The 267,583-nt window shown below is 39.6% G+C and overlaps 1 protein-coding gene, 1 non-coding gene and 2 pseudogenes across 17 annotated transcripts; 2 read left to right on the top strand and 2 right to left on the bottom strand.

Annotated features, from left to right (window-relative positions):
* The first annotated feature begins 20,919 nt into the window (after positions 1–20,919).
* LOC100978296 (zinc finger protein interacting with ribonucleoprotein K-like) lies at positions 20,920–23,826 on the top strand (annotated as a pseudogene).
* An 11,856-nt stretch (positions 23,827–35,682) lies between these two features.
* Positions 35,683–39,549, top strand: LOC129395234 (uncharacterized; annotated as a pseudogene).
* A 23,607-nt stretch (positions 39,550–63,156) lies between these two features.
* Positions 63,157–63,260, bottom strand: LOC112438622 (small nucleolar RNA U13). Its single transcript, XR_003027023.1, has one exon. It is a non-coding gene; the product is annotated as a small nucleolar RNA U13 (small nucleolar RNA).
* Positions 63,261–94,253: 30,993 nt separating this feature from the next.
* STAG2 (STAG2 cohesin complex component) lies at positions 94,254–237,741 on the bottom strand. 16 transcript variants are annotated; one of them, XM_003823123.5, is made up of 35 exons: positions 235,862–237,741; positions 175,284–175,348; positions 174,033–174,173; positions 170,786–170,864; positions 165,568–165,732; positions 159,113–159,209; positions 154,089–154,165; positions 151,363–151,567; positions 149,222–149,373; positions 147,648–147,721; positions 146,419–146,542; positions 145,508–145,606; positions 145,333–145,412; positions 140,495–140,602; positions 138,750–138,861; positions 135,403–135,520; positions 134,869–134,972; positions 133,749–133,841; positions 133,538–133,627; positions 132,692–132,895; positions 130,790–130,860; positions 130,485–130,572; positions 130,311–130,391; positions 128,087–128,179; positions 125,418–125,592; positions 120,260–120,399; positions 118,671–118,772; positions 115,189–115,337; positions 113,173–113,301; positions 109,959–110,182; positions 105,958–106,147; positions 105,758–105,868; positions 102,593–102,719; positions 101,290–101,367; positions 94,254–96,173 (listed from the first exon to the last, which is right to left on the bottom strand). In XM_003823123.5, the coding sequence occupies exons 3-35, from the start codon at positions 174,074–174,076 to the stop codon at positions 96,150–96,152; spliced, it is 3,807 nt and encodes a 1,268-aa protein (XP_003823171.1). In that variant the 5' UTR covers positions 174,077–174,173; positions 175,284–175,348; positions 235,862–237,741; the 3' UTR covers positions 94,254–96,149. The 16 variants fall into 16 exon arrangements, with proteins under 16 accessions (XP_003823171.1, XP_054962851.1, XP_008974973.1 ...); XM_055106876.3 differs by having other exon boundaries at positions 235,786–235,864; XM_008976725.6 differs by lacking the exon at positions 235,862–237,741 and adding an exon at positions 235,293–235,828.
* Between the last annotated feature and the right edge of the window lie 29,842 nt (positions 237,742–267,583).

Below are 267,583 nucleotides of genomic sequence, written 5' to 3'. Positions count from 1 at the left end.
ATGATATGAGGGATTGATGGAACATCCATATGGAGATGACCAAAAGAAACTCGGAATATTACAGTTTGAAGCTTTGGAAAAGTATCCAAGCTGAAGATAAAGATTTGAGAGCATCTGCAGAGATATTATAGAGGAAGAGTATAAACTCTTGAATAAAAGGGATTTGATTTGCCTATAGTTCTATTCTGGGTACCTAGTATAGCATCTGGCACATGGTAGGTGTTCAACAAATAATTGTTGAATGAATGGATGAAGGTAAGATCCCAGAGGAAAACAGAGGGGAAGGGCAGGAATTATGAATGGAGAAATCTTTCTTCTTTGAAACAAGAGGTAATAGAAGACAGAAGAGGTGGCTATGCAAAATAATTTAGAAATGGACAGGATATATTGCAAGATCTCACTTTGGGCAATTTTGATATCATCGAAGTGGAAGATGAAGTCATCAGTGAGGAATGTTTTGAATCCACTGAAAATGGGATTGACATTTGAGGAAAGTAAACCATAAAATGTCAGTACTATAAAGGACCTTGAAGAATATCTACAGAGCCCTCATCTTACAGATAGGGAAACTGAGGCTTAGAGAAAAGAAAATAATTGCTCAAGTCCCCAAGCCTAATAGAGTTTTGTTTATGTGTGCAACAAATATTTACTGACTGCTGGCTCTATGCCTGGCAGACCCTGGGCTAGATGTTAGGGACATAGTGAAAAATAAGGTAGTCAGTGACCCTGTGCTCATGGAACTTTTAGTGTAGTGTGAAAGATATTAGAAATAAAAAAAAAAAAAAGATATAAGCAGGGTGCTAAGTGCTATGGCGGGAAAAGCTTAAAGTGATTAGGGGAGCATAGGGGAGGAAAAGTAAGAGTTAACAAGAAATGAATAGCGAGATTGGTCAGCTGAAATGCCAGCACAGCTGCGGGTAGACAGGGACTTGGCTGTTAACCCAGGTAGCAGTTTCATGACCTAAATGATATTTTTAATTCCGGGGAGAAGAAAAGAAGGCAACTCCCAGGGCCTGACCCTGGTTCCGACATTCCTTTGTACTTGGCCGTTGTCTTCGTGTTCCTCAGGCAAACCAGAGGCATAGAAGGAGGAGCACTTCAGTAAGCTGAGTGATTTACTACAAATTTGAACAGACGAACAAATATGAGAAAAACTCGGAAGTTTTGTTCACTTTTCCAAGGGCACCCAGGATTAAATAAGCTGCCAGAGCAGGAATTAGCAGAGCACTTCCTCAGGAAAGTGAGGTCTGGAATGAGATTTGAAGTCTACAACAGGCAAGATCATCAGCGAGAACAGCCCACTTTGTTTCACTAGTTTAATACGTCATTACATTTATGTTAAGGCCACTTGTGCTAGAAGCCAATAATAATTGAAGGCAATTGCATTTCAGGAAATAACAAATTTGAAGTGTAAAAATATATATACCACTTACCTAGCTTAAAGTAAAACAAATTTCGGTTATTTGTCTAATTAAATTATCCCTAGCCCTTCGCTTAGCTATCATTAGAATATGCTTCTTCCCTCTCTAGAGTGCACCCTCTCACAAGAGTTCTGTGAATCGCAGGGGTGCATACTCATTTCAGAGGGTCACTACTGGCTTCTGTTGCCTTAAGGAGAAAAATCTGGAAGCCTGCTCTGTTCACGTAGGAACTGTTTCCTTCAGCTGTTGTCACGGTTGCTACAACACAGTGTTGCCAGGAGTCCAGCAGTCCAGCCCCATTTGTGATGTTTTAGTGAGTGAAGCTTGCGTTGGCACAGCAGAAGCTTTTAGAGGTGTTGGGGTAACCACAGGAGGAATGGCAGGCCACGACACCCACAGGCCTCAGCCCCAGAGCCCCCAAGCCTAGGTAGCAGCAAGCCTCCCTCTACCTCTAGACAAAGAAACCAGAACACACTAGAACTCTTTCTCTTGAGGAGAAGACTAGGCTATAGCTTCCCGAGGAAGACGGTGGGAAAGCCAGAGGGACTTTAGAGAGAGAGGTTGAGGGAGAGTGACTGCATGTGGGACGCCCCTCTTGTGAAGGCCTAAAATGGCACGTCTTTCTCCCATCCCATTGTGTAGTTCTAGTGAAAGATTTAATAAAGCAGAGCTTCCCAATTGATGGACCTTGAGACACTGGGGTACTGTCAAGGGATTATAAGTAGGGCAAGAATTATTGATTCCCTCAGGGTTTGGAGCAGTCAGGCAGAGCTTGAGGGAGCCAGAGCCTTCATGCCAGTCACCACCAGCTGCTAGCAACTTAGCTGGGCTTTTTTGCAGAGGGCAGGCTCTGTAGAACAGAATCTAGAATTTTGCCCTCCCGTCTCCACAGCCAGCCAGCACTAAAGGAACTTCTGTCCCTCACTGCTTCACTGTTTCATGCTGAGTATACCCAAGGAAGTGATCAACCACCACGTCATCTATTTGAGACTAGGGGAGGGAATGAGGAGAGAAAATGCCAGTAGGCCCAGCTCCACGTACCGGCCCCAAATTCATATCTTCACATATGTCTGTCTGCTGTTGATATGCTGTCTTAGAGGCATCCAAGCTAGCCACATGATGACTGCCCATGTGTTCTGAAAATTACAGCATCATCATTATTTTGAAATACTGTGCTTGACATTAAAAAATTTGGATTGGGTCTGGGCACGGTGGCTCATGCCTGTAACCCCAGCACTTTGGGAGGCCGAGACAGGCGGATCACTTGAGCTCATGAATTCAAGACCAACCTGGGCAACATGGCAAAACCCCATCTGTACAAAACATATAAAAAATTAGCCGGGTGTGGTGGTGTGCACCTGTATTCCCAGCTACTTGGAAGGCTTAGATGAGAGGATGGCTTGAGCCTGGGAGGTGGAGGTTGCAGGTGGAGTGAGCTGAGATTGTACCACTGCACTACAGCCTGGGCAACAGAGCCAGACACTGTCTTAAAAAAAAAATGGATTGGATTTGGAATCCATTTGTGTCATCACAAGGTATTTCATCATAGTGCTTATCAGTGAAAGAAAAGGAAGAACTGTTGGACTTTTAAAATATATTTCAACTATTGCCAGGACTGGTGGCTCGTGACTGTAGTCTCAGCTACTTGTGGAGGCTGAGGCAAGAGGATCACTGGAGCCCAGGAGTTCGAATGCAGCCTGAGAAAAAGGACAATAGAGCAAGACCTTGTCTCTAAAAAAAAATACAATTTACAAAAAATTAAATTGTTTTTTATTTTTTTTACTCTAGCCACGAGTTGTCTAAAAAATTCAACTGTTGTTAAGTTTTGGAAAATTTTTTTTAAGTTGTTTTTATCACCTACTTGTGGGAACAAAGTTTCTTGTCAATAGTGACAATAAAAAATTCAAAAAGTCATCAGTGGGCTGGGCACGGTGGCTCATGCCTGTAATCCCAGCACTTTGGGAGGCTGAGGCAGAAGGATCACTTGAGACCAGGAGTTCAAGACCAGTCTGGGCAATATAGGGAGACCCTGTCTATACAAAAATTTTAAATTAAATTAAATTTTAAGAAATAAAAACAAATAGTCATAATTAAAACCTTGATAGGGAACTGTGTGAAATCATTTCAAGCACATACTTGATAGAAAAAGTTATACTGACAGAAGCAAGCTCAGGTTTTTTTCATTAACCATTTTTAAAAATATTTCATTTATAAATTTAACACAAATATTGAATATCTTTTAAAATATCTTGGGCTGGGTGCTGTGGCTTACACCTGTAATCGCAGCACTTTGGGAGGCCAAGACAGGTGGATCACTTGAGGTCAGGAGTTCGAGACCAGCCTGGCCTACATGGTGAAACCCCATCTCTACTAAAACTACAAAAATTAGCTGGGCCTGGTGGCGGGCGCCTGCAATCCCAGCTGCTTGGGAGGCCGAGGCAGGAGAATTGCTTGAACCCAGGAGGCAGAGGTTGCCGTGAGCCGAGATCACGCCATTGCACTCCAGCCTAGGTAACGAGAGCAAAACTCCATATCAAATAAATAAATAAATAAAATATATTTATTTTAATTATCATAATTACAGATACTTACTATGGGGTAACTTACAGATACTTAAATCCCCATAAACCCACCATCAGTTAAAAATAAGTCAAAAATGCATTTAATACACCTAACCTACCAAACATCATAGCTTAGACCAGCTTACTTTTAACATGCCCAGAACAGTTATATTAGCCTACCATTGGGCAAAATCATCTAACACAAAGGCTATTTTATAATAAAGTGTTGAATATCTCATATAATTTATTAAATACCGTACTGAAAGTGAAAAACAGAATGGTCACATGGGCACTCAATTGGAGAATGTCTGTATATGACGCAAAAAAGGAATGGATGTTGTCAGTGAGTCCCATATAGACACCCACAAATCCCCTCCAGTTTACCCCCAGGTGCTGTAAAAATATCATTTTCCATTTGTGTCATGATATAAAAGAGCTGAGAAACACTGAGATAAGAATAACCATAAGAAAAAGAGTTGCTTATACCACTTTATTAATCAGGACTCATTTCATTGTAAGTGGCAGAAGTCCGACCAGAACTATCTTAAGCCAAATAAGCAGTGGGATTGGGGAGTACATTTATGGACTCAAGAACCAAAAATGTATAAATGGCAAGGATGCCACTGGCCTCAGTGATGACTGGATGAAAGGACAGGAATACAACTAGCTCACTCTCACTCACTGTCTCTACATCTCCATTTCTCATTGCTGCTCTCAGAATATTTACTTTCCCACCTCCTCTGCCATCACGTTTTCTTTCTTTCTTTTCCTGCCTTTGTGTGTGTGTGTGTGCGTGTGTGTGTGTGTGTGTGTGTGGTTTTTTGTATGTTTGTTTGTTTGTTTTGAGACAGAGTCTCACTCTGTCACTCAGGCTGGAGTGCAATGGTGCAATCTTGGCTCACTGCAGTGCAGCCTCTACCTCCCGGGCTCAAGCAATCCTCCCACATCAGCCTCCAGAGTAGCTGGGACTACAGGCACGCACCACCACACCAGGCTAATTTTTTGTATATTTTGTAAAGATGGGGTTTCACCATGTTTCCCAGGCTGGTCTATAATTCCTGGGCTCAAGCTCCCAAAGTGTTGGGATTACAGACATGAGCCACCGCACCTGACCTACCATCAGATTTTGTATGTGGGGCAGGGAAGAGGGCTTTCAACAGATTTGAGCCTATATCTTTATAGTTTGTGTCCTATATTAGTATATAAAATTCTGGGGAAGGATTCTAATTAGCCTACCTAAGGTCAGGTGGCCACAGCAGGTGGTACAGGGTCTGTTAGCAAAATAGTCACCATGGGAATCATGACTCTGACAGTCCCTGAATTTTTGTTTTCCAAAATCTGCATGTAGTTTAGTGTGCCTTTGATCTGAAAGAGAAAGGATTGGAAGGTTTCTGGAAGAGAATGTTATCAGCTTTCTGATTACCTTCCAGGACTCCAGATGTTATAGAACTGAGGGTCACTAGTCCTTCCCAAGTAAATTATTAACTAGAGGCATCAAATAGCCTTGGAAATCTGTAGACTGACAGATGTATTTTCTAGCATAAGAGACTTTAACACCCCTGACTTCTCTTCCATATGTGTGTCAGTCCGTTTTTCATTGCCACAGAGAAATGCCTGAGTCTGGGTAATTTATAAAGAAAAGGAGTTTATTTGGCTCACGGTTTTGTAGGCTGTACAAGAAGCATGGCACCAACATCTGCTCTGCTTCTGGTGAGGCTTCAGGAAACTTACTATGATGGCAGAAGGCAAAGGGGGAGCATGTGTGTCACATGGAGAGAGAAAGAAAGGAGAGAGGTACCAGGCTCCCTTAAACAACCAACTCTCTCATGAACTAACAGAGGAAGAATGCACTCATTACCAAAGGGAGGGCACCAAGCTATTCATGAGAGATCTACTCCCATGACTCAAAAACTTCCCACTAGGCCCCACCACCAACATTGGAGGTCATATTTCACCACGAGATTTGGAGGGACAAAACATCCAAACCACTTCAGTATAGAAACAAGGAACACATGCTGTGAGACAGAAAAGGATGGCTCATGCTGTACCGGTGTGTATCAATCAGGATAAGCTAGGATCTGCCAGGGTAACAACCTTCAAATCTCAGTGGCTTAAGATAATAAAAATTTCGGCCGGGCGCGGTGGCTCACGCCTGTAATCCCAGCACTTTGGAAGGCCGAGACGGGCGGATCATGAGGTCAGGAGATCGAGACCATCCTGGCTAACACAGTGAAACCCCGTCTCTACTAAAAACACAAAAAAATTAGCCAGGCGTCGTGGCGGGCTCCTGTAGTCCCAGCTACTCGGGAGGCTGAGGCAGGAGAATGGCGTGAACCTGGGAGGCGGAGCTTGCAGTGAGCCGAGATCGTGCCACTGCACTCCAGCCCGGGCGACAGAGCGAGACTCGTCTCAAAAAATAATAATAATAAAAATAATAAAAATTTCTCATTTATGCTTCATGTCCATCGTGAGTTGGCACAGGTCTCTGCTCATCATGATCACTCATAGACCCAGCCTAATGGGAAGAAAAGGTTCCAGAAGGTCTCACATTGGTAATGAAATTCTCTGGCCTAGAAGTGATATATTATTACCACTCACAACTCACATGGCCCAACCCAATCCCAAAGAGACCAGAAAGTGAAATCCTACCATGAGCTCAAGGAGAACAAGAAAAACTTGATGAATAGCACTAATGTCTACAACATTGATTTACAACTGTATATATTGGAGAGTGGGTGAATGAAACTTACAAAAAAAATCATATGGATAGGTGATTTCTCAGTATTATCGTCCTTGATCTTAGAAAAATCCAGTATGAAAATACAAATTATTAAATGAGATCAAGTATGGGTTACTTACTCACAGTGCATGAATTATTTAATTTATAAAAGGATTCAGCTTCGGATCTTTTTAAAACTTTGAATTTCTTAACACATCTAAATATTTATTTACAGATCATTTACCAAAGAATTCTGCAAACTTTGTGTTGAACCTTAGGTTAACTCTTAATACATACGACTTTGAGTTTTTACTGTACCTTGCCTATCTGTGTGTCTAGGCAAAATGTATACATTAATCCACAGTTTCTCTAGGCCAAGCTGTAAAGGGCCCAAGGTTAGTCAAACCCAAGAAAAAGAAGACTGAAATGCACTGTGTAATCAGAACTGTGACATTAATTCTGCAGAATAAGAAATTCAGCCTCAAGAACAGGACAAGAGTGGTCTCTTCTGTGAGATGTAAAGCCCCAGTTTTTCTTTCAGCAGTGGCTGGTGGGATTTTCCAACAAAACTCAATTTGCATGTTCACATGTTAAAATGAACAACAAAGATCTGGGAAGCAAATTTTTTCCCACAGCAATAATCCAATAATAGCATATGGCAATGCCTTCACCCAAGGGTAAACCGCTTAAACCAAGGGCTAGAGCACACTTCTAGTCCTGTTATCTTCCCCAGTATGCCTCAAAATCATGGGCAACCAATGCATAGCCAAATTTTGCCACCTCTGACAAGGTGAGCTAAACAATGCATTCAATCTCCCTGCCCTCGAACTGTCCATTGATCCCTGGGGCTGCTGCTTACCAAGTGTTAAGCACTGGGCCAATGAGCTTGGAGATCTTCAAAAGTGGTAGAAAACATGGCACCAGAACTCAGGGAATTTACTGCCCACTTGAGAGGGAAAGATCTGATATTTTTAAAATTGTAATTGCAAATACGAAAAAAATAGGCCGGGCATGGTGGCTCACGCCTGTAATCCCAGCACTTTGGGAGGCAGAGGCGGGCAGATCATCTGAGGTCAGGAGTTTGAGACCAGCCTGGCCAACATGGTGAAACCCCATCTCTACTAAAAATACAAAAATGAGCCTGGCGTGGTGGTGGGCACCTATAATTCCAGCTACTTGGGAGGCTGAGGCAGGAGAATCACTTGAACCCGGGAGGCGGAGGTTGCAGTGAGCTGAGATTGTGCCACTGCACTCCAGCCTGGCTGACAAGAGGAAAAAAAAAGAGAGGTGAGGCGAGGCGGGGCGGGGCGGGGCGGGGCGGGGCCTCAAGTATGCAGGCAATACCACTAGCCCACTAGGAACAACTGCCCCTTCCTCCAACCCCTTAATTTGTTGCTTTGCCCTAAGTGTTGATGGAAAATAGTGCTGCATGCACTATCGTCAAAGAAGGTGATAGGTGCAAGTTCCTTCTCAGGAAAGGCAGGCAAATTTACTGGAAGCCAAGGCACCAGGAGAATCCTGACACCAGAAGATACAGAATTTCTGACATTCAATCATTCTTTTACTTAGTTTTTTGTTCACAAATATTTTGCTAAGCCATGTGCTGGGCATTGGACAAGACAGACATAGTCCCTGCTCATATGGAGCTCACATTGCAGTGAGGGAGATAATAAACTGTTAATTATATCACAAGGGTAGTGCTATGACACAAAAAATACTGATGGCCATAGAGGCACAGAGGAGGGACCCCCAGCATGGTCGAGGAGGCAAAGGGAGAGATTCTAGTGACATGTAAGCCCTCAGGACGAATAGGAGTTTGCCAGATGAATGAGGTGGAGAAAGACAGTATGTGCAAAAGCATGCAGGTAAACCACTCAATTCAAGAACCAGAAAAAGAATGCATAGCAGGATCGTAGAGTGCAAGAGGGCAATAGGGGACTAACGGGGAGTGAAGCTAGAGAAATAATCCAAAAACAGGTATTGGAGAATCTTACAAACCATGGAATCAGAATTTGGACTTTACTGTAATGGCAGTGGGAGTTGTAAGCAAGGGAGTGGCATGAACCAGTTTGCATTTTAGAGAGATGAGTCTAGTTGCATTGAGAAGAAAGGTGCCCAGTTAGAGGGTAGCATGTAGCTGAGCCTCAAACTCTTTCTTCCCATGTTACATCAAGCAAGTTTAAAACAACCATGTGTTTAAAATGGTACAATTACCGCATGGTAAAGCCTCCATCAGGCTGACTAGCTTAGTTGACACATAGAGATACAGTCATGCTAGAAAGTCCCTCAGACCTACACTGAATATGAGAGACAAATAACTATTTCTTGCGTTAAGCCACTAAGATTTGGAGTTACTACTACACCATAACCTAGTATATCCTCAACTAATTGTCCCTACAAACTTGTAGGGACAGGAGGAGGCAGATGGCCAGGTTTAAATAAATTATTCCTTCTTTTCCTCTGCCTGAGGAACAGCCATCTCTCAGCCTCCATCCATTCCTCTTTCTGCTGCACTTTATATTATACACAGACACTTTCACTCCATTTCCCATTCACATTCAATATACACATATCCTGGTGGAAAGCAAATTGTTCTAAAAGGTAATGCTTTAAGACACTTTCTTGAGATATCTTGCATTTCTGTCAGATAATTTAAAAAAACTTGCTGGACTATAAGCACTAATTTTCACATTTAATAACCAATAGACAGTTTCTTCAAGCACTACTCTCTGCCTTCTTCATAAGAGATTCAGTGTCTCACTGATGTGTTAAAATATCTCAGTTTAAGGTTCTTAGCCAGTCAAAACCCAGATCAAAGTATGCTGAAGCTGAACAGTTGAGTCCACTGTACTAAAGACCATCAACCAAAATGGTCACATTTCTGGCATGTCCTGATAGAATGGAAAAAGCATCACAGGAATAAAATATTGCCACAGAGGTGCCTGTTTTTATAAGCAAATATGTTGGCAAGACCTATTTAGTAGCAAGCAGCTTTTATGAAAGGCAGCACTGTAGGCCATTAACTCTTGTTCCATCTAAACTATCCAAGGTGGGGAAGGGGAAAGATGGAGGAAAGAGGCAGCTGGAATCTGCTGTTTTGATGGAAAGTTACCAAGATGTCTAGGATGAATTGTGAGGTCTGAGAATTTTGGGGGAAATATTGATGGATAAAAGCTGAGAAAGCTGTTATTTAAAAAGTACAAGCACCAAGATTGGGAAGTAGAAATGTGAATTCATCTTTAGTTCCAGCTGCTCCTTTTAGGGGAGAGGGTTGGAGATAACCCCTAAATGAACTCTTCAGTTCCATACATGCAAAGAAAGTACCTGCCCTTTGTTTTTGTTTTGTTTTGTTTTGTTTTTTGAATGTTCTTCAACCCTATACTTTGTTCTTGATGGAAACTATGGAGCAACCTGAATGAAGATGTTTTTAGATTGATGAACCGACTTTTGATTTGTAATATAAAGTGTTGCAAAAATAGCTGTGTGTAGTTGAACTAGAGTTACTTTATGTTTCTGCAGAACTTATTGCCCTGAGGAAGTGTCCTGTGCCTTATACCTACTGCTTATTCTTCTGGAGATATGTCTTCTCCCATCTGAGTGATCACACACAGAAGATGAGGAATTAAGCCAGGAAGAGGTCATGGTGGCTCATGCTTGTAATCCCAGCAATTTAGGGGAGCCAAAGAGGGAGGATTGCTTGAAGCTAGGAGTTCAAGACTAGCCTGGGCAACAAAGTGAGCCCCCCATCTCTGTAAAAAATTTTAAAAATTAACTAGGAGTGGTGGCACACACCTGTAGTCTCAGCTACTTGGGAGGCTGAGGTGGGAGGATTGCTTGAGCTCTGGAATTTGAGGCTGCAATGAGCCATGGTCATGCAACTGCACTCCAGCCTAGATGACAGAGTGAGATCCTGTCTCTAGAAAATAAAAGCAAATAAATAAGCCAGGAAGAAAAAGTAGGAATTGCCTTCACCTTAAGCAGAAGAGACAGAAGAGGCTGAATTAAATGCTAGCTTTCAGTTGGACCCAGTGGCTCACGCCTGTAATCCCGGCACTTTGGGAGGCCGAGGTGATTGGATCACTTGAGGTCAGGAGTTCGAGACCAACCTTGCCAAAAAGGTGAAACTTCATCTCTACTAAAAATACAAAAAAAAGCCAGGCATGGTGGCAGGAACCTGTAATCTCAGCTACCTGGGTGGCTGAGGCAGGAGAATGGCTTGAACCCTGGAGGCGGAAGTTGCAGTGAGCCAATATTATGCCACCACACTCCAGCCTGGGCTGTTAACAGAGCAAGACTCCATCAAAAAAAAAAAAAAAACAGCATAAAAATTCTGACAAAATGGTAAGGAATTACTAGGCCACAATTGAAGGTTAAATATTTACCAGTGAGGTGAATAAGAGGAAAAGAAACTTTTTCTCTGAGAGTTCTTGACAATCGTAAATTTTTGAACGTTCACTTTGAATAATTCACAGAGCAAGTGACATCAGGACAGAAGTCAAAGCCTGGAGCCCCCACAAATAGTAGATCCCCCCTCAATAAACTAGGACCCTACACCCTCAGGAAAAGGTTGAACCAGAGCTGGGACCGTCCTCACATGGGATTAAAATCCAAGTCTGTTTCTCTGGGTTGATCACAGAACCTCCAACCTTGAACAAGGTTTAAGGAAATGCCATATTGCTGGTACCCCCAAGTACCTGAGAGAAACAAACACATATGTTTGGAGAAAGATACCTTTATTCTTGATCCCAAATTATTCCTTACAAATAATTTTTAAATTCAGTGAGGAACACATGGTCAAAGATAACCAAGTATGGGCATGGAGGCATGCATCTGTAGTCCTGGATACTTAAGAGTCTGAGGTGGGAGGATCACTTGAGCCCAGGAGGTTGAGGCTGCAGTGAGCCATGATCATGTCACTGCATTCCAACCTGGGCAAGACAGCAACATCCTGTCTCAATACAAGATGACCAAGTGCACAAGAAAACTAGACCCCAAGAGCAATAACCAGTGGCTACAACCAGCAACAAAAACAGACATTCAGAAACTTCAGATAGTGAAGACTATTCAGATAATGCTAACTTCAGATAATACAGATTATCTGATTAAATAACTGTGAGGTATGCTTACCATTTTAAATGAAATGAAACATAAGCTAGATCAAATCTACAGAGAATAGGAAACCCTAAAAAGTGACACTGAAGACTTAAAAAGAAACCAAATAAAACAGCAAAACAAATAACTGAAGTTTAAAACTCAATACTTCAGTAGTCATATGGTGCAACTGAAGGGCAAATAATGAACTGGAAATTAAATCAAAATAAATTATCTATTATGCTACACAGAGAGACAAAACAATAGAAAATAAAAAAAGAGAAGCTGGGCACGGTGCCTCACGCCTTTAATCCTAGCACTTTGGGAGGCCGAGGCAGGTGGATCACCTGAGGTTGGGAGTTCGAAACCAGCCTGGCCAACATGGAGAAGCCCTGTCTCTACTAAAAATACAAAATTAGCCAGGCATGGTGGCGCAGGTCTGTAATTCTAGCTACTCAGGAGGCTGAGGCAGGAGAATCACTTGAACCCGGGAGGCAGAGGTTGCGGTGAGCCAAGTTTGTGCCATTCAACAAGAGTGAAATTCTAGCCTGGGCAACAAGAGCAAAACTCCGTCTCAAAAAAAAAAAAGAAAAGAAGAAAAGAGAAAGAAATAAGACAGAAGATGTTCTAACACAGTCACTTCTCGTTGTTGACAAGAGTTACGTTCTATAAAGTCATTGTGAATAGTGGATTAGTGAATACTGAACCATTGTTCCTAGGAGAAATAAAAGGTTAAGTTCTTGTGAGCATATGTTCACAATTATTTCATTAATTAATCAATATATAACTTTGTTTTATGTGTGTTTTTGTTTAAAGGCAGCTTACTTAACATACCCATGGCCAACAGTACTTTAACTCATGTTTGAATGAAGCTTATTTAACACACAGATTTTCTTTTTATTATTATTATTATTATTATTATTATTATACTTTAAGTTTTAGAGTACATGTGCACAACGTGCAGGTTTGTTACATATGTATACATGTGCCATGTTGGTGTGCTGCACCCATTAACTCGTCATTTAGCATTAGGTATATCTCCTAATGCTATCCCTTCCCCCTCCCCCCACCCCGCAACAGTGCCGGTGTGTGATGTTCCCCTTCCTGTGTCCATGTGTTCTCATTGTTCAATTCCCACCTATGAGTGAGAACATGTGAACACATGGATTTTCACAGCCTTCTTGTACCTAGAAAGATGCTTGGGGGGCATTTTAAACAGAGTAATCACCAACAAAAAGCACAAAAATCCAAAAAACAAAACCAAAGCACTAAACAGATAGCAAAAATGACATGTGTGTACAGTATGAGAGCTGAAGCAAGAAGGCAGAGCATCACCTTGTTTGACCTCAGCTGGGAACATGTACATCAGGTGACTCCAATTTTTTGCCACTGAGCATGTCCATGAATGACCATGAAAATAAGATTAATTTGGGGGTTACAAATAGATTTTAGCAAGTAGGTGAATCTGCACATATGCAATCCACAAATAATGAGGATGGATTACACTCGGAGTTCCAGAGAGACAAAGAGGAAAGAAAGATGAGAAAAAGGCAACATTCAGAAACATAATGACAGAATTTCTTAGAACCTAGGAAAGACACCAACTGACAGATTAAAGAATCCCAAAGCAGAATGAATGAAAAGAAACCCACCATAACAGTGAAAGTACAGAAAGACAAAGAGAAAATCTTGAAAGCAACCAGAGAAAAAGACAGAAAAACATCAAGTAATGATAAGACTGACTTCTTATCAGCAACAGTGGAAGCCAGGAGAAAGTGAAATGTTGTGGGAAAAGAAAATAACTCCCAAGACTGTTCAAAACCCAGTGAAGCCCAGGAAAGGGGGAGGGGAAAAGGGGGAAAAAAGAAAAAGAAAAAAAAGAACTTTGGGAGACTGAGGTGGGTGGATCACTTGAGGCCAGGAGTTCAATATCAGCCTGGCCAACATGGTGAAACCCCCTCTTGGCCGGGTGCAGTGGCTCACGCCTGTAATCTCAGCACTTTGGGAGGCCAAGGTGGGCGGATCACAAGGTCAGGAGATCGAGACCATCCTGGCTAACATGGTGAAACCCCGTCTCTACTAAAAATACAAAAAATTAGCCGGGCGTCATGGCAGGTGCCTGTAGTCCCAGCTACTCAGGAGGCTGAGGCAGGAGAATGGCGTGAACCCGGGAGGCGGAGCTTGCAGTGAGCCGAGATCGCGCCACTGCACTCCAGCCTGGGCGACAGAGCAAGACTCTGTCTCAAAAAAAAAAAAGAAAGAAACCACGTGTCTACTAAAAAACACAAAAATGAGGTCAGGTGCGTCGACTCACGCCTGTAATTCTAGCACTTTGGAAAGCCAAGGTGGGCAGATTGCCTGAGCTCAGGAGTTCAAGACCAGCCTGGGCAACATGACCAAACCCTGTCTCTACTAAAAATACAAAAAATTAGCTGGGCGTAGTGGCACACCTGTAATCCCAGCTACTTGGCAGGCTGAGGCACGAGAATCGCTTGAGCCTGTAAGATAGAGGTTGCAATGAGCCGAGATTGCGCAACCGCACTCCAGCCTGAGTGACAGAGTGAGACTCCATCTCAAAATCAACCAATCAATCAATCAATCAAACGGTGATTGTAAAAATGTCATTATACAAAATAGGAATTTCAGAAATGGTAAATATTATTGAAGCTACTAGCAAAATACGCTCTTTAAAGATATTGATCAACATATATCCTTTCTTAATGCCTCATTGTCAACATTATGAACAGATAAGTTCTATGATGTCTTGTTAAAATAGCCATAGATCCATGTGGTGTCAAATCTGAGCTCAAATATTTGTCAATACTGCTAGCAGCATTAAAATTGTGCTTTTCTGAAAACAAACAAAAAAAAGAATGGAGGTGAGGCTGGGCACACTGGGTCATGCCTGTGATCCCAGTAGTTTGGGAAGCTGAGGCAGGAGGATCCTTCGAGGCCAGGAGTTCAAGACCAGCCTGGGCAACATAATGAGATCCCGTCTCTACAAAAAATTTTAAAAATCAGCTGGGCATGGTGGTGGCATGCCTGTAGTCCCAACTACTCAGGAGGCTGGGATGAGAAGATCACTTGAGTCCAGGAGTTCAAGGATGCAGTGAGTGATCACGCCACTGCACTGCAGCCTGGGCAACAGAGACAACCTTGTCTCAAAAAAAAAAAAGGAACAAAAAAGAACGGAGGTAAATAATGGGACAAACTTATGTCTCCTGATAAGATGCACAAAGGACATAACATTACCTATGTAGTATTTTGCCAAGTATTTATAATTTGGATTTAATCAAAATAAAACAATCAGACAAATATAAAATAACTAGCTTGGACTTTTGAAAAAGACAATGTCATGAAAGCCTGAAGAAAAAAAAGTACAGGGGAACTGCTCTAGATTAAGGAAAATTAAACAAACACTGACAACTAAATGTATTTTATGATCCTAAATTGGATCCTGGATTTTTTGTTGTTGTTGTTGTTCTGAGACGGAGTCTCACTCTGTCGCCCAGGCTGGAGTGCAGTGGTGTGATCTCTGCTCACTGCAACCTCCGCCTCCTGGGTTCAAGCAGTTCTCCTGACTCAGCCTCCCAAGTAGCTGGGATTACAGGCACCCACCACCACGCCCAGCTAATTTTTGTATTTTTAGTAGAGACGGGGTTTCACCATGTTGGTCAGGCTGGTCTCTAAATCCTGACCTCAGGTGATCCACCCGCCTCAGCCTCCCAAAGTGCTGGGATTACAGGCGTAAGCCACTGTACCCGGTCTCTTTTGTATAGGTAAATAATGATCAAATATTGGCAACTTTATACGGTTTATCCTAATATTTAAGGCTAAAAACTTGCTGTAAGCACTGGTATTTCCCATAAGTTAAAATATTGATATTACAAAATTATTTCTTGTTGATGAGTGCATTTATTTATAGTAAAAATGCAAATCAGGCATGGGAAAGATACACACCAGTTTTAGGATAGTAGTTACTTTAGAGAAGGAAGGGATGATGAAGGAATATAGATGTAACATTTTATTTCTTACAAATACAGCATTAAAATATAAATAAACATGTATAGCAAATAAGGCAGAATAGTAACATCTGTTTAATTTTGTTAGTGGGTAAATCCCACAAGATTTTATACTTAAATTTTTTTATCATTCAGTTGAAAATATTTCTTATTTAATTATGATCTGTGATTTCTTTTTTTTTCCCCTCAGGCCTGGCCTGGGAGAGCATGACGTCACCACATGGATCTATGATTTCTTTCTTTTTAAAAAGTCTTTGACTTGTTTGGAAGTCTATTTCAAAACTTCTGATGCTCACCATCACTGGCCATCAGAGAAATGCAAATCAAAACCACAATGAGACACCATCTCACACCAGTTAGAATGGCAATCATTAAAAAGTCAGGAAACAACAGGTGCTGGAGAGGATGTGGAGAAATAGGAACACTTTTACACTGTTGGTGGGACTGTAAACTAGTTCAACCATTGTGGAAGTCAGTGTGGCGGTTCCTCAGGGATCTAGAACTAGAAATACCATTTGACCCAGCCATCCCATTACTGGGTATATACCCAAAGGACTATAAATCATGCTGCTATAAAGACACATGCACACGTATGTTTATTGTGGCATTATTCACAATAGCAAAGACTTGGAACCAACCTAAATGTCCAACAATGATAGACTGGATTAAGAAAATGTGGCACATATACACCATGGAATACTATGCAGCCATAAAAAATGATGAGTTCCTGTCCTTTGTAGGGACATGGATGAAATTGGAAACCATCATTCTCAGTAAACTATCGCAAGAACAAAAAAACCAAACACCGCATATTCTCACTCATAGGTGGGAATTGAACAATGAGATCACATGGACACAGGAAGGGGAACATCACACTCTGGGGACTGTTGTGGGGTTGGGGGAGGGGGGAGGGATAGCATTGGGAGATATACCTAATGCTAGATGACGAGTTAGTGGGTGCAGCACACCAGCATGGCACATGTATACGTATGTAACTAACCTGCACATTGTGCACATGTACCCTAAAACTTAAAGTATAATAATAAAAAATTAATAAAAATAAAAAATAAAAATAAATAAATAAAAAACTTCTGAGCACATAGATATTTTCTAGTTATCTTTGTGTGTGTGTGTGTGTGTGTGTGTGTGTGTAAAAAGAGAAAAAGAGAGAGAAATGTGGTAAATTTCTCATTAGATTTGGGAAATTTTGGTGAAGGGTATGCCATAATTCTTTTTTAGTATTCTTACAACTTTTCTATAACTCTAAAATTACGTCAAAATAAAAGTTTATAAAAAATAAAAAAAATGCCTTCTCTGCAGACTCAGGTTTAAAATAAAATTTGCTTCATATGATATTGATTTTTAAAATGCTATATTTTGTATGATCACAGCTGTAAATAGCCATCGCACTCCAGCCTGGGCAACATAGTGAGACCCCATCTTTAAAAACCAACCAAACAAGGTGGAGTGTGGTGGCTCATGCCTGTAATCCCAGCACTTTGGGAGGGAGGGTGGGTGGATCACTTGAGGTCAGGAGTTCGAGACCAGCCTGGCTAACATGGTGAAACCCCATCTCTACTAAAAACAGAAAAATTAGCTGGGTGTGGTGGCACACGCCTGTAGTCCTAGCTACTTGGGAGGCCAAGGTATGAAAATCGCTTGAAATTGGGAGACAGAGGCTGCAGTGGTGTGATCTCTGCTCACTGCAACCTCCACCTCCTGGGTTCAAGCGATTCTCCTGTCTCAGCCTCTGCAGTAGCTGGGATTATAGGCATGCACCACCACGCCCAGCTAATTTTTAGTAAAGACAGGGTTTCACCATGTTGGCCTGGTTGGTCTCGAACTCCTGATCTCAAGTGATACACCGGCCTTGGCCTCCCAAAGTGCTGGGATTACAGGCATAAGCCACCACGCCTGGCCTGGATCCTGGATTTTTAAAAACTGTATAGAACATTATTGGAACAATTGGGAAATTTTCCATATGGACTTAGTATTTGGTAATAATATTGTACTAATGTTAAAATCCTGAACTGTAATAATTAAGTTATGGTTATGTAGGAGAATGTCCTTGTTCTTAGGCAATATATCCTGAAAACGTTAGGAGTGAAGTGGCATAATGTCAGTAACATACTCTTTTTTTGTTTTATTTTGGGCTTTGTGTGTTTGTGTGTGTGTGTGTGTGTGTGTGTGTGTGTGTGTGAGACAGGGTCTTGCTCTGTTGCCCAGACTGCAGTGCAGCAGTGTGATCATAGCTCACTGTAGCCTTGACCTCCCAGGCTCAAGCAATGATCCTCCTGCTTCAGCCGCCTGAGTAGCTGGGACTACAGGCACATACCACCATGCCCAGCTAACTTTTTATTTTTATTTTTGTTGAGAAAGGGATCTTACTATGTTGCTCATGCTCTCCTCGAACTCCTAAGCTCAAATGATCCTTCTGCCTCAGCCTCCTATAGTGCCAGGATTACAGGCATGAGCGATTGCGCCCAGCCAGCAGCAATATGCTTTAATTGGTTTAGCATGAACAAGAAATAGAAAAAGAAGAGGAGGAAGAGGAGGAGAAAGAGAAGGAGGCAGCAGTGGCCTTGGTAGGAGAGAGAGAGGAAGAGGAGGAAGAGGAGGAGAAAGAGAAGGAGGCAGCGGTGGCCTTGGTAGGAGACAGAGAGGAAGAGGAAGAACAGAGGAAGAAAAAGGGGGAAAAGATGAGAAGAAAAAAGAGAAACTGTGGCAAAACATTAACAATTAGTGAATCCAAATAAAGAGTATACAGGTGTTTATTGTCCAATTCTTTCCATTTCTCTGTAGTTTGAAATATTCAAAATATAGGAAAAAGTTACACAAATGAAAACAACAAGAAGACAAAGCAAAAAGGTTAATTCGGGGTGAAAAAAAGAAACAATAAGCCATGTGCAGTGGCTCAGGCCTGTAATCCCAGCACTTTGGGAGGCCAGGACAGTAGGATCAGTTGAGTCCAGGAGTTCAAATCCAGCCTGAGAAGCATAGTGAGACCCCCATCTCTACAAAAACTTCTAAAACAAATTAGCCAAGCATGGTAGTGTGCACCTGTTGTCCCTGCTACTTGGGAGGCTGAGGTAGGAGGATCGCTTGAGCCCAGGAGGTTGAAGCTGCAGTGACCTGTGATCATGCCACTGCACTCCAGCCTGGGCAACAGAGTGAGATCCTGTCTCAAAGAAAAAAAAATGAAACAATAAGAGAACAATCATGACATTGTTAAATTTTACATGTTTTTTTTAAGTAGTTCTAAGTAAAAAAATTGAAGTGAAATATATTTTTAGACAAGCAAAACGTGAGAGTTTGCTAGCAGTAGACTCACACTACAGGTAATTCTAAATGATGTACCTGAGAAAGAAAAATTATTCTAAATGTCAAAGCTGAGGTTTTTTTCTTTATTTTTTTTTAAAGACAGAGTCTCACTCTGTCACCCAAGCGGGAGTGCAGTGGTGTAATCTTGGCTCAGCCATGAATTCCTGGGCTCAGTGACCCTCCTGCCTCATCCTCCCAAGTAGCTGGGACTACAGTCATGCACCGCCACACCTGGCCAATTTTTCATTTTTGGTAGAGATGGGGTCTCATTATGTTGCCCAGGCTGGTCTTAAAGTCTTGAACCCCTGGCCTCAAGTGATCCTCCCACCTCAGCCTCGCAAAGTGCTCAAATTACAGGCATGAGCCACTATGCCCAGCCAGAACTGAGATTTTTTTTTTTTAACGAAGAGCAAAGAAAATACTATGTGGGCAAATGGATATTGACTATATAAAACAATATTAATAATTTTTATGGAAATTTATAAAAATTAAAATATTTAATAACATGATGCATTTCTCCAGATAGGAAAAACACAGGCTAATTTTGATGACTGAATCAGATACACCATAACTGGAAATAGTCATGAGGAATACTCAATATCAAATATAAGAGTATTAGAGTATTTTAGCATATCAATTCCTTAAATATACTGTAAAAGAAAGAACTAAAAGGATAAAGTTTAAAATAAAAGGTTGTTTATTTATTTGGTTGGATTTTATTTTATTTTATTTTATTTTGAGACAGGGTCTCGCTCTGTCACCCAGGCTGGAGTGCAGTGGTGCAAACTTGGCTCATTGCAATCTCCACCTCCCGGTTTCAAGCGATTTTCATACCTCAGCTTCCCAAGTAGCTAGGACTACAGGCACATGCCACCATGCCTGGCTAATTTTTGTATTTTTAGTAGAGATGGGGTTTTGCCATGTTAGCCAGGCTGGTCTCAAACTCCTGACCTCAAGTTATCTGCCCACCTCGGCCTCCCACAGTGCTGAGATTACAGGCATGAGCCACCACACTCGGCCTTGTTTGCTTGGTTTTTAAAGATGGGGTCTCACTATGTTGCCCAGGCTGGAGTGCGATGGCTATTTACAGCTGTGATCATACAAAATATAGCATTTTAAAAATCAATGTCATATGAAGCAAATTTTATTTTAAACATGAGTCTGCAGAGAAGGCATTTTTTTATTTTTTATAAACTTTTATTTTGACGTAATTTTAGAGTTATAGAAAAGTTGTAAGAATACTAAAAAAGAATTATGGCATACCCTTCACCAAAATTTCCCAAATGTAATGCGAGATGTTACCACATCTCTCTCTCTTTTTCTCTTTTTATACAAACACACGCGCACACACACACACACACACACAAATATAACTAGAAAATATCTATGTGCACAGAAGTCTTAAAATAGACTTCCAAACAACTCAAAGACTTTTTAAAAAGAAAGAAATCATAGATCCATGTGGTGACGACACGCTCTCCCAGGCCAGGCCTGAGGGGAAAAAAAAGAAATCACAGATCATAATTAAATAAGAAATATTTTCAACTGAATGATAAAAAAATCTAAGTATAAAATCTTGTGGGATTTACCCACTAACAAAATTAAACAGATGTTACTATCCTGCCGTATTTGCTATACATGTTTATTTATATTTTAATGCTGTATTTGTAAGAAATAAAATGTTACATCTATATTCCTTCATCATCCCTTCCTTCTCTAAAGTACTATCCTAAAACTGGTGTGTATCTTTCCCATGCCTGATTTGCACTTTTACTATAAATAAATGCACTCATCAACAAGAAATAATTTTGTAACATCAATATTTTAACTTATGGGAAATACCAGTGCTTACAGCAAGTTTTTAGCCTTAAATATTAGGATAAACCGTATAAAGTTGCAATATTTGATCATTATTTACCTATACAAAAGAGGCCGGGCGCAGTGGCTTACGCCTGTAATCCCAGCACTTTGGGAGGCTGAGGCGGGTGGATCACCTGAGGTCAGGATTTAGAGACCAGCCTGACCAACATGGTGAAACCCCGTCTCTACTAAAAATACAAAAATTAGCTGGGCGTGGTGGTGGGTGCCTGTAATCCCAGCTACTTGGGAGGCTGAGTCAGGAGAATCGCTTGAACCCAGGAGGCGGAGGTTGCAGTGAGCCGAGATCGCGCCATTGCACTCCAGCCTGGGCGACAGAGCGAGACTCTGTCTCAAAAAAAAAAAAAAAGGGTATTGCTCCAGTGACAGTCATTTTAGCAGCTCTTGAGTCCATCCAGGCCGTCAGAGCTTTGGGAGTGCATCGTTTGGCGAGAGGGCAGGAAGGGGCGAGGGGAGGGGCCCTCCTGCTAAACAGTGGCGGGTATGGGGGTCGGCGGCGGCGGGGGTGACAGCTTTGCTCGGGTCACCGCGCTGGTCTTGGTCCTTGTCCCGGTCCCGGTCCAGGTCCCGCACCGTCCACAGGTTCCAATGGCAGCGGCAGAACTGAGGGCCCTGGCTCAGGTTACCATGACTACAGAAGAACATATAAATCTCACAAAGGGCTGTATGACCTTTGAGGACATCGCCATTTACTTCTCACAGGACGAGTAGGGACTTCCTGATGAGGCTTGGAGGCTCCTATACCTTGAAGTGATGCTGGAGAACTTTGCACTTGTATTTTACCCAGGATTTTGTACAGAAATACTGGGCGTGGTGGAGCCTGCAGCAAACTAGTTGGAATGTGCCTCTTGTAAAAGTAGCCTCATTGGGTTGTGGGCATGGTAAAGAGGATGAAGAGACACCTTCTGAGCAGAATGTTTCTGTGGGAGTGTCACAGTTTAAGGCAGGTTCATCCACACTGAAGACTCAACCCTGGGAGATATATGTTCCATTCCTGAAAGATATCTTGCCTCTGGCTAATCTCCCTGGGCGGGAACCTTACTTGGTTGGAGCACGTGCAAACCAGTACCAGCACCAGAAACATCACAGTGCAAAGAAATCCTTGAAGAGGGACATGGACAGAGCCTCGTAAGTGAAGCACTGCCTTTTCCATATGTCAGGGAAGCCCTTCCGCAAATGCGAGGTTGGGAAGGACCTCCCAGCCATCTTGGGGCTTCTAGGTCCCTGGTCTTTCCTAAAACTAAGAAGCCCAACACGATCACCAAATGTGGAGAGGACACTCACAGTCAAAAAAGTCATTACAAGTCAGGTCAGTGTGGGAAGGCTTCCAGGCACAAGCACTCCTGTTCACTGTCTAAGAGTTTACACTGGACAAAGCCTTTATGAGTGTATCAAATGTGGGAAAGCTGGCTGGGTGCAGTGGCTTACACCTGTAATCCCAACACTTTTCGAGGCCGAGGTGGGCGGATCACCTGAGGTCAGGAGTTTGAGACCAGCCTGGCCAATATGGTGAAACCCTGTCTCTACTAAAAATACAAAAAAAAAAAAAAATTAGCCAGGCGTGGTGGTGTGCACCTGTAGTCCCAGCTACTTGGGAGGCTGAGGTAGGAGAATTGCTTGAACCCAGGAGGCAAAGGTTGCAGTGAGCTGACATCACACCACTGCACTCTAGCCTGGACAACAGAGTGAAAGTCTGTCTCAAAAACAAAAAACAAAACAAAACAAAAAATGGCAAATGTGGGGAAGCCTTCTGTGGCAAGTACTCACTTGTTTAGCACCAGAGAGTGCATACTGGGGAAAGTCCCTCGGAATACAATGAATGTGGACAATTCTTTAGCCAAACCTCCCACCTGAATGACCATCAGAGAATCCACGCTAAAAAAAGGCCTTATGAGTGCAGCAAATGTGGAAAATTATTTAGACAAAACTCCAGCCTTGTTGACCACCAGAAAATACACACTGGAGCAAGGCCTTATGAGGATAGCCAATGTGGGAAATCTTTTAGCAAAAAAGCCACTTTTGTTAAACCCTGAAGAGTTCACACTGGAGAAAGACCTTATAAACGTGGTGAATGTGGGAATTCTTGTAGTCAAAGTGCCATTCTTAATCAACACCAAAGAATTCACACCAGAACAAGCCTTAAGAGTGTGGCCAGTGTGGGAAATCCTTTAGTCAGCAGAGAGTTCACACTGGAGAAAGGCCTCCATACTTATTCAACATGGGAGAATTCATATTGGAGCAAGGCCTTATGAGTGTGGCCAGCATGGAAAGTCCTTTAGTCAAAAGTCTGGCCTTATTCAACACCAGGTGGTTCACACTGGAGAAAGGCCTTATGAGTGCAACCAATGTGGGAATTCCTTTAGCCAGTGCACCAGCCTCATTCATCACCAAAAATGTCATAACACGTGGAGGCCTCATGAATGCAGCAAATGTGGAAGAGTGTTTACCTTCAAGATCTATCATCTTTTAGCTCCTGAAAGTCCACACTTCAGAAGAGCCTTAGTCCTAGAGAGAATGTGCTGTCTCTGTAGTATTGTGGCAGTGGAGAGCCTTTAGGAGGGAGCCACCTGCCTGAAGTTGAACCTTATGCTTCCAAGTTTCTTTGGTAGAAACCGTCTCCCCTCTACCACCTTGCACAGTAGGCATTGGTCACCCTGATATTCTGAGGCAAGGCAGACATCTGTGTGTTCTTTTCTTCTTTGGAGGAAATCTTGAGCAGTCTGAGCCTACTGGGGAAATTCATTCTCTTTTCTGACTGATCACAGCACACATCTGACCCAGTTTTGGTCAGAAGGTCCCAGCCTGGGTTCTGCTAGAAGAAGACTTCCCTTCATGGAAATTCTTGGTCTCACACGACTCTTGGTCATTCTTCCAGCCTCCAAGTCACCACCTGGCAACTGGCTGCCTCACATTGTTCCAGTTTGTGCACTAACAAAGGCTCTCTCTCTCTCTCTCTCTCTCTCTATATATATATATATATATATATATATACTTTTTTTTAGACAGGGTCTCCCTCTGTCATCCAGGCTGGAGTGCAGTGGTGAGATTTCAGCTCACTGCAACCTCCACCTCCCAGGCTCAAACAATTATCATGCCTCAGCCTCCTGAGTAGCTGGGACTACAGGCATGCACCACCACTAAAGGCCTTATATTTGAATCTACCTGTAACCTTGGGGTTTTGTTTACTATGTGGGGTGGGTGGCAAACAGACTTGAACTCTATATGAAGGAGTGGACAGCTTTTGTGGGCCTCTACAGAAAAAGTAAAATGACAGAGTAATTCTCATTCTGATTTTGGTCATATTTGTTTTGCTACCTAAGATCTCCTAGGAAACAATGCAAGGTTTTGGTTATTCTAATTTGTGGCCTGGATGCCTATACTTTCTGTGAGACTAGAGGTTATCCTGAGGAAAAGCCAGCTATTATGACAAGCACCTGTGCTTCGGGGAATAGGACAAATTTGTTCCATTGTTCCTAGAGGATGTCATATGATGCCCAGGACTGTTGAGAAGTTTTTCACAAGATTCTATAAGGCGACATGCCCTGATATCAAACATTCCATAGGCTGATGTCACTCAGAAGACAATGGGAGTCGGGCGTGAACTATAATTGGTCCAGAAATACTGGATATGGTGGAGACTGCAGCAAGCTACTTGGAATGTGCCCCTTATAAAAGTGCATTTACAAATCTTCCTGTGACTGTGGCTTTGAGCAAGTGACAGGACCTAGAAATCTGTGTATCACCAATAGCTGAGGTCATTGTCAGCAAAAATAATTAGTTTTTTTTATTCTTGTTGACTTTCTGGGTTGTTTACGTCAAGTCTGTTGCTGTAGAAGCAGGAAAAGGATAAAGATAATAGAAGTCTGGCTGGGCCCAGTGGCTCACACCTGTAACCCCAGCACTTTGGGAGGCCAAGGCAGGCAGATCACTTGAGGCCAGGAGTTCAAGACCAGCCTGGCCAACATGGTAAAACCCCATCTCTACTACAAAAATTAACCAGGCGTGGTGGTGCACATCAGTAATCCCAGTTACTCAGGAGGCTGAGACACAAGAATCGCTTGAACCCAGGAGGCAGAGGTTGCAATGAGTTGAGATTGCACCACTGCACTCCAGATAATAGAAGCCTTACAGGACAGGGATGTAGGACTTGTGATTTCCACCAGTGTTGCTATTGTCTCAGACCACAGCACCCTACAGTGCTTGCCGATATTTCCTGAACTGATGGATGCAGGGTTGCCCTTCCTCCAGCCTGAAGGAAAAGACAGTTCAGTCAACATGAGGATGCCAAGCCTTCTGGTTTCTGAAAAGTGGGAGATCAGGCCAGGCGCAGTGGCTCACGCCTATAATCTTAGCACTTTGGGAGGCCAACGGGGGCAGATCACCTGAGGTCAGGAGTACAAGACCAGCCTGCCCAACGTGGTGAAACCCAATCTCTACTAAAGATTTAAAAAAAAATAGCCAGGCATAGTGGTGGGCGCCTGTAATCCCAGGTACTTGGGAGGCTGAGGCAGGAGAATCACTTGAACCCGGGAGGCGGGGGCTGCAGTGAGCCAAGATAGCACCACTGCACTCCAGCCTGGGCAACAGAGTGACACTCCATCTCAAAAAAAAAAAAAAAAAAAAAAGAAAGAAAGAAAAAAGAAAAGTGGGAGATCAGGTATTTTATTTTGAAACATGTTTTACAAACTTCCTTGATGTATAAGTGACATGCCATAGTATATATATATTTATGGTGTATAATTTGAAGAGTTTGTCATATAAGTCCATGAAACCACTTGATATGGTTTGTCTGTGTCCCCACCCAAATCTCATCTTGAATTCCCATGTGTTGTGGGAGGGACCCAGTGGGAGGTAATTGAATCATGGGGGCAAGTCTTTCCCGTGCTGTTCTCATGATAGTGAATAAGTTTCACAAGATCTGATGGTTCTATAAAGAGGAGTTTCCCTGCACAAGCTCTCTTTTTTTCCTGCCTCCATCCACATAAGATGTGACTTGCTCCTCCTTGACTTCTGCCAGGATTGTGAGACTTCCCCAGCTATGTGGAACTGTAAGTCCAATTAAACGTCTTTCTCTGGTAAATTGCCCAGTCTCAGGTATGTCTTTATCTGCAGTGTGAAAACGGGCTAACACACCACCCTAGTCATGATCATGAACATATTCATGATTCAACTCATGCTGTTTTACAGTCTGCCTGCACTTTCCAAGGCCTTTAAGAGTCCAGTGATTTACTTTCAGTACAAGAGAATAGTTTGTGTTTTCTAGAATTTTATGTGGATGGAATCATAAAATATTTACTCCTCTTTTCCTAATGTTTTTCATACTGCATAATTATTTTAAGATTTAGCAATGTTGTTTATGTGAATAGTTCGTTTGTATTGCTGAGAAATATTTATTCTGTGGATATGCCACAATTCAGATAAATAATTGGATGTTTTCCAGTTTGGGGCTGTTATAAATAATGCTACTATGAACATAGGCATATAATTCTTAAGATGCATAAATGTTTTATTTCTCCTGTTCCAATAGTACAGTGTATGTGAATGCTTCACTTTTAAAGAAACTAGCAAACTATAACCTAACTGTACCATTTGCATTCCCATCAACAGTATGTGAGCCTTCCTGTTTCTCTACATTCTTGCCAATACTTGGTGTGGTTAGTCTTTTTAACTTTAGTTGTTTTAATAGCTGTATAATAGCATCCTTCTGTGATTTTATTGCATTTTTCTGGTATCTTATGGTATTGACCATTTTTTTGTGTCTATTTGCCACCTGTATATCTTCTTTGGAAAAATGTTTGTTAATGTCTTTTGCCTATTTTTAAATGAATGTTGGTGATCGTTCCTTTTTCATTAATAAATAGACATGTATAACAAAAAAGACAAATTTATATTGCCTGGCCAAATATATAGAAAGAGAGAAAGAAGAAAGGCTGAAAATTAGTGGATTAAGCATCCACCTCAAGAAGCTATAAACAGAAAAACAAAAACCAAAGGGTGGAGGAAAATAAAAGCAAAAACAAATAGAAATAAATGGCATAGTAACCATACATAAAACAGAGAAAATCAACAAAGACAAACTTTTTTTTTTTTTTGAGACGGAGTTTTGCTCTTGTTGCCCAGGTTGGAGGGCAATGGCGCAATCTCGGCTCACTGCAACCTCCTGGGTTCAAGCCATTCTCCTGCCTCAGCCTCCCAAGTAGCTGGGATTATAGGCGCCCACCACCACGCCCGGCTAATTTTTGTATTTTTAGTAGAGACAGGGTTTCACTGTGTTGGTCAGGCTGGTCTCGAACCCCTGACCTCAGGCGATCCACCCACCTTGGCCTCCCAAAGTGCTAAGATTACAAGAGTGAGCCACCGTGCCCAGCCAAAAGTTTTTTTTAAGAGTAATTAATAAAACTGGCAAACTTTTGGTGAGATTATTCGAGAAAAAAAGAGAAAAAGAGAACATACAAATTACCAAAACAGGATCAGAGATGAAAAGGGTACTTCATCCATATGTTGAAAACATATTTTTAAATGAATAAGACACAAATTACCAAAACTGACCTAAGAATAAATAAAAAATATGAACACATTTATAATAAGTAAAGAGAATCAGTAATCAAACACCTTCCAACACCTTCTAACAAAAACAAGTCCAAGAAGGCTACCAAACATTTAAAGAATTAACATTGATCCTTCTTAATTTCTTCCAAAAACTAGAAGCAAAAGGAATACTTCTTAACTCATCCTACGAAGACAGCATTACCCTGAAACCACAGCCAAAGACATCACAAGAAAAAACAATTACAGACCAATATCCTTTATGAATACAGATGTAAAAATCCTCAAGGAAGTACTAACAAACCAGATTCTCCAGCATGTTAAAAGGATTATAAGCCATGACCAAGAAGGATTTACCTACAACAGCAAGAGTGATTCACATAAGAAAATTAATCAACGTGGTAAACCACAACATTAATCGAATGAAGGAAAAAATCCACATGATCATCTCAATTGACACAGAAAAAGCATTTGACACCCTTTCAGGATAAAAACTCTCAGAAATTTAGAATCAAATTTTCTCAACCTGATAAAGGATATTTATGAAAAACACACAACTGACATCACCCTCAATAGTGAAAGACTGAAAGCTTCCCACCTAAGTTCAGGAATAAGACAAGGCTCTCTCTCTTTCCACGGTCATTCAACATTGTACTGTAAGTTCTAGTCAGGTCAATGGGACAAGAAGAAAAAACAGCATCCAAAGTAGAAAGGAAGATATAAAATTATCTCTATTCACAGATGACATAATCCCATATACAAAAAATTCCAAAGATTCCAGAAAAAAATGTACTTGAGCTAACAAATGAATGCAGCAAATTCACAAGATACAAGATCAATATACAAATATCAATTGTATTTCTATACACTAGCAATGAACAATCCTGAAAGGAAATTAAGAAAATATTTCTGTGTACAATAGCATCCAAAAGAATAAAATGCCTAGAAGTAAATTTTACCAAGGAAGTCAAAGACTTGTAAACTGAAAACTACAAAACATGTCTGAAAGAAATCCAAGAAGCCCTAAACAAATTGAAAGACTTCCTGTGTGCATGGATTGGAAGACATAATATTGTTTGAGATGGCAATACCACTCAAAGTGATCTACAGATTCAAGGCAATTCCTATCAAAATTCCAATGGCCTTTTTAGCAGATAAAGAAAAGTCACGGCATTTTGGGAGGCCAAGGCAGGAGGATCACTTGAGCCCAGGAATTTGAGCCCAGCCTGGGCAACATAGTGAGACCTCATCTCTACTAAAAATAAAAAATTAGCTGGGTGTGGTGGTGTGCATCTGTGGTCCCACCTACTCAGGAGGCTGAGGTGGGAGGATGGCTTGAGCCAGGGAGGTTGAAGCTGCAACGAGCCATGATCGTGCCACTGTACTCCAGCCTGGGCAACACAGTGAGACCCCGTCCCCACCCCCCCACCCAAAAAAAGAAAGAAAAAAAAAAGCAAAAGAAAAAGTCAGTTATTGAGTTCATATGGAATTGCATGGGACCCTGAAAAAAACAAAACAATCTTGAAAATTAAAACAAAGAAGACTCACACTTTCCTATTTTAAGTCATAATACAAAGCTACAATAATTAAAAACAGTGTGGTACTGGCATAAAGATATACATACAGAGCAGTGGAATAGAATTAAGCATATAGAAATAAGCCCATACATCTATGGCCAATTAATTTTCAACGAGGATGCCAAATCATTCAATAGGGAGACAATTGTCTCTTCATCAAATGGTGCTGGGACAAGTGGATATTCATATGCAAAAGAATAAAGTTGGACCCCTACTTCAGAATATATACAAAAATTAAAGTACATCAATGACCAAAAGATATTCTTGCTATGTAGCCCAGGCTGGAGTGCAGTGGTATGATCATAGCTCACTGCAGCCTCGAACTCCCAGGCTCAAACGATCCTCCTGCCTCAGCCTCCCAAAGTGCTGGGATTACAGGCATGAGCCATTGTGCCCAGGCTCAAAATCTTAAAACTTTTAGAAGAAAGCATAAGGGTATATGTTAATGTTCATTGGCAATGGTTTCTTAGATGTGACACCAAAAGCACAAGCAACAAAAGAAAAAATAGATAATTTGGACTTCATCACAATAAAAAACTTCTGTGCTTCAAGGGACACCATCAAAAAAGTAAAAGGAGAACCTGTTAATATTAAATGGAAAAAATATATATTTTTGTTTTTGTTTTTGTTATTTGTTTGTTTCACTCTTGTTGCCCAGGCTGGAGTGCAATGGCACAATCTCGACTCACCACAACCTCCACCTCCTGGGTTCAAGCGAGTCTCCTGCCTCAGCCTCCCGAGTAGCTGGGATTACAGGCACGTGCCACTGTGCCCGGCTAATTTTCTATTTTTAGTAGAGACGGGGTTTCTCCATGTTTGTCAGGCTGGTCTCCAACTCCTGACCTCAGGTGATCCACCCGCCTTGGCCTCCCAAAGTGCTGGGATTACAGGTGTGAGCCACCGCACCCGGCCGAAATATATTTTTAAATTATGTATCTGATAATAGTGTAGTATCCAGAATAAACCAAAAAAATGCTTAAACCTCAAGAACAAAAAGAAAAACAACTCAATTAAAATTGGACAAATTAGCCAGGTGCAGTGGCTCACTCCTGTAATCCCAGCATTTTGGGAGGCTGAGATGGAAGGATCACTTGAGACCAGGAGTTCCAGACCAGCCTGGGCAATACAACAAGACCCTGCCTCTACAAAAACTTTAAAAAATTAGCCATACGTGGCGATGTGAGCCTGTAGTCTCAGCTACTCATGAGGCTGAGGTTGGAGGATCGCTTGAGCCCAGGAGTTGGAGGCTGCAGCAAATTATGATCACACCACTGCACTCTAGGCTGGATGATAGAGTGAGACCGTCTCAAAATAAATAAATGAGCAAACAAATAAATAATTTTTAAAATTTAATTTAAAAAAATAAAAATGAATTTTAGGAAAAAGATAAATTAGCCTCAGTTGATAGAATGCTTTAAAAAATGAACAAAGAACTTGAATCGACATTTATTCTGAGAAGATATACAAATGGTCAACTAGCACATGAACAGATACTAGTCATGTACATGCAAATCAAAACCACAACAAGCTATCACAACACACCCACTAGAATTGCCATTTTTTTAAAAAAAGGAAAATAAGTGTTGGTAAGGATGTGGATAAATGGGAATTTTAATACATTTCTGGTCGTAATATAAAATGGCACAACTGCCACAGAAATAGGTTTGGTGGTTCCTGAGTAAGTTAAACAGATACTATACGAACCAGCAATTACCCTCCTAGGTATATACCCGCGAGAAATGAAAACATCCATTCACACAAAAACTTGTAACAAACCTTCATAGTAACATTATTCTTAATAGCCAAAAAGTGGAAACAATCCAAATGTTCATCAACTGATGAAGGGATAAGCACAATATGGTATATCCATACAGTGAAATATTTATTCAACCATATAAAGGAATGAAGTACTGATATACATCACAACATGGATGTACCTTGAAAACATTATGTTAAGTGAAAGAAGCCAGACAAAAAAAGGCCATATACTGTATGATTCCATTTATATAAAGGCCCAGAAAAGGCAAATCTATAGATAGAAACTAGATTATTATTTGCCAAGGGCTTTAGGGGAGGGGCAATGAGATATGACTGGTTAATTGGCATGAGGTTTCTTTCTAGGGTAATGAAAATACTCTGAAATTAGATCATAGTGATGGTTGCACCACATGGTGAATCTACTAAAAAACACTGAATTGTACATTTTAAAATTGCTAAAGTGATTACTTTTTCTCAATTTTCAGAAATAAAAAATCCCTAAAACTGTTAACTCTGATTCTACTGGACTTAACTCCTGATCCAATATAGTGTCTGATATCTAGTCTATGCTCAATATACATTTATTAAATGAATGTTCAAATGAGTAAATTAATAAATAGAAACACCCATCAAACATAGTCGACTGCAAGCTCCATCAGGCAAAGATTTTTGTCTGTTTTGTTCATTGCAATATTGAAACCTCGTTTGCAAAATTTATAACAGTTAGAAAATTAAGACAGTGAAAGAGATCTGATTTAACTAATTCCATCTAGACTTTAACCTCCAAACTGCCCTTGGTCATTCCTGGACATGGGCAAAGCTAATTTTAGGATAAAAGTATAGTTTAACTGATAATAGCCATTCCCAAAACTAAACTGCCTTTGTAAAACTAATGAAAGGGCCACCAGTCTAGGAGGATAAGAGGGGCCTAAACTCTGCTAAGATATACGAATAGTTAAACGATTACCAGCCATTTTTCTGGAAGTCACAAGACTTGAAACTTCCCCAATTATTCCTGTAAATAACATCACTATAGTATAACCTGAGATTGGCCTTTTGAGATGTCTTTTCAGGCTTTCACATTTCTGATGACCAGATGGCCCCAACTAGACCAGCAACTCCTCTGTGGCTACCACCCAGAAGCCAACTCAGTGAACAAGGACCATTTTCCACATGGCTATGATTTGCATCCCCAACCAATCAGCAGCACTATTCCCTAGACTCTGCCCACCAAACTATCCTTGAAAAACTCTAGCCTCCAAATTTTCAGAGAGGCCGATTTGAGTAACAATAAAACTCGAGTTTTCCATTTAGCTTTCTCTACATGTATTAAAGTCTTTATTGCAAATTCCCTGTCTTGCTGTATCTGGGCAGTGGGCAAGAAGGACCCATTGGGCAGTTACAAATTTGGGAGCTTATCTGGGATAGCCCTTGTGGCTACTTTCCCACAGTTTGGTAGCCCTTCACTAGCAACAGATCCGGAGGCCAGCCCGAGCAGCTACTTAGTTCTCTTGGACCAAGGGCTTCCCCTGGCACTATCTCTACTGCTGGGGTGCTGTCAACCCATAGTGCATGCATCTAATTGCAATGGAGAAATAGTTCCTGGAAGACATCTTGTAATCTGGTTTGGTGAGTATTCCAGGATCTGGCAACACTTGCTTCCTTCTCCTCATCTGTTGGCCTCCCTAGAGGCCCTATCTGTAGGCCCATCCCAGGGACTGTTTGACTCTCCCTAGGTTGTAGAAAGAGTCTTGGTTTGGGGAGATTTCTCCCCAGTTCGATGGAGAATATGGGGCCTATTTGGAGGAATACTCTTCTGGTTTAGAATCTAGTCTGGAATTTTGGTTTGGAAGTCCTTTTGTCCATCTTAACCTCATTGTGCATATTTGTAAGCATGGACAGGATTCCTCAAAGGAATTGCTGATAGAAGTCCAGCAGGCTCTCCTAGTGTGTCTGGTTGGTCACATTTGGTGAGCCCTGAAGGAAACTCAACAGTCCTAACTCAGGGACCATCTGCTCTTCCATCTTGCTCACAGACCATCCGTTGAAACTTCTGGTTGGAGGTCATCCTACCCTACTTTGACTGAATCAAGGATGTCAGGGACCAATGAAGGCAAGTTTGAGCCTTGGAAGGTTGATATTGAGTGCTGAGCAGGGTGACTAGTGTCTACGTTTTGTCACGTGATTTTTCTCTGGCCAGAAGGGAACATGTTAATTGGGTTCCCCCCATGCAGCCTGTTGGACTGTTGGGCTGCATCTTGCAAAACTGAGAGGTTTTTGTCTATGCTTCCATGAAACAGAAAAGAATGATTTTTTTTGTGATGTTACTTGGCTCCATATCACCCAGAAACCTGGCATGCCATTAAAAGTGTAAGAATTTCTTACCAGCCAAGTTTCTGGTCTCTTTCTCTGTGCAAACCAATTGAGTAAATGGTAAAAGTCACTGTTTATCACCTCTGCAAGCTATTGTTTAATAGGAAAAAGAATTTATGAGACTAATCTTAGGCTCCAGTAAATCTTGTGTACTTTGTGCCATAATTTGTCTTTCTGTATTGTTCCATGTGATAGTTAATATTGAGTGTCAACTTGATTGGATTGAAGGATGCAAAGTATTGATCCTGGGTGTGTCTGTGAGGATGTTGCCAAAGATTAACATTTGAGTCAGTGGGCTGGGAAAGGCAGACCCACCCTTAATCTGTGTGGGCGCCATCTAATCAGCTGTCAGCATGGCTACAATATAAAGCAGGCAGAAAAACGCGAAAAGACTAGACTGGCCTAGCCTCCCAGCCTACATCTTTCTCCTGTGCTGAATGCTTTCTGACCTCGAACATTGGACTCCAGGTTCTTCAGTTTTGGGACTCAGCCTGGCTCTCCTTGCTCCTCAGCTTGCAGACAACCTATTGTGGGACCTTGTGATTGTTTGAGTTAATACTTAACAAACTCTCCTTTGTATCTAGCCTATTAGTTCTGTCACTCTAGAGAACCATGACTAATACAGATTTTTGTACCAGGAGTGGTTCTAGAGGGACAGAATGTTAAGGATGGAGTTCTCTCATTGGTTTGGGTGTTTCTGGAGTTGGCTGCTTAATATGCTTAGACCCAATGCTAAGGACTCTACTTCTAGTAGTATGGAGAACACTGATAGTTGTTGGTGTGAACTGTTTAGAGAGTTATGCAAAATAAATGCATTTGACACTCCTAATTCACTGCTTGTGAGAGACAAGGAGTTTAATGACTCTATACATAATACCTTTGACCACATGTGGAGAACCAAGGAACATAATGAAGCTGGTTGGTTGCTCCTAAGTTCAGTGGTCAAAGTGATGAAAGAAAATGATGAACTCAGGGATTCTAACTCCCGTCTTCAGAAGGAGATACTGAGTCTCAAGTCTGCTAAGATTTCCCGGATTGAGAGTCTTATCTCCTGTAGAGAAAGAGCTGAAATTGTAGAAAAACACACAAAAGCTCTTATCATGTGAGTAGCTGACCTGCAATGAAAACTGCATGCACAGCCTCGCCAGCTGTCTACTGTTAGAGTGAGGGCATTGACTGGAAAAGAATTACACCCTGAAACTTGGGATGGGGACATGTGGGAGGACCATGATGAAGCTGGGGACACTGAGTTTGTAAACTCTGATGAACCTTTTTTGCCCGAAGAAACAGCTTCCCATTCCCAGTAGTGACAACATCCCCTCCCCAATTCATGCTGCCATCAGCCTTTCTACCTTTGTCTGGGGAGATAAACCCTGCGCTGCCTGAGGCAACAGTGATGGCCTCCCCTGAGGCAGTTGCCAAGCAAGATAATGTTGATTCTCCTCAGGAGCCACCCCCAACACCCCTATTTGCTTCTGGACCTATAACTAGACTAAAGTTCTGGCAGACCCTTAGAGGTGAGGTTGAGCGTATGACCCATAAGGAGACACACTACACTTGAAAAGAACTGCTTGAGTTTTCTAATTTATATAAACAGAAATCTGGAGAACAGGCATGGGAATGGATATTAAAGGTGTAGGGTAATGGTGGAAGGAATATATAGTAGGATCAGGCTGAATTTATTGATTTGGGCACACTAAGTAGGGACTCTGCATTTAATGGTGCAGAGTCAGGGAGTTAAAAAAAGGTTCTAACAGTTTATTTGCTTGATTAGCTGAAATATGGATTAAAAGATAGCCCACTGTAAGCAAGCTGGAAATGCCTGATCTCCCTTGGTTTAATGTAGAGGAAGGGATCCAAAGGCTTAGGCAGATTGGGATGGTGGAGTAGATTAATCACTTTAGACCTGCTCATCCCAGCTGGGAGGGTCCAGAAGATATACCCTTGACCAATGCCTTGTGAAATAGATTTATGAGGGCACCACCTGCATCTTTGAAGAGCCCTGTAATTGCTCTTCTCTGTATATCAGATCTAATAACAGTGGGAACTGCAGTCACTCAACTACAAAATTTAAATACAATGGGAATAATTGGATGCCGAGGTGGCAGGGGCCAAGTGGCAGCACTCAACCGTCAAAGGCAAGGTGGGTGTAGCTACTGTAATGGACAGCAGAGGCAAAGCAGCAATCATAATAGTCTGACTTGTGTAGAGCTCCGGCATTGACCAATTAATCACAGTGTTCCTATAAGTGAAGTTGATAGGAAGCCTACTGCATTCCTACTTAATTCATACAAGGAGAAAACTTCTAGGCCTAATGAACAAAAGACTAATTTGAATTATAAAAACAGAGAATCATGGCCCGTCAATCAATTTCCAGACTTGAGCCAGTTTACAGACCCAGGACCCCTTGAATGAATGGGAGGCTGGGTCCCCTTGAGGAAAGACCCCACTACATTACTGACAATTTATGCTGTTAATCTTTCTTCCATCCTTCCCCAAGGAGACCTCTGGCCTTTTACCAGGGTAACTGTGCACTGGGGAAAGGAAAATGATCAGACATTTCAGGGACTACTGGACACTGGCTCGGAGCTGATGTTGATTCCAGGGGACCCAAAACGTCACTGTGGTCCTCCAGTTAAAGTAGGGGCTTATGGGCCGGGTGCAGTGCCTTACACCTGTAATCCCAACACTTTGGGAGGCCAAGGCAGGCAGATCATGAGGTCAGCAGTTCAAGACCAGCCTGACAAACATTGTGAAACCCCATCTCTACTAAAAATACAAAAATTAGCTGGGCATGGTGGCTTGTGCCTGTAATCCCAGCTACTCAGGAGGCCGAGGCAGGAGAATCGCTTGAACCCAGGAGTCGGATGTTGCAGTGAGCCGAGATCATGCCACTGCACTCCAGCCTGGGTGACAGAGCGAGACTCCATCTTAAAAAGAAAAAAAAGTAGGGGCTTATGGAGGTCAGGTAATTAATGGAGTTTTAGCTCAGGTCTAACTGACAGTGGGTCCAGTGGGTCCCCAGACTCATCCTGTGGTCATTTTCCCCAGTACCAGAATGCATAACTGCCGTAGGCATACTTAGCAGCTGGCAGAACCCCCACATTGGCTCCCTGACTGGTAGGGTGAGGGCTATTATGATGGGAAAAGCCAAATGGAAGCCATTAAAGCTTCCTCTACCTAGAAAAATAGTATATCAAAAACAATATTCCATCCCTGCAGGGATTGTGGAGATTAGTGCCACCATCAAGGACTTGAAAGATGCAGGGGTGGTGATGCCCACCACATCCCCATTCAATTCTCCCATTTGGCCTGGGCAGAAGACAGATGGATCTTGGAGAATGACAGTGGATTATCGGAAGCTTAACCAAGTGGTGAATCCAATTGCAGCTGCTGTACCAGATGTGGTTCCATTGCTTGAGCAAATTAACACATCTCCTGGTACCTAGTATGCAGCAATTGACTTGGCAAATGCCTTTTTCTCCATTCCTGTCCATAAGGCCCACCAGAAGCAATTTGCCTTCAGCTGGCAAGGCCAGCAATATATCTTTACTATCCTACCTCAGTGGTATATAAACTCTCTAGCTTTGTGTCATAATCTTATTCAGAGAGACCTTGATCACTGTTCACTGCCATAGGATATCACACTGGCCCATTACATTGATGACATTAGGCTGATTGGATCCAGTGAGCAAGAAGTAGCAAACTCACTGGACTTGTTGGTGAGACACTTGCATGCCAGAGGATGGGAAATAAATCTGACTAAAATTCAGGGACCTTCTACCTCAATAAAATGTCTAGGAGTCCAATGGTGTGGGGCCTGTCGAGATATTCCTTCTAAGGTGAAAGAGAAGTTGCTGCATTTGGCCCCTCCTACAACCAAAAAAGGGACACAGCACTTAGTGAGCCTATTTGGATTTTGGAGGCAACACATTCCTCATTTGGGTGTGTTATGCCGGATCATTTATTAAGTGACCCAAAAGGCTACCAATTTTGAGTGGGGTCCAGAACAGGAGAAGGCTCTGCAACAGGCCCAGGCTGCTGTGCAAGCTGCTCTGCCACTTGGGACACATGACCCAGCAGATCCAATGGTGATTGAGGTGTCAGTGGCAGATAGGGATGCTGTTTGGAGACTTTGCCAGGCCGCCATAGGTGAATCATAGCAGAGGCCTCTAGTATTTTGGAGCAAGGGCCTGCCATCTTCTGCAGATAACTACTCTCCTTTTGAGAGACAGCTCTTGGCCTGTTACTGGGTTTTAGTGGAAACTGAACGTTTGACTATGGGTCATCAAGTCACCATGTTACCCGAACTGCCTATTATGAACTGGGTGCTTTCTGACCCATCAAGCCATAAAGTGGGTTATGCACAGCAGCAATTCCATCATCAAATGGAAGTGGTATATACATGATTGGGCTCAAGCAGGTCCTGAAGGCACAAGTAAGTTACATGAGGAGGTGGCTCAAATGCCCGTTGTCTACACTCCTGCCACTCTGCCTTCTCCTCCCCAGCCTGCACTGATGGCCACATAGGGGGTTCCCTATGATCAGTTGACAGAGGAAGAGAAGACTAGGGCCTGGTTCACAGATGGTTCTGCACCGTATGCAGGCACCACTCGAAAGTGGACAGCTGCAGCACTACAGCCCCTTTCTATCACATTCCTGAAGGACATGGGTGACGGGAAATCTTTCCAGTGAGCAGAACTTCGAGCAGTGCACCTGGTTGTGCACTTTGCATGGAAGGAGAAATGGCCAGATGTGTGATTTTATACTAATTCATGGGCTAAAGCCAATGGTTTGGCTGGATAGTCAGGGACTTGGAAGAAGCATGATTGGAAAATTGGTGACAAAGAAATTTGGGGAAGAGGTATGTGGATGGACATCTCTAAGTGATCAAAAACTGTGTATCCCATGTGAGTACTCACCAACGGGTGACCTCAGCAGAGGAGGATTTTAATAATAATGTGGATAGGATGACCCGTTCTGTGGACACCACTCAGCTTCTTTCCCCAGCCACCTCTGTCATCGCCCAGTGGGCCCATGAACAAAGTGGCCATGGTAGCAGGGATGGAGGTTACACATGGGTTCAGCAACATGGACTTCCACTCACCAAGGCTGACCTGGCTACAGCCACTGCTGAGTGCCCAATTTGCCAGCATCAGAGACCAACACTGAGCCCTCGATATGGCACCATTCCTCTGGGTGATCAACCAACTACCTGGTGGCAGGTTGATTATATTGGACCTTTTCCATCATGGCAAGTACAGAGGGTTGTTCTCACTGGAAAAGATACTTACTCTGCATATGGGTTTGCCTATCCTGCAGGCAATGCTTCTGCCAAGACTACCATCCATGGACTCATGCAATGCTTTATCCACCGTCATGGTATTCCACACAGCATTGCCTCTGATCAAGGCACTCATTATTATGGCTAAAGAAGTGCGGCAGTGGGCTCATGCTCATGGATTTCACTGGTCTTACCATGTTCCCCATCATCCTGAAGCAGCTGGATTGATAGAATGGTGGAATGGCCTTTTGAAGTCACAATTACAATGCCAACTAGGTGACAATACTTTGCAGGGCTGGGGCAAAGTTCTCCAGAAGGCCATGTATGCTCTGAATCAGCGTCCAATATATGGTACTCTTTCTCCCACAGCCAGGATTCACAGACCCAGGAATCAAGGAGTAGAAGTGGAAGTAGCACCACTCACCATCTCCCCTAGTGACCCACTAGCAAAATTTGTGCTTCCTGTTCCCGCGACATTACGTTCTGCTGGCCTAGAGGTCTTAGTGCCAGAGGGAGGAACGCTGCCACCAAGAGACACAACAGCAATTCCATTAAACTGGAAGTTAAGATTGCCACCCCGACACTTAGGGCTCCTCCTACCTTTAAGTCAACAGGCTAAGAAGAGAGTTACCGTGTTGATTGTGGTGATTGACCCGGACTATCAAGATGAAATCAGTCTACTACTCTGCAATAAAGGTAAGGAAGAGTATGCACGGAATACAGGAGATCCATTAGGGCATCTCTTAGTAGCATCTCTTAATATTACCATGCCCTGTGATTAAGGTCAACGGGAAACTACAACAGCTACTATCCAGGCAGGAGTACAAACGACCCAGACACTTCAGGAATTAAAGGTTTGGGTCACTCCACCAGGAAAAAAAACATGACCTGCTGAGGTGTTTGCTGAAGGCAAATGGAATACAGAATGGGTAGTAGAAGAAAGTAGTCATCAATACGAGCTACAACCATGTGACCGGCTGCAGAAATGAGGACTGTAATTGTCATGAGTATTTCTTCCTTCTTTTCTTAAAAATATGTTTGTGCATTTATACACTTGTAGTAAGAAAATATCTCCATTTTATTTCCTTTTTCTTTTATCATGTGCCATAAGATTTATTGACTTCATATTAGCATTTAAGTATTGTTAATTTTATGTAATAGTATCTGGGTTGGGAATTGGTGCATTTCTGGTTGTCTGAAGGATAGTTGTATTATATCAGGTGTAATTATGACCTTACTATTGTCTTTATTTGAAGATTATGTATGATCTCAGGAGATGTGTATGGGTTCAAGTTGACAAGGGGTGGACTTGTGATGGTTAATACTGAGTGTCAACTTGATTGGATTGAAGGATACAAAGTATTTATCCTGGGTGTGTCTGTGAGGGTGTTGCCAAAGGAGATTAACATCTGAGTCAGTGGGCTGGGAAAGGCAGACCCACCCTCAATCTGGGTGGGCATCATCTAATCAGCTACCAGCATGGCTACAATATAAAGCAGGCAGAAAAATGTGAAAGGACTAGACTGGCCTAGCCTCCCAACCTACGTCTTTCTCCCATGCTGGATGCTTCCTGCCCTTGAACTGAACTCCAAGTTCTTCAGTTTTGGGACTCAGATTGACTCTCCTTGCTCCTCAGCTTGCAGATGGCCTATTGTGGGACCTTGTGATTGTGTGAGTTAATACTTAATAAACTCTCATATATTTACATATATATATATATAGACATATATACTTATAGAGAGCGAGACAGTGCAATGTTCCACAATACATCTCATTGAAAGGATGTTTCCCTGAGGCTGCTGTGCAACCTAGTGCCAATCAGCCCACTCTGTAATCATCTCTCACCCCGCCATTCCATAGCTCCTAAGTGTCCAAGAGGATGTGCTTCTTATTTAAATGAACAAAGATAGGAGTATAGCCCTGTAGTAATAATCACTCACTCTAAGCAACGGCTATTAACCATTTTTAAAATATATGTTTTATATAGCTATTATAAATCAAGGTTAAAATTTTCTCATAATGCAATGTAATTTCTTGTCCCCCTAAAAGTCAAAAAGATTAGATACAAGAGAAAGAAGGAACAGATAGGAGGAAACAGAGAATCAGACAGAATTCTGTTGGCTGAGTTTTTACAGAGGCAGAGCAGGGGCTCTAAAACAGTATCTGTATGTATATAACCCAAATATCAGCCTTAATTAAGTTGATTTTTAACAACAGAGATCTCAAAAGAAAAATACTTTGAAATCTTTTATTACTAGATTTTAGCTGAGACAAACAGCCTATATTTCTGGCTTTTGAAATTTTTTTTTACAAAAGGTAACTTCATATGTGAAATCAATAAGCCTTAACTGAACTTATGCATAACCACAGATGCATAAGATGGCAAGTCATTTTTACAAGATCTGAATTGCCCCAAAAGTAGCTCAGAGAAAGGAAAATTCAAGACAGGATATCAGAAGCTGTCCCTGGAGGGAAAAATAATCACTAAATGGCAAAAGCTGCACAAGTATTAATCCAGAAAGGGCTCATTCCCTAACCAGAAATAGAACCCAGGCCACCATTAGTAAAAGGCCAAGGCCTTAGCTAGTGAGTTACAACATGGGGAAGTCGCCATTGCTTTTCCCATAAGGAGTCTAGGGTAGTCATTTTTGAGCTTGGAAAGGATTTTAACTGCTCAAGAGAATTCTTAAGGCTAGCCATGACATGTACCCAAAAATTCCCACCCTCCAGATGGTGGAGACTAGGAGAAAGCACTCCCACATGCCCACAAAAAGAACTTTATGCACTGTCTCTTCCCATAGTGTTTCTCTCTTTTGGGGATTCAGGATTTGGTGTAAAAATGGGATCCTTAATTTTTGGGGATCTGTTCTGCCTCCCAGCTATGCCTGCCTATTAGGCCCTAGAAACTGCATGCCTTCCTGGCCCTGTTCCTTAAAAGGCTCCACCCTAAAGCCAGTAATCCAATTACCTTACATCTTTAAGGAAGTCTCCACCTGTAAAGGTGTCCGCTTTTCCCGGCCATCCTTTTATTTATTTATATATTTTTTTAGACAGAATCTCACTCTGTCACCAGGCTGGAGTGCAGTGGTACCATCATGGCTCACTGCAAACTCTACCTCCCGGGCTCAGGTAGTCCTTCCACTTCAGCCTCATGAGTAGCTGGAACTACAGGCACATGCCACCACACCCTGCTAATTTGTCTATTTTTTGTGAGGACAGGATTTCTTGATGTTGCCTTTTGAGTAAACTACAGGAACAAAAAGGGGGGAGAGAGAAGAGACAGATTGAGTTTGTCTCATGCCATCTTTATCGGGTCTTGTTTGAAAAGCTGTCTCCCCTCTATCAAACTAAAGGTTTTTGCCTTTTCTTAAATTTTTGAGGCCAGGCACGGTGGCTCACGCCTGTGATCCCAGCACTTTGGGAGGCCAAGGCAGGTGGATCACTTGAGGTCAGGAGTTCGAGACCAGCCTGACCAACATGGAGAAACCCCATCTCTACTAAAAATACAAAATCAGCCAGGTGTGGTGGTGCATGCCTCTAATCCCAACTACTCAGGAGGCTGAGGCAGGAGATTCGCTTGTACCCGGGAGGCGGAGGTTGCGGTGAGCCAAGATCGCACCATTGCACTCCAGCCTGGGCAACAAGAGGGAAATTCCATCTCAAGAAAAAAAAAAAAAAGAAAGAAAAGAAAACATTTTTGAGCTATCACTTCAGCTAAATGAATGATTTGTGATCCTATTTAGTGATATCAATTATTTTAAACCTTTGATATTCGACAAACTTTCCAAAATCATATTCTAAATTATGTCTTTTTTTTTTTTGCCTCATTAACCTTTTTAAGTGCAAAAGAGACATATTCGGCTGGGCACAGTAGTTCATGCCTGTAATCCCAGGACTTTGGGAGGCTGAAGCGGGCAGATCACTTAAGGCCGGGAGTTTGAGACCAGCTTGGCCAACATGGCAAAACTCCATCTTTACTAAAAATACAAAAAATTAGCCAGGTGCGGTGGTGTACATGTAATCTCAGCTACTCAGGAGGCTGATGCATGAGAATCACTTGAATCCGGGAGGCAGGGATTGCAGTGAGCCAAGATTATGCCATTGCATTTCAGCCTGGGTGACAGAGTGAGACTCTGTCTTAATTTAAAAAAAAAAAAAGAGAGAGAGAGACATACCTGGTTTATTTGGTATATTAAAATCATACAAGGACCATTGTCAAATATAAAATGGTATTTAATTTTTCTTGGGTTATATTCATATACATATGTTACTAGCATGAGTTCCAAAACTATATGATTCCTATAATTCTGATATGTCTTGGTATATGCTATGAGTAATAATTATGACTGTTGTATTAAATTATTATGTGCCACAAAAATGACCAGATTTCCTTGTTGACTGCATCTTTAACTATGGCTGTCCTAAGACTTGCCATCCACAGACAATTGTCATCTTATTTTGATCCTTTTCAAAAGGCAGTTTATAATCATCTATAGGACTGTGACAAGTGTTTTCTTGTTTTTTGTTTTTTGGAGATGGAGTCTTTGCTCTTGTTGCCCAGGCTGGCGTTCAATGACACGATCTCAACTCACTGCAACTTCTGCCTTCCAGGTTCAAGCAATTCTCCTGTCACAGCCTCCCAAGTAGCTGAGGCCACCACCACACCTGGTTAATTTTTGTATTTTTAGTAGAGATGGGGTTTCAGCATGTTGGTCAGGCTGGTCTCAAACTCCTGACCTCAGGTGACCCACTCGCCTTGGCCTCCCAAAGTCAGCTGGAATTATAGGTGTGAGCCACTGCGCCTGGCCTTGACAAGTGTTCTTGAACATAAGTCTTTGGAAAGTATTCATGAGTATTTTTAACTTTTACCAATATAGTTATTTGCATAATTGCAATAAGAATCTGTTTTCTTTTGTAACAGGACAAAATTGGAGATACTGGTTATATTACCAAGGCTTTGACTAGAATGATATGCTTTCAGATATAAACAGATTGCTTTAAGGAATCAAAGTTGACTTATAGAGCTGGTAATAGCCCCTTGGGAAAATTGGCCTCATACCTTGTGTATACAGTCCCTGTACACGGTTCCTGACCTGTGATAAGTAAAGAATGTCACTTTCTGACAAGCCCAGGAGCCCCAAGTTATCTTGAGACTGAGAGGAGAGGAATTCAACCAATTAATACAAATATTTGCAGGCAAAGATAAATCCATGGCTGAGCTCGAGGATTTTAAAAGTCCAATCTGAGATTCCTTATGAAAAAGCAGTACCAGTAAGCCAATTTTATTAAAAGAGCCTACATGTCAAATAATTATTATTGCTGCACTTTATGCAAACAGTCAGGCAAAGTATAAGACTAAAACTTATTTTGCAAATACATTTTTCCAATTATGATTTGTCTTTCATAAAAATGGGGACTGGAGAGAGAAAAATTATGTTTCAAAAAATTCTATAAGGTCGGTGGTGGCTCATGCCTATAATTCCAGCACTTTGAGAGGCTGAGGCGGGTGGATCACTTGAGGTCAGCAGTTCAAGACCAGCCTCGCTAACATGGTGAAACACCGTTTCTACTAAAAATACAAAAATAATTAGCCAGGTGTGGTGGCTTGTGCCTGAAATCTGAGCTACTTGGGAGACAGGCAGGAGAATTACTTGAACCCCGGGAGGCGAAGGTTGCAGTGAGCCAAGATTATGCCACTGCACTCTTGGGTGACAGAGTGATACCCTGTCTCAAAAACATAAAAGGAAAAAAAAACACTATAGGACACCTATTAGATTCTAGTCTTGTCTGTTTTTGGTTGTTGTTGTTTTTATTATTTTCTGCAATTTGGACTGAATCCTGAATTCTCTCTGAGCTACAAGTCTCCAAACTCATGCTTTCCAATTTTTCTTCCATTTTTCTGACCTGGACTCAATGAAATTGCTATTACCTTTTTCCTGAGGCCCTGCAAGCTGGAGCTTATTCCTTGTAATAAAGGCAAGAAAAAATGTGTCAGATTGCCACTGTCTTCTTCCTATATAACTAAAGATGCTTTGAGACCAACATCTGGATAAATTGTGACCAACACTAACCTTTGCTTTTCTTCTGTTTCCATAGAAATGCCTCCTATTAAAAATCTGTTTGCCTTCATCACATATAGAGCCCTAGCCCATCTGCAATACCACTTCCTGAAATAGGACAGAGTTGTTTAACTGAATTGATCTATTCTCTGAACTAAAAACTGACTTAAAAAGATATGGCATGGTATATTTAAATTTACTCTTTCCTGTTCATCCCAATTTGTCTACCAACAACCTCTAACACAAATCTTTCTCGACTGGTGACCCTGTGTCTGACTGGTTCTCAGAGCTATTCACCTGGATCCCTTAGGGCTTTAGATAGATAAATTCTACAAGGACTTCTGAAGCTAGGACTTTCATTCCTTATATTAGGACTCATTATCTTATAGTTTGCTGTCAACCTCCAACCAGGCTGTGAATACATCCGGACAGCTGTAAAGCAGTTTCACTACTCTTACCCTGGAGCCAACCCTATCCCAACAGCACCTCCTGTCAGCAGAAAGAAGTTAGAGCAGTTTTTGGCCTTTTCCCATCTCTGTAGCTCACACCTAAGAATAAGGTGTGGTGAAACCCAAAATGGGGGATTGAAACCACCTTTGCAAAAATTATAACAGTTAGGAAATTGTAACAGTAAAAGAGATCTGACCAAAGCAACTACATATTGCCTTTAACCTCCAAACTCCCTGGCCATGGGCCAAGCTAACTTTGGGAGATATTTAGTTTATATTTTAAATGATAATAGCCATTCCCAAAACTAAACTACCTTTGTAAAATTAATGAAAGGTCCACCCAGTTAAGAGGATGAGGGGGGCCTGAATTCTGCTAAGATGTAGGCATAAATGATTACCAGCCATTATTCTAGAGGTCACAAGATTTGCAACTTCCTCAATTACTCTAGCAAATAACATCACTATAGTATAACCTAAGATTGAGATGTCTTTTCAGGCTTTTGCATTTCTGATGACCAAATGACTCCATCCAGACCCACTATCCCAACCTGTGGCCTTCACCCAGAAGTGAACTCAGCACAGGAGGACCATTTTCCACACCCCTATATTTCCATCCACAACCAATCAGCAGCACCCATTCCCTAGCCTCCTGCCTGCCAAACTATCCCTGAAAGACCCTAGCCTCTGAAGTTTGGGGGAGGCTGATGTGAGTAATAATAAAACTCTGGTATCCTGTTTAGCTGACTCTACATGTGTTAAACTCTTTCTCTATTGTAATTCCCCTGTCTTGATAAATTGGCTCTATCTGGGAAGCAGGCAAGAAGAACTCATTGGGCAGTTACAGTATTCCCCAGTGCCTGTAACAGTGCTGACCACATAGCAGGTGAACAAGAAATATTTCCTAAATGAATGGATTAATGAGTTCTGCTGGTTTCTTATAAGGGCTATTGCCTGGGTGGGATCACAATGGTCCAGGATCTGATCCTCACTTCTGTAGGTCTAGAAACAGTTCAGTCAATGTACCAAGACTTACTTGTCTCTGTGGAGCTACCACACACTTACTCAAATTGGCAGGAAGCTCTTTTGTAGTGGAGTAGCTGCTGAGGAGAGTAATTTGAACAAACTATTATTTACTTAAATTTTTTTAAACTGCCATCTTCTTCATTGTAGAGAAGATACAAAAAAATTCTCTTGGAGCATATATATTCAGGGCAAAGGTTTTGAGAGTTTCTCTTGTTCAAAGGAGAGTAAGTAGTTATTGCTCTGAGTAAATTGATAACAGGAGGATCTTTCAGGTCTTCACTAAGTCCGCCCCTCTAGTATGCAAATCTGGGAAGAAAGCTGTAGAGCATAGGGCCTTCTGTGGTGAAGATGAATGAAAAGAATGAGAAGCGAACCTCTCCCTTCAGATTCCAAGCTAAGGAAACCTGTCAACTTGAACTAAACCACAAAGGTCCTTACCAAGGCAGGGACCTGGAAGAGAAAGCAGATCCCGGAAAAAATCACCAAGAAAATAAAAAGAGATAATCCAATGGGTGAGCCCATGCGTGAGTCATTGTGGAAAATGGGGGCCAGTAGTTCTGGGTTAATGAGCTGATGAACCTCAAAATTGATCCTGCCTGCTTCCTCCTGAAGGTAAACCATGCCCTGGTCCTGTAACTTTGTGAGCTGCTTGGACTGTTTGTCTTAAAGCATTCATGTGTGGCTGGTGCTGGAATCTGCTAGCACCCATGATAATAACAGGAACGGGGGTATAACACTGACTTTATCATTTTGGGTACCACCCACTGAGGCAACACTGCTGTATGAACTCAGGAAATTTTTTAAACTTTATCTAGAGAGCTTAAGCCAATGGCTGAACAAACCTCTAGAGAATTCACTACAGTTCAGCTCTAATCAAGTGGTTTCTGGTAACAATATTATCCAGGAACAAAGGTTCCAATTTCAGCACAAGGAGATGAGTAAGTAAGATGCTCTAATACACAATGCCCACCCCCAACCTCAGGTTAGTAAACACTTTGGAGTCAGAGACATATAAAGGTGAACATATGGGACTTGAAGAGAAAAGACAGGTTTTACACTAATTTATCCAGGTACTTTATAATTGGGAGCGGGCTAGCTTATTATTCATAACTGAATCAAAGTCCAATCATACTATAATCAAAGTAGCTCTATTACTTTTTCAAAATAAAAATTTCTTACAGTTGTCTCTTTATTGTAAAAATGCTTCATGGATATGGTAGAAACTTTAAACAATACAGAAATGTATTAAGAAACTAAAAATCACTTCTGAATCCCACCACACAGAAGTGACCACTGTTAACATTTTGGTAAACATATTTCCAAAAATCTTTCCTTGTATACCGCCACATACCCCCACCCCCACCCCCACAACCTCCTTGTATACAACACTCCTTCCCAACCCCACACACTCTTTGCCTTTCAATGACTGATAAACATCACCATGTTTAACCAATACTTAGTGACCCACTAAATGGATGTATCATAACTTATTTAACCAATCCTCTATCAATAGACATGCAGGATATCACCAATATTTTGACATTATAGATAGCACTGCAATAAACAACTACTTACATCATTTTTTGTATTTTTAAAATTTTTATGTATTTATTTACTTTTATCTGTTCTCACAATCTATTTATTATTTATTTATTCATTTACTTTTAGAGAGACAGGGTCTCATTCTGTCATCTTGTTATAAATAAAGTTTTGGTGCCACAAAAGAAATAGCACTCGAATATAAAATTTTATTTTTAATTCTCAGCAAGGCAAGTTACTTTTATAGAAGGGTGCACCCTTATAGATGGAGCAATGGTAGCACACACTTGGACAAGGGAGGGGAAGGGGTTCTTATCCCTGACGCACGTGGCCACTGCTGCTGTGTGGTTCCCCTATTGGCTAGGGTGAGACTGCACAGGCTAAATTAATTCCGATTGGCTAACTTAAAGAGAGTGACGGGGTGAGTGGTTTGGCAGGAAAAATGGTTATGGCAGAGCAGGAAATCAGAATGAGTCAGGGTGGAGAATAAGTCAGGGTGGAGCAGGTAATCGGAATGAGTCAGGGTGGAGCAGGTAATCAAAAAAGGTTGCTTTATGAGAAAGTTAAGTTTAAAAGTAGAAGGCAAAGAATTGAACAGACTGACATATTGGTTTTCTGAAGAGAAATTTAGAACTCATATCTAACAATCTAGGCTGGAGTGCAGCGGTGCAATCATAGCTCAGTCTAACCTTGAACTCCTAGGCTCAATCCTCCCACCTCAGCCTCCTGAGTAGCTATGACTACAGGTGCATGCTAACCTGCCTAGCTAATTTTTTTTTAAAAATTATGTTTATTTATGTTGCCCAGGATGGGTGGTTTGCTGCACCCATAAACCCGTCATCTACATTAGGTATTTCTCCTAAAGCTATCTCCCCCCTAGCCCCCCACCCCTCAACAGTCCCCAGTGTGTGATGGTCCCCTCCCTGTGTCCATGTGTTATCATTGTTCAACTCCCACTTATGAGTGAGAACATGCAGTGTTTGGTTTTCTGTTCCTGTGCTAGTTTGCTGAGAATGATGGTTTCCAGCTTCATCCATGTCCCTGCAAAGGACATGAATGCATCCTTTTTTATGGCTGCATAGTATTCCATGGTGTATATGTGCCACATATTCTTTATCCAATCTGCCATTGATGGGCATTTGGGTTGGTTCCAGGTCTTTGCTATCGTGAATAGTGCTGCAATAAACATATATGTGCATGTGTCTTTATAGTAGATTGATTTATAATCCTTTGGGTATATACTCAGTAATGGGATTGCTGGGTCAAATGGTATTTCTGGTTCTAGATCCTTGAGGAACTGCCACACTGTCTTCCACAATGTTTGAACTAATTTACACTCCCACCAACAGTGTAAAAGCATTCCTATTTCTCCACATCCTCTCCTGCATCTGTTGTTTCCTTTTTAATGATCGCCATTCTAACTGGCGTGAGATGGTATCTCGTTGTGGGTTTGATTTGCATTTCTCTAATGAGCAGCGATTATGAACTTTTTTTATATGTCTGTTGGCCACATAAATGTCTTATTTTGAGAAGTGTCTGTTCATATCCTTTGCCCACTTTTTGATGGGGTTGTTTTTTCTTTTAAATTTGCTTAAGTTCCTTGTAGATTCTGGATATTAACCCTTTGTCAGACGGATAGATTGCAAAAATTTTCTCCCATTCTGTAGGTTGCCTGTTCACTCTGATGATAGTTTCTTTTGCTGTGCAGAAGCTCTTTAGTTTAATTAGATCCCATTTGTCAATTTTGAAAGCCTCCGCTTTTTGATGCTCACTTGTGGTTTTGTGTATTGGCTTCATGGTACCAAACAGGGATAGACCCCATTATGCGGGACCAGTTTTTCTGGTAACAACCCTTCTTATTCTCCCTTCCAGGAGGTTTGTTGGCAAGCCTGAAATCTCCAACCCTCTAATTACTTGGTCTTTGTGGTGTCCATCCACATCCTGTGGCTACCTAGGGGCTCCATTTCAAGTCACCTCATTAGCATAAACTCAGGTGCGATTTAAAGGGCTTGTTATGAAAACAAAAGACATTCCTATAATTCAGGAAATTTTTAAAAGAGCTCTGTGCCAGGAACCTGGGACAAACACCAAATATATTATTTTACCACAATGATAATGAGCTCTGAATTGAATTAGTAATAAATAGCCTACCAAATGAAAGATGGATTCACAGCCAAATTCTACCAGATGTACAAAAAACAGCTGGTACCATTTCTACTGAAACTATTCCAAAACATTGAAGAGGAGGAGCTTCTCCCTAACTCATTCTATGAGGCCAGCAGCATCCTGACACCTAAACCTGGCAGAGACACAGCAATAAAAGAAAACTTCAGGCCAATATCCTTGATATGAACATCGATGCAAAAATCCTCAACAAAATACAGGCAAACTGAATCCAGCAGCACATCAAAAAGCTTATTCACCACAATCAAGTAGGCTTTATCCCAGTGAGGCAGGAAAATAGGGTCTGGAGGCAGGGAACATAAGGCTGATTCACACTTCAACAATGACAGGAAATACCCTCTCCATAGGGCGTAGGCCAAATGACTTTGAAACTTTACTTCATCCTCTTCATTTACATAGGGCATACCCCAAGTAGAGGGCATTTAAACTCACAAAACTCTGTAACGGGGCCTTTGAGCCACTATGCTCAGGCCCGCTCCCACGCTGTGGAGTGCGCTTTCACTTTCAATAAATCCCTTCATCCCTTCCTTGCTCTGTTTGTGCATTTTATCCAATACTTTCTCCAACACACCAAGAACCTGGACCCCCTCCACTGTTAATATATTTGGTAATATATATTTGGTAAGCCAGCCAGGAGGAAGAGGTAAGCCCGAATTGTTGGATATAAAATGCTCCAGGAATAAATGCTCAGTGCCATGAAGTAAAACAAGCACTCAGGCAAAAGTTTAATGCTCTCAGCAAGGCAATTTACTTCTGCAGAAGGGTACTGTTTGCGTCAATCAAGATCACAAGAGCACAGAGAACAAAGGAGACCAGGAGGGTTTTATCCTTAACGCAGTCCCTCTCTGTGTGTCACTCCTCCATGGGCTGCGGTTGGACCGCACAGTCTGAGCTGACCCGATTGGCTACTTGTACATATTTTCCTAAATATAGAAGGGGAGGGGGACATAAGGTACAGAGGTGGAACATGTGAGACTTACGGTTTCGGGGGAACAATGGGTACAGGTAACCAAGGGAACAGATGTGAGTTGTTGATTAGAGCTGACAGGAAGAGGCTGTTTACGGTAACTAGGGGGCAAGGAAGAACAAGAAAGTTGAGTTTGCGAACAAAGGATAAGAAAGTTAACAGGCTAAACCCTTTGAAGAGAAACTCAGAAAGATTTATGGTATCTTACAAAAGTTTGGGATTTATTCTTCTCCTTTCTCCTTTTCCTTTCTGCTCCATACAAGGGAATCTCTTTCTCTCTCTTTTCCTTTCCAACGCAGGACCCTTGATGGGCAGCATCTAAACATGGAAGCAACTGCAGGTTTCTGGTCATAGTCAGTGAAACTAAGGGGTTTCCATGTGGAGAAGCCTAACTGCCACCAGTTGGTTAGTTTAAGGGATCCAGGTCTTTTTCATTTTCCCTTTTCCTCTTTCTTTTTCAGTTTTTCAGCGGCTGTTTCCTAATAGCTCCTTGAAAATGAGGGCAAATTGACTGGGGTCACTGCTCAGTATTGCCTGAAGGCCAAGGAATGAATGGGAATAATTGCCCTGCCCCAAAGGGTGAATGACTTTTTAAAAAATCTTTTCCACACGTGGTCCCTGATCCCTATGTGCAGGGCAGCTCGGAGCAAACTCAAACGTTTCAGATGACTTAAACCTTCTTTTTTTTATGCTAAATTCTTCCCTTCCCCTATTCAACTGGCTAAAGGCAAAGGAAACCCACCCAGCCTCCAGTTCCTATCATTAAAGTTCATGGAATGGGAAGCATGGGAAAGCGTGGCCTTACCAAATTATAAAGATGCTAAACGTTGAGGATTACACCCAGGTTCCAAAGGAAAGCTCATAGCAGGCTCTGGAGGGAATGCATGCGAAGTGGCACCAGTGCCCACCTAAGGCAAGAGATGTCTGGAACTCTAAGATTGGACCCCACAGCAGGATGCTCTGGGGGATACTCCAGACCTCAAACTCTCCAAAGAGGATGCTCTCAGCAGAGGTTCTGAGGTCTAGTAATACGCCCTCCATAGAATTTTCTTTCGCAGTTGCAGTGCTGCTTGGCCCCAAAATTGTTTAGAATCTGAAGTTTACTCTCTAATGGGAAAGTGGGATGGCATTGCATGTATCCAGGCCTTTGTGCTGCTGTTCTAAGCAGGGGGCGTGGTTAACGTGTGACGCCCTCATTTGGTACTGTTTGGCCCAGTGCTCCTTGGAGTCTGGGGAGGTTTAGTTTTTGAAAATCAAACTGCCATGGAGACTGCTTTACCCAAAATTTTGGTTCACAGCCTTCCTTGGATTATCTACTGGGGCAAAGTAAAACCGGCAAGCTTGTATTGCTACCTCATAGCTGAGGTTCCAAGCTATTGGATCTTTGTTTATGTGTGTGTATACACGACTAGATGTGTTTGTGTGTACACTTATTATTATATGTTGTGTCTGCCAAATTAGCTTATAAGTAAAAGAGCATTCATCAATTAAGTAAATAAGTCTATTTTCAAGTTCAAGTTCACGTGATCTAAGTATAACTTTACTAAAAAAGCTAGCTTTAAAATTATTGGTGGAATAAAAATAGAAAGGCCTTCAGAATTGTCAGCATACATTTTATCTGAATGTTATGTTAGTCTTTGTTAGATATTTTAAAATGTCAGTGTTAATTCAAGCTGGGAGCTGCTTGGGGGAAGCCTGCCTCCCCTTCTATTCAAAGTCTCACTGAGATACATGCATATCTGATTGTTTCCTTTGGAAAGGCTAATCAGAAACTCAAAAGAATGCAACCATTTGTCTCCCACCTGTGATCTGAAAGCCCCCAAGCCCTCTCCTTGCCTCGAGTTGTCCCACCTTTCTGTACCAAACCAATGTTCATTTTACATATGTTGCTTGATGTCTCATGTCTCCCTTGTTAAAAGTAAAAATTAACTACAGTGAATGAGATACATGTTTTAGGTAAACTTTTTGTGTAAATTAAAATCTTAAAGTTATTTTTGATGTTCATTTAATATCTGGGTCATTTCCAATTAAGAAAGGATTGTGATATGGGGAAATATGTTTCTAAAATTGTGGAATTGTTCTTGTCTATAAATGCCCGTTTCTGACAGTTCAGGATTTCTTGCTTTTTAGGGTTTCGCTAAAGTTTAGGTTACTAAGGATAAAATTCCAGTTAACACGTTATTCTGTATACAAAATGTGCCAGAAAGGGTTATGTTATTAGTGAAAAAAGAATAATTTTTGTCTAATTCAGAAGTTATCTAAAAGTTAGTTCAAATTACAGATTTGAAAAGGTTATTTATGAAACAATGTAGTAAGGAACCATTAAGTAGGAGAGAAAGATGTGGAAAAAGTTTAAATAAAATATTCTTTAAAACCTGATAAAGAATTGGAAACATTTGGCTAATTAACATTTTCATAGTTAAAGCTCTTAGTCTTGATTAAAGTAAGAAGTATTGTAAAAATGCATTGGCAGTTTGGCAATTTTTTTTAATATAGTTAACCATGAAGCTGGATTTAGTGTGAAGCCAAATTTCACATACATGCTTGCATTGCTTCACAGTATGTTTACTGTTTTGCGTGGATGGTGCTGGAGTACTTACTGGTCATGTGCCTAAAGTAGATTTCCTGATTGCTCAGAATGTATAATGATATTGGTGAACTTAAGGATATTGAATTGTGTATCAGGAATAAAATATTCATTATGTGGGGTTTTAGGGGGGCCCTAGGTAAAACTGTAGCCTCCATGGTAAATTGAGTAGGAAAATTTAGGTTAATTTTTTGTTTGTTTTTGCTTCTAGTTTTCATTTGTTTGCTATTTATTTTCCTCTGGCTTTGCTTGTGTATCCATATACATAAAACCATGCTAGTGTAAGCCTTTTATTTGGTTCTGTGAATAGTTATTTTGTTTCCTATGCATTTCTAGCAAGTTATCATCCTTTCTATTTATCTGGAATTCCTAAGCTACCCTTGTTGGGCTGCAGGAATTATTGGAGCACACCAGCTTTTTATCCTTCAACTAACTTTATGGATTTTAGGCTTCCTGACACTTTAAGCGTATTGAGTATATGCTTACAAATAGAATTTGAGTCATATTTCTCTCTCTGCCTAGTTTCTCCAAAATTTGTAAACTATCTATGAATATTCTTAATTCATAGCAATGTGTTTTTTTGCATGCAGTCAAGCAGGTTCACTAGGGCCGCTCAGGGAGAGAGAACCCAGAAACCTGGCCTGCCAGCAAAAGGGTAAGAATTTCTTACCTGTCAGTCTCTGGCCTCTTTCTCTCTGTGCAAACTGGTTAATCTCCTCTGTGAAGTTTTAAATTAATTGGTTTAATAATAATAGTTTAAATCAAATATTTTGTCAGAAAAGTAGAAAATGTAATGTCTTTTAGTTCATGTGTGACTTTAGCAATCTTTGGAAAATAAAGATGGTTTTCAAGATTCTTGGTAAAATACAAATGTCTTAGAAATGTAAACATGTGGTGTAAATTATGTTCAAATATTAGGTTTGCTAAATGCTTTAAGACCATAAACTGCTTCTTTGGCTTTTGGAAATTGTTTAACTTGCCTGCTTTCCAGCTAGGTAAGGCCTGGGGACATGTGAAGTTAGCCACGCCCCTAGCTATGCTGGAAATAGTCAAACCTTATCAGAACATAACTTACCGGGTCTTACATTAAAATTCGCCATTATAACGTGCAATTAAGACTACTAGAAATAGTTTTACATGTGAGGTGTGTAAGAACAGTAGAATGTGTGGGGTTTTTTTTAAGGTTATAAAAGATTTTTGCTTCTTTAAAATTTCTGAGTCATCATTTTGGCAAAATAAATAATTTATGGTAATCTGGAATTCCAAAATCAAACTTCAGTTTCAAAATTGTCTTTCCTAATGCCTGGCTTTCTGGATGAATCAGAGGGTCCCTGAAAACATCCAGAAAAGAGGTAAACAGGATTATTTGACATGTTTAGATACATGGGATTGCCAAAATAATGTTCAATCTTCTTTAGGCTATATTTTTGTGAATAATACTAATACATATTCCTAAATTGTACGGGATTTCTAAAATTCTAATGTCTAAGTATATGCTATCAATTATAATTACGGGGTTTCTAAAATTCTAATGTCTAAGTATATGCTATCAATTATAATTACGGTTATTATGTTAAGTTATTGTAAACCACAAAAATAACCAAATTTTCTTGTCAGTGCTATGTACCTAATTTGGAAAAACAACTGGTATCCAAGAGGATATAAGTCTAATGTTAATTAAGCATGGACTCATGGAGAACCTGGATGGCCACCTTGTCCTTCCTGAGTTCTTAAAGCTTTCATTATAAAAGTTCTGCATTTCATGACTCATCATGGAAAAGATATAATGATCCAAATTGAATACATTGGTGTAGTGACTTACAAATTACTAAAATAGTTTATAACCAGTACTTGATCCCATATTCCTGGGAAAACAATTAAAGTTTCAGATACATCTAGTCACCTGGAGGGTCATTTAAACATTGTATAAAGGGATTTCATTCCATTGTTATTCTCAATGCATGTTTTCTGGTTGTAGAAAAGCTTTCCCATGCAAGAGTGCTGATGTTATAACAGTAGATTATTATGCTACAGTGTATTTTCACTAGGTAAAGAAAGCTTTTCATGGTATGGATCTTCTGAGAACATCGGAGAAAGACTCGCCTTGCCATTTACACTACAACAAAACTTCAGGACCTTAGGCTTTGGGTTCATGGTCTCACAACTGAGAAGGGTCCCTCCACACTTTTGGAACTGTGCACCCATTGGAACCCTTGAGGTAAAGCTAACCAGGGAAATTTCTCCCAAGAAGAAGATGGCATATTTGATGTGAACAGCTTTTCCCAAGTTCACAGATTAAGACTTCTACTGTCATGAAACTCTTATCTTTCAATGTTTTTTCTTGCTTATGCCTCTATGAACAATAGAAGTAGAAAGGGGGTCTGTTGTGTGCACTTATGGTGTATACTTTTATTTGTGAAGGAGTTTGCAGCCACCCTTATACATAGATAACCTTATACTTTGGTAGATAAAGTCCCAATGTGGGTAAGAAACTTTAACGGTACATGTGTTGCTTCATAATCAGTCAAAAACAAAACACTGGTTCACTCCTCTTAACCCACATCGTGGGTTAAAGAGAACATTGCCAGAAGGCCTTCACTTTTCTAAAAGTGCATCATTTGTTAGCAACTTTCTCCATGGTTTAAAGTAAAAGATGCAATGATTAGAAATGTATCCCTCATGATAGGTTCTACAGCAAATTCTACTGTAAAGGCTACAGTTACACAACAGACTTTAGATTCTCTCGTGAAAGTTATGCTAAATAATAGAATTAGCTAAACGGAAAAGTACCTGTGCAGCTGCTGGCACTTGTGGCCTATGGGGAAATACATCAAATGAAGATTATAGAAATTCAGTGGTAGAGGACTGACGAAAAAATTGCTTAGTCAAGTGAGTAAACTGTTTATCTAGCTCATTCTTTGATCTATTTCATTTTAGGAGGTTTTGTTTATGGGAACCTTGAGTAAGGAGAATACTCCAAACTCTTGGTATTTTACTCACAATAGTCATAATAATAGTCTCCCTGATGCATTGTATTCTCTCAAAGGTTTTAAATGCTTGCATGCAGCCATTTCTAGAATGTCGTATGGTCTCTCTGCAACTGGAATGACAAGAGCTAAAAGAAACGTGCAACCATGAGGACACTGTAACCTATAAATGATGTGCTGAGACTGGAAACCCACAATGATGGCAACTGAGAGTGGCGCTGAGGCCCTAAGTTTTGGTCACATGCTCACCTAAGTTAGAACCTGACCAAAAAGGGAAAATTTTTTTAAACAAAATTCTGGAGTCCATTGTTTTGAACTGAGCTCATGCACTAGTCCCCAGTAAATCAAACCAAACCAAAATGGAGTCACTCGTGCTAAGATTTGTCCTAAGGAAACACATAGATTCTAGAACAGACCAGGTTTTGTTTTTTCTCCTGCAAATCTCTATAACAAACATTTCTGACAGCATAGGTATCCACCCCCTGAAGTTCCCATTAAATATTTTAACCAAATTCATTTCCTCTCACCTAGAGACAATTAAGCTTCAGATGATTATGCAACAAAGCTTCCAGCCAGTTCCAGGTGAAGACACCACCCCTGGTCATCAAGAAGCTGCCCTGCCTCAACTAGATACAGCAGGGCGAGTTCTGTGATCCCCAATAGGTAGGGACTACGCCTCAAGCCAGCATGAAGCAGTTACAGAAAAAAGACCATTAGTCCCTCTTCCTCCCATAAAGATTTATGGGGATCATATCTCTCGTGGGGGGAGATGAGGCAGGAAAATAGGGTCTGGAGGCAGGGAACCTAAGGCTGGTTCACACTTCAGCTATGACAGGAAATATCCTCTCCATAGGGCGTATGCTGTAAATGACTTTGTAACTTCACTTCATGCTCTTCATTTACATAGGGCATTCCCCAAGTAGAGGGCATTTAAACTCATAAAAACTCTGTAACAGGGCCTTTAAGCCCCTATGCTCAGGCCTGCTCCCACACTGTGGAGTGTACTTTCATTTTCAATAAGCCTTTTCATCCCTTCTTTACCTTATTTGTGCATTTTGTCCATTTCTTTGTTCAAGATGCCAAGAACCTGGACACCCACCACTGTTAACACCAGGGATGCAAGGTTGGTTCAACATATGCAAATCAATAAATGTGATTCATTACATAAACAGAACTAAAGACAAAAACCACATGATTACCTCAATAGATGCAGGAAAGGCTTTTGATAAAATTCAACATTCCTTCATATTAAAAACTCTCAATAAGCTGGGTATTGAAGGAACATACCTCAAAATGTTATAATAATAGCCATCTATGACAAACCCATAGCCAACATCATACTTGAATGGACAAAGGCTGGAAGCATTCCCCTTGAAAACTAGCACACGACAAGAATGCACTCTCTCACCACTCCTATTCAATACAGTATTGGAAGTCCTAGACAGAGCAATCAGGCAAGAAAAAAAAGTAAGGGGCATCCAAATAGGAAGAGAAGAAGTAAAACTATCCCTGTTGGCAGACAACAGGATTCTATATCGAGAAATCCCCATGGTCTTCAGCTGATAAACAACTTCAGCAAAGTTTCAAGATACCAAATCAACATACAAAAATCACTAGCATTCCTATACAGCAACAAAAACCAAGCTGAGAGCCAAATCAGGAAGGCGATTCCATTCACAATTGCCACAAAAAGAATAACATATCTAGGAATACAGCTAACCAGGGAGGTGAAAACTCTCTACAAGGAGAATTACAAAACACTGCTGAAAGAAATCAGAGATAACACAAACAAATGACTAAACATTCCATGGTCATGGACAGGAGGAATCAATGTCATTAAAATGGCCATATGGCCCAAAGCAATTTACAGATTCAATGCTATTCCTATCAAATTACCAACAATATTCTTCACAGAACTAGAAAAAAACTATTTAAAAATTCATATGGAACAACAATAACAAAAAAAGCCTGAGTAACCAAGGCAATCCTAAGCAAAAAAAAACAAAGCTGGAGGCATCACATTACCCGATTTCAAACTATACTACAGGGCTACAGTAACCAAAACAACATGGTACTGGTACAAAAACAGGCACATAGCCCAATGGAACAGAATAGAGAGCCCAGAAATAGGGCTGCACACCTACAACCATCTGGTCTTTGACAAAGCTCACAGAAACAAGAAATGGGGAAAAGATTCTCTATTCAATAAATGGTACTATCCATATGCAGGAAATTGAAGCTGGACCCCTTCCTTACACCATATACAAAAATCAAGTCCAGATGGATTAAAGACTTAAATATAAAACTAAAACTATAAAAATCCTGGAAGACAACCTAGGCAATACCATCCTGGGCATAGGAATGGACAAAGATTTCATGACAAAAATGTCAAAAGCAATTGCAACAAAAGCAAAAATTGACAAATGGGATCTAATTAAACTTAAGAGCTTCTGCACAGCAAAAGAAACTATCAACAGAGTAAACAGACGACCTACAGAATGAGGGAAACTATTTTGGAAACCATGCCTCTGACAAAGGCGTAATATCCAGCAACCATAAGGAACTTAAACAAATTTACAAGAGAAAAACAAACAACCCCATTAAAATGTAGGCAAAGGACGTGAACAGACACTTTTCAAAAGAAGACATATATGCGGCCAACAAGTATATGCAAAAAAGCTCAACATCACTGATCATTAGAGAAATGTAAATCAAAATTATAATGAGATGCTATCTCACACCCCAGTCAGAATGGCTATTATTGTAGAGACCAGTCCCACAGGGTTGGTGGGTCTCTCCCCGTGTGCGGCGACGAGAGAGTGTAGAAATAAAGACACAAGACAAAGAGATAAAAGAAAAGGCATCTGGGCCCGGGGGACCACTACCACCAATGCGCGGAGACCGGTAGTGGCCCCGAATGTCTGGCTGCGCTGTTATTTATTGGATACAAGGCAAAAGGGGCAGGGTAAAGGGTGTGAGTCATCTCCAATGATAGGTAAGGTCACGTGGGTCACGTGTCCACTGGACAGGGGGCCCTTCCCTGCCTGGCAGCCGAGGCAGAGAGGGAGAGGAGACAGAGAGAAAGACAGCTTACGCCATTATTTCTGCATATCAGGAACTATTAGTACTTTCACTAATTTACTACTGCTATCTAGAAGGCAGAGCCAGGTGTACAGGATGGAACATGAAGGTGGACTAGGAGCGTGACCACTGAAGCACAGCATCACAGGGAGATGGTTAGGCCTCCGGATAACTGCGGGCAAGGCTGACTGATGTCAGGCCCTCCACAGGAGGTGGAGGAGCAGAGTCTTCCCTAAACTCCCCCAGGGAAAGGGAGACTCCCTTTCCCGGTCTGCTAAGTAGCCGGTGTTTTTCCTTGACACTGACGCTACCTCTAGACCACCGTCTGCTCGGCAAGGGGCATCTTCCCAGACGCTGGCGTCACCGCTAGACCAAGGAGACCTTCTGGTGGCCCTGTCTTCGTATAACAGAAGGCTCGCACTCTTGTCTTCTGGTCACTTCTCACTGTGTCCCCTCAGCTCCTATCTCTGTATGGCCTGGTTTTTCCTAGGTTATGATTGTAGAGCGAGGATTATATAATATTGGGATAAAGAGTAATTACTACCAACTAATGATTAATGATATTCGTATATAAGCATATCTAAGGTCTATATCTGGTATAACTATTCTTTTATATTTTATTATGCTGGAACAGCTTGTGTCCTCGGTCTCTTGCCTCGGCGCCTGGGTGGCTTGCCGCCCACAATTATTAAGAAGTCAAAAAATAACAGATGCTGATGAGGTTGTGGAGAAAAGGGAACACTTACACACTGTCGGTGCAAGTGTAAATTAGTTCAACCATTGTGGAAAGCAGTATGGCAATTCCTCAAAGAGATATAAACAGAACTACCATTCAACCCAGCAATCCCAATACTGGGTATACACCCAGAGGAATATAAATCATTTTACCTTAAAGACACATGTATGTGAATGTTCATTGCAGCACTATTCACAATAGCAAAGATATGGAATCAACCTAAATGCCCGTCAATGTCAGACCGGATAAAGAAAATATGGTACTTACACACCATAGAATACTATGCAGCCATAGAAAAGAATGCAATTGTGTCTTTTGCGGGAACATGGATGGAGCTGGAGGTTATTATCCTTAGCAAACTAATGCAGTAACAGAAAACTAAATATTGCATGTTGTCACTCATATGTGAGAGCTAAATGATGAGAACTCATGAACACAAAGAAGGAACAACAGACACTGGGGCCTATTGGAAGGTGGAGGTTAGGAGGAGGGAGAAGAGCAGAAAAAATAACTATTGGGTACTAGGCTTAACACTTGGATGATGAAATAATCTGTACAGCAAACCCTTGTGAAATGAGTTTACCTATATAATAAACCTGCACATGTACTTCTGAACCTAAAGTAAAAGTTTAAAATAAAGATTTTTGCAGAAGCTTCCCAGGGACTGAAATTGCTAGGGGAGCTTTCAGAACTCTTAGCCTGAGGTAAGTGAGGCAATTTCCAGTGTCCTCTCCCCATTTTGTTCTACACCTCATCATTCACTTTCACAGTCCATCCTCGGTACTCAAGGTCTTTTCTGATTTCTCATCAAAGTTAACCAGTCTTCCCAGGCATGGTGGCATGTGCCCACAGTCCCAGCTACTTGGTAAATTGAGGTGGGAGGATACCTTGAGCCCAGGAGTTCAGGGCCAGCCTGGGCAGCATGGTGAGATCCTGTCTCTAAAATAAATAAATAAATGAGTAAAACATTTACCAGTCTCTAGGATGAGATAAACAAATCTATGCTAAGTTATTAATGCCTGATAATACAGTATTCCAAAAAGTGGTTGCACTAGAATAGGATAATCGAGAAAGCACATGGAGTACATACGGAAGGAATTTTGGGAATATCATTATAGGGCCACTAATACCATTCATTAGGGCTCTGCCCTAATGGAAACACTGTCACATTGGGGATTAGGCTTCAATATATGAATTTGGGGGGACACAAACATTAAGACCATAGTACCTTTTATCAGCTATATAGTTTGCAAGTATTTTCTTCCATTCTGTGGGTAGCCTTTTCATTTTGTTGATTATTTAGTTCATTATGTGGAAGATTTTTAGTTTGATATAATTTTACTTGTTCATTTTTTAAGCTGTTTAATTTTTTAATGCAGAATTTGAGACTATGAAACAACATGGTAAGAAAAAATATTGGACCATCTCACTCCAAAACCACAGTTTAACCACAGTTCACATCTGCATGGAGGAAGGGAGAAAAAAAAAAAATCTGGTTCCTTATAACTCTCACCAAAGGTGGCAGATGTCAATTCCATGTGAATCGAACATTGGCTAAACCCTAAAGGATAATCTGTGTGAGAGAATGAGTTTGTATTAGACCATTGCTATCTCATTATAATATACATGTTAATATTGAGATCATTTTCTCAAAATTTACACGAAGTATCCTGATGTGAGTCTATCCTCTACTTATTTTCCCTCAGTTGTGTTTCATGACTTTACTTTCTAGTCCATATTTGGAGTAGTCATTACGTTCTTCCCATTTAACCTTCTCTGGGGGCTCTGCCTAGCCCTGAAGGAAATGCCTCCCTATAAAAACCCACTAGCCTGCTTTCAAATTCATGCCTTCTTATTTTCCCTCAGTTTTAGGTTTTTTCTTTTTGTTTGCTTTTCACTTTTGGAATAAATTTAGATTTGCAGAAAATTTGCAGAGATAGTACAGAGAATTCTCACATATTCCCATCCAGTTTTCACCAAGGTTAACACATTATATTATCCTGGTTCTTTCTTTTCTTTCTTTCTTTCTTTCTTTCTTTCTTTATTTCTTTTTCTTTCTTTCTTTCTCTCTCTCTCTTTCTTTTTCTTTCTTCTTTTTTTTTTTTTTTTTTTTTTTTGAGAAAGAGTCTCTCTCTGTCGCCCAGGCTGGAGTGCAGTGGTGCGATCTCAGCTCACTGCAATCTCTGCCTCCTGGTTTCAAGCGATTCTCCTGCCTCAGCCTCCCAAGTAGCTGGGATTACAGGCATGTGCCACCACGCCCAGCTAATTTTTGTACTTTTAGTAGAGATGGGGTTTCACCATGTTGGTCAGGCTGGTCTTGAACTCCTAACCTCAGGTGATCCACCAGCCTTGGCCTCCCAAAGTGCTGGGATTACAAGTGTGAGCCACTGCGCCCGGCCTATCCTGGTACATTCTCAAAACCAAGAAACTAACACTGATACGTTGCCATTATCTAAACTCCAGGCTTAGATTTCACTAGTTTTTCCACTAATGTCCTTTTTCTATTGCAGGATCCAATCTAGGATACTGCATTGTGTTTAGCTGGCCTTCCTTTTAATCAGCAATAGACAACCAGAAATTTGAGGGCAGCCCATCTCTTGTTCAGGATATCCCTTGTTAGAGAAAGGCTGTTCTTACTTTTTACAACACCATAAAGAGCATTAAAACTGGAAAGTCTGCCTAGTACGTTTGCTGGTTTCTGAGGACATCATTGCTCCACTGGTTCTTCTTCCACCCGACTCTTGAGATCCTGCCTCAGCAACTTTCTCCAACATTTAATGTACCTTCTTCCATCCAAGAGTGGTTTCCTGCAATTTTTACATCTATACTTAGGGGAAATTAGAAACAATGCATAACCTCCAACAATCATTTAATGATTCCAGTGATGCTTCACCTCTGCAGCCTCTTCTTCTCTAAAGAAAACCATGGTCCTCTCTGGCTCTTCTTATATTCGGTCTCCTGGTCAACTTCTTTCCCTCCATTTTTTTTTTTCACATCAGATGGGTAATGTGCCAAGATGTCATGACAAGGTTTGAGGGAGGCACATCTCACATAACAGCATGAAAATCCAATCATCACAAAAAAGATGAAAAAGTCTTTCTTTTTTCAGTTATCTCCCTTTTTTCACTGCAGGTGCACTCTCCACTTAACTTGCCCACCCTAGTAATTTTAAAAGGACCCAGCTCACAAAAGGAAGAGATTTATGTCTTCTGGGGCAGGGGTGGGGGTGGTATTAGTGAAGGCACGGGATGCTATGTGGAAGTGAAGCCAAATGAAGCAGGATGTTATAATGTTCCTCTGTGTGCTCTTATGGATTAAAATCATCCCAGACACTTTCTAAGTCACATCATCTAGGACAGTTCTGGAGCAGGGGAGAAAGTAAGAGTCAGCTGTAGGGATGCATTGAAAGTTAGCTTTGGAGCCAGGCGCGGTGGCCCACGCCCATAATTCCAACACTTTGGGAGGCCAAGGCAGCTGGATCACTTGAGGCCAGGAAATCGAGACCAGCCTGGCCAACATGGTGAAACCCCATCTCTACTAAAAGTACAAAAATTAGCTGGGCATGGTGGCGGGTGCCTGTAATCCCAGCTACTTAGGAGGCTGAGGCAGGAGAAACACTTGAACCCGGGAGGTGGAGGTTGCAGTGAGCTGAGATCGTGCCACTGCACTCCAGCCCGGGTGACAGAGCGAGAGTCTGTCAGAAGGAAAGAAGGAAAGAAAGAGAGAAAGAGAGAAAGGAAAGAAAGGAAAGAAAGGAAAGAAAGAAAGAGAAAAGTAAAGAAAGTTAGCTTTGGCCTTAATATTTGCCCAAAATCTGCTCTCACCTTTGGCCTTATCCTTTGGAAGGCCAAATGTCTACCTCAACATTACTTCTGCCATCCCAGAACTGGTGCAAGACGTGATCTTATATGTTATCATCATATATAATCAATACCAAACTGTCGGTAATATGAACAAAGAATATAATTTAGGTTTATTTTTAATATCTAAGCATTTTAAATATAGGTAAGCATTCTAGATGTCAACTGGGGTAAAAACCTCCCTATATGCCTTGTATGTCAAAATGTTTCAGTCATTTGAAGTATAAATATATATTTATTATGGCAGGAGTTAAATGCTACAATACTTAATGGGGATTATGAAAGTAATTTTATGTACAAACATAGGAACTTACAAAAAGTTATTAATAAATAGGGAAATAGGTGAACAGTCAATACAAATATTAAGGGCCAGACATTGTGGCTCATGCCTGTAATCCCAGCACTTTGAGGGGTCAAAATGGGAAGATTGCTTGAGGCCAGGAGTTTTAGACTACCAAAGTTTTTTTTTAAACTTAGCCAGGTGTGGTGGCACACATCTGTAGTTCCAGCTATTCCGGAGGCTAAGGTGGGAAGATCACTTGAGCCCAGGAGTTTGAGGTTACAGTGAGCTATGATTGCACCACTGCACTCCATCCCAAGCCATAGAGTGAGACCCTGTCTCAAAATCCAAGAATAAAATAAAATAAAATATTAGGTTAATATGCAGTAGCCAAATACATTTAAGATAATCATATTCTTTTGGAGCAAATACTTTTTTAAATTATAAAACAAAAATAAAAATTAGATATAATTCTAATCTTTGTAGAATTTTTTTTTTTGTATCGGCATTTGGAACAATAAACAAAATAGCCTTTAAGAATTTTATTGGCTGGCGGCAGTGGCTCACGCCAGTAATCCCAACACTTTGGGAGGCCGAGGCTGGTGGATCACCTGAGGTCAGGAATTCAAGACCAGCCTGGCCAACGTGACAAAACCCTGTCTCTACTAAAAATACAAAAATTAGCCTGGCGTGGTGGCGCATGCCTGTAATCCCAGCTATTCGGGAGGCTGAGGCAGGAGAATTGCTTGAACCTGGGAGGCGGAAGTTGCAGTGAGCTGAGATCACGCCATTGCACTCTGAGTGAGACTCTGTCTCAAAAAATAAATAAATAAATAAATAAATAACTTTATTTAATTTTTAATTGTTTAATTATAAGGCCATGAGTGTTTTAAGAAAAAGTCTTATTTGAAAATCCTTCATAGTTATGAAGACAAAATAAAAGCTAAATGTCAACTTTTCTGCCTCAGAAGTTCATGAGGAAAAAAATCCAAAATCACTTGCAACAGCCATGATAAATCATGTTTCATCCAAATATAGTAACAAAGAACATAATGACTATAAAGACAAGAAAGCGTTAGAGACAAGTAAGGTAACCAAAGCTCATCATTTGATTCTCATTAAGCAAGCTTCAAAAAAACAGACTTTACAGGAATCCTTTAAGGCAATTCCTTATTGTGTTGAGTCTATGGAGTTTAAGAATCTAAACAAAACTTGTTGAAATGATGCTTATAGACTGCCAACAATTTTCAGTAGTTGAAATTGAAGGATTTTTGAAATGTGCCCAAGCTATGAATCTCAGGTACAAAATTCCTTCTAAAAATTAAATTACTGAAAAATGTTTTGTCTGAATTATATTCTACTGTGCACAAAAATGATTAGCAATACTATTAGCTATGCTACTTTTAAAACTTTGTTCATTGTACCCTTGGAAATGCAAAATCAACCAGAAATCTTTTTTAAAATCACAGCACAATGGATTAATGCTTTGTTGTACTTTGCTTAGAGTAGCAGTTAGCTATTGCTATGTTATTTTAAAAACCACCCAAAAACTTAGTGGTTTTAATAAAGCACCATTTATTTGGCTAACAATTCTGCAGGTTGTGAGTTTAATTCGGGCTCAGCTGGGCAGTTCTTCCGGTCTTAGCTGGGCTCCTTCATGCGTCTATGGTCAACTGTAGATGAGCTAGGCAAATCAGCTTCCGGAATTTGACTAGATGCATACATGCAATGAATGCTAAGATACAGGTGGCAATTCGTAGATTTTTTTTTTTTTTTTGAGATGGAGTCTCACTCTGTCACTCAGGCTGGAGTGCAGTGGTGTCATCTTGGCTCACTGCAACCTCTGCCTCCCGGGTTCAAGAGATTCTCCTGCCTCAGCCTCCTGAGTAGCTGGAATTACAGGCGTGCACCACCACACCCAGCTGATTTTTGTATTTTCAGTAGAGGCGGGGTTTCACCATGTTGGCCAGGCTGGTCATGAACTCCCGACCTCCAGTGATCTGCCCACCTCAACCTCCCAAAGTGCTGGGATTACAGACGTGAGCCACCGTGCCCAGCCAGTATCTTAAGAGTCTATTACATTGCTCTATTAACACATCTAGGTCCACTGTTCAAAGACAAATTTCTCTCAAAAGATTGTATAAAACATCAAGAGCTGGTTTTCTAGTTAAGTTGTAGAAGCACATTCCACTCTGCCTCTCCCACTGAATGCAGCTATAAAACCTGGATAGAATGCATGGAGCATCTATTTGAGAACTCCATAAAGTATGTGGTAGCGGACATATTGGAAAAGAAGACAAGAATTCAAAGTAAACTTGCAATCCTATCACAGCATGGACAGCAGCAGTGGCTGCAGCAGTCAAAGGGCCTCTCAGGGGCCTAAAACTCTGAGGAGGTGTGGTAACAAGACAGGGGAGCAAACACCCATTGGTTCATTTCCCTCTGTCTCTTTCCTTCCAGACATGGGCACAGTCACAAGAAGTATTAATATACGGCAGAATGAACTAACTAAAAATGCCAGTTTCCTGGTCAGAGGACTGAATATGGAAGCCTTAGAAACCTGAAAGTATCAGAAAGATGGCAGAGAGGGAAAGAGGGGAAATTCAGAAAAATGACACCATAAAATTGTTTATGAACTCCTTAGAGACCTATACACCAAAAAAAAAAAAATGTCATTTAAAAGTATGTTATATTGGCCGGGCGCGATGGCTCATGCCTGTAATCCCAGCACTTTGGGAGACCAAGGTGGGTGGATCACTTGAGGTCAGGAGCTCCAGACCAGCCTGGGCAACATGGTGAAACCCCGTCTCCACGAAAAATACAAAAGTTAGCCATGGGTAGTGGCAGACGCCTGTAATCCCGGCTATTCGACAGGCTCAGGCATGATGAGAATCACTTAAACCTGAGAGGCAGAGGCTGCAGTGAGCCAAGATCCTGCCACTGCACTCCAGCCTGGGTGACAGAACAAGACTCTGTCTCAAAAAATATACCTATTAATAAAAATGTTCAGCTCCCAGCCGCCTGCCTTGGCCTCCCAAAGTGCCGAGATTGCAGCCTCTGCCCGGCCGCCACCCCGTCTGGGAAGTGAGGAGCGTCTCTGCCTGGCCGCCCATCGTCTGGGACATGAGGAGCCCCTCTGCCTGGCTGCCCAGTCTGGAAAGTGAGGAGCATCTCTGCCCGGCCGCCATCGCATCTAGGAAGTGAGGAGCGCCTCTTCCCGGCTGCCATCCCATCTAGGAAGTGAGGAGCGTCTCTGCCTGGCCGCCCATCATCTGAGATGTGGGGAGCGCCTTTGCCCCGCCACCCCGTCTGGGATGTGAGGAGCGCCTCTACCCAGCCGCGACCCCGTCTGAGAAGTGAGGAGCCCCTCCGCCCGGCAGCCACCCCGTCTGGGAAGTGAGGAGCGTCTCCGCCCGGCAGCCGCCCCATCCGGGAGGGAGGTGGGGGGTCAGCCCCCCACCTGGCCAGCCGCCCCGTCCGGGAGGTGAGGGGCACCTCTGCCCGGCCGCCCCTACTGGGAAGTGAGGAGCCCCTCTGCCCAGCCAGCCGCCCCATCCGGGAGGGAGGTGGGGGGGTCAGCCCCCCGCCCGGCCAGCCGCCCCATCCGGGAGGGAGGTGGGGGAGTCAGCCCCCCGCCCGGCCAGTCGCCCCGTCCGGGAGGGAGGTGGGGGGTCAGCCCCCCGCCCGGCCAGCTGCCCCGACCGGGAGGGAGGTGGGGGGTCAGCCCCCCGCCCGGCCAGCCGCCCCATCCGGGAGGGAGGTGAGGGGCGCCTCTGCCCGGCCGCCCCTACTGGGAAGTGAGGAGCCCCTCTGCCCGGCCAGCCACCCCGTCCGGGAGGGAGGTGGGGGGGTCAGCCCCCTGCCCGGCCAGCCGCCCCGCCCGGGAGGTGAGGGGCGCCTCTGCCCGGCCGCCCCTAATGGGAAGTGAGGAGCCCCTCTGCCCGGCCACCACCCGGTCTGGGAGGTGTACCCAACAGCTCATTGAGAACGGGCCATGATGACAATGGCAGTTTTGTGGAACAGAAAGGGGGGAAAGGTGGGGAAAAGATTGAGAAATCGGATGGTTGCCGTGTCTGTGTGGAAAGAGGTAGACATGGGAGACTTTTCATTTTGTTGTGTACTAAGAAAAATTCTTATCCTGTTGATCTGTGACCTTACCCCCAACCCTGTGCTCTCTGAAACATGTGCTGTGTCCACTCAGGGTTAAATGGATTAAGGGCGGTGCAAGATGTGCTTTGTTAAACAGATGCTTGAAGGCAGCATGCTCCTTAAGAGTCATCACCACTCCCTAATCTCAAGTACCCAGGGACACAAACACTGTGGAAGGCCGCAGGGTCCTCTGCCTAGGAAAACCAGAGACCTTTGTTCACTTGTTTATCTGCTGACCTTCCCTCCACTATTGTCCTATGACCCTGCCAAATCCCCCTCTGCGAGAAACACCCAAGAATGATCAATAAAAAATAAATAAATAAATAAATGTTCAATGTGAAAACTTCTTCTTCTTTTTTTTTTTTTTTGAGACAAGGCCTCACTCTGTTGCCCAGGTTGGAGTGCAGTGACACAGTCACAGCTCCCTGCAGCCTAGAACTCCCGGGCTCAAGTGATCCTCCTGCCTCAGCCTCCGGACTAGCTGGTGAAATGAGAGAGTTCTCTTATTCCCCTTGCAGGGCATGCGACAGAGGTGTGGTTCCCTTATTCAGTGCCCTGCTGCTCAAACCCCTAGGGGGAGCATGCAGACAAGCAGGTGCAGAGGCCGTGAAGAGTGCTTTTGGGCTCTGTCCCCACAGCAGGGCTCCCAAAGCCCAAGTGGGTGTGTGTTCCATGGCTTGGGTTAGTCAGCTCAGCAGACCTTCTGCCTTATCGCAAGGACATGGGGCGAGTGTGACAGGAGTTCAAAACTGGCTGCCTGGGCAACAAAGCAAGACACTATCTCTCCTGAGTTCTTGCCCAGTGTACCAGAAGAATCAGATCACACGTGGGCTGGAAGGTAGAGTGCAAGGTTTTATTGAGTGGTGGAGGTGGCTAGATGGATGCTGAACCGGAATCAAGGAATGGAGTGGGAAGGTGGTCTTCCCCTGGAGTCGGGCCACCCAGCGGCGGGACTCTTCTCCAACTGCCCTGGGCGGAAATCCCCTCGGCATCTGCGCCATTCCACTGTTGCTGGTCTGCAGGTGTCTGCTGGTGTGTTCCTCTGCTCCTCACAATGTCTGGCTGCTTGTGTCTGTGCCCGCTAGGTCTCGGGTTTTTATGGGCACAGGATGCCGGCGGGCGTCGGGGCGGGGGGCAGTGGCGGGCCAAAAGGCAATTTTTGGGCTTGAAAACAGAAATACCTGTCCTCATTCAGGTCCATGGGCACAGGCCCAAGGGTGGAGGCCTTGGCCAGGGACCCCACCCTTCTCTACCCAGCACTTCCCTGCCCGGCTCCCATATCACTGGGACTACAGGCTGTGCTACCACACCTGGATAATTTTGAAAATATTTTTGTAGAGACAGTGTCTTGCTTTGTTGCCCAGGCAGCCAGTTTTGAACTCCTGGCCTCAAGCGATCCTCCTGCCTCAGCCTTCCAAAGTGTTCGGATTATAGGCGTGAGCCACCTTGTGTAGCTGAAAACCTCATTTTTAAACTAAAGACATTTAATAATGTTTCAATACAATTTTGGATTTACTGTTGCATTCCAGAAATTTTCTGATAGCATTATTTAGTTTAGGCCTTGGCTTCAGGTAAATATTGATTTTTACACTTGACCATTTAGCATTTTTGCCTAAATGTATTTTCAGTCACTCCTAGTTGCCAATTAAACAAGAATGGCAGCATCAATAGGACTATGCTCCATTTAACCTGATGGGCATTTTCCGATTCAGCCAACAAGTCGTGTGTACTGGCTTTTCCTCAATTTCTGAGGAAATTCTGAAATAAAGCATCTATCTACTACTTCAAAGTGATATTAAGGTGTGAAAGTCTTGCTGAAATTGAGCAGTACTTTCATAACTTAATATCACTTTGAAGTAAGAAGATAGATGCTTTATCTATCCCCATTAGCAGAAGGTTTTATTGTCACAAGCTAGGCATGACAGCTACAAAAGAGAAGCTTCAGGCTGGGCGCGGAGGCTCATGCCTGTAATCCCAACACTTTGGGAGGCCGAGGCGGATGGATCACTTGAGGTCAGGAGTTTCAGACCAGTCTGGGTAACATGGCAAAACCCCATCCCTACTAAAAACACAAAAATTAGTCAGGCTTGTTGGTGCATGCCTGTAGTCCCAGCTACTCGGGAGGCTGAGGTGGGAGGATGAGCCCGGGAGGTTGAGGCTGCAGTGAGCTATAACACTGAACTGCAGCCTTGGCAACAGAGCAAGACCCCATCTTGGAAAAAAAAAAATCAAAATCACCATTCTGAGTAGACATTCCTCAACATTTATCAAGTTCGGCAATAACAATCCTGTACAGTACATTGATTCATTCAGTTACTTAGACATATCTTTTAAACTAGTTTCTCTTTGGTGGCTGGCTCATTAGGAAGTTTCACTGTTCAAAGCTAGATCTTTCCTGAGCTTTTTCAGGACCGAGATTTCGTTCTTGTTTTAAATTTTTGCTGCCTAAAATCACTATGGTGATGATCTCTAGTTTAGAGTTTAGGGGTCTGGTTCATCTCTGTGCTAAAGCAGACCACAACTTGCTTCCCAAGAGTTATATTGGCCCTGACAGTGAATATTCCCTTGGCCTACCTCCACATAGAAGGGCAGTGGCTTTCAATTCAAGGACTGATTCCTGTTTGGCTCATCTTTCATTTGGGTTGACTTTTAAGACACATGGCTCTGTGCTTTGGCAAACACAGAATAGTTGTGCTCTAAGGATTTGTCAGAGAACATACCCTCAAACCCACAGTTGCTCAATACTTAACGGAAAGCTCAGCTGAGAGATATAATACTTATAGAGGATCGCCTGAAGTCTAAGAAGCCTATATTTCTCTAGTCAAACATGTATCCCTGGATAAAAGTGAGATCATCAAGAAAACTGTATTTGTGGACTGAATTGACTTGCCTACCCCTACACATACACACACACACACACACACAAAATTACTTTAGGTGTAAAGACTTTATATTTTTTAAAGAAATTTTAGAATCATGGCAAAATCTACAGGAGGGTAAAGAGGCTGGGGGTGGTGGCTCATGCCTGTAATCCCAGCACTTTGGGAGGCCGAGGCAGTTGGATCACCTGAGGTCAGGAGTTCGAGACCAGCCTGGCCAACATGGTGAAACCCCATCTCTGCTAAAAATACAAAAATTAGCCAGGCATGGTGGTGCATGCCTGTAATCTTAGCTACTCGGGAGGCTGAGGCCAGAGAATCGTTTGAACTCTGGAGGCAGCAGTGAGCCGAGATCATGCCATTGCACTCCAGCCTGGGTAACAATAGTGAAACTCCATCTCAGAAAAAAAAAAAAAAAAGAGGGTATAGAGATTTCCAATACACTCCCTGCCCCTACACAAGCACAGCCCTTCCCATTATCAACATCCCCAACAAGAGTGGTATGTTTGTTACAATTGATGAACATACACTAGTACACTAACACATCACTATTGCCCAAAGTCCACAGTTTACATTAGGGTAACACTTAGTGTTGTACTTTCTATGGGTTTGGACAACTGTATCCACATGTATCCACCATTAGAGTATCATACAGAATAGTTTCACTGCCCTAACAATCCTCTGTGTTTCTCCTATTCATCCTTCCCTCTCCACCAACCCTAGGCAACCACTAATCTTTTTTACTGTCTCCATAGGTTTGCTTTCTCCAGAATGTCATATAGTTGGAATGATACAGTATTTAGCCTTTTCAGACTGGCTTCTTTCACTTAGAAATATGCGTTTAAGGTTCCTCCACGTATTTTCATGGCCTGATAGCTCATTTCTTTTTAGCATTGAATTTTACATTCCATTGTCTGGATGTACCACATTTCGTCCATTCACCTTCTGAAGAACATCTTGATTGCTTTCAAGTTTTGTAATTGGGAGCAAATGTGCTATAAATAAACATACATGTGCAGGTTTATGCGTGGATGCAAGTTCTCAATTCCTTTGAGTAAATACCAAGGACCATGATTGATATTGGTACCATATGCATCATATGGTAAGAGTATGTTTAGTTTTGTAAGAAACAGCCGCTGTCTTTCAAAGTTGCTGTACCATTTTGCATTCCCACCAGCAATGAATGAGAGCTCCTATTGCTCCACATCCTCATCAACATTTGGTGTTGTCAGTGTTCTGGATTTTGGCCATTCTAACAGGTAATGGTCATTTTAACTTAGATTTATATTTCCCTGATGACATATAATATGAACCATCTTTTCATGTGCTTATTTACCATCTGTATATCTTTTTTAGCAATATGTATGTTAAAGACTTTGGCCAGTTTTTAAAGTGGGCTATTTACTTATTGTTGAGTTTTAAGAGTTCTTTGTGGCCGGGCGTGGTGGTTCATCCCTATAATCTCAGCACTTGGAGACCCCAAGGTGGGCGGATCACCTGAGGTTAAGAGTTTGAGACCAGCATGGCCAACATGGTGAAACCCCTTCTCTACCAAAAATATAAAAATTAGCAGAGCGTGGTGGTGCACACTTGTAATCCCAGCAGGAAAATTGCTTGAAACCAGGAAGCGGAGGTTGCAGTGAGCCGAGATTGCACCACTGTACTCCAGCCCGGGTAACAGAGTGAGACTCTGTCACAAGAAAAAAAAAAAAAGAGTTATTTGTTTACCGTATTAGGCCACTCTTGCATTGCTATAAAGAAATAACTGAAACTGAATAATCTGTAAGAAAAGAGATTTAATTGGCCCATAAGTTCTGCAGGCTATACAGGAAGCATAGGAGAATATGCTTTTGGGGAGGCCTCCGAAAGCTTCCAGTCATTATGGAAGGCAAAAAGGGAGCAGGCAAATCACATGGTGAGAATGGGAGCGAGAGAGAGTCGGGTGTGGGAGAGGTACCACACTCTTTTAAACCACCAGATCTCGTGAGAACTCACTCACTGTCATGAAGATAACACCAAGCCATGAGGGATCCGCCCACATGACCCAAGCAGGCCCCACCTCCAACACTGAGGATTACAATTCAACATGAGATTTGGGCAGGGACAAATATCCAAATCATATCACATATTTTTTATAACAGTCCTTTATCATAAATGCCTTTTGCAGATATTTTCTCCTAGTCTATGGAGAATTGCATTTTTTTTTTTTTTTTAACAGAGTCTCACTCTGTCGCCCAGGCTGGAGTGCAGTGGTGCGATCTCAGCTCACTGCCACCTCCACCTCCCGGATTCAAGTGATTCTCCTACCTCAGCCTCCTGAGTAGCTGGAACTACAGGTGCAAGCCACCATGGCTGGCTAATTTTTGTATTTTTAGTAGAGACAGGGTTTCACCATGTTGGCCAGACTAGTCTTGAATTCCTGACCTCAGGTGATCCACCCGCCTCAGCCTCCCAAAGTGCTGGGATTACAGGCGTGAGCCACCACACCTGGCCAAGAATTGCTTTTTTTAATTGGGATATAACCAACATACCTTAGATTTCAACTATTTTAAATGTACAGTGGTTTTTAATACATCTTCAGGGTCGTGCAATCATCACCACAGTTATTCTTTGAAACATTTTCGTCACCCCCCTCCAAAAACATACCCATTAGCAATTGTGGCCCCTTTTTCTTCAACACCACCCTCATCCCCTAGAACAATAATCTCTTTTGGGTCTCTGTAGTGACTGCATTCTTTCACTAAGCATAATAGTTTTCAAGTTTCACCCATCTTGTAGCATGAATGAGTACTTCATTTTTTTGTGTGTGGTTAACTAATGTTCCATTGCATAGATATAATACATTTTATTCATTCATTCATTCATTGATGGATATTTTGGTTGTTTCCACTTTTTGGCTATCCTTTAATGAATTCCACTTTGGCATTACACTAATGGCCTATACTAAGGGATATCATAAGAAATACTAGAAACATGAAGTTTTACTTACTGTCAGGTTCTTTCTTCCATTGCCAGGATACTATTTTATGACAACCCATAAGTGGTAGGCTTAATCTGAAAAACTGGTTTTGTTTTATATGCTCAGAGACAACATGAATGCTGTAACAAATTATTTTTCATTCTTGGTGTTCATCTTGCTTCTTTTTATATTGTTGTATTATTTTTTAACAAAATGGGGATAAACATTAGTGGCGATTTAGCTCACTCTAAAGTTATGGCAAATGGGCTTTCCAGTTGATCCATCTTGTCTGCTCTTTACTGTACACGTGGCTGACAAAGAGAAGGGAAGATGGACCCGCCCTCTTGAACATGTCTAGTAACTAGTTCCTGCCGGCATTCACCCTTGCAAGCTCTTAGCTGGTTTGCCTACGTCTGTGGCTTGACCTTACAGGCTGCTCTTTGTTAGAAAATGATTTGGGGCTGCTTTTCATGAAAAAGAAAAGCCTTACCGAGGGCTCCCATGCCCTTGCTATCTGCCTAAGTAATTCCTTCTTAACTCCTATATCATCACCTCACAGTTACATGTTTTGCAGTGAGAACACTTAAGACTTATAGTAAATTTCAAGTATACATTATTAACTATACTCACCATGCTGCACATTTGATCTCCGGAACTTATTCATGTTATTACTAAAAGTTTGTACCCTTTGATCAAAATCCCATTTCTCTGCTCCCTCTCAGACCATAGCAACCATCTTTCTACTTTCTGTTTCTATGAGTTTGACTGTTTTAGATTCCATACATGAGTGAGGTCATGCAGTATTTGTCTTTCTGTGCCTGGCTTATTTCACTTAGCATAATATCCTCTAGGTTCATCCTTGTCACAATGGCAGGATTTGCTTCCTTTTTTTTAAGGCTTTTTTTCTTGTTGCGGTTGTTGTTTAAGCTCTCTAATTACAACTATACATATTTTTTCTTTCTTTTTTTTAGCACAGCTGTGAAGAATACATATTTTTCCCCCCTGGCTCGAGGACCTAGAAATATCTTTTAAACAATAGTAAATTAACTAGTCTTCCTAAACCACCATATACTGTCTGTGTATGATCACCTCAGAGTCTATTTATTTGGTAGCGGGAACAGATTGTTAGCCTGAAAGGTCTGTTTCCACAGATCAAATCCTCTTAGCTTGTAAGTAATTCTTTCTTTCCTTTCTTCTTTTTGTCCCTTTCTCCCCTCCTCCTCCCATCCACTTTTTTGCTTTCAATATTTTGATATGGAAATTTTTAAACACAGAAGTTGAAAGCATTTTACGGTGAACATTCATATACCCACCACCTGCAGTTCTGGAGTTTACAACTAACATTTTATCTACACCTATATCTATTCATCTCATCCATAAACTAATCTTATTTTTGATGCATTTTGAGATAAGTTGAAGACATCGGTGTATTTCACACCAAAATATTTCAGTATACATGTCAACTAAAGTTAAACTTTTACTTATGGTTTTTGTTATTAGGTAAAATATAATGTGAAATGCACAAATCTTTTGTGTAAGGGTTTGAGTCACATAGGCCAAAACTTATGTTATAGGATAGTACCATCACCACAGCAAGTTCCCTCATGTTCTCATGTCAATCCTGGCCTCTACACTCCTAATACAATGACCGTTAGGATTTTTTCCACCACAGAACAGTTTCATCTGTGTTAGAACTTCATATAAGTGAAATTATACAGTATGTATACTTTTATATCTGGATTCTTTTAGTATAATGTTGATATTTGTCCTCCTCGTTGTGTGGATTGGTAGTTCATTCCTTTTCATTGCTGAGTTGTATTTCACTGTATAAATATACTTAGGTTCATTTATCCATTTTTCTGTTGATAAAACTTGGGCTATTTCCCATTTGGAACTACTATCAATAAAGCTGCTATGAACATTCTTGCACAAGTCTTTTTGTGGACTTTAATTTATCTTGGGTAAACACCTAAGAAAGGAATTGCTGGATCACGCGGTATGTGTGTGTTTAGCTTATTAAGAAATGGCCAGCCCTTTTCCAAAACAAAATGTGAGTTGCACTTGTTCCACATCCTCACCAATATCTTGTATTGTCTGTCTTTTTAAATTTTAGTCATTCTGGTAGATGTGTAGTAGTATGTCTGTGATTTTGAATTTTCATTTCCTTTATAACTAATGCTGTTGAACATGTTTTTCAAGTGTTTATTGTCTACTCATCTATGTTTTTTTTTGTTTTTTTTGTTTTTTTTGTTTTTTTTTTTACTTGAGACACCATCTCACTCTGTCGCCCAGGCTGGAGTATAGTGGTGGGATCTTGACTCATTGCAGCCTCCACCTCCCAGGTTCAAGTGATTCTCCTGCCTCAGCCTCCTGAGTAGCTGGGATTACAGGCATGTGCCACCATGCCCAGCTAATTTTTGCATTTTTAGTCGAGATGTGGTTTCACCATGTTGGTCAGGCTGGTCTTGAACTCCTGACCTCAGGTGATCCACCCACCTCCACCTCCCAAAGTGCTGGGATTACAGGCGTGAGCCACCGCACCCTGCCTACTCATCTATCTTCTATTGTAAAGTGTATGTTCAAATCTTTTGCCCATTTTATTGGGTATTTATTTCACTGAGTTGTCAGGAGTTCTTTATATATCCTGGATACCAGTCCTTTTTCAGATAAATGTTTTGTGAATATTTTCTTCCAGTCTATGGCTTGCCTATATATTTTCTTAATGGTGTCATTTCTTTGGCAGAAGTTTTAAATTTTGATGTTTTGTTTTCGTTTTTTTGTTTTTTGAGAGAGAATCTTGCTCTGTCGCCCAGGCTGGAGTGCAGTGGCAGAATCTCAGCTCATTGCAACTTCCGTTTCCCAGGCTCAAGCGATCCTCCTGCCTCAGCCTCCTGAGTAGCCGGGACTACAGGCCTGCACCACCAGGCCGGCTAATATTTTTGTATTTTTGGTAGAGATGGGGTTTCACCATGTTGGCCAGGCTGGTCTTGAACTCCTGACCTCAAGTGATCCACCTGCCTCGGCCTCCCAAAGTGCTGGGATTACAGGCCTGAGCCACCATGCCCGGCCATTGATGAGTTCTATTTTATCAGGTTTTTCTTTGATAGTTATTTACATCCTAAGAAATTTTTTGCCTACTGTCAAATCACAAACATATTCTCCTATGTTTTCTTCTAAAAGTATTATAATTTTGTCTTTTACATTTAGATTTGGGACAACATAGCGAAGAGACTCAGTCTGGCAGGGAAGAGACATGGTAACCAAAACCCCAGGGTCCTCACATGCCCAGGCATATGCCTTCCTCTACCTTCTTGCCTCCCTTAAAGGGTTGACCCAAGTCACGTAGCAGATAGCTGCTGCCTCCTCTGAATTCCCAACCATAAAAAAAAAAAAAGAACGTAACCGTTTATTTCCTTGAGTTACTTCTCCCAAGGCTATTAAAGTGAGACTCTAGCATTCCTGATAAGAACCTGACCAGATGCACCCAGCTAGACAAGATAGACTCCAGCGCTGACCTTTCATCAAGGTTTTCCTCCTTATAATCTCATTATAATGCTAAAAATCACACCCAGGGGTGGAGATTTAACATGCTAATGAGACACACAATACATGAAGAAGCATATTATCAAACTGTGCAGGTGGTACATGCCTATATATCACCCTTTTTCACCTCTGCTTCCTTAAAATGGCAAGAGCTAAAGCCCTTCAGGGAGCTAGCACTGGGACCCCTTTCCTGTATGCTGCTCACTTGCTTTGCTTGAGCCACAAGCCTATTATACCTTATCTGTGAAAAATTTGTTTGGCCTGGTGTTAATTTCTGGGTTTTGTTTTTGTTTTTGAGACAGAGTCTTCCTCTGTCCCCCAGGCTGGAGAGGAGTGGTGCGATCTCAGCTCACTGCAACTTCCGCCTCCTGGGCTCAAGGGATCCTCCCTCCTCAGCCACCCGAGTAGCTGGGACTTCAGGCACGTGCCACCACGCCTGGCTAATTTTTGTATTTTTAGTAGAGATGGGGTTTCACCATGTTGGCCAGGCTGGTCTCAAACTCTTGACCTCACGTGATCCGCCCACCTCGGCCTCCCAAAGTGCTGGGACTACCGTCGAGCCACCACACCCAGCCCCATCCTGGCGTTAATTTCCATTTACACGAAAGCCAAGAACTCGGGGCACAAACTGTGGTGACAGATCTATAATCTGCCTCAAACTGACTTTATGTATAGTGTGAGATAGGAGTTGAGCTGAATTTTTTTTTCATATCATTATCCAGTTTTTCCAACACTATTTTACTCAGTAAGCTAGCAATATATAAAATTAAGATACAGAAATCAATAGCCTTCATGTACACTAAAACCAGTTAGAGAAGATAATGGTAGAGGAAAACCACCTTCAAATAGCAATAATGAAGATAAAATAAACTTAAGAAATGTGCAAAACCTATTTGAGGAAAAGTTTAAAACACTTCTGAAAGACACAAAGTAGATTTGAACAAATGGAAAGATACCCCTGTTCTTAACTAGAACAACTCACCTTTGCAAGGACTGATAAGGAGGAGATATCAGTCCTCCTGTAGTTAATTTTTTGTTCATATCTGTGTGTCTGTCTGTCTACCTATCTAGTAGAGATGGGGTCTCCTTATGTTACCCAGTCTAGTCTCGAATTTCTGGGCCCAAGTGATCTTCCCACCTCAGCCTCCCAAAGTGCTGGGATTGTAGGCATGAGTCACAATTTCTGGCCAAGTTAATTTTTAAATTTAACACAATCCTAATAAAATACTAACAAGGTTTTTAATGGAGCTAGACAAGTTGACACTTTCCATATAATAAGCATGCAACAATAGCTTGCAAAACACTGAAAAAGGAAATAATAAATGGAATGTTAAAGCCGACTAAAAAGCCTTACAAACAAAACAGTGTGGTACTCCCTACATGAATAGACAGGCTGACAAGTGAAACAGAAAAGAAAGTCCAGAGATGTATGCTAAGTACATAGGGAAATTTACTGTCTGATAAGGGTGACAGCTCAAACCACTGGGGCAAAGATGACCATTTTAATAAACAGGGCTGGATAGCCATTTGGAAAAAGATAAAATTAGATTCATACCTCACACCTTACACAAGAATCAATTTCAAATGGATTAGAAATCTGAATAAAGAAATTAAATGATATAACCATATAAGTCCTACAAGAAAATTTGGGTGAATTCCTGTATAACCTGGGTTTCTAACTATGACTCAAAGTCCTGATGAAATAAAAAGTTAACACATTTGACCACATAAAGGTTTTTAAAATCTTTTGCATGGCAGAAAAATAGCATAAGCAAAGTCAAAGACAATGACAAACTCAAGGAAAATATTTGCAACATGTATCACAAAGGGCAAATATTTCTAATATCTAAAGAACTCTTAAAAATTGAGGAGAAGCTGGGCAAGGGTGGCTCGCGCCTGTAATCCCAGGACCTTGGGAGGCCAAGGTAGGAGGATCACTTAAGCTCCGGAGGTTGAGGATGCAGTAAGCTGTGATTCTGCCACTGCACTCCGGGCTGGGTGACAGAGTGAGATGCTGTCTCAAAAACAAAACAAAACATAGAAAAGAAAAAAAAAAAAAGCCGGGCGTGGTGGCTCACGCCTGTAATCCTAGCACTTTGGGAGGCTGAGGTGGGCAGATCACGAGGTCAAGAGTTTGAGACCAGACTGGCCAACATAGTGAAACCCTGTCTTTACTAAAAATAGAAAAATTAGCCAATCCTTTTAGGGGGGAGAATTTGGCAGTATCTAACAGAAATCCACACACATAGCCATTTGAAGAACATTGGAATTTGCCCTGAAGATATATCTTCAACAATACAAAAATACCTATACACACAGTTATTCAGTGCAGTATTTCCTTTGTAGATACAAAACAATGAAAACAACCTAAATGCCCATACATAGAAGAGTGGTTAAACTATAGTGTACCCACACAATGAAGTAGTATGAACTGCAAAAACAGAATAAGAATCTATGAATAATATGAAATGATTTCCAGGACATGTTAAGTTTTAAGAAAAGTAGAATGCAGGCCAGGCGTGGTGGCTCCTGCCTGTAATCTCAGCACTTTGGGTGGCTGAGGCAGAAAGGTCCTTTGAGGCCAAGAGTTTCAGACCAGCCTGGGCAACATAGCAAGACCCCATCTCTACAATAAAATAAAATGAGTGCAAAAGAGTAATAAAGGGAAAATAAGAAAATGTACACATATCTGCTCATTGTGCAGGAAGAAACACAGAAAATGTTAAACAGGAAGTAAAGAGATTGGTTACCTACAGGTGGTGAGTGGAAATAGGATGGAAAGAATGGAGGCTAGCAGGCCGGGCACCATGGGTCATGCCTGTAGTCCCAGCACTTTGGGAGGCCAAGGCGGGTGGATCACCTGAGGTCAGGAGTTCAAGACCAACATGACCAACATGGTGAAACCTTGTCTCTACTAAAAATACAAAAAAAAAAAAAAAATTAGCCAGGCGTGGTGGCACATGCCTGTAATCCCAGCTACTTGGGAGGCTGAGGCAAGAGAGTCGCTTGAACCCGGGAGGCAGAGGTTGCAGTGAGCCGAGATCATGCCATTGCACTCCAGCCTGGGCAACAAGAGCGAAACTCCATCTCATAAAAAAAAAAAAAAAAAGAATGGAGGCTAGGAATGGGATAGAAAGAATCAAGGGTGGGAGTGAGACTTCTTTGAGTATATATTTCTGTATAGTTTTGGCATTTAGAATCTTGTTAATAATTCCTCACATATTCATAAATAAATAAAATCAACAAAAATGGGGGAGGACCCTAAAATGCAATATAAACAAACCTAACTATATGTCAAATGAATAACATAACTACATTGTGGAGGTAGTGGCAGTGAAGGAGGTAGCACAGAACATACAGACAGATAAATACATATAGAAGTATGCATATGTATACATACATATATTTCTCAGCTTTGTCCTCTAAGAAAGCCTGTAGAAGCAATTAAAACCAGTACCAATGAGCATATGTAGTTGCCAAATTCTGGCTTCTAAATACCATTCTCCAATAAAAAGAATAAGAGAGGGGAGGGGAGAGAGGAGAAAAATACAGGATAGGATCCAGTATCTTAGAAACAAGGATAGCTTGTCCACTATAACAGAATGAAACACAAACTATAAGAATAAAGACAGACACAAGTAGGTGCATACATTTAGTAGCAGGAAGATGAAGAGAGAAAGTTACATTCATAGACTGCGGAATCAGAAACCGTGAGTTAAAATCTAGACCTCATCACTTACATGTTACGCATCCTTCGGCAAGTTGATTTAACCTGTGCGTCAGTTTCCTTCTCTGTAAAATGCGGATAATATCAACTATAATTTGTTGGAGAATAGTGCTTGTTATACAGTAAACACAACACATATTAGCTATTATTTTTTCAATGTTAGTTACAATTTTGCTATAAACACTATAAAATTGTTTAAAAGCTAACTTGTCACAGGTTCACTAGAGTAAAATCCTCAGGCATATACTCAGCAAAAGATAGTAGAGGATAAATAAGTTAATGTAAAAAAGAATCAAGGTATGAGTTCGGATGTGAGCAAGAAAGCAGAATAGAACTTTCCAGTGCTTGGCTCCCCACAGGAACATCAATTTGAACAACTATCCTCACACAAAAATACCTTCTCAAGAGCTAAAGAAACCAGATGAGAGCTTATAGCACCTGAGTGTAATGCAGAAATAAGAAAAACTGCATTGAAGATGGTAGGAAGGACAGTTTTATATTATCCTCATAACCCCTTCCTCAATCCCAGTCAGCAGTGTGGACAGAGACCCTCCGCTTGGGGGAAGAGGGAAGTGAGCACCAGACTTTGTCCATCCCAGTAAAACCAACACTGGGCCCATCCCAGTAAAATCCTGTGCCCCCATGGCCCCAAACTCTAGGCCAGTATCCCCAAACTGAGCCTCCAGACTTGCCCCAGTGCTAGGCCAGACCCTGTAGCCCCAGGCTCCAGGCCTGCCCCATGGATTTGGTCTCTGGGCCAACCCTAGCATCAAGCCAGCCCCTATAGACAGGTCCATCCGAGCAGCCTCAGATTCTGGACCACCTCCACAGCCACAGGCTTCAGGCCCACCCCAGCACTAGGCTGCCCCCACCCTTAGCCCTACTCATCAGGCTGGAATCCCTGGTCCAATCGCCAGGTTGACAATCCTGGCTTCAGGCACCAGGACAGCACCTGTGGACACAAGTTCCAGGCTTGCACAATGCCAGGCCAGCCACTGCAGCCCCATCCTCCAGCAGACCCAGGATCCAGGTTCATCCCAATAGAGCCTAGCACTGAGCCAGCCCCCATAGACTCAGGCTATAGCACTGCTCCTATGGACTTAGATTCCAGACCCATTCTAATGCCTGGCCAGCCCCTGAAAACTGAGGCTCAAGGCCCCACCCTGTGGACCCAGGTGCTGGGCCCACTCACTTCCTTACCCAGGTACCTGGCCAGCCTGCCTAAGGACACCAGCAGCAAGCCCACTCATAGACCACATCAGACTACCTGCTAAGAATCTCTGGACAGGCTGAATGTGGAAGGGCTTTCCAAGACAAAGCCAGTCTACAAAGGCTGAAATAAGTTCCAACTTCTTCAAATTGCACAGAAACCAACGCACAGCCATAAGGATAAAGAACAATCAGGGGAACATGACACCATCAAAGGAACAAAGGAAAGCACCAGGAAGTGAACCTAAAGAAATGGAGATTTATGAACTGCCAGCCAAAAACTTTAAAATAATTGTTTTAAGGAAGTTGAGTGAACTTCAAGAAATACAAAGAAACAACTCAACAAAATTAGGAAAAGAATAAACAAGAAATTTAACAGGAATTGAAATTTAAGAAAAAAATTCTGGAACTGAAAAATATAGTGAATAAAATGAAATAGCAAGTGGCAGAATTAATGAAGCAGACAAATACGTGAACTTGAAGACAGTCTATTTGAAAATATAAAGTCAGAGAAAAAAGAAAAAAGAATAAAAAGAAGTGAAGAAAGCTTACAGGATTTATGGTACAGGATCAAAAGAGCATTATATAAATTACAGGTGTTCAAGTAGAAGACAGAGACAACAGAACAGAAAGCTTACTTATGAAAATAATTGCAAAAAGCTTTCTAAACCTGAGAAAACATATAAATACCATGTAAAGGAAGGTCAAAGATCTGAAATCAAATTCAATCCAAATAAGACTACACCAAGACATATTATAATCAAACTGTCAAAAATAAGATAAAGCGCAGATAATGAAAGCAGCAAGAGAAAAAAATGCATATCACATATAAGGGAGGTCCAGTAAAGTCAGCAGTGAATTTCTTAGCAGAAACCTTACAGGCCAGGAGAAAGTGAGATGATTATATTCAAAGTGCTAAAGGAAAAACCTGCTAACCACGAACATGTTCCTGGCAAAGCTGTCCCTGAGAAATGAAGGAGAGATAAGACTTTTCCAGACAAACAAAAGCTGAGCGAGTTCATTACCACCAGACTTGTCTAACAAGGAATGCTAACGGGAGTTCTTCAAGATAAAAGATAATGCTAATTAGTAACACAAAAACATATAAAAGTATAAAACTCACTGGTAAAAGTAAATATACAAATTCAGAATACTCTAATACTGTAATGATAGTGTGTAAATCAATTATATCTTTACTATGACGGTTAGAAGATAAAATTATTAAAAATAATAGGGCCGGGCACAGTGGCTCACGCCTGTAATCCCAGCACTTTGGGAGGCCGAAGTGGGCAGATTACCTAAGGTTGGGAGTTCGAGACCACCTGGCCAACATGGAGAAACCTCGCCTCTAATAAAAATATAAAATTTGCCAGGCATGGTGGTGCGTGCCTGTAATCCCAGCTACTGGGGAGGCTGAGGCAGGAGAATCACTTGAATCTGGGAGGCAGAGGTTGCGGTGAGCTGAGATGGCACCATTGCACTCCAGCCTGGGCAATAAGAGTGAAACACTGCCTCAAAAAAAAAATAACAATAATAGTAATAATAGCTACAATAATGTGTTAAAGAATGTACAATATAAAAAGATGTAAATTCTGCCTTCAAAAACATAAAATGGGGGGAGTAAAAGTGTAGTTTTTAAATGCAATCAAAATTAACTTGTTATCAGCTTAACATAGCCTGTTGTAATTGTAAAATGTTTTATGTAAACCTCATAGTAACCACAAAGCAAAAAGCTATAGAAGATACACAAAAGATATAAAGTAAGGAATAAAAATATCACTGAAGAAAATCACCTAATGACTAAGGAAGGTAGCAAGAGAGGAAGAAAGGAGCAAAGCATCTATGAAACAACCAGAAAACAATGAACAAAATAGCAGTAATAAGTCCTTACCTATCAATAATTACTATGAGTATAAATGGAATAAATTCTCCAATCAAAAAACTGGTTGAATGGATTTTTAAAAAGTAAAACCTAACTATATACTGCCTAAAAGAAACTCACTTCACCTTTAAGGACACACACAGATAGTGAAGGGATGGAAAAATCTATTTTACACAAGTGAAAACCTGAAGAGAGCAGGGGTAGCTATACTTTAGATAAAACAGAATTTGAGTAAAATCTGTAAAAAGACACAAAGAAGGTCATTATATAATGATAAAGGGGACGATTCATCATGAGGATATAACAATTGCAAATATAGATGTATCCAACATTGGAGCACCTAAGTATATATATGGCAAATATTAATAAATTTGAAGGGAGAATACACAATACAGTAAGAGCAAAAGACCCCTCTCCACAAAAAATGTGAGGTAATGCGTGTTAGTTAGCTTGATTTAGCCATTCCACAATGTATACATATTTTAAAACACATACACATGAATAGTTCTTGTCAATATGTACACACACACACACATATATATATAGTCAATTAAAACAAGTAAAAATAAAAAATGAAAAACAAACTTATAGTAGCTGGCCTTTCATTTTCCTCAATGGTAGAATAAGGCCTGATGTGATGAAAACACCCATATTATTAAATCAATTTCTCACAAGTCATTTAAAGGCACCCTGCTACTATTTTGGATCTTCGCCAATTCTGAGCATATCACACATAAAACGAAAACACTTAAGTTACCAAAGGTATCACTTGTGAATGTCTTTTTTCATTTTTAAAGCTGATGAGGTACTGGATAGTCAACTATCCTTTCCAGTCTTGCCCCATCCACCCTTAAGCAATTACTAAATAGTTCTCACATCTAAGATGGTCATTTATGTTGTCTCCTTTGCCTGAAATTTTCAGCCCTCGTCACCCAGTCCTCCTTTCTCCTATTCCACCTCTTGGCTTTTAAAATGCAACTCAGGTAGCAGCTTTATTCATAATAGCCAAAAAAGCAGAAACAACCCATAACAAATTGTAGTATATCTTTACAATGAAACACATTAAAAAGAATGAATTGTTGATATATGAAACATGGATACATCTCAAAAACATGCTGAAAGAAACCTTGCACAAAAATACTGTTATGATTCCACTTATATGAAGTTCTAGAAGAGCCAAATTTAGTCTATGATGGAAACATAATAGCTATTGTTTCTAGAGGATAGATGAACAGATTGGTTAAGGAGAATAAAGAAACTTTCTAGGTTGATGGTAATGTTCAAATACAGATTTGGGTTAAGCAGTGTAAGCATTTGTCAAAACAGCAAATATATATCGTTTGTGTATTCGCTATATATAAATTATACACCAAAATAGAAAACAGTAAACTTTTAATGATATGCACACTGAAGTAGTTAGGAGGTAGTGTGCCGGTGTTTGCAATTTACTTTGAAATACATAAATGAGAGACAGATGGATATGTGGTAAAGGCAAGTACAACAGTGTATTCAAAGTAAAATTCTTTCAACCTTGTTGTGTGAAAATTTGCATAAAATGTTGCAGGGGTAGGGGGTGGAACCAAGATGGCCAAATAGGAACAGCTCCACTCTACAGCTCCCAGCGTGAGCGACGCAGAAGACGGGTGATTTCTGTATTTCCAACTGAGGTACTGGGTTCATCTCACTGGGGAGTGTCGAACAGTGGGTGCAGGACAGTGGGTGCAGTGCACCAAGCGTGAGCTGAAGCAGGGCGAGGCATCGCCTCACCTGGGAAGCGCAAGGGGTCAGGGAATGACCTTTCCTAGTCAAAGAAAGGGGTGACAGATGGCACCTGGAAAATCAGGTCACTCCCACCCTAATACTGTGCTTTTCCAATGGTCTTAGCAAACGGCACACCAGGAGATTATATCCCGCGCATGACTCAGAGGGTCCTATGCCCACGGAGCCTCGCTCATTGCTAGCACAGCAGTCTGAGATCAAACTGCAAGGCGGCAGCGAGGCTGGGGGAGGGGTGCCCGCCATTGCCCCTTGAGTAGGTAAACAGAGTGGCTGGGAAGCTTGAACTGGGTGGAGCCCACCACAGCTCAAGGAGGCCTGCCTGCCTCTGTAGACTCCACCTCTGGGGGCAGGGCATAGCCAAACAAAAGGCAGCAGAAACCTCTGCAGACTTAAATGTCCCTGACAGCTTCGAAGAGAGTAGTGGTTCTCCCAGCACGCAGTTTGAGATCGGAGAACGGACAGACTGCCTCCTCAAGTGGGTCCCTGACCCCCCAAGTACCCTAACTGGGAGGCACCCCCTAGTAGGGGCAGACTGACACCTCACACGGCCGGGTATTCCTCTGAGACAAAAACTTCCAGAGGAACGATCAGGCAAATTCACCAATATCCGCCGTTCTGCAGCCTCTGCTGCTGATACCCAGGCAAACAGGGTCTGGAGTGGACCTCCAGCAAACTCCAACAGACCTGCAGCTGAGGGTCCTGACTGTTAGAAGGAAAACTAACAAACAGAAATGTCATCCACAACAAAACCCCATCTGTACGTCACCATCATCAAAAACCAAAGGTAGATAAAAACCACAAAGATGGGGAAAAAACAGAGCAGAAAAACTAGAAATTCTAAAAATCAGAGCACCTCTCCTCCTCCAAAGGAATGCAGCTCCTCGCCAGCAACGGAACAAAGCTGGACAGAGAATGACTTTGATGAGTTGAGAGAAGAAGGCTTCAGACGATCAAACTACTCCAAGGTAAAGGAGGAAGTTCGAACCCATCAAAAAGAAGTTAAAAACCTTGAAAAAAGATTAGACGAATGGCTAACTAGAATAATCAATGCAGAGAAGTCATTAAAGGACCTGCTGGAGCTGAAAACCACAGCACGAGAACTATGTGATGAATGCACAAGCCTCAGTAGCCGATTCGATCAACTGGAAGAAAGGGTATCAGTGATGGAAGATGAAATGAATGAAATGAAGCGAGAAGAGAAGTTTAGAGAAAAAAGAAAAAAAAGAATAAAAAGAAACGAACAAAGCCTCCAGGAAATATGGGACTATGTGAAAAGACCAAATCTACGTCTGATTGGTGTACCTGAAAGTGATGGGGAGAATGGAACCAAGTTGGAAAACACTATGCAGGATATTATCCAGGAGAACTTCCCCAATCTAGCAAGGCAGGCCAACATTCAAATTCAGGAAATACAGAGAACGCCACAAAGATACTCCTCGAGAAGAGCAACTCCAAGACACATAATTGTCAGATTCACCAAAGTTGAAATGAAGGAAAAAATGTTAAGGGCAGCCAGAGAGAAAGGTCGGGTTACCCACAAAGGGAAGCCCATCAGACTAACAGCTGATCTCTTGGCAGAAACTCTACAAGCCAGAAGAGAGTAGGGGCCGATATTCAACATTCTTAAAGAAAAGAATTTTCAACCCAGAATTTCATATCCAGCCAAACTAAGCTTCATAAGTGAAGGAGAAATAAAATACTTTACAGACAAGCAAATGCTGAGAGATTTTGTCACCACCAGGCCTGCCCTAAAAGAGCTCCTGAAGGAAGCACTAAACATGGAAAGGAACCGGTACCAGCCACTGCAAAATCATGCCAAATTGTAAAGACCATTGAGGCTAAGAAGAAACTGCACCAACTAATGAGCAAAATAACCAGCTAACATCATAATGACAGGATCAAATTCACACATAACAATATTAACCTTAAATGTAAATGGGCTAAATGCTCCAATTAAAAGACACAGACTGGCAAATTGGATAAAGAGTCAAGACCCATCAGTGTGCTGTATTCAGGAAACCCATCTCACATGCAGACACACACATAGGCTCAAAATAAAGGGATGGAGGAAGATCTACCAAGCAAATGGAAAACAAAAAAAAGGCAGAGGTTGCAATCCTAGTCTCTGATAAAACAGACTTTAAACCAACAAAGATCAAAAGAGACAAAGAAGGCCAATACATAATGGTAAAGGGATCAATTCAACAAGAGGAGCTAACTATCCTAAATATATATGCACCCAATTCAGGAACACCCAGATTCACAAAGCAAGTCCTTAGAGACTTACAAAGAGACTTAGACTCCCACACAATTATAATGAGAGACTTTAACACCCCACTGTCAACATTAGACAGATCAACGAGACAGAAAGTTAACAAGGATATCCAGGAATTGAACTCAGCTCTGCACCAAGCAGACCTAACAGACATCTACAGAACTCTCCACCCCAAATCAACAGAATATACATTCTTTTCGGCACCACACCACATCTATTCCAAAATTGACCACATAGTTGAAAGTAAAGCACTCCTCAGCAAATGTAAAACAGAAATCACAACAAACTGTCTCTGAGACCACAGTGCAATCACACTAGATCTCAGGATTAAGAAACTCACTCAAAACTGCTCAACTACATGGAAACTGAACACCTGCTCCTGAATGACTACTGGGTACATAACCAAATGAAGGCAGAAATAAAGATGTTCTTTGAAACCAACAAGAACAAAGACACAACATACCAGAATCTCTGGGACACTTTCAAAGCAGTGTGTAGAGGGAAATTTATAGCACTAAATGCCCACAAGAGAAAGCAGGAAAGGTCTAAAATTGACACCCTAACAACACAATTAAAAGAACTAGAGAAGCAACAGCAAACACATTCAAAAGCTAGCAGAAGGCAAGAAACAACTAAGATCAGAGCAGAACTGAAGGAAATAGAGACACAAAAAAACCCTTCAAAAAATCAACAAATCCAGGAGCTGGTTTTTCGAAAAGATCAACAAAATTGATAGACCGCTAGCAAGACTAATAAAGAAGAAAAGAGAGAAGAATCAAATAGACACAATAAAAAATGATAAAGGGGATATCACCACCGATCCCACAGAAATAGAAACTATCATCAGAGAATACTACAAACACCTCTATGCAAATAAACTAGAAAATCTAGAAGAAATGGATAAATTCCTTGACACATACACCCTCCCAAGACTAAACCAGGAAGAAGTTGAATCTCTGACTAGACCAATAACAGGCTCTGAAATTGAGACAATAATTAATAGCTTACCAACCAAAAAAAGTCCAGGACCAGATGGATTCACAGCTGAATTCTACCAGAGGTACAAGGAGGAGCTGGTACCATTCCTTCTGAAACTATTCCAATCAATAGAAAAAGAGGGAATCCTCCCTAACTCATTTTATGAGGCCAGCATCATCCTGATACCAAAGCCTGGCAGAGACACAACCAAAAAAGAGAATTTTAGACCAATATCCCTGATGAACATCAATGCAAAGATCCTCAATAAAATACTGGCAAACTGAATCCAGCAGCACATCAAAAAGCTTATCCACCATGATCAAGTGGGCTTCACCCCTGGGATGCAAGGCTGGTTCAACATACACAAATCAATAAATGTAATCCAGCATATAAACAGAACCAAAGACAAAAATCATATGATTATCTCAATAGATGCAGTAAAGGCCTTTGGCAAAATTCAACAACTTTTCATGCTAAAAACTCTCAATAAAGTAGGTATTGATGGGACGTATCTCAAAATAATAAGAGCCATATATGACAAACCCACAGCCAATATCATACTGAATGGGCAAAAACTGGAAGCATTCCCTTTGAAAACTGGCACAAGACAGGGACGCCCTCTCTCACCACTCCTATTCAACATAGTGTTGGAAGTTCTGGCCAGGGCAATCGGGCAGGAGAAGGAAATAAAGGGTATTCAATTAGGAAAAGAGGAAGTCAAATTGTCCCTGTTTGCAGATGACATGATTGTATATCTAGATAACCCCCATAGTCTCAGCCCAAAATCTCCTTAAGCTGATAAGCAACTTCAGCAAAGTCTCAGGATACAAAATCAATGTACAAAAATCACAAGCATTCTTATACACCAATAACAGACAAACAGAGAGGCAAATCATGAGTGAACTCCCATTCACAATTGCTTCAAAGAGAATAAAATACCTAGGAATCCAACTTACAAGGGATGTGAAGGACCTCTTCAAGGAGAACTACAAACCACTGCTCAATGAAATAAAAGAGGATACAAACAAATGGAAGAACATTCCATGCTCATGGGTAGGAAGAATCAATATCGTGAAAATGGCCACACTGCCCAAGGTAATTTATAGATTCAATGCCATCCCCATCAAGCTACCAATGACTTTCTTCACAGAATTGGAAAAAACCACTTTAAAGTTCATATGGGACCAAAAAAGAGCCCGCATTGTCAAGTCAATCCTAAGCCAAAAGAACAAAGCTGGAGGCATCACGCTACCTGACTTCAAACTATACAAGGCTACAGTAACCAAAACAGCATGATACTGGTACCAAAACAGAAATACAGACCAATGGAACAGAACAGAGCCCTCAGAAATAATACCACACATCTACAACTATCTGATCTTTGACAAACCTGACAAAAATAAGCAATGGGGAAAAGATTCCCTATTTAATAAATGGTGTTGGGAAAACTGGCTAGCCATATGTAGAAAGCTGAAACTGGATCCCTTCCTTATACCTTATACAAAAATTAATTCAAAAGGGATTAAAGACTAAATCTTAGACCTAAAACCATAAAAACCCTAGAAGAAAACCTAGGCAATACTATTCAGGACATAGGCATGGGCAAGGACTTCATGTCTAAAACACCAAAAGCAATGGCAACAAAAGCCAAAGTTAACAAATGGGATCTAATTAAACTCAAGAGCTTCTGCACAGCAAAAGAAACTACCATCAGAGTAAACAGGCAACCTACAAAATGGGAGAAAATTTTTGCAATCTACTCATCTGACAAAGGGCTAATATCCAGAATCTACAAAGAACTCAAATTTACAAGAAAAAAACAAACAACCCCATCAAAAAGTGGGCGAAGGATGTGAACAGACACTTCTCCAAAGAAGACATTTTTGCAGCCCAAAAACACATGAAAAAATGCTCATCACTGGCCACCAGAGAAATGCAAATCAAAACCACAATGAGATACCATCTCACACCAGTTAGAATGGCAATCATTAAAAAGTCAGGAAACAACAGGTGCTGGAGAGGATGTGGAGAAATAGGAACACTTTTACACTGTTGGTGGGACTGTCAACTAGTTCAACCATTGTGGAAGTCAGTGTGGCGATTCCTCAGGGATCTAGAACTAGAAATACCATTTGACCCAGCCATCCCATTACTGGGTATATACCAAAAGATTATAAATCATGCTGCTATAAAGACACATGCACACGTATGTTTATTGCGGCACTATTCACAATCGCAAAGACTTGGAACCAACCCAAATGTCCAACAATGATAGACTGGACTAAGAAAATGTGGCACATATACACCATGGAATACTATACAGCCATAAAAAATGATGAGTTCATGTCCTTTGTAGGGACATGAATAAAACTGGAAACCATCATTCTCAGCAAACTATCGCAAGGACAAAAAACCAAACACTGCATGTTCTCACTCATAGGTGGGAATTGGAACAATGAGAACACATGGACACAAGAAAGGGAACATCACACACCGGGGCCTGTTGTGGGGTGGGATAGCATTAGGAGATATACCTAATGTTAAATGACGAGTTAATGGGTGCAGCATGCCAACATGGCACATGTATACATATGTAACAAACCTGCACATTTTGCACATGTACCCTAAAAGTATAATAAAAAGTAAATAAATAAAAATGTTGCAGGGGAGAATTCTAGCATCAGCCTTATAGGAAGGCTCCCTGAGCACATCCACTGTTTGTGCCCCTCGTCTGTGCTCCCCTAACACCCAGTAAAAACACTGAACTTACTTCATTTTATTCTTTTGGCATCTGCATCCTAACCCCCAGCAGAACTGTAAGCACAAAACCTGTCTTGTTGGTCTTTGCCTTCTCACCAGCTAGCAGTAGGCCAGGCACACATCAATCAATAATTTGTTGACCTGAAGTGACATTTATTTAGTGGACTTCAACACCGAGTTTCCTCATAACCAAAGGCATGGTGCTTTATTGGATCATTTTCTTTTGCTGGATCATTACAGCCACCAGAATAGTCTGTCTGATCTGTATTCAACCACGTGATCCCTTAAAGTTCCCTTTGTGGCAGAATATTGAAGACATTTCAGTTATCCTACTCATCTTCCCCAGTCTCTCAGCTTTATTAACTAAACCACTGATAAGATCAGGACTCAGATTCAACTTACATCTTCTTTATGAAAGTCGGTTAGGTAGCATATTAAGGACAATTATTTATTTACACCTACCAACTCTATAACCAGCTGAACTCTAAGTAGATAGATGCACTATGGCACAATGAACAATGTACCATTTTATGTGTATGCAATTATGAATATTTCCCTTATCTATCAAATAGTTTCAATGCTTTCTAGGACTTAATGCAGCCAGACTGCCTGGGCTGGAATACCAACTCCATTATTTACTAGCCATATAACCTTGTCTAAGGTATCAGTATCCAACCTTCCTGGCACCAGCGGCCAGTTTCATGGAATATAATTTTTTCCATAGACTTTGGGGGCAGGATGGGAAGGGGGGCTCAGGATGAAACTGTTGCACCTCAGATCATCAAGCATTCTCATAAGGAATGCTCAACCTAGATCCTTTGCACGTGCAGTTCACTTTAGGGTTCGCGCTCCTATGAGAATCTAATGCCACGGCTGCTCTGACAGTAGGAAAGCTCAGGTGGTTAATGCTTGCTCACTAGGCTGCCACTCACCTCCTGCTGTGCGGCCGTCCCTAACAGGCCACGTTCTGGTACCCCTGGTCTAAGGTATTTAAACTTCTTTGTACCTCATTCTCACCTTCTTCTGATTTGTTAAAAAAAAAAAAATTGGTGGCAGAGGGTGGGGGAATGACAGCATTATCAACTCTTGTCATGAGGCTTAATGAGTTATTACATGTAAACTACTTAAAACAGCACGCAGCTGTTTTAGCTATCATTTTATATGTTCAGTTCTGAATCACTAATGACAGAAGACAATTCTGATATACAAACTAGCCCAAATGAACAATGTGCTAGTGTTACACTGACATGAATCTCTTAAAGAGTACAATGCAAATCTTAACACTTTCTTTGATGAGTTTTCAATATGAATTCAATTAGTAAATTCTTTTTCAAATGGTTTTACCTCCATGCCATGAGCCCCTTATTTAAGGCAGGTTTCTCTCTTACTGTCTCTCTCTCATTCTCTACCTCAGCATATCCTGCTTGTTTCCTTCCTGGCATTTATTACAAGTTTCATTATTTTGTTTTCCCCAATGGATCTATGAAGGAGAGATCTCTTAACACATGCTAGCACACAGTAGGCACTCAAATGTACCCTGTATAAACAATGTAAACATTTGTAAATGTGTTTAACTCATACCAGATGAAAATTAAAGCAATAATGGTTACAGGTTCCTATTTTAAAGTAATAATCCAATTAGGGATTTGGTTTCATTGTAAATACATATGATTTATTAAAAATATAAACTGATGGTATTCTCTATAAATTATTCCCCAAACACATTAAAAGATGTGATAATAGATATAAATTTGCAAACCATTTATAGCCACCCTCCCTCTTTGAGTACAAGAGAAAACATACAACATACTGTAGGTTTATTTTTATTCAAAAAGTTACTGTCTCAAGACATAAATACAAATCAGAAAACAGTACAATTAGGACAATAGAATGTGGAGGACAACAGGTTAGAGTAATATATAAAACATTTTTAGCTGGTTGAAAACAAAGCTGTAAGAACTGCTTTCACAAAGAAGTACTCCTTTCAAGAGTGAGAAAAAAAATCAACTTAGGTTTAAAATCATATATACAGTCCTCTCAGCAGTTCTAGTTAATGCAGTGGTGTGTAAAACAACATAGGCAATACTTTTGCACATAACAATATTTGTTGATGGAAAATCTGTTAGACAAGTCTGGATTCATTTGTTATTAACCATGACTTAATAAAATAATTGTATCATGATCTTTTTAGCTAACCTATGGTTTTTGGCTACCACAGCCCAATGCTTGATTTCTGACTAAAAACTGAAAGCCTTTTGGTATTCACCCATCTGAAGATATTCTTGTATTGCAAGCATATTAAGGCATGGAATGATTAAAATAATATACCTCAAGAACTGAGAGACGACTGACAAAAGATAGATACACATGTAATATAAGTTAATATTTTGTTTTAAACGATGTCTAGCTGCCTAAGCCTCGCAAAATGAGTTGATGTCAAAATGGCAAGTAGCCACTTTCTGTTTTAAACTAATTTATTTGTGAAAGGACATAAAATGAAGTTTAAAGCTTAGCTTTCAAAGAATATTATGGGTTATGAATTCTATTATCCCATCTAATTTACATACAGAGGAAATGTACTGTAACCTGTTAGAAGTATCTTTAACCTGAAGACTGCTTGCAAAGACAGATAGATAAAACAATATAAAATACAAATTTAAAAATCATTTTAAAGCATGAACACTCATGCTTTCTATTTTTAAACATTGTTAAACTTTCAATATATTTCTGAAACCTCATAATTTTAAGTTGGAATTTAAAAGTAAGAAAAAACTAAACAAACTGCGCAATTATAAAATCAGCACCAATTTATATATATATATAATTTTATTTAAAATTTAGATCCCTATTCCCACACTCTAATAAGCTGTATAATTTTTGTTTAGAATTTTTCTGCAAACATACTACAATAAGCTTCTTTTATTTGGAGACAAAATACAGTGGCACTACTGGAAGGAATATCACAACATTACATTTTTATCTTAAAGGACAAGCAAACTTTCAGGGTTGATAATGGGATAAGCATGTTTGAGACTGGTTACCTTCTGGCAGTTCACTGCATCTGGATATTTCTGAAAAGTATAGAGAAGCTCTTGGATTTTAAAAATATCTTAAAATACTTTTAGATGAAAAAATTGTAAAAGTTCTGCTTATAAGTTTACTTTTCTCCACAATTACAATATTTAAAACAAAGTTTTGTTGATTGACGTTTTAAGCATTTAAATTTAGAATGCTAAAAACAATTCTATCCTACACTTTCTTCAGGGTAGGGGAATAAATACATCCTTAACATTGTTTTCTGGATGTAAACAGAAATCCAGCAGAGGTCATCATTATTTAGTACAACCAGTAAATAAATGTAAGAGAATTCATATCTCTACCAAATGCCTCTTCAGATTGTTATTTTGTTTTTTGTTTTTTTAAAAAAAGCATGAAATAATCGATTCAAAAGCCAACTAACAGCGCATAAATAAAATATTTACTTTCTAAGAAAAACTGTAGCTTATCATCAAATTGTTTACTTGTCCTTTACTTTTATTCAGGCAAACAAAACTGCCCCTCAATGCACTTGATCTTGGTAAGCATAAGCATGTCATATTCTCCTTAGAGAAAAATCTGTACAGAATTTCACTGTATCTACCACACTTTAAAATTTCCTCTTCCACTTAGAAAATGACTTCACCACAGATTTAATTGTGTACTGGTATTAAAACATTGACACTCCAAGAACCTAATGAGAGAGAGAGAGGGGAGAAAATCTCGTTAAAAGTCATTCATTTCTTTAAATATATCCATAAACATTACATTAATACTTTATTATGTTAAATAACATGCTAATAAAACCACTTTGAAAACTTCCCCTCTCTTCAGATGTATAATTCTAAAATTAAATTGACCATGATATATAACGAAATAACATCAGGACTAATCAAGATGCTACTTACCTCACATATAATTAAAGTAGGAACCTTGGATTAATTATGCTTATATGTACCACTAATGTCTAGATAATACCCTAAACATAGGCACTCAACATAGGTAAAATGAATAAATGAATGTGCTTCTTCACATATATTTCTGGCACAGGTTCCTTGGAAAGGGGTTAAGAAAGTCTTGCAAACTTGGCTATTTGTGCTGGGAAGTGGATATGGTTTTTCAAAAAGGCATTTGAGTATGCAGACCAAAAAAAAATCTAAGAACAATTCAAGTATGTAGAAAGCAAGAAGCTTTCTTTAGAAAATCTGGCCAAAGTGAATGGAACAGAACTACAAATTTTAAGAAATCAAAAGGGTAAGGTAAAATCTGGGCAAAATGACTTATATTGATGCTTTCTGTATACTCCAACTGAGAAGGGAATGTTAGGTAAAATCTAATAATTACTTGTCTAAAAGTAAAAGCAGATGATGAATGGAGCAACTCTCCCTTGTTCACTAAACAAGAATGGCATGTGACTCTTAGTATATATACTAAAAGTTAGGTTGTTCAATTAAAATTCTAGCACTTATGCCCATTAAGTAATATTTTAGAATACTATAATAAGCTAGTAAGAACTGATATCAAAGCCAGATGTAATGAGCTGAAATATTACAAAGAGCTCTTACTTGTAAGTTAAATCTCTTATAAGTTCTATGAACAAAAGTCATAGAACTCATGTATTGTTTTGAGCTGAAGAAACTGTGTATTTGCAGATCCAGAAACAAGTATCTGATTGCAGCCTCTTTATAATGAATTATCAAGTAGTGTTTGGAATCCCAAGTAATGAAAACAAAGAGGACTCGTGCACCCAATTTCTTACCTGTCCATTCACAGTAACTACCACACTACTAATCCCTTGTCCTCTCCCCTTCCCACATGCTTCAGGGTTCTCCTTTTTTGGTTCAAGTCAGAGTTTGGGTGGTTAGAACGTTTCCACCAAAAAGACCGAGATAATGTTTAAAGGCCAATTCTTACCATAACACTCTATGAATCTCGGTAGAAAAGGTCTGATGATGAATGAAAGTACAAAATCTTAATTAGCAATTTAGTATTGAGTATGGGATGAAGACGAACTCAAGTTCTTTCCAAACAGAGTGCCTGACTAGAAAGCACCCAAACACTTGAGATTCTTTTTGTTTTGTACAGACTAGGTTATAAGTAGATTCTCTTACTAGAACATTAAATTAGCTCCATTACATGGAGCCCTTCTTTACCAATTTTATACTATAAATAATTCTAATAAGAGAATCTCAACACAAGAGAATGAGAGTAGTGACACTTTCTTTTCTGTGCCAACACAAACTCTGCCTGTTTCTGATGTTAACATTAATAAATACTTAAACATATTTAATATCAAACTTCAGTGTATTTTGGCAATTCTGGCAGAAAACAACTGTTATCAAAATGGTATAAACCAATTTTGTGTCCAAATATAAAACCAGCTACACCATAAATCTAGAATTTTATGTATATGCAACACAAAATATGTTCAGAGTTTTTATATTACCACTCCTGGATAATGTGAAAATCATGTTTAAAAAGATTTTTTACGATTTATTTAGAAAATCTTGTTTAAAAATTCAGTGTTTAAAAAGATATTTTTTATGATTTATTTAGAAAATCATGTTTACAAATTAAGTGTTTAAAAAGATATTTTTACAATTTATTTAGTAACAAACTGAAGTGTCTACATTAAGGTGCTTTGAGTTACTTCCCTTAGAATTGGAGAATCTCAGAACTGGACATTAAAGAATTTAAATCCCAATTTTGCTACTGTTTTGATGACTCCGTTATCATGGGCTTCAGTAAGAACAGATGTAGGGTATTGTATAAAGGCAAACAGAATTTGACATTCAAAATTTTCCATTATTCCATTTCTTAAGTTATGGTTAAGATAGTATGGAGTATAGTTTAATGTATATTTAAAAAATAAACTGTTAACTTAAAAAAAAAAATTACATGGTCAAAGACTTCTAAAGATACCTAAGCCTTGAAAGATTACTGAGCATTCAGTTATGTGACTGCTGCCATCATGTGGTAATGCTATAAAACTACAGTTATAAGTACATGTGCTCATTTTCCTAATTTTTGTAGCAGAAGCAGCTAAATTATTATCAAATTAAGAATAAATAAAAGCCCCTCAGTTGTAACATTCAATATACATGAGAATGCTATAAAATCACTATAAATAAAAAATGACTATTAGGCCCCTATTTTTCTCTAAATGTTAAAAGTCAAAAATAGATACACATAGTTAATATTGCTGTTTCGTTATTTTAGTAATCTGAAGAACACCTTTTTGCAAATCTAGTATGTAACTCAGAAAACGAATGTTAAAAGTTCTCCTGACATTAGACAAATACATTAAAAAATGGTGATCCTAACTGCCCATATTAATTTTGATCACAGTTAACCATTTCGATTTCTTAATTACTTTTGTTGGTGTTTCATCCAAATGGGGATTTTAGTTTTGGGAAGCACAACAGTAGAAGACAGCATGAGATTATTAAATCAAAAGGAACTGGCATCAAATTACTACTCGGACACTTGCTAACTGTATAACTGAGCAAAGTCACTAAATGATCTCTTCAGTCTCAGCTTGCTATGGTATGAAAGTGGAAATTCCCATTACCTTTCTCACATGGTTGCTGAGAGGATCAAAATAAATCATACCTAGCACAGTGTCTGTCACCCAAACTCTCAGCTACTACCTTCCATACTTTTCATTTCAAAGTGATAGTCAAGGTGCACTAGAATATGAATTCCTTAAGGACAGGGAGTGTCTTATTCGCTTTAGCACCAACTTCTGATGTAATAAATTGTTGAATAAATGCATTTCATCGCACCTGCTTGAAAATATTCCTTTACCCCTCATCACAATCACTACCTCCATGTTTTATTTAACAAACTAAGATGATACATACTGTTAGATTAATTATCAAGAAAACCATAAACTTCAGTGTGCAGTTAAACTATAGACTTATGAGTGCGATAGGTCACTTAGGTACTATAAAGTCTTGCTACTCAAAGTATGGTTTGCAGACCTGAAGCACTGACAGCATTTGTTAGCAGTGCAGAATCTCAGGCCACACTTAAGACCGATTGAAGCAGATTCTACTTTTTTTTTTTTTTTTTTTTTTTTTGAGACAGGGTCTCGGCTCTGTCACCCAGGCTGGAGTGCAGTATTGTGAACACAGCTCACTGCAGCCTCAACCTCCTGGGCTCAAGCGATCCTCCCACCTCGCCCTCCTGAGTAGCTGGGACCGCAGGTATGCATCATCATGCCCAGCTAATTTTTTTAGTTTTTGTAAAGATGGGGTCTCACTGTGTTGCCCAAGCTGGTCTCAAGCTCTTGGGCTCAAACAATCCTCCCACCTTGGCCTTCCAAAGTATTGGGATTACAGGCATGAGCCACTGAGCCCAGCCCCTTGGCCTTATTAGTAAACATGTTAGTGTGAATTAGTTTGTCAAAATAGTTCTAAAAGCTATCTGAAAGCAGATTATGAGGTAGGAGAGGGCAAGGTGGGAATGGTAGAAATTGTACATAGAAGGCAGGCCTTTGAGGATGGTATAACTGTCACCTGAGGCAGTAGGTGTGAGGAACAAGGAACATAAAATGGGTAGATTCTAAAAAGGGAGATGGCAGGGCATTTAAATGATTTATTCATTTGACAAAACTAAATATCTATTGTGCTGGGCAGAACTAAGAATGAATAACATCATCACTGCCTCAGGGAGTTCAGTCTAGTGAAGGACCAGGGCATGTAATATCCTATCTCACTACACAAGTCTGGTAGTGAGATAAATAAAGTGTGTACAAACAGTTAAAGAAGGAGAGAAAAAAAAATCTGTGGAAGTCAGCAAAAATTCCACAGGTAATGTCAGAATTAGTATCAAAGAAAGACTTTACTAGGAGGAAAAATAAAGGGGAATTTCTGGCAGAAAAAAGCTTATACAAAGTTATGGAGTCAGGAAAGAGCATAGTGTATCTGAGTGGAACTACAAGATTTGATATGGCTAGAGCATAGAATACATGTAAGGAAAAGGCCAAGGTTAAGGTGGCAAGGGAACCAGATCATAAAAGGCTTTGTTTGCTAGGCTGAGGAGCTAGAATTTTCTTCCTAATGGCAATGGGGGGGAAAAATCAATAAAAGACTTAGAACGATAAGTGAGAGTATCAGATCTGCATTTTTAGAAAGATGACCCCACAAGAGGCATAAAGGAGCAGTGGGACTGCAATATCAGCTTAAAGGCTTTGCAACAGCCCATGTGAAAACTGAGGAGGACCCGAATCAAGGCACTGTCAAGGAGAATATGGCACAGGGGACTGATATAAGAGGTACTTAAGAAAAATAACTGACAAAACCCAATAATAACCAATTAAGGATGGTGGGAGTGGTAACTGACTCTCATCCTAGATAGCTAGATACCCTTCTCTTCATTATCAAAGCCTTTGTTCAAGTTCTCATTATTTTTCACCATGCCTTTATATTACGCCCCTCATTCATCCTGTCCCATCCATAAATGTCAAGGAAATCTTTCTGAAACACAATTCTGATCATGCCATTACCTTATTTAAAATCTTTCAATGGGCAACCCATTGAAGAACAGTACAAACCTGGAAGAACAGTCCAAATTCCTTAATATTCAAGTCCCAGTCAGCCAGGATTCAAAAGTACTTTTCTAATCTGTCAACACTATTGCAGCACTCTCTTCCCCTCCCACTGAAATCCTGCCTGCCTGCCTCTTTTTCTCACATCCAACTGTTTTCATCTATTCTCAGTATGCTGCCCCAGGTTTTCAACCTCAAACTGAGAGACTGCCTATACTTCTGATTTTGCAATCCTAGGGTACATTTAAATTAAACCTACTGATTCATCCATAATTGAAGCTGGATCAAAGAAATCAGGCTTCAGTTCTGTTCTCTCTCGTCTGTTCTTTGATGGTGGCTAAAGGAAAAAAGGACATAAGTTGACATTAGTTTAGCTATATCTACAAACCAGATAGTAACTGAAAATATCCAAGTTCTTCACATGGCCTATGTGATTCCAGTGTACCTGACACAATATTTTAAAAACTCATGGAAAATTATCAGCCGGGTGCGGTGGCTCACACCTGTAATCCCAGCACTTTGGGAGGCCGAGGCGGGTGGATCACGAGGTCAGGAGATCGAGACCATCCTGGCTAACACGGTGAAACCCGGCCTCTACTAAAAATACAAAAAATTATCCGGGCGTGGTTGCGGGCGCCTGCAGTCCCAGCTACTTGGGAGGCTGAGGCAGGAGAATGGCGTGAACCCGGGAGGTGGAGCTTGCAGTGAGCTGAGATTGTGCCACTGCACTCCAGTCTGGGCAACAGAGCAAGACTCCATCTCAAAAAAAAAACTCATGGAAAATTATCCTAAGAGACAAAAACCGGAAAACTCACTTTTCATTTTACTTTAAAAATCATATTCCTTTCAAGGCACCAAATTATACCATTCTAAAAATTTAATTATTTAAGAAGAATACACAATATACTAAAAAGAATCATAAGACTTGACTTGTAAGTATCAACTTTACTGTTTGCTAGTTTTGCCTCTTTGGAGAGAGTAAGCTTCAATATCCTCAATCCTTTCAACCTACTTCACAAAGTTTAATGAGATATGTAGCAAGATGAAATATGTAAAACCATTTTGTATATGATCAACCCTAACCACATATTTAATTATTAATAAAGAATACACTCCTACCTGTATTTAACTTCCTTCCAAGTTTAAGTAATTTTACTTCATTATCTGATATGGAATTTGTCTCAACAAGTAGTATTAATATATTGCTTTGATAATGGTATACTTTTACACTAACTCATATTTTTAAAATGCATAATTAAATAAAAATTGATTTTCATAGTCAAATTAGTATTAATCAAAATATACCCTTTAAACCTATATATTCCTAAATTAATCTCAGAAACAAACAGACAATTGTTATCATCTTAATCTAGGATCTACCACCTTCACCAATCTTACTCTCTTCTAAATCCCTTCCCATATATCTAAACCCCTGGCAACTATTTTAATATTTTTGCAAAACTTGCTTCTCTTGGTAAGTATTTCTCTACTCTAATAAATATCCAACATAATTTTCAAAAGATCTAAACTGAAAATCTTACAGAAATCATTAAGTTTCTTACCAAATCTATATCCATGGTGTCAAAATCCATTCCCTCATTAAGATCCTCAATCCTCCCTTCTGAGGACATCATAACATCTTCAACAATTGGCTCTTCATCATCTTCCATTAGGCTTGTGCCACGCCGACTAGAGAAATATAAAACAAAGTCAAGATCTGAACTTATGTCGTGACTATTAATATCTAGGCAGCAGTATGTGGCTCTCTATATTCAAGTATAATGGAAAATGATGGAATTAAAGGTCAGGGAGAATGATTAGGCATTGATTATGTCATCAATGATATCAAAACCCAATGTTTACTTGTCTAAAAATGCTAAGGAGTTATGTTTATTCTACATTACTTCAGTACATTTAGCTTTATAGTTCTGATATCCCATATACAAGGTTCAATGAGAATTTCCCACATGGGAACATACAAGATACCTCAAATCCTTTTTGAAAGTAGGCAGGGTACAAATTAATAAACAAACATAAAACAGATACCAAAAAAATGACATTTTCAGAAAACATATATAGCTAATTTTACCCATCATCACTCCCTCATTCATTCAGTACCTAATGTGTACCAGGCATGCGCGCACTCACTCACACAATGCCTACTATGTGACAGGCTTCTACTGTGTCCTATGGATGTTTAAAAAAAAAAAAAAAAAAAAGATGAATAAGACTAAGACATGATTCCTGCCCTCAAGGAGCTTACAGTCTACCATGGCAAACAGAGATAAACAATTAATTATGACAAAATGTGATAAATATTACAAGAAAACTATGCATCAAGTGTTATAAGGACATACTAAAATAAGGAATTAATTCTGCCTCAGGAAGAAATGAGGAACACTCATGCTGAAACTCAGATTCGTGTGCCCTATGAAACTCAAAACTAAGACATATTTAGAAATTTAAAATGAAAAACTAAGACCAAAAGTTATATACGTTATTACATAATTATGGGGAATAAATTAAGTTCACAAATTAGCCCAGATCAGCATAAAGTAGCCAACATAATAGTGAAACTGAGTAGGACTTGTTTTTCCCTAGTTTGGCCAACATTACCTTCTTTTCTCATCCAAAGACACCCCCACAGTCAAGAAAGTTGCCAAAACCCCAGCAATTATTTACCGAATGCTTACAATTTACACAATACTATGCTGGTTCTTAAAAGATATAAAGACAACAAGATACGATCTCTGATCCATGTTACCTGGACAAATATGTTTATAATGGTCCTTACTTCCTAACAGTTCTGGGTAGAAAGACAATTTTACTGTATTTTGTAGAGGCAACCGTGAAGGGAATATATGTGCTGTATGAACTATGTGACAGAAAATCAGAAAGCCGTTCTGCATTTTGTTTGAAGTACAAGGAAGATATATGTGATACAAGCTATGAAAAATAAAAAAGAAAATTTGGAAGTATTTTTAGTTATAGGGCAGATACCATTATAGAAAAATCATTGTAAGATGAAAATGCTTTAGAGTCCCATGCAATAGATGACTTATGGTACAACCACCAAAGAATCCTTTGGTAATAGTCATTTAACTGAGATAATTTCTTGTAGTTGCCGGGAGGCGGGGGAGTTAACTATAATTGGGAATTAAAATGGTACTAAGTAGTGACATGCTATATAGGATCTTAGGAACTGGTGTAATGTTTTATGGGGAGAGATATAGACCAAATGATTGCACGGCAGAATTCTGGAATATATGGACCAGCGACTACTTGGAAGCCAAGAAATTAGTTGTAGGATCCAGCATAAAATAAGAACTTATATTAAAAGGAATGTGGTCACAGAAACAGACAAAAGAGGATAGAACTATGTGACAATATAGATGATGACCATATTAACCAGGATCAGAATCTATACGTGTAATAGAGTATACCTTGTGTCTCTAGAGGTTAAGACCACTATGGAGATAACTAAAGTGAATTTATGCAGGCCACCACTCATAGTAAATGATCATTTTGTAAGAAAAACAGGTAAAATTCTTAACATCTAAAAACCAACAAGACAGAACAAAATATAAATTAAAAAAAGAAGAGGGTAACAACTACTATCTCCCAATAGTAAAACATATACCACATTATAAATACAATGCTTTCAAACTCAAAAACTTAATCATAATCATCACACTTTTCCCTGTATACCAATCAAGACATTTAAAAAAATTATCTAAAGACTGCTTGTCTGCCATGTTTTTTAGAGCCAAAGCTAATGAAGATTTTAGAAAGATTTATAAAGTTATCATACATAATCCAGTAAAAACAAAGTATTTAAAAGATAAACTTCATTTTTTTAGCATTGAACATTTATTCATTCAATGAACATTTACTTAGCACCTTTTACGTGCCAAGCACTGATAGGCAATGAATGTGGTCCCTGCCCTTGAGGAGCTCACAGTCTAGACAAACGGGACAAACTCATAAACAAATATTTACAATACAATGTGGCAAGTGCTATAAGAAATATGGATATACATAGTGTTATGGGAGCATAGATGACCAAAGCTTCAGTTAAGGTGACATCTGAGCTTGTTCTTTTATGATGATTTTACCAGCTGCCAGGGAATAGGAAATGATACTAAAACGTGGCAGGGGCCATATTTTGAAACATCTTGCATGCCATGAGCTAAGGAAGTTGGGAGTTTATCCAGCAGGCAATGGGGAGCCACAGAAAGGTTTTAAGTAAGAGTTACATGGTAAGATTTTTATTCTAGAATAGTAATTCTTGATGGTGGTGTGAATGATGGAGCGGGGGGGTGAAGGGAGAGGTTTGGTGAGAAAATAAATGGGAGATTTGAGGGAAGAAAACCAGTTAGAAAGCTAATACAATAGTTCAGGTGAGAGATGAGGGCCTGAACTAAGTTGGGAAAATCAATTAGGATGTAACACAACTGTATTTTTAATGCTGTGTACCAAAATAAACAAGGATTGATATTTAAACTTTTCCAACAGATCAACCTAAGATTGGTCCTTTGGCTAACTAGGTAGTATTTTAATTAAAATATTTTGCTTTTCTGTTGGAAAGACCAATTTTTAGTTCCTTGATTATTTCAGCTTAAGTTACTCTAGAGAGTTTGCTGAAATTTTTAGATAAGGCACACATTAAAATGTTAAAATGAATTAGTGAACTTCCTAGACTCAGACAATAAGGCACTCTCACTTACATGGCATGCTGAAGATTAGTTCGCAGTTTAACATAGCTCATTGCTGCTCTCTCCTGCTGTTGCCTTGCTTCCTCTTGTTGTCTTTGAGCTAACATCCATGTTACCTGCGTGCTTCAAGGAGAATTTTATTCTTCTTTTAACTTAACTTTTTCTATGTAATTAATAAAGTTATAGTACAGAAAATGATCAAATGTACTTACTTATAATCAAGAGGTGTTTGATGATGTTCAGTCTGCATTGGATAAACACTCATGAAGCTATCCTCAGGCCGTAATCTTTTGGGCTCTCTCATAATAGTGGAGGTGAGTTGTGGTGTCTGCATCATAACAGGGGTGTGCAGTGTTTGTTCTCTGCTTAACCACATACTGTCACTACTACTACTTTCTTCAGCTGGAAAAGAAAATTAACGACGAGGTTTAGTCACTAATTTTGACTATTCAGATGTCTAATACAACCTGTTCAGGTCAATAAACATCTGTTGATTTCCACATGCAAGTCACAGGAACGGGGGACACAAACCTATGTAAGGGGCAGTCCCTGACCTGGCCTTAGAGTCTAGTTGCGACACAAAACAACCAGGCAATTAAAATACAGTGTGGTAAATGCAAGGAGAGAGGGAAGTATAAGGGGAATGGGGGCAGTGAAAGGGGTCAGAGCCAGCTATCCAGAAGCAACTTCTAACTAGAGTAGGTATCAGGTGGGCTAGAAAGGCTTTTTATTCTAGGCAGGGAGAAGAACATAAAGCAAGAACACTAAGGCACGAAACAAAGACTAAACCTTTCTTTTTTCTTTTTCTTTTTTTTTTTTTTGAGACAGAGTCTCGCTCTGTCACCCAGGCTGGAGTATAGTGGCGCAATCTCGGCTCACTGCAACCTCCACCTCCTGGGTTCAATCAATTCTCCTGCCTCAGCCTCCCAAGTAGCTTAGATTACAGGAATGCATTACCATGTCTGGCTAATTTTTATATTTTTAGTAGAGACAGGGTTTCAGCACGTTGGCTAGGCTGGTCTTGAATTCCTGGCCTCAAATGATCTGCCTGCCTTGGCCTCCTATAGTGCTGGGATTACAAGTGTGAGACATTGCACCCAGTCGACTGAACCCTATTAATCTGCTGATATTTGACCTACAAAAAGGGCAATTTCATATGGTTCAAAACTAACAGTTTGCTACTCCTGGGGCATAAAGATTGAAAGGGTAGCAAAAGACAAGGCTGGATAAAGAAGCAGGAATCAAATTGTGGAAAATCTTGTGAGCTCTTCTAAGGTAACAGGGAACTGCTGCTGAAGGTTTTAAGGTAGGGAAGCAATTTGGTGAGTTACATGTTTTAGTCAATGTGGTGGCAGTGTGGGGAGTGAACTTAAAAACAGAATACCGGTGAGCAAACAGACCAGTTAAAAGGCTAATTGTGTGGCCTAGGTGAGTGAGAAATGGCAACAGGGATGGAAGCCATAGGAGATTGGTTCCCAACCTATGGGATGCAGACCACTGAGCAGGTAGTAAGAGCAACTGCAAGGGGGCCACAAATCTATACAAATATTAATTAAGCACTGGACTAAAAAGAAAAAAGGTTTCACACCTGCAAAAGCTACTTTTTTCAAATGTCTGTAAATGTTGCCATAATTAATAAGTCAAATTTGTGTACAATTGTTACTGAATTAATAGTAATTTTTAAAATCACTGACCTGGGAGAAAAAAATTGATAGCACTTTTTGATTGTGAATTTAGAAGAAAACTATTTCATTAGAAGATTATACACATGAGGCCAGGCGTAGTGGCTCACGCCTATAATCCCAGCACTTTGGGAGGCTGAGACAGGTGGATCACGAGGTCAGGAGTTCGAGCCTGGCAAAGATGGTGAAATCCCATCTTTACTAAAAATACAAAAATTAGCCAGGTGCGGTGGCGGGCGCTTGTAATCCCAGCTACTTGGGAGGCTGAGGCAAGAGAATTGCTTCAACCTGGGAGGTGGAGGTTGCAGTGAGCTCAGATCACACCACTGCACTCCAGCCTCAGCAACAGAGCAAGACTCCATCTCAAAAGAAAAAAAAAAAAAAAAAAAAGGCCAGGCGCAGTGGCTCACACCTGTAATCCCAGCACTTTGGGAGGCCGAGGTGGGCAGATCACCTGAGGTTGGGAGTTCGAGACCAGCCTGACCAACATGGAGAAACCCTGTCTCTACTAAAAATACAAAATTAGCCAGGCGTGGTGGTGCACGCCTGTAATCCCAGCTACCTGGGAGGCTGAGGCAGGAGAATCGCTTGAACAAGGGAGGGGGAGGTTGCGGTGAGCCAACATCACACCACTGCACTCCAGCCTGGGCAAAAAGAGCAAAACTCCATCAAAAAAAAAAAAAAAAAAAAAAAAAGATTATACATATTTGCAAATGTGTGTAAGGTTTTAAGGAATAAGAGTGGAAAGAAAATGCATGAATAGCTAATACTCTAATAATAGATTAAACATAAACTCCACATTTTGCAATATAATTACATCAGCCTTTAAGTTCTACTGCATTCAGGCTCCAATACTGTCTTCAAAATTGCATCGACTTGGCCAACCTATCAGTATTCATACTTCCTTCTGTTAACTTATTAATGCCCCAATTTCTATGATTCTCCCCAAAAACCTGAATGAGAGCATTGATTCTTCCTGTAAAAATTGACGTATCTGGTTTAATAATCTATTTGTAAAATGTGATATAAATACCAATTCATATGTGTTTCCATGAGGTCTAAAAAAAAAAAAGAGAGATTTCTGTAATATAAATACCCATTCATGTGTTTCCATGAGGTCTAAAAAAAAAGAGAGAGAGAGATTTGATGGCCCAGCACACACCTATAACTATTAACTACTAGTTCAGATGATAAAAACTTTCAAAAATTTAGTGATATGAGAAAACATCATCTTTCAATTTGATAACAAAAAACAGAAAAGTTTCTTTTAACTTATAAACCATCAGCCCTAACTACTTTAACTGGCCCAGGGTAATAAAAGAGATTTCCCCATCAACTGTGATGTTGGGACTATATAACTAACCAGTGTAAAATTGTACAAGTTAGAAATATAAGGTTATGCCTTTATACTACTGGACAAAAGATACTAAAATTCATAGGACAATCAAGTTTTAAACACTAAGCACTTGATCATAAATGAAAGCTGATGAGTTATGTGGCAATTTAAAAATATGGCCCCAAAATTCTTTGACGTTCCTCACATTAAGAGGTTAAGAATTATGTCCTCTCCCCTAGAATCTCTGTGATTGCTTGGCCAATAGAATATGGCAGAAATTACGCTATGCTAGTTTTTGGGCCCAGGCCTTAAGAAATTGGCACCTTCCACTTCTGGTCTTTCGGGACACTTGCTCTTGGAGCCTAGTGTTATGCTGACATGGAGAAGTCACACGTTGGTGTTCTGGCAGACAGTACAGCTGAGGTCCCAAATGACAGCCAGCATCAGATATGTAAGTGAAGATGCCTCCGTATGATTTCAGCCACCAGCCTTTGAGCCTTCCTGGCTGAGGTACCAGACACCATGATCCTGGCTATGTCCTAAGTTTTGAGGTAATTTGCTATTCAACAATAATAACTGGGACAAATTTTGACAACTATGCTAATTTAATAATTCCTAAGAAAAAGAAAAAAGTCCCCAGGCCCATTTTAAACCAACTCTGGAGTGCTAGGAGTCTAAGAGCTTCAAGCGTCATAATGCATTCCTACCTCTAATACGATAGCACTCTATTTCTATGAAGCTCTTCATGATTAATGGCCTCTTCATAGGAATTCAGAAGTTGCAACCTCTCTGAATCTGTTGTTCCACTTTAACTAGATGATCTGATCTCTTGGGTAATAACTAGCTCTATAATACTGAGTCCATTTCCCTATGCATACAGTGTAGCACAGATTTTAAGAAGCAGGCACTCTAGAGTGAAACTGCATGGCTCTCCTACTTAATAACTGTGACATGAGTATGTTACTTAACCTCTCTGTGTTAAGTACTGTCATCTGAAAAATGAAGATGTACCCAAAAAGTTGTGAGAACTGAGTTTATGTATCTAAAATGCTTACAACAGCATGTTTACACATAATGAACACATTTTGTAAGCTATTATTGAACACATCTCAAATAAAAAATAAGGTGAACCTTAATGACAATTCAGTTGGTAAACATTAGGGATAAATATAAAGAGAATAAATTATATCCTTACTGAGTGAAAGCTGCATGCCCTCAACCACTTTCCGTTTTCCTGTAGATGGTTTTGATTTTTTACTCCGTACTGTTGACCCCCGGCTGCTGATTCCACTAATGACTGACATGGTGTCATCATCACCACCAGCTAGCAAAGAATTTCGGTAAGACATCAGTGGAAGCCACACATCCTCTCTTCGGAGTGACATCTGAAAGGTCATGAACTTTTCCAAGTAAACATACCTTGAAAAGAAATCGAAACTGTTAGCTTTGATACAGAAATCTGTGGGTTATATTAACTCATAGTTGTGCGAGCATAGGCATATTACTTCACTACTCAAACTCAGCCTTACAGGACATTAATGAACAATGTTGTCTCTGCCAAGATTTTCACATCAAATGAAATAATTCAGAGCACTCAGTTTAACATTTGCTGAGTACCTATTATGTCCCAGGCACTATGCATAGATACAAAGATGGATATGATATGATACCTACCTGCAAAAAAGTTTCAGCCTGATGGAAATCATAAATCTACCCTTGGATCCAAGTATCTCAAGGCTTATATGTAATTTTGCAATCAAAATTCAACTAACGTTCATGTGACGACTATGTGCTAGATATTTTTTTTTTCCTCAGGTTCCTTAACTATTCTTACAATTCTATGAGGCAAATGTTTTCCCAATTTTACAGGTGACGAAAGAAAGGATAATTAAAATTAAGAAGTAATCCCACAGTAATAAAAATGAGTAGGCAGCATAACTATGATTCAAGTCCAAGGCTCTGACACCAAGAGTTCTATAAGGCTAAATTATGCTTCAAATAAAGACAACTATTTGTCAATTAACTGTAAAGTGCAATTCAAATATTTGCTGTCATTGTAATGACTGATTTCTATCAATTCAGATTCACCAGTGTGAACAGTATTAAAGAGAATAGGAGAAATCAGTCACAAAGCATACTGCTTTGTTAGCTGTTCAGTATGCCTTTCTTTTTCTTTTTTTTTTTTTTTGAGACAGAGTCTCACTCTGTCATCGAGGCTGTAGTGCAGTGGTGCCATCTCGGCTCACTGCAACTCCGTCTCCCAGGTTCAAGCGATTCTCCTGCCTCGGCCTCCTGAGTAGCTGGGATTACAGGTGCACACCGCCATGCCTGGCTAATTTTTGCATCTTTTGTAGAGACAGGGTTTCACCATGTTGGCCAGATTGCTCTCGAACTCTCTGCCCGCCTTGACCTCCCAAAATGCTGGGATTACAGGTGTGAGCCACGGCACCCGACTCCCAGTATGTCTTTCTGTATTACAATACACTTCAGTCATATATAGTAGTACAGTACTCCTCCAAGTGTGGCCTGTGAACTGGCTACCACTCCAAAAACTGTTAAGTCTGCAACAAGATACAAAACTTGAGCCAAAATATACTCACTGGCAGAGAGATTTACAATTATGTACCCACCACATACCTAAATAGGACATTACAGATAAGTAGCCCGCACTAAAGCTATCCCCATTTTGCTTCCTCCTCGTGCCCAGAGGTTACCACTACTTATCACCCCCATGCACATTTTGTACATTCAATACATAGTTGTCTGTAAACATCATAGTACAGTTTTGTACTTTGCTGTTTGTACTCAATGAAATCCAGCTATTTTTACTGTTGTATGGTATTCCATTATATATCAATCTATTGATCCATTTTCAGTTGATGGATGTTTAGGTTATTTTGAGTTTTTCCACTATTTCAAACAATCAAACAGCCATCATTCTTTTATCGGTCTCCTTGTGCATGCATTCAGGAGTTTCTGTGGGGTATCTACTTATGAATGAAATTACTGGATCATGAGGTAGAGAGAATCTTAAACTTTACTAGGCATTGCCAAAGAGCTCCACAAAATGGTCTTGTACTGTCACCAACAATGTATAAAAGGCTCTGCTGCCTCACATCCTTGGCAATACTTGACACTATCAGACTTCTTAATTTTTCCTAATGTGCTAGGTGAGAAATGGTGTTTTAATTTTTATTTCTCTGATTAATACTGCTTATGCAATTTTAACTGGGATAAATTTATATACAATAGAACACACAAAACTAAGAGCACAGTTGTATCAGTTTTATAACTGAACATAGACCTGTGTGACCCACATACCTAACAAGATACAGAACTTGGCAGGGCACAGTGGTTCACGTCTGTAATCCCAGCACTTGGCGAGGCCAAGGTGGGCAGATCACCTGAGGTCAGGAGTTTGAGACTAGCCTGGCCAACATGGTGAAACCCTGTCTCTACTAAAAATACAAAATTAGCCGGGCATGGTGGTGCACGCCTGTAATCCCACCTACGCAGGAGGCTGAGGCAGGAGAATCACTTGAACCCAGGAGGCAGAGTTTGCAGTGGGCCGAGATGGTGCCTGAAGGACAGAGCTAAACTTCATTTCAAAAAAAAAAAAAGATACAGAACTCTAGTACCCTAGTGTTCCCATTCAAACTCTCCAACACTAGAAGTAACCGTTACTGTAATTTTTATCACCATACATTAGTTTTGCCTGCTTTAGAATTTCATATAAAATCTATAGTCTTTAAATGCAAAATACTAGTGAGTTTTCAGACAAGATTATTTACAATATGAAGTATCCATACGCTTCTGCCCTTTTACACCTCAAAGCCATGGCGAAAGGTAGAAGATTTTTGAGAATTTAAATCCATTTTGGGGGCTCTTTTATAAGTCACTATTATTGGAGACTAAACCAGAAGAGTGCCCTGTTTGAGAATTAAAGGATGTTCCTGATGGATTGCCTTTATTACTCTTTTTCAAATGCTCCCTCCTTAGTTGGGTTAAGGCACAAATGCAGATAATAACACAAAAAGCAGCCAGGCAGTGGTTCCTGCCTACAGTCCCAGCTACTCAGATTAAGGCAGGAAAATCACTGGAGCCCAGGAGTTCAAAGCCAGTCTGGGCAATATAGTGAGTCCAGTCTCTTAAATAATACATAAAGTATTCAAATTACACGTCAAAAGCCAAAATTATACTGGAGGAAAACTCACAATATTAAAATAGAGTATTATGCATAAAACACAGTTATAATCCTTAAATTATAAAGTTGCTGAAGTATAAACTTTTTTGTGTATTAATGCAATCCTACAATTCTGTGTGAGTAGAAAGGAGAGAAACCAAGTATAAAAATTGCCCTTAAGAATCCCAAAATGAAATTAAATAGGACATTTCCAGCAAATACATACACTGTTCTTTTGTCTTGTCGAAGTAGTTTAGAAGAAAATTCACTCAGAATATCAAGAAATGCCAAATTTAAAGGTGGATGGCTCTCCCCTTGCGGATTAGGCTCTTTAAAAGCAAATTCTATGCCATCTCTGCAAAGGAAAACAAAAAATAATTGAAATAAATATTTGAGGGACTATAATAAAAAAGTCAATAACTTAGGAAATTTCACTCACTACTTCCTTTGCCAAGCTTTTAATTTGAGGAATAGAAAATAAGCAGGTTGTAAAGTGTGAGAATGTGCAGATATACTGACATTTTATGTCACTGTTACTTTCTTTAAAACAATACACACACACACAAACACACACACACGCCACTTAGCTTTCAGTCTGAATATGGTCTGGTATATCTACATTCTTTAATCAGTACTTTTTTCCATAGAAAATAACATAAATTCTCTCACATAATGATCAATACATTATCTGTATTTTTCAAGACATAAAGGAGACCTACTCTAACATATAGAACGTTAAAAAATAATTCACAAATATTTGTAATAATTCAAGAGTAAAGTTTAAAATTAAACCCCATCTAAGGCCCATTTTAACTATATTTATGTGACGATAAATACCTCTATTCATCAAAATAACAACCCAACATTATAACTCTATCAAATATGTAACTGAGTAAAAAACAATCCAGATGGAATCAAGAAGGAAAAAAGGATATTACATGAAAAAAAGATATTATTTCTGAAAATAATATACAGGTAGTCCTTAAATATTATGTAAAATTACCATCTAATGGATGCATAAAAATAAACTTCAGTTTTAGAAGAAAGTGAAAGGAGTTAATTAAAGTTGAGGCAGGAAGCCGGGTGTGGTGGTTCACACCTATAATCCTAGTGCTTTTGGTGGCCTAAGTGGGAGGATCTCTTGAGGCCAGGGGTTCAAGACCAGCCTGGGCAACATGGTGAGACCCTGTCTCTACAAAAAACAAAATAATAATAATAATTAAGTTGAGGGAGTATACGCAAAACTTAAACAAGAGCAGCATATTTTCCTCAGAGAGACAGTTAGCACTTTTATAACTAAATGAGCAAGAGGATGAAGGAGAGTCCGAGAATCTAAAAGCAAGGTTCTTTAACCCACAGGTAACAGATAAAGGGTTTTAATACACAAATGTTGGTTATGTTAAAGGTCTAAAATGTACCCATACTTTAAAAGTGCAATTGATCACTAAATTACATGCCCAGTATAAAATAAAACGACTTTCAATTTTGATAAGGGCAACAAAATATGCAGATGGAAAGAAGGGTGTGGATCAAAACACGGGAAAAGGTCACTACAAAGTAAGAGTGCAGAACCAAAGAAAAAACTTGAGACAAAGGAATCAAACCTCAAAGATTTCTCTATCTGACAATGAGATCATGACAAAAGTTGATTAAAAAGATGTGTAATGCTTGAATTTATGCTGCTTTGATTCACATAATTTATAGACTTTGTATGGTTTAAATTTAAACAAAGGCTTATAAACGGAGTTTTAATCCTAACTCATTTTATTGTTGTTGTTGTTGAGACAGAGTCTCGCTCTGTCCCCCAGGCTGGAGTGCAGTGGCGCAATCTCAGCTCACTGCACCCTCTGCCTCCAAGGTTCGAGCCATTCTCATACCTGAGTTGCTGGGACTAGAGGTGCACACCACCACTCCCAGCTAATTTTTCTATTTTTAGTAGAGATGGGTTTCACCATGTTGGCCAGGCTGTTCTCAAACTACTGGCCTCAAGTGATCCTCCTGCCTCAGCCTCCCAAAGTGCTGGGATTACAGGCATGAGCACCAAGCCTGGCCCAACTCATTTGTTAATTGAGATAGCACTGTAACTGGTTCTTTAAAATTAAGAAAGGAGATAGTGTAGAGATTTATAAGCTAATAATAAAGCATAAATTTAATTTAGTTATTCCAAATGAAAGGGCTAGATTTAAAAATAAAGTTTCATGACTAAAAAATATGAGAGCTGAATAAAATATCTGGAGATTACTTGTGTAGCATGGCAATGGCTTCTCTTGTTTTCAACTGATCAAGTCCAAAAGTTAAAGCAAAACGTCGAGCAAGTTCTTTTATGCCACTAAATGTAGAGGATGATCTATCAAAATTATAGCCATTTTCTTGTATCATTTCATTAAAAAGCTGTTTGGAAAGAAAGAAAGCATGTTAAAGTTCTTAATACCTGGAGATTAACATCTTTTAAAATATTACATTTTCATTTAAAATACAGGTGTTCAATAAATGAGGCACTGTATTTTATTGCAAAACACTAAAACATGATGCAAATGACCAAAAGTGCAGTACTTCGTATATTTAAACTGGAGGTTTTTATTAACATTAGAAACCCTTCAGGTTAGTTTTGGCAGAATGCTATCCTGCTGGTATTAATTGGATATTAACATAGCATATAAAAATATAAAGGGGAAAAAAAACCCCAGCAAATTATTAGGCAACCATGCTCTGTTATTTACGTTTAAGTGGTGAATCTTTACATCAAGAACTCTTAACATGAAACAGCGAAAGCTTAAGAATTTTAATCTTCTTTGACAAAGCAATTCTAATTATAGGACTTGAACCAAAAGAAATAATATTTATGCACAATAATATGTACAAAAATGTTTTAGTGCTATTTGTAATAACAAAACTTGTAAAAAAAACCTCAGCGTAAACAAGGAGACTTTGGTTAAATTGTGGTCTATCTACAAAATGGAATATTATATAGTCGTCAAAATGGATATGCTAATCATCCTGCTTTGGTTAACTATACACTGTGTCAAAACATCACTATGTACACCCCATAAATATGTACAATTATGTATCAACTTTTTTTTTTTGGAGACAGAGTCTCGTTCTATCACCCAGGCTGGAGTGCAGTGGCATGATCTTGGCTCACTGCAACCTCCACCTCCCGGGTTCACGCCATTCTCCTGCCTCAGCCTCCCGAGTAGCTACGATTAAAGGTGTGTGCCACCAAGCCCAGCTAATTTTTGTATTTGTAGTAGAGATGGGGTTTCACCATATTGGCCAGGCTGCTTTCGAACTCCTGACCTCGTGATCTGCCCGCCTCAGTCTCCCAAAGTGCTTGGATTACAGATGTGAGCCACCGCACCCGGTCATGTGTCAACTTTTTAAAAGGAGGAAGACTTCTGGGTATACACCCAGAGAAAATGAAATCCACATGTTGAGGAAATATCTGCACTCATAGAAGCAGAGAACAGAATGGTGGTTGCCAGGGACTGGGGGTTCGGGGAGGCTGAGACTTTGGTCAAAGGGAACAACGTTTCAGTAGGACAGGATAAGTAAGTTCTGAAGATCTATTGTACAGCATGGTGACCACAGTTAAGAGTAATGTACTGTACTGTTTATCTAAAAACTGCTAGAACAGTTGGTCTTAAATGTTCTTACCACAAGTAAGTAAGTATGTGATGTAATGTTTATGTTAATTAGCTAAATTTAATCATTTCACAATGCATACATATCAAAACATCATGCTGTATACCGTTAAGTACACAGAATTCTTACTTTTCAATTATACCTTCACAAAAATCTAGAAAAAAAAATAAATGAACCTCTCCTGCTCCAAAAAAAAAAAAAAATGCTGAGGAAATTATTTAATGGCATAAATGTGTTCAGTGTTTATTAATATTAAAATGCAGCCTTACAAAATGGAATGCACAATTTAATTTTGTTAAAAAATCAGATTTCATGTACGCATAAAAAAGAGTAACAAGGCCATCAAAAAACAAAAAGGTTATTGTGAAATGAAAACATTAAGGATAATTTGCATTTGTTCCTTTTTATATTTTCTAAACAGTACAGCTAGCAGCTATTACTTTATAGCAAAAGTTATTTTTTAAATGCCATCTTTTCAACCATTTAAATTTTATTTATTTTTCTTTCTTCATTTTCTGTAGAGATGGGCTCTTGCTATGTTGCCCAGGCTGGCCTCCAACTCCTGGGCTCAAGCAATTCCCAACCTTGGCCTCCCAAAGTGCTGGGATTACAGGCATCAGCCACTACACCCAGCCTACATTTTATTAATTTTAATAGAGAAAATTCAAATTCTCAAATAAAATTAAGAACATTCCTGGCCGGGTACGGTGGCTCACGCCTGTAATCCCAGCACTTTGGGAGGCCGAGGCAGGTGGATCACGAGGTCAGGAGATTGAGACCATCCTGGCTAACACGGTGAAACCCCGTCTCTACTAAAAATACAAAAAAATTAGCCGGGTCCGTGGTGGTGGGTGCCTGTAGTCCCAGCTACTTGGGAGGATGAGGCAGGAGGATGGCGTGAACCTGGGAGGTGGAGCCTGCAGTGAGCCAAGATCACGCCACTGCACTCCAGCCTGGGCGACAGGGCGAGACTCCGTCTCAAAAAAAAAAGGAAAAAAAAAAAAGGACATTCCTAAAAGAAAGTTCATTAAGTTGGAATGGGTTGGGTTGGGTTTTGCATGCAAATTTTGTCTCCAAAGACAAAAGTATACTAAGTCAGTAATTTTATCTAATTAAATGCCTCAACACTGCCAAAATGAAAACTATTGGTTTTTTAGTTTGTTTGTTTTGAGACAGAGTCTCACTCTGTCGCCCAGGCTGGAGTGCAGTGGCATGATCTTGGCTCATTGCAACCTCCACCTACGAGGTTCAAGCAATTCTCGTGCCTCAGCCTCCCAAGTGGCTGGGATTATAGGCGCACACATCATCATGCCCAGCTAATTTTTGTATTTTTAGTAGAGACGGGGTTTCACCATGTTGGCCAGGCTGGTCTCAAATTCCTGATCTCAGGTGATCCACCCACCTCGGCCTCCCAAAGCACTGGGATTACAGGAATGAGCCACGGTGCCTGGCCAAAACTATTGTGTTTTAGTTATAAAATTAATATACGCTCACAAAAATAAGTTTGGAAATATACAGAGAAAAAAGTAGAATTCAACATGAAATCTACCAAAACAAGTTAACCACTGTTAATATATTTTGTGATTATGAAGCTCTTTATACATTAATGAATATAGATCTACACTAATTTTAAGTGTTGTACAACGGTCATCGCAGAAATGTACTATACAGTAAATTTATCTAATATCCTAATAGACTTTTAGATTCTTACTTCCTATAAACAACATTGCAATATACAACTTTGTATATTAACTTTTGCAAACTTGTCTTATCACCTTGGATAAAAGAGTAGATTTAAAAAGTAGAATTGCTGCCTCAAATGGCATACACATTATAAATTTTTACATAAATGGCCAAATTGCCTACCATATCTATATTTCCTCCATACCTTAGATAGCTATAGGTTTTGCCAATCTTGACAGTTTGAAAGCAAAAAAATAATCTCACTTATACTTTCTTGTATTTCTACTTTTATAAATTGCCTATTCAATTTGAAACTTTGCCCAATTTCAACTGCTACCTTATTTTGCTAACTATTAGGTGTTAATTGTGTTAGCTAAAGTTGGTACTCTTAATGCTTACCTGTTGCAGACTGAGAATAAGGGTCTTAGCACACTGAATTTTGTCTATCTGCCTTGTTTTACTCATTGTTTCTTTGATGATATCTCCATAGTCATTATAATACTATAAAGAAATTTGTACAAATTAGAGCTTTATCTCTTAAAACTACTTGACAATAAGACAAATTTTAGGTTAGTCATGTAAACACGTCACAAAGTATGTATTTAGCCAAAATTATGCCTTCAAAGGCAGGAAAGAATGTTACTGAAACCTAAAGATCATTTCTAAGCATACAATCCCTAACTTCAGTAAAATCATATATACAAAACAGTTAAGATCTAATCAAATTAAGCTCCAGACTTGGTTAAAATAAAGATGGTATACTGGTCAGTTTTAGTCAAAACAACAATTAGGTTATGCAGATTTTCAGAAGTAACACAAAATGTACAAACAAAATTCTCTTTGTAAAACAATAAATATAATCTCAGTTACACTTATAACTAATTCATTGATACCGGGTATACAGGCCACGAGCAGTTTAAAACTTTATTAATTTGGCTTATAGAATCTAACAGCCTATAAACAACTTTTAAAAGGAAAGCATATAAACAACTTTTAAAAGTTGTTTATATGACATTTACATTACACATTGCACATGAAATTTTTTCCTAATTTAAGATTGTGTTTCAAACACGTACAATAACAATTATCAGAGATAACAGAATAACCACGTCCCTATGACCAGTAAGTGACTTTAGAATACCTAAGACTAAAACTTTAAAATTTGTTAAATAACTTCATAAACAACCTTAGTTTAAAAAAAAAAAAAACCTGGTAATTATCATCCCAAATGATTTAAGTTCCAAAATAATTTTCAATGATATTAGAGTTCAAGTAGCAAAATATTCCAGAGAGGATTAACTAGGTTTAAATATATTACATATTTTATTTCTTGAAAGCAAAGGCTTTAAAAAGTTTACATTTATAATTAGATTTTAGTTGAGGAAGGATTTTTAAGCTATCTTACCACATTTAGTCACATTCTGTTAGTATAATCAACAATATCCTGTTTATCACTACTTTCAACTTAACAAAACCTCACATATAGTTATGAAAATTATGAATAACCTAAGGTTAATCAAATCAGACTTTGAGAACCAAAGGGGAAAACCTTAACAATCACAGTGGAACAGATAAAGGAACTCAGGTCACAAAATGCTTGGAGTTATTCAAGGTCGCAAGATGCATAGTAACCAAGCCAAAACTACCACCCAAGTCTTCTGACTCCTGAAACTCTTTTTAATGCTACATCAAGCAGAGGAGGAATGCCATCCTATTATCTTAAACTGAATCATACATGCTATTTCTGATAGTGACAAATTAAGAGAGGCCATCTCCAATATTCTAAATGCAAACGAACACAATAAACCCAAAATGTCCATTAACTGGAGTAGAGGTATAAGGAAATGTATTGAAAACACTAAATATTTTAAAATACAACTCTTTTACACTAGAAATGTAATTTGCCACTTAAAGAATTCAATGGCAGCCATGCATAAAAACTAGTGTTGCATTTTAAAACTATCTTGCTATCCATTTTTCAACTTTACCTTCATATACTGTTTGAAGATATCTGCAGCTGTATTCATCTCCACCACAGTATATACAATTAGCTTACAAAATGCTGCAAGTAAATTTCTTCTCTTGTGCAGAGCTTCAATTTTACTGGCTTCATCCTCTTGCTGACCATCTGGAGAAAAAGTCCCAAACATTAAGTATCTTGTATTTTATTTCAACCATGTATTTTTTTTAATTCTCACTATGAAACATGCTTTTATAAGAGAATTTGAAAAGGGAAAAACATTAAAATTAAAATTATAACCATTCATAATTTATTCCAATAGACTAAATTTTTGTGACATCAAATAATGATCAGAACAAATGGAACTGAATCACTCCATTTGTTCGTATTCCATGTTCACCTAGTGAAGTCAGGCTAAACTTGCCTAACATTCGTCTACTTCCCTAGCAGGATAGTTTGTCAACAAAATCTGCACACTCAACGTCTGTTAGTTAAGGCTCCTACGTTCCTGAACACTGCCAACCTCAGAATTTCTCCTATCCCTTCCAAGGATGATCCCACCTTACCTCAAACCCCAAAATCTGGCTATAACAGTCCTCCTTTGTACATATATTCAGCTAGACAGGCCCCAGAAACCATTCTGTCTTTTTAAAATAATCTTGCATATTTCTACTCTGATCCATTATGTGAAATCTTGACATTCAATTCTCAAGAAGACAAACTTATTTCCAAATTCGCAGTCAGGGAAGCCCCACTGCAGCCTCCAAGTAATGCAAAATAATTGTTTTACTTATTGGATACTGTAAATAAAACTGGATGAAGCTTTTTATATTAAAAAAAAAAAGCTGCATACAAAAATTTTTCCCTCTGGACAGATTTTACAAATGAAATTACTTGTAAAAAAACAAAACAAAAACCACTATCCCAGGCCGGGTGCGGTGGCTCACACCTATAATCCCAGCACTTTGGGAGGCCGAAGCAGGCGGATCATCTGAGGTCAGGAGTTTGAGACCAGCTTGGCCAACATGGTGAAACCCCATCTCTACTAAAAATACAAAAATCAGCTGGGTGTGGTAGCACGCGCCTATACTCCCACCTAGTTGGGAGGCTGAGGCAGGAGAATTGCTTGAACCCGGGAGGTGGAGGTTGCAGTGAGCCAAGATCACGCCACTGCACTCCAGACTGGGCAACAAGAGTGAAACTCCATCTAAACAAACAAACAAACCACTATCCCTTGTTAAATGAAATTAAAATTGTTTATGTTTATTAGCCATTTATAATTCCTCTGGTGAACAGTCTGTGCATATCCTATAAGCTCCAATATAAGGTTCCCAATATCAAAAACTATTTTATGTATAGTAAGAATGTTCCTTCATTTAATTAATTTTTCATCCTGTCTCTGGTAATCTTTGATAACTTCTAGTAAACTAAAACCAAATTTTAAGAGTAAGAATTTAAGATAGACCATCAGAGAAAGTTTTATCTCAAATGTATGTCCCAAGATGCAACACTATTTGCTTAGAAACCTAAGACATATCATTACACTGAATACATAAAGTAACATTTTCTTAACAGCTCTGTCACTATAATGGACAATTTCTACATGACATTGTTTCCAATCGCATACAGAAATTTTCCCTCTAAAGACTAAACTATCCTATGATATTCAGAGTTTTTAAGTCCTGATTTTTATTTTTCTCCACTAATGGCTTGTCAAGAATTAGCCAACTTTTTCTCTTGTGGATGTTAAGGAATGTAGAGAAGTACCTAACACACTGGGCCTTTCATAAGTGTCAGCTGCCATTATTATTATGCATTGTCAATGAAATGCCTCTAGGAGCATTCCCTATTTTACTCTCCCTTTCTAATCTGATGTAGGCTAACAAATACAATATCCAAGGGTCTACAATACTAGATGTTAGGTGAGGATGAGTAACAATGGAAACTATCGTATGCTGCTGGAAGGAGGGTAAAACAATACAACCACTTTAGCAAAATATGATCAAGTTTAAGATGCACACACACTACATAATCTAGCAATTCCACTCAGGTATACACTAGAAAAGCAAATGTATATGTGCTCAAGGAGCTAAGCATTGAAATATTTGTTGTAACGCTATTTTAATTGAGGAAAAAGTAGAAATAACCTAAATGTCTAAAAAATAAGAAAATGGATAAACTGTAGTTAACTTGTATCATATAATATTCAGCAGTTAGAATAAATGAATTGTAGCCACATGTCAACACTGAAAAAAATCTCAAGAATGTAAATTCAAAAAGGAAAACTGCACTGGGTGCAGTGGCATGTGCCTATAATCCCGGATACTGAGGAGGCTGAGGCAAGAGTACTGTTTGAGCCCAGGAGGTTGAGGCCAGCCTGAGCAATATAGCAAGATCTCATTTCATATTTTAAAAAGAAGAAAAAAGGCAAATTGCAAAATGTTCAACATAATATCATTTACATGGAAGTTAGCAAGAATAAATGAACTATGTATTATTAACAGATACAAATTCTTAGTAAAATAAAATTGAAATGCAAAGGTGTGATAAACAACAAATTTGGGGTAGCAGTTATCTCTAGGGAAAATGGGAGGATAATGGGATAAGAGAGGAATACAAATGAGGGCTTCTTTTGTAACTGTGCTTTTATTTCTTTAAAAAACCTAAAACAAACACAGCTAAATTTGACAAAGACTGATGGAATGGTTATGTAAAAATCTGTTATATTTTATACTCTTCCATTGGACTAGAATGCACTTCATTTTAAAAGTGAAAATAGTGCCAGGTGTAGTGGCTCACATCTGTAATTCCAGCACCTTGAGAAGCCAAGATGAGAGGACTGCTTGAGCCCAGGAGTTTGAAACCACCCTGGGCTACACAGCGAGATCTCGTCTCTATTAAAAATTAAATAAATTAGCCAGGCAGAGTGGCACACGCTTGAGTCCCAGCTACTCCAGAGACTGAGGTGGGAGAATCATTTGTACCTGGGAGATTTAGGCTGCAATGAGCTATATGAAGTCCACACCACTTCACTCCAGCCTGGGTGACACAGTGAGACCCTGTCACACACAAACACACACATACACACACACAAGTCTAAGGAGATAAGAAGTGTGGGTAATTCTAGGAAGCTCCTAGATAAATCAAGAGTTTTGGCAAGCTTACTCTAATTCAACTCCCCATGGACTAAATGAAGCTAAGGCAGCCCCAAATTAACAAAACGGTTATGTACTAAAACTTATTTTGTATCAGGTTTTAGAATCCAACTGTACTTTCTCATAGACGTTTTAGAAGTTTTAAAAAAAGACGTTTTATAAAGTCCTATCCATTTTTTGGATTAACTTCAGATGTTAGCTTCTCAAAAGATGTTTCAATACCTGCAGATCAGTGAGAACTTACTCTACATGCCCACAACACTTTGTACATGCCTCCATTACTTATCAAAAATTGCACTATAGGCCGGGCGCAGTGGCTCATGCCTGTAATCCCAGTACTTTGGGAGGCCCAGGCAGGCAGATGACCTGAGGTCAAGAGTTCAAGACCAGCCTGGCCAACATGGTGAAACCCCGTCTCTACTTAAAAAAAAAAAAGAAAGAAAGAAAGAAAAAAGAAAAGAAAGAAAGAAAAAAAAAAAAGAAAAATTAGCTGGGCGTGGTGGTGGGCACCTATAATCCCAGCTACTCAGGAGGCTAAGGCAGGAAAACCATTTGAACCCGGGAGGCGGAGGTTGCAGTGAGCCAAGATTGTGCCACTGCACTCCATCCTGGATGGCAGAGTGAGACTCCATCTCAAAACAAACAAACAAACAAACAAACAAACAAACAACACTATAATTACTTCGTTCTTTTCAACCTGAATTTAATTCTTGAAGGATGAGACCTTGTCTCATCTTTTCATATCCATACCATCTAGTAAACTGCCTGCTGACCAATAAATGTTTGTCAAATCAATGTTATGAACAAAAGCATAACTAAGCCAATAGCTTAGAGTGACAGATGAAAAACTCAAAGTATATAAACTTCACTACATGGATTCTGACAACTGTTTTGGCTACTCTGGGTTTCTCATTTGTGTTGAGGTTAAGTTTTTAGTACATGAGCACAAAGCTCTCTATTGCTAAAAATAAGCTACATGCCATATACAGAATTACATATATACTTACACCCTGATATGCAGTGATACATCAGTATGGATATATACATGTTGATGTTGTATTTTCCTTTAAGTATTAACTTCACAGTTTGGGAGGCCGAGGCAAGAAGATCACTTGAGACCAGGAATTCAAGACCAGCCTGGGCAACATATCAAGACCCCATGTCTACAAAAAATTAGCCAAGCACGGTGGCACACCACCTGTAGTCCTAGCTACTCAGGAGGCTAAAGAGGGAGGACTGCTTTGGTCAGAGTTTGAGGGTGCAGTGAGCTAATATCATGCTACTGTACTCCAGGCTGGGCAACAGAGTGAGACTCTGTTTCTAAAATATAAAAATAAACAAAAATTATACCTTCAAACTAAAAACAAACCCAGAAAGACGCCGCCAAATATCACTTCTTTTCCATGACCTCATGCTAAAGTAAGGCAATTAGGGTGTGTAAACAATTAGGGTGTGAAGAGTAACTTAACACTAGGTAAGGCTGGTTTGATTCTTTTCCTGTAAACATTATATACTGCCCCAGACTTTTACAGAGCAGTTTCAAACATTTTTCTAACATTCAGAAATCAAATTAATACTCCCCAAATTAAAAAACAAAAAAAACCTACGGTATACAAGTACACAACAAAAAGTCACATAAATACTTTATTCTTTCCAAATTATCTGCATATTGGTATTACCAATGAATAAGGGCAAGAGGGAATAAATTTTATTGAGTACCTGCTATATGTCCAGGCACTATACTAGTCATTTGACTCAATTTTTAACAGTTTTATGAGGTAGTTAGAAATTAGAAAGCAGACTCAGTGCTAGTGAGAAGCAGCGATCTGACTTGAAAGCCTATACTCTGCAACATCACGTTTTCTTTACAATAGTACAAAAAAATGAACATAAATTGTGCTGGAATATATACCTGTGTTTCACGTTTTTAAGGATAAAATATATTTTAGTGCACCGATGTACATCATTGTTACTTAAGTTTGCTTTTATGGTGGACACACAGATTTAATAAAAAGATGGCAATAAAATTACCTGCACTATTATTATCATCATCCTGTTCAATGAAGACATGATCCAAAATAAAGCTGAGCAACTCAGACTGCAATGAAGAATCAGGGGTATACACTAATGGCTCTAGCATGTCACGCCCTCCTGACATAATCTGATGGCTGAAGATCATCAAAATATCACACAGAATAGTGAAGGCCTATTTAAAAAAAAAAAAAAAAGAGGAAAGCATGCTATAATCCAAGGTTTCTCACTAACTGCCACAAATAATTTACATATTTAACACAGAAACAGAATCCAACTTTCTATATTTAAAAATCTTAAGAGAAATCAATGTTTAGTATTTTCCTAAGATTCTAAAGCTGCGAAGTATAATTTATGTAACAACGAATGCTTATATTTGTATAAGGCTTTACTAACGGCAAAGTAATTTCACAAATTTTTTTTAATTTTCAGCAACATTAAGTGACTTGTACAATATGTTACACACTACAAAAATATGCAGGGTCAGGACTCAAACTCATGTTTTCTAACTCCAAATCCCCTACTTTGCTCTATATTGCAATGCCCCAAGGTATTCATTCTCAAATATGAAATAATGTATAAACTTGGTACCACTCTTCATTCTACAGAAGAAAAAACATTAAAGAGATAAGTATTAGAATAGAGATCACAAAATCTATGGTACTTATTAAGCACTCTCATTGTTCACACGTGTACTGATTAAGTAGCGAAAACATAACCAGATACAGGGCTGCTTACTATTTATCAGGTAAACCTGAACATATTATAATAAACATAAGGCTGAAGTTGTATCTCAAGGAGCTTAATAAAAACTCTGCCATGGGTTTTAAATGGAGTCACAGACTAATTAATTATTTGTTGGGAAGGGGTAATGAAAATAGAAATTTAGGGTCACAAAGTAAACCAGAAAATACATTTAAAGGAAGATCATTCCTGGAAAGACAATATAATACAGAGCACAAAGCAGATCTTATTAAGAGTTTTGCCATTTTGGAACTAACCACATTTACTTTTTCTCTTTATGTTTTTACCCCTTCCTTCAGTCTCTTCTCCTAACTACTATAGTAGTAATTTATACCTATTAGCATATTTCAGTCTACAAAAACTTGCAACATAAAGAGTAAGGATATAAAGTATTAAGTATGATGATATTTACTAATTAGCTGAACTGGCAAATCAAGTGAGCTGACCAGGACACATTCTGGGAAGCTGTTGGGAAGACTGGGCACATAAGCTGTTTAATAACTAAATAATTAATCTCTATGGCCTGAGCAAGGGATTATATAGGAGGTTACACAGGATAACCCACAAGGATTATGTGTTAATGCTATAAAAATAGGGATTATTATGCTGAATATCTTGGTGTCCCATGCAATTATAAAGTAATATTTCGTGCATTAGGTTTGGATCCGTGCATGTCATTAAAATCCTATTCCAAGAGTTTAAATCTAAATTCAATTTACTACCATCAGAAATCTTGTTCCTTTCATCTGAATTATAGAGATGAAAATTAAAGTACCACACCCTTTATTGCTATAGTTCAAAACTACACACGTAAAATTGGAGAGAATTCAGCAATGCAATAGTTATGGCAATATACTTCATATTTTTGGAAAAAAAATAGCAAAAGTCAGTAACTGCATCTTGGCATGTGTGACCAAGCATATATGTATGGTAGGGACAAGAGAGAGCTGGAAATAAGAAAAAAAGAGACTACCAGCTGGGCATTGAATGAACATTTTAAACTATAAAAATCCAAATATGTTTTATTAAAATTAGCTTCGGTATTTTTAAATTAAATAAAGACAAGTGCCAAACAAAGGGCTGGTTATATTTGAATAACACTGAACTAAAATAAATAGTACCTAACATATCACAGTGTCCAAAAATCAGTCAGGTTGACTATTGGGAATTCTACCTGAAAAAACAAAGGTTAAGCTGTATGAAATGGTTGCAAACCTTGAAATCACCATAATCATTTTGACTATACCATATTAATAGTTCTTATGAAATGCTTGTGAAAACATCTTCCCATAAAAGCATTTGAAAAGCACGTTTCCAACGAAGCTTAATCCTCTCAATTAGGGAATTAGAATTGAACATGATGTTAGTTCTAGGATCAAACCAGGTAACAGTCTATTTCGAGAACTGAAAAGGTTAGAAGTAATGGAAGCATGAAGGCATACGCGTTGGGAAGGTAACACTTGGAAGACAGGGAAGCGATTATAAATGTTTATTTCAGACAAGGTCCACAGGAAGATCAGGATGAGCGAGAATGCCAACATCTGATACTCTCAGAGATAACAAAACCTTGTGGACTTTTCTACCCTGGAACAAACTTGTCATATTAGTTGCTTTCAGGAATGACTTTTGTTAATTTCATACATCTATAATTTGTATGAAGTCTGTTTACCATGTGTCATAAAGAAACAACAACATAAAATGACAATAAGGGTAATCTATAATGCAATTATAAACCCCATATGAAATTAATCAATTTTATTATGCACAAATCCAATATATTAACCTATTTTTTTAGTCTAATATACATAGGCAGATACAAGATATTTCTGCTTTGCTCAATCTTAGTATTATTTAAACTTTCTACATTAGTTCAGATTTTATAAAGGTTGCTTACAAAAAGATTACCATCTATAGTAATTACTAACCTGTTCTTTAACAGTAGTATTCACGTTGGTCAGGTAATGTTGACATATCTGACAAAATACTCTCATTTGTTTCTTTAAACGCAGCAAGTCCTCCTTGAAAAAATTTAACATTAACTTTTAAAAAATATTGTATAAACAATTCAGCATTTCTTTAAAATGTTTTCAATTATGTAAAACATTATCTCATATATAGCTTTATTAACTCTACTTCTGCATTTGATTTAAATTTCTTCTTTATAATTTATAAGAAATGAAAACAAAGAGACGGTTTGTCTTACAAATCTCACCAAATTGCAGCCTTAAAAATATGAGGTACATTAATAGATAATATCCTAAGGCTTTAGGATATTAAGAGGATGAGAAGACTTATATAATTGATATGGCAATCTTTAATAAAGCCACTAGCACAGAATGCTAATAAAGATTTACGCTCCATGCTCACATTATTTCAAGGGTGGTCAACCCATAAATGGAAGAAAATAATAAAAAAGAAACAGCATCTTCCATTTCTTGTTGGAAGGATACTGCTGTATTTTATAAAAACTCAGAATGGAAAATATTTTGTGGTATTACTATAAACTTTAAAATGTCTCAAACTTTTTATTTTTATTGGGTTTTTTTTGTTTTGTTTTTTTCTTTTGAGATGGAGCTCACTCTATTGCCCAGGCTGAAGTGCAGTGACATGATCTCAGCTCACTGCAACCTCTACCTCCTGGGTTCAGGCAATTAATTCTCCTGCCTCAGCATCCTGAGTAGCTGAGATTACAGGTGCATACCATCACACCTGGCTAATTTTTGTATTTTTAGTAGAGACAAGGTTTCACCATGTTGGCCAGGCTGGTCTCGAACTCCTGACTTTGAGTGAGTGGCCTTCCTCAGCCTCCCAAAGCGTTGGGAGTACAGGCGTGAGCCACTGTGCCTGGCTTACCATAAATAATTTTATATTCATCCCTTTCCTCTACTAAAAATACTGCCTTTTTTCCAGTTTATTTTTTAACTTCCAACATAGGTGAGCAATTATACATGGTAATATAGTCACCGTTCCTACTACAAGCTTAACATTTAGTTAAATTAACTTTTTCCTAAGTGTTTGATAAAAAGCACACAATGGGCAGGGCACAGTGGCTCAGGCTTGTAATCCCAGCACTTTGGAAGGCCAAAATGGGCGGATCAGTTGAGGCCAGGAGTTCACAAGCCTGGTCAACATGGTGAAACTCCATGTCTACTAAAAATGCAAAAGTTAGTGGGCATGGAGATGCATGACTGCAGTCTCAGCTACTTAGGAGGCTGAGGCACGAGGACTGCTTGAACCCGCAAGTCAGAGGTTGCAGTGAGCCGAGATTGTACCACTACACTCCTGCCTGGATGACAGAGCAAGACTGCCTCAGAAGGGGGGGGAAAAAAAAGCACACAATGTTAACAATACTATATTGATTTTTCAAGAGGAAAAATCCATTTGTAGATATAACAACATCTTAAAAGCCCAGAGAAATTCTAAGTATTTAACATTATTCTGTGGGTTTAGGCAACACAAACTTATTATCAAGAGGATTACTTTTTGAAGAAAATGCCTACAAACACCTAACTCCAGAACTCTTAGAAACTGCGTGATATTTCTAAAAATGAGCCCAAACAATATTTAAGGCAATATCCAGTACTACAAGTACAATGTTTAAGCTTCCAGTTTACAAATGGAAAAGGCAGTCCTGTTTAGTTCAATTACTAAACACATTAAGGATTATCATTATGGGTAAAGCTTTAAAAGCTCTATATGTACTAATAGCTGGCGCTGGCACATTATATATTCAATCCGAAAATGATTGATCATGAATTTGGAACATCACTAGAGAGATCTTGAATATGAATAAGGTTATCCCAAAACAATACCAGAGCATAAGAAGATCTAGGGGGAGTTGGTTTATTATCTTCAATTTATGTAATCTAATACTTATATCTGTTTCAAAGGCTCTTGCTCACCAACTTTGAGAATACAGAAAACCACAGATTATGCCACCTTCAAATGTGAACAATTTTTAATTAAAAATCATACCTTGAAACAAACCATATCGATATCCTCTCCACTGAATATACATCAAACTACAAATAACAGTACATTAGAAACAAGCAACATTTCACTGAAATAACTGATCTCATTAAATGTGTGTTTGCTGAAAACAGTTAATGATATTTAGTCTAATAAAAACACTACTGAACCACCACAAACCTTTGTAGAGCTGCTTTCAGTTATCTTAGCAAGTTGCCAAAGGATTACATAGTGAGTACACTGCAGTGCGTGAATAACAATCTGTAAAAAGAATCAAAGGATACAGTTAAAATTTAAAAGTCACAAGACTTCACTTTTCAAAGATAAATGTGTAACTAGTAAATAAATAAAAACCTGCTCAGGCATGTCTCCATTTTCGATTCCAGTTTTCAAGAGTTTGTAATTACAAGCAAATAAATCCCACTTTGAAAGGTCATGGGCACTGTAAAAAAAAAAAAAAAATTAAGTTTTATTAAAAACCTAAGCCTAATGACAATTGTTTTGGACTTGACTGTTAACAGAATGCAGTAAATGCAGTAAACTTTAAAATGCCCCCACAACGACAACAACAAATTAGCTTAGAAATTAACATAACCCACAAAACATGCAAGTTTATTTCTACAGATTTAAGAAAACAGGAACTTCCAAATTCAACTTACTTATGAAAAGCAGTAATCCTCTTCAATGTTGACAATACCTGATATGCATCATCTTCATCAGGTTCTTCACCCTATAAATATTAATTATACATTAAGAACCATCAAAGTGAAAACTCCTAGGCTATCAAAATGTTACTATTACCTTGAAAAATGAAAAATAACATAACAAAACCCACAAATGAACTTTGTCATTCAATACCTAGATCTGGCCAAATTTAAGGCAATATGGCTGGGGAAGTAAGTCAACACAAGTTTATCATAGAAACATCACAACTGAGAGAAAAAACGAAAATGACATTCTTCTTTTTCTTCTAAGTAAACTTGACACAAAATTATAAAGGCATCTATTTTTTCACAGTAATAAATGCACTAGGACAATAAAATACTTAAATGACAAGAAGATCAGAAGGACAATACCTAAAGGACAAAATCTAAGTACCTTAAACATATATCATCATGAAGACATATGACACTAATCACAGATAAACAGGGAAAAACCCTCTGAAAAATGACTAGATATGCTGGTCCCATTTGGATATCAACATCTATTAATATACTTTTCAACTTAGGGTAACTTAACTTTCGAAAAATTTTACCAGTCTTACTACAGGAAACATAAAATTGCTTACACATTACTCAATCTACTGTGTTGAACTCTAGTTCTCTCAAAAAAGCACTTGTTTTTAAACTATAACTCTTCTACAAAGTAATTAAATTTAATTAAACCATTGCTTGATTTTAATTTGTCCTAATCAAAATTATATTCAGCCAAGAGTAGAGCTATTAAAATTTTTAACTAAGAATGTAATCATCGTACATCAACATATTTGCACAAACCTCCAATTAGTAAAAATAAGCCCGGAATAACAATATACATCAAATAAAAGTTAAATGAGTAATTAATAAAACAAGAAAACTAGAAATCACAAAGTCCATATGATCTTACAGCATTAATGATAAAAGTGATGTGGAAAAGGCTAATGGCATTAATTTGACAATTATGAATTTTTATTTTAATCAAAAAAACTTAATGTAAATATATATTTCTGGAAAAAATAACAATCACAACAAAAATACAAGTGTATTTAAGTGCTATGCACTAAGCCTCTTTGGAAATACAAGAGAAAACACAGGAAACTCCAACAGTAGCAGCGGCTATAATAATAATAACTTATTAAAGTTTTATAATATCAAAACCCAGAATGGGTGTGTGGCTCACGCCTGTAATCCCAGCACTTTGCAAGGCCGAGGTGAGTGGATCACCTGAGGTCAGGAATTCGAGACCAGCCTGGCCAATGTGGTGAAACCCCATCTCTACTAAAAATACAAAAATTAGCCTGGTACAGTGGCACACGCCTATAGTCCCAGCTACTCAGAAGACTGAGGCCGGAGAATCGCTTGAACCTGGGAGGCAGAAGCTGCAGTGAGCCGAGATCGTACCACTGCGCTCCAGCCTGGGCAACAGAGAAAGACTCCGTCTCCAAAAAAAAAAAAAAAAAAAAAAAAAACATAATGTCCTTCCCTAACCTACACTGCCAAAACACTTAGAAATACTCTACTTTTTTTTAGGCTACCTAGTCTAAATCTAGCTCTCCTTTTCTGTTCCATTAACACCCTATTCCTTAACAGCCCTGGTTCAATAAAAACCAGGTAACTGTTCAGATCATTTCTCAAAACAAAAAAGATGTTAGTTTTGCTTTCACCTTCTCTGAGTCACAGATTCTTACCACTTTCCTGTTTTGGTGGAGGAGTAGCCTGATGAGTCATAGAATGAAAAGCCTGAACATCTTTTCAAAATGCTGCTAGGGACTATCACCAAGACTTAACACTTGGGTGACTAATTAGCTTACTGCAGTAGAGGGGCTCAACTGACAAAATACTTGTAATAGTTATAATATATACCTCTTGCAGAAAATCTTCAAGAAGCCGGTTAAATTTATCTGCCAATTCATCTATCAGTTGACTTCTTGAAATATCTACTCTGTTGAAGATTGTGAACTCTTCATTACAGAGTGCATGGTAAGTTTTAGAACATGCTTCCAAAACATCTGTATCTGTGTGCTTCTCTACAATATTCCGGATCTGTCGCAATAAGGCATCCAAATGCTGCAAAATAATAATATTTTTCATCAAAACTAAGGCATATATGATAGGTATAAAGTGACTTCATGACCATACCACCATGGAAAAAATTTTCAAATACAGTAACTCTACAACACAGAGCGTACATTTTAAGGTGCTTTTCTAATCATGATAAATAAATACACTGATCCATCCATACTTATTCCTCAACTTTAAGGGAGATATTACCTACCTCATAGGGCTATGGTGAGAATGCTAACATATACTAAGAGCTTACATTAATCCACAGAACATAGCAAAAGTGTTCAATAAATATTAGTTGATTTTGTCTTATAATTGTTATTATCATCTATGGCCATACCACCCTGAATGAGCCCAATCTCATCTAATTGTTATTATCTAGTTATCCACCCCCAGTCTCCATAAATGATCAGTGACATAGTCATATAATAGCTAAGAATGAAGGTACAGTTGTGGGCATGAAGCAAAGGGAAGCATCATTACCGCTATTCTGTAAGTCAAACTAAAGTACAGAAGACCTAAGCTATAGGTTTCCTTTCTTAAAATACGTTCCAAAAACACATTTTAAGAAATATAAACAAACGCTATGATGAAATGAACTGAATAATTTTTCTTAAAGGTTTTTTTTACACAAAATAATCTTACCTTTTCTAATCGTCCAGTGGTATATATTTCCAAATCAAAGTACTGAGGCAACTGCAACAAGTTAGTCACCTTTTCTGCATCTACAGAGTACTGTGAAATATATAGATCATGTTAAAAATATCACAATAAGAAAGCATTATAATATTCTGTGAGGCATTTAGGGAAAAAAAACTCATTTCTTAGTAACACTATGATATTGACACAAACTTACTTTTGCTAATAACTGAGGAAGGGCCACGGCAAAAAGCTCAGTGATTTTTGTCCTATCATCCAACTGTGTCTTCTTCTCCTTTGCTGTAAGCACCTAAAGGAACAGAAAGACCTCTGTATTTATTAAGCCCATTAGCACTGTTAAGTGTTCAAGTTTTAGTTAAAACATACAAAATGATTACTAAAACTATATTTTAAGAGATGGACACAAAAATTTCACTATAAAACATTAACCCTAAAAGTGACATGAAAGAGAAAACTACACATTATAAAAACAAAAAGCCACCTGAAATAACAAAAAAAAATTTGGATAGTCCTATAGGGAAAATCAATATCCAATAAGACTAACCAACTCTACCTTCAGATGGTAGGAGAATCAGTTAAAAATAGGAAATATAGTTTAAGAGCTTATATATAAAATACTGGGATTGACCAGCATTTCTGCTTACTCTAGGCTGTGGGACATGACACATAAGTAACAAATTCAGAACACTAAATTGCCATCAGCAATTAGCAAAAAAGAAACAGAAATTTTTAAAAAACAGAAATAGAAAACACAGAAAGCATCACATTGTCTTTGATAAAATTTTGTTTCAGTTCTGCACACACAAACATATTCATGTGTAATACGTCACAATATAAGAATGAATTTTTATGCTTTACAGTCAAAAGTTTGAAAGCCTGTGGAATTGTTGGTATAAAATGCAAGTTCATGTAAACTTTACAATAATGCATTAAAATCTGATTCCAGGAAATAGAAATTTCCCTATTTTAATAAAAAATTATCTCCATTTTTATTTCTGATTTTATTTTAGAAGAAATAGAAAGCAAATCCATAAATAAAACATACAACTGCACCATTCCAAATGGTGTATGCTACATTCAGTCATGAAGGCAGGGACTGTCAATCATATCTCCTGCAGCAACTAAAAAAGTATATTACAGAGAACTCAAATTTCTCAAATTGCTAATGCTTTAAAATTTACCTCTAACAAATTTATAAGCAAAGGTTGTCTGAAAAATAAAACAAAATTGTTTCATGGCTAAAATGGAATTTTTAAAAAGATACTGAAAAAGGAGAAATGGAGTTTAGAATATTGAAAAGACATTGATTGGCATACCCTTTTTCCTGTCCCTCTTCCCACGGGAGGATGACATTCAGCCGCTTGTCTAATGGTACAAAGCATTATTTCAATCAGAGCACTCTCTTGCCTATCTGTTAGTGCTAAAAAAAAAAAAAAAAAAAAAAAAAATTCAGAAAGAGTTAGCTTATTTCTTCTCCCTATATGCCACTTGTAATTATTACATAACAGTTTCTTCTGCCTGTAAACAGAATCTGCCCTAAGGTACTAAAGAAAATCCCATTACTTTATCACAGAAAACATAACCTTCCTAAAACCCTCAGCATCCCAAATCTATCCACCACAGATCCATACATTTGGGTAAAAAAAATAACCCAGATACAAAAAAATAAAGAATGTTGACAGCAATTACATCTTTTTACATAGCATAATATTTATATGAAAACAAAACTATGCATGAAGTAAGATTTTTCTATCAAATTGTCTTAAAACTAAAAGGACAAATAAATGGAATGAGTAAAAATCTACTTACAAAACTGTCTAAACAAAAATATCATAATTAAACATCCTTACCTTCCTCTCCACTAAGTGGCTCTTCCAGTAACAAGCTATTCATACATTCCCAGTCTTTCAGCAGCTCAGTAGCACAGTCCCACATGCTATCCACAAGGTATGCTGCATGCTCATGTAACTAAAATTTAAAAACAGCAATGTGGTCTTAGACAATTAGCATACTAGCCTTAACTCAAAAGAATGGAAACTTTATTGACATCATCTACAAACTCTCAAACAGCAATCTATTTTTTGACGTCAAATAGATGAAAGGACAGAGAAGAAACTGCCTTAGTTTGCTTGCTGTAAGAAAGACGTGTTAGGTAGCATCATTACACATTAACAATTATCATTAAAACATTAATATGAAAAAATTTTTTATTTTTATATAAAATATATATATTTATAATAAATTATATATATTTGGGGGGGTGGCGGAGATGGAGTCTCGCTCTCGCCCAGGCTGTTGGGAAGTGGTGCAATCTCGGCTCACTGCAACCTCTGCCTCCCAGGTTCAAATGATTCACCTGCCTCAGCCTCCCATGTAGCTAGGACTACAGGCATGCACCACCACGCCCGGCTAATTTATGTATTTTTAGTAGAGATGAGGTTTCACCATGTTGGCCAGGCTGGTCTCAAACTCCTGACCTCAGGTGATCCACCCACCTCAGCCTCCAAAAAGTGCTGGGATTACAGGTGTGAGCCACTGCACCCGTCCTGAAAAGTATTTTATAAAAAGATTATATACATACTTACCGCTTATTTGGACCCAATATATCAGTCAGCTACTCTCAATTCTTAGATATGCTATGAATTTATTTTAACTGAAGGGGAGTGATAATGGTTAATTAAAACACAAAATGCATGTTTGTCAATTCAATATATAAGCAAATCATTCTCTTCATTATGTGAAGCTTAAATGACCCTACTGTTAGCTGGGCATGGTGGCTCACGCCTGTAATCCCAGCACTCTGGGAGGCCGAGGCAGGCAGATCACCTGAGGTCAGGAGTTCGAGACCAGCCTGGCCAACGTGGCAAAACCCTGTCTTTAGCAAAAATACAAAAATTAGGTGTGGTGATGCGTGCCTGTAATTCCAGCTACTCTGGAGGCTGAGGTGGGAGAATCACTTGAACGTGGGAGGCAGAGATTGGCAGTGAGCCGAGATCACACCACTGCACTCCAGCCTGGGCAATAGAGCGAGACTTTGTATCAAAAAACAACAACAACAAAAAACAAACCCTACTGTTTCCCGACTCCTTTGGCGGGGGGAGGAGGGGGCGTGCAAATCATAATCATTATACAAAAAAAAGCTGTCAAAGCAATTACAAATAATAAAAAATCTAAATCTAAATCCTTTATGAACATAGAGGGAATGTCCTCAAAAACTGGCAAACCAGGCCACGTGCTGTGGTTTATGCCTGTAATCCCAGCACTTTGGGAGGCCAAGGAGGGAGGACTGCTTGGGCCCAAGAGTTGAAGACTAGCCTGGGACACAAGACACCCCTACTGTCTACAAAATTCTAAAATAAACTAGCTGGGTGTGGTGGCACGAAGTTGTAGTCGGAGCTACTAGGGAGGCTGAGGCAAGAGGATCAACTGAGCCCACAAGTTCAAGGCTGCAATGAGCTATGATTACGCCACTGCACTTCGGGCTGAGTGACAGAGCAAGACACTGTTGCTTAAAAAAATAAAATAAATAAAATAAAATAAAATATTTGCAAACTGAATCCAACAATATAGAAAAAGAATAACATCATGAACAAGTAGGTTGATTCAACATTTAAAAAGTCATTCAACATAACTCGACACATTAACATAATAAAGGATAAAAATAAAACAATCATCTCAAGGAATGCAGAAGCATTTTACAGAATTCAATTTCCATTCATGTTAGAAACTTTCAGCAAAGAAAAGAATAAAAGGAAACATTCTCAATCGGATTATAAATATCTACAAAACACCTATAGCTAACAATGTAATTAATGTCGAAATACTGGACACTTCTCCCATAAGATCAGGAGCAATCCAAAGATGTCTACTTGAGACAGAGTCTTGCTCTGTCACCCAAGCTGGAGTGCAGCAGCATGATCTTGACTCACTGCAACCTCTGCCTCCCCGGTTCAAGCGATTCTTGTGCCTCAGCCTTCCAAGTAGCTGGGATTACAGGCATGCACCACCATGCCTGGATAATTTTTGTATTTTTAGTAGAGACGGGGTTTTGCCATGTTGGCCAGGCTGGTCTCAAACTCCTGGCCTCAAGTGATCCACCCGCCTCAGCCTCCTCAAGTGGTGAGAGTACAGGCGTCAGCCACCGCACCTAAGCGCAACATTCTACTGGAGGTCTTAGACAATTCAATAAGGCAAGAAAAAAAATGAAAAAAAAAATGTTGGAAAGGAAAAGGAAAATTATCTTTATTTACAAATGACCTGATGGTGTAATGTAGAAAATCCTAAAGAATAAAAAAACCAATTATATATCCATATATAGAAATAACTAGAAAATTAAAAGGCCTGATCACTAATTAAATAATAGTATGTAATATGAACACCAAAAATAAATTTTGAGCCCTCTCAAAATCTGGCTAACATTGTAGATTTCCAACTTTAGGGAGACTAGTTTAAGTCTACATCTACAATTGCAATGGCAGGTACCAACATTTGAAATCTTACAATGTTCTAGAGATCTGTGTTAAGTTTTATACAGATTATTTCAGTGTTAACTAAGAATTTATTACCCATCTTTTTACTAGGAAACTGAGGCTTAGAAAGAATAAGTAGCTAAACCAAGGTCACACAAATAGTAAGCAGAGTAGCCCAACTGACAATTAGGATTTTGAACTTTAAAATTAATATTCTCAGCACTATACATAAATCCTACTGTTTGAACATCTTACTAGAAGAAGAAAGCGACCGGGCGCAGTGGCTCATGCCTGTAAATCCCAACACTTTGGGAGGCCAAGGCAGGCGGATCACCTGAGGTCAGGAGTTTAAGACCAACCTGGTCAACATGGTGAAACCCCGTCTCTACCAAAAATTAGCTGGGCATGGTGGCACACGCCTGGAAGCCCAGCTACTCGGGAGGCTGAGGCAGGAGAACTGCTTGAACCTGGGAGGCAGAGGCTGCAGTGAGCCAAGATGGCGCCACTGTATTCCAGCCTGGGTGACAGAGCAAGACTCTGTCTCAAAAAAAAAAAAAAGAAGAAGAAAAGTAGAAAGCATATTTAAAAAAAAAATTGGGGGAGTGGGTGGCTCTCCATTCTATTCACAATTTACTGTGCTACAAGGAATATTTTTTAAACGTGCCTCATTTTAACCCCTTTTCCAAAATTTTTTGAACCTAAGTATAAAATAAATACTATCAACTAACCTCACTTTCTAGAAAGAAAAAAACCAATGTCTTAACAAGGTTGGCATTTGGACCTTGTCTTCCTCTTCTTTTCATCATTCCATCCTCCTCTGGATCTCTACGACTGAAGAGCCTGTGAAAAAAGTCAAATATTTATTTTACGACAACAACAACAAAAAATTTTCTAATAAAAAAATTAACTGTTTCAATTTCATATCTAAGGATCTAACAAAGGAGTAAAGGAGAACTGGGTAGGTACAATATCATCCAACATTATGGCACACCATGCAAATAATTGCTATAAACCTTTTTCATTTCATGTTTGATGGTAATTCTAAGTCCTTTTAAACTAATTTCTCAAGTTAATTGTACTGAGTTATAAACTATTTGTTTTTAAAAACCTTACTGTATTTTATATAACTGTTGCCTTCCATAAAAGTAGTACATTGACAAAGCTACACCATTTATGCTAAAAAATCTATGATACATATTCATCTTGAAAACTAAACATATACTTTCCTTCCATCCTTCTGGCAAAAGTACCCCAACTTACTGTCCTTTTACTATGGATAGCATGAGCATTTTTCCTCATAAACAACAAGAGAATTAACACTAAACAGCAATGAATAGAAAACTGTAGTGTAAATGTTTTATACCACCTACTCTTCCTAATAATTGCTGCACCCCCAACAGGCATTTTAATAACACCATAGGAACAAGAAAAGTTTAATCTATATGGCTCAAAAGAGTCTCTTTGAAAGCCATTATATAACAATCTTTGTTTTCTGTGAACAGATATTCACACTTCTACTCATACTACCTAATCTGAGTTAAATAGGATCACAAAAGTAAAGAGACTGTAGAATTCTTGGGATTCTTATGTCAAACTTTATTAAATACTTGAAGAACCTTTTAATATTTTCTAAAGGAAAGGAAAAATAAGTTGAAGACTAAATACAGCCTGTAGTCCCAGCTACTCAGGAGGGTGAGCCACGAGAAGCACCTGAACCCGGGAGGCAGAGGTTGGTTACAGTGAGCTGAGATCGCACCACTGCACACTCCAGCCTGGGCAACAGAGAGAGGCTCTGTCTCAAAAAAAAAAGCCTAATTATAGCATAAGCAATATTTAGATGCTGAAGCAGGTAATAGAAGGGTAAACAATTAGGAAGAGGTCAGTCTTAATATTATAATATAGTTAGGTATCTTTCTAAGCATGTTTACTGAAAGACATGGGTACATTTCCCTTTTTTTTTTTTTTTTTTTTTTTTTAAGACGGAGTCTCGCTCTGTCGCCCAGGCTGGAGTGCAGTGGCCCAATCTCGGCTCAGTGCAAGCTCCGCCTCCCGAGTTCACGCCATTCTCCTGCCTCAGCCTCCCGAGTAGCTGGGACCACAGGCGCCCGCCACCACGCCCGGCTGATTTTTTGTATTTTTAGTAGAGACGGGGTTTCAACGTGTTAGCCAGGATGGTCTCGATCTCCTGACCTCGTGATCCACCCGCCTCGGCCTCCCAAAGTGCTGAGATTACAGGCATGAGCCACTGCGCCCAGCCTACATTTCCCTTTAAAGATCTAACTTAAAATAAATCAAAGAACTTAGGAGAAATCTAAACTTTTAAAGGAAAAAGTAAAATGTGAAAGCTTCGATATGATCTGTAGTAATTTTTAAAATAAGTTATATATATATAATCTTAATGTCAAGTATAACATAACAAATTACTGTTATGAAAGTATGCCTTAGAAAATGAGTAACAGAAATATAGATTTACTTTTTGTAGAGAAATTCTCCAGCTGCTACTGCTACTGGCCGGTGAGCTGAATAAACCAGATGATAGACATTTTCACAATCTTCTGCAGTGAGAACTTCTTCACTACTCCTAAGAAATAAGCAGTAACAGGTGCTTTTAGTAACGTCCTAATTCTAAGCATATTAACAGTACAAAAACTTATGCTCATACTTTTAAAAAGTTGTAAAGTTTCATGAATTTGTGTTAAAGGAAAAAAAAACCAAATCAAGCTTATTTAATTACCATCTACCAAAATCTATCAAAGATAAATGGCAGGTAAAATTAAAAGTGAATGCAGAAGGTAAACAAATAAACGTTTAAAAGAATTATGTCACATGGATGCTAACAGAAAAGGAAGACAAAATAATGAAAACCCATATAGAAAGTAAAGGGGCAGCAAGCTAAGAGCTTAGAGTTAAAAATCACAGATAATATAATACTTTGCTTATATTTCATAGTAATATTAAGTCACAACATTACATCAAAATATACTAATGGCCCATTTATATCACATCAATCAAAAATGCTTCATCCACCATGTACTGAACACCATGTAAGGCAATGCAAGTGGTTTTCCCAAATAACTAAAATCTAAGTGCCAAAGATCTTTAATTGCAATCACTGGGGAAAAAAATCTTACTAAAATGTAATGCTCATTTTCTTTTTCTTATCTTTAAAGAACAAAATAAGCCTAACAAAATATTTTAGATAAATCATCATCATTAAGGCCCATCAACCACAGTACCCCAGGGTAAACGCTGTTGCATTCTTCCCTTGCAACTGCATTCAGAGTCCTGGCCCCTGGCAGCTCTTTCTCTCCCAATATGCTTCTAGTCTACTGTGATATATATAATCTAGGTTTTTACCATTATATGTAAATTCAAATCATAGGACCACTGCCAGAGGAAAAAAGCCTAAGAATACTGGATAGTTGAAGCACACAGATCCTCTTTACTTTTTGGTTTTCTGTTGTGCTGAAAGCTTCCAGAAGTCTGATGTCTAAGAAGTATTACTTCTTTTTGAGAGAAAAAGAACTAAATTGTTAAAATTCAAGTTTCAAAAGCACACTGATTTCAATTGCTCTTTATATAATATCAGATTGTTCTTGGAAAAATAACTTGTGTGTTTTTAACAAAATAACACTGAATCAGGCTGGGTGTGGTCACTCACACCTGTAATCCCAGCACTTTGGGAGGCTGAAGTGGGTGGATCACTTGAGCCCAGGTGTTCGAGACTAGGCTGGGCAACATGAGACCTAATCTCTACAAAAAACGGAAAGAAAAAAAAAAATTAGCCGGACATGGTGGGACTACAGTAGCTATAGTCCCAGCTACTTAGGAGGCTGAGGTGGGAAGATGGATTGAGCCTGGGAGGGCGAGGCTGGAGTGAGCCATGATCATACCACCTGGGTGACAAAGCAAGACCCTGTCTCTAAAAAACAAAACAAAAAAACACTGAATCAAACAAGTTAAAGTACTGTAACTCTACAGAAGTTCACTCATTTTAACTTTTTGAAAAGGAACGTTTCTAAGAAATTTAAATTATTAGGTATATAGATGGCTGAATATCAACATGAATGGGTACGTCTATTACCTTTGATAAAAATATCAAAGAAGATGTTTCTAGTGTACTGTGGAGGATGGTGGGAAAGAAGCTATAGAAACATATGTAGCATACTATTACTTTATTTCAGAATTCTTTCAAAATTTTTATATACAACATGTGTGTATAACATTTATGATTTTAAAATATAATTAAAAATTAAAGAAAGAATGCAACAGTTAACAGACTGCTCAAGAAATTCCAAGGTAAGTGAGTTCCCTGAATTGTCAATATCTGTAGAACTGCCTTCTTTTTAATTACTGCAATGTTGTCCGATTCATAGAAATGGGAATAACCACTACCATCTCACTGAGCTGCAGTATTAAATGAAATTATCCATATAAAGTGCTTATATTAGCTATTATCTTACATACTAATTTAATTCTTCCTCTATTGATATGCACCCTTGGTTGTTTTCAAAATTGTGCTATTACAAACAATGCTTTGTTAGAGAACATGAGCATTTGAAATTCTGATAGATACTGTCAAGTTTTTCTCCAAGGAGCTTAGACCAATTTATACTCCCATCAACAATGTAAAAGGGCCTGTTATGTCACAGCCTCAACAATATAGTGTAATTACCAAACACTTTCTATCTTTGCCAAGCAAACAGATTTAAAAGTCTCACTTTAATATATATGTTTGTAAGTGTGGCCCAACATCTTTTCATATGTTTAAATTCATACTTTTCTGTCAATAATCTGATTTATAATATTTGACTGTTTTCCTATTATTACAGATTTCTTTAATTGATTTGCAGAAATTAACTCCTTTGATGCAAAAATATCTTGCCCAATCTGAGATCTGTTTTCTGAGTTTATGGTATTTTATGCCATACAGACATTTTTAGGTTTTTATATAGTTAATTCATTGATCCTTTTATATCTAGCTTTTGTGTCATGCTCATGAAAGCCTTACATGGTCATTTTAGTGGTGCATATGTGTTCATCTCTATTTTTATTCTGCTTCATTGATCTTTTTTGTCTATTCATGTACCAGGACCAAAATTTTTAAATTACTATGATTTTATAATACATGACTTAAAATTACATTGGGCTAGTCCTCACTCATTAGTTTGTATCATATTCTTCTGGCAATTCTTACATGATAAATTTTCCATATGAAATGTCACAATTTGCTTGCTATGGCCAAAAAAAAAAAATTCCTTTGCCTTTACTATTTACATTGTGGTAAATATACAGAATGGGAAGATTACAAGCCTTTAAATACTGAGTTTTCCTAGGTAAGCTTTCCAAATTCAAGCCTTCTTTTATGTCCCTTAGTTGCATTTGATTAATGTTTCTTTGCATATATGTGGTGGATTTCTTATTTCTAGGTATTTTTATAAAACGTTATATTATTTTGAAATGAGAAGGCTCTGATTTTTAACTCTCTCAACATACCACCCAAGTGCTTGGTATAGAGACATCACCTGATAAATATTTATCCTGAAATGCAGAAAACAAGTGTTGGTGAGGACGTACAGAAATTGGAAATCTTGGCTGGGTGTGGTAGCTCATGCCTGTAATCCCAGCACTTTGGGAGGCCAAGGCAGGTGGATCACCTGAGGTCAGGAGTTCGAGACCAGCCTGGCCAACATGGTGAAACTTCGTCTCTACTAAAAATACAAAAATTACCCAGGCGTGGAGGCAGGCACCTGTAATCCCAGCTATTTGGGAAGCTGAGGCAGGGGAATCGCTTGAACCCGGGAGGTGGAGGTTGCGGTGAGCCGAGATCATGCCACTGCACTCCAGCCTGGGCGACAGAGTGAGACTCCATCTCAGGAAAAAAAAAAAAAAAAAAAGAAATTGGAAATCTTGTACATTGCTGGTGGGAATGTAAAACAGTGCAACCTTTGTAAAAAGCATTATGGCAGTTCCTCAAAAAAAAATTAAACAGAATTACCATATGATCCAGCAATTCCACTTCTGGGTATACATACAAGAACTGAAAGCAGAGACTCAAACAGATACTTGCACACATCTATGTTCACAGCAGCATTACTGACAATAACTGAAGGTGGAAACAGTCCAAATGTCCATCAATGCAAAAATGGATAAATAAAATGTGGAATATACATATAGTGAAATATTCAGCTATAAACAGGAGTACGTGCTATAATAATGTATGAAACTTGAAGAAATTATGCCAAGTGAAATAAGCCAGATGCAAAAAACAAATATTGTATGATTCCACTTATACGAAATATCTAGAATAGGCAAGTTCATAGAGATAGAAAATAAAACAGTGGTTACCAGGATCTGGGGAAAGGGGACAATGAAGAATCAGTGTTTAATGGGTACAGAGCTCCAGAATAAAGTGATGAAAAGGTTCTGACAATGGATAGTGGTGGCAGTTGTACAACAACATAAATATAGGTAATGACAGTAAACCATACTTTAAAATGGTTAAAATGGTGAATTTTACATAATCTATATTTTACTACCATTTTTTAAAAAGGAAAAATATGAATAACATCACTATCAGATATTAACACAGAATAGGTCTTAAATTCAGATTGTTTAAAGATGCTATGAGAAGTATAACAGACATTCTTATAAATGCTCATACTCTAAAAGTGTAACAAAATACAATAAGCATGTTTTTTAATACACTGATGTGCTTATTTCAAGAGCATCAAAAACAGAAAAATAGGAAGGAAATCAATCTGCCAAGAGAATGGGAACACATGAATTCCTAGCTCAGTTAGAATTTCCATATTCGGTCAGGCGCAGTGGCTCACGCCTGTAATCCCAGCACTTTGGGAGGCCGAGGCGGGCGGATCACGAGGTCAGGAGATCGAGACCATCCTGGCTAACACAGTGAAACCCCGTCTCTACTAAAAATACAAAAAATAAGCCAGGCGTCGTGGCAGGCGCCTGTAGTCCCAGCTACTCGGGAGGCTGAGGCAGGAGAATGGCGTGAACCTGGGAGGTGGAGCTTGCAGTGAGCTGAGATCGTGCCACTGCACTCCAGCCTGGGGGACAGAGTGAGACTCCGTCTCAGAAAAAAAAAAGAAAAAAAAAAGAATTTCCATATTCTATGGTTCCTTCTTCCTGTGTTTTCTCAACTATACATGAAGAAATTCAACTTCTAGCTGTAAACCTCCATGACGTAAGCTACTAAAATTTAGACCTAGATGAGTCTGAACCAAATACTCTAATATATTATTTAGATATCTGAACATTAGTGCAAATATGCAACAAATACATACTTACTGTAAAACAAGAGTGAGTAATTTTATTGCTTGTACTGCAACATCATATTCTTTGTCAAGGGTCATAGACACAATTCTATCCTAAGGACAAAAAAATTAAAATATTTTTAAAAGGAAAGCAAGAGAAAAGTGTTTGCAAATGACAAGTTATTTGTAAATTCTTAAGTAATACTAACCTTGAACCGACTGGTAAAAAGTTCCAGTTTGGAATTAAGCTCTTTGTTATAATAAAGCCCTTGTAGAGCAGTAAGACATTTGAGTCTTACTTCACCTTGCTAAAAAAAAAAAAAAAAAAAAAGAGGAGACAATGCATTAAAACTCTATGTATTTTCAACTTCAATATTCAAGATGTACACAATATTTTCTACTTTAAAATTTTAAATGTTTCATACCATAGCATTCCTTCAGAAACTATCATGTTTGATAATGCAAAAATAGTAATCAGTACATACATTTATGACTAAATACCTATGGGGTTACTATTTCTGTAGTTCAAAGGATAATTTTTGAAAATTTGTTCAGAACAAATCTATTGTGAAAAACAATAGAAGCATGTGTCACAGTATATTTTCCACTATGGGAAGTAATGTTTGGAAAGAATTATATACAATCAATTTCTTCAAGGCAAGTGAAGAGGCAGCCTAAGAGAATGGTAATTTAATGAAAACATATTAAAAAGGTCAGAAACCAAGTAGTAAGGTATAATCTGGCTAAGATACAGGTTTGTCAAAAGAGAGGATCAAAATTGAAGAATTTTTTTTTAAGTATATAGCTCTCAGATAACAACAGCGTAATGGTTCTTCTTCGTGCCCTAAGAAATGCCTCACTCCTACTACCTTCATGACTGTAATATTTCAGCAAAAAAATGATTCACCATTAATGGTTAAATCAGTGGCCAGGATTCAAAAATATCTAGCAGACTTTATGTGATAGAAAATAAGTTTTTACAGAGAAGACAGAAAAGAATAAAGGGGAGGCTTCCAGAAATGTGTCACCAGGTATACATACTGGGAGATAACTCATGAATGAGAGGTGCAGACAGCCACGCCGATGTGTAGAAAGAAGCAGTCTGAAGGGCACATCTTACCTTATCATGCATAGTCCAACCAACATATTTTAAATAACTGTCATTAAGAAAGGCATCACTATACATCTTCATCCAAATGCCAATCTCTTCAATGCAAATAGCTCGAATTTCAGCTATCGCATCACTGAATGGAGGAAGGAAAAACGATGCATAATTAGTGCCAATATACCACAAAACTTATGGTTTATTCAAGAGATGCCAAGTACTTCAGATCTACTATGAATATGACACTATCTTATTACTAGGGATTAAAAAATAGAAATGAAGCATGGGCCTGAATGCCAAAAGCTTAGGTGGCAAAGCATAATTATCAACACATAAACATTTAAAATTATATAAACTACAAACAAAATCCCATCCCCACCTTTTATACCATACCATATCCCAGCCTTTGCTCACACCTGCTGGGCATGGTGTGTTCAGAAGACAGCAGGCACACTTGTCTGGCTAGAGCGTAATTTCCGGTAAGAATTATTTATACATTACACTGAGGTCAAGCTCAACTGGGATTTGAATGTTAGAATAAATGATTTTAAATTCATCTTGTAAGTACTGGTGAGTCATTGAAGGCAGAGGAATAACACAATAAAAGGATATTTTGGCAAAACTGCAATAATCTCTAGGCATGAGAATGAGGAAACAGACTAAGGTAATGGTGACAATAGAAGTGAAAAGGTAAGAATGGACATGGAGACATTACAAAAAGTAAGCATTAACCTGATTCAGTAACTGCCAAGTTGAGGATATGTGGAAGCTGAATAAAAATACTACCAAAATTTAAGAATAGGTTACAGCATAAATTTATAAGATTACTATTTCTTTCCTCTGTTCATTCAAAACAGCAAAAGAAAATATCTCACTTTAACCTATCCAATTGTTCCCACTGATATTCAATGGAAGGGAAGAGAGTCAGGAGTCAGCACGTGCAGGCTCTACTAACATAGTGCATCCAAAGGCAATTAAGTATTGTGTAGCCCAACTCCAAATAGCAGTAACTTCTACTGGCTGCAAGTCAAGCACAGCATTATCCCATTTTTCAGATGGGAAACACCAAACTCACATGAGTTAAATAACTTGCCCAGAGTGACTCAGTGGCACTAATAGAGTCTAACATTGATTTTACTATAACATTCTTCCTGCTAATTTAGATTCCCTACACCACGAAATATGCAAACTTGCTGAGTAGAAATTACATAATGCTATTTATGAAAAAAACTGTCACAACTTACCGGTATCTATGTACAAACACTCCTTTAAATATTGCATTCATCATATTTTCTATTTCATCTTGATTTTCCTGAAGCTGTAAAAAAACACATCATTTCTTTTCAATTGTAAAGGAAGACAACCAAATGAACACCTGTAAGTTGTTACAAGCACAAAAAAAGCAGAATTCCCCAGTATTTTGGGGAATTTTGAATTATACTAGACAACAGTAACCATATAGAAAAATTAACAGTTATATTACCAGGTAGATAAAGTCCCTTAATACCTGAAATATTTGATTGGGATTTTAATATTTAGCTAATAGATTGTTTTTCTAATGCTCATAAATTTCCACTAAAGAACTGTAAAGAAGGCCGGGTGCAGTGGCTCATGCCTGTAATCTCAGCACTCGGGGAGGCCAAGACAGACGGATCACTTGAGGTCAGGAGTTCGAGACCAGCCTGGCCAACATGGCGAAACCCCGACTCTACTAAAAATACAAAAATTAGCCAGGCATGGTGGCACAAGCCTATAATTCCAGCTACTGAGGAGGCTGAGGCAGGAGCTTGAACCTGGGAGGCAGAGGTTGCAGTTAGCTGAGACAGTGCCACTGTACTCCAGCCTGGGAGACAGAGTGAGATTCTGCCTCCAAAAAAAACACTGTAAAGAAATCTGTAATGTAGTTTGTTACTACATATCACTTACTATATAGCATATACATAAATTAAAGGGAAAAAGTATCAACACTTTATTTCAAATTATATGAAAAATATGAGGAATTTAGACATGGGTGAAATATGATCAGGATTTTTCTTAGTTAATTCTTGAGTCTGGATATGTTTTAAAGTTATTAACTATTTCAGAAATAACCAATTTAAAATTAGCTACTAATTCCCCTCCCCAAAAAAACTTCAAGATCAGGTCAATAATTCGTAGATAACCATGATAACTACTGAACTCAACTGCATTACTAATATTTTTGAAAAATCAGACTTTGCCTATTTGATATGAAAACAAACATCTCCATTATGAGATAGCAAAATATTTTATCACCAATGAAGAAAGAATTTAAATTACAGCCGCAGCATCAAAAGATTTTATTTACTGTTATTTCGCATAAGGCTGAAAAAATTATTTTCCTCATTCAGAGTTGAATTTGGTGGTCAGTCATTAATGTTAAACAAATGCCTTCTACTGTATAAAAAACACTGATTTAGATGCCAATAAACAGCTTATGTTATTTTTCAAAGTGATTTTATTTTCCAAAGTGATTTTAATTGTGAAATCTCTTTTCATCCTGACAAAAGGTTTTTCACCGTAGAGATGAATAATACTAAAGCTTAAGACAACTTGTCAGACTAACCCCAGTCCCCTTACTTAAAGCCACTCTTAATACTAGTCCACGCAGGTTGAAAATACGAAAACAGTATTGTTGGCACGGATATTCATCAGAATTTTGTTGGGCAAATAGTTTGAAATGTTATTTACATTTAAATATTTCAAAAACAATTATCTGAGCCACTAGCAAAGTTATATCCTAATTAATGGTGACCAAGTTGGTCACACAATAGCCTAAATATTCAATATAAAAGTTTACCTCTTTCCGCTTTTGTAGCAGGAGTTCTAGCCTCTCATTGGCTCGTTTTCCAATCATTTTATTCCGTTCTGCTTCATATTGTCTTTGTGTATTATCCATATTAATGCTAAGATTTAGTGCCACATTCACCAAAGCTGTCATCAACTTCATAGCTATTTTTAAAGAGTAAAAGTATGGTGAAACTAATCTAACAGACACAAAAATTTACAATTTAAGATCAAATACAAATATTAAGCAGAAATGAGCTAATCTGCTTCTAACAAAAGAAAGATGCAGCTGCTACAAATGACAACAATAAAATAACATAAAATAAAATAACTTTTCAGGAATTATCTCCTAACCCTCACAATGGCCCTCTCAAAGGTAAGTATTATACCCATTTCATTCACGGCAAAATTGAAGCTCAGGGAAATTTTAAAATTTGCCTCAGTTCATATAAGCAGTCAAACCAGGATTCAAACCAAGGCAATCTGACTCCAGTCTATCCTTAAATCCCATTATTCTATAATATGTCCTCTAAAATAATCATTTTCATAGATCATGATTCACCTTCTAAAGTAAATTTTAGTTCACACAGAAATTATTTAGCTATTCAGTAATTAAAAGGAACTTGATGGCTTTACATCAAATTATATTTTATGAAAATGTTGAGGAATTTTATCAGTATTTGCTTTCCTTTCATTTTACTCTATAACATGACTGATGAAATTGTGAACAGATCTCCATGGAAAGTCAAAAGAACAAAGGGCAAAATGTGACTTAATTAAAGTGCTTTTTCATAAAACTTCCTCCAGATCTCTACCTTCTGTTACTAAACTCTTACTCCTGATACAAGATTCTTATTGCCTGGGATTTAAAATTTATTAACTGAAAGATCTGATCACTTTTTGCTTTCTTTAGCTTACTCCAGACTACTTCTCAGACTTGGTGCATTGCATGATACAACAACAATAAAACTACATCTTAAATTTGTGGCTATTGGCTCTCTTAAAGAAAGATTTCCCAATTTTCTGCTCTAAGTTAATTTCATGCTCCCAGCAAACCAGTCTGTCACTCTGATCTAAAAGTATCCATCTTGCACCATAATCCTTGTTTTAATTTACTTTAGCCATCAAGTTATTGACATTGCTACCACAAGTGCATAAAGCAAGATCACATTCATATTTTCTGACTTCAAATCTAAAAACAAAAACAACATATGGGAAACTGCATTTTCTCTTTAATAATGAAGGACGTAGAAGCATATCTTTAATCATAGATTTAATTCTTTGAGAAAATCTTATAAATAAAAAACAAACCAACAGAGAATATAAAGTTTTTTTAGTTAAAAATCAAAATATCATTAAGATTCAGAAGATTCAGAATACTATCATAACAATTAATGCCTATTTTATTTATTGAAACTCAAAAGCAACAAATTCAATAACAGTGTATCACCAATTTTACCTTAAGCACAAAAGAGGAACTAACAGATTTTATGAGGTATAAAAATATACCTTATTTCATTAAACTTTAAAGATCAAAGAATTTGCCCCAGCCTAAAGTTACCCAGAAACATAAGAAAAATCAATTTTTTGCAGTGTGACTGAAAGAACAGGCATCATCTAGTAGGGGCCATCCTACCTGGAGAGGCAACGCACACCAAAGACAGACTATATGGCCATCAGGATCACATATCCAAAATGACTGTGATGATATCTCCAAATCTGCTGTCAATATCTTCCCTGGTAACATATCTTTCAAAAACCCAATACATACCTATCATCCAATTTTCCCTTCTTGTGGCATGGTATTTTTCAATAATCCAATGCATACCTATAGTCCAATTTTCCCTTGCTGTGGCATAGTATTTTTCAAGAACCCAACACATACCTATTGTCCAATTCTCCCCTGCTGTGGCACAGTATGCATAGTATACAAGAAAATCACCAAATACTAGTTATAGTATACCTTCACAAAATCAAAACTGAAATTATCATCCCATTTCCAGGAATTCGCAGGAGGGATGGGGGAGTGTCCTCTTAGTGGTCACTTTATAAATAAAATTAATTTGTATCTCTGTTATTTCCTTTCTCTTTAAATGAGAATCTTTTTCATCTCAAATCTAAGACAATATGCAGAAAATATTTCTAAATACTGACCTGCCAGGGTGCTTGTATGTCGAAATGCTCTGACTTGTGAGTCAGACAATCCTGTAAGAAGTGAAATGACTGTATCCATCATATACTCATCATATATGATACTATATTGACATTGCCGTACTAACACGCCAATGAATTCACAAAAACTGGATTTGAACTTCTTCCACTGAGGACCAGCCATGGTAAGTGGATAATCTCCACTATCCTAAAACAAAAATTTAAAACAGCAATTTCATTTAGAATGCATGACTTAACATATCACTTGCTTTTGAAATACCCTAGACAAAAGCATGAAAAGGTATCTTTATCTCACCTTTCTTCTCCAATAAATCCTCAAAGTAGGCAAGAGAACAATATATAAAGGTAGGGGTACCTCTGAACACTTCAGCTCTTTATTTAAGATCAAGATAGATATTCTGAATTCACTTTAATCAATGAAAATATATACCAATTACTCAGGTTAAAAATTTTAAAAGCCTCCCTCATCAAAACAAAACATCCTTGTGATAAGCACAGATATAAAGCAAAAGCAAACCCAAACCAAACCAAAATTATATTTTTAAATGGATTCAAAATGATGGAAATTATACTCTCAAATAAAATGTATGATGTATAAATCAACAAAACATTAGAAATATGTTATTAGCTTCAAATACATCACACAGTCAACAGATATAAACAATCATAATTTTTTAAAGAAATGGAAATGTAGCTAGTATTGCCTTGGAAGACTGGTACTCTGGTTTTCCTTTGCACAACAAGAGGGCATTCTCTAGTCTCAGGGTAAACTGAGATTCTCCACACATCATTAAAAATAATGAAGTACTTAGAAATAAAAGCAGAGACCAATACCATATAGAACATCTAAAAGTAACGGTCTCTGACAAGAGTATCCTAGAGATGTAAGGTAATTCAGTTCAGTAAATTTTAAAAATTAATTTTTGTCAACAGAACATTTTTTAAAATCTTAAGTCATGTCACACGTAAGTGCAGTTGCGTCTCATCTGAGAATAAGGTCCTGATATTCCACAAAAAAAGTTTTTTTGGTATTTTCTGATTAGCTAATTTAGTGACTATATTGAAATATAGCATCTTAATTGTTAGCAACTTGGTTTGCTGACATTTTCAAATCATATTTCAGGACAATTATCTCAAATAGTTGTTCCCTTTTAGTGAGAAAGTTCTCACTAAAACACTCAATATTAAAAGGGTAAAAAATGCCACTATTCAAAATTACTTCTCAACTACTTGGGGAGTGATTAATAGCACTTAGCGATCATCAAAGCCATTTTAACTCATCTATCTTTTAGAATAATAGTTCAAAGCTCCTTCATCAGAGTAAGCAAGAAAAAAAAGACCAAATAAAACTCAAATCAGACAACATTTTCTACTTGAAAACCCACAGCGAAAAATTTTGGAAGAGTAAAAGTACTGGTGCTGAAATACAGCCGTGACCCAAACAAACCCAAATCCCTTCCTTGAAGAAGCTTAATTTATAGTAAATCTATGTATGTATTTATTGGTAACAATACTTCAAAGAGCTCAATGAAATAATCAACTCAATCTAGCCCTAGGGAGGTAAGGGGGGGACAACTCAGTCTAAACTAATATGTAATCTTTGTTGTTCTTAAGAGTTTTTAAACAATAAAAATATCTATATACTCCTTTGCCCTAGCTATCAGGTTCCCTAAATATTGCTGAAACCTTCCTTTTACAACATTCCAGGATATGTTCTTATACTCTTCCTTGACATTTTCATTTTTGTCAATAATAACTACCATTTATTAAGTCCTTGCTATGTTCTGGGAACCATAAAATGTTAAGCAATTTTCAAACATTACTCAATTCAATCTTCGTAACAGCCTTATGAGTAAAGTACTATTAGGCCCATTTTACAGATAATGAAATTGATACTGGCCAGATGCAGTGGCGCCTACCTGCTGTAATCCCCGCACTTTGGGAGGCCAAGGTGGGCGGGTCACTTGAGGTCATGAGGTCGAGACCAGCCTGGCCAACATGGTAAACCCACACCGCCCACCACCCCCCACCATGTCTCTACTAAAAATACAGAAATTATTCAGGCGGGGTGGTGGGTGCCTGTAATCCCAGCTACTTGGAAGGCTGTGGCAGGAGAATTTCTTGAACCCAGGAGGCAGAGGTTGCAGTGAGATCATGCCACTGCACTCCAGCCTGGGCGACAGAGTGAGACTTTGTCTCAGGAAAAAAGAAAAAAAAAAAACAACTGACACTAAGACAACAACCTGCCAAAGGTCGCACAGGCATCATTTGATTAAATCTAATGCCAAAGCTCTTATTTACAACATTAATGCTTACAATTTTTTTTTTCTTTTCTTTTTTTTGATGGAGTCTCACTCTGTAGCCCAGGCTGGAGTACAGTGGCGAGAGCTCGGCTCACTGCAACCTCCGCCTCCCAGGTTCAAGCAATTCTCCTATCTCAGCCTCCCAAGTAGCTGGGACTACAGGCACACACCACGACTCCCGGCTAATTTTTTTCTATTTTTAGCAGAGACAGGGTTTCACCATATTGGTCAGGCTGGTCTCGAACTCCTGACCTCAGGTGATCCGCCTGCCTCGGCCTCTGAAAGTGTGGGATTACAGGCATGAGCCACCATGCCCAGCTTAATACTTACAATTTAATAATACTTTCAAAAATAAGTCAAGATAAACATGCATAAGTTATCAAAACACTTAAGGTAATAAGTTACCTCATCGAATTCTTCAGTCATTTTTCGAATTATCTCAGAGTTCTGCATATGTCTAAACATTTCTGCTGTGACAACTCCTGAAATTTGCAAATGTCAGAAGTTAATATATGGTGTGATAAAAAAATAAAGAAAACTTCCAAGTAAGTCTCTAACACTAAGAAGTCTATGGTCACACAATAAAAGGCATACTTCTTCAACCATCATCTAATAATCTTTACCATGATACACTAATCTATAAATAAAGCACAAACAAATGCTATCTATTCTCAGTATGCACAAGAAAACAGCCCCATACTTCTGACAGATATCTTTTTTCCTAACACAATTAACTTTGGCCATTTCTACCTGACTCACTTTACTCATGCTGTAATATTTATATTGGCTTTGTCTCTTTAACATAAACCATATGTTATCAAGAGTGAGACAACATCTAGTATAACACTTAAAACCTTGGGGATGAAGCTGAAGATAAGGAAAAGAGTAATAGCTAGAGTTCACTTTAGTCAAGTCTCTCTATTAAGCACTATTGCATGTAAAGTAACTACATCCTAATATCCTCTAAAAGAACTAAGTAGTAGATTGTAGTTCCTGCCCACCTAGATGCCTGTAATCTAGTTAAAAGTTAAAACTAAAGAATACCAAAAAGAAAAAGAAGCTGTCAAAAGTAGTACATAATCAAAGCCCTGATGTGTGGAAATGCCAAATGCTATAGCTCTGACTCCACCTCCACTCCATACCCACCAGAAAAACCACACGTTATAAGTTAGAAAATAAAGAACTATGTCAAAGAGAAACAATTTGATAAGGACCTTTAGAATCTTACACAGGAGGATGGGAGAGGAAAAAAGAAAAGGTACACATTAGAAGTAGTAAAACATTAGTCAGGTGGAGACCAAACATCAGAAAGGAAATTTCTAGTGTGCAGTAAGAAGAGATACATGAACTTCCACTGATGGGGCATCAGACTGAGAAAGAGAGAGATGGGGGCAGGGGTAATCAATGTAAATACTAGATTTTCAAAATCCTGTTTTTATTGTTGAATTATTTGCTTACTAGTCTTCTCACTAGAAATACCATAAATATAGTAATATCTAAAAGAAGAATGTCTTGGTACAAGAAGATGAGATTTATAAATAAGAACTAGATATAATTAACATAGATTTTTTTCAATTGACCAGAGCAATATTTTGTATATGCATGCATCTGTGTGTGTGCGCGCGCCTGTGTATATACATAGCTGTAAATCCATAATCCCAGCTTCAAAGATGAGGAAACTAAGGCTTAGGCTAAGGCTAAAAGAAATTAAATAATTTGTCTGAGACTATTCACCTAAATCATGCTGCCTCCCTCTTATCTGGGTGAGATTAATTTCTAGTGGTACCCTAGAAGAATCCTTACTTACCGCAACTTAAAAAAAAAAAAAAACAAATGATTGTTTTAAAAAGTTGATGAACTCAGGAGAAAGCACCATTTCTCTGGCTAAAGAAACACACTCTTGGCCGGGTGCGGTGGCTCATGCCTGTAATCCTAGCACTTTGGGAGGCTGAGGCGGGCGAGTCACTTGAGGTCTGGAGTTCAAGACCAGCCTGGCCAATATGGTGAAACCCTGTCACTACTAAAAATACAAAAATTAGCTGGGCATGCCTGTAATCGCAGCTACTCGGGAGGCTGAGGTAGGAGAATCGCTTGAATCTGGGAGGCAGAGGTTGCAGTGAGCCGAGATCACACCACTGCACTCCAGAGCCTGGGCAACAGAGTGAGACTCTGTCTCACAAAAAAAAAAAAAAAAAAAAAGAGAGAGAAGAGGAGAAGAGAAAACATACACTCTCAAAAACCTTTTGAAAGGCTTTTGTTTTTAATCTAGAATCACGTATCTCTCTTCAAAATCTTCCCATACTTCATACCCAGGTGCTGTATACCTGGGAATGCTAGAGAACGAAAAGTAACTAATGGCCTGAACATTTCTGTGAAATTAACATTTACATATAAATATATCTCAAAGCAAACATACTGCATACTTTTCAACAATCCCTCATTTCTAAAGCTCCTCCCCCGTCTCATAAACCACAAGACATCCAGAAACCCAAAAACAAGCAGAAAAGGACCTCAGAGCAGAAAAGAAAGTAGCTATCACAAACTCCATTCATTTAACTCTTGAGGCAGGTATGAAGCCACCATTAGGACATAAGGCCAGAGCCTGCTGCCTTAAAAATGTGGGGGACATTTTTAGCAAGACTGCTAAAATCCGGTAAATCTAAAAGTGATATAGCAAGACCCTATCTCTATTTTAAAAGAAAAGAGAAAGAAAAAAAGAAAAGTGACAGCTGACTAGGAAAAAAAGAAGAAAACACTGGCCACAGAATCACCAACGGAGCAGTCAGGAGCAGCATAGAGTTAAACATCCCTCCATGCTTCAACAGCTACAGAAGCCATCAATGTATTGTAGAAAAATAACTGATGCTTATAACAACTTTGGGTCTGCAGGAAATGTTAAATTACAATAAGTATACTTAAAGAAGTTTCTAAGTCATTTATAAAAGAATTATATTAAAATAATTTTGTGTGTATAAGTAATTAATGGCTTTATCTTTCATTATATAGTAAATTCCCCTTCATGGAGATTGCCTGATTCTAAGATAAATATTACAGCAGTGCTTAAATTAACCTTACAATTTAAGTTTTCAACACCTTAAGTTTTTAGAAATCTTGACAAACTCACTTGTGACAAGGTCCAAATGTTGAGTTAGCAAGCTCCTGATTTGTAAACAAACTGATGCCAAAAAAGGAATGAATTTGACAAAGGGAACATGCTCTGCGGCCTTGTTTTAAAAAAAACTACAACTCAGAAGCCTAATTAAGAAACTCAGGTGGGAGGGGTGGCTCACACCTGTAATTCCAGCACTTTGGGAGGCCAAGGTGGGACAACTTCAGGCTAGGAGATTGAGACCAGCCTGGGCAACAGAGAAAGACCTGTCTCTACAAAAAAAAATTAAATTAAAAAAAAAAAAAAAGAAAGAAAGAAACTCATGCCAAAAACAGACAAACAAACAAACAAACAAACTCATGCCAGGAAGGTGGCTCATGCCTGTAATCCCAGCACTTTGGAGGCTGAGGTGGGACAACTGCCTGAGTTTAGGAGATTGAGGATCAGCCTGGGCCCAGATCTGTCTCTACGAAAAATAAAAACTAGCTGGGCATGGTGGTGCACGCCTGTAGCCCCAGCTACTTCGGAGGATGAGGCAAGAGGATCACTTGCGGCCTGGGCAACATGGCAAAACCCCATGTCCACAAAAAATAAAAACAGAAACAAAAAATTAGCTGGGCGTGTTGTCGTGAGCCTGTAGTCCCAGCTATTCAGGAGGTTAAGGTGGGAGGATCACCTGAGCCCAGGAGGTCAAGGCCGCAGTGAGCCATGATCACGACACTACACTCCAGCCTGGATGAAAGAACAAGACTCTCTCTCATAAAATAATAATAATAATAATAATAATAATAATAATAATAATAAATAAATAAATAAAAGGGGAGACTTAAGATTTAAAATTTCAACTCATTACGTTATTTCTGGCATCTGTTCAGCTGTCTGCACTCAACCTTCCATTTGCAAAGAGCCTAATGAGAAAGGACATAGCCCTTGATTATATGACAAAACAAGCAGGTACTTATATCCATCCTACCCTAGAAAAAAATGACTGGATATAGGGAAAAATAATTTTAGTATAGCTCATCTTTAAACAGTCAATCTGGTTCAGAACCTCAAGGATACCATAGTAACATCATGACAACATCTCCTCTGAGCAGAAGTCAGTTGAATTTTCTAATATTGAATTAAAGCTACTTTTATTTTAGGCAAATGAAGTAAACTAGGCAGCTTTCTATATGCTATGATTAAGACAATTTTTTAAATTTCTCAACACCTTAGTGACATTATAAAGATCACAGGCTCAAGAATTTAATATAGTTGTCTATCTTTCAGGCCTCACAGACAGGAAACATTTAATACACATACTACACTGAATGTTGTGATCAAACTCTACCAATGTTACTTGTTTTTCAAAGATATTACGGTATCTTTAAAGGAATACTGCAGAATTGAATTGCTTCTTACAATTCGGTTTCTGCATTTGTTTAAATAAATCATTCTTTACCATCTTAACGTTTTATATCTATTTTTTAAGCAACTTCCTCTCCCAATTTCTAATGCTCTAATGTTTTTGATGCCACTTTCATTAAAAAAAAAAAAAACCCAGAAATCTCCATAAAATGTATTTGCCCGGGCATCATCTGAAATTTCAAGGATGAGCTAAGTATTGGGAGACACCAGATACATCAGAACCTGCCCGTAATCTTGACTGACTCATTTATTGATCCATATGAGGATATATGACTCCCCAACTTACATAATTTTGTCCCCCTGCCAAATGTTTGTCCTAAATACTTCTGTCTTAGGGAAGAAATTTCTGTATTTTGTACTTTCATCTTTCCCAGTTCAAAATATTTTTAAAATAAAGTAAAAACACTTTAAAGACACCACTACACACAACAAAATTTCTTTACCTTTTAGAAGAAATGTCAGTTTTATCAATACCTTATTTAACTTACTTAACGTAACTTACTTACTTGCTTGCTTGCTTACTTACTGTTATTCATGGCACTTTTTACTCCCTACACTGTACGATTACCTGTCATCTGAACCTGTATCTCTTCATTATCTTCCTCCTCCCTTATCAATTTCTTTGTTCCTAAAACCAGATGCTGAAAGTGGGAAATATATCTAATAAAAGTAACATAATAATTATAAACTGCTAAGTTTTTAGATAACTTTCACATATGAATAAAACTTTGTCAATAGACTTTCTCTCTTACTTTGTCCTTTGCTCTTTTTTCCTTACAAATTTTATATGGATATGATGCAAATAATGCCTTAGCGTTATTTACCATGTAAAGTGCTAACAACATCTCTTTAGGTGGAACAACGAAGTGACTATTTGAGAGCTGCTGATTTCAAAATAAATATATCTTACCTTTACAGCCTGAACACTGAATAAAAAAGTTGATAAGGTCAAGAAGTGCTATATCTCGGTCATGCTTGTATGATTCTATCCAATCATCTACCACCGACTACAGCAGAGGGAAAAAAATAAAATCATTAGCTTCTTCTAATTTTCTCAAAATCAATTAAGTCTGATAAAGTCATAAAATTCAAGATTATATAGTATCACATTACTTTAATATAAATACTTATACACTGAAATTTAAAGTTCAATTTTAACAATAATAAAATAGAATCGAATTCAGTAAAACAATTATCTGATAACACAAAATGACCTATCAATCTTCTATTTATTTTGCATTGAAAAGAATGTGGAAACTATGGAAGTCAATTCCATCAAGTATAATTACTTATGATTTCTCAGTGACATTAAAGAAAGGAGAGAATTTCAAATAATTAAGACAACACAGTGCAGGTGTGCTAGCTCATGTCTATAATCCCAGAACTTTGGGAGGCCGAGGTGAGTGGATCACTTGAAGTTAGGAGTTCGAGACCAGCCTGGCTGACATGGTAAAACCTTGTCTCTACTACCAATACAAAAATTAGCCAGGCGTGGTGGTGCACGCCTGTAATCCCAACTACTCGCGAGGCTGAGGCAGGAGTATCACTTGAATCCAGGAGATGGAGGTTGCAGTGAGCCAAGATCATGCCACTGTACCCCAACCTGGACAACAGAGTGAGTGAGACTCCATCTCAAAAAATAATAATAAAAATAAATAAAATATTCTAAAATTATATTGTAATGGTGGCTGTACAACTCTGAATTTGCACTTTAAAGGGTAAATTTTATAGTATGGTAAATATATCTCAATACGGTTATTTCTTAAAAAAGAAAATAGGCTAGAACTAAAAATAAAATGAATACTTTATTCCTTTGGGGGCAAGAGAGGCAACGACAAAACTGATTTTCAATTTTAAGGCTGGGTGCGGTAGCTCACGCCTGTAATCCCAGCACTTTGGGAGGCTGAAGCCAGCGGATCACTTGAGGTCAGGAGTTCGAGAGGCCAACATGGTGAAACCCCGTCTCTACTAAAAATACAAAAATTAGCTGGGTGTGGTGGTGCATGCCTATAATCCCAGCTACTCGGGAGGCTGAGGCAGAAGAATCACTTGAACCCGGGAGATGAAGGCTGCAGTGAGCTGAGGTCGCACCACTGCACTCCCGCCTGAGCAAGAGAGCGAGACTCTGTCTCCAAACAAACAAACAAACAAAAACAACAACAACAAAACTTTTTAAATAGAGCAAATTAAATAAAATCAAGATGATAAACAAGAGCTAGTATAAAAAACAAAAGGTTGGGAGAGGGAAATGTTTCTAAGTTATATACCAATAAATAGGAAATCCAGGTACAAACAATGACTAAAACATGTAGAATCTAATGTACAAAAAAGATACTATGATTACACAATAAAGATAAATCAAGGAAAAATATCTAAGAAATACCTGGTTCAGATAGACTGACTGGAATTATTCTAAAACTTTACTTAATTTCTACTTTGTTGTATTTACAACAGCTTGTTTATATTAACCAACATAATTTACAAAAGAAATGTGCTCAGTATTTTTCCCAAATATGATATAGGCAATAAACAGCAAAAGAATATATCATAGAGACTGTGACAGTTTTAAAACATGGCCCCAAATTATTGGACATTGTTCCCCAGTAAGAGGGTCTATGTCATCTTCTCTAGAATAGAATGCAGTGATGCTTCCAAAATTAGGTCACAGAATGCCAGGCAGCAACTGCACTGGTCTCTTGGAGCACTAGCAAACTGGACACTTCTCTCAGGACATTCTCTCCAAACCCAGACGCCATACTGTAAGAAGCCGTAGCCACATAGAAAGGCCATTTGTAGTTATGCAGCTAACAGTTCTGGCTAAGTCCAGCCTTCATATCACTACAGACTAGGCACTAAACATGAGTAAAGAAGCTTCCAAATGATTATAGTCCCTAACTGTGTTAGTGCCAGGCACTCAAATGGTCCAAGCTAAGGCCCTTGACATCATAAAGCAGACACAAGTCATCTCCACTTAGTTCTGTCTGAATTCCAGACCCAAAGAATCATTAGGCATAATAAAATGATTGTTGTTTCACATCACTAAGTTTGGGGTGGTTTGTTATGCATCAATAGATAACTGGAACAATGGCTACTCTCATCAATAAAGATGCAAAATATTCAATGAACTCTTACAAAGAGACCACTACATCACATTAAAAAGTAATTCATTAAGATCAAGTAGAGTTTACACTAGGAAAATAAGTCTGCTATAATAAAAATAATGCGAGCTACTGAAATATGCTTAAAATTTTTAATCAAATAGTATGCTGAGAACTTATGTAACAAAATTCAACATCTGTTATATAATAAAATTAGGGGGCACACGCATACTTTCTCCATTCTTAAAACATAACAACTAGTTTTAAACCAACAGCCATTCTTGCATTTATTGACTATCACTTATAATTACTGAGAGAGACAGCCTGGCCAACATGATGAAGCTCCGTCTCTACCAAAAGGTACAAACAAAAATTAGCTGGGCGTGGTGGCATGCACCTGTAATCCCAGCTACTTGGGAGGCTGAGGCATGAGAATCACTTGAACCCGGGAGGCGGAGGTTGCAGTGAGCCGAGATCATGCCACTGCACTCCAGCCTGGGTGACAGAGTGAGATCTTGTCTCGAATAATGATGATAATAATAATAATAATAACAACAACAACAACTACTGAGATAGGTATATCCTGGCAACGCAAAAATAATGAATAACACATGATCCTTGATCAAAGAATTAGCAATCTAGAGTCAAAGTCAGGCACAGTATAAGTGCTATATAATGAAAAGATAAGAGTAAAAAACACATTGGAAAGGAAAAGTAGTAGTGTCTGAGAATGCTTTTCAGAAGACTGACATTTGATTTGCTCAGTCCTATTTGATATGCAAGGGGGGAGTAAAATAAAACTATTGCAAACAACAAGAAAAACAAAAAGAAAAGCCTAAGGGCAGAGTATATACTGTGACTGGAGGACAGAAAACATGGCATAAGGAAATCTGAGCTAGAAATTTTAGATAAGAACCCTTGGAAGTTTCTAAACAGAGGACTTCCTCCATCAAATTTGGTCTTAAAAGGGTAACACAAGTGGGAACACACATAACAAAATAAAATTGTTGAAAAGATTCCAGGAAATCAATGGAAAGATAGTGCAGACATTCTCTCTTAAGAGGGAAACACATTTCAAAACAGAAAAACAAGCTAGGCACAATGGCATGTGCCTGTAGTCCCACTTACTGGGGAGGCTGAGGCAGGAGGATTGCTTGAGCCCAGGAGTTCAAGTCCAGCCTGAGCAACATAATGAAACCTCATCTTAAAATAAAAAATGAAAACAAAAATGGCACAGATAGAGGTACAATCTTAATATGACAAGCCATAAGCAACACAAAAATAAACAAAATATTCATTTTTAGATAAAAATGGAATAGCCCAATTAGCTGTGGTTATGAGTCAGGATTTCTCATAGCTGTGGTCTGAAGGGTTTTGTGTTCAAACTGTATGTTGAACTGTAGTCAATGTTATGGTATTAAGAAGTGGAGCCTATAGATGGCAATAAGATCACAAGGTCCCTGAGAGCTGCCTTGCCCCTTCCATGTGAGGACACAGTAAGAGGATGCCATCTATGAACCAGAAAACAGGCCTTCACCAGATAATGAATCTGTAGGCACCTAATATTGAACTTCGCAGCCTGCAAAACTGTAAGAAATAAATTTCTGTTTTTTATAAGCTTTCTAGTTTATGTTGGTTTTTTGTTTTTGTTTGTTTTTTTAGACAGGGTTTCACTCTTGTTGCCCAGGCTGGAGTGCAATGGTGCGATCTCAGCTCACTGCAACCTACGCCTCCAGGGTTCAAGTGATTCTCCTGCCTAAGCCTCCCGAGTAGCTGAGATTACAGGTGCTCACCACCAAGCCCAGCTAACTTTTTTATTTTTAGTAGAGACTGGGTTTCACCATGTTGGGCAGGCTGGTCTCCAACTCCTGACCTCAGGCGATCCACCTACCTTGGCCTCCCAAAGTGCTGGGATTATGTGAGCTGCTACACCTGGCCTATGTTAGTTTCTTTAATAGCAGCCCAAATGGACTAAGACACTGATGTTAAAAAGATAGCAGAAGAAAGAAGATTAGTGCATTTAACTACTTAGAACAAAATATTAGAGAAAATGTATAATATAAAAAAAAGAAGGAAAGTAATGAAATGCAATACAATGTAACTGAAATAATTTATCCTCTTGATAAAAATAACCCAAAAGGAGAACTAGAGAGAGAAAAGTAATTTTTAAAATTGGGGAATGACTAAATAAACCACAGTACAGCAATATAATAAGACATTATTTATTTTTTAAAAGCCAAACATATTCAAAACAGTAATTTAAAACATTACACAAGAAAAAGAATCCACACTCTAATCATGATATACAAGCAAACATTAATAAACGGATTTAAAAAGGTGCATTAGAATGGTATGAATAAATCTGGCACCTTTTAAGTTCTTTGCTCTGTAAAATTGGCGAAAGCTCAAACAATTAACAAGTATTTTCACATTTTACATGTAAAACTGTTCTTTATTAGCCTCATTTGATACATTTTATTTATAAAACCACACATATTAAGCTAATTCTATATTTCTAAACAAGGTATTTGTGTCAGTTTTTTATTAACAAAAAGCCTGAACGGATAGTTCTCAGATAACCATTCATGTGCACCCATCACTGATTAAAGTTATTTCTATGAAGAAATACTATTCTCCACAGTCATAAAAAAGAATGCAATTGTGTCTTTCACAGCAACATGGGTAGAGTTGGAGGCAATAATCCTAAGTGAATTAACGCAGGAACAGAAAACCAAATACCACATGTTCTCACTTGTAAGTGGAAGCTAAATATTGAGCACATGTGGACACAAATGTGGAAAACATAGACACTGCGGACTACTGGGGGTAGGGGGTGGGGACTGAAAAACTACCCACTGGATACTACCCTCACTTCCTAGGTGCAATATACTCATGTACAAACCTGTATATGTAATCCCTGTATCTAAAAGTTGAAATTTAAAAAAAAAAAAACTATTTCCTGTAGCTTTTATAAATTAAATTAAAACTTTATTAAGTATATATACTCCTTGAGTATTGTATTTATTCCACTTTCTAATGGTTTAGCCAACATTAGAAAGCCTAAATGCTTCTATTGTCATAAAAGTATGCAGAGAAAACATAATTCGAATGATTCGACATGAATATGCCTCCAACTTTTTATTCTTCTAAGAAACAAGCACAAATAATAAAATTTGTAATAGACAACAGTAACTAAAATAATTCATTCCACTAAAGTGGATAATAATTATATTAGGTCACTCAACCAGGAATTCCATATGGGTAGAAGACTTCGTATTTTAATGGCATCTATATAAATTCAGGGAAAACTGAGACCTCATAGCCATGGTTTACATCAGCATATTTTTGACCAAATTATTTTTTACCTTAGGCCATTAAAAAAAATAATGGGTTGGGGCTGGGCGTGGTGGCTCACGCCTGTAATCCCAGCACTTTGGGAGGCTGAGGCAGGTGGATTACTTAAGGTCAGGAGTTTGAGACCAGCCTGGCCAACATGGTGAAACCCCATCTCTACTAAAAACCAAAAATTAGCCAGCCATGGTGGTGGGCACCTGTAATCCCAGCTACTCGGGAGGCTGAGGCAGGAGAATCGCCTGAACCCAGGAGGCGGAGGTTGCAGTGAGCAGAGATCATGCCACTGCACTCCAGCCTGGGCAATAGAGTGAGACTCCATCTCAAAAAAATAATAATAATAATAAAAAATAATGGGCTGGGCATGGTGGCTTCCGCCTGTAATCCCAGCACTTTGGGAGGCCAAGGAGGGCAGATTACTTGAGGCCAGGAGTTTGAGACAAGCCTGGCCAACATGGTGAAACCCCGTCTCCACTGAAAATACCCACCAAAAAAAAAAAAAAAAAAAAAAAAACACTAGCCAGGCATGGTGGTTTGTACCTGTAATCCCAGCTACTTGGGAGGCTGAGGCAGGAGAATCGCTTGAACCCAGGACGTGGAGGTTGTGGTGAGCCGAGACTGTGCCACTGTACTCCAGCCTGGGCAACAGAGCGAGACTCTGTCTCAAAAAAAATAAAATAAAACAAAATAAATAAGAAAAAAGAAAAAAACATGCAGCAGAAAATGAATCAAAACACAGCACAAAAGTCTTATATATGAAGAAATACATCCCAAGAGTTTTCTGATGATTTTGTTGCTTTTTTCTAATAAGTAGTGTATGTTTAAAATGCAATTAGAAAAATCAGAGCTACACTCTATATAACTCATTAAAGTTTAAAATGTACAAATGAACTGGGAAGAACAACATAAATCTTACCTGCATAGCACTCTTGCCCATTTTAACAACTTCAAACAACATCATGTTTTCCACTCCATTCTGTTGGTGATGACCATTCATTCGGTTTGGACCAGAAGGAGGTTTTCCTCCTCCATTTCCACCTTTGCCCTTTTCTGCTGGGCCCTTTTTGCCTTTTTTACAAGTCTGCATAAAAAATACGAGGTGGTTAAGTTATATCACTATCCTTGAGAGTTCAAAACACAGCTACAGTAGAAGTAGCTGATAGGGTACATAACATGCTTAAACTTGCCCTAAAGAATTCCATCCACTTATAACAAAATGATATAACTGTGACAGCCTCTTTGTGGTGTCCATTTTTTCAAGTATACTACCATGCCTCACATGACATAGTAGTTAGCAGCATAGCCTCTGCAGACAGACAGACTCTGTGGGTGCAAATTTCTGCTACTATTAGCTGAGTGATTTTAGGCAAATTACTTAACCACACTATGTTTCAGTGATGTTTTTCTAATTTGTAAAGTGAGGATAAAACTGTGCCTACCCCATAGAGTTGCTGTGATAATGAAAACACAAAGTACTTAGCAACATACCCAGCATATAATAAAGTCAAAAAATGTCAGCTATTATTATCACTGTAAAATGAAAAAATTATGTTAAAAGGAGTTCAGTAAATGTTACATGAATCTTAATCTGGTAGGAAGACCAACAGAAACAATGACACAAAATACTGATTTGAATCTATTTTGAAAAGTAATATAAAATCACAGACTTAAAAGCCCTCAAAATATCAACAAAGTTTGAAAAACACTGCAAAAATATCTCTCAAGTATAATCAGAGAATTCTCAAGGGTGTAGTAAATCAAGGTAGCTATCTCCAAGTTTTATATTACTCCCTTATGCAGCTTTTGGATGCAGACTGAAGTGGGCAGCAAGAATAACCAAACTCATTATCAAATATGTACCTTATACTCACTTCAACATTTTATTTGTATTGTTAGTCTTAGAAATCATTGCAGTGCTCTGAACAAGGAATTCTGAACATTAGGAGTAGGTTTATCAATCTCATTCTTGTTCTAGGCCTCCCTTCAACATTTAGTCATCATGAAAATTCAATTAATGAAAACTATGGAAATGAAGCCCATTATAACAAAAGTTGTCAGTATTGGTGGGGGGGTGGGGACGCGCGGGTAGGGGCATCAAAAAAATCAGTGAAAAGGTTCCCTATATGCCTAAGCTATAAAAATACCTCCCATAGCTCTTATACTTTAAGAAAACAAGCCATTCCCTAACTCGGAGTCCTCATTTCTCAAATGCCAGGGTTGAATTAAAATACTTTACAGAAAGGTATTCCGACCCCTGGATTTGATGATTTCTTAAAGGTCTCTTTTAGACCAACACATCTCTACGATCTAGAAAGCAAGTGTTGGCCAACTTTCTGTAAAGAACTGGATAGTAAATATGTTAGGCTTTGTGGGCCACATACAGTCTCTGTAGCATATTCTTTATTTTTAAAACTATTTAAAATTATAAAAACAGCCCAGCGTGGTGGCTCACGCCTGTAATCCTAGCACTTTGGTAGGCCGAGGTGGGCGGATTGCCTGAGCTCAGAAGTTCGAGACCAGCCTGGCCAACACGGTGAAGCCCTGTCTCTACTAAAATACAAAAAATTAGCCAGGCATGGCGGCATACGCCTATAGTCCCAGCTACTCGGGAGGCTGAGGCAGGAAAATTGCTTGAACCCGGGAGGTGGAGGCTGCAGTGAGCCGAGATCACACCACTGCACTCCAGCCTGGGTGACAGAGCAAAACTCTGTCTCGAGCAATAAATAGGCCGGGCGCAGTGGCTCAAGCCTGTAATCCCAGCACTTTGGGAGGCCAAGGTGGGCGGATCACGAGGTCAGGAGATCGAGACCATCCTGGCTAACACGGTGAAACCCCGTCTCTACTAAAATTACAAAAAAATTAGCTGGGCGTGGTGGCAGGCACCTGCAGTCCCAGCTACTCAGGAGGCTGAGGCAGGAGAATGGCGTGAACCCGGAAGGCGGAGCTTGCAGTGAGCCAAGACTGCGCCACTGCACTCCAGCCTGGGCGACAGAGCAAGACTCCGTCTCAAAAATAAATAAATAAATAAATAAATAAATAAATAAATAAATACATAAAAATAAAAATAAATAAATAAATAAATATTAAAACGACCGGGAGCGGTGGCTCCCACCTGTAATCCCAATACTTTCGGAGGTTGAGATGGGAAGATTGCTTAAGGCCAGGAGTTTAAGACAAGCCTGGTCAACAGAGCGAGACCCCATCTCTATAAAAAAAAAAAAAAAAAAATATATATATATATATATATATATATATATATATATATACACACACTATTCTTAGAGCTCCTGGACAGTACAAAAACAAGCCACAGATTGCGGATCTCTGATCTATAGCGATGCCTACAAATTTCTTTCCACTGAAAGCCTGTGGTATTTATGTACTTCATTCCTTAGAGGGTCCCTTCTTCCTCCAAGAGTCCAAAACGACTCAACTCTTAACAGTTACTTTAAACCCCTTCCCTAAAGGGGAACACCTGAAACACCTGAAACATATTACTTGTTAATTTGCAATACAGTAGTCCTCCCCTGGGTTTTACTTTATTCAGTTTCAGTTACCCTTGGTCTGCTGCAGTCCAAAAATATTCAGTAGGAAATTCTAGAAATAAACAATTCAAAAGTTTTAAATTGCACACCATTCTGAGTAGCATGATAGAATCACTCATCATCCTGCCGTATCCCACCCAGGACGTGAATCATCCCTTTGTCCAGCATATCCACGCAGCTCATTAGTCACTTACTAGCCATTTTGGTTACCATATTGAAAAAATTCAATATGCAAGGTTCAGTACTATCCGCAATTTCAGGCATCCACTGGGGGTCTTAGAATGTATCCCTGAGAATAAGGGAGACTGCTATATTCTGTAAATGAGATTCAGTCTTTGTGAACCTAATTCATTAATTCCTAATTGCACAATGAAAGGCTTTTGTCCCCAGTAAAAGCATTTTCAGAGATAAGGTTGAAAGAAAAGATCAACTACAACAGAATAGACTAGTAAAATATAAAATGTTAATTAACATGGAGCTGTATATTTGCAGTTTATCTATCAAATGCCTCAATAGTCCCTGTCAGTATGAAAAACTAATTGGGACAATTAAAATGGCAGAATGGGTATGCTGTGCTAGAAAAAAAAATGTGCAAGGAGTGATAATACAAAGGAAGCATTATACAAAAAGCAAATATGCTAACCTGTGTACAACCTTGGAGAGAAAAAAAACTTCTACATAAAGACTTTAGGAAGTGGTATAGTATAGAGGGTTAAGGGCACAGACCTGAGCTCAAATCCTTTAACCATTGGGCTTCTCTGGACTTCAGTTTCCTACCTATAAAATAATGGTGTTTTCTCATCTACGCAGTTGTTCAAATATTAGATTAACATGTGAAACTGTTAGCACAACACATGGAACATACATAGTATAGTCTCAAAATGCAGTTGCTATTATTGTAATAAATCCTTGACCTGTCCCAACACCTCACCCACAGTAGTAGCTATATAACCTTAACCAAACTGTGGCACAAAAACTTCAGAGTCATCTACTCAGGTGCCACCAAGAATCTTGTCCAAACTTGTAAATTAAATCAAAGGCAAAAGTAGGTTAATGGAAAAAAATGGTTTTCTAATAAATTATACTGTCCAACAGAATTAAGGTTATCTTTGGATAGCCGTAAGTTAATATTTCTATTCATATCCCTCTCTCGAATCTTTTTAAGGAAATAAGAGAGCACACAAAATTATGAAACACATGAATTATGAGCACTCAAAAAATATTCCAAGCATTAGTTAAATAAATTATGTTCCATACATTAAACGTGATGTTTTGCCACAATTAGAAATCACAAGAGAATGGCCAGGCGTGGTGGCTCACACCTGTAAATCCCAGCACTTTGGGAGGCTGAGGCAGGAGGATTGCTTGAGCCCAGTAGTACAGGACCAGCCTGGGGAACATAGTGAAATCTCATCTCTACAAAAATAAAAACTAAAAGGAATTACAGAGAAGCCAGGCATTGTGGCACAGGCCTGTGGTGCCTGTAGTCCAGTCGAGAGGCTGAGGCAGGATAATTGCTTTAGCCCAAGAGTTTGAGGCTGTAGTGTGCCATGACTGTGCCAGTGAATAGCCACTGCACTCCAGTCTAGGCAACATAGAGAGACCCCCATCTCCAAAAAAACAAATAAATTTAATTTAAAAATTAGAAAAAAAATAAAAGAGAGTTTTACAGTCACTTATGGGAAAGTTGTTGACAACATACCATTGAGTTTTAAAAGCACATTAAACTGTTTGCATAGTATGACTCCACTTAAATAAAATGTTATAATCATGTTTATACATAGGTGTATGAATAAAAGTATGTGCATCAAAATGTTTAAAGAATAAATTACCTCCAGGTGATAGGATTATGGAAAAATTTCACTTTGGTCATCGTAAACTTCTGTATTGTTAAGACTTTTTCAAAGTATGTCATGAGACAATATAAATCCAAAATTCATTTTGAAAAACAAATGCTGAACAACAAAAACAAGTTATCTTTTGCATAATGTATTTACACACATGCAGAGTCAAATATACTTTCCAAAACAACAAAATAATTTAGCCATTCGCCAAGTTATATCCAGCCCTCAGGCTAACCCCCTCACACTTTAAACTTACATTATATTGACTCAGAACTTAACTTTGTAATTTTTTATCTTTCATATTACTTATAAAGAGTAAAACTATTGTCATTTGTAACCCATTAGCCTTAAACTGGTTGTATGTTACATTTTTAGAGTGCTTTAGAATAAAAGATTTTATATATTGCTTTGCTTTACATTTTATTACTTGTGGGAAAACAAAAATAAAGCCAACAGAACATTGCATTCTGCTTCACATACTGTGCTTTACGAAATAAACTACTGGAAATGTATTATTATTATTATTATTATTATTTGCAACTTTACAGCAGTGTAAATAGATCCCAAAGGCTACCTGGTCTAGAAGACAAAAGGACCACATTTACTCAGAAGGCTTACCATACCAATCAGCTCCCACCCCCTTAAAAAGCCATTTTTAAAAGATAAAACTATCTGAGACATAACTTAAATCTGTGTGTGTGTGAGATCTTAGGAAACAAAATAAAGTCAAATATTTGATACATACTTTGCCTTTGCCTTGCTTTTGGTTTTTTCCTTCGATATCTTCAAAATCTGTGTCAGAAGAAAAATGTGTTTCTGACTCCCTGTGACAGAAAGATAAGAATTAAAACCCTTCCTTAGAAATTTATATTGAGTTTCTAATTTTTGCCATATTTTCTAAAAGAAAGGCTTGGTTAACTCATTACAAAACTTCATATTAGCATTATAAGTAATTAAGATGTTTCCCCAAAACATCATACTATAGCACATTACCAAACACACAAGATTACATAAGCAGCTACAAAAATAATAATCTAAAGTACAAATATCTAAACATTTTTGTTAATTTTTAATCAAAGTATGAAAACTAATCCAGTGGGTCTCAAAATTTAACCCTAGGAACTGTGGTGTTCCATGTAATGGTTGGTTCCATTTCCTACTTCAAAGATCACAGTGCTGCGGAAAAACTGTATTTTAATACTAGGCATTGGAGGAACTTTATTAGGGAGTTTTATGATTATGGATCCTCTGATCTCTCCTACCTCACTCGAAAAGTATTTATAAATCTAGGTGAGTCAATATACAAAACATGTATTTCTGAAAGGGTACTTATAAAACCTTCTTACGAACTAAAGCATTTGAAATACACTAGGGAATTATGCTAAGTGATCAATATCCTTTATGAAGTAAAGAGGTGATGAGCTATAGTCAGGAGAACAGTTTTGGTACTAAGTAACTGTGGATCTTATACAAGTGACCATCTCAATCTTCTCATCTATAAATAATATATACGCAGGAAAGAACGAAATCTCTAAAGTCTCTACAATCTCCAACATATGAATCTATAGTCCTAAACAACTGTCCCTTGTTCTGGGTTGGGGTAAGGCTAATTTGTATAATCTGGATTTTCTCACAAACATATGGAAGCCGACCGATTTAAATAAATATGTGTGATGCTTTCCAAATGAGTAAACATGAGTCTATCTAAATAGTAGTAACATACCCTCATTTAAATGCTTAAAGCAAGGCATACTTATATTAGTATTTGGGTCACACTGGATTTTAGAATTGAGCCACATCCATAAAAGATAAAGGTTTTTCCACCCTAAATGTGTAAACCTAGCACCAGCTCTGCTTAAAATAAATGGAATCGAAGTGAAAGGCTATCTTTATAAAACTAGTATTCTCAATCTAGATTTCTTCTATTTCCATTTTATTGCTACAATAACCAGTTGCCCAGAGGCTATGAGGTAGCAGAGGCTGTGAGGTAGGAATATTTCATAAATCTAAAATAATGATTAAGATGCTAGCAGGAAAAAAAAAATACTATTTATACAGCAATTACATATAAAGTAATTTAAACAATGTATGGAAGGTGGTGGCAATCCTAACTATATCCTACAATGTTGAGAGGAAAGGGCCTGTAATAAATACCATTCCCTAGAGTTAATGCAACAAAAACTGAATGACTACTATAGTATTAACCCTGAACCTCATGCGTGTTACATCTTAAGAAGATTGTTGTCATCAATAATCTTCTCACATGTCTATATGGTCTTGCAAAAAAAAAAATGAAAATTTAAAATATCTTGATGTATAAGTAATATTTATTTCTTCCCAAGCCTTTCGTAGGACACCAGCTCTCTTAAAGAGCTAAGTAACTGCTTTAAGTCTGAAGAAAATCACTATAGTCTTCACAATGTTCCAATGGCCAGAGTAATCAAGGGCTCAATTATCCTCTTAATACTCATCTCCAAGCTATCCCAACTAAGAGTGAACCACTAGAGGTTTGGTAACTTACTGAAAAACTTTCTAAAGAAAGCTTAAGTGAGTAATCAGAATGGAAGTCTAAAATACTCCCAACCAAAGAATAAATACTCTAAGCCGTTCTTCAATGCTTTCCTGTGTTTTTAAGATCAAAAGAACAACAAAAACTACCCTAGGTGAAATAACAGTTATGTTTATTAAACATACTGTATTAACCATTCAGTGACCTGAAACATCCTGAGTCATCTATCACACGACTGAATCTTCCATTCCTCTTTACTGTGCCCTGCACCCCACATACCCAATCAAATGCTGGGCCTGTTCCACCCGAACAACCTCAATTCCCTTTTATTCATTATCCTATTTCAGGTCCTCATTATTTGAGATATTCTAATAGTCAATAGTCTAGTCCATAATATAAACCCTTTTTATAGTCTCTAACCAAGTATATAAGAAACTTCATAATCTTCTCTTTATATCTTTAAAATATGAACTCATAAAGGCAGCAGGAAGTACCTAACTTAATTCCTCACAGGATCTAATATAACATCCTGTATACAGCAGACACTTAATATTAACAAAGGTAATAATTAACTTTTACAAAGATATGAGACTTAGAATACATAAAATCCTCACTAAAAATGCTGTTTTGTGGGAACCTGAATGTATTTGGTCCCAGAAGATTCATAATCTCCACTGAAGATAACAAAATTATTAAAAATATGAAAATCTACATATGATCAAAAGTAAACGCTGGCTACCATTATGTACAAAGGTATTAGTCTGTTGTTTTCAAAATTTTTAGCAACTAAACTCTCTTTTCAAGTCAAGTCTCATAAAGATCCTAATAAAAAATACAGTGGTGGGGGTGGGTAAATAAAGGGATTCACGGGCAATTTAAAAGTTCACTTTTCACTGAGGCAACTCATGAAACTGTACCTTAGTATGAAAATCACTGTTACATAGAGTAGTTCAAAATCTTTCAAAACCAAGGAGTAATTAGAATAAAAGCTAAGGAGTACAGTTAGCTTTTCAGATGGGGGTAAAGAGGATACCTATGTTGAAAACACTTTCTGGACCAATATACATGTAACTTATTTCTGCAATCATCATTTGATTTTGTAACAGAAATCTGACATTACATCCTAAATAGTGCCACATGGTATACCTCACTAATGAGAAAACTTTATTTTTAGGAATTTTATGATGCTCTCTCAAAACAGTTGCTATTGCAAAACCAAGTATGGACTCAGAACTACACAACAAAAAATAATAAACTGCAGCATGTAAACTAAAAGACAAATTTAAAACACAACAACAAAAAAGTACAGAATAATTACTATTACAGAGCCTTGATGAGTGCTGATATAAACTCTTGCAAAGCATAAAAGCTATTTTATATATTAGATCTTCTCGAGCAGAAGGAAATTTAACTGAAGTTAATGCATTCCCCATTTTGTGGAATAAACAAGTATTTAAAAATTATCAGAATATAATTTACTTACTGTAGTAGATTAAAATCAGTTGGTATTTCTGGAGCTGCTATCATTTCTTTATCATCTTCTGGAACACCTCAATGTCAGAAATATATTCATATATTTACGTGGGTAAAATGATGGCTTGCCTTCTTTCTTCTAAGACAATTCCTTTAAAAAGGAGAAAATGACATTTATTACAAATGCACCAAAAATATTCGGAAAGGATATCCATACTCAAAAGTTAAATTCCCCAGTGCCTACTAATATGTTTTAGTAAATAAGGATTTCATTCCCTTGCATTTGACTGCTTTCTTTTTTTTTTTTTTTGAGACACAGTCTCACTCTGTCACCCAGGCTGGGGTGCAGTGGCACGATCTCGGCTCACTGCAACCTCTGCCTCCCAGGTTCAAGCGATTCTCCTACCTCAGCCTCCCGAGTAGCTGAGATTACAGGCGCGGGCCACCATGACCAGCTAATTTTTGTATTTTTAGTAGAGATGGGGTTTTGCCATGTTGGCCAGGCTGGTCTCGAACTCCTGACCTCAGGTGACCCACCCGCCTCGGCCTCCCAAAGTGCTGGGATTACAGGCATGAGCCACCGTGCCTGACCTTGACTGCTTAATCTAGATATGGACTTGTTGTAACACTCGCAGCCCCACAGTAATAACACATAGGGGAAAAAGAAGCTTATAAAACAATTGTTTTTAAATTTTCTTGTGATTCTCCGCCTGGCTTTATATATATATATATATACACATTAATACATCCTAAATAGAAACAGGATATGACTCTTACTAGTCCTGAAATCCCTATGAGAACTTTAAACCATAATATGAGATGCCTGAAAATACAACCTTTTGCTGATATCATGCACATACAGTTAAAAGGAGCTAATAAAAAAACCCTAAGATATAACTTTAAAACAGATTTTCCTGCCCTGGAAACATACAGTCCAAAGCCTGGCTTATTAAATAAATAACCACTTCATGATAATAACAAACTTTGTTGAGAAGAGAAGGGGGAAAAAATGTTAGATCTGATCTATTCCTCTCCCTCAAGGAACTTACGATCAATTTAAATGCCAATAATTTCATACGAACAACAAATGAATGCCATTTTTGACCAAAGTACATGTAAAAATGGCAGACAGAAAGGGTATTATGTCTATGTTTTGAAAGTCAAGGATGCATTTCCTAAATGAAGAAAATGACCTAAAAGCAAACAAGAAAGGAGAAAACAGGCTGAAGCTAAAGTCTAAAGCTCTTAGTCTTATGTGTACCTTTCTCTTATAATTTTCTTATGTTTTTCTTTTATTCCCAAGTGAATTTAGTACTCGGTGGCCACCTAAAGAAAAAGCAGGTAAGATTAAACATATCCAATTAATATTAAATGCTCAAATATAACATACTGACAAACTCCTAATGACTTCTCCCAGTAGGTTAGATATCACACAAGAAACAGCTCAATTTTTCTTGGTAATTTTATCTCTCTAGAAAACATCATCAATGGTTACTAATGTTTAATTAATATACAAAGTTCAAAACATTGTATTTCCTAGCTTACTTAAGCTAAAACAGAAAAATATTAATTTTATGTTTTGTGAACAGCAAAATAACAAATGAGGCAATAGGAGAAACAAGAATGAATAATCCACAAATTAAATCCTGAATAATCAAATAACATATACCACCACTTTATTTTTTTTCTGAAAGATATTCAGATTTTAAAATCTTGTTTTCAGCCAGGCGCAGTGGCTCACGCCTGTAATCCCAGCACTTTGGGAGGCCAAGGCGGGCAGGTCACTTGAGGTGAGGAGTTCCAGACCAGCCTGGCCAACATGGCGAAACCCTGTCTCTACTAAAAATACAAAAATTAGCCTCGTGTGTTGGTGCACACCTGTAGTCCCAGCTACTCGGGAGGCTGAAGCAAGCTGAGATCATGCCACTGCACTCCAGCCTGGGTGACAAAGCGAGACTCTGTCTCAAACATACATACATACACAAATTTTAAAATCTTATTTTCGTTGAGACAGGGCCTTACTCTGTCACCCAGGCTGGAGTGCAGTGGCACAAATCATAGCTCACTGCAGTCTCAAACTTCAGGGCTCAAGAGATCCTTCTACCTCAGCTTTCTGAGTAGCTAGGACTATAGGTACTCACCACATCTGGCTAATTTTTTCTTTTCTGAAGTTTGTCATCATATGTAAGATACACATTCACCTCCTAAAATGCTAACTTATTTATAAAAGAAAATCATTTTGTTTCTTTTAAAGGAACTGGAGAGGCACAGAACTAATAAATTCTAATGAACAGGTCAGGTCATCTAGATGGCAAGATGAAAATAAAAGAGGTCATGTGATCCTTGCTGTATCTGTCTGCGTCTCTGAGCATTTTCATCAAAACCAAAGTTGCTGCTTTCCTTCAATATAATTTCTAAGCACACTTTAAAGGTAGTTCATAAATACAGTCACCTAAAGAATCACAGGTGATGAATATAAAGAATGCATCAGCTCTGAGAAGCAGAGAATACTAAATAAAATGAATATTGTGCGATATACTGGATTCTTCTAAATAGCACAAAACTAATTTCTACTGTAAAAGAAAGAAGCATTCCCAGGCCAAATTATTTTGCAAAGCATAGGCTATACTATCATGTACTTTGTAATTAGAAACCAAAGCAAACACAAAAGCAAAATCAAAGATGTAAGATGTATCTCTCAAGACAAGATACATGCGCGCATGTGTGTATTATACGTATATAAAAAATAGAGACAGACAGACAAGGTCTTACTCTGTCACCCGCACTGGAGTGCAGTGGCGCAATCACAACTCACTACAGCCTTGACCTCCCCAGGCTCAAGTGATCCTCCCATCTCAGCCTCCCAAGTAGCTGGGACTATAGGCACACACTACCATGGCCCAGCTAATTTTTTCTTATTTTGTAGAGACAGGGTTTCACCATGCTGCTCAGGTTAGTCTTGAACTCCTGGGCTCAAGCAATTCACCCACCTCAGCCTCCCAAAGTGCTGAGATTACAGGCATGAGCCACTGCGCCCAGCCAGGTACATATATTTTTAAAAGAAAAAAAAAGTTGTGTCAGGGTCTGATAGAAAAATTATTGAACTGGCCAATTCCCTATCCTAGTGAAATAAGATTTTTTTAAAGTCTCTAAATATTGAAAATTCATCCAACCAAGTAAAAGTTTCCACCATGTGCCAAATGTAGTACTGGGCAATGAGAATACAACAGTGAACAGGAGAACAATGATCCTTGTCCTTAATACCTGTTAAGAAATGTGATTATTATTTCTACAAGAAGGTACCTACTTGCCACTTAATATTATTAAATATAAGAATGCTGGCCGGGCGCGGTGGCTCACGCCTGTAATCCCAGCACTTTGGGAGGCCAAGGCAGGCGGATCATAAGGTCAGGGAGACCATCCTGGATAACATGGTGAAACCCCATCTCTACTAAAAATACAAAAAATTAGCCAGGCGTGGTGGCAGGCGCCTGTAATCCCAGCTACTCGAGAGGCTGAGGCAGGAGAATGGCGTGAACCCGGAAGGCGGAGCTTGCAGTGAGCCAAGACTGCGCCACTGCACTCCAGCCTGGGTGACAGAGCAAGACTCCATCTTAAAAAAAAAAAAAAAAAAAAAAAGAGTGCTAAATTCCATGTATCCGAGTGTTTGCTAGTCATTCTCTAAATGACTTATTTGCCATAAAAACAGTTCATCATAGCTCACAAAAATTACAAATATTAAAATTGCTTTGTAATTTAGAAGGGAAGGAACCCAACGGATGAGTTGGGATTAGTAGTTTCTAAATGTAAACTTTAATCTACAGGAAGAGCTGAGAATGTTTACATCTTTATTTTAAATGTCTACAGCTGCATATAAATACAATTTGCAGGCCATGCATGATGGCTCACACCTACAATCCCAGCGCTTTGGGAGGATGAGGTTGGAGAATGGCTTAAACCCAGGAGTTCGAGACCAGCCTGGACAACATAGTGAGACCGTATCTCAACAAAAAATCAAAAAATCAGCCGGGCATGATGGCACACACCTATAGACCTAGCTACTTGGGAGGCTGAGGCAGGAAGATTGCTTGAGCCCAGGAGGTAGAAGCTGCAGTGAGCCATGATCACACCATTGCACTCCAGCCTGGGCAATGGGGTAAGACTCTGTCAATCCATCCATCTATCCATCCATCCATCCATCCGTCCGTCCGTCCGTCCGTCCGTCCGTCCATCCATCCATCCATCCATCCATCCAATGTGTTTCCCCCACAGACTTACATTAACAAATTCAGAGTATCTTCAAATGTGCTTAATACCATTTGATTTCAGCTGGGTAACCCAAAACTATAAAAACATGTAATGCTCAAAGAAAAGTATCAGTTTAAAAATCAAACTCACCACACAATTTCTGCACTATTGCGGGTTATTAACTTTTTAAAAAATATGCTCCAAGATCACAAGGTGGAGCTCTCTCCTAGTGTCTAGAAAAAACTTTTGAGGTTTTCATCATATGTAACAATTCTCTATACCTACTATAAAAGAGTTAACATTCTAACAGCTTTGGAGGATAAAGCATAGAAATAAAATTTGCATTAAGTCTCAATCACTATTTTCCTTCTGGGAAAAAAACCTATCCAGCAACAACTAGCTTCTGCTTTTCCTTACTGAAAACCAGGCAATCCCATTTGTAGATAAGCTAAACAATATATATTAAAGTAAAACTACTTTCTTAAGTTCACATGTATAGTGTGCTGCCATTAAAGGCTATTAATTATTAGATTAAAAAGTAACAGATGATCGCGTTATTTCTAATTCTAAATATTAAATTCAAGTAACACTGCTTTTAATATAAACAGACCTAAAAGCTGAAACTTAATCACCGTAACTTCTCAGGTTATCCATAATTAGTATATGTTTATGGGCTGTTACTCAAAGTTTAGATTACAAGTTAAATTCAATAACAAGAAACACCTGTCAGATACCTATTACTATAGCACATTAATACAAGTAAGTAAAAATTATGATGATGCTTGAATCTTTGCAACTCCAAAAAAAGAATGACTTCCTACATTCATCAAAAGTACCCCCCAACAAAATAAAAGCACACACAAAACATCCTAATATCTTGCTCTGATATGATTTAATTTTTTTTCCCCTAAAATAATTACTGTTTTAAAGGTCTTTAATTTAGGGGCCAGGCACGGTGGCTCACGCCTGTAATCCAAACACTTTGGGAGGCTGAGGCGGGCAGATCACGAGGTCAGGGGTTCAGGGCCAGTCTGGCCAACATGATGAAACCTCGTCTCTAAAACAAAAATACAAAAATTAGCTGGGCACAGTGGTGTGCACCTATAGTCCCAGCTACTCGGGAGGCTGAGGCAGGAGGATCGCTTGAACCCGGGAAGCGGAGGTTGCAGTGAGCCGAGAACACACCACTGCAATCCAGCCTGGGCAACAGAGTGAGACTCCGTCTCCATAAAAAAAAAGGTATTTAATTCAATCCCAAGTGGTCTCAAGACAAAAAAATGAAAAGCTACCAACAAAGCCATCACTAACAAGGTTCCTCAGAATCCATATATTAATAATATATTACTGGAGAGCACAGGGGAGGGGAACACTTAAGTAGCTGGTATGTTAATTCTCTCACTAAAAATGCAGAAATATTCAACTGCTAAAAGCTGGCAAATTCACACCACATGCCATACCCTTAACACTCCTCCCAAAAGGGTCACATACTTCTATATGTAAGGATCACATCCAGGAAATGTATACACCCTTCTAAAATGCCACCATCACTATAATACAAACACTTAAAATTAGGAATTACCAAAATGTCCAATTATCCATAGACTATAGGTGAGCACCACCATGCCCAGCTAATTTTTGTGTATTTTGTAGAAACAGGGTTTCACCATGTTGCCCAGGCTAGTCTTTAACTCCCAGGGTCAAGCAATCTGTCCACCTCAACCTCCCAGAGTGCTGAGATTACAGGTGTGAGCCACTGCGCCCAGACAGGTACATATAATTTTAAAAGAAAAAAATGTTGTGTCAAGGTCTGATAGACACAGAAAAAATTATTGACCTGGCCAACTCCCTATTCTAGTGAAATAGGATTTTTAAAGCTTCTAAATACTAAAAATTCATCCAACCAAGTACCACTGATAGTACGTCAATGTAATTAATGTAATATTCATACACTGAAACTATTTATGACTGTGTACCAATGTGGGTAAACAGACATAATAACAACAAAAAAGAAGCAAAGGAATACAGTAACATATCAGGGTGGGTAATTTTTTATTTTTTTTTTTACAATCTTATTGTTAGTACAAAAAAGGAAATTATGAAGGGGAAATTTAGTTTTTAATGTACTCTGTTAAAACGTGAACTACTAGCTGGGCATGGTGGCGCGTGCCTATAGTCCCAGCTACTTGAGAGGCTGAGGTGGGAGGATCGCTTGAGCCTGGGAGGTCAAGGCTACAGTGAGCTGAGAACATGCCACTGCACTCCAGTCTGGGCAACAGAGTGAGACTGTCCTCAGGAGAAAAAAAAAACTGTTTAAAAACCTAAACTACCTAAGGAATTACAAAACTATGCTGCTAAAATCTATTCATATTTCATGTTTATAATCATATAAAATTAAACGTACAAAAACTCTGAGTTCTATCATAAAATTACCTTTATTATGTTTGCCTACTCAAGATTAGCAGGGAACATAAACTTTCTTACAGGCTCCTGACAACAAGACCCAAAGGTATGTTCCTTTTATTGGCCTATGTACTTTCTTAGGAGACAGCATACAAAAGTCTGTTGTTTAGTTTGAGGTTGTGAATGCTAAAAGGTCGACTACTTCCTGCAGTAGTACATTTGATCCAAACAGGAAAGTTACTATCATTTCTATGTCAAATGATGTACATGCGGGCAAAAAAATGAAAAGCTAACCCAAAATGTGGACATAAATATCTACCTTCAAAAAGAAAAAAACTACTGCCCCTTTGATGAGTAACAATCTTTAACAAGAATTCGGCCGGGTGTGGTGGCTCCCATCTGTAATCCCAGCACTTTGGGAGGTGGAGGCAGGCGGATCACGAGGTCAGGAGTTCAAGACCAACATGGTGAAACCCCATCTCTACTAAAATAGAAAAATCAGCCGGGCATGGTGGCATGCACCTGTAATCCCAGCTACTCGGGAGGCTGAGGCAGGAGAATCGCTTGAACCCGGGGGACAGAGGTTGCAGTGAGCCAAGATCATGCCACTGCACTCTAGACTGGGCAATGGAGCAAGATGCCATCTCAAAAAAAAAAAAAGAAATTCTTCTTACCTAAAAGATATTTGTCCTCCCTCTGTTAATCTCCCTAATTTGTGCTATACTATTCTAAGTAAATTACATGGTGAAAATACGTCAAACTAGGCCGGGCACGGTGGCTCACACCTGTAATCCCAGCACTTTGGGAGGCCGAGGCGGGAGGATCACGAGGTCAGGAGATCGAGACCATCCTGGCTAACACGGTGAAACCCCATCTCCACTAAAAAACAAAAAATTAGCCGGACTTGGTGGTGGGGGTCTGTAGTCCCAGCTACTCGGGAGGCTGAGGCAGAAGAATGGCGTGAACCCGGGAGGCGGAGCTTGCAGTGAGCCAAGATCAAGCCACTGCACTCCAGCCTGGGCGACAGAGTGAGACTCCGTCTCAAAAAAAAAAAAAAAAGAAAAGTACGTCAAACTAAGCAATGATCATGTGTACTCAGCCCAGTAGTAAAATCTTAACCTAAAAGTTTCTTGACAACACACTCACATTACAGCTACCACATATATCATTCGCAAATATCTTTTCTTTTACACAAACCTGGATGGAGTCCTACAGAATTCCTAATGGTAGTCCCCGCTCTGGTACAGGAATAGGTAAACCAGAGAAGGCATGCCTGGAAGAAATCTGCATATGTAAGAAGATTAATGACCCTGTCTATATTTCCTAACTAATAGTAGGAAATCTATATTTACAAACTTTAAAAATAATATAAAGGACAGGCTGGGTGCAGTAGCTCAGGCCTGTAATCCCAGCACTTTGGGAGGCCAAGACAGGCAGATCACTTGAGGCCAGGAGTTCCAGACCAGCCTGGCCAACGTGGAGAAATACCATCTCTACTAAAAATACAAAAATTAGCTGGGCATGGTGGCACAGGCCTGTAATCCCAGCTACTCCAGAGGCTGAGGCATGAGAATCGCTTAAACCCAGGAGGTGGAGGCTGCAGTGAGCCGAGATCGTGCCACTGCACTCCAGCCTGGGCAACAGAGCAAGACTCTGTCTCAAAAAAAAAAAATTTTATACATACATATATATAAAGGATGGAAGGAGGCCAAAGTAAAAGGCCTTTCTAAAATAACTAAGTAGACAAACTGAACAGGCCTAAGGCCACAACATTACAAAAATAACTTTTATTTTCAGGAATTGGGGAAGGAGCAAGCTGGGGCAGTCTACAGATACAGCATCACTACACACTGCCAGAAACTAAAATTTACAAAACGGGAAACATCCACCTGCTCCCTTCCTATTTTTAAGTGTATTATAGTAGGTGCACAGCAATATTCCTAGTTTTCTTGTCTACTCACTTTCCCCAATACTTTAAAAACATGACTCGAGCCATCACCACAACTGTGATCACCTTGACAAACCTACATACTCAGGCTGTCCCAGTTCTCAATGACCATTTTTGATGTCTGTAGAAAACCTAGCACGCCTTGTGAACTTAGCAACCCCCTTAGTTAGGGGTTGGAGGGAGACAAGAAAAGGCTTATGTCCTATTCCCACAGAGCCAACTTGTGCTCAGTACTCAATTGTAACCTGTACCTGAATCACCCAAAGATCCTACCCCGTCTGACATGTTCCTGCTGTAATACATCTACCTTCATTCTGGTACTGGAATCCTGCCCATAAACCCACCCTAAAAAGTCTCCATTTGTCTCTTGAGTTGCCTTAACCTGAAAGCCGCAATATTGTCCTCTCATCTGTCTGACCATACTGGCACTGGCTGCTGCTAGACACTGGATACCATATTATAGTTGACACATTGGATACATATCTGCTATCTAATTTGAAGACTACTATTTTCCCCAGTCAGCCCTAATAAGCTGCAGCTGACTAGACATTATCTGACTCTATCCTAAGACAAATATCAAAACAGATAGAATATTTGTTTTATCATATACTATCACCTTAAAATCATTTCTCAGTCTGCCAAGGTCAATAGCTAATAATTGTTTTAATACTGTCATTATCCACTCTTCATCTCACTTATATCTGAATACATTCTACAGTTAGCTTTCTGGACTGGTGTGCGTGTGTGTGTGTGTGTGCGCGCGTGTGTATACATCTCCATCTTATTAACATAACTTTGTGATGTAACTTGTGATGTCAATTTGTAATGTTAAGACATAACAAATAAACATGGGTAATTACAACTTGGTGTAGTGGCTATCAACATTTCCAATGAGACCATATTAGCTGGTATAAATGAATATCCAGATCCAAAAATCAAATTTACAAGAAGGGTTAAATGGTATACAGCATGATATAAGCACAATATATTATTGCCATCTAAACCATTTCACACTGGGCATCACTGGCTCACTGGCAAATTTCAAAAAAAGGCAGATTTCATAGAAGACTAGATGAACACAGGATAATCCTGCTTGATGTTGGGGGAAATCTAAATTTTCATTTCACATACTCTCAATAGATTACATCACAAGTTTTCACATTTATTTACTCAAGGTAGTAAAAAGCATCTCAATGAATTACTGAATTTTTATTAATAATTTGCATGATAATGAAGATAGAACTGTAGCCAAAAAACAATTCAGTAGATTAAAAACAATAAAACCAATGTGAAAAATAAACCACTTTATAGAGAATGAAAAATTTTAACCCAAAATTTAAAAATGTGGTGACTATTAATATGTAATGCCTCTTTTTTCATTTTAGCATGACTATACAAGAACACATATATGTCACATGTCCAATTTTTTTGTTCCTTTCACTTCTGATTAGCTGACCTTATTAAAATATTTAGCATTACCAGCCACTTGATATTACCCACTAACCTTTTAGCTAACAACCACAGTACACAATTCATAGGCTTGAATTATATGCATATTCAAGTTCAGAAATCAAATATGCTTTCATAATTCAGTTTGTCAACACACTATAGTACTTCCCAATTCGTATTTCAGATCTAAGAGTTTGATTCTTCACTTGGTAATTCCACACAGTGGTAACAACAGGAGACACATATGTGGTACTCTAAAATTATTTTAATTCTCTCTAATCTTAAACATTCCTAGACAAAGAGTAAGGCATGCAAATTACACTTTAAAAATTAAATTCAAGCCAGAAAAAGACACTATAAGAAAACTACAGACCAATATCCCTGATGAATATTGATGCGAAAATTCCTAACAAAATACTAGCAAACCAGAATTCATCATTTTAAACATTTAAAATATTATACACCATGACCAAGTGAAATTTATTGCTGAAATGCAAGACTGTTTCAACATACAAAAATCAATCAATGTAACACAGGACATTAACAGAAGGAAGGACAAAAACCACATGATCATCTCAGTTGATGCAGGAAAAGCATTTGACAAGATTCAACACCCTTTCACTATAAAAAACACTCAAGTTAAAACTAGAAAAAAATCACCTGCTATGGTTTGAATATTTGTCCCCTCAAAAACTCGTGGAAATTTAACCCCCAATGTGGCAGTACTGAGAAGTGGGGCCTTTAATAGGAGATTGGGTAAGGAGGGCTCTGCCATCATGAATAGGTTAATCAATTCATGGATTACTGGATTAATGATTTAATAGTTATGAGAGTGGGACAGGTGGCTTTAGAAGAGAAAGAGACCTGAGCAAGCACCCTCAGTCCCATTGCCACGTGATGCCTTGCAACACCTAGGAACTGTGCAGAGTTCCCACTAGCAAGAAGACTCTCATCAGATGTGGACCCTCAAAACTTGGACTTCTCAGCCTCCTTAACTGTAAGAAATAAATTCTTTTTCTTTATAAAGTACCTAATTTCAGATATTCTGTTGTAAGGAACAGAAAATGGACTAAGACGCTACCTCTACATAGTAAAAGTCAAAAACTCATAGCTAATATTATACTCAAGGGTAAAAGACTGAAAGTTTTTACTCTAACATACAGAACAAGGCAAGGATGCCCACTCCCACTACGTGTCTATTCAACATAGTATTGGAAGGCTTAGCCAAAGCGATTAGACAGGAAAAATAACAAATAAAAGGCATCCAAGTTAGAAAGAAAGAAGTAAAATTATCTCTGTTCCCAGATGACACAATCTTATATGTAGAAAATCCCAAAGTTTACACACACATAAAAACTCTTAGAACTAATAACCACAAATTCAATAAAGTCGCAGGATATTAAATCAACACACAAAATTCTTGTATATACTAACAATCCGAAAAGGAAATTAAGAAAACAATTCCATTTACAACAGCATCAAAAACTGTAAAATACTAAACCTAACCAAGCAGGTAGAAGACTTGTACACTGAAAACTACAAAATACTGCTGAAATGAAAGATGACACAAATAGAAAGGCATCCTGTGTTCATGAATTCGAAGACTTAATATTATCATGAAGTCCATACTACCCAAAGAAATCTACAGATTCAACACAATCCCTATCAAAATTCCAATAGCACTTTTTGCAAAAATGAAAAAAATTAAGCTGAAAATTCATATAGAATCTCAAGGGATCCCAAAAAGCCCAAACAATTTTAGGAAGAAAAGAACAAAGTTGGAGGACTCACACTTCCTAATTTCAAAGCATTTTAGAGAAAGTCCTCAATATCACCAACAGGTTCTTAGAAACTCCAATGTTAAGCAAAATGACGTATAATGAATGAAACCAATTTTTTTCCTCATCAACATTATAACAAAACAACACTGAACAAATTGATATTGTTCAAAGATCTGCTGTACACCGCTTTGCTTAAAGCCCAAGTTTCCAAGAACCTAAGAACGGCACTAAGTGAGAACTTACTGTACAAAGCTACAGTAATCAAAACTGTGAGGTACTGGCATAAAGACAAATAGACCAATGGAATAGAACAGATATGGATAAACAAAATGTAGTAGATACATAAAATGAGTTACACACCTTTTAAAAGGAAGGAACATCTGTACTACATTACAACACGGATGGACCCTAAGGGCATTATGCTAACTGAAATAAGCTAGTCACGAAAAAGACAAATACCTTATGATTCAACTTATGAGGTATCTGAAGTAGTCAAATTCATAGAAACAGGAAGTAGAATAATGGTTACCAGGGACTAGAAGAGAAAAACGGGAGTTGTTGTTTAATAGGTATAGAGTTTCAGGCTTTCAAGATGAAAAATTTCTGTAGATCTGTTTCACAGCAGTTGGATATATTTAACGTTACTCAATTATACACTTAAAAAATGGTTAAATGGTAAATGTTGTTGTTTACCACAATAAAAAATTAAATTTGAAACCTCTTTTATCAAGCAAGCTTCTCTCATATGGTATAAACTCACAGGATTTTACTTAAATCATCGATCATTTAAGAACACCTTTCTACTAAACAAGCATACCACATACCATATAACTACTGATCTATTGAGATGTCATTTTGTAAATTAAGACACTAATCATTGATATCTACACTCAGAATATTTTGAGACTTTTTGTCTCCCGTTTAATAAGGTAAAATGCACCAAAGCTTATGTTAAATTTACAGCAAAGTATCAAAAGAAATAATCTAACTTTTCCAAAAAAACATGGAAACACTTGAACAACCAGAGCTAACCTTACATTTAAGTTGCTCACCATAAAGTATGAAAACTGTCATTGAAACCTATTTAACAAATGTTAAACATTTATTTCCCTTGTTCAAAATATGACAGTACAAGTCAAGTCCCATAGTTACCCACAAGAGCACACAACTTAAAGCCAGGGTAAAAAGCAGCAACAATCTTCCAGCAGCAATGCAAACTAACTGCATCCAACGGTTAGCATACTAAATGGCCTCATGTGATGATACTAAGATTTAGGAATTACCCTAAAATGCAACACTTGATTCCATTAAACTCGAGAGGAAGCATACAGCATGAAAAAGATCCAGTAAGAAGAGATATCTATCTATCTATCTATCTATCTATCTATCTATCTATCTATCTATCTAATCTATCTATCTACCTACCTACCTACCTACCTACCTACCTACCTACCTGGTTAGATTACTGGTACCAGATATCATTAGGGGACTCTCACATTTTGCCCTGTAACCAAGCAAATTTCATATACTTTAGCATGCCATCCAAACAGACCAACTCAATCTGAGCTCTAAGATGACTGAAGTTTTTAAACCTTCCCTAGAACTATGACCAAAAGACTGCCTTATTTCTAAACAACAACAAATACATTAAAGCATCCTGCAAAATCAATATCCCCAAAAGAACTATCGAGATGCTAAGAAAGGAGGCGAAATAATGACTCAACATATATTTAATATTAAGAGCAATATATTATTAAAAACAAATATATATTAGAGCTAACGTTTTTGTTTTGGATAGACTTGAAAGTACACTCTACTACAGAGAACTTGAAACTATCTTAGATTCATAGTTATTGCAACTTTGCTGTTATGACACAGTTTGTTGTAACAATGGTTTATTTGTTAAGTCATTAGTCAGGAAAGAAACTTCTCAATTAGAAAACTCTTTCAAAAAAAAATGTGTTATAATTATCCTCCTGGCAAAAAGTTATCTGCCAAATAACGTAGCAACACTGAGAACAACATGATTGAGAAGACTATTCATATGCAAGGATCTCCATCTTATTCTATGATTATTATTTTGGCAAAAATACTCAAAATGATCTTTTCATCATGAAACACAATCTCCCTCTCCCTCTGTCTCCCTCCACCCACCATAAATGACTGTGCTTAGCTATCCTGATTAATAAATTAATTGCAACTAGCAGCTGGGCATGGTGGCTCATGCCCCTAATCCAGCACTTTAGGAGACTGAGGCAGGAGGATTACTTGAGCCCAAGCGTTTGAAACTAGCCTGGGCAACACAGCGAGACTGTCTCTAAAAAATTAATAATAGGGCTGGGCACGGTGGCTCACGCCTGTAATCCCAGCACTTTGGGAGGCTGAGGCAGGCGGATCACCTGAGGTCGCGAGTTTGAGATCAGCCTGACCAACATGGTGAAACCCTGTCTCTACTAAAATACAAAAATTAGCCAGGCGTGGTGGCGCATGCCTGTAATCCCAGCAACTCAGGAGGCTGAGGCAGGAGAATCGCTTGAACCTGGGAAGTGGAGGTTGCAGTGAGCCGAGATCGCACCATTGCACTCTAGCCTGGGCAACAAGAGTGAAACTCCATCTCAAAAAAAAAAAAAAGAAAGAAAATTAATAATAATAATAAATTGCAACTAGGAAAGGGAAAAACTTTTCTCCTCCAACTTCTACATATAATCTATTCTGAAGATGTTTGCCAAATATGCCATTATCATGTCATTTTACTTGAATGTTTTACTTCATTATGTCCCCTTTCACAGGTTAGTCCTATGTCACCTACTTTGGCTAACCATAATTTACAAAGTATTCAACTGCATTTCACCTGTCTGTTTTTCTGCCCAAAGTCATAAAGCAACAAGCAGTTTTTCCAGTGTTACATACTTGAACTTAGTTACTAGTGAACCTACTATCTTATGTTGATCATAACTCATAGATCACAAAATAATGTGGAAGTCAGTGTAGCAGATTCAACTCTCACAACATAAAAAACAGCATTAACACAACTCTGAAAGTCTTCTGTTAGGTCTGCTACTTAATATTTAAGTTTACATCAAATTATGTAATATAATGTAAAATGTGATGCCTTTCACAAAGTAAGAACATGTATATGAATGGATGTATTTGTTTGCACAAAAAAATACTGAGAGGATTAACAAGAAACACTTTTTCCAAGTTGTAAGGAGGAAGGGATGATAAAAGAAATATACGAGGCAGGAATCTGTGGAAGACTTCTATATATACCTTTGCATATAATTTTAACTTTTGAATAAGGAAAATGTCATACTCATTCAAATGAAACTGAATTTTGTTAGGTTATGTCACTGTCATAGAAACAGAAATTTCTGAAATTAAAGACAAATTGGAAAAATAAACCTAATCATGTACATCAAATCAATAACACAGACATACAGAGAAAGTATTCATATAAAGTGAGGTCAGAACACAACACTTTGCTTATCCTTAGTGGGAAGAATTTTAAGGACAAAAAGAAGAAAATTTAAAGCAGGATGGCATGGCTCACACTTGTAATCCCAGCACTTTGGGAGGCCAAGGTAGGGGGGATCGCTTGAGGCCAGGGGTTTGAGACCAGCCTGGTCAACACAGTGAGACCTGTTCTCTACAAAAAAGGAGAGGGAGGGAGAGGGAGGAAAGCGGGGAAGGGAGAGGGGGAAAGGGTGGAGGGGGAGGGAAGAAAGAGAGAAAGAGAAAGAGAAAGAGAGAGAGAGAGAGAGAGAGAGAGAGATCGCTTGAGCCCAGGAGTACGAGGCTGCAGTGAGCTGTGATTAGGTCACTGCACTGCAGCCTAGGTGACAGAGCAAGACTATGTCTCTATTTTTAAAAAAAAGAAGGAAAGAAAATTAAACTTCATACAATACTTCTGTTGTCTGCTACACTAATTCTGTTTTTCTGAAGTTATTTTCTTTATACTATAGGAGAAGGCAAGCAATCTTGTTAATGACCCTAAGAATCAAGATATTAAGTATAAAAGAGATAATTAGCAAACAAACTTTTAAAACACATGTTAAACTGAATAGAAGAAAACACAAATTAAAACCACAACATGATATCACTACATCTGTAAGAATTGCCAAAATAAAAAAAATAGTGACAGCCCGGGCACGGTGGCTCACGCCTGTAATCCCAACACTTTGGGAGGCCGAGGTGGGCGGATCACAAGGTCAGGAGATCAAGACCATCCTGATGAACACAGTGAAACCCCGTCTCTACTAAAAATACAAAACAATTAGCCGGGCGTGGTGGTGGGCACCTGTAGTCCCAGCTACTCGGGAGGCTGAGGCAGGAGAATGGCGTGAACCCGGGAGGCAGAGCTTGCAGTGAGCTCAAACTGTGCCACTGCACTCCAGCCTGGGCGACAGAGCGAGACTCCCTCTCAAAAAAAAAAAAAAAAAAAAAAATAGTGACAACACCAAATGATAGCAAAGATGCAGAGAAACTGATTCTTATACACTGCTGGTGGAAATGTAAACTACAGCCACTCTGGCAAAGAGCTTAGACGTTTCTTTAAAAACCATACATGCACTTACCATAACCACCAGTAACCTTACACCTGAGCATTTATCCCAGAGAAATGAAAACCTATGTCTACGTAAAAACACGTACATAAACATCCATAGGACCTTTGTTTGTAATAGCCAAAACATGAAAGCAACTCTGCTATGGGTTTAATTGTGTCTCCCAAACATTCATATGTTGAAGTCCTATCCCCCAGTACCTCAGAATATGACCTTATTTGGAGTCAGGATCTTTACTGAAGTTATCAAGTTAAAACGACGTCCTTAGGGAGGAATGCAATATGAGTGGTACTCTAATAAAAAAAAGGACAATTTGCAAAGAGACATACACACAAGGAGAACACCATGTGAAAATGAAGGCAGAGATGGGAGGTAATGCTTCTACCAGCCAAAGGACACCAAAGATTGCCAGCAAACCACCAGAAGCTAAGAGAGGGGGACAGAATAGATTCTCTCAGAAGGAACTAACCCTGCCAACTCCTTGATCTTGGACTTCTTGCCTCCAGAACAATAAATTTCTGTTGTTTAAGCCACCCAGTTTGTGCTACTTTGTTAGGCAGCCCTAAAAAACTAATACAAACCCAAAAATCCCTCAATGAGTACATGGTTAAACAAACTGTGGTACATCTGTACCGCAGACTACATCTCAGTAATAGAAAGAAATGAATTACTGAAATATAACAACTTGGATGGATCCCAAGGAAACTATGCTAAATGCAAAAACAAAACAAAACAAAAACTCAATAGTTATATACAGTATGATTTCCATTTATATGACTCCATGAAAATGTCAAAATTATGAATAACAGGTTAGTGGTTGACACAGATTAGAAACCAAATAGAGGAAGGAGAGAAGGGGTGGGGGAGTGAGTGTAACTAAATGAGTAGTGTGAGGGATATCTGTGATGATGGGACAGTTCTGTGTCTTGATGGTGATGGTGATGGTGATGGTGGTGGTAGTGCTTACACCTATCCACACATGATAAAAAAGCATAGAATTATACACATAAAACATGCAAACATAGTTATCTAAATGAGTCCATGTATAACTAGCAAGATCTGAATAAATCCAGTTAGCCCTCCATATCCATGAGTTCCCCATGCTCAGATTCAACCAACCACAGATAGAAAATATTCAGGGAAAAAACACAATGAAAAATAACAACAATAAAAAAAATACAAATAAAATCAATACAATATAACTATTTACACAGCATTTATATTAGGTGTTATAAGTAATCGAAAGATGATTTAAAGTATACAGGAAGATGTGTGTAGATTATGTGAAAACACTATGCCATTTTATCTAATAAACTTAAGCATCCATGGATTTTGGTATCATCGAGGGTTCTGGAACCAATCCCCCACAGATACCAAGGGACACCTGTATATGGACTGTATCAATGTCAATTTCCCGGTCTTGACATTGTACTGTAATTATGAAAAATGTTACCATTGGGGGAAACTGAGTGAAGGACACACGGGACTTTGCTCCTAATTCTGCAACATACCATAAATTATTATACCAAGATAAAACTTTAAGAATAAAGTCAAAAGGTGGATAAAAGAGAAAAAAAAGTAAAAAGCAAAGAACCTTAACATTTTTAATAGAATGCACGAAAGCAAAACAAGGACTCAAAACAGACATTTGTTCTGTTCATAACAGCATTACTCACAATTGCCAAAAGGTAGAAGCAACTCAAGTATCTATCAATGAATGAATGGATGAACAAAATATGGTACATATACACAATGGAAAATTATTCAGCCTTAAAAGGGAAGGAAATTATGACAGAAGCTACAACATGGATGAACCTAGAAGACAGTGCTAAGTGAAATAAGCCAGTCACAAAAGGATAAATAGTCTACAATTCCACTAAATAGGAATATATATGTGAGGTACCTAGGAGTCAAATTCAAAGAGAAAGTAGAATGGTGGTTGGTTATCTTGGGCTAGGGAAAATGGAAAATTAGTGCTAAATGGGTATAGAGTTTCAGCTGGGAAAGGATCTGGAGAGCAGTACACCATGTCCCTGAACATTTTATCTTCTCTGGACTATGAGTGGGGTTAGGAGGGATTAGGATTGGTGGATTAACAGAATTGAGGAGACAGCAGGATGCTGATAGTCCTGCCCAGGGCTGCACCTTGCCCATGAGGAAGACTCTAGGTCAAATGCCAATAAATATGAACCTCTAGAAAGTTTTCAAAAAAGAAAAAGTTCCAGAGATGGATGGTGGTGACGGCTGCACAACAAATGTGAAAGCACTTAATGCTACTGAACTGCACACTTAAAAATGGTTCAAATGTATATGTTATCTGTATTTTACCATAAAAAAGTTAAAGCAAAAAATGTTTCATCAGGAGTATCAATATAAACTGATTTTTAAAATACATCAAAAACAAATACACATGACTATAGTGTATTAAAATATATTAAACCAATAAAAATCTATAATAAACCTCAAAAAAAGATAAAAGAACAAATCTATGTTATCATTATAGTTACTAAATTAACACCTTAATTTGAAAATTAGTAACTAAAGGAAAAAATTAAGTATTTACCCTACCTTTTCATTAAGAATTATATTTCAGGCTGGGCACAGTGGCTCACGCCTGTAATCCCAGCACTTTGGGAGGCCAAGGAGGGTGGATCACCTGAGGTCAGGAGTTCAAGACCAGCCTGGCCAACATGGTGAAACCCCATTTCTACTAAAAATACAAAAAAAAAATGCCAGGCGTGGTGGCAGGCGCCTGTAATCCCAGCTACTCAGGAGGCTGAGGCAGGAGAATCGCTTGAACCCGGAAGGTGGAGGTTGCAGTGAGCTGAGATCACGCCATTGCACTCCAGCCTGAGTGACAAGAACAAAACTCAGTCTCAAAAAATATATTAAAAAAAGAATTATATTTCAGGTAACAAGCAATCTCGGTTGATGAAAGAAAACTAAAGAAGCCAGTGAATACAGGAGGGATTTTGGAAATTATTCCCTAACTAACAATGAAATCAGTGACGCAAACAAGATTAGCAACTGTAATTAAAAATATCAGGTGTGGGCTGGACTCGGTGGCTCACGCCTGTAATCCCAGCACTTTGGGAGGCTGAGTTGAGTGGATCACTTGAGGTCAGGAGTTTGAGACCACCCTGGTCAACATGGTGAAACCCTGTCTCTACTAAAAATACAAAAATTAGCCAGGCGTGGTGGCACATCCCTGTAATCCCAGCTACTCGGGAGGCTGAGGCAGGAGAATTGCATGAACCCAGGAGGTAGAAGTTGCAGTGAGCCGAGATCGCACCACTGCACACCAGCCTGGGTGACAGAACAAGACTCCACCTCAAAAAAACAAACAAACAAAAAATCAGGTGTGGCCGGGTGCAGCGGCTCACACCTGTAATCCCAACACTTTGGGAGGCCTAGGCGGGTGGATCACCTGAGGTCAGGAGTTCAAGACCAGCCTGGCCAACAAGGTGAAACCCCGTCTCTACTAAAAATACAAAAAAAAAAAAAAAGAAAGAAAGAAAGAAAAATTGCCAAGCGTGGTGGCAGGCACCTCTAATCCCAGCTACTCAGGAGGCTGAAGCAGGAGAATCGCTTGAACCTGGGAGGCAGAGGTTGTAGTGAGCCAAGATCGCACCATTGCATTCCAGCCTGGGTAACAAGAGTGAAACTTCGTCTCGAAAAAAATCAGGTGTATGGCTGACGCAGAACTGGCCATCTTTTAGCTCCCAAGTAAAACTACACAGGTAATTTTCTACTCATAAGGTGAAAACCTAGCAGTACTATAAGAAAATTGGACAGTCATCACCCTAAGCCAGGAATTAACTTTATCATCACTAACGTATCTACAGGAAAGATACAACAAATATACAAAATCACCTAGGATATATTCAAACCTACAACTCCCGAGTGCAAGCAATGCTCCCGCCTTGGCCTCCCAAAGAGTTGGGATTATATGAAGACTGTGGTGTATCTACTATTGTAAGATTTTACTTATATGAAATTCTAAATTACAAAAAATGCAAACTAATCTACCTTGACAGAAAGGAGGCAAGAAGAAACTTGAGGGTAATGGAGATGGGGTTTTTATGTTGTTGTTGTCTTGAGACAGGGTCTCCCTCTGTCGCCCAGACTACAGTGCAGTGGCATGATCACAGTTCACTACAACCTCAAATTCCTGGGCTCAAGCCATCCTCCCTCCTCAGTAACTGCATCCCACCATGCTCAGCTAATATTTTTGTGTTTTTGTGTGTTTATTTTGTAGAGACAGGGTCTTGCTTTGCTGCCTAGGCCTGACTCAAACTCCTAGCCTCAAGCGATACGCCTGCCTCAGCTTCCCAAAGTGCTGAGATTTCAGGTGTGAGCCACCCAGCCATGATGTTATCTTGATTGTTGTGGATGGTTGCAAGGGAGTATATATCATGGGTGATGTCTATTGTATGTAAATTATACCTCAATATATAGTCATGTGCTGCTTAACAATGGGGTAAGTTCTGAGAAATGCATCACTGGGCAATTCGTCGTTGTGCAAATATCATAGAGTGTACTTACACAAGCCTGGATGGTATAGCCTAGGCTTACTACACACTAGGTTACATGGCATAGCTTACTGCTCCTAGGCTACAAACCTATACAGTATGTTACTGTACTAAATACTGTAGGCAACTAACACAATGGTAAGTATTTGTGTATATAAACATATATAAACCTAAAAAAGGGTACAGTAAAAATACCATATAAAAGATAAAAAATGGTATAAAAGCTCCATGAATGGAGCTTGCAGGACTGAAAGTTGCTCTGAGTGAGTCAGTGAGTGAGTGGTGAGTGAACGTGAAGGTCTAGAACATTACTAGACACTACTGTACACTTTATAAACACTGTACATTTAGGAGACACTGAATGTATTTTTTTAAATATTTTGGCCGGGTGCAGTGGCTCACGCCTGTAATCTCAGCACTTTGGGAGGCCGAGGCGGATGGATCAAGAGGTCAGGAGATCAAGACCATCCTGGCTAACACGGTGAAACCTCATCTCTACTAAAAATAGAAAAAATTAGCCAGGCGTGGTGGCACGCGCCTGTAGTCCCAGCTACTCGGGAGGCTGAGGCAGGAGAATCACTTGAACCCAGAAGGCCGAGGTTGCAGTGAGCCAAGACTGCGCCACTGCACTCCAGCCTGGGTGACAAAGCAAGACTCCGTCTCTAAAGAAAAAAAAATTTTTTTTTCTTCTTCAATAATAAATTAAACTTCATTTACTGTAACTTTTTTGTTTTATAAACTTTTACACTGACTCCTAATTATAACACTTAGCTTAAAACACATATTGCACAGCTGTAGAAAAATTTCTTTATATTCTTATTCTGTAAGTTTTCTATTTTTAAAATTTTTATTTGTTTTGTTTTCAAACTTTTTCGTTAAACGCTAAGACACAAATATACATTAGCCTAGGCCTACATAGGGTCAGGATCATCAATATAACTGTCTTACACTTCTACATCTTGTCCTACTGGAAGGTCTTCAGGGACAATAACATGTGTAGCTGTCATCTGTCATAACAGTGCCTTTTTCTGGAATACCCTCTGAAGGACCTAAGACTGTTTTACAGTTAACTTTTTCTTTTTTTCCCTTGAGACAGGGTCTCGTCTCACTCTCTCATCCAGGGTGGAATGCAGTGGTGTGATCACTGCTCACTGCAACCTTGAACTCCCTGGCTCAAGCGATCCTCTTGCCTCAGCCTCTCAAGTAGCTGAGACTACAGGCATGCACCACCATGTCTGGCTAATTTTTTTGGGTATTTTTCCTGTAAAGATGGCATCTCACTATGTTGCCCAGGATGATCTCAAGCTCCTGGGCTCAACTGATCCTCCCGTCTCAGCCTCCCAAAGTGTTGGGATTACAGGCATCAGCCACCATGCCTGGCCACAATTTGTTATAAGTAATAGTACATTCTAAAATAATGATAAATAGTAAATATGTAAACAAGTAACACAGTTATTACCAAGTATTATGTACTATACATAACTATATGTGCTATACTTTTATACAACTGGCAGGGCAGGTTAATGTACACCAGCATCCCCACAAACACATGAGAAATGCACTGCACTAAGATGTTATAAAGGCTACGACATGACTAGGTGAAAGGAATTTTTAGCTCCATTATAATATTATAGGACGATCATGCTGTACGTGGTCCATCGTTGACGGAAACGTCATTATTCAGCACATGACTGTAGTTTATATAAAAGGAGGGTGAGCTGTGCTAGGTTATTAGAGTTGAGGCTTAAGAGACCAGATTCACATGGAAGGATCACTTGAGACCAGGAGTTCAAGACCAGCCTGGGCAACATAGCGAGACCCTGTCGCTACAAAAAATTAAAAAAAAAAAAAACTATGGCCGGGCAGGGTGGCTCACAGCTGTAATCCCAACACTTCAGGAGGCCAAGTGGGTGGATCACTTGAGCCCAAGAATTCAAGACCAGTCTGAGCAACATGCAGAAACCCCGGCTACACAAAATATATAAAAATTAGATGGGCATGGTGACACACATCTCTAGTCCCAGCTACTCAGGAGGCTGAGGCAGGAGGATCACTTTGGCCCAGGAGGCGGAGGTTGTTGCAGTGAGCCGAGATAGCACCACTGCACTCCACCCTGAGCGACAGAGGCAAGACTGTCTCAAACAAACAAACAAAAAAATTAGGCATACATGGGGACACACACCCGTAGTCCCAGCTACTTGGGTGGCTGAGGCCAGAGAATCACTTGAACCCACAAGTTGGGAGATTGCCGTGAGCTATGATTATGCCACTGCACTCTAGCCTGGGTGACAGAGGGAGATCCTGTCTGAGAGAGACAGGGAGAGAAGGGGGAGGGAGGAGGGTAGGAGGAGGGAGAGAGAAACCAGATTCAATGCATGTATGGTTTGGATAAACCAGATATGATACATGTTTATGAATACTTGGAGAAATGTGAATGTGGACTGGGCATTAAAATTAAATGTTACTGACATGAAATGGTGGAGCTAAATAAAAAAGGAAGAAAAGGAGGGAAGAAAAAGACAAGACAGACACAAAAGCACATGTATAGAATAATGTCTCTCTGCTTCCTCTACTCTGAAGGGGTGTTTCTTTTTTAATGGCACATATATATGTGTATAGAAAAATGTCTGAAAAATAAAAACAGGATGGTTTTATTTTCTTTCTATTTTTTTAGAGACAGAGTCTCACTGTCACCCAGGCTGGAGAGCACTGTCACCTCGAACTCCTGGGCTCAAGTGATCCTCCTGCCTCAGCCTCCTGAATAGCTGGGACTACAGACATGCACCCAGGCACCACCATGCTTGGCTAATTTTTTTTTTTCATTTTCTGTAGAGATGGGGTCTCGCTATGTTGCCCAGGCTGGTCTCGTGATACTCCCGGCCTTGGCCTCCCAAAGCACTTGGATTACAAGCATGAGCCACTATGTCCGGCCTGGTTTTGCTTTCTTATTTTTAGTTATCTGTAGATTTTTTCTACAATGTACATATACAACTTTTATAAGAATATTTAAGACTATATTTAAAAATCTATCCAAAGCACTTGAAAGAGACTCAGGTCACTAATTATTAGGGAAGTACAAATCAAATCACATTAAGATTTGACTTCATATCTATTACGAAGGCCATCAGTTAGTTACATAGATAGATAGATAGATAGATAGATAGATAGACAGACAGACAAAAAAATGTTGGTGAGAAAATTGAGAAACTGAAACTGTGGGGATGTAACTGTAGAAAACGATATAACTGTTCCTTAAAAAAAAAAAACACATACACACACACGGCAGGGCGTGGTGGCTCACACCTGTAATCCCAGCACTTTGAGAGGCTAAGATGGGTGGATTACTTGAGGTCAGGAGTTCGAGACCAGCCTGGCCAACATGGCAAAATCCCATCTCTACTTAAAAAAAAAAAAAAAAATTAGCTGGGCATGGTGGCGAGCACCTGTAATCCCAGCTACCCAGGAGGCTGAGGCAGGAGAATCTCGAAACTGGGAAGCAGAGGTTGCAGTGAACGGAGATCATGCCACCACACTCCAGCCTGGGTGACAGAGTGAGACTCCATCGCAAAAAAAAAAAAAAAAAAAAAAAAAAAAAAAAAAATTAAACACAGTATTACCATATGATCCAGTAATTGCACTTCTGGGCATATACCCCAAAGAATTCAAAGAAAGCACTCAAAAAGACATTTATGTACCCATGTTCATAGCGACATTATTCACAACAGTCAATGTGGAAGCAACCCGAGGAGCCATCAACAGATGAATGGACAAACAAAATGTGGTATATACATACAATAGATTATAAACTCTGACATATTAAACAACAAGGGACCAGGCGCAGTGGCTCACGCCTGTGATCCCAGCACTTTGGGAGGCCGAGGTGGGCAGATCACCTGAGATTAGGAGTTAGAGACCAGCCTGGCCAACATGGTGAAACCTTGTCTCTACTAAAAATACAAAATTTAGCCAGGCAGGGTGACGGGTGCCTATAATCCCAGCTACCTGGGAGGCCGAGGCGAGAGAATCGCTTGAACCTGGGAGGCGGAGGAGGTTGCAGTGAGCCGAGATCGTGCCAATGCACTCCCGCCTAGGTGACACAATGAGACTCTGTCTCAAAAAAACAAAAACCAACCAACCAACCAAGGATAAACCTTGAAGACAATGGGCTAAGTGAAATAAAAGCCAGTCACAAAACGACAAATATTCTATTATTCTACAAATACGGGATGAAGTGCCTAAAGGTGTCAGATTCAAAGAGACAAAGTAGAATGGTGGTTTGCCAGGTGCTGGGTGTAGTGGAGGAACTGGGGAGTCATTGTTTATGGGTCCAGAGTTTCAGTTTGGGAAAATTTTTTAAGTTGCTAGAAATAGATGGTAGTGATAGTTGCAAAACAATGTGAATGTACTTAATGCCACTAAACTGTGCACTTCAAAAGTTAAAATAGAGAATTTTGTTATATATATGCTACCACAATTTTTAGAAATCTGTCTCATCAAAATTCTACTAAAATTTTTTTCAAAATCAGCAAGCTGATTCTTAGGTGAAAAGGCAAAGGAGTTAGAATAACCAAAACCATTTTGAAAAAGAACAAAGTTGGAAGACTCACACTACTTGATGTCAAGGCTTTCTATAAAGCTACGGTAAGACAGTGCGAATGGTGATCAAGACAGTTCAATGAAATAGAATAGAAAGTCCTGAAATAGACCTACACACATATGGTCATTTGATTTTTGACAAAGGTGCCAAGGCAATTCAATGAAGACAGATAGTCTTTTCAACAAATGGTGCTGGAATGACTGGATATCCATATGTCAAAAAAAGTTAATTCTTTCCATACCTTGTACCATATGCAAAAATTTAACTCAAAATGGATGCTAGACTCAAATGTAAAAACCTAAAACTATCAAAACTTCTAGGCAGCTTTATTTGTAGTCACCAAAAGCAGAAATAACCCAAATGTCCTTCAACTGGTGGTAAATGGATAAGCAAATTATGTTATACTCATACAATGGAATACTACTCAGTAATAAAAAGGAACAAATTTCTGCTAACACAACACCCCCGATGAATCTCAAATGCATTATGCTAAGTGAAAGAAGCCAGACTCAACTGGCTACTTACTATATGACTCCATGTATATGACAGTCTGGAAAGAGCAAAAAAAACATATAAATGAGAAAGAAATCAGTGGTTGCCAGGGGCTATGGTTGGGGAGGAAAGAAGGACTACCAAGGAATATTGGAGGGATGTGGAAATAGAGGTACTGGAACTGATCTATATCTTAATTGTAGTGATGGTTAGACAACTGTATACATTTGTCAAAACTCCCAGAATTATCCGCTAAAAAGTGTAAATTAGACTGTATATAAATATCTTAATTTTTTAATTTATGTCCATCAGTGTTCGCCTGCCCATACTCAAATGCTTTCTTCTGATGTTATTTCATCAACATCTACATTGGAACCTCAAAGCTATCTGTTTCAGCTAACTGATTAATATTTAATATTTAATTCTATGTTGCTGTGATTGTTTTAACCAATTAACACATAAGTAGTCCCTCATACTGACTGAAACATGATTGAAGGCATTGGCCAAAGGTGATATGCATTTGTAATTTTAACAGATATCAAAATTGCCCTCCATGTTCGGGGGTTATATCAAATTATACTTCCACCGGCAATGTATGTACGCATCTGTCAGTTTCTATACAGTCACCAACAGTGCTGTCAAGACTTTATAGAGATTTTTGGCAATCTGCTAAGTGAATAGTGGTATTCAGGATACAGGTGAACCTCCCTACACAAAATTCTACTTCACAATCTCAGGAACCAAGCATACATTTTCAATAAATCCCTTGTTACTCAAAACATCAACCAAACAGATTTAGATAATGCAGTATTAATCACTATCTGAACTCTTGCTAAGGAAATCAGGAACCAAACAGGTCTAAGAAGGGATATCTGTCATTTTAATAAGCACTTCTCTATTTTTCTTATTTAAGCGCCATTCATATTATCTTTTTCATAAATGCTGCTTGCATTTTCTTAAGAAGCTAATGATTTTTTTTTTTTTTTTTTTCTGATACAGAGTCTTGCTTTGTCACCCAGGCTGGAGTGCAGCAGTGCAATCTTGACTCACTGCTGCAAGCTCTGCCTCCCGGGTTCACACCATTCTCCTGCCTCAGCCTCCCGAGTAGCTGGGACTACAGGTGCCTGCCACCACGCCCAGCTAATTTTTTGTATTTTTAGTAGAGGCGGGGTTTCACCATGTTAGCCAGGATGGTCTCGATCTCCTCACCTCGTGATCCACCCGCCTCGGCCTCCCAAAGTGCTGAGATTACAGGCGTGAGCCACCGCTAATGATCTTTTTCTTACTGACTCCAAAGAGCTCTTTATATGTTAGGATAAATAGCCTTTCAGGCTTCTTAAGTCAAAAGTTCTCTCCACTGCTTCCACAGAGATGATTTCCTGCTAAAACGGATTCTTTGTGCAAAAGCCCTACCATATCTCCCTAGTCGTGACTAAACCTTTTCCATAAAGGCTTTATCTTGTAGCCTGCTCATCTCTTTACCTGCTCCCATTGTCACATACAAAGGATATTATTGTATTTTACAGTCAAGCTTTCTAAGATCTACCATCTCTGGGCCAGCTCACTATTCTCCACACTTCTTTGATGCACGACCTACCGGCCCCTCTACACATATTTTGTAATCGGCACATTTTATGTCTCCAAGTGTGCTAAAAATAGGAGTTTGCAGAGGTTTTTTGTTTACGTTGTTGTTTCTGTATTATACGAGAGGGAAAAAAATGCTTTTATACTACCATGGTAATACCAGAAGTGTTACCAAAATACTTATGCAAGTAATAGCATAACATGGTTTCTACAGCAAATCAACTTCCCCTAAATACTAATCAACGCTGAATTTGTTTTTAAGTTAAAAGCTTTTCCCAAGGTCACACAGCTAAGAGGCAAAAATCTAGGCTTGAACTCATCTTCTACATATTTGTCTCATAAATATATAGTTGTCTTACTAGGATAATCCACATAATAGCTCTTCAGAACAAAAATAAGACTACACTCTTAAAGTATTGTGAATCACTCAATTTCAAACATAAGAGGTCTTAATTTTCTTCCTTTGTACTTAAGGAACTATCTAAAACTATCACATAGAAACCCCTGAAATATCTTACTCTTCATTCAATACATGCAATAAAAATAATAGTTTCCTTACAATTGTGTACACAAAACGATCTTTAGCAAAATCTTGAGCAGCAGAAAATCCCCAACAGCTGCACTTTACCATCAATCTTATTATAAAGCAATAGGCATTTGCTTTGGGTTAGATATGGTTTGTTTGTCCCCACCAAAACTCATGTTGAAATTTGATCCCCAACGTGGCTGTGTTGGGAGGTAAAGCCTATTGAGAGGTGTTTGGGTCATGGTGGCAGATTCCTCATGAATGACTTGTTGCCAATCTTTTGGTAATGAGTGAGGTTCTGAGTTCTCACTCTGGTGAGACTGGATTAGTTCTCCTGGAAATGGATTCATTCCCAAGAGAGTGGGGCTGTTGCTATAAAGCCAAGCTATCCCTCGGGTTCTCTCTTTGAATGTGTCCACTTCCCCTTTGACCTTATCTACCATGTTTTGACCTAGCAAGTAACCATCACCAGAAGCCAAGTAGATATGGTGCAATGCTTCTCTTATTTTCCAGACTGTAGAACACTGAGCTAAAACCTCTTTTGTTTATAAATTACCCAGCCTCGGGTGTTCTGTTACAGCAAAACACAAATGGACTAAGACAGCATTTACTGCCTGTAATTATACTTCCTAAAGAGGAGCAGTAACTCCCCCATAATGCCTATAGGTGGTTGTTTAATAAATAAATTATGGAAAATTCCACCTATATGAGAGCAGTTCTCTTAAATTCCAATATGCATAAAAATCACATAAAATGTTCGTTTAAATGCATGGTCACAGGTCCGACATCCAAGGACTCATTCAGTAGATCTGTATACAGGTCTCAGGTATTTGTATTATTCACAAATCCCCTAATATAGGTGAATCCATACTCCACTTTAAGAAAAGCTATTCTAAGTCATGGAATCAGCAACCTGTTATATATAGGATTACCCAGTTTTAGAGAAACAGGAGGTATGAGTAGCTAGGGAAGAGAAGCAAACATTCTCCCTGCTTCCTGCCTTGGGCCACTTAATCATCTGAACATTATTCACTCAAATGCCAGGAACCCACAGCTCAATGATGCATTTCCCCAGAATGTCCTTAAGAAGCTTTCCAGAGAATAAGCCACCAGTGGCCACACTACTCTTCTTTCCACAAGAAAAAAAAATGTACCTTTCCTGAAAGGTATTGCTCAAATTTAAGGTAAGCGAGATTGAAAATCTCCAGGAAGTTCATTCCATATAGATTTCAACTCACCACTGGGATCTTCCCCGATTTTCTTTAAATGGAATTTTTTTTAAAATTGTTTTTTGTGTAGAGTCAAGGTCTCACCAAGTTGCCCAGGCTGGTCTTGAACTCCTGGACTCAGCCTCCTAAAGGGCTGGGATTACAGGTGTGAGTCACTGTGACCGGCTCCTCTGTTCATTTTCTATCTTCTACAGAAACACTAAGCCACCCAGTTTTTAGTCTAAATAACTCAAAAGTTTACCCAACTAGAAAAATGTATCGTTTAAGAAAAATACAAGGTATCATTTTTAGGCACTTATATTTAAATATAATCAATCCCAACAAGATCCTGCAAAAACCAAAGACCTGCTTTTTCTATTAATAAAATTGAACCTACAGCTTCAATCACAATGTTTGTCTCATTATTCCATGGAAAGTACTCATTCCCATCTCTGTTTCTCCAGCCTGTAACCATAACCACCCCCTTTGTACTCAATGCAGAATCATTCTTTAAGGACCAGTTAAAACCATAGGACGGGCACAGTAGCTCACGCCTGTAACCCCAGCACTTTCGGAGGCCAAGGCGGGCAGATCTCTTGAGCTCAGGAATTTCAGACCCGCCTGGGCAACATGGTGAGACCCCGTCTCTACAAAAAAATTCAAAAATTAGCTGGACATGGTGGTGTGCGCCTGTGGTCCCAGCTACTTGGGAGGTTGATGTTGGAGAATTGCTCAAGTCTGGGAGGTAGACGTTTCAGTGAGCCAAGATTGAGCCACTGCACTCCAGCCTGGGAGACAGAGGGAGACCCTGTCTCCAAGAAAAACACAGTATTTGTTCCATGAAACTCTCCCTACTACAGCCCTCAATGAATTGATCTCTTCGAGTGCAGTAAACTTAGACTCAAATGCACAAAGTAAAAAGGCTACGGAAATAAAAAAAAAAGTAAAATTTAAAAATTTTAAGAGATTTCAATTCAAATATTAAGTATATCTGTAGCAGCACTATGGTAGGCCTGATGATAAAAATAATACACATTTTAAAATGTAAAAAAGGATTAAAATAAAGAGTTAATAATAAATAAAATTAAGGATTTTAATGCTGAATTCTTCAGAGGTGACATACACCAATGTCTGCAACTTACTTTGGAGTGCATGTTTAAAAACGCAGAGCACAAAAGCTAGATGGATGGTACCTGACAAAACAAATACAGTCATCCCTCAGTATCCATGGGGGATTGATTGGTTCCAGCACACCCCGAGGACACCAAAATCCATAGTTGCTCAAGTCCCTTATATAAAATGGCCCAATATTTGCATCTAACCTACGTACATCCTCCCATATACTTTAAATCACTTCTAGATTACTTGTAATAGCAAATATAATGAAAGTGCTATGAAAATAGTTGTTGTGGCCAGGCGTCGTTGCTCACGCCTCTAATCCCAGCACTGTAATCCCGCTGAGGCGGGTGGATCACCTGAGGTTGGGAGTTCGAGACCAGCCTGACCAACAGGGAAAAACCCCGTCTCTACTAAAAATACAAAATTAGCTGGGCGTGGTGGCGTGCACCTGTAATCCCAGCTACTCGGAAGGCTGAGGCAGGAGAATCGCTTGAACCCGGGAGGCGGAGGTTGCGGTGAGCCGAGATCGCGCCATTGCACTCCAGCCTGGGCAACAAGAGCAAAACTCTGTCTCAAAAAAAAAAAAGAAAAAAGAAAATAGTTGTTGGGCCGGGCATGGTGGCTCACGCCTGTAATCCCAGCACTTAGGGAGGCAGAGGCGGGCAGATCACCTGAGGTCAGGAGTTCAAGACCAGCCTTGCCAACATGGTGAAACACCATCTATACTAAAAATACAAAAATTAGCCAGGCATGGTGGCACATGCTTGTAGTCCCAGCTACTTGGGAGGCTGAGGCAGGAGAATCATTTGAACCTGGGAGGCGGAGGTTGCAGTGAGCTGAGATCATGCCATTGCACTCCAACCTGGGCAACAGAGTCAGACTCCGTCTCAAAAAAAAAAAAAATTGTTATACCATATTACTTAGTGGAAAATGACAAGAAAAAATCTCTATATGTTCAGTGCAGATTAAAGCAGGTTTTTTCAAATACTGGCTGAATCCACAAATGGGTAACCATGGATATGAAGGGCTGACTGTAGAGCAAAAAGCTAAAAGTCAAATCTAGGTGATAGGTATATGAGTATTCACTATACAATTATGTACATTGGAGTTCTTCATAATAAAATGTTCAGGGAAAATGAATAAAACATACTCTCTCCCCCCAATGAATTTAAAGTATAGTGAAGGTGTCACATAAGTGATTACTATAGGGTACACTGAAAGCACACTGGCATGAATATGCTTAGGAAGCCTCAGGGCACCAGAAAGTAGCTCTTCTGGGAAAGGAAACCTCAGGTATGGTTTTCAAGTAACCTCAATCTAAATCTGGAAGGACATGTACTGTTATGCTGGCAAGTGGGTACAGGAATATTCTAGGCATTAGAAACAGCCCAAGCAAAGAAATATCTAGGCAAACAGCCTGGTGTCCCCAGGGAACTAAGAACAGTTAGAGTTATGAGAGATGGAGGTCAGGTGGTTTGGAATGTCGTGATAAACTACTGAACCTCAATCACTACGCCTCCTCTGTAAGACACACTCCTTGAAATCTCTGAGATAATCACTACCTCTTTCTGTTCCTATACTTTATGTAAGTTTCCATCATTACAATAATGACTCTATTCTAGTATTTTTGTTTCATTAGCTACCTTCTGTATTAAGACTGTGGACATTGAAAACAAAAACTGCATCTTAAACACAACTCTGAAAAGACACCATCAAAATATGTACATAGTAAAGTTTGTTCTTTTGAGGCAAGAGAATGGGGTCTGGAGGCAGGTGGAATAAGGCCTATTCACCCTGACTTCCTAGAACTAAATCAAAAGGAAAACCTCAACCCTCCATACCTAAGTAATTCTCCATACTAAAGTACCTCTGTGTGGCAGAGGGAAAACTGAAAGTACCTTTCTTAAGAGTATCACTTTGTATAGTTACAAAGTTTGCATAGGAGCGTAACTTTGTAACTTCACTTCAGCCCTCGACTGCTTGCTTTCCACAATCAATCAGACTGATCACAGGCCACTACTTCATTTGCATGGGGTGTACACCAAGTGGCCAACGGAAAACCTCTAGAGGGTATTTGGACCCCAGAAGATCCTGTAACCAGGGCTCTTGAGCCGCTGGTCCAGCCGCTTCTACTCTGTGGAGTGTACTTTCATTTTCAATAAATATCTGCTTTCCTTGCTTCATTCTTTCCTTGCTTTGATGTGTGTTTTGTCCAATTCTTCGTTCAAAATGCCAAGAACCTGGACAACCTGCAGTCAAGACCCTCTACCAGTAACACTTTTAACATAAAGTATGCCCTAAATCACATCCCCAATGCAACAAAAAAAAATGTTAGGCTAACGTAGTATAAAGAAATAATTGCCAGGGGTGGTGGCTCACGCCTGTAATCCCAGCACTTTGGGAGGCTGAGGTGGCTGGATCACAAGGTCAGGAGTTCAAGACCAGCCTGGCCAAGATGGCAAAACCCTGTTTCCACTAAAAATACAAAAATTACCCAGGCATGGTGGCGGGCGCCTGTAATCCCAGCTACTCGGGAGGCTGAGGCAGAGAACTGCTTGAACACGGGAGGCGGAGGTTGCAGTGAGCCGAGATGGAGCCACTGCACTCCAGCCTGGGCAACAGAGCAAAACTCTGTCTCAAAAAAAAAAGAAAGAAAAAAAGAAAATAATTATATAATACCACTTTTCCTGGAAGAAAAAACACTAAGTCACATACATATACATATATGAGTTTTAAATAAAATTTTTGCATTTCTAAAAGCCATGGGGATGATTAGATTTATAAATACAATGTATATGCTGCTTTAAAATATGCTGATATTGTAAAATATAAGGTACTATAATAAAGTGAAAAGAGCAAGTTACAATGCAATACATATAATTCAATTCGTTTATGATTAGGAAATTTCTAGGATACAAAAAACTATCAGCAGTGGTTACTTCTAAAAACTTGGAATGGAAGAAATGAAATCTTTCACTTTATACCCCTTTTGTACTAAATTTTTGCTATGGGCAGGGATCATTATTTTTACACAATTATTAATAAAATTATTCCTTCTTTTGAAGTAGTATGCTCTAAACATTCAAAAACTCTTTGAAGATGTGAAGACCATGCTACAAAACTCATTAAGTCTACCGGATACTAACTACTTCTGTAAAATACACAACAACTCAAGAAAGGCAAACATTCCAAGGAATTACATACAGTACAGGGAACTCTGAATAGTTTCACTGTGGACATACTCCCTGAAGATTAGTTTAAAACAAAATGGTGGGGGCTGAGGGGAGAAGGTGGTGGGAGAGACAGGCAAGACACACACAAATAGACAGAGACACACAGAGAGAATGAACCTTATCAGTTTAACAATATGCTTAACTGGAATGAAACAACTGAAAAAGCATTCTCTAAGTTTTCAAACCACCAAGACTATAGTACCATTTACCCAGGCAAATTCTTTTTAACAAGCTTCTTTTAAAATCAGAATGTAAATGAGGAATGCAAGAATCAATGGTGCACTGTGTCTTGTAGTAGTACTCACAGATGAATGGAAAAAGAGAAGAAATCAAACTAACACCTCAACCAGTCTTTTTTATGGAAGCAATGAAACAGAAAAGAACACACATACCATAAAGTATATCAACCATGAAATATATGAAGTAATTTGGAAGGCAGAGAGCAGTAAAGTATTTGCTTTGCTGATTGACAAGACAAGCTACACAAAAAGCTATGGGCATAGAAGTTTATAATGGATGATTTCCCTCATAACACTGCAATGGAACATATATCTCGGGCTTAAAAATGCTTCTTTAATGACACCAAGTTGAAGATTCTCAAAAAAAAAAAGTCCATTAAGATTTATTTACATAACATACAAGTCTACTTATTGTGGCCATAATTCTCAAGAAGAAGAAAATAATAAAATAATAGTGAAACTCCATGGTAAAATGCAATGGGTTGAATGATAGTATGCTAAAAGTTTACTAATAAAAAATTAAAAGCCAGTAGTCAAGACTATTAAAATTCCCCCAAAGTATAAGATACAATATACTATAAACCACATCATCTAGGTGGAACCCCTGACTGTTTTAATGCCAATGCTCTTCAGTGCACACTACATGGGAAATATATCATCTTGGTTTTCTCCCTATTACACAAAATTATCTTTAAAAATAATCAGAACAATCACATAGCATTATAATACCCTGATAAATCACCTATTTTCATTTTCCTTCCCAGCCTTTGTCCACATGTATATGCCTGTATGACTTTGTAGATTTTTCAAAACTATAACCACAAAATGGATACAATTGTGCACAACTTTTCATCTCCATATGCATTTCTAGGCACTTCTGTAATATTCATAATACAAACTTCTAATAGTTTTATGAGATTCCACCAGATGTGATAATCTACTCATTTATTATTAGACATTAAGACTGACCCCAACACTTCATTGTAATAACTAACAACACTTCCTATGTACAGATTTTATGTTGAATTATCCCTTATTTTCTCATTATTAGACCCAAGTAGATTTACTTTAGGGCTCTTGATTAAAGACAAGATGCATCTCTACAATTTTTTTCTATTTGTAAAATGCAGAGATTTGCACCTATTCCTTGAAAAGTTATGAAGAATTTAAAATGATAGATGTCTAGCCTGGGAAACACAGGGAGATATCGTCGCTACAAAAAAATTTAAAGGCCGGGCATGGTGGCTCACGCCTGTAATCTCAGCACTTTGGGAGGCCAAGGCAGGCAGATCACCTGAGATCAGGAGTTTGAGACCAGCCTGGCCAACAAGGCAAAACCCCGTCACTACTAAAAATACAAAATTAGCCGGGCATGGTGGTGCATGCCTGTAGTCCCAGGTACTCAGGAGGGTGAGGCAGGAGAATCGCCTGAACTTGGGAGGCGGAGGTTGCAGTGAACCGACATCACTCCATTGCACTCCAGCCTGGGCGACACCACGGTGGCTCACGCCTGTAATCCCAGCATTTTGGGAGGCTGAGGTGGGTGGATCACGAGGTCAGGAGTTCGAGATCAGCCTGACCAACATGGTGAAACCCGTCTGTACTAAAAACACAAAAATTAGCTGGGCGTGGTGGCGCACACCTGTAATCCCAGCTACTCAGGAGGCTAAGGCAGGAGAATCGCTTGAACCCAGGGGGTGGAGGTTGCAGTGAGCTGAGATCGCACCACTGCACTCCAGCCTGGGTGACAGAGCGAGACTCCGTCTAAAAAAAATTTAAAAAAAAAAATTTTTTTAAGTAGCTGGACATGGTGGCGCACACCTCCAGTCCCAGCTACTCAGAAGGCTGAGGTGGGAGGATTGCTTGAGCCCAGAAGTTTGAGAGAAAACTGCGCAGGCCCTGTTTCAAAAAAGATACTCTAAAAAAAAAAATGTTCACTAACATTTAAAATCATAAGTTATTCACATCAATCTGTATGAATGCAGATATAAAACCTTTGGTCAAATGCTTTCCAAAACGTTTTTTCATCTTAGTTGTCCCTTTCTATACTGTAATGAAGTACATTTCATCTCTGTAACATTTTCTAAAACAATGGTAACATTATCGAGCACATTCTATGTCACTCAACATAATACACTATGTTTAGTTCAAGGTAGATGATATTCTGCCCATTTTACAGATTAGTAAACAACAGGGTCACACAGTCAATAAAGAAAGGTGTCATAGGTGCTCTTAAATCTACTTGTCTCTAAAGCGTAAGTTCTTTCCACCATCCCAAGCTGCCTCAAAATAAATTCAAATGTTTTTGGAAGCTATTCACCATTACAAGAACAAACATGTGACAGAAAACTATTAAGAAACTCAAATACCTTTGTTATCAGACATTTCCATCAGGTAGCATACACATCTCCAGAATCAAAGACATGGAAGATTAGAAAGATCACAGGACTGATCTAAGGAAGAGACCTGGGTTGGAATCCTAACTCTGCCATATTAGCTTTATAAAGTTAGTTTATTATATATATTAACATCATATATATTTGTAAATAAATATTTCCCATATATACACACATATATACATATATACATATACATATATACATATATTATATATCATATATGTATCATATATGTATCATATATATCATATATACATATATGATACATATATAGATACATGCATATATACATGATATATATCATATATGTATATATGATATATGATACATATATATGATATATATATATGTGAGGTTAGAGTACTACTCTTCAAGGCTTCTTCCTCCTCTAAAATTCTATGGTTCTAAAAAACACAGAACCAGAACCAGAGAACACAGGATATATGTCCCAGTGTTCATATTACTAATTCTAATTGTGTAACCCTGGGCCAAGTTTCTTAGCTCCTCTGAAAGGCTAATTCCTTCTTTGTAAAGTAGCATGAATACAAGAGGCTGGCTGTGGAGCAGGGAGGATGGCTTAAGCCCAGGAGTTCGAGACCAGCCTAGGCAACATAGCAAGACCTCGTATCTACCGATAATAAAAAAAAAAAATTAGCCTGGTATGGTAGAGCGTGCCTGTAATCCCAGCTACTCAGGAGGCTGAAGGGGGTGGATTACTGGAGCCCAGGAGTTTGAGGTTGCAGTGAGCTATGTGGTCTTGCTACTGTATTCCAGTCTGGGCAACAGAGCGAAATCGTGTCTAAAAATAAAAAATAAAAAATACCATAAGACCTCCCTCCCTAAAGGATCATTATTATGATGAAGACAGAGTGAAAGTGCTATGCAAACTAAAACTATCGTGGAATCATTGCTACTATTACATTTGATTAAAGCACATAATGACCAGCCTGGGGAACAAAGTAAGACGCCATCTCTACAAAAAATAAAAAATATTAGCCAGGCATGGTGGCAGACATCTGTAGTCCCAGCTACTCAGGAGGCTAAGGCAGGAGGATCCCTTGGGCACAGGACGCCAAGGCTACAATGAGCTGTGATCACACCACTGCACTCCAGCCTGGGTGAAAAAGTGAGACCTTGTTTCAAAAAAAAGGAATAAACGGTTGTCTTAACTTGTAAGGACAACTGATCAGAAGAAAACATGCTAATAATGAGTTCAGACATAGTTAAATAGAGCAAAAAAAAAAGTATTTAATGAGCTTCAGACTGTATTTTTTAACCTTGGCTCCAATTTCTTGTATTCTACAGTAATACTGACAAGCCTCTCAGATCTCAAAACTTTTTCCTGCTTCATAGACTGATGTTTAAGAATCTGAGTGGTAGGTTCAGAAATGCAGTTATATTCACAACTAAGACTAAATTTATTTATAAATATTTTAATCAGAAGCTGGGCACGGTGGCTTGTGCCTGTAATCACAACACTTTGGGAGGCCAAGGAGGGCAGACAGATTGCTTGAGCTCAGGAGTTCGAGACCAGCCTGAGCAACATGGTGAAGCCCTGCCTTTACCAAAAATACAAAAAATTAACCAGGTGTGGTGGCGTGTGCCTGTGGGCCCAACTACTCCGTAGGCTGAGGTGGGAGGATCACTTGAGCCCTGGGAGGCAGAAGCTGCAGTGAACTGAGATCACTCCAGCCTCGGTGACAGAGTGAGACCTCACCTCAAAAAAAAATTTAAATTAAATAAAATATTTTGATCAGTATCCAGATAAAGCACTAAATTAAATCATTCAACAAATATTTCTTGAGAGCCTGCTATATATCAGGCACTATTAGAGACACCATGTTTACAACATTGAAGAGAGAAGTTTTTGCCCCCATGGAGCTTGAGGGGGCTATTGAGGGGGAAGAAAAATGAGAAAATACCAAGTACTGGTAAATGCTAGCATGAAAATAAAACAAGATGATTACGCTGAAAGGGGAACAGGGCTCTCCATTCACTGCATTTAAATGTAATGTAACGTGCATGATTATTTTCAGCAAAACTATAAATAATACATTCTATCTTCCTAAATAAGTCAATCTATAAAGGATGTTTGAAAATTATTCTTTTGGTCAGGCATGATGCTTCATGCCTGTAATCCCAGCACTTTGGGAGGCTGAGGCCAGCGAATCACCTGAGGTTGGGAGTTCGGGACCAGCCTGATCAACATAGAGAACCCCGTCTCTACTAAAAACACAAAATTAGCCGGGCATGGTGGCGCATGCCTGTAATCCCAGCTACTCAGGAAGGCTGAGGCAGGCGAATCACTTGAACCTGGGAGGCAGAGGTTGCAGTGAGCCAAGATCGCGCCATTGTACTCCAGCCTGGGCAACAAGAGCGAAACCCCGTCTCAAAAAAAAAAAAAAGAAAAGAAAAGAAAAGAAAATTATTCTTTTTCTGACACAGGTTAAAGGAAACAAAATTAACTGCTCTATACAATGTTTTATTTGCCCCTAACTTCTCTTTCTACACCTGGAAAATTTTTCACCACTAAGTTGTTAGTGTCTCTTTAACCACTCTAAAGTTAGCTAGTCCAGAACATTCTCAGATATCATAAAGGATATCTTTTTCCACAGGTTCTGCAATGCCTTGGTACTGACAAATCCCCAAAAGGAGAATACTGCGGACTTCCTACCTGGAAGTAGTTTATGTAGACTACTACCACCTGGCATAAAGATAAATACAATTATGTAATTATTTTTCAAAAGAATTATGTCAAACAGCCAATTTTACTTTATCCGTTCGGCTCATGACTATAAATAACCATTACTATCAAGAAGCAGGCTAAGTTACTAATAAAAATCTCATTTCACTATAGGCTTCACTGCTAAAAAGATTACACTACAGTAAGAAAAAAAAAATCTGGGCTCTTCCCACTGATTCTCTCATACTCTATTTACAAAACACTTGAACTCAGCTCATCCACGAATTGGCTATCCACTGAATGCAACTTAGCACTACTAGGCTAAACAAGAGGATGGATAGATTACTTCAGGTTTCCTAAGCAGTAAATTGAAATGAACTAGGAGAACTACAAATAAGGTGAACAGACATCACAAAATACACAAACTCAATTTAAAAAAATTAGATACATCTAAATACTAAAAAAAAAAAAGTGCCAGTAATTTACTAAAAACTACTGTATACTCATAATTTATAAGGCCCTCTCAGGTTAAACTTAAGTTTGTCAGTCACATTCACAATACCTTGCTGAAAAACAAGGGGAAATATTAATTTCAGCTAGTAATCAAAGAAATGCAAATTAAAGAAATCTGAGGAACTGCACGGACTGTTTAACATCTCTGAAGCAGGGAAAATGTGGTTACCACGTTATCACAGCACTGGTGGCACTGTAAAATCAGTACAACCCTATTAGAAAACAATATAACTTCAGTTACCAAGAGCTTTAAAAATGTTCATGCTGACTGACAGCGTGATTCCAACTGCTGGACACAATTAGATAGGGAAAAAGATAAAGCTACTTGTAGAAGTATTGCTACCTAAAAATGAGGATAAAGAAACAGAAAAATGTACAAGGAAAGTAGTTGGTTTTGGTTCATGATACGGCAAAAAAAAAAAAAAAAAAGGCAAAAAAATGGCAAAAAAAAAAAAAAGACAAAAGTCTGTATAGCCCTGCCTCACATCATATTCAAAAGTAAATTCGGGCAGGGTGCAGTGGCTCACGCCTATAATCTCAACATTTTGGGAGGCCAAGGCGGGCGGATCACTTGAGGTCAGGAGTTCGAGACCAGCCTGGCCAACATGGTGAAACTCCATCTCTACTAAAAATACAAAAATTGGCCAGGCGTGGTGGCACTGTAATCCCAGCTACTCAGAAGGCCAAAACACAAGAATCGCTTGAACCCAGGAGGTGGAGGTTGCAGTGGTGCGAAAGTTGCAGTGAGCCAAGATCGTGCCACGATCGTGCCACTGCATTCCAGCCTGGGTGACAGAGCAAGACTCCATCTCAAAAAAACAAAAAAAAAAATTCTGGATGCATTTTCTTTTTTTTAAAGACAGGGTCTCACTCTGCCACCCAAGCTGGAGTTCAGTGGTATGACCACAGCTCACTGCAGCCTCAAACTCCTGGGAGCAAGGGATCCTCCAGCCTCAGCTTCTTAAGTAGCTAGGACTGTGGGTACATGCCACTATGGCTTTTTTTTTTTTTTTTTTAGTAGAGACAGGGTCTTGCTGTTACCCAGTCTCTTCTGGAACTCCTAGCCTCAAGCAATCCACCCACCTTAGCCTCCCAAAGTGCTGGGATTACAGGCGTGAGCCACCTCACCCAGCGGCATTGCATTTTTAAATGTGAAGAAAAGCAGCAGAAGACATTTCCACGTGGTAGGTGGCCAGGGGTAGTGAGGTGCTGCAGGGGATTATATTGGAAGGGGAAAAAGTATTTGATGTTTTATAGTCTCTTTTGGCTTAACATATATATATTATTACAATTATATGAAACATACACACGGCACTCTGTGCTTAACGTTTTTGTAACATTTAACCCACTTAACTGCAACTGCTTATTTAACATCTTTTTTCCCTACTAGACTGTAAATTCCATAAGGGCAAGAACCAGGCCCCTCTTTTTCACTGCTGCATCCCCAGTGCTTAGCACAGTGCCTGCCATATACTAGGTACTCAAATATTTGTGGAGCACTTCCACTTCTGGGTATATATACAAAAGAATCGAATGCAGTGACTTGAACAGATATTTGTACACCAATGTTCCTGTCACCATTATTCATGCTTGAATAATGCCTATAATAGCCAAAAAGTATAAGTAACCCAAGCATCTGTCAACTGATGAGTAGATAAGCAAAATATGGTATATACATACAATGGAATATTATTCACTTTTAAAAAGGAATGAATTCTGATAAACGTTACAACATGTATCACCTGGAATACATGCTAAATGAAATAGCCACAAAGAACAAATTTTGTATCATTCCACTTACATGAAATACTTAGAATAGTCAAATATAAAGAAAGAAGAACAGTGATTACCAGGGGCTGGGAGGTGGGAGGGAGCGAGGGAGGGAGGGAGGAACAGGGCCCTATTGTTTAATGGGTACAGTTTTATTATGAGATAGTAAAAAAATTCTGGGTATGAATGGTGACAATGGTTGCACAACAACGTAAATGTTCTCAATGCCACTGAATTGTATACTTAAAATGGTTACAATGGCAAATTTTATATATATTTTACCAAAATTAAGAAAAAAAACTTCTGGAATGAGAAAAGTAGAATTATGAGTCATTTTTCATATTGATAATAATTTCTCTGTAAAATATTCTCTCAAGAAGCAGAAAAATGAAGTGATTTTTATAAGATACTCATCTCCAGCATTATTTCTACCCAAGTTAGCTTTTACACAAAACTTAAAAAAACTAAAGTAGTTGCCTACACACTTATTTCACATGAAGTACAGAAGGAAAAAAGAAAAAAAAAGTTTTCCTTTTCAAAATAGACTCCAGAAATTCCAATCATATTTTTCAGAGCTATTTTGAAGAGGACATCAAATTGCAGTATTGCATTATCCTAATACTATTTGCATATTTAAGTACAATCAATTCTTTGATCAGCCACACTAATACCAATGTTGCATGTAAAATAATTCCAATACAATTCTATTTGACTTTGTAGAATTCAATAAAGCCAAATATGCCCTCCCTTCCTGTCCCTGACCACTTCCCAGCTTAAACCTATTATTTGTAACCTGGGACCCAGTGTGGGAGAAGAACCCAATTCCCATGAGATGCGACAAAGAAAACAATCTACATAAGGATAATTGTTGATTATATCAGCTTTAAAGATAATTTTAACTTGACATAATTGGAAGAACAGTTTTTATACTGTATACAATTTAAAAGCATCTCCCAGATGGGAGAACATGCCATCTGGATTCTTTTCAAATTTGAGATGCTTATGGATTGTATGCTACATTATCCTAAATTTTCTCCTACCTCTTTGACCACTCTTATCAGTGATCCTACTTCTTCCTCCTGCCAAGTTAAGCATGATGTTTTCACCTCTGACCCTCCGGCTCTTTAATTCTAAGTACCCCCACCAAAAGCCAATGTACACTATGCATAATGATCCCAAAAAAATCTCCTGCTCTTATCTCTGCTGAACCACAGTTACATAATATCAACTTAAGGTTGAAGTATCTAAAATCCAATGTCTCTTTCTCTCCAAAATCAGCTTGCATTTGGATGCAAGAGTACAGTAAAATATTATTACTACTATGTTCCAACTACACACATTATTGCAAGAAATGTTTTGAGAAGCAGAAAGAAAAAGGGTATGCATTCCAAGATGTCAGAAAAAACTATGTGCTATCGAAATATTAAATATTAACCAAAACCTAATTATTGAAAGTTTCAGCACAATGCATTTTTAAAATATACACACATATGTATCTATCTAGAAATGTACATATGTATGCTATGTTATCTCCTACTAAATTATAAATGGCAAAGCTAGGACCCCCTGTTCAAAGCTAACCCTCTGCTTCACATCAAGCTCTATGCTGTGATCATCACAAATACACTATAAAGGGTCACTCAAAGAATCTTTGGGCAAAATGAGGAGTTGCAAGTTAAGTAAGCAGCAGCAGCTTTAAGAGACCTGTACTAATAGATAAAAGGCTCTACAGAACCTAGAAGCTGAGCTGAAGGCATATACTCCTCCTGGAACTCAAGGCAATTCATGAGAATAGGCCTCTAAAAACTACAGGAGACTCAACTGCCTCCCAACCCCCACCCAAAACAGGCCCAAACACCTGCTACAGCATTTCACTTCTAAGGAATGCCCATTTTGGTCTGTTAAATATGAAATTAGTTTACTTCAGGATCAGCTTGCAAATAAGTCCAGTGTATCCCTGGATGCCACATAAGCATTAGCTCAACAAATATTAAATACTTACTACACTCCAAGCACTGTTCTAGGTGCTGGGGTTAAAGCAATATAAAGGCGGCTGACAAATATCCTTCCTCTCACTTAACATTCTAGAGTGGGGAAAGAGACAACTCATGTAAATGTATGTTTGATGGTAATATTAAGCAAAATAAACTGAAAAAGGAGGGCTGGCAAAGCAAGGGATATTATTTTAATGAGATGGCCAAGGAACGTTCCACTGAAAGGGTAATATTTGAGCAAAATATCCTAGAGAAATGAGTAACCAAGCCAGGCAGAGGGATCAACAAGTACAAAGGCCGCAAAGTAAAAACCTATCTGAGCAAATTACTGAATTTCTTTAGGTTCAGTTTTCTCATCCATAAAATGGGTATAATATCCCCTATCATGTAATAACTAAAGGTAGTATATTACCTCAAGTATCTGACACATGGAATGTACTCAATAAATGGAATTACTGACCTATCTGGGGGGCCTATCATGCCAGCAAAACCCTCAGCCTATTATCTGGCACACAGAAAAATCCCAGAAAAAGTACAGGTTGAGTATCCCTTATCCAAAATGCTTGGGACCAAAAGTGTTTCAAATATAAATATTCCAAAATCCAAATATTAATATTGTTTGGATTTGGGATTATTTGTATTATACTTACCAGTTGAGCATCCCATATCCAAAATGTTCCAATGAACATTTCTTTGGAGCATCACGTGGGTGCTTAAAAGGTTTCAGATTTTGGAGGATTTTGGATTTGGGATGCTCAACCTGTATTACTATATAGTCTCTATAAATAACCTATAAGGCAAATGGGATTACACCTATTGTACAGCTGGGGAATCTTGAGGATCAAAGATTTGCCCAATCCTCTGCTATCTCCTAAAATTCCTATAAGGATGCACAAACATACTCCACAATTAAATAGAGGACTTAAAAGTACACTGCCAAGATGAAGAAACCACTCACATTATTGTCCACTCATCAGCAGTATGGTAGTGTAGCATTAAGAACTCAGGAACAGAAAACCAAACACCACATGTTCTCACTTATAAGTGGGAGCTGAATGATGAGAACACATGGACATATGGGGGGAAACAACACACAATGGGGCCTGTGGGAGTGGGGGAAGAGCATCAGGAAGAATAGCTAATGGAAACTGGGCTTAATACCTAGGTGATGGGATGATCTGTGCAGCAAACCACAGGTTTACCTATGTTAACAAACCTGCACATCCTGCACATGTACCTCTCAACTTAAAAGTTAAAAAAAAAAAAAAAAAAGAACTCAGTAGTGGCCAGGCACGGTGGTTCACGCCTGCAATCCCAACACTTGGGAGGCCAAAGCGGCCGGGTGGCTTGAGCCCACGAGTTCAAAACCAGCCTAAGCAATATGGTTAAGACCCCATCTCTGCAAAATATATGAAAATAAGCTGGGCTTGGTGGCATGCACCTGTAGTCCCAGTTACTCAGGAGGCTGAGGTAAGAGTACCGCTTGAGCCCAGAAAGTCAAGGCTGCAGTGAGCCATGATAGTGCCACTTGCACTCCAGCCTGGGCAACAGAATGAGACCCTATCTCAAAAAAAAAAAAAAAAAAACACTTGGGAACCAGATTGCCTGGGTTCACATTAAGGCTCCAACACTTCCTAAGTATGTGTGTGCTTAGAAAAAGTTTAGGCTCACTATGCCTCCGTTTCCTCACACACAAACAGAAAATAATAATAACATCAACACCTCACAGGCTTGTAGGGAAATTTAAATGGACTAATTTTTCTATTTTTTTCATTATTTTTAAAGGAAATGTTTCTGAGTCACGAAATGGATTAATTTTTGAAATCACTTCTATTTCAGTGCCTCACAAATAAGGCTGTCTACTGTTAGCAGTAACCGCATAAAAGTAAAATAAGGAAATCGGCATCAAAACATTTCTACTTTTTATGAAGAACTACAGAAACTGTAAAGATACCGGAGGGGGGGGGTGAAACAGCAGAAAAGGGAGGCTAGTGGAATATGAAAACCAAAACACAAACTGGAATCATAATGCTGCCTGACTTAGACCAGTTTACCTGAACAGATTATTCTTATTAGAATTATTGTTCTTTGGTGGGAACACTACCTATGGAGACAATGCTTTAGATTAACATTTTGTTTCAGTTTATTTTCTATAAAGGTTAATTCCTTAAAATTAATTCAGATGTCACTTTACTCAAGATTAAAACAGTACAGTATAAGAAACTTTATCATCAGTACAGTGTAAGAAACTTTATCATCACTACAGTGTAAGAAACTTTATCATCTCCCTGCCGCTAAGCCTTTTCTAGTTGCTACTTGATGTTTATTATAAAACATGACACATATCACATGCAACTTCAAACATCCATCAGCTCTCAGTTGAAAATAAGCTTTCCTCCTACTTAATCCCCCAAAAGGTTCCTGACCACTATGAGAAGTTTAACTTCCTCCTCTGTCTTTTCCATTTAGAGTTCTTGTATCCTTTATATTCTCTTTCCCCAAAGAAAGTATCACTATGAAATCTATAAATCATCCCACTGGGAGGCAGTGTATCACCATGTAAAGAAGTGTTCTGGAATTAGGCAGAATTGGATTCAAAAAGTAAGCTTGGCCACTTATTAGCTAAGTGATCTTGGGCAAGTCTCTAACAATTCTGAACCTCAGTAAACAACCTCAACAGGGTTGTTGTGAGAAACAAAAAATTAAATGTTAGGGAGCCTAGTACAACTTGTCATATAGTAAGAAGATGCTGTAAGTGGTATCCTGTCGATACAAACTTTATCATTAATGTAAAACCAACTATGGGAAACTATTTTTCTTCCAATATGCAGCTTTTAAATATGAATACCAATAATGCAATTATAATGCAGGGTTACATTTCTTAAAAAAAAATCGAAGATTTCAATTCAATTACCATTTGAGAACCTGTATAATATATACTGCACAATGAAACAAGGATTCAAAATCAGATGAAAACAGTTCCTAGACTGAAAAGGTTAATCTTGCTATGAGATAAATCTGGATATTTGCCAATATTGTACATTCAAATACTATATATTTATACATATATGCACACACAATTGCAAGTTACAAATCTTTCTTTTTTAAAATTTAATTTCATCTTTTTAAATTTTTTTTTAAGAGAAAGGGTCACTACTGTCACCCAGGTTGGAGTGCAGTGGCACGACCTTGGCTCACTGCAGCCTCAACCTCCTGGGCTCAAGTAATCCTCCCATCTCAGCCTCCCAAGTTGCTGAGACTACAGATGTACACTGCCATGCCTGGCTAATTTTTGAATTTTTGGTAGAGACAGGGTCTCGCTCTGTTGCCCAGGCTGGTCTGGAACTCCTGGGCTCCTACCTCTGCCTCCCAAAGTGTTGGGATTATAGGTGTGAGCCACTGCTCCCGGCAGAAACCTATTTTTCCGTAGTAACTTAGAAAACTGCTTCAGTCTAACTTAAAAGGATTAGGAACAAATGTCCTACTACAGGAACTTTTCTAATAAAATCCCATATTGTTCAAATGATCCCTCTGAAATTTTTCAAGTATATTCAGAATACCCAAATATGAATATAACTACTAAATATTCCTCAATGAACAGTAGCACTTTATGCACTGATATTTAATCAAAACTCAAAAAGTACATATCCCGCAGGGCATGGTGGCTCATGCCTGTAATCCCAGCACTTTGGGAGGCCAAGGTGGGCGGATCACCTGAGGTTGGGAATTCGAGACCAGCCTGACCAACATGGAGAAACCCCCATCTCTACTAAAAGTACAAAATTAGCCGGACATGGTGGCACATGCCTGTAATCCCAGCTAATCAGGAGGCTGAGGCAGGAGAATCGCTTGAACCCAGGAGGCAGAGGTTGCCGGTGAGCTGAGATCACGCCATTGCACTCCAGCCTGGGCAACAAGAGCGAAACTCTGGCTCAAAAAAAAGTACGTATACTCACAACTGGAAAAATCCATTTGTCATTGACAAGTTTGCTTTTCAAAAACATACCTTCATGCTTCTGCTTCTCTGCCAACCATGACTACCACCACTTCCTCAATTCTCCTGCCAGGAGTAAATTCTGAGGAATGTCTTTTGGACTGAATGAGTGGTGGAAACAGGGAGGGACATATCCCAAAGGAAAAATATTATGGTTTTGCTAATAATATTTCCTACATTTTATCTTCTTCTTTATAATAGTGTAGAAGGGAAATTCTCAAAGGTTCATTTTCCTATCTTTATATATATACTATTTCTTTAGACTACAAAAAATGCCTCTATTTTAGTAAGAAGATATTAAACATGTTCTTTGTAATAACATTCTAGCCACCATAAAGTTTGCTAATTAGGTACAAGGCAGTAGACACACTGGTGAGTGCAAAAATTACCCTTGTTTTTGAAAGGAAAAAAAGATTGGAAATCTAAGGAAAGAGGTTATCATATATCCCAATCCTGAAATGAAAATACTTCAAGTATACCAAACCTCAATCATTTTATATGATGAGTGTGTGGGTGAGTGAATGTAATGAAAATCAAATACTAGGCCGGGTGTGGTGGCTCATGCCTGTAATCCCAGCACTTTGGGAGGCCAAGGCGGGCGGATCACTACATCAGGAGTTCGAGACCAGCCTCACAAATATGGTGAAACCCCATCTGTACTAAAAATACAAAAATTAGCCAGGCGTGGTGGCATGCACCTGTAATCCCAGCTACTCAAGAGGCTGAAGCAGGAGAATCGCCTGAACCCAGGAGGCAGAGGTTGCAGTGAGCCGAGATCACGCCACTGCACTCCAGTCTGGGCGACAGAGCGAGACTCCATCTCAAAAAAAAAAAAAAAGAAGGTATCAACCTTTGGATAACAGTAACTGCACATATAAGATGATCATGGGGCCAGGCACGGTAGCTCATGCCTGTAATCCCAGCACTTTGGGAGGCCAAGACGGGTGTTATCACTTGAGCTCAGGAGTTCGATACAAGCCTGGCCAACACAGTGAAACCCTTTCTCTACTAAAAATACAAAAATTAGCCAGGCCTGGTGGCGGGTGCCTGTAATCCCAGCTACTTGGGAGGCTAAGGCAGGAGAATCACTTGAACTCAGGAGGTGGAGGTTTCAGTGAGCCAAGATTGTGCCACTACACTCCAGCCTGGCCAACAGAGTAACGCTCCGTCTCAAAAAAAAAAGAAAAAAAAAAGAAAAGATGATCATGGGCTCTTTTAACTTCGTTTATTAACAACTGCCAAAGACTGAAGCATTCCAAGGCTACATTAAAGCCCTCGGTTGTTCTGCTTGTTTTCTCAGTTGTTATTTTTCCCTAAAGTTTTTCAGTGCAGCCCTAATTTTTCAGTATGTCACTAATCTCACATTAGGAACACAGTGTCAAAACTGCATTGATGGCTGGTTTTAGCCCAATATTCTTTAATGTAAACCCAATACACGGTATTTTAATAGGTATTTTTTTAACCCTTCTGTAGTGACAAAGTCCAACTGACTATATTCCCCTAAGGGCAGAGACTATGTAATCTAGTTTACCATTGTATATCCCATCTTTCATAGGTACTTTTTTTTTTTTTTTGAGAGGGAGTTTCACTCTTGTTGTCCAGGCTGGAGTGCAATGGCGTGACCTCAGCTCACTGCAACCTCCACCTCCCAGGTTCAAGCAATTCTCCTGCCTCAGCCTCCCGAATAGCTGGGACTACAGGCATGCGCCACCACACCCGGCTAATTTTGCATTTTTAGTAGAGATGGGGTTTCTCCACATTGCTCAGGCTAGTCTTGAATTCCTGACCTCAGGTGATCTGCCCACCTCAGCCTCCCAAAGTGCTGGGATTACAGGTGTGAGCCACCGCGCCCGGTCTATTTTTTTTTTTTTTTTTTTTTTTTTTTTGAGACAGAGTCTCACTCTGTTGCCAGGCTGGAGTGCTGTGGCGCGATCTTGGCTCACTGCAATCTCAGCCTCCCGGGTTCAAGCAATTCCCCTGCCTCAGCCACCCGAGTAGCTGGGACTACAGGCGCGCACCACCATGCCCGGCTAATTTTTTGTTATTTTAGTAGAGACGGGGTCTCACCGTGTTGGCCAGGATGGTCTCGATCTCCTGACCTCATGATCTGCCTGCCTCAGCCTCCCAAAGTGCTGGGATTACAGGCATGATGAGCTACCGCACCCGGTCCCCCATAAGTACTTTAAATACCAGCTGATTTTAACAATGAGCCCTAGAGAAACTGATGAAATGCATGTATACAGTTTGTACATAATTTGAGAGGGTTCACAAATCTCCATCCCATCCATGGACCCCAGCTTAAAAACCAGCAATATAGTATTTAAAATCCAACTGCATTTTTTTAAATTTTATTTTACTACTGTTTTTTTTCTCTTTTGAGTGGGGGTCTCACTCTATCACCCAGGCTGGAGTACAATGCCACAATCTCAGCTCACTGCAACCTCCGCCTCCCAGGCTCAAGTGATCCTCCCACCTCTGCCTCCTGAGTAGCTGAGACCACAGGTGAGCGCCACCACGCCAGGCTGATTCGGTTCTTTTTTTTTTTTTTTTTTTTTTGTATTTTTGGTAGAGGGGGGGAGTTTCACCATGTTGCCCAGACTGGTCTTGAACTCCTGAGCTCAAGTGATCCACCAGCCTCAGCCTCCCAAAGTGCTGGGAATACAGGCATGAGCCACCTAGCCCAGCCCATTAATCTTATATAATAAATCAAATCTCCCCAAAATAACCTTTTGTCTCCCGTAGTCACTACACAGGCCACAAATTCCTTCATCTGGTCAGAAATCCAGTCCCCCTTCAAGCTATATCTTGTCTCATAATGGTTTCAATGAACTAAATAAAAGACCTTAAAAACTGGCCGGGCGCGGTGGCTCACGCCTGTAATCCCAGCACTTTGGGAGGCCGAGGCGGGCGGATCACGAGGTCAGGAGATCAAGACCATCCTGGCTAACACGGTGAAACCCCGTCTCTACTAAAAATACAAAAAATTAGCCGGGCATGGTGGCAGGCGCCTGTAGTCCCAGCTACTCGGGAGGCTGAGGCAGGAGAATGGCGTGAACCCCGGAGGTGGAGCTTGCAGTGAGCTGAGATTGCGCCACTGCACTCCAGCCTGGGCGACTCCATCTCAAAAAAAAGAAAAAAAAAAAAAGACCTTACAAATGAAACGGACCTATTTAATGATAGTGACACCAACAAAACCTCCAAACGTCAACTAGCTAGAGGGAAAAAAAAAACACAAATTACTCAATGAACAATTAAAATAGCCAAGTATGAAAACAAAACTGGAAGTCTCCTTAAGATCAGATACTACCATTCACTCCCACTCAAAGGAAAAAAAAAAGATCTTAGTTTACAATATAGTTGTTTCCACAACTGTGCCAAAATCATTTCTCCACATTTGAATTCACCAGTAATATTTTTTCAGGTGACAGCACAAGCATAAACAGGCCAGAAATATAAAATAGCTTTAAAAATCACAATAAAAGAGGGATATTTTTTATGAAATGACATATCAATCTCTACAAGACAACTCTCAAACTATGCTACAGAATCAGTTTACCTTCAAAAGTCTCTAAACTGGACCTTTTTCTTTCTTTTCTAGTAACACTTCTCCCTAGTCACAAAAGTATTCATCTTCTTTCTACTGTCTTCTCAGTAAAAATTTCTACAATCCACATTTCTGCCTAAGAAAATGGTAAAGGGAACCTGAATAATACGTACGGAAAACAAACTCAGATGTCGTTATCTTAGAGTTTTGTTTTAACTTAGGTGGCCCTCAGGAAAGTTGCTTTTCAACATTAAGACAATATAATCACCTCGGTCTAACAGCCACTTGAAAAAAATCCAAGTGGAAATTCTCCTGGATTTTAAAAAACACTATCTTGTCTTTTTACTATTGACCATGTACCAACAAAAACTCCCCCAAAAGGGTAAAAGTAAACAAACTCCCAGAATATGGCAATTTAAAATAATTTAAATCACTTTCATTCCCATGGAAATCTCTACAGGTTTTATTTTATTTTAGAGACAAGAGTCTTGCTCTGTTGCCCAGCCTGGAGTGCAGGGACGCAATCTCAGCTCACTGTAACCTCTACCCCCAGGTTCAGGCGATTCTCCTACCTCAGCCTCCCAAGAAGCTGGGATTACAGGCACATGCCACCACACCTGGCTAATTTTTATATTTTTAGTAGAGACGGGGTTTCACCATATTGGCCAGGCTGGCTCGAACTCCTGACCTCAGGTGGTCCACCTGCCTCGGCCTCCCAAAGTGCTGGGATTACAGGCATGAGCCACCGTGCCCAGCCTCTACAGAGGTTTTAAATCCCTTCTTACCGCTTACTAAGTGGGCAAGTTATTTGGTCTCCCTATGCTTCAGTTTCTTCTGAAAAAGAAGGTATTAATTAGGGTCATCATACATCCTTTCTCTCAAACAGTCCTAGTTTCTGCTATTATCTCAGCATGCCATTCAGTGAGTGCCCCCTTTCACTCACTCTTCCCTTGATCTTAGCCAAAAGGCCAAGAAGCAATCCCTTTCACGCTCAAAAGTATCCTGGCTTGAACAATAAATCATATGGTCATCCTACCTCATAGAGTTACTAAGATAAAGTAAGCTAATACACACAAAGCATTTTTAAGAGTATCTGGCATATGGTAAGAGTTCAGTTAGTATTAGTTCTTGTTCATGTTAGTCACTGTCAGTGACTTTTTATAGATTTTGAACTGTATAATGAACAGTGCTCCCACAATATTCCTTCTTATAAATAAAATGATGCATTTAATGTCCCACATTAAATTCTTTCAAACAACTAAGCAGCACTAACTGCTTGAAATCAACACTAACCAATTTATCCCACAGCAATAGCAGTATCAACAGCATTCACATTGTATCACGAATTTTAATAGAGGCCATATTAGAGTTACTAACAGGAAAGTGACAGTGAAAAGTAAAACTTTATTTAGTGCCAAACCAAGTCCCTTAATATTCTAGCAGCCTTTCTCAACCAGTGTTCCTCATGTTAACTACAGAACTCAGAAAATGACTTGACTACAGAACTCAGAAAATGACTTCAGTGACTATTCCTGAAGTCTCCCAAGAATGATACCTAACTAATATCTTTCTAGATGTGCAGGGGAGAAACTAATTTATAATATACAATGGATGCCTCGGGGAGTAATTCTGTCATGGAACACCAGTTCTTGGTTTTCTTGGAATACAAAGGGGGAAATATGGATGAAAAGACTCCTCAATGAACAAAGAGTCTGAGTATAAGACTGCTGTTCATCACCTGGGAAAAAAGTATTTCCTACATGTTAAAGCTTAAAGGAATGATCAATATAAACATATAAATTTGACTCATGGCTATGAAAAGCACAAATATATATATTTTGTTTTCCTTGTCTCCATAAATTTATCTTAGGTCATAAGTCCAACAACCAGAATTCCTTCAGATAAAAAAAACTTCAGTTACAATTAAAAAAAAAAAAAAAAAAAAAAAACAGGAAGACCGGGCGCGGTGGCTCACGCCTGTAATCCCAACACTTTGTGGGGTGGAGATGGGTGAATCACCTGAGGTCAGGAGTTCGAGACCAGCCTGGCCAACATGGGGAAATCCCATCTCTACCAAAAATACAAAAAATTAGCCGGGTGTGGAGGTACGCGCCTGTAGTCCCAGCTACTCGGGAGGCTGAGGCGAGGAAATCGCTTGAACCTGGGAGGCGGAGGTTGCAGTGAGCCAATCATGCCACTGCACCACAGCCTGGGCAACAAGCGCGAAACTCCATCTAAAAAAAAAACAGAAAGGAAAAAGAAAACTGAGACTAAGATACCGATCACTAATGAACCTAATAACTTGGGGCCCTGATATTAACTATTTATCACCTGATAACAGTAAGAACAAGAAAACTTAACAGTGAAAGATGAACTAAAATAGGAAGTATAAGCAAACAGGAGATATTAACAGAATAAAAAAGAATTTTTAAGGTACAATTAAATAACAAAAAATACCCCTAAAGAACCAGAGCGCTGAATTATTAAAGATTAGCCTAAACTTTTTACTTCGAATCTAACCACTCAGTAAAACAAGCTGAAGGACTGGGGAACAATTCTCAGACACATGTAATCTCCATTTTAAATAGAGCATAAATGACCTAAAAGAAAAAATATCTATGAAACCATTTCAGGTATCACATGATTCCCCACCCCCAAAAAATTCAAGAATACAATTCATTATCCCACAAACTTTAATAAGCATATGCAAACAAAACCAATGCTCAGATTTATTTCAACTACTTCTATTACTATTAAAAGACAATATAGACCTCAGGCAGCAACTTATCTGACTCTGGGTAAAAATCTATATTTACCTTGCACTATACATGAAAAAGAATCTTGATTTTGTAAAATTAAAATAAGAATGCATGCTCTCTGATGACAGATAGCCCAAGACCTAAACCAGATAAGGGAAACAACTGAGTTTAACAAAAAAGCACAAAGGTTTTGAGGCCAGGCTAATCTGAGTGTGAATCCATGTGACTTGAGACAAGGCATTTACTCTCTGAGAGCGTCAATTTCCCCATGTGTAAAATGATGAGGACAACCTATCCTGCAAAGTGGTTGAGAAGATTAAACAGAAGATTAAAGCATTACTGGCATTCAGTAGGAACTTAAATAGCAGTTAAATTAAGTTTCTTAGAATGCTTCAGGTTTCAAAAGTTATTCTTGCAAAAATGTAAATAGGACTTGTTTTTTACCCCCCTTGAACGATGTACAACAGAATTTAAACAACTTTTTGAGATAGGGTCTTACTCTTTTGCCCAGGCTGAAGTGCAAAGGCATGATCATGGCTCACTGCAGGCTCAACCTCCTGGGGCTCAAGTGATCCTCCCACCTCAGCCTCCCCAGTAACTGGGGCCACAGGCTGCACAACCATACCCAGCTAATTGTTAAATTTTTTTGTAGAGATGGGGTCTCCCTACGTTGCCCAGGATGGTCTCAAACTCCTGGGCTCAACAGATCTTCCCACCTTGGCGTCCCAAAGTGCTAGGATTCAGAGGGTGAGTCACCACGCCCAGCCAACTTATTTCTTACAAAGAAATTTTACCTTTGAATGGTCCCTTAAGTTAGGCAGAGCTTACTGGAATCTCCCTAGTTTGTCTCATCAAGCCTAGTAATGTATTTCCCAATTAAAATACAGTCATGTGCCATATAATGACATTTTAGTCCACAACAGACTGCATATAAGACGGTGGTCCCAGCTGGGTGTAGTGGCTCATGCCTGTAATCCCAGCACTTGGGGAGGCTGAGGCAGGCGGATCACGAGGTCAGGCGTTTGAGACCAGCCTGACCAATATGGTGAAAACCCGTCTCTACCAAAAATACAAAGATTAGCCGGGTATGGTGGCATGCACCTGTAATCCCAGCTACTTGAGAGGCTGAGGCAGGAGAATCGCTTGAACTCAGGAGGCAGAGGTTGCAGTGAGCCAAGATCTCGCCACTGCACCCCAGCCTGAGCGACAGACGGAGACTCCATCTAAAAAAAAAAAAAAAGACAGTGGTCCCATAAGATTATAAGGGAGCTGCCCTATAGAGGTGTACTATTTTTTATTTTATACCGTATTTTTACTGTATCTTTTTTGTTTTCAAACACAAATACTTACCACTGTATTATAACTGCCTACGATATTCAGTACAGCAATATGCTGTACAGGATTGTAGCCTAGGAGCAACAGGTCATACCATATGGCATAGATGTATAGTAGGCTATTCCATCTAGGTGTGTGTAGGTACACTGTATGATGCTCACACAACAAAATCACCTGAAGATGCATTTCTCAGAAGGTATGCCCGCCGTTAAGCAATGCATGACTGTAATAAAAAAGAATAGGCCAGCTGGGCGCAGTGGCTCACGCCTGTAATCCCAGAACTTTGGGAGGCCGAGGCAGGCAGATCACCTGAGGTCGGGAGTTCGAGACCAGCCTGACCAACATGGAAAAAACCCCGTCTCTACTAAAAGTACAAAATTAGCCCGGGGTGGTGGCACATGCCTATAATCCCAGCTACTCGGGAGGCCGAGGCAGGAGAATAGCTTGAACCCAGTAGGTGGAGGTTGCAGTGGGCCAAGATCGCACCATTGCACTCTAGCCTGGGCAACAAGAGCAAAACTCCGTCTCAAAAAAAAAAGAATACACCATTGACATTATTCATCCTCTCTTTCTTCGGCAGAAGGAATGGAAAACAATTTCAATAATCTCTTCTTGGCCAGGCACGGTGGCTCCGCCTGTAATCCCAGCACTTTGGGAGGCTGTGGTGGGTGGATCACCTGAGGTCAGGAGTTTGAGACCACCCTGACCAACATGGTGAAACTCTGTCTCTACTAAAAACACAAAAAATTAGCTGGGCGTGGTAGCGGGCACCTGTAATCCCAGCTACTGGGAGGTTGAGGCAGGAGAATCACTTGAACCCGGGAGGCAAAGGTTGCAGGGAGCCCAAGATCATGCCACTGCACTCCAGCCTGGGCAACAAGAGCAAAACTCCATCTCAAAAAATAAATAAATCTCTTCTTGACTTACTACAATAACCATATGTAAAGACTTCTTGGTGTCTACTGGTGAGTATCAAAGATCTATAGCAAGCACACATTAAAAACACAATTCAGGTAGCAGATTACCACAGTTGCTGAAGATGCATAGATTTTTAAAAGGCACATCAACAAAAATTAGACTCCACTAAGCAACACCACTTACACTGAAGAAATATAAAATTTGGGTAAATTAAACGTAAAGCAGTCAACTCAAGAGACTGAAAAATCAAACTGATAATTTTGCTTTATCATGTATCTTTGCCAATCAGAACACGCAATAACCATCATTTATGATACCCAGAAACATAAAGAATTATTACACAGGGACAGTACTGAAACACGAACTAAAGTCCTGAACATGTAGCCAATGCAGAAAAATGTTAAGAACTTTTTTTTTTTTTTTTTAGACGGAGTCTCGCTCTGTTGCCCAGGCTACAGTGCAGTGGCGCGATCTCAGCTCACTGCAACCTCTGCCTCCCAGGTTCAAGCGATTCTCCTGCCTCAGCCTCCCAAGTAGCTGGGACTACAGACGCGCACCACCACGTCCAGCTAATTTTAGTATTTTTAGTAGAGATGGGGGTTTCACCATGTTGGCCAGGCTGGTCTTGAACTCCTGACCTCATGATCCGCCCGCCTCAGCCTTCCAAAGTGCTAGGATTACAGGCGTGAGCCATGGCGCCCAGCCAAAAACTTTTAAAATAGCCTATGTCTTTAAAGTTCCTTCCTTACTCTCCAACAACCACACTTCAGTATATACTGATGCCCATACCTGAAACTATCCCTCTCCCTCGCTATTCTCCCCAACTCCCAAAACGGTACTCCATTATATAGTAAACTGTACATTTTAGTTTATTTTTAATTTTTTTTTGAGACAGGGTCTTGCTCTGTTGCCCAGGCTGGGTGCAGTGGCGCAATCGTGGCTTACTGCAGCCTCTATGTACCGGGCTCAGGTGATCCTCCTGCCTCAGCCTCCCAAATAGCTGGGACCACAGGTGTGCACCACCACACCTAATTTTTAAATTATCTATAAACATGGGGTCTCCCTATGTTGCCCAGGCTGGTCTTGAACTCCTTGGGCTCAAGTGATCCTCCCACTTCAGCCTCTCAGCCTCCCAAAGTGTTGGTATTACAGGTGTGAGCCACTGTGCCCCGCCGATTTTGGTTTAAGTTCAAAAGTCAACTTGCAGCATCAAAAACTGAAGTCTGCCATCTATTATAAAGAACCCGAAGCAGAAAGATTATGCTATTCTCTGTTTACTACCTTCCCACATATGACTGTGGGTGGTATCAGTTAAACATGCACAATATTAAGCATTACTAAACTGCATATTTTCACATCTAACCCTAAATTCCCAAAGGAATAGATCTGAGCCTTAGCCTGTCCCCCAAGCCCATCCCATTCACTTTAATTCATAAGTCCTCAGGTGACCGCAGAAGTCAATACAGTTGAAAAAGAAATGTAGAATTTGATTTCATGAAAATCTTATTTGAGCATTTGGGCTTTAAAAAATCCTAACTAAATATACTTGAAAGTTACCAAACTCATCATGTGTTGGTGTAGTAGTTTAGCTATTGCCTCACCACAATAAAATAAATCTGATGCCACAATCCTTACCATCTACTAAGAATATTTGTATATGAATAAAAATTTGAAATATGTCACCTATTTTCCTTTAACATCCTTCTAAAGCTAAAATCCTGAACATGAAATACACAGACAGACTAATGATAACAGTTACAAAATGTCTGTTCCCAGATTGGGGTGAAATTTTGCTATAAATTAAATATCCATTGTTTTGGATTCCTTTCGGAACTGTGACATGTATTTTTAAAATGTATCTCCTGGGGTAAAAAAATAAACCTGACACTGAACAGTATAGAACTGCCAAAAAAAAAAAAAAAGGCACTTACCTTAATAGAATTTAGGAGCAGTTCACAAATGCACTAATTAAGGGAGACCAAGGATTGTCATTGCAACACATTTTTACTGTTTACGGGTAATGGTCAGAATGTTAACAGACAATATTGAAATATTTTACATATCAACTTCTAACTAGTTATAGCACCAGATCCTTGGGGCATGAGGTGATTTAAACCATTTTAAATGTAAACACTCATTTTCTTATCAGTTAAAAAAAAAAAAACCCACTCCACCCTCTCTGCCAGTCTCTGATACACCTTAGAATACTATAGTTACTTCACAGTGGGAAGGAATAGCTAATAAGTACATTTCTTTTCCAACCCACTTCTCTACCTAGTCATTAAACACCAAATTCTGAAACTGAATTCAGCTACCTAGATCTTTCTACCAGGAATGCTCCCTATGGTACCTCAATCCCTTCCACTGTCACTTACTGCAACTGCCAAAGCCCCTCCTATTAATAGTAAATCCCTTTCATACTGACTCACTGTAACTCCAACTTGATGAAATAGACACTAAGCAGAATTTACAAAAATTGCAAATGGAATTTTCCTGTTTTCAAAGAATTAAAAAGGAAACTAAAAGTAGAGCACATTCAGGCTAAGTTATAAACATTTAAAGTTCAACCAATTTATAAGTATTTATGTTGCCTGTTTTATACTAGTTCCCGTTTAAACGTTTTTTTTTTTTGAAAGTTTTGCCAAGCATTGTGTAATCACTTACACAAGGCTAAATTTCCTATGCAAGTAATTTTGACATGTAAATATAAACTTAAGTCATTACCCCCAAGACTGTAAGACAATCTGGAAATTCTACTGCAAAAAAGTTTATCTTAAACTATGGAAATGTTTAACAGCACGCACAAAAGTAGAGAGAATAATAGTAACAATGAGCGCTTCTGTATTCATCCAGCTACAATAATCAACTCAAGGCCACTTTTGCTTCACACCTACCTCCTACCCACTCCCTCCTCTCATTATTATCTTCAAAAAGAATTAAGAGGAAGATACTATGTTCTCTAAGTACACTTCTACCCAAAGATAGCAAAAGTATCAAAAACTAGCATGTTAAGTCAAAATCCAACAATGTAACTATACAGCCGCCTTACGCCTTACACAATTCTTTGGTAGGTGATAAATTTAAGAATTCAGTTAAACACAAAGATATAACCATCTTTAAGAATTTTAATGAAGTCCATAAACCCAAAGGGCATATTTAAAATTATACCTAAAAAGACAAATAGGGAAATGTGATGAAAACGAACTTAAACATCTGCAATTAACTTACTTAACGTGGCACCTTAGTTCAAAATGAAAAAAAAAATCGACTATTTAACATAATGTGTCATAAAACTGCAATTCAACCACTTGAAAAACTGCTGAACACTTATATACCTTAAACTGGTCCTTCTGATCCCTAATTATAGATTGATATCAATGTAGAAAGAAAACCAGGCATTTTAACGTTAAGTGGTTGAAAATGTTGAAAATTAACCCCACTGTTCATCGGAAAGTATATGAGAGCAAGCCTAAACTACCTGAATTATATGTCATTAAACAAATGCATCCACTTCCCAGAGCCTTTTTTTTAACAAAATAAGTTCAGATATACCCTTAAACGCAACGCGCTAGGCTACAGACAGAATTAGGAGACCGCCTCCTGCTTTTGCTCCTAACCAATACGCAGAGAGAGAAGGTTGGCAGAAAAGTGCTGCGAGGACAGTAACAAACACCAGCAGCTCCCGAGCAGGCCCTGCTAGAGCCAGGAATGACGCACTTCGGTAACCCGACTCTTTCTCCCCTCCACCCCCGCCCCCAGCAGCGGTGCTGACACCGCCAACAGCCCGGAGTAGGAAAAAAGACAACAGAAAAAAGGCAGAGGTTGGACCGCACTAGGTTTCATCAAGAAACCTCGATTATTCCTCTTTCGACACTAACCACTAGGACTAAACAGGAAAAGAAGCTTCGTGCTTAAGCAAGTCCCATCATGGTGGTTTAAGAGTCACTAAATTAAGCTGATAATGAGTCCAATCCACAGAGACAAATACAGGGTGTGGCTGCTGTGAAATACGGCGGTCCGTGGGAGAAAAGGGGTATGGAATTTACACTCCAGTGTGAAGGGAAGATGGGGCTTTACGGTGGGAGAAGGGGGTGGCCCGCGCATTTTAAGGAACCATTGCAAACCAACACAAGCGCCTCGTTTACTTTAAATCTAACCTTACAGATCAAAAGTTTCCAATAGATATATCATGTAAACTGTAAATTACCATTTAATCCAACACCATGGCCCTCAATTTAAAAACTACATCCAAGAGAAAGGAGGAGGGAGAGGGAAGAGGGGTGGTAGGCAACAACATAAAAAACATTCTAGGCCACGGAAGAGAAAGTCTCACAAACCGGATGAAACTACTAATACAATATTAAAAATTAAAGCCGAGCACTGAAGCACGAAAATCACACGATAACCCATTACAGTTAAGGATTAAAAATAAAATGACATATGCACCAAGGGGGAGCGGAAACTAAATGTCGAAAGTACAGCGGTTTATAAAAAACTAAAGGCAAAACAAGACATTCTCGCGACGGGGGGAAAAAAAGGCCGAAATCAACAATACGTTCACAATTCTAGGCCAAAAGAAAATGGGAACGGGGCTCAAAGTTTTGCGGAACTACTTGATGCTGTTTCCCACACCTTCTCTCTCCCACGGCCCATCCGACCCTTTTCGTCCCAAAATCGCCGTCCGCAGATCTCCGGATCCAGGGGAGAAGAAAAAAGAAAGTCGACCCCGAGCAAGAATAAAAGTGTGGAGTGAAAACGCACAGGCTGCCTACCTGGGGCAAGGATCAGCTCAGTTCGTGCCTTGAGAAAGACAGTGCGGGTGGGGGTGGGAATGAAAAGCAGCACTAAAACTAAAACAAAAGTGGCGCCAAAACCCCCCAACAAACAGCCTTCCACTCCCGCCCTTCCCCCCTCCGCCCATGCCAGGCAGGCAGGGCCCCCTTCGGGGCAAGGTCTGCGCGCGGGGGCCAACACCGCCAGACCCCAGCCAATTTAGAAAATTGTTGCCCGAAGAAAACTGACCGAAGTCGGGCCTCGGAAGGGATGGAGAGATCGATGCCAATCGCCTTCCCCAGCAGTTCCCCCACCACGCGCTGGAGATGATGGGGCGGGGGAGAAGCAGAGGGGCCCGTCACATGAATGTTGTTCCCTCTCTAGGAAGGGAGGAAGAGAGGGAGGGAGGGGGGAGGGAGGGAAGGAAGGAGGGGAAGGGAGAAGGGAGGGGGCACGAGGGAGGGGTGTGATCAGAGTAGATTTTCCCTCGCCTCCCTCGGTCCGAGGCCCAAATATACACAACTGAGCCTCCTTTCTCCCCTCCCCCCTAGGTTCCCAGCACCACCATTTTGCTCTCTGCCTTCCCCTCACCGCGACACCGCGCTCTCCCCCACCCCAACCACAGCCTCCCGGCTTTCCTCCCCCGACTACGGCTCGCACCCCACCCCACCTCCAGTTCGGGCTCTCCTAGGCTTAGGAGCCTGCCGGAGAAAAGGAACCTAAATCTACTGCTACACAGAGAAGCGGAGCCTCCATCTTGCGCTGCTCCGCGTTCTCCATTTTGGGCCACCCATGGGGGGGGGGGGTCTCCGTAGAGGCCCCGAGGGAGAGTTGGGCGAGGGAAGGAAGAGAAAATCTTCAGCGAGGGTAGTCGAAAAGAAGAGCCCTGCGGTAGAAAGCCACTCTAGGAGTAGGAGGTAGGGAGGAAGGGGGGCTGGAAGTTCCTTGGAAGTGTTGGGGTAGCGACTTGGGGGGAGAAGGGAGAAAGGAGGGCGGGGGGCGCCGCGGGGGCGAGAAAGATCCTCCCGCCTGGACTCTGCCCCCCGTTCCATGGCTGCCCCCCATGGGGGCGAAGAAAGCAGAGGGGAAATTCAATGGCAACAGAGTGCCCAACCTCTTTCCCTCCCAACTCCTCTCTCTCGCCCTGTTTCAACCATACACACCTCACGGTGGGCCAAGCGCCCTCCGGGTGCCCCTCCAAACTTCTAGAAGCTTCGCCTCCGCCATTTTATAACTTACCTCCCCCCTCAGCGTACACAGAGGCAGCAACGAGACTGTTCGCCTCCCCCACTCCTCCTTCTTTCTCAGGCCGGGGGCTTCTTCACCCCTGGGCTGGTACAAGATATTTTTCCCCTTCCTCTTCTTTACACCCTCGAATTCTACTCAGGGACGGAAGCTCCCGCGGTTCTAGAGCGGTGGGGGGTTTTGAAAGTGGCGGTCGGATCCGGCGGGGTTTTTTTTCTTTTTTTTTTTTTTTTTTTTTTTTTTTTTTTTTTTTTTTTTTGGTGGCGCTTCGGGATTGTTTGGGGTGTTCGCTCTTCGGCGACTTGGAGGCGAATGGAACGCGCAGGCGCCATCTGTCGGCCACGAACCCGCGCCCGGCTCCCGTTGGGAGGGAGCGGCATCTAGCGGCAGAGAGTTGCCACTGCATCGCCTGGCTCCCAGCCCTCCCACCCAGCGTCCTCCTCCCAGTCACCGACCAATCGTGGCCGACTGACTCCCGGGTTCAGCGTCTCCGACGCCGCCGGCAAACCAGGCGCCCGCAGGGGCGCGCCGCCGAGTGGGGTAAACAAGGTGCCGTGCCCGCGCCTGACTTACTCATTCGTTTGGCCGCGCTTCCGCCGCGGACCCGATCGAGCCGCGGTTCTTCTGTCTTTAGTGGGGTGTCGAGGGGAGGGCGGTAGGAATGTCCGGCGGAGCCCTGGGCCGTGGGAATCCAGAGGCTGGCTGGGTTCGCTCCGGGACTCGTTCCCCGGGCCCCTCCGCCCCTCGCGAGGCGCTAAGGTGGCAGCCCAGTCGGGCATCACCCTTCGAAGTCCCCTCTTCTGACACACCCCTGTGAGGGGCCTGTGGCCCTAGTTCCCGTACCTTCGATGCCCCCTTGTCCCTACCCCTTCCCACCAAAAGAACCCAAGTCGCTTAACTCTGGCACCTGATCCTAAATGGTTTAATGGAGCTACTTGGGCTAGATCGGGGGCGGAATAAGGGTTGGTTTTGTTTTGCTTTTTGCTTCGGGTGTGGAGAGAGAGCGAGCTGATTCTCTACCAGTAAGACCTAGCCCTGGAAAAGAAAGAAAAATTGTTTTGCTTTACAGCCCACTGGTCCCGTCTCCGAGAAAACGTGGTCTGTATCTCCAGGTTCTAGGAGTCCTAAAGAACTGGACTACTAGGCTAGGCCGGGCGCTCGACCAATTTGGTCGCCACTCTCGGGGCGGGGGAAGAGATAGGACCGAGCGAAGTGGAGGGAAATCGAAATTTGGGCAAAAGGAGTGGAGGAGGACCTACCCCGCCTCCCCCGCGCATCCACTGCCTTCCTGGGCGGGTGCAACCACGCGAAATGGTTGGGAATTTAGGTTACTTCGCATCCTGCCTTCCCATCCCTCCCCCCAAGATGTTTGAAGTGCGAAAAGACCCTTTCTGCTCCTCCGACCCCTGTTAACTAAAATCTTTGTCACCCTTTTTTTTTGTTTGTTTCGAATCCAGTGTATTGGACCTTTGACCGCCAAGAGCTCTTTACTCGGGGGAGAAAAACTCGAGGAGGGCCTATCCCCTCCAAAGCGCTGCTTTTTCCTTGGACAGGAAGAAGTGACCTATTGCAGTGTCTCCATTGCTGTTATAGAAGTTCGTAGATTCATAAAATAGTGTTTGCTTAAGAAGTCTTCGTTTCTGTTCCATTTTTGAAATTTTGGTTAAAATATTTCTTAAATTACATTTCAATTAGAAGAAAAGAAATAAAACGTATTAATAACAAAACAAATTTTCCAACTGAGAAATAGGGTGAGCCCCGTGTAAATCATGAAGCTTTCACCCCGATATCACTTCTGAAACATTCCTAATGTAATATAACGATTATTTTCAGTCCTTAAATTATATTCCTTCCATATCTCTTGTTAGTTTCTCTCCCATCCTCTGTGCTTATTGTTTTTTCTGCAACTTTACAAAAAGAGTTATAGTATATTTAATCAACTGGACAATAAAAGTTAAACAGAAACATCTGAATATCAATAACAAGAAGTAAAATCTGAGACATTTTTACTTACCTCTAAAGCTCTGGAGAGTGGAATACTATTCACAATAAATTTCCATTTCTTTTATAGACCATCTTTGGTAGAATGCTATACAGTTTTTAATAGATTCAAGTTACAGAATGATGCAGCTAGAACATTAAATAGAGAGTAGTGGAAAATTTACAGAGTTATATAAGTTAATGCAAAATTCCACTTGAAGTAATAGAAAAATTGGGCCGTGTACCAAGTCATTTTTACATTAATTTAGTTCAATTGTGCCAATTTAATCTCAATTGATATTAAATGATTTCCTGTCTTAGTATTAGCTGAAAACTACTGATTTTCTGCTCCAAACATCACATTTATGGTACATGGTACAAATAGTTTTTTATCTATTTTATAAATTTGTATTCTCAGTTAATTATCTATGTAGCAACTGAGATTTTAAACAATTTTATGCTTAGAACAAAACTGAAAAGTTCTTCTGTTTAGCAAATTAGCTCTGATTTTGTGAAAAATACCACTGAAGATTAATAACAAACTGGTATAACATCAGAAATAAATGTTGTAGCAAATTTTTACTAATATTTAAGAATATTTTACAGTAACCATTTTTTTTGTTAGAGCTCTTTCAAAAAAATACTTATCAAGACTTCAATATGTACAGAATGCTAGGTGCCCCAGTCCTATCATAAGAAGTGGAGTTTATTTCATGGGGTACTGAAAAATATAAACAATTCACCCTTTGAATGTGAGGACAAAGGGAGAAAATGCCATCAAACGAAATATGAAATAATGAAAAATGAAATAACTGATGGAAAATAATTTTAATCTTGTTTGTAACATGTCCTTTATGAGATAATATTGTAAAGGCAGAAGCTTTGGGTGCCTAATAAGAAATAGTGAAAAAGGAGAGTTGAATAGTTAAAACTTACAAACCTCTGATACTATATAAAAAGCAAGACACTATTTGATGCAGAAATGTTCTGGTCACAAGAAATTCATATGCCACAGTATAACAAAGATAATCCTCCAGGTTTACCATAGACGGACTAAAACATCCCACAGATCTCTTTGCTTTAACTCCATGCAAATGGAACAGACTTCTGATTATAAATTAGGTTTTCCAGATAGTCTTCTCCTCTGGACAGCATATATATTTTTTTTTATATTTTCTTTTCTTTTCTTTTTTTTTTTTGAGACAAACTCTCGCTCTGTCACCCAAGCTGGAGTGCAGTGGTGCGATCTCAGCTCACTGCAACCTCCACCTCCAGGGTTCAAGCGATTCTCCTGCCTCAGCCTCCTGAGTAAGCTGGGATCACAGGCACACGCCACCACGCCCAGCTAATTTTTGTATTTTTAGTAGAGATGGAGTTTCTCCATGTTGGTCAGGCTGGTCTTCAACTCCCGACCACACGTGATCCGCCCGCCTGGCCTCCCAAAGGGCTGGGATTATAGGCGTGAGCCACCGCGCCAGCCCATTTTTTATATTTTTAAACACCATTCTAAACATAAAACCCAGAAACCTAAAAGTAGATAAATAAATTTAAGTCCACAGAAATTAAAAAATTATGTATACCAAGACACCAGAAACAAAGTCAAAAGATAAACTAGAAACTGTGAGAAAATGTTTGCTATATGGATGAAAAAAGCTAATTTCTTCAAGATACGGAGAACTGTCAAAATCAATATGGTAAAATTTAAAACTCCAGTAGAAAAGTGGACAAAGAATATAGTCTACTTGTGGGAGAAGAAATACAGATGGCTAGGCCGGGCGCGGTGGCTCACGCCTGTAATCCCAGTACTTTGGGAGGCCGAGGTGGGCGGATCACAAGGTCAGGAGATCGAGACCACCCTGGCTAACACAAGGAAACTCCGTCTCTACTAAAAATACAAAAAATTAGATGGTCATGGTGGCACACACCTGTAGTCCCACCTACTTAGGAGGCTGAGGCAGAAGAATCGCTTGAACCCGGGAGGCGGAGGTTGCAGTGAGCCGAGATAGTGTCACTTCACTCCAGCCTGGGCGACAGAGCGAGAATCCTTCTCAAAAAGAAAAAAAAGAAATAAGAAATACAGATGGCTAATACATACATAAAATAGTGCTCATCTTCATTTGCCACTAAGAAATGCAAGTTAAGGCCGGGCGCAGTGGCTCACGCCTGTAATCCCAGCACTTTGGGAGGCCGAGGCGGGCAGATCACTCGAGACCATCCTGGCCAATATGGTGAAACCCCGTCTCTACTAAAAATAAAAAAATTAGCTGAGCATGGTAGCTCACCTGTAGTCCCAGCTACTCAGGAGGCTGAGGCACGAGAATCTCTTGACCCCAGGAAGCAGAGGTTTCACTGAGCTTAAATCGTGTCACTGCACTCCAGCCGGGCAAAAGAGCGAGACTCTGTCTCAAAAAAATAATAAAATAAAATAAATGCAAATTAAATACAAACTCTCCTACCAGATTGCCAGAGATTTAAAATGTTGATAATACTTAGTGTTGGTAAAGAACTGAGAACTCTCATATATCATTGAGGGGAGAGTAAATTTTTTTAAAAAAACTGAAAAATAAAAATTTTTTAAAGGTCGGATGCAGTGGCTCACATCTGCAATTCTAACACTGGAAGGCCAAGGCAGGAGAATCACTTGAGCCCAGGAGTTTGAGACCAGCCTGGGCAACATAGCAAAACCCCATCTCTACAAAAATTTTAAAAACTGGAGAAAAAGTTGAAAGTATCTCGGAGCAGTTAAATGTAAAATCGATCTAGCAATTCCATTTCTAGGAGTCTACCATACAGATATGCTCATACAAATTATAAAGAAATATATATAGAAAGATTTTCATTATAGCTTTGTAATAGAAACTGACAACAATAGAAATGGTCATCATCAGGGGACTGAGTAAAGAAATTATAATACATCCATACAATAGATACATTGGATAATGGTGGGCATACAATAGTCCTATGCCCACCATTAAAACAAGTATATATTTATTAATATTGCAAATATGGGCTGGGTGCGGTGGCTCACACCTGTAATCCCAGCACATTCGGAGGCCGAGGCGGGTGGATCACGAGGTCAGGAGATCTAGACCATCCTGGCTAACACGGTGAAACCCTGTCTCTACTAAAAATACAAAAAAATTAGCCGGGCGTGGTGGCGGGCGCCTGTAGTCCCGGCTACTCGGGAGGCTGAGGCAGGAGAATGGCGTGAGTGAACCCGGGAGGCAGAGCTTGCAGTCAGCCGAGATCATGCCACTGCACTCCAGCCTGGGCGACAGAGCGAGACTCTGTCTCAAAAAAAAAAAAAAAAACAAATATGTCTAAGATATGAGAAAAAATCAAGTTGCAATTACCTGTATACTGTGATCACATTTTGGAATATATATATACTTATATACACACATGTATTTGCTTGCATATGCATAAAACATTTTTTTGATAGAGACGGCATCTCACTATGTTGCCCAGGCTGGTTACAAACTCCTGATCTCAAGAAATTCTCCTGCCTTAGCCTCCCAAAGTTCTGGGATTACAGTCATGGGCCACCACGCCCAGCCAAAACATTCTTGAATATACAGGAAACCTAACAACAGTTACTACTCAGGAAAGAGGCAGTACAGTTCCATGACTTGTCATTTTACTTTTCGTTTTATATATTTCCACCTTATTTTATTCTTTTTTTTTTTTTTTTTTTTTTTTTACAGTGAGCATGTATTACTTATGGAAGTTTTAAGATCTTATACTGGTTGCCCCAGAAAACAGTTTGGCACTTTCCTACAAAGTTAAATACATACTTACCATCTGACCCAGCAATCTCATTCCTGAGCATTTATCCCAAAGAAATTAAAATTTACGTTTACACAAAAACCTGCACACAAGTACTTATAGCAGCTTTTATTTGTGATAGCCAAAAACAGAAAACAACCAAAATATCTATCACCTGGTGAATGGTTAAGCAAACTGGTTCCATCATGGAATGGAATACTATTCAGCAATAAAAAGAAACTATTGGCCAGGCACGGTGGCTCATGCCTGTAGTCCTCGCACTTTGGGAGGCCACGGCAGTTGGATCACCCTAGGTCAGGAGTTCAAGACCACCCTGGCCAACATAGTGAAACCCCATCTCTATTAAAAATACCAAAATTAGCCAGGCATGGTGGCAGGCACCTGTAGTCCCAGTTACTCGGGAGGCTGAGATGGGAGAATTGCTTAAACCCAGGAAGCGGAGGTTGCAGTGAGCCGAGATTGTGCCACTTCACTCCAGCCTGGACGACAAGAGCGAAACTCTGTCTCAAAAAAAATAAAAATAAAAATAAACTTGATACATACAAACAACTTACATGGATCTGAAGGGCATTATGCTTAGTGGGAAAAAAAATCAGTTACAATGATTCCATTATATGATATCAAAATGAAAAATTACAGTTATGGAGGACAGATCAGTGGTTGGCAAGGATTAGGGTTGGGAAAAGACTGAGTATTAAGGGGTAACATGAGAGAGTTTTTTGTGGTGATGGAACAATGGTGCATCCTGATTTTGGTGATGGTTACTCAAATCTACAGGTGATAAAATTTTAGAGAACTACAAATACACACACATAAGTACATGAAAAAACCTGGTGAAATCCAAATAAGGTCTGCACTTGAGTTGATAGTGTTGTATCGATTGTCAATTTCCTGGATTTGACAAGGTGCTATTGGGGCAAAGCTTTGTGAAGGGTACGTGGGAATTCTGTCTACTATTTTTGCTACTTCTTGTAGCAAACTAAACTATTTCAAAATAAAATAGTCCTAAACTATTTCAAAATAAAAAGTTGTAATAAAAAATTTAACACTGGGGCTGGGCATGGTGGCTCATGCCTGTAATTCCAACACTTTGGGAGGCTGAGGTGAGAGGATCATTTGAGTCCAGGAGTTTGAGACTAGCCAGGCGTGGTAGCATGCTCCTGTAGTCCCAGCTGTTCTGGAGGCTGAGGTGGGAGGATGGTTGGAGCCCTGGAGGTGGAGGATCGCTTGAAGTCAAGGCTGCAGTGAGCCGAGATTGCAGTACTGCACTCCGGCCTGGAAGACAGAGTGAGACCCTATCTCAAAAAAAAAAAAAAAAAAAAAGAAAAGAAAAAAAAATGACAGTGGTAATAACTGAAAAAATTCTCTGGTTAGTGGAAAGATAATTACTCTATTGCAAATTAATAAATTGAATTTCTGGTTTACAAATCAGCTTTTTATAAACTTGGATATAATGACTTAATTTCCAAGATCCTTATCATTGCCCCTGTGTGAACTTACATGATTAAGGGCTTGATGCTGCAATACTTAGAAATAGACCTTGGACCTGTGGCGTTAACAGGAAATAGACATACCAATAAGCCTTGTCTAAAACAAATAACTGGCACCTTTTAAGACATCTGAAATACCCTGTTACTAGATTTGCTGATTTTTTTTTACTTTGAATGATATGCAATGTTCCCAGTATGAGTTAATGGAACCAAAGCTCTATCTTTTTTTGTTGTTGTTTTGTTTTTTTTTGAAACGGAGTCTCACTTTGTTGCCCAGGCTGGAGTGCAGTGGCGTGATCTCGACTCATTGCAGGCTCCGCCTCCCGGATTCATGCCATTCTCCTGCCTCAGCCTCCCGAGTAGCTGGGACTACAGGCGCCTGCCACCACGCCTGGCTAATTTATTTTTTTTAATTTTTTTTTTTTTTGTATTTTTAGTAGAGACAGGGTTTCACCATGTTAGCCAGCCAAAGCTCTATTTTTTTTTTTTTTGAGACGAGTCTCACTCTGTCGCCCAGGCTGGAGTGCAGTGGCGCGATCTCAGCTCACTGCAGCCTCCACCTCCCGGATTCAAGCAGTTCTCTGCCTCAGCCTCCCGAGTGGCTGGGATTAAAGGCGCCCACCACCATGCCCGGCTAATTTTTTTGTATTTTTAGTAGAGACGGGGTTTCACCATCTTGGTCAGGCTGGTCTTGAACTCCTGACCTTGTGATCCACCCACCTTGGCCTCCCAAAGTGCTGGGATTACAGGCGTGAGCCACCGCGCCCGGCCCGCTCTAACTTTTTACAAAAGATTCTATCTCTCACATCTAACCCCTTCCACTTCTCATCTAACTACAGTAATAGTCCCATGTCCGGTTTCTTTCACATCCAATCCAATCCCGATTAGATTACTTCCTTATTTTTGTGCATGCTTACTAGCTCCCTTACTTTCTTGCTTACTCTGGCTCATTCATTTACATGCTCTTTTTTCTTTTTTTTTTTTAACTTAGTGACCAATGTACATACTCTCTTATTGTCTTAGTTGGCCTACAACAATGCTCCTCTAACACTAATGTGCATAAGAATCACCTAAGGATCTTGCTGAAATGCAAATTCTGATTCTGTAAGTTTGTGGCTAGGGCAGAACCTAAGACTTTGGATTTGTTTTTTTGTTTTGTTTTTGTAGAAACAGGGTCTCACTATGTTGCCCAGGCTGGAGTGCAATGGCACAATCTTGGCTCACTGCAACGTCTGCCTTCTGGGCTCAAGCCATCCTCCCATCTCAGCCTCCCAAGTAGTTGGGACTACAGGCGCCTGCCACCATACTCAGCTAATATTTTTTTGCATTTTTTTAAGAGACGGGATTTCCGCCATGTTGCCCAGGCTAGTCTCAAACTCCTGGGCTCAAGCAATCCACCTGCCTTGCCCTCCCAAAGTGTTGGGATTACTGGCGCGAGCCACCACGCTTGCCTGGCTGAGATTTTGCATTTCTAACAAACTTCCGGTACACTCCCAGGTTGCTGGTCTAAAGTCCACAGTTTGCGCAGTGAGGATCTGAAGAACCAAGTACAAACTCTTTAGGGTAGTTTTCAGTGCATTCCACAGTCGTATCCAAATCTCATAACAGTGAACTCTGCTGAGGTAACGTTCATTGTTGCATCCTTAGCCCTTAGTATAGAGCCTGAAATAGGATAGGTGCTCAAAAAATATTTGTTGAATGATTGAAGGAATGAATGAACAAACAGCTACTCCCTGTTCATTATGCCATGCATTCAAAGCAAACTAAATTACTTGCAGGCTGGACACCGTGACTCACGCCTGTAATCCCAGCACTTTAGGAGGCTGAGGCAGGAGGATTGCTCAAGACTAGCCTGGCCAACATGGTGAAACCCCGTCTCCACTAAAAATACAAAAATTAGGTCAGCCATGGTGGCTCATGCCTGTAATCCCAGCACTTTGGGAGGCCAAGGCAGGTGGATCACAAGGTCAGGAGTTGAAGACCAGCCTGGCCTCATGGTGAAACCCCATCCTATTAAAAATACAAAAATTAGCTGGGCGTGGTGGCGGGTGCCTGTAGTCCCAGCTACTTGGGAGGCTGAGACAGGAGAATTGCTTGAACCCAGGAGGCAGAGGTGCAGTGCACTGCACTCCAGCCTGGGCAACAGAGCGAGACTCCATCTCCAAAAAAAAATTAAAAATTAGGCCAGGAACTGTGGCTCACATCCATAATCCCAGCACTTTGGGAGGCCCAGGCAGACAGATCACTTGAGGTCAGGAGTTCGAGACCAGCCTGGCCAACATGGTGAAACTGCGTCACAAAAATTAGCTGGGCGCCTGACCAATATGGTGAAACCCCATCCCTACTAAAAATACAAGAATTAGGCTGAGCGCGGTGGCTCAGGCCTGTAATCCCAGGACTTTGGGAGGCCAAGGTGGGTGAATCACAAGGTCAGGAGTTCAAGACCAGCCTGGCCTCATGGTGAAACCCCATCTCTACTAAAAATACAAAAATTAGCCGGGCATCATGGCAGGTGCCTGTAATCCCAGCTACTCGGGTGGCTGAGGCAGAGAATTGCTTGAACCCGGGAGGCGGAGGTTGCAGTGAGGAGAGATTACACCACTGCACTCCAGCCTGGGCAACAGAACAAGACTCCGTCTCAAAAAAACAAAAAGAAAAAAAATTAGCTGGGCATGGTGGCGTGCGCCTGTAGTCCCAGCTACTCAGGAGGCTGAGACAGGAGAATTGCTTGAACCTGGGAGGCAGAGGTTGCAGTGATCCGAGATTGCGCCACGGCACTCCATCCTAGGTAACAGCGAGATTCTGTCTCAAAAAAAAATTAAAAAATTAAAAAATTAGCTGGGCATGGTGATGCGCACCTGTGGTCCCAGCTACTGGGAGGCTGAGATGGGAAGATCGTTTGAGCCCGGGAAGTCAAGGCTGCAATAAGCTGTGATCGTGCCACTGCACTCCAGCCTAGGTGACAGAGCAAGACCCTATCTCAAAAAATAAAATAAAATTCTTACTGTTTTCCATGAACTTTCCCGCCTCTGTATATTTCCTCCATTCAAATTCTCTTCATCCTTGAGTGCCCGGTTTAAATGAAAATGTCTCCATAAAGCCTCCCCTGCTGTCCCCTTGGGAAATTATCTCTTTGAGTTTGGAAGTCTTCTCCCTACCAGATTTTGGCTGCCTTGAAAATAATAATTATAGTAGTAATAATGTTTTATTCACATTTGCTATAACCACTGTGCCTAGCACAAATGTTGACATATAGAAAATCAGTAACTCTTTTTTATGAGACAGGGTCTTGCTCTGTCACCCAGGCTGGAGTGTAGTGGTGCAATCATGGCTCACTGCAACTTGGAACTCCTGGGCTCAAGTGATCCTCCCAGTTCAGCCTCCCAAGTAGCTGGAATTACAGGCGCACACCACCGTGCCCAGCTAATTTTGTTTTTAAATTTTTTGTGGAGATGGGGATCTTTCTTTGTTGCCCAGGCTGGTAGTACATGTTTATTATATTGAAATAGGAGAAGAAATAATTATCTAAATCAGCACTTTTAGAACTTTTTGCAAGGATGGCAATTTCTATAACCTGTGTTAATCTAGCATGGTAGTCACATGTAGCTACTGAGCACTTGAAATGTGGCTAGTGCAACTGAGGAACTGAATTTTTTATTTCTTTTAATTTTAACTCATTCAAATTTAAATGTAAATGGCCACATGTGACTAGTGGCTACCACATTGAACAGTGGCTATCCAGATAATTCTGATTAAAATTGTTCTTCATTCAACAGTATTTACTGAGTGCCTTCTGCCAGCCAGCCACACAGTATTCTATGGGCTGGTCATAGAAAAATGAATATAGTCATCCTTCCATATCCAAGGGAGGTTGGTTCCAGGATCCCCCCAGAATATCAAAATGTTCAAGTCCCTAATATAAAATGGCACAGTATTTGCATATAACCTACACACATTCTCCCACATATTTTAAATCATCTCTATATTACTTATAATACCTAATACAATGTAAATACTACATATATATATACACACACAATACAATTGTTCTACTGTATTGGTTTTTTAATTTGTATTATTTTCTTTTTTGTTGTTTTTTTTTGTTTTTGCTTTTGCTTTTGTTTTTGAGACAGTGTCTCGCTCTGTCGCCCAGGCTGGAGTGCAGTGGCGCAATCTCGGCTCACTGCAATCTCCGCCTCCCGGGTTCAAGCGATTCTTCTGTCTCAGCCCCCTGAGTAGCTGGGACTACAGGCATGCACCACCATGCCCAGCTAATTTTTGTATTTATAGTAGAGACGGGGTTTTCACCAGGTTGGCCAGGACAGTCTTGATCTCTTGACCTCGTGATCCACCTGCCTCGGCCTCCCAAAGTGCTGGGATTACAGGTATGAGCCACTATGCCCGGCCTATTTGTATTATTTTCTATAGTTGTAGTATTTTTTTACTGTTGTTTTTCTTTTCAATTTTTTTTGTTTGTTTTTTGCTTTTTGTTTTTTTGAGACGGAGTCTCGCTCTGTCGCGCAGGCTGGAGTGCAGTGGCATGATCTCCACTCACGCCTCCACCTCCTGGGTTCAAGCGATTCTCCTACCTTAGCCTCCCGAGTAGCTGGGATTACAGGCGTCCAACAGCATGCCTGGCTAACTTTTTTGTATTTTTAGTAGAGACAGGGTTTCACCATGTTGGCCAGGTTGGTTTTGAACTCCTGACCTCAAGTGATCTGCCTGCCTCAGCCTCCCAAAGTGCTAGGATTACAGGCATGAGCAACCACGCCCGGCCTTTTTCAAATATTTTTGATCGACAGTTGGCTGAATCCAAGAATGAGGAACCCATAGATACAGAGGGAGGACTGTAATTCACAACTCTTGACCTTAAAGAGCTTGCAACCTATTAAGAAAAGATAGTCGGGATCAAAGAAATTCAATCAAGTGTTGTAGGTGCTATTATAGAAGATTGACAAAAGTAGAATGTGCACACAAAGGAGAATGTGGGCAAGAGTCAGAAAAGGATTCTGGAGTCGGGAGTCAGAAAAGGATGGTAAGAGCTCAAGTGATGAACTAGGCACAGTGGCTCACGCCTGTAATCCTAGCACTTTGAGAGGCCGAGGCAGGAGGATCGTCTGAGCCCAGGAGTTTAAGATCAGCCTGGGCAACATGGTGAGACCTCCCATCTCTATTAAAATTATTTTAAAAATAAAATTTTAAAAAGCATTAAAGTGACATAGTCTTCATTAGGCAAACAAAAGATAGCTTTGCCCAGGGAAGAGTATGAACAAAGGAATGGGAAATCAAAACAGAGAGCCCATCTCCTCCTGGAACTACAAGTAGTTAATTTAGCTAACACCTAGAAAATGGAGGGCAGGGATTTCTACTAAAAGAACTGAAGCCTGGGCAACATGGCGAAACCCCATCTCTACTAAAAATACAAAAAGTTAGCCAGGTGGGGTGGTGCATGCCAGTAGTCCCAGATAACTGGAGAGGCTGAGGTGGGAGAATGACCTGAGCCCAGGAAATCGAGGCTGTAGTGAGCTGTGATCTTGCCACTGCACTCCAACCTGGCCAATGGAAGTGAGACCCTGTCTCGAATTAAATATATATATATATATATATATATATATATATATATATATATATATATAAAATAACTGGGGCTGAGGCAGGAAGATCACTTGAGCCCATGTGTTCAAGGTTGCAGTGAGGTATGATCACACCACTGTACTCCAGCCTGGGCAACAGAGCAAGATGCTGCCTCTTAAAAAATAAATAAATAATTTGAAATACTAAAACAAAGAACTGGAGAAGTTTATGCTGGAAACATAAGCAAGAGCCCAATCATAGAGTGCCCTTGTATGCAGTGCTGAGGAAGGATTTTGGCATCCCATAGGCAATAGAGAGCCATGGAAGCTACATATTCAGATTGACATTTTAGAAAGATGTCGATCTGCGTGATGCACTGGAAAGAGATACACAGTCTAAGAAGTGATGCGGCCAAACTAAGCAGTGGCAGTGAAAATGTAGCCAGGGTTTAGATGAGGTATATATGCTTTTTAGCCTGAAACAAGATGGTAACTACAGTGAACAACTTCATTTTGTCTTTTTTGATAATCCATTCAGTTTTCTTTTTTTGTGTATTTTTGCATATAGAGGCACAGCCTTCACTGAATGGTGGTGTCTCCATGGAAGCAAAGTTGAAACTTATGAATATCTGGAAATTTCAAGGAAAAACTACCTTCTGCCTAAATCATTTGAGAAATACTAGCCAAAATAATTGGTTCCTATCAGGAACTAATTATATCATGACTTAACACTGCCATTGATGCTAGTTATCTGTATTAAGTAAACATGTCATAGGGTTAGTTTGTGTAGACAAATGACATTTGCATTATTTTTTCAGTGCAGACTTTTTTTTCTTTCTTTTTTTTTGAGACAGAGTCTTGCTCTGTCACCCAGGCTGGAGTGCAGTGGCACGATCTCGGCTCACTGCAACCCCTGCCTCCTGGGTTCAAGTGATTCTCCTGCCTCAGCCTCCTAAGTAGCTGGGATTACAGGCGTGCGCCACCATGCCCAGCTAATTTTTGTACTTTTACTAGAGACGGGGTTTTACCATGTTGGTCAGGCTGGTCTCAAACTCCTGACCTCGTGATCCGCCTGCCCCGGCCTTACAAAGTGCTGGAATTACAGGCGTGAGCCACCACACCCGGCCTCAGTGCAAACTTTTAATAAACAACAAAACATTTATCAAGCCACAAGCAGACCTATCAACTCAGACTTACAGAAACAGAAGCATTGTTGTTAACAGAAAAAATAAACCCTACCCCCAACAACAAATAATTTTTGGCTCTTTCCCTATATTGCTGAAAGTGATTTGGTTAAAATTAATATTGCCCAGAACCTCCAACAAGACTCTCTTTTATTGGTACACATACAAGCTTATAAAGCCAAGGTCATATTAATAATTAAGGAGGACACTCATATTAATGACAATAAAGACTATTTCAGTTTAAGTGAAGTATTTGCTACTGTAACTACCAACATTAAGTAAAATTCAAACACTATTGGCCTTAGCCATGGTGGTCAATAAAAAAGGAAAATCAGCAAAAGCAAAAAGGAAAAAAAAAATGGAAAAAAGAAACAGAATTAAAACACTATCACTACTATCAGCATTTGATGTCTATCATTGGTAGCAAGTTTACTGTTATATGCTGATAGCACTTCTAATGTTAGACACTAGAAATTAATGCTAGAACTGCTTGTGGAAAGATTAAGAGGTGTGAAGAGAGGATGAGTGGAGGTTTGCAAAGTAAAAGAGTGCTAAGGATAGAAACTTCTGAGAAAATACATTTATCTCAAATATATAGACAGTACCGGATTAGATTCTAGACCAAACTTTTTTTTTTTTTTTTTTTTTTTGGAGATGGAGTCTTACTCTGTCACCCAGGCTGGAGTGCAATGACACTATCTCGGCTCACTGCAACCGCCACCTCCCGGGTTCAAGCCATTCTTGTGCCTCAGCCTCCCAAGTAGTGGAATTACAGGTGTGTGCCACCACACCTGGCTAATTTTTGTATTTTTAGTAGAGACAGGGTTTCACTTTGCTGGCCAAGCTGGTCTCAAACTCCTGACCTCAAGTGATCCATCTGCTTTGACCTCCCAAAGTGCTGGGATTACAGGCATGAGCCACCATGCCTGGACTAATAATACTGAATTAGTGTTAATTTCCTGATTTTGACAATTACATTCTGGTTATGTGGGAGGATGTCTTTATTCTTAAGAAGTACAGGCCGGGCGCGGTGGCTCATGCCTGTAATCCCAGCACTTTGGGAGGCCAAGGCGGGCAGATCACAAGGTCAGGAGATAGAGACCATCATGGCTAACATGGTGAAACCCCGTCGCTACTAAAAGTATAAAAAATTAGCCGGGCGTGGTGGTGGGTGCCTGTAGTCCCAGCTACTTGGGAGGCTGAGGCAGGAGAATGGCCTGAACCCGGGAGGCGGAGCTTGCAGTGCGCTGAAATCACGCCACTGCACTCCAGTCCGGGCGACAGAGCGAGACTCCGTCTCAAAAAAAAAAAGAAGTACATGCTGGGCCGGGCACAGTGGCTCACGCCTGTAATCCCAGCACTTTGGGAGGCCAAGGCAGGCAGATCACAAGGTCAGGAGATCGAGACCATCCTGGCTAACATGGTGAAACCCCGTCTCTACTAAAAATACAAAAATTAGCCGAGCATGGTGGCGGGAGCCTGTAGTCCCAGCCACTCGGGAGGCTGAGGCAGGAGAATGGCGTGAACCAGGAGGTGGAGCTTGCAGTGAGCTGAGATCGCACCACTGCACTCCAGCCTGGGCAACACAGCAAGACTCCGTCTCAAAAAAAAAAAAAAAAAAAGAAGTACATGCTGAAATATTTAGGGGTAAAAGGTGCATTATGCCTGCAACTTATCCTCAAATGGTTCAGAAAGAAAGGTAATATAAATATATTCCTTATGCATACTTTATATACAGTGGTAGTGTGCTACAGTCTTCTAGCACCATCTCACTAGAATTGATTGTACACATGTCTTCCCAACTCTGGTTCAGTGATTTCAGGTTGATAGCTTGAAATCAGCCATGATGGGAGTATTTACACCATGGAAATCAGCAAACACTAGAGACCAGTCTATTTTTCCCCCAGGAGAGCCAGTAGTTAAAACATATTTGTCAGGAATCTAATTCAAAGATCATGTCCAGATTTATGGATTTTTGTGTGTGTTATTATAACCAATGAGTTATTCTGTTTTACTTTTAACCTGAGTTGATACATTTTCAAAAACAAACAAACCAACCAACCTAGTGATAAGGGCAGGCGCAGTGGCTCAGGCCTGTAATCCCAGCACTTCAGGAGGCCAAGGCGAGTGGATCGCTTGAGCTCAGGAGTTCAAGACAAGCCTGGGCAACATGGCAAAAACCCCTCTCTACTAAAAATACAAAAATTAACCAGATGTGGTGGCGTGTGCCTGTAGTCCCAGCTACTGACTTGGGAGGATGAGATGGGAGGATGGTTTGAGCCCAGGAGGTGGAGGCTGCAGTGAGCCAAGATTGTGCCACTGCACTCCAGCCTGGATGATAGAGCCAGACCCTATCTCAAAAACAAGAAGAAAAACCTAGTGATAAGTACCTAATAATGATAATAATATATTTTAATATGCCGTCTTTTCTCATCCTCAAATCACCTGAAGCATCTTTCAAACTTGTCTTCCCAAGGAAGTAGGTAAATATATACATTATCTTAGCTTTGTAGTTATTTATTATATGCCATAAACGAAAAGTAATCACATACCTAGCAGCAGGAACCAATTTAGCTATGCCCAGACACACTGCTTGCTTCCCAAGCTTCTAAATCCTTCAATGGACTTCGTCAAGCCTCATATTCCCCACAAAGTCTCTCTTTTTTTTCTTTTTTTTTGAGACAGAGTCTCAACTCTGTTGCCCAGGCTGGAGTGCAGTGGTAGGATCTCGGCTCACTGCAACCTCCACCTCCCGAGTTCAAGCAATTCTCCTGCCTCAGCCTCCCAAGTAGCTGGGATTACAGGCGCCTGCCACCATGCCTGGCTAATTTTTGTATTTTTAGTAGAGACGGGGTTTCACCATGTTGGCCAGGCTGGTCTCAAACTCCTGACCTCAAGTGATCCACCCACCTCGGCCTCCCAAAGTGCCGGAATTACAGGCGTGAGCTAACATGCTTGGCATAAAATCTCTCTTGAATATCGCGTTCCACATTTGTCCCTTCCCTTTATTTGGAAGAATGTGTGGAAGATACATAGAGGGGCATCCACACCAACTACCTCACTTTTCAGAGAAGAAACCGAAGAGTCAGGAGATTAACTTCCCCAGTATAACACATTGTCCAGTAACAGTTAAAAGCAACACCCTAATCCTCTCATCCCCAAGTCCTAGGCTGTTTCTCTGCACCGCTAGAGAACACATTTTACAGAGAGTGGATACAAGATCAAGTTTTCTGCTGCCTAGCCAAACTTAGTGTACTTATTCATTTCAAGAGTAGAAACATCTGTCTAGCACAGTAGATGCTCAATAAATAAAACTTGGTGATCAATAAATATTTGATATATCCATTAGTTTGGAATGCCTTTCATATAGTCTTTTTTTTAAGATGCTTTTTTATTTATTTACGAAGCTATAAAACTTGGCATGCATTTTCTCAGAGCTGTAAATGAAGAGCTGGCTACCAACAATGAAAGTCGATGACTTGTTTCACAGAGGGTGGGACATCCAAATGTCTAGGTGCCAAATTAGAAAATGACATCAGCCTTGGAGTCTTTACTGAGGTTTTATCCTTTCAGATTTAAATATGGCTTATAGAACACTTTGAGAATCAATTTAAAGTCACTTTCCAGGGCAAAACATTATAGCCAATTAGATATTCTTAAAGAAGTATATCAACTAGTAGCACAAGAAAAAGCAAAAAAAATAGGGGCTATACCAAGTTGTTTGTCCCTATTAAAAAAAATAAATAAATGACACTTTCCCACAACCTTTAGAAAGAGAAAGTGATAAAAATCTAAATATTATAAGTTGTCAAAAGGACTACCAGATGAAACTTAATGAGGTTAGTAGTCTATTTAAGATCTCAATCATCAGAAACTTTTAAACAGGGGTCTTTATTCCTTTATGAGTTGTCGAAACATTCTTAAGGTTTACAGCCTACCATTCAGCAAGTTAAGACCAATAAAACACCCACCTGATGAATTCAGTCTTACGTCCCAAGAAGAAATAACAAAACAGAGTTGGAAAAGACATTCATTCATAACAGCTGTTGTGAAATAGAGTTCAAAGACCTTTGAAGTACAGTGATCAATCAGATTTTTTATATATAGTACAAAAAATGGTATGCTGTTTGATGGAAAATCAGGTTCTATCCTTCAATCTACAAATAGCAGTATATGAAAATTAAAAGAGAATCAAAAATATGTAAGATAAGTTGCGGTCATGACATCATTACTTCAACCAAATTGTGGTTTTGATGCTCAAGAGGATAGTTGCAAATGTTTAGAAAGTTACAAACAATTTATTTTGAAGACAGGGAAATGGGTGAGACATAGTGCCTTTGCCTGCGAAAAATAAATCAAAACCATAAGTTTTTAAAAATTTATCTTTCTAGGGCCGGGCGCAGTGGCTCACGCCTGTAATCCTAGCACTTTGGGAGGCCAAGGCAGGTGGATCATGAGATCAGAAGTTCGAGACCAGCCTGAGCAACATGGTGAAACCCTGTCTCACCTAAAAATACAAAAATTAGCCAGGTGTAGTGGCAGGCGCCTGTAATCCTGGCTACTCAGGAAGCTGAGGCAGAATTGCTTGAACCCAGGAGGCAGAGGTTGCAGTGAGCCAAGATCACGCCATTGCACTCCAGCCTGGGTGACAGAGCGAGACTCTGTCTCAAAAAAAAAAAAAAAAAAGAAATGAAAAGGTGTAATATGAAGCCAGAATATTTGTCTTGGATCTCAAATGTAATGAAAAATTCTGATTGTAATTTTAAATATTTATACAAATAATGCAAAATAAAGATTATGTGAAGTTCAGAAAACCTTTTTCATTGTAGTTGAAATGCACTAGGATATTTAATAAAAGCTCAATGATAGAGTCTGAGAAAAATTAGATTCTACAGATAAAAGTAATGAAAACCTCACAATAAAATATTATTAGCATACTTTCATGTAAACACCATATAAAGTCTCTTGAAAGACTATGGCCAAACTCAAACCAGAGGTCCACATAATCATTTTAGAATTCCTTAAACGCAATAATGTTGTTTATACATTTAAAGTACATTGCTTAGGCCGGGCGCAGTGGCTCATGCCTGTAATCTCAGCACTTTGGGAGGCTGAGGCAGGTGGATCACCTGAGGTCAGGAGTTCGAGACCAGCCTGCCCGACATGGTGAAACCCCATCTCTACCAAAAATACAAAATTTAGCCGGGCATATGGTCATGCGCCTGTAATCCCAGCTACTCAGGAGGCTGAGGCAGGAGAATTGCTTGAACCCGGGAGGCAGAGGCTGCGGTGAGCTGAGATCGCGCCACTGCACTCCAGCATGGGCAACCTAGGGAAACTCCATCTCAATAAATAAATAAAGTACATTGCTTAAAGAAAGCCATACTTAATCAGGGAAAAGGAAAAATTCTGAAAACAGCTTTCAGAAGTATCCTGATAAACTACCAAGTTTGATAAGATGAATAATTCTACTTGTATAATGGGGCATTTCGTGTAACAACTAATACAACATTATTAATTTAAAGGTCAAAAAGGTCAGGCACAGTGGCTCACGCCTATAATCTCAGCACTTTGCGAGGCCAAGGCGGGCGAATGACGAGGTCAGGAGTTCGAGAGTGGCCTGGCCAACATGGTGAAACCCCGTCTCTACTAAAAATACAAAAAATTAGCTGGGCATAATGGCAGGCGACAGAGTGAGACTCTGTTTCAAAAATAAATAAATAAATAAATAAAAATAAAGGTCAAACAATTGATTTGGAGTAAGGGGGAAGAGTAGGGAGACTGTTCCACTTCCCTGTTTACAGATTCAAGTAGTTACACAAGACCTTCCGAGATCTAAGATGCAGTAGCTTTTTCTTAATTTGGTGGAAAGAGGGTTTTAAAACACTGTTGATAACAGAACCACCTTTATTCCTTTTTCTCTGTTTAAGTAAAATGGAAAGTCTCCCAAATAGATTTCATGTCAATATGCTTTTCCTCAAAAATACAGTTAAGAGACTTCAGGATTTTATAAATATTCACATATTCACATAAAGTTTTCCCCCCTTTTAAATTTTTTCTGCCTTCCTCTTACATATTTCAAAGTACATTTTTCCTCTCCAGAATAATTATCCCCATCCTTTAACCTGGGAGTTAGAGGAATTTTCCACTGCAAATGTTGCTGTCTAGCTACTGTGCCCATAAATTATGTTTCTAAAGCATTGATTCTCAATGATTTCCAAAGTCGTATTCACTCCATACTCCGAGGGTCAGACAACTTTTGGCACATCCTCAAACCTTGAAAGTAACATGGAGTTAATTCCCATGTTTATGAGACATTTGTTGCCTCCACTGTCTTCCTCAATGTGTGTGAGCTCACTCCTTTGGTGTGGAAGATCTAAGAAAAGAAGGTGAGAAGGAAAAATCAGGAAATGACAATACCTTATATTTCTATGTGTTAACAAGGAGTTCCAAATATTTTTATATTATAATGCTGCATTTGTCTTTGCAACTTCCCTGTGAATGTGTCAGGGAGAGCTAAGGGGAAAGACTGGGACAATCATTTAACCTTTCAGTTTCATTATATCTTACCTGGGAATAACAATACAGGCTTGACATATTTTGGTTCTCTGAAGATAGAGTTAATAATAAATGTAATACATGAATCCATTCTCCTTTTAAAAAGTCAGAATTGGCCAGGCATGGTGGTTCATGCCTGTAATCCCAGCACTTTGGGAGGCCAAGGCAGGTGGATCACCTAAGGTCAGGAGTTCTAGACCAGCCTGGCCAACATGGTGAAACCCCATCTCTACTAAAAATACAAAAATTAGCCAGGCGTGGAGGCAGGCGTCTGTAATCCCAGCTACTCAAGGGGCCGCAGCAGGAGAATCGCTTGAACCCAGGAGGCGGAGGTTGCAGTGAGCCTAGATAGCGCCACTGCACTCCAGCCTGGGGAAGTGAGACTTCGCCTCAAAAAAAAAAAAAAAAAAAAGTCAGAATAGGGCAGGCACAGTGGCTCACACCTGTAATCTCCACACTTTGGGAGGCTGATGTGGGAGGATTGCTTGAGCTCAGGAGTTCAAGACCAGCATGGGCAACATCGTGAGACCTCATCTCTATCAAAATTCAAAAAAATTAGATACGTGTGGTGGCGCATGTAGTTCCAGCTACTCAGGGGGGCTGAGGTAAGAGGATCGCTTGAGCCTGGGAGGTTGAGGTTGCACTGGGCCCTGATCATGCCACTGCACTCCAGCCTGGGCAACAGAGCAAGACCCTGTACCCCCCCCCCAAAAAGTGTTTTTTTAATCAGAACATTGGCCAGGCACAGTGGCTCACACCTGTAATCCCAGCACTTTGGGAGGCCGAGGCGGGCGGATCACGAGGTCAGGAGATCGAGACCATCCTGGCTAACACAGTGAAACTACTAAAAATACAAAAAATTAGCCGGGCGTGGTGGCAGGCACCTGTAGTCCCAGCTACTTGGGAGGCTGAGGCAGGAGAATGGCGTGAACCCGGCAGGCAGAGTTCGCAGTGAGCCGAGATCATGCCACTGCACTCCAGCCTGGGTGACAGAACGAGACTCTGTCTCAAAAAAAAAAAAAAAAAAATCAGAACATTAAAAAGATGAAGCTAAAGTCTTTGTATTAGTCATGATTCCCCAGAGAAACAGAACCACTGTGTGTGTGTGTGTGTGTGTGTGTGTGTGTGTGTGTGTGTGTGTGTGTTAAGGAATTGGCTCACGTGATCATGGAGGCTGAAAAGTCCAAAGATCTGCAGTTGGCAAGCTGGAGACCAAGGTGAGTCAATGGTGTGGTTCCACTCTGAGAGCCAGCACAAGACCCAACAAGAGCTAATATTTCCGTTTGAGTCCAAAGGCAGAAAAAGACCAATGTCTCAGCTCAAGCAGTCAAGTAGTAGGAACTACCCATTACTCTTGAGAGGGTCAGCCTTTTTGTTCTATTCAGGCCTTCAACTGATTATATGAGGCCCACCCACACTGGGGAGGGCCATCTGCTTTACTCAGTCTACCAATTCAAATGTTAATCTCCTCCAAAAACACCCTCACAGACACACTGAGAATAATGTTTGACCAAATATCTAGGTACACTTTGACCCAATCAAGTTTGCACATAAAATTAACCATCACTGGCCGAGCTTGGTGGCTCACTCCTGTAATCCCAGCACTTTGGGAGGCCAATGCGGGCAGGTCACCTGGGGTCAGGAGTTCGAGAGAAACCTGGCCAACATGGCAAAACCCCGTCTCTACTAAAAATACAAAAAAAAAAAATAGCTGGGCATGGTGTTGCACGCCTGTAGTCCCAGCTACTTGGGAGGCTGAGGCAGGAGAATCACTTGAACCTGGGAGGTGGAGGTTGCAGTGAGCCGAGGTCATGCCACTGCACTCCAGCATGGGCAATAGAGTGAGACTCCGTCTCAAAAAAAAAAAAAAAAAAAATTAACCATCACAGTCCCCTTGGCCACCATCCCAACCTGCTTCTTTCCCTTCTTTCCACAGATAATCATTTTTTAGGTTGGTACACATCCTTCCCGACAAATATTTTAAATACTTCTACTTAAGTAGGCATAGAATTGGTATTTTAAATACTAATTTGCATAGCTGGGTATGATGACGGGCACCTGTAATCCCAGCTACTTGGGAGGCTGAGACAGGAGAATCACTTGAACCCGGGAGGCAGAGGTGGCAGTGAGCCGAGATTGTGGCACTGCACTCCAGCCTGGGCAACAAGAGTGGAACTCCATCTCAATAAATAAATAAATACATACATACATACCAATTTGTTTATAAGCCTAAAGTATAGAACATAGTATTGTATCATAGTGTTTGACATAAATCGTGTCATACTGTACATACCCTTTTGTGACATGTGCTTTTCATTCAACATTATGTTTTAGAGATTTATCCCTGTTGATACATATAATACTTCATGATTATTAACTACTGTATAGTGTTCTATTACATGAATGAGCTACATTTTATTTAGTCATTCCCCCACTGATAGACACAGAAATTGTTTATTTTTCACAGCTAACAACCGTTCTATAGTAAACATCCTTGTGTACCTGTGGGTGTGTTTCTCTACCTAGAAGTGCAATGTATGTAATTCTTTCAATAGGAGACAACTAGTTTAATAAAAACTGAATGTAACATTTTAAGTTAGTCTTTTTTCTTTGTGTGTAAACTTGTGAATTGTTACTTTTTTTTTTTTTTTTGAGACGGAATCTTGCTCTAGTCGCCCAGGCTGGAGTGCAATGGCACGATCTTGGCTCACTGCAACCTCTGCCTCCCGGGTTGAAGCGATTCTCCTGCCTCAGCCTCCCGAGTAGCTGGGATTACAGGCGCCCACCACATTTTTGTATTTTTAGTAGAGACGGGGTTTTGCCATGTTGGCCAGGCTGGTCTTGAACTCCTGACCTTGTGATCCGACCCCATCAGCCTCCCAAAGTGCTGGGATTACAGGTGTAAGCTACCATGCCCGGCTGAATTGCTACCTTTTGATGGAGAGCCTATGGATAGACACACTAAGAGACCAGCTACCCACCCAAACAGGGCTTTGCAGAGAGGCTGTAGTTTGGAGGGATTTGACATAATTCAGGGTTCACAACTCACTTCTGCAAATCCAGCGTCTAATTTCTGTCAGTGCACTAATTGGTAACCCTGTTTACAGTATCCAGGCACCATTGAAGCCACCTTAGGAATAAGAAAGTAGATTTTGGGCCAGGCGCGGTGGCTCACGCCTGTAATCCTAGCACTTTGGGAGGTCGAGGCTGGCGGATCATGAGATCAGAAGATTGAGACCATCCAGGCTAACACGGTGAAACCCCATCTCTACTGAAAAAAAATACCAAAAAAATTAGCCGGGTGTGGTGGCGGGCGCCTGTAGTCCCAGCTACTCGGGAGGCTGAGGCAGGAGAATGGCGTGAACCCGGGAGGTGGAACTTGCAGTGAGCCGAGATCACGCCACTGCACTCCAGCCTGGGTGACAGAGTGAGACTCTGTCTCAAAAAAAAAAAAAAAAAAAAAAAGAAAGTAGATTTTGGAGCTGGGCATAGTGGCATGCGGCTATAATCCCAGCTACTTGAAAGGTTGAGGCAAGAGGATGATTGAAGCCACGAGTTCAAGACCATCCTGGGCAACATAGGAATACCCCCATCTCTACAAAATATTTTTTTAGTTAGCCAGGTGTAGGGATCCACGCCTGTAGTCCTAGAAACTTGGGAGGCTGAGGTAGGATGATTGCTTGAACCGAGGAATTCAAAGCATTACATATGTTTTATACAAAAATTTCTTCTCAAAGTCATTGGAATCACACAAGATTATTTGAGCTTTTTGGTGGTGCCTATGACTCCTAAATTTAGTTGTCATTTATAAGCACAAGCTTTGATTTTTCAGAGCTCACAAATTGAAATACTGATTTACATTTTTGTTTTGTTTTTTGATACAGGGTCTCACTCTGTCAACTAGGCTGGAGTGCAGTGGCACAATTATGGCTCACTGCAGCCTTGACCTCCTAGGCTCAAGTGATCCTCCCACCTCAACATCCCAAGTACTTGGGACTACAGGCACGTGCCACCATTCCCAGCTTTTATTTTTATTTATTTATTTATTTATTTTAGAGATGAGGTTCCAGGCTGGTCTCCAATTCCTGGGCTCAAGTGATCCTCCCACCTTGGCCTCCCAAAGTGCTTGGATTACAGGCAGGAGCCACTGCTCCCAGCCAAAATACTCATTTACTGTTTTTCTTGTTGTCGTTTTTCTTTGTTTGTATGTTTTTTCTTTCTTTCTTTTTTTTTTTTTTTTTTTTTTTGAGACAGCCTTGCTCTGTCACCCAGGCTGGAGTGCAGTGGCATGATCTTGGCTCACTGCAACCTCCACCTCCGGGGTTTGAGTGATTCTTCTGCCTCAGCCTCCCAAGTAGCTGGGACTACAGGTGTGTGCCACCACACCCGGCTAATTTTTGTATTTTTAGTAGAGATGGGGTTTCACCATATTGGCCAGGCTGGTCTCGAACTCCTGACCTCGTGATCTGCCCACCTCCGCCTCCCAAAGTGCTAGGATTACAGGCGTGAGCCACTGCGCCCGGCCTCATTTACTGGTTTTTAGGCCTATGTATAAGTGCACAAAATCCCTCATTTAGTAACTAGATACTGTTATCCCTATTTTACAGATGTGGAAACTGAGGCTCAAAAAGAGGTTAAGGAAAATGGGGCACAGTGGCATGTGTCTGTAATCTCAGGTACTCAGGAGGCTGAGGCAGGAGAATTGCTTGAGCCCAGGAGTTTGAAACTAGTCTGGGCTGGCCGGGCTAGCCTCAAGAGGCGGAGATTGCAGATAGCACCACTGCACAAAAGAAACTAATCTGGGCAACATAGTGAGAACCTATATTAATTTTTTTTTGAGACAGGGTCTCACTCTGTTGCCCAGGCTGAAGGGCAGTGGTGTGATCTCTGCTCACTGCAACCTCCACCTCCTGGGTTCAAGCTATTCTCCCACCTCAGCCTCCCAAGTAACTGGGACTACAGATGCCCGCCACCACACCTAGCTAATTTTTGTATTTTTTGGTAGAGAGGGTGTTTCACCATGTTGGCCAGGCTGATCTCAAACTTCTGACCTCATGTGATCCACCAGCCTCAGCCTCCCAAAGTGCTGGGATTACAGGTGTGAGCCACCGTGCCTGGCCAAAAAAATTTTTTTCTAAGATAAAGGGAATTTCCTTTTGGTCATATATCTCGGGAAATAATGGAGCCAATTCCATCCCAGGTCTGTTTGATTTCAAGCCCAGCGCTTTCTCCAGAGTACCCTGTAGCCTTGCATGGTATATTTTCTTTCTCTATCCCTAACTGATCTTGTGACAATGTGTATGAAAGTGCTTTGATGCCAGGCACAATGGCACATGCCTGTAGTCCCAGCTACTCGGGAGGCTGAAGCAGAAGGATCACTTGAGCCCAGGATTCAAGGCTGTAGCATGCTATGATTGTGCCTATGAATAGCCACTGAATGCCAGCCTGGGCAACATAGTGAGATCCCATCAAGAAAGTGAGAAAGGAAAGAGAGAGAGAGAGAAATAAAGAGAGAGAGAAAGAGAAAGAAAGATGGTGCAGATGGTGCATGTCTGTAATCCCAGCACTTTGGGAGGCTGAGGCAGACAGATCACAACATAGCGAGACCCCATCTCTACAAAAAATACAAAAATTAGCCAGGCGTGATGGTGCGTGCCTGTAGTCCCAGCTACTTGGGAGGCTGAGGTGGAAGGATCACTTGAGTCTGGGAAGTTGAGGCTGCAGGGAGCCCTGATCATGCCACTGCACTCCAGCCTGAGTGAAAGAGGGAGACCCTGTCTCAAAAAAAAAAAAAAAAAAGGAAGGAAGGAAGGAATCCCAGGTACTGGGATTGTCATTGGACCAGGGAGGGAGGGAGGGAGGGGAAAAGACATAGTAAAGGAATGAGGAGTTTTGAGATATAAAGGGCAAAAGTTACCATTTTTTGAAGACTTACTCTGTGTCAAGCACTGGACTACATACGGTACCTTATCTTTTTTTGACAGAGTCTTGCTCTGTCATCCAGGCTGGAGTGCAGTGGCACGATCACAGCTCACTGTAGCCTCAACCTCCTGGGTTAAAGTGATTCACCTGCCTCAGCCTCCCGAGTAGCTGTGGGACTACAGGCATGCGCCACCACACCCATCTAATTTTTGTATTTTTAGTAGAAACGAGGTTGCACCATGTTGGCCAAGATGGTCTTGAACTCCTGGCCTCAAGTGATCTACCCACCTCGGCCTCCAAAAGTGCCGGGATTACAGGTGTGAGCCACTGTGCCCAGCCCAGTACCTTATCTTTAAACCTCCCATATTATTATCTCGATATTATATATTATTATCTCCATGATATAGGTGAAAAAAATTGAAGTTTAGATAATTTAAATGACTTGTACAAGGAGGTCAGGGACAGAATTAAAACTCAGGTCCATTAGGATGCAAAATTTATGTGATTTCCACTATAACCAAGTGTATTAGTCTATTCTCACGTTGCTATAAGGAAATACCTGAGACTGAGTAATTTATAAAGAACAAATGTTTTATGGACTCACCGTTCTGTGGGGCTGGGGAGGCCTCAAGAAACTTACAATCATGGCAGGAAGCACCTCTTCATAGGGTGGCAGGAGAGAGAATGAGAGCCGAGCAAAGTGGGAAGCCTCTTAGAAAACTGTCAGATCTCATGGGAACTCACTCATTATCACGAGAACAGCATGCGGGAACTGCCCTCATGATTCAATTATCTCCACCTGGTCCCGGCCTTGACACATGAGGATTATTACAATTCAATGTACGATTTGGGTGGGGACACAGAGCAAAACCATATCCTTCTGCCCCTGGCCCCTCCCAACTCTCATGTCCTCACATTTCAAAACACAATCATACCCTTCCAACAGTCCCCCAAAATCTTTTTTTTTTTTTTTTTGAGATAGGGTCTCACTGTGTCACCCAGGCTGGAGTCCAGTGACATGATCTCGGTTCACTGCAACCTCTGCCTCCTGGGTTCAAGCAATTCTCCTGCCTCAGCCTCCCAAGTAGCTGGGACTACAGGCATGTGCCACCATGCCAGGCTAATTTTTTGTATTTTTATGTAAAGACAGAGTTTCACCATGTTGGCCAGGCTAGTCTTGAACTCCTGACCTTAGCTGATCTGCCCGCCTCAGCTTCCCAAAGTGCTGGGATTACAGGCGTGAGCCACTACACCCGTCCTGAGTCCCCCAAAGTCTTAACTCATTCCAGCACTAACCCAAAAGTCCAAGTCCAAAGTTTCATCTAAGACAAGGCAAGTCCCTTCCGCCTAGAAGCCTGTAAAATAGCAAGTTAGTTACTTCCCTGATATGGTGGGAGTACAGGTGTTGGGTAAATACACCCATTCCAGGTGGGGCACAGTGGCTCACACCTGTAATCCCAGCACTTTGGGAGGCCGATGTGGGTGGATCACCTGAGGTCGGGAGTTTGAGACCAGCCTGACCAACATGAAGAAACACTGTCTCTACTAAAAATACAAAATTAGCCAGGCATGGTGGCATATGCCTGTAATCCCAGCTATTCAGGAGGCCAAGGCAGGAGAATCGCTTGAACCCAGGAGGTGGAGTTTGCGGTGAGCCAAGATTGCGCCATTGTACTCCAGCCTGGGCAGAGCGAAACTCTGTCTCAAAAATAAATAAATAAATAAAATAAAAAATAAAAATACACCCATTCCAAATGGCAGAAATTGACTAAAATGTGGCTACAAGCCCCATGCAAGTCCGAAATCTAATAAGGCAGTCATTAAATCTTACAGTTCCATAATGATCTCCTTTGACTCCATGTCTCACATCCAGGTCATGCCGATGCAAGAAGTGGGCTCCCATGGCCTTGGGCAGCTCCACCCCCATGGCTTTGCAGGGTATAGCCCCCCCCCCCCGCCCAGGTGCTTTCATAGGCTGGCATTGAGGGTCTGCAGCTTTTTCCAGGCATATGGTGCAAGCTGTCAGTGGATCTACCATTCTGGGGTCTGGAGGATGGTGGCCCTCTTGTCACAGCTCCACTAGGCAGTGCCCCAGTGGGAACTCTGTGTGGGGGATCCCACCCCATATTTCCCTTCCACACTGCCCTAGCAGAGGTTCTGCATGAAGTCTCCACTCCTGCAGCAAAATTCTGCATAAACATCCAGGCATTTCCATACATCCTCTGAAATGTAGGCAGAGGTTCCCCAACCTCAGTTTTTGACTTCTATGCACCCACAAGCTCAACACCACATGGAAGCTGCCAAGGGTTGGGACCTGCACCCTCTGAAGCAATGGCTGGAGCTGTACCTCGGCCCCTTTTAGCCATGGGTGGAGTGACTGGGACATAGGGCACCAAGTCCCAAGGCTGCACACAGCAGCTGGGCCCTGGACCTGCCCCAGGAAACCATTTTTCCCTCCTAGGCCTCCAGGCCTGTGATGGGAGGGGTTGTCTTGAAGGTCTCTAACGTGCCCTGGAGACATTTTCCCCATTGTCTTGGTGATTCACATTTGGCTCCTGGTTACTTATGCAAATTTCTGCAGCCAGCTTGAATTTCTCCCCAGAAAATGGGTTTTTCTTTTCTACTGTATCATCAGGCTGCAAATTTTCCAAACTTTCATGCTCTGTCACCTCTTGAATGCTTTGCTGATTAGAAAGTTCTTCCACCAGAAGGCTGGGCACAGTGACTCATGCCTGTAATCCCAGCACTTTGAGAGGCCGAGGCTGGCAGATCACCTGATTTCAGGAGTTCAAGACCAGCCTGACCAACATGGAGAAACCTCGTCTCTACTAAAAATACAAAATTAGCTGGGCATGGTGGCACATGCCCATAATTCCAGCTACTCGGGAGCCTGAGGCAGGAGAATCATTTGAACCTGGGAGGAGGAGGTTGCAGTGAGCACCATTGCACTCCAGCCTTGGCAACAAGAGCAAAACTCCATCTCAAAAAACGAACAAACAAAAATTAGCCAAGTGTGGTGACATGCGCCTGTAATCCCAGGAGGCAGAGGTTGCAGTGAGCCAAGATCATGCCATTGCACTCCAGCCTGAGCAACAAGAGTGAAACTCCATCTCAAAAAAAAAAAAAGAAAGAAAGAAAGAAAGAAAGAAAGAAAGTTCTTCCACCAGATACGTTAAATCATCTCTCTCAAGTTCAAAGTTCTCTAGGGCAGGGTGAAAAGGCCACCAGTCTCTTTGTTAAAGCACAGCAAGAGTGACCTTTACTCCATTCCCAACAATTTTCTCATCTCCATATGAGACCACCTCAGCCTGGACTTCATTGTCCATATCACTATCATCATTTTGGTCAAAGCCATTCAACAAGTCTCTAGGAAGTTCCAAATTTTCCCACATCTTCCTGTCTTTTCCTGAGTCCTCCAAGCTATTCCAACCTCTGCCCATTACGCAGTTCCAAAGTCACTTCCACATTCTCAAGTATCTTTTAACAAAGCCCCACTCAATCCCCGTACCAATTTACTGTTACTGGTTCATTTTCACACTGCTATGAAGAAATAACCAAGACTGGGTAGTTTATAAAAGAAAGAGGTTTAATTGACTCACAGTTCTGCATGCCTGGGGAGGCCTCAGGAAACTTAACAATCACGGCAGAGGGGAAGCAAACACGTTCTTTTTCTCATGGCAGCAGGAGAGAGAAGCGCCAGAAGCGGAAATGCCAGATGCTTTTAAAACCATCAAATTGGCTGGGCGCGGTGCCTCACGCCTGTAATCCCGGCACTTTGGGAGGCCGAGGCAGGCAGATCACGAGGTCAAGAGATCAAGACCATCCTGGCCAACATGGTGAAACCTCGTCTCTACTAAAAATACAAAAATTAGCTGGGCATGGTGGTGCATGCCTGTAGTCCCAGCTACTCGGGAGGCTGAGGCAGGAGAATCGCTTGAACCCGGGAGGTGGAGGTTGCAGTGAGCCGAGATTGCACCACTGCACTCCAGCCTGGCGACAGAGCGAGACTCCATCTCAAAAAAAAAAAAAAAGAAAAAGAAAAAAGAAACCCATTAGATGTTGTGAAAACTCACTATTATCAGACCAGCATGGGGGAACTGCACCCATGATTCGATTATATCCATCTGTTCCTACCCTTGACACATGGGATTATTACAATTCAAGGTAAGATTTGGGTGAGGACACAGAGCCAAACCATATCACCAAGCTTCCTGTCAGTGTATTATTGTATTGTATTTCACATATTATTAATATATTAATTCTGGTCAAGCTTATATGTTTTTCAAACTTTCTTTGTGTCCCTCTCTAGTTTGTTGTAGTACAATATAAGTTTCTTTTCATTTTTTACCTTATTGAGGAGAAGGTGAGGGAAGTCTTGCTGTTATCTAGTGCCTTCTTCATTCCACTATTGTATATTTTCTCTTTTTTTTTCTTGAGACAGGTCTGGCTCTGTCGCCCAGGCTGGAGTGCAGTGGCACGAACACAGCTCACTGCAGTCTTAACCTCCTGGGCTCAAGTGATACTCCCGCCTCAGCCACCCCAGTAGCTGAGAGCACAGATGTGTGCCACCACATCTGGTTAATTTTTCTATAATATATTTTTTGTAGAGATGGGGGTCTCATTATATTGCCTAGGCTGGTCTTGAACTCCTGGCTCAAATAATCTTCCTGCCTCAGCCTCCCAAAGTGCTGGCATTGCAGGTGTGAGCCAACGTGCCTGGTCTGAGATTGAGACTGAAAGAAAACTGGGAGTTTACCTAGGCAGAGAAGGGATGAGAGAGTATTCAGTATTTGAGAGAGAGTCTAGCATGGGCAAATACACCAAGACGTAAAGAAGGCATGAACTGAGGAACTACAAGAAGTTTGGTACTGCTGAAATCTAAAGGAGAAGGGGCAAAGAACAGTGGAGAGAGATTAGGCAGGGGCCAAATTGTGGAGGGCTCTTGCAATGAGTGCTAAAGACTGAACTTTATCTTGAGAGTGATGGGAATCCACAAAAGCTTATAATGAGGGAACGAGCAGCAGATGCTTTTGGTAGAAGTATGGAGCATGGACAAGTGAGCAAGACTGATATCAGGAAACCTATTAAGAGGCTATGGGCTGGGTGCGGTGGTTCACACCTGTAATCCCAGCACTTTGGGAGGCCGAGGCGGGCGGATCACCTGAGGTTGGGAGTTCGAGACCAGCCAGACCAACAAAATTAGCCGGGCGTGGTGGCACATGC

This window comes from Pan paniscus, chromosome X, assembly GCF_029289425.2.
Source record: "Pan paniscus chromosome X, NHGRI_mPanPan1-v2.0_pri, whole genome shotgun sequence".
Classification (NCBI taxonomy): Eukaryota; Metazoa; Chordata; class Mammalia; order Primates; family Hominidae; genus Pan; species Pan paniscus.
This window is presented reverse-complemented; position numbering and strand designations above follow the sequence as displayed.

Coding starts and splice junctions, on each gene's coding strand:
- STAG2 (XM_003823123.5), bottom strand. CDS start 174,076: ATGATAGCAGCTCCAGAAATACCAACTGATTTTAATCTACTACA. Junction 151,568..154,088: donor TGACTGAAGAATTCGATGAG/GTAACTTATTAC, acceptor TTTTTGTTTTAG/GATAGTGGAGATTATCCACT. Junction 134,973..135,402: donor GCCACTTAGTGGAGAGGAAG/GTAAGGATGTTT, acceptor TTTTTTTTTTAG/CACTAACAGATAGGCAAGAG.